Here is a 288,358-nt window from a genome sequence, read left to right on the forward strand (position 1 = left end):
TTTCAAGCTCTTTTCATTTCAGAGCTGAAACTTATTTTTTTTAATAGCCATGAAGATGGTGGATGGTACTATGTTCATGTTTCCTATATCACAGAAATAAGAATTTACATGCTCCCTCACAGGCCATGAGCTTCTACAAGGAGGTAAGCCTCACAACATAATGTGTGACACTTTGAGTACTTTTTTATTAAAGAATACTAAAGTGTTCATTTAAATACTTTTTATGGAGTGCACAGTATATTTTTATAGACAAAATCAAAATATGCTGAAATGACAATTTTATAAATAGATGTACTTAGGATTCTATAAAGAATAATATAACCCAGAAACATATGCCTAAACACTGGGGAAAAATTCTACTTTGTATTTACTATTTATGTCCCCATCCATGTGACATTGTTTATTGAATGGTGTACATCTTCTTTTGTACTTAAAACAATTTTGTATTATAAAACTAATTAAAATTCTGCCCTGTATCATGCAATATGCTAGATACTGGTGACTCAAGGAAGTGGGGAAAACACACCTCCTATTTTTATTTTTTTTTAAAGATTTTATTTATTTATTTGACAGAGAGAGACACAGTGAGAGAGGGAACACCAAGCAGGGGGAATGGGAGAGGGAGAAGCAGGCTTCCCGCGGAGCAGGGAGCCCGATGTGGGGCTCAATCCCAGGACCCTGGGACCATGACCTGAGCCAAAGGCAGACGCTTAACGACTGAGCCACCCAGGCACCCCAACACCTCCTATTTTTAAAGTGTTTATAATTTAGTAGGGAGGATAGAAATACATAATTAAGTGGATAATTCATTTTTTAAAAGATTTTATTTATTTATTTGAGAGAGGAAAGAGAGAGAGAGCAGAGAGGGGGAGAGAGGTAGAGACAGAGGGAGAAGCAGACTCCCCGCTGAGCAGGGAGCTCCACACAGGGCTTGATCCCAGGACCTTAAGATCATGACCTGAGCCGAAGGCAGATGCTTAACTGACCCAGCCACCCAGGCATCCCTTAAATGGATAATTTAAAAACAAACAAAAATTCTCTGTGCTTCCTGCCCTGCCTCCATGTAGCACAAACTTAAATAAATATTTGCCATAATGGTGTTTAGTAATGACACTCTAATACCTTGAATATAAAACCAGTGCCCCCCTCCATATTCTTTAAAAGGCCATCTCACTACCAATGTTATGAATATGCCAAGAATTTGCAAGACATATGAATTTGCCAAGAAACTTGCAAGCTACATGTATCCATGTAGGTTGATGGTCATGAACCACTGAGTGTTGTGGAGTGTGGCAGATGCACCAAACCACTGAGTGTATCTCATTCTTATGTTAAGCCCTGGGCTCATGCATACAGTGAAATCATAGTTTGACATGCAATCCAACAAATATTTATTGGAAAACAGTTTTTTTTTACTTTGAAATATTTGTCAATATTTTATTTAATAATTAAATATTTACTAGGAAATATTAGAAATACTTCTAAATGGGCAAATAGGATCTGTTATTGAGTTACTGGTCCCATTAAATTACTCCTTCCCCACCCTCTTAAGAGACATATTAACATAGACATAGACACACATTTTTACTCTACAATATGTGTGTTTGCATATTCTTATATGCTGTTTCATGTACTATAAAGTAAATCCTCACTAGGGCATTTACTTTGTAAAATGGTACATTGCCAAAATTGAAAAGTGAAAATTGAATAAGAGATTGGTATTCTTTCTGAAATCATATTGACAAAATCATCTCAAAATATTAGAAATAAAGTTTTGCTGAAATGGTAGTTTTATCTAATTAAGATAATCACATTTTTCTTAATTAAAAATATCCAAAGGCTAATTTAGTGCTTCTGTTCTTTACTGAATTATACAAATCTTTAAGTCTGATTTTGTTCACCAACATGTTCAGTGCTAGAAGAAATTTTAAACAAAACAATTTTCCAAGAGCTAACATCATTTTACCATTTGTAACTCTTTAATCTGATTTGGAAATGTGCAGTTTAAAATGTTAACACACCAAAACATATACTATGTTTGCTGTGTGGAGCAAGACTGCAAGCTGAAAGTGACCAAAGACTGAAAATTGTCTTTTTAAAAATTTTTTTTAATTTGTTTTTTTATTTTGCATACTGACAAAAGATTATGATTGTTGTTTTTACAGATGGTAGTCCATCTTATTTCATATCCATTTTAGCGGTGAAAGAAGTCTTCCTAGGTTTATCTTTAGCATGTATTTGCTAGACAAAAAAAACAAAAACAAAATGCTAGTTCTATGTCTTACTTATTCACCCCTGTGGTGCCTCTTTCATGGGTGCTGAAAATAATTAATAACTGCACCTTCTTACTCCCGTAGAAGATAGAAGCTGTATTAATTATCCTGACTCTTTCCAGATGTCAGGATAGTCTTCTGCAAAATAACCAGGAAAGTCTAAAAGGAACAGAGTCTGAAAGCTGGGGTGATGGGGCTAGTTTCCTTAATAAAGAACTGGGGGTTTCTCTATATGCTTTAGTTTTCATTATTTTAATGAGTTATGGAATTTTGTAGCTCATTATTTGCTACACACCATGGCAAAGAGGAAGAGGCATCTGTTGTTGGTGACAACACAACCTCAGCTTGTAAAAGAGAAAGCTATACCCTCAACTATGTAAAAAGGCAAATTACGAGCAAATAGTTGCTGAGCTTTAGTGGGAAGAGGGAAAGATGGTGTTCAAATACATTTTAATTATATAGAGATGTTCTCTTCTACATTACTGTTAAAAGGATTCATACTTTGATTTGGCTACAAGTATAAGTTTTCAAACTAGGACGGATATCAAGGGGGCATTTGGGTTATAGATTAATATTCTGACACCAAATGGCAGTATATTTAGGATTGCTGAATTGTATGGAGCCCAAAGTATTTACTGATGTAAAAGAAACAGTCCTTTCAAATGACCTGTTATTTATTTATTTATCTATTTATTTTTATTATTATGTTATATCACCATACATTACATCATTAGTTTTTGATGTAGTGTTCCATGACTCATTGTTTGTATATAACACCCAGTGCTCCATGCAGAACGTGCCCTCTTTAACACCCATCACCAGGCTAACCCATCCCCCCACCCCCCTCCCCTCCAGAACCCCCAGTTTGTTTCTCAGAGTCCATAGTCTCTCATGGTTCATCTCCCCCTCCAACTCCCTCCCCCTTCATTCTTCCTCTCCTGCTATCTTCTTCTTTTCTTCTTTTTTTTTTTTAACATATAATGTATTATTTGTTTCAGAGGTACAGATCTGTGATTCAACAGTCTTACACAATTCACAGCACTCACCATAGCACATACCCTCCCCAAATGACCTTTTAATTATTTTATTTTTTGCCATAATGAAACTGAAAGAGATAATAATAAGTGGAAATTTACAGTCAGATATTATCTGACATATTGATTTACACTTCTCCGAATGGTTCTGCATAGCCTGGTGAGATATGGATTTGTAGGCAGGAGATTTTCTACATGGAGAATGTTCAGAGAAACCAAGCCATCATCAATCTGAGCTTCCTATGAAACAGGACAACTTGGTGGATGTCCAGGCACAGCAGGTGTATCTGGAAGTCAGACTGCCCCACAGTAGGCTGCCACTCGTGTGTGTCTCAGAGATGCTGCACAAGAGGCTCTTGGTATAAAGCTTAGTAGAAACTGATCACAGAACAGAAGCTTGGCTGCTCTTTTTGTCAAATGTTTGCTCCATGAACAAATATTGAAGTTTTAAGGTGAGATTTAATAGCTTGACAAAGAGTGAAACACATCCAAATAATACCCTAGGAATGAGAGAAGAATGCATTCTTCTGTGTTGTTTCTTTTTTTTTCCCCCTCAACCTCCTAACACATTCGTGTGGGAAGCATATATTCTTTGTGGCCTATCATCTTCTAATATCTGAGGACAAAGTAACTTCTATATACAAATCAGACAATGTGAGAGAATACAACAGTACTGTCAGGTACTGAGTGACAGGGACTAAATAATTCAGAAATGAGTTTCTTTTCTTTAGTCTCCTTATAAAGTGCTTTTGGCATGTGATTGATAGATATTGTGTTAAATCTAGGGTAAAAGTTCCAGTTAAAACTTACATGTAAACCTTTATCTTTTGCTTCATATGCAAAACATATACACAAAGAGAAGCAAATGAAGTCTCAAGGTTATAATGATTCAGATACAAAAGGACAGAATTCAGTATCCTATCAGGTGTATATGCCTTAAACCCAATTCAAGCATGTTCATTTTCTGAAAGACTAGAATGATATAGGACACTTTTTTTTTAATCTATAAGTCAACCTTAGGCCATTTGGAATTATATGTAAAAGTCAAAATCCGGTATTGAATTAAAATTTTTAAAAACCATTTGTATTTCACCCATGAACATTTTCATTTTGCTTAATTAGGGTCTGATAGCTGTTGCTAAGATTAGAAATACTATATCATTTGTACTCATTGGCATATTGCATGAACTTTCAAGTACTTTCTATTTGTGTTATGTCAACCTCAGAGAGTCGGGGACCTGGGGCGGCGAAGGAACTGAGAAAAAGGGACGACAGTATAGTGAGGCACAGGGGACCCCAAGCAAACAGCCCGAGGTGCCGAGGTTTATTTTCCATACTCTTATATACCTTCTACAGCAGGGGCGTAGTAAGGCACATTCCTCCATGTATACAGGATTAGTCAAGCACGTAAGAATCTTTAAAACAGAATTTACAGGATGAGGAACGAAGAGGGGAGTGCCCAGTGTGCTGTTTACAGCTGGCTTCCTATCTACTAAACATCTTCTGCTGCGTACTTTAGAACAGACCACACACATCCCAAGGCCATTTCACTCTGATCCTTTCAGGTTATTTTTAACCCTGCCATCTCGAGTTTTCTCAGAGATCTCGGAGTCTGAACAAACATGCACCAGTGGTTGTTGTGGCGTTCTGTTTCCCACAGTGTTACTTACAAATCTTCACCTTAATCTTTTTTAGGGTGTCTCTTACACAGAATCACAGCCATGTATGTTCAGTAAACAGTATTACTTAATAATGTAATTGCTCACCTACAATTAAAATACTGTTCTTATCTATGTATTCTGCTTTAGTAGATATCATTATCGGAAGTAGGAATGTGTTACCTGATAGGGCCTATAAATGCTATTTAAAATTTTTTTTCAAATCTCTAAGATTGGGAGAACAGATGATATCCTGCAGATAATTAATCTAATTATTATATGTTTTATGTTATTTTTCATATTGTGTAATTACTATTAAATTCTTCCAAATAATGGATGAACTCCACATTTTTTCCTTTAAAGAATCTCAGGCAGACGGCCACTGAGCTCAAAGCCAGATGCAAAGCTCAACCTCATGACCTGAGATCATGACCTGAGCTGAGACCGAGTCGAGCTCTTAACCGACTGAGTCACCCAGGTGCCTGTGAACTCCACTTTAAGGAGGATATGAAATATACAATGATGATACTGCTGGGTATCAGTATGGATGCAGATGATTAAGTGACTAACTTTTTCTGCCTTAATCTCTTACCTACATGTTATCGTTTTGCCACTCATTTAGCTTTTTACTATATATATATATATATATATATATTTCCAATATATATATTTTTAAAGATAATCCTTATTTCTTTGCTTGTGACTGCCTTTCTGCTCACCTCTATCTTTCATATTGGAGTTGCCTCCCAATCCCTGATGATTATTAGGTAACAAATTAATGACTAATAATTAGTTATACAATATATATATTATTACCAACAAAACCTTAGTTTATATAAAAAAAACTTAAGGAAATTAAAAAATGTGCATATATGTGTTCCAGCTTACGCATGTCATAGCTCAGTGCATTTACCTTGCTTTCTGGTGGGAGCAACCCTTGCGAAGTCTTGCTCTGTTACCAGTATCTTTGGGATAGGACTCCGATGCCTCCATCAGTGCTGCACCCCCACACCTCACTTCCCTTTTGGGGTCTTCTATTTCTACTGAGGTTCTAGATTGCCACTGTCCTCACTCAGGGAACTTACATTAAAGGAAATAAGAAATGATGGAAGAACTCTTCTGCTTTCCTAAACACCAGAAAGATTCAGAAGCCTGCCATATTGGTACATTTTTAGTCCAAAAATTGAAGCTTTTTGAACATTTTATCTAAATTAAAAGATAAAATGTTACTCCTCACATTCCTACCTGAGAAAGAAGCACAGCACTTGGTGGGACCCATTGATTTCAAAAGTTGCATGGAAATGCTGCTTAACCTGTTTTTAAGTCCCTTAGAGGATGTAATGATTAATTTTATGTGTCAACTTGATTGGTCACTAGTGCCCATATTAAACGTTTTTTCCGGGGATGTCTGTGAGGGTGTTTCCAGATAAATTCAGCATTTGAATCAATGGACTCAGTAAAGTAGATCTACCAATATGGGTAGGTTTCAGTCCATTGAGGGCCTGAGTAGAACAGAAGGAGGAAGAGGAAGGAATTCACCTCTTTTTTCCCTGCCTCCATGCTCAAACTGGGACAATTCATCTCATCTTTTCCAGCCCTCAGACTGGGTTTTTACACTAGTGTCCCCTGGTTCTCAGGCCTTTGGATTCTGACTGAATCACACCGTCAACTTTTCCTGGATCTCCAGCTTGCAGATGACAAATCATGGGACTTCGCAGCCTCCATAATCAAGTGAGCCATTTCCTCATAAAAAATCTCCATATATATTGTTCTGCTTCTCTGGAGGACCTTGAATATTACACAAGGTGACTAATTCTTAATGTTGTTTAGAGAAAGAAGGAGCTCTACAATAGGTCTAAATTATAATGTAAGCCGTCTTATTTCTTAGACCTAATCAATAAGTCCAAATAATTCTAGAGATACCCCCATTGTTAAGAATCTGTAAGGAAGTTGCAGAGCAGACATATAAGGTTGTGAAGCATGGCCATGTCATTCTGTGTCAAAGGACTGTTCCCCTTTATTTCCCACTTATACCTCTTATTGTGCTGTTGGGCTTTCATAAAGACTGAATACCTGACCGTGGAACTCCAGGTGATTACTCATTATGAGCTGTGCATTATCAGATTATCAGAGCCACAAAGAATAATGTCAAGCAAACACACAAACCACTGGTATTCCATTGTCAAGTGGAAATGTTTTACTTGAAATGGGCCAGGAAAGATTGAGAAAGCATATATAAATTACATGAGCAGGTGGCTCACGTATTTGTTACTCCTGTCATCAGATCTTATACTGGTGCTTCTCCCTCAATGCACATTTATGGCCAACTGACAGAAGAGCAAGTAAGCAAATAACTTGGATCTGTTTCACACGGTGGTTGGTATGTTATGTTGGTGGTAGTAAGCATTGGATGCCTATCAATTTACAGCCTTCTCAAAAGTAACTAACAGTTGTGGAGGGGAAATTCTCCCTGTGGGAAGAACTATAAGTAGTACACAGGTTGTTCATTTGATACCAATGAAGAATCAGTCACAGTATGGATGTGCATTAACTCCTGTGCAGTAGTGAATGTGTTGGTTAATGGTAAGAAGAAAAAGGACTGGGGAATTGAGAACAAAGTAGTCTGAGGAAGAGCCCTGTGCATGTTCCTATGGAGAGGGATATAAAGCATATAGAACTTAATAACCACCAGGGGGCATCCAACCAGGAGAAGGTTCTCAACTATTTGGTAGATGGGATGACTTGATTTCAGATGGTAGTCAGCCTCAGCTCTTGGCTATCCACTGCTTGTTCTCTGGCCCATATGGGGTGGCCATGGTAACAGCTCTCTCAGCATGGATCCAACATCATAGTTCTGCTCCATCAGGGCTGATATTACTATTGGTAGTCCTGGACAACAGCAGAGAACAAAGTTGACTCTTCATTATCATTTCTTCATGAAACCTATCTGAAATTCATCAACTATTTGGTGGAAATTCAATTAAATTGGTCCCAGTTCCCTTGTTCCTGGGAGGAGGTAGCAATTTTTTGTTACTAGAATTAATACTCGTTCTGAATAGAAATTTGCTTCTCTGTTTACAGAATAGCAGCTCTAGAGACCTAGTATTCCACATATATCACCTCAGAACAAGAAACTCTTTTTATGGCAGATGGCAATGAGATTCACTGGTCTTATGTGCATGATTAGCCACACATAGCCAATCTGAAGTCTCGGCTAAAACTGCCAACACAGGGGAAATAACTTGTAGGTTTGGAACACTATCCTCTATCATGTGTATATGCATTTATCCAACGACTGATAAAAAGTACTATCTCCCCAATATCTTCAATATATAGATATGGGAAACAAAGGGTAGACATAGATCTGACCCCTTCCACATTCAGGAATTGAACTGTGGAATTTCTGCTTCCCTGCTTATAATTTTAAACTCCGTCTGTTACAAGTTCTGGTTTCCATGGGCAGAAAGCTTCTGTCAGGTTCCATTGAACTGAAAGCTATGACTACCATCTGATTACTTTAGTACCCTTTTGCCAAAGGACCGGAAAGCAGGTAAAAGAGTTACAAAACTGGAAGGGATAATCAACTCTGATTACCATGAATCTCCAGGGTTGCTGCCACACAGGAATAAAGAGAAGAATGTCTGTAACCAAATGCATTTACTGAGGTGTAGCCTGATGCTTCCATGCCTAGTGACAGCCATAGTGTATTTCAGCAGCTATGACCCAACAAAGATAAGACCACTAAGGATGCAAACCCCTCAGAGTTTAGTATTTTGATTATACAACCTGACAAGCAAACCAGACCAGCTGAAGTGCTCTCCAGGGTGAAGGAACTTGAGTTTTGGAAGTAGAGAGGGACAGTCTGGTCATCAGTAATAGCTTCAGGAGCAGATGTGCAAGCACTTCTTAGTTCTTTTTGGAGATGGCAGCTTGCTACCACCTTGAGGTATTTTACTCCCCACCCTCATACCCCACTTCAAGGGTGGGTGGGGCGGGGGGAAGAACACATTTTTTATTCCAGGAAAGATCTAGATAATATAAGATGGTGCAAACCGGTCTGAGTGGCCCACAGGGTGAACTATATCAAATTCAGAAATCTCTGAAATTCCCTTGATTTGAGGCTGGGGACTCACTAGAAAGAGTCGGTGTTGCTTCCATACTTTTTTTTTTTTTTTTTTTGCCACTGCTGCTGCTATAGGAAGTCAAGAGTTGGGGCATCGAGGCAGTGTGGGTGGGGGGTGGTTTGAAGCCAGTAGGATAGCAGCTGCTGATCCCTCATGTGGCTCAACAGGCAGGTCCCAACAGGGTCCCAAAGTCCTGCCATGCCACACAATGCTTGGTAGATTTCTTCTCCCCCTCTCCTACTACAGATTTGGTTCAGTGATGCAATAGCTTTACAGAGCCTTCACGAAAATAGCTAGTAGGGCCGAGCAATCAGCTTATCACAAATCACTCCTCTCTTCCCTGGGAGTATACTCTACCACAAACATTAACACCTGAGCTTTTGCCTCCGGCTCTGATTTCTAAGAGCTCTTGGCCATGAAAGTCTTTTCCCTCATTCTCACTCTGCCCTTCAGATTTGTTCAAAGATCAGTATTATCATCACCTTTGTGAGAGCCTATAATTGAGATTTGGAGACATCAAAGCAAAGGGAAAGTTTATTTTTTAAAAACTCGTGTTAGCTCATGGGTTTCATCATATATAAAGATGGTGAGAATATAACAGGTCAACACTTTTTGTTAATTTCTTACCTCAAAATTGTCAATTAATTTTAAATACAGTCTGATAGATATTCCATATAAGCTTAACAGTGATACTTTAACATTTTTTTTGTTTTCTCAACTCATTATGCTTTTATAATAAACTGTGGTCTAATTATCAATTAATTTTAATTTTTTCTAATTTTAAGAGTAACTAAATACTGTGTGCCAGGAATATATCTATATTATGGAGATATGGTTCTGAACCTCATAGGCAAAATTGCTGTTGTTATAAAACATACAGTCTATGGAGAAAAAATAAAGTCATAACCAAGTTAAAAGAAAAAAAATAAAAATAAGTAAGGGAATAAAGTGACAGGGGAAGGATGTGGGTAAAGTGATAGGGCGAAGAATATGACCCAAATACCCTTAATATTCCCATCAGCGTCACTAAATTTTAGACACCCTCCTTCCTGAATCCAAGTCCTTCCTCCTTTTTCTTTCCTTTTCTTTCTTTTTCTTTCTTCCTTCCTTCCTTCCTTCCTTCCTTCCTTCCTTCCTTCCTTCCTTCCTTCCTTCCTTCCTTTCTTTCTGTCTGTCTGTCTGTCTGTCTTTCTTTCTGTCTCTTTCTCTCTTTCTTTCTTTCTTTCTTTCTTTCTTTCTTTCTTTCTTTCTTTCTTTCTTTCTTTCTTTCTTTCTTTCTTTCCTTCCTTCCTTCCTTCCTTCCTTCCTTCCTTCCTTCCTTCCTTCCTTCTTTCCTTCCTTTTTCTTTTTTACAAAATATAAATACATATCATTTAATATACTTTATTTTTTTAGAGCTGTTTTAGAGTCACAGCAACGCTGAGAAGAAGGTAAAGAGATTTACCATATATTCCCTGTCCTTATACATGCACAGCTTCCCTCATCATGAGCTTCCCCCACCAGAGTGCTACTTTTGTTACAATGGATGAACCTTCATTGGTACATCATTATTACTCAATTTCCGTAGTTTAGAGTTGGGTTTACCATTGGTGTTGTACATTCTATGAGTTTGGACAAATGTATAATGACATGTATCCATCAATATATTTTCTTTTTTTTTTTTTTGAAGATTTTATTCGTGTATTTGACAGAGACACAGCAAGAGAGGGAACACAAGCAGGGAGAGTGGCAGAGGGAGAAGCAGGCTTCCCGCCAAGCAGGGAGCCCGATGCGGGGCTCGATCCCAGCACCCTGGGACCATGACCTGAGCCGAAGGCAGACGCTTAACCACTGAGCCACCCAGGCGCCCCTCCATCAGTATATTTTCATACTGAGTATTTCACTGCCCTAAAAATCCCTCTGTGTTCTACCTTTGCATCCTTTCTTTCTACCTATCCTCTCACAACCACTTAGCTTTTCACTGTCTCTATAGTTTTGCTTTTTTTAGAATGTCTTATAGTTGGAATCAAATAGTATATGGCCTTTTCACATTAGCACTTAGTTCTCAGTATTATGAATTCAAGCTTCCTCCATGCCTTTTTATGACTTGACAGTTTATTTCTTTTTAGTACAGAATAATGTTTTATTTTCTGGATGTTTTTATCCATTCACCTACAAAAGGCCATCTTGATTGCTTCCACATTTTGGCAATTATGAAAAAACCTTCTACCAACATGTGTGTGCGGGATTTGGTGCAGACATAAATTTTCAGCTCATATGGGCAAATACCAAGGAGTACAATTGTTGGAGGATTACATGGTAAGGGTCTGCTTAATTTTGAGGGAAAAAAAAAAAAACAGCTATACTTTCTTCCAAAATGAGTTATCATTTTGCATTTCCATCAACAATGAATGAAAGTTTGTGTTGCTCCACATCCTCACCAGCATTTGTTGTTGTCAGTGCCCTGGATTTTGGCCATTCTAATAGGTGTGTGATGGTATCTCATTGTTGTTTTAACTTACATTTCTCTGATGACATATAGAGTATCTTTTCATGTGAATATTTGCTGTGTATCTTTCTTGGTGAAGTATCTATTAAAGTCTTTGGCTTATTTTTTAATCAGTTTGCTTGTTTTCTTATTCTCGAGTTTTAAGGGTTCTTTGTTTATTTTGGATCACCGTCCTTTATTAGGACTTTATTTCCATACACTTTCCCCCAGTCTTTGGCTTATCTTCTCATTCTCTTGATACTACTTTTAATTTTAATGAAATCCAGTTTCTTTCTTTTGTGGATCATGCCTTTGGTGCTGTATCTGTAAAGTCATTGTCAAGGTCATCTGGGTTTTCTCCTACATTATCTTCTAAGAGTTTTATAGTTTTGCATTTTACGTTTAGGTTTGTGATGCATTCTGAGTTAATTTTTGTGAAATATGTACAAAGTATGTTTCTACATTCATCTTTTTGCATGTGGATGTTGTTCCAGCACCATTTGTAGAAGAGACTCTCTTTGCTCCATTTATTGTGTTTGATCCTTTTCTAAAGATCAGTTGACCATATTTGTGAGACTCTCTTTCCTGACCCTCTATTCTGTTCCATTGATCTATTTGTCTATTCTTCCATCAATAACACACTGTCTTCATTTCTTTAGCTTTGTAGTAAGTCTTAAGGTTGGCTAGTGGCAGTCCTCCAACTTTCTACATCTCCTTCAATTTGTGTTGGCTCTTCTGGGTTTTTTGCCTTTCCATATAAATTTTAGAGTCAATTGTCAGTATCCACAAAATAATGTGCCGGAATTTTGGTTGGGACCGTGTTGAACAAACAGATCAAGTTGGAAAGAATTGACCTCTTAAGAAGATTGGGTCTTTCCATCCATAAACTTGGAATATCTCATTTACTGAGTTCTTGGATTTTGTTCATCAGAGTTTTGTAGTTTTACTCATACAGGTCTGGTACATATTATGTTGGATTTATGCCCTATTTATTTCAGTTTGGGGGGTTCTAATGTAAATGGTATTGTGTTTTTAATTTCAAATTCCATTTGTTCACTGCAAGTATAGAGGGAAGTGATTGACCTCCCTTTATTGAACATTTACTGTAGAAAATTTGTAATCATAAACTTTCTTTGCCCCTTTAACATGTAAATCCTTTTAAAGCCTCTTTCCAGTTTTACAATCCATGGATTTATTTGTCAAGGACCTGAGAGCCATCCTTTCGAAATGTCATCAGTGGAAGATAGGATTGGAGCCTAATTGAGGTAGGATGTTGCTCCAAGTTGTAAAATTATCTCCTGTCATGAAGATATGAAAAGTTTGTTTTTTCCTTTGGATAAAGCCAATTAATAATCACAAATGGCCTAAGATTTGCCTCCCTTACCCCAGCTCTTACAAACTGTATTCCTTTTGTTTCAGTGAAGTTGAATTCAAACTCAGTTATGGTCTTTATCCTCTATATCGGTATCTTTAAATACGGTCTTCCTTGCCTCCTTAACTTTGGTACAAATTTTTGCTTTGAAAGAAATCATACTGTTTAGGGTGAAGTATTCAGGAAAACTTTTCCTGAGAAGGTGACATTTGATTAGAGGCATAAATAATGGGAAAGACTGACACTCTAAAAATATCAGGAAGTGTATTCTAGGTAAAGGGAAAAACATGTATTCTCTGAGGCAGGAATGGATGCAGTATGTTTTAGGAACAGCATAAATTCAGTGTAGCTAAAAGGGGCTGAAAGAAGAATATTAAGTGAGGCGTAAAATATCCAGGTTGTGGAAGACTTTGCAGGCCATTTAAAACACTTGACTACTCTTTATGAGATGAGAAGTCTTTTTCACTAGGGGAGTGGCATGCTCTGATCTGTTTATAAAAGATCATTCTGAATGCTAAATGGAGAACAGACTGAAGGAAGGTCAAGAATATTCAGCATATAAACTATCCAGGAAGTAGTCCTGGCAAGTGTCACATAGCGGAGGCTTGTGCCAGAATATTATTAGCAGTGAATGTGAATAGATATGGCCCAACTGGTCTATAGTTTAAACATCAATGTAAGAAGACTTACTGAAAGGCAGGATGTTAGATGAACATACAAATAAACATTTGTAATATGACTAAGGGTAATGATTCAGAATATTCTATTAAAAATCTTTAATTCATGGGGCGCCTGGGTGACTCAGTTATTAAGCATCTGCCTTTGGCTCAGGTCATGATCCCAGGGTCCTGGGATCGAGCCCCGCATCGGGCTCCCTGCTCAGCGGGAAGCCTGCTTCTCCCTCTCCCACTCCCCCTGCTTGTGTTCCCTCTCCTGCTGTGTCTCTCTCTGTCAAATAAATAAATAAGATCTTTGAAAATAATTAAATAAATAAATTAATTAATTAATTCACCTTTGGGGAAAAAAAATATATGGGGCGCCTGGGTGACTCAGTTATTAAGCATCTGCCTTTGGCTCAGGTCATGATCCCAGGGTCCTGGGATCGAGTCCCACATCAGGCTCCCTGCTCGGCAGGAGGTCTGCTTCTCCCTCTCCCACTCCCCCTGCTTGTGTTCCCTCTCTCGCTGTCTCTCTCTCTGTCAGACAAATAATTAAAATCTTTAAAAAAAAAAAAGAAAAAGTATATTAACCTAAATCTAATCTCCAACTATGGTGTATTTTGTTTATCTTGACTGACAGTCTTCCTAACCAGATTCCATTAGGAGGAATAAAGTATGAAAAATTACAGATTTTTATTTTGTTTTAAACATTATTTATATTAACTAAAGTACTACAATAAATCTGCTAAGAGAGTAGATCTTAAAAGTATTCATCACAAGAAAAACATGAACATTAGACTTACTGTGGCGATCATTTTACTAATATATACAAATATTGAATCATTACATTGTACACCTGAAACTAATATGTTACATGTCAATTATACCTCAATAAAATAAAACCCCCCAAAAATATGCATTTGCCTGCATACTGTATAATGAAGTCCCCTACATAAACTTCCTGCCTAGCATACTTATTTGATAGAAATCTCAAGCTACAATGTCAGTGTACTGTTAATATCTTCTCAGAAAAGCCTTAACTACATGTGACAGTTGATAGTGATTATTAACCTAGCATTGAACCAGTAATTAAACGATGCCATCTGTGTGTGAAGGGGGTGCACCACAAGCTTGCCTACTCTTGCATGGTGATCCTTCTAATTCTGTGTTCCCTAATCTGACATTATTTAAGCTCATTATTATTTCCTGTCAGAGCTCAAGATTTAAATCATAGAAAATTTCTTTGTATTCTATCTACCCATTTTATTTCCAAGCAGATGTGTTGTGTACTTCAGCTCTGGTGTAAATGAATGGATGGATGAATGAATTCAAAAAAGTAAAACAGAGGCTCCTGGGTGACTCAGGCAGACATCCAACTCTTGATTTTGACTCAGGCCATGATCTTGGGGTGCTGAGATCAAGCCCTCCACACTTGGCGTGGAGCCTACTTGAGATTCTCTCTCTCCCTCTATTTCTCTCTTCCCCCTTTCGCCCCCTCTTGTGCTCTCTCTCTCAAAAAAAAAAAAAAAAGGTAAAAAAATCAGACTTAATTCAAGTCTCAACTACCTTTATTTACAATGGTTTGGCTAATTCTGTAAATGGATTAGAAATGTAAAAGAAGACATGTTTTTTTTGCTCTTGAGGTCTTTCATTATTGTTAGAGGCTTCCTATTTTCACCATAATCAGTATATTATTTTGTCTTGGCTAATTTAAAGAATGTACATGATGAGGAAGGAAGAAGGACTCAAGAGGAGATTCATTAAGTACCTCGTACATGCCATGTGTTCTCATTACTTTTTCTCATCCGCCCAGTTTGTTCTCACATCAGTCCTACTCACAAGGAAAAGCAACTACGGCACAAATTATTTCTGTTGCTCTATTGAAATTACAAGGTTTTGTATTTTACGATTCTGTCTCTGAAATGATTTTAAAAGATGATTACCCTCTTTACTATATGGTGCATGTTAAGGCCAGGATTTTCTGGGTAAGAAGAAATTGGACACAAGTTATGAAATCATTATGAATAGTTGATGTCAGCTCATTGAAAGGAGACCTATCTAAAAGTATAGTAAGTGAATTTAAATCATCATAAGTTACTAAGCAACTAAGAAACATTGTACTCCTGATTTACATAATTAATCTCTTCTGAAAACCTACAAGAATAAAAACTATCGCTTACTGACCCAACAGATATTTATGGAGTATCTCCTATAGGCCAGACCTGACCTCGGAACTCAAGGATTTATTACGCCCTTCACAGGTGAAGTTGCTACATTTTGCAAATAAAAATACAGGGTACCAGTGAAATTTGAATTCTAGATAAGGATCATATATTCATTTTTTATCTGAAGTTCAAATTTAACTGGGCATCTTATATTTTATCTGGTCCTACTCCCGAGACCTAAGATTGAATTGAGAAAAATAGGGTATAATGAAATAAACGTAAAATCCAAAAGATGAGGAGAGTTAAGTACACAGAGGTGGAAGGGAGAGGCCTTCTGGGAAGTAAATGTATGAACAATGACACTGTGGCGGGAGACATAGAGTCTAAAAGAAACGACCAAGAGCCAGAGGGAGCGAGGGGCTGCATTTTAAGGGGAAGGCACAGAGCAGAGTCAGGGCCTGACTGTGAAGATCCGTGGTAAGGGGTGCAGTAGACAGCTTCTAAAAGGACCTCCCAAAGATTCCCACCCCCTGGTATTCATGGCATTGAGTTATTCTATTCTAATAAACAAAATATGCAAAAGTGATAGCATGTCACTTCTGAGATTAGGCTACAAAAAACTGTGATTTCTATGTCTGTGGCTCTCTCACCTCTCCCCCACATTTAGCAAATAAAAATATGGGATGCCCAGCTATGAATCAGTCAATTTAGTATCTCGGAATTTTAACATAGTTACTGGCACTGACCACAGACACTAAATTAAAAATATTTTCAGTGATACACAATGCACAACACTTTTGGCTTGTTTCTTCTCTTTCTCTCTCTCTCTTCCTCTCTCAAATAAATAAATAAAATCTTTATAGAAAATAACCAGAGCCCCTGGGTGGCTCAGTCGGTTAGGCATCTGCCTTCGGCTCAGGTCATGATCTCAGGGTCCTGGGATCGAGTCCCGCGTCGGGCTCCCTGCTCCGCGGGGAGCCTGCTTCTCCCTCCGTCCCTCCTCCCATTTGTTCTCTCAATCTCTCTCTCTCAAATAAATAAATAAAATCTTTATTAAGAAATAACCATTATGACGAATTCTAACAACACAGGTTTGTTGCTTGTTTCATTTTGTGATGTTTTTTGATAAATGGAGTTATTCAGTACACACACGTATCTTTCTTCACCTATTCAACAGTGTGCTTGTGACATTCAAATTTGTTGTGAGTACAGCAGTTGCTTATTCGTTCTCAGTGCTATATGACATTTTGCTGTAATACACTATGTATCTTTCTCTGTTCCAATGTTGATAAACATTTGGTGTCACTTTTTTATTATGAGTGGCACTGCTCTGAACATCCTTGTATATATCTTTTGGTTAACTATGGAAGCAATTTTGATGGGTATTTACTTAAGAATGGAAATTGCTACAACAGAGTATATGACAGAGAGTTTTCCAAAGTGGCATGAGCAAGAAGAACCAGTATTACGTGAGCATTCTAGGTGCTCTTCCTTCTTAACAGTTGTTCAATCTTGATTGTCCGGCTTTGCCTTTTGTTCTTACAGTGGTTGTCGCATTGGTGGTATCACCCTGTGGTTTTGATTTGTGGATTTTTGGGGACTTAAACAGCAGTTTTTTGTATGTTTATTGACAATTTGGATTCCTATTTTGTAAAGTGAGTATATAAGATTTTGCCTATCTTAAAACTTGGACTTTCTGTGTTGTTCTTCTTATATATTACTTCTGTTGCCAGAGTTTAACTGTTTAACTGTGATGTAAAAATCTAAGAGTCTCCTTTTTATTCACCCTATCAGTGTTCAAAAGAGTGTCCTGAGGATATAGAGAGATGTTTGTCACCCCATTATCTTTTCAAATATTTTTTCTGCTTCATTCTCTCTGCCCTACTTTGCCGGGAATCCAATGATAGAACCATTGACTTTTTTCACCATGTCACAGGTACCATGGTTAGTACTTGAACATATCTTTTAGGGTATACAGTTCAATACAGTCCAGTTGGATATTGTTTTTGAAAATTCTGAAAATATTACTGCCTCTAGAGTGCATAAAATCTATTTTATGAAGGGGGGATATTTAGAGCAGGAACTGACCCTACTTAAAGTTTAGTATAGTTTTTCTAAGATTTTTATAAGGATTTTTTATAAGATTCTTCCTTTAAATAATCCCTATATTAATATTTATCCGATCTCGGAGCTGGGATATTCTAGATTCTTTCCTTTTTGGCAGATTCCTTTTCCAATTTTTATCTGCCTAGCACTTTAAGACTGATGAAAACTCTTCTCTGTGTTTTAGAAGACTTTTACTTCCTTGTTATCTCTTAGCCCTATGCAGCTTAAGAAATTGGTATGTGCATCCAGGGGAAAACTGGAATGTCAGATTTACTTCTTTTTTTTTAAGATTTTATTTATTTATTTGACAGAGAGAGACACAGCAAGAGAGGGAACACAACCAGGGGGAGTGGGAGAGGGAGAGGGAGAAGCTGGCTTCCCGCGGAGCAGGGAGCCGGACGCGGGGCTCGATCCCAGGACCCTGGGATCATGACCCGAGCTGAAGGCAGACGCTTAACGACTGAGCCACCCAGGCGCCCCTAGATTTACTTCTCTACATCTCCATTCTCTCTGGGATTTTGGACCTCCAAGTTTGGAGCTCCTTGGCATCTCCAAAGTCAAGATTTTGTTTCTATAGCTTTGAGAGATTGTGAGAAACTCTGACAGCTTGTCTGCTCTATGCTGTGATCTTCTGACATGTTTCCAAGAGCCCTATCTTATGCCATGCCATGTGGATCAGAGACAAACTCAGCAATTGGCCATTTCCTAAATTCCTTAGAAAATTTTGAAAATAAAATCTGAAAATCAAATAAAGTCACTTTTGAACCACTAGATTCTGAGATGGTTTGTTACATAACAGTAAAGAAAAAAATAACAGAACAAAACAAAACCAAAGGATTTGACAATGTTAATTCACTGAAAATCTATTACCAAACTTTCTTCTTGCTTCCTTTTTCCTACTTCAGAAGTTGGTAAAATAAATACTTCATCTAATAACATCCCTTCCAAATAGGGGATTCGCAATATATACCAATTTCCAATGAGATACAGGTGCAAGTCCCTGAATATGGAGCATTTTCCCGAATGAAAGAAAGAAAGAAAGAAAGAAAGAAAGAAAGAAAGAAAGAAAGAGAAAGAAAGAAGGAGAAAGAGAAGTCTTGTCATGAAAAACTTTTTTTTCCGCTCTTAAACATATTTTCTTCCTTCCTGGAACATGCACATGAATAGCAGAACTCTTGCTTCCGTTAATTGACAAGCATGGTGGCAGGGGTCTACCCCCACTGTGGATGACAGACAGAAAGAGAGAGAGCCTGATCACTGAGGGCATAGCTGAACAGCTGCATCAGCTCTGCACTTCTTTCAACTTATTATGTGGAACAAATAAATTGTTATTTCTTTAAGACACTTTTTGCTTAGGGTTTCTGTTCTATATAGACAAATGTGTAATTAAAAATATAGATTTAATACAGATATATTCTTCTAAATAAAACAAAAACTGTTCTAAGATATCATTAGATCACTATTTTTGTATAAATAATTCCTATAATGAAGTATATATACCACCTCCTGCAAACAGTCATTTTATAAATGTATATAACCTTTTAGAAGCTCATTAAAATGAATAATTGCAACTGTGTTTCAAATATTAAGGCCATCAGTTGTTCTTCAAAGAGTTGTGTATGTTTTCTTCACATATGGAGTAACCAAAATTAAAAACACTGTTGGACAATTTGTAAAATATTGTATTTAAAATCATACACTGAAAACTGTATCCTCTGTGTTGTAAGCTATAGATACTCACTCTTTCAGAAATGTAATATGTAACTATTTGAACTTGATATAGTTATGAAGTAGTAACCTAATTTACGGTCTGAAACCATAACACTCAATCTTAAAGAATTTTGAGGCACAAATAGTCATCATTAAATTCCTTTGGCAATATAAATACTACTATGAAAAAGGAAGAGGAAATCAATTTTCTAAGATTAGAATCAGAGGCTCATTAAAATATTCATTATGTCTATGAGATATTCTTGTGGTCCATAAGAGTACCAAACTGAATGATAGGAAAGGTACTGAGGCCAAAAACTTGCAACACTGGGAACATGATTTTGTAAGTGACAAATCTCTGCAATTAAAATCAACTTCTGCCTAACATTATGTCATATGCAGGAAAATCCCTGTCATATCATTTTCTTTTTCCAAAACTTTTTAATGTAATCTTATATTTGTGGGAAAACTACACTGGTATTCCATGGACTAATAAAATTATCTATATATTATCTATGTATAATTTATAGTAAATTTGCTGGAATGTGCATAATCCACAAACTAGGAGATGTGTATATACTATAAAATGGGAAAAAACATTTCTATCATATTCTCTGTAGCAGAAAGAAAATTATTTCTTAAAGAATTTTTACTTTGTTTATGAAATTTTATTCCTTTTAATATGTCTAAAATAGAAATGAAATTGACAACATTGTAAGGAGACAGACCTGAGTGCAATGTGAGATAATTTCCTTCCTCTAGACGGAAGGAAGGAAGGAAGGAAGGAAGGAAGGAAGGAAGGAAGGAAGGAAGGAAGGAAGGAAGGAAGAAAACCACTGTGCTGGATCTTGACCAGGCCCGGTAGGGTATAAGAAATAAAGGAAATGATTTGCCCTTTTCTTCATGAAAGTCCATGGAAACATGCATTAAAAAACAAAACAAAACAAACAAAAAGTGTGTTATTTTATTTTATTTTATTATGGTATGTTAGTCACCATGCATACTATAGGTGTTTTTAACAAATGGTGCTGGAACAACTAGCCATCCAAATGCAAAACAAACAAACAAACAAACAAACAAAACTAGACACAGACCCTAAACTCTTTATAAAAATTAATCCAAAATGGATCAGAAAGCTAAATATAAAATGTAAAACTATAAAACATCCAGAAGTTAACATAAGAGAAAATCTAGATGACTTTGGGTGTGGCAATGGCATTTTGGATACAACACCAAAAGTATGATCCAAGAAATAAATAATAGATACATGGACTTCATTAAAATTAAAATTTCTGCTCTGAAAAAGACCATGTTGGGAATATAAAGACAGACACAGACTGGGAGAAAATATTTGCAAAAGACACATCTGATTAAAGATTGTCATCCAAAATATATAAGGACTTTGAATTTCAATAGTAAGAAAACAATCCCATTAAAAATGGGCCAGAGACCTTAATAGACATCTCACCAAAGGAGTGACGCAGATGAAAAGTATCCACATGAAGAGATGTTCCATATCATATGTCATTAGGGGAACACAAAACAACAATGAGATACAACTTCATATCTCATTATTAGATAATCTCTCTATTAGAATGGCCAAAATGCAGGATACAGACAATGCCAAATACGGACAAGGATGTGGAGCAACAGAAACTATCACTGCTGGTATGAATGCAAAATAATACAGCCACTTTAAAAGACAGTCTGGAAATTTCTTACAAAATAAACATACTCTTAACATATGATCCAGCAACTAGACTCCTTGATATTTATCCAAATGAGTTAAAAACCATGTCCACCTAAAATCCTGTACACATATATTTGTAACAGATTTATTCACAATTGCCAAAACTTGGAAATAACCAAGATGCCCATCAGTAGGTAAGTGGATAAATAAACTGTGGTAAATGCAGACAATAGAATATTATTCCGAAGTAAAAAGAAATGAGCTATCAAGCTAGGAAAAGATATGGAGGAAACTTAAATGCATAGTACTAAGTGAAAGAAACAAATTTGTTTTCAAATTTGCATTTAAATGTATATATATGTGATTACAATGTATGGCATTATGGAAAAGACAAAACTATGGAGACAGTATAAAGGTCAGTGGTTGCAGGGGAAGGGAGTAGTGGGGTGAATAAGAGTACAGGGGATTTCTAGGGCAGTGAAAAGAGTCTGTGTGATACTAAAATTAAGGATACATGCCATTATACATTTGTTCAAACTCACAGAATGTACAACATCAACAGTAAGTCTTAAGGTAAACACGGGCCTTGGTGATAATTATGTGTCAAGGCAGATTCATCAGTTGTCACAAATGTACCACTCCGGGGCGCCTGGGTGGCTCAGTTGGTTAAGCGACTGCCTTTGGCTCAGGTCATGATCCAGGAGTCCCTGGATCGAGTCCCGCATCGGGCTCCCTGCTTGGCGGAGAGTCTGCTTCTCCCTCTGACCCTCCCCCCTCTCATGTGCTCTCTCTCTCTCATTCTGTCTCAAATAAATAAATAAATAAAAATCTTTAATAAAAAAAAAAATGTACCACTCCGGTGGGGAATGTTGCTAAGAGGGGAGACTGTGCATGGGTGGGGACAAGGGACATATGGGAAATCTCTTTACCTTCCTCTTAATTTTGCTATGAACCTAAAACTGCTCTAAGAAATAAATTGTTAATAAAAATAAAATTTTAAAAACTCTCTATTACATCTTAGTCTCTGAGTTATTGTTCAGAAATGTGTTTCTTCAATACAGGTAATTTTTATGAAAAGTTTTGCACTAATCATCAGTCAGGGTCAAACAGAGAAGCAGAACCTATAGAGAAGAAAAGGGAAAAAGAGACAGAGAGAGAGACAAAGAGAGACAGAGACAGGTAAAGAGGGGGAGAGAGAAATAGAAACACAGACAGAGACAGAGATTGATTATAAAGAATTGGCTGACGCAGTAGTGGGGTCTGGCTAGGCAAGTCCTAAATCTATAGTCGTTAGTCCACAAAGCAAACAAGGGAAAATTATAAAAATTGTTGAAAATGAAAAAAAAAAGGGGGGGGGAATTGCTAGCAGACTGGATGGAACCCACAGGCATGGACTGGAGATGTCATCCGGAGGCTGAATTCAATCAATTGCTGTTTCTTTCCTTCTCTTCTCTCTCTGTCTCTCTTCCCCCACCTCAACTTCCCTCTGTCCCTCTCTCTCGGGGAAGCAGAAATCTTTCAAGGCTTCCTGACTGACTAATTGTATCCCATCCAAGATTATCTATCTTTAAGGTGTACTGTTTAATTATATCGACACAGTACCTAAAACTTTGATTAAAACTTTGAGGACTATAGATCAGCCTAGTGATGAAGTTGAAAAACATTTAATGATGAAGTTGAAAAATATTTCAGAGAAAAATTTTAAAAAATCTGCTAGAGTTTCATAGTTCGGAAAACAGGTGTGCAAAATAAGGAGCCTGGAGGTCCACAGATATTTTAAATTTCGCCATATTGTCACAGTACATAGGAGTCATGAAGATTACCATGGCTATGTCTGAACCTTTTTCCTTAATATGTTCTGCACTTCATACAGGGTATTTTGCTAAGTGCACAGCAGGGGATACTAAAGAGGAAGTCTGTAATGATTAGTGTTACATAGGTGATACCTTTTATGGAGCAATGTGAATAAAAGACATACAAATGTACATACACATCTTTTGAATACAAAACACAAGAAAATATCTTTTAGTCTTCTATAACACCCTTACCTTCATCTTCTCCCAATTTCCCCTATCAAATTTAGGCCTAGAGAATTTTAGAGCTCTACTCTATTTTCCATATTCATAAGAAACATGCAAAAGCAAGCAGGAACAGATGGGTTTTTTTTTTTCTCAAGGAGGGAACAAAATGCATAAAATTTTAGTCTATGATGCTAATTTTTCAGGTATATGAGCCTTAGTTGACAGTGTTCATTGTTATTATCACATAGCTAGGTCTCTGCTTTTCCTATTACTGAGAGCAGTGAGGGAGGATTCAGCCTTGAACATCACCTTGGTCTCAGTTTGACAAAGAGTGCATTGGAAAGAGAGATTCCAGGAAATAGATCGGCTTATTCTTAGCCGATATTCTTGCTCCTCTTTCCTTTTAATTGTATTTTTGCTTTTGAAAGTAGCGTCCATCTTTACTAAAGTTCAGAAATGCTCTCAATATGCATTTCTTGCATAAATGAAGACCTGAAAAGTAAACAGTTATTCAAAATAGATTGCCTACTTTGTGTGAATTCAATTATTTTCCATAATAATGAAAATAATAGTCAACAAAACTACTCTCCCCAATAAACCCCATTTTCGTAGATTTGGTCTGTGATTTTTGTCCTAATTTTGTTGACTGAGTTCCCAAAATACATTTCTGGATCCATCCAATTTCACCTAAGTGACTGTGTACTTGGATATGTTTGGTTGGCCTCGACTCAAATTAGAGGGATGATGAGAAACTTAAGAGTATTCAATAAGGAAGAAGAAAATAGAATAATACGGACTAGGGGCACCTGGATGGCTCAGTCAGTAAGCAGCTGCTTTCAGCGCAGGTCATCTGCTTTTGGCTCAGGTCATGATGTCGGGGTCCTGGGATGGAGCCCCAGGTGTCTGGCTCCCTGCTCAGCTGGGAGTCTGCTTTGACCTCTGCCCTCCCACACTCGTGCACACTCTCTCTCTTTCTCTCAAATAAATTAATAAAATCTTAAAAAAAAAAAGAAGAAGAATAGTGACTAAAAGACCAGTAGAAAAGTCTTTGCTTTTACATATCTTTGGAAATACATTTAGGCACATGGTCCTATGAACAGGCCTATTAAACTTCTGATTTAACTTTTCCTGGCACAATTCATTCCATCTTGTGTCAGAAGTAAGTCTAGTTACGGCAATTATTAATACTTCCAACTACTATCTTTTCTATGTAAAATTTGCAATTATTTCCTACAAATAAAAAAATATTGCAGTTCAAATTATCATTTCCATTTACTCAGTTATTGTATGTCTAATACTTTAATATATTAATTCAGAGAGATGTGATTTCTCCAGAGTGATATGATTTCTAAAATATTTACTTAACATCATTTTTTTTAAAGATTTCATTTATTTGACAGAGACAGTGAGAGAGGGAACATAAGCAGGGGAAGTGGGAGAGGGAGAAGGAGGCTTCCCACTGTGCAGGGAGCCCGATGCGGGGCTCAATCCCAGGACCCTAAATCATGACCTGAGCCAAAGGCAGATGCTTAATGACTGAGCCACCGAGGTGCCCCTACTTAACATCATTTGTGTTTCAATTATATATAAATATGTTTTTTGGCTGATACTTGGGGAGACAGTGTTGAAAATGAGGAAGGAAAGATAAAATAAGAGATAAAGAACAGAAAAGTATATATACAGAATAATTTGAACCAATACCGCTATGGAGGACATATAGAAAAGTTGTTTAAAATATTTTTCAATGTCTGCCTAATGTCATTATAGAACTAAGGAGATTATGAATGATTATGGGTCCAAAACCTAGACAAAAGACAAAGACACCTAGAGGGGTGAGTCCAATATGCAGAGGTCTTTTACTCCCAAGTATATTTGCTTGATCTGGAAAAGTTGGTGTGAGTCTAAGAAACTTAGGGGCATATTTGAAAATTTTGTGGGATAGGGCAAATAAATTAGAGACCAGGTTCATCAACAGAGGGTGTCTGTAATAACTTCCACTTACGCTCTGGTTTGAGAACTCAAATGCATACATTTTAAAAGTGAGAGTGATCAGAAAGAGAACTGGTCCTTCTAGAAACTAAGTTTCAGCTTCAAATCATCTTAATATTTGAAATCAGATTAAAATTATCCCCAAATTCTATCAAATCAGCCACTTCCCAAATTGACATGAAATGGAGATGATAATGTAACAATAGGCCTCAAATTATTTCACTGGTTTTGCATAACTAATGTCCAGCATTCACTCAAAATTAATTAGGCATGAAAGGAGACAAGACTGCATGAAGAAAAAAAGTATAAATAAATAAATAAAGAGACTGCATGAAGAAAGAACAAGAGAAACAAGGACAGACACACAGAGAGAGAACAACTTTAAAAAAAGAAACAAAAAACAGACCTACAGAATTCCATATATTGTAGTCTATATCTGAAGCCCAGACTTTAAATTAACTTTCCTTAATATACTTAAAAAAAAATAAAAGATGGGGAGCCTGGGTGGCTCAGTTGCTTAAGCATCTGACTTGATTTTGGCTCAGGTCATGACCTCAGGGTTGTAAGATTGAGCCCCAATCAGGCTCTGTGCTCAGTAGGGCGTCTGCTTGAGATTTTCTCTCACCCTCTCTCTGCCCCCCCCACCCCTCTCTCTCTTTAAAACAAATAAATCTTTAAAACAATAAAGACAAGGCTTCAAAATGTAGCAGAATATAAAAGTCATAAAAAAGAAACTAAAAATATAGAACTTAAAGACACCATAATCAAAGCCAAGATCAAAATGTATAGTTCTAATAGATGACTAAACACGACTAAAGAGAGAATCAATAAACTGGAGGATAGTATCAGGGAAAAAAATGTCCAAACTGAACCCCAGAGAGATGAAAGGGTGGATAATACAGAAGACAAATTAAGGGATTGTGGCATTTTGGCTGAAGATCTGTAGGCGGTGAGGGGTTCCACTATGTGAATATATGGAAGAAGGATTTTCCAAGCAGAAGGAAGAGCAAATGAAAATTCCCTGAGTTAATACTCAGGGGAAAGCCATGAAAACATTAGCCTGGGTGAGTTTGGTGATGGAGTGTTTTCATACTGAAATATGATTGAGAAAGTGGAGTCCTGTATATGTCCAATACAAAAGAGTCAGGGAAATGAGGAGTTACAGAAGGAAAGGAGACACAGAGGAAGGAGACAGAGAAGTAAAACTCAAATAAGTAAAATAATAACCAAGAGATTTTCATGTCCTGAAACCATGTAAGAAAAGTTTAAAGAGAAGGGAATGTCAAACACTGAATGTGTCAAGTGAGAGAAGAAGCTTTAGATGTGACCACTGGCTTCAGGAAAGTGGAGGTGATTTGTGGTGGTGACAAGGGCTGTTTGACAGGTATGAAAGCCCTCTGGGAGTCTTTCAAGGGAGAATGAGAGAAGAGCACACAGCCCCTGAAGATATATTTTTGTGGTATTTTAGTATGAAGGACAGGAGAAAATTGTGTGGTAGCTGAAGGTAATAAAGTGGCCAATAGATTTTTAAGCTGATATAAATACAATTGAATATATATTCTTAAGGGAAAAGTCCAGTAGAGGGGGAAAATTAATCTATTTTAAAAAGGGAGGAGAGCCTGGGTGACTCAGTTGGTTAAGCGTCTGCCTTCAGGTCAGGTCATGATCCCAGGGTCCTGGGAATGAGCCCAATGTCTCGGCTCCCTGTTCATCCGGGAGCCTGCTTCTCCATCTCCTTCTGCCCCACCCCTGCTCCCGCTCTGCTTGCTCCATCTCTCAAATAAATAAATAATATCTTTAAAGAAAGGAAAAGGGAAAATTGCTTAAGTCCTTGAGTAATTGAAAGGGAATAGAATCAAGGACACAGATGGGTGTGTTGGCTTTACTAGAAGTGCAGAGAGTGAATCCATATTATCAGGAGAAAACATAAATTATATTAGCATAATTGCAAGCAAGTGGGTAGACAATGTTGTTGTTATGGGGTTTATGGAGGTTGTACTCTGATTGTTCCATTGTCTCAATGAAATAGAAAGTGGAGTAATCAGTGGTTAAAAAAGTTGCAGGGAGGGAGTTTTGGAGATTTAAAGAGAGAGGACAGACCAGGGAGTGGTCTTCTTGGCATGTGTGAGTCTGAATGAACCAGGAAAACATTGTGTGATTGCCAGGGACATTGAAGACTGAATTGAAAACCTGAATTTAATAAGAACAGTCAGTTAATTGTGTCTCCTTTAGTCACATTCAGCCACATGTTTCTGGTGTAGATGGCAGAGTGGGTGGAGTTAGATTTAATTGGAGTTGAGGGTTAGCCAAACAAAGGCAAAACTAGGGATAGGATAAGAGAGGTGAGGTGGGGATGCAAGAAAATGCTTATTATATAAGTCAGTCAGAGAAAGACATGTCTCATAGGACCTCACTGATATGAGGAATTCTTCATCTCAGGAAACAAACTGAGGGTTGCTGGAGTGGTGGGGGGTGGGAAGGAGGGGGTGGCTGGGTGATAGACACTGGGGAGGGTATGTGCTACGGTGAGCGCTGTGAATTGTGCAAGACTGTTGAATCACAGATCCGTACTTCTGAAACAAATAATGCAACATATGTTAAGAAAAAAAAAAAGAAGAAGATAGCAGGAGGGGAAGAATGAAAGGGGGGAATCGGAGGGGGAGACGAACCATGAGAGACGATGGACTCTGGAAAACAAACTGAAGGTTCTAGAGGGGAGGGGGTAGGGGGATGGGTTAGCCTGGTGATGGGTATTAAGGAGGGCGCATTCTGCGTGGAGCACTGGGTGTTATGCACAATGAATCATGGAACACTACATCAAAAACTAACGATGTAATGTATGGTGATTAACATAACAATAAAAATGAAAAAAGAAGAAAAAAGAAGAAAAATAAAAAGCACAGTAAAAGAATGGGAAGATAAGCCACAGATTGGGAGAAAATACTTAAAAAAGGATTTTCTAATAAAAAAAGAAAATGCTTATTATAATTGGACTTTAAGCTTGCTAAGGGAAGAAGTGGATCGATGAAGGGGGTGAGGAAGTGCAAAATCAAGTCTATAAATTCTAACTTCTGGTGGGACCTTTTTATTTATATCAGAACAAGGGGAAAGCTCTGGAGTGGAATCTGATGGTGACTAGAAAGCAAGATGCTTTTGCAGGTACTGATAATGACAAGGTCTAAAACACGATTTGGAGTTGAGAGGCTGAGGAATGGGGAAGAACAGGGTCATTGAAGTAGAGCTTACCTGCAGGAGAGGCCATGGGCTGTTGGAAGAGTCACACATGTTATGTGCACATCACCAAGAATGACCACAGGAGTAGTGTTGCAGTAAGATAATAAATTTCAGTTAGCGCAGTTCACTGAAATTCATTTTTAATGGACAATACAGGATTTATCATTATTTTATTTATCATTGTATAACTGCATTGTATTTCATTTGGTCTAAACCTTTAAATACAATGAAAGGAAAGGAAAGGAAAGGGGTCATAATTAAGATGGTAGCCTGAAGGCAGTATGTTTTACCAGATCTGTTTACCAGTAGGTAATGTATTTCCACTTACTGGAGTTGTCTAAAAAATGTAAAAACATTAGAAAATTTAGTATTTAAAAAACCAGTTAAAATAATAGTAGCTATTATTTGCAAAGATCTTCATTACAAGTTTACAATAAAATTATGAGGTAAATATTATTATTACTTCATTGTTGGGAAACTGAGGTACAAGGAGTTTAAATGATTACTCAAGGTTAAAGAGCTAGTAAGTAAAAGAGCAGGGGTCTTAACTCAGACAGACTGACTTCTGAGATCTTACTCCTTAGCCCATGACCAGTACAAAGTGCATATTAATAGACTTTATACAGACTATTATTCTCCCAGTGTGCTTTTCCATTTCAAATTTCTTTGATTTTTTCAAATTCATTACATTCTTTCAAATGGTATCCTTTATTTGTCTGTCCTTAAGTGAAATCATTTTATAGGATATATTATCAATTATGAAGGTGATGAATTGCTGCATTACTTTTCAAAGAGCTGTTTCAGCAAGCTGTCAAGTATAAAATTTCTTCAAAAAGCACTAAGGTCACGATTTGTCTTGTCATAGCCCTAACAAGGACTCTTCCTTTGCTAGTGATGCAATTAGTTGTCAGTTCTCATCAAATGTTGTTGCTTCATAATTAATTCAAGACAAATACTGAGTTGTATGAAAGCTCATTTTAAACAGAATTCCAAGGGTCTTTTGAGACTTATTAATTGAAGCATAGGTGGGCAAACAAAAATGTTGAGGTATTCCTCAATATATTTAAGTATTGTTCGTGAAGAATACTATATTAGATGAAGTATTATAAAAATCTGTTTAATTAAAACCAAATATACTTACAGATATACTTGGAAGTATATTAAGAAGTAAGCACAGGGGCACCTGGGTGGCTCAGGTGGTTAAGCATCTGCCTTTGGCTCAGGTCATGATCCCAGGATCCTGGGATCGAGCCCCACGTCAGGCTGTCTGCTCTGCGGGAGGCTGCTTCTCCCTCTCCCTGCCACTCCCCTTGCTTGTACTCTCTCTATCAAATAAATAAATAAAAATCTTAAAAAAAGAGAAGTAAGCACAAACTTAAAGTACCCACATATTATCATAGATTTTGTATTTGCTCTTTCCTGTGCATAAATTTCTTCCTGGTATTTTTGTTTTTTTCATGTCTGTCTCCTTCTCATCATTTAGATATAACATTTAGTTCTCAGGAAGACTTTCTTACCTCCTTACCTAAAATAGCATTCCTTTCTCCCATTATACTTTACGACAGGACTCTTGTTTATTCCATTCATTATGTAGTGTTTCATTCATTATGGACTGAATGTTTGTGTTCCCCCCAAATTCATATGTTGAAATCCTAACCCTCAATATGAGAGTATTAGGAGGTGGGGCCTTTGGAAGGTAATTAGATTGTGGGGGCAGGGCTCTCATGGGTGAGAGAAATGCCCTTGGAAGGAGAGATCCCAGAGAACTCCCTCACCTTTTCCACAATGAACCAGGGAGTGGAAGCAGGCTTTCACCAGACACTGAATTTGTCAGTCCTTGAACACAGACTTCCCAGCCTCCAGAACTGTAAGAAATAAATGTTTGTTGGTTAGGCCACCCAGACTATGTTATTTTTGTTATAGGAGCCTGAACATACATGTATAACCAAAAATTATATTTATTCTTTTATATTCTTCCCAGGCCCCACTGAAAGAAGGGATTAGAAGGTATCATTGATCTCACTGATATGAGGAATTCTTAATCTCAGGAAACACCTGAGCGTTGCTGGAGTGGTGGGGGGTGGGAGGGATGGGGTGGCTGGGTGATGGACATTGGGGAGGGTATGTGCTATGGTGAGCGCTGTGAATTGTGTAAGACTGTTGAATCACAGACCTGTACCTCTGAAACAAATAATACATTATGTGTTAAAAAAAAGAAGATATCAGGAAGGGAAGAATGAAGCGGGGGCAATCGGCGGGGGAGACGAACCATGAGAGACGATGGACTCTGAGAAACAAACTGAGGGTTCTAGAGGGGAGGGGGGTGGGGGGATGGGTTAGCCTGGTGATGGGTATTAAAGAGGGCACGTACTGCATGGAGCATTGGGCGTTATACGCAAACAATGAATCATGGAACACTACATCAAAAACTAACGATGTAATGTATGGTGATTAACATAACATAATAAAATAAAAAAAACAGAAGGTATCATTGAGCATCATAGTTAAAAGTCCTCAAGAGTGCCTGGCACAGTGTAGGTATTTCAGAGATTGTGAACAACCCGTTGTCTGCTGCATATTCCTATAAAATCATTAATAAACAACCATTCCCTCTTTTTAAAGTCTTTTCCAAACAAAAATCTTTTATAAAATTTTAAGAAATGGCCAATAGAAAACTCATTTTGTGTTCAGTCAGTATTGCTTTGTGAAATCTCCTATTTGAAAATATCCCACACAGTTTAAAGAAAAAAATTTTCTTTTTATAAATTTATATATTCTGACTACATTCTTCTTCCTGTTTTTAATATGTTTAGCTAAGCCTGAAAAATAGGCAAAGACAAATGCAGATCCAGTTTTGTGAGCACTGAAGCTTATATCAATTCAGGGGTAAGCAGACTCTTTATAAAAAAGAATAGAAAAATTATAAATGCTATATACCTTCACAAAAAGATTGTGAAGGTATATAGCAACAAATTAAAATTAAAAGCTAGCAAATATTAAACATCAACAAACTGAGAAAAATGCACTTTTGTTAATTAATCCCTGGCACATTTCTGTAACACTTTTCTTCTAATTGTTTTGGTTGAATATTCCTTGGATGACTCTTCATTTGACAATTTTGAAATATTTTCTACAGAGAGAATAGAAAGGTAATTAAATATTTACTCTAGAAGATTTTAGGAAGTTTTTGTTATTATTTATAATTTCTATTTCCCATTCTTTATAAATTCAAGTATATTCTAGATTTTTTGTCAAATTTGAGAAAACTCCTATGAGTGTCTTTTGCATGTAAGCTGTAGAGCTTCAAGACACTTCAGATTTTCCTCTGTAGTACCCATCCTTAAGCACTGTTTAAATTGATAAAAACCATTAACCCATTTGTCACTGCTGTCCTGGTTTAGTGTTATATTGTGATTTTTATGTTATCCTGGTCCATATCAGTATTTCATGTCACAGCGGCAAGAAATTTAAATATTTTTCCAACATGGTCATATGATTTATGCCACTTCATTAATTGGACTATCAAACAATACAAAAGCCTATTAATTACTCGTGTTCAAAACTTATCTCTTCCTTTCCATGAGTTACTACTTTTGGTGTGATCTGAAATCATTTTTCATTACAATTAGCTCCTCCATGTCAGAATTATTTCAATTTATTATTGTTGTTTTGCACTGCATTAATTTATCTACATTTTCTCTCGTCTTTTCTAAGTAAATTTAATATTCATGTGTATTTTCAATTCAGGAGTTTGTAGTTTCTTACTTATTTTATTGAAACTTTCCCCATGAGGTTTGTTCAAATTGTAGGTTTCTCAGATTATTTACCTTTTCACAATGCTGGGTCCACTCCAGTGCAACTCCAAATAAGGAAGGATATTGTAGAGGAAAATCATAATGCAAAGAGGAAGCAATCTTAACTAATTTTGGTTAAAGTACATGATTTTTATTTTTTAATTAAGCAAAATGTATATGACCACGTGAATACATTGATAGGGCCTCTTTGAGGGCATTGGAAGTGAAAGGCCGTGGCTTAGGAGCTTCATCACCTCCATGGTCTGTCTATCTCTGGTTAAAAGTAAAACTAAGAATATCATCTCCCTCAGTAAGTGTGTTTGATGAATAGGTGTTGGCTATTCTGATCTTTCCTATTCTGTCTTTCCTGGATAAAACCTCCCTTTCTGCTTGTCACATTGTTTTTGCTTTAAAGTAATTTATTTAAGTTAATAAAATCAATTAAGGTCATAACAAGTACTAGGAACATAGTAACCATTTTCTTTTACAAAATGATTTTCACTATCTGTTCTAATTTGTTATGTGCAAAAGCTCTCCTTATTAAAATTGTTTCTGCGATCCATATGCTAGGGAGAATCTAACCATTTGAATTTGTAGCTAAACACCAAAGACAATTAAGCTAGGAATAATCTGGGTGGTGGTGATGAGAAGAGGGTCACCCAGATAGAACTGTTATTGATACCAGAGCACCTGCTAGAGCTGCCCCAATCCAGCCCCAGTGACAGCGTGGGGACTCTCCCCCTCCTCCATATGCACATGCATATATAGCAGTGTTTTAGACTTCCAGCCCCACCTCTTCACCCTTTTCCAAACATAGGACTTACAGGTATGCTGAGCACTGAACTGTGGTCCAGTCATGGTATTCAGACCCTTTTGAGCCAAACCCCATTGGACGGACAACTGAGGATAAAAGTCATAGGTCTTAAGAGCAATGATGGGAAGATCTCACATACATGAAAGCTGAAGTCAGCCCAGGTGTCCAGAGGGCTTAGTGTTCTGGGACCTCATTCAATGCCCAGGACATCTCTTGATCCACTAACCCATTGTTTCCCCGGCAACCTCTCCCTTACCCACCCCTTTCCTGATCTGACTTATGATTCCTAACTTGAAACTTTTTCATCCATACACAAAGCAGGGAAGTGGGGGGGGGGGGGATGCTAATGACCCTATATTTAACAATGGACCTTGAAGGCCTAGAGACCAAAATCATTAGTGACTAAAAACCTGGATCCTTTAAAATAACAACAATGACAACAAAAAAACTGAATCCTCTTTCCTTGAGAGAAAGGAGGTCTCTGTCTTTAAAAACAATTTATGAGCAAGAGGAAACGATTCCATTCATTTTGGAGATGGGGGCACCACAGACCATGGAGAAGGCTGAATTCTTTCAAAGACAGAAATAGAAGACTAATGGAAGAGAGCTGTTTCTATATTAACTGAGACTGAATGTTCTTTTATAGTTATCCATTATATATATAAGTATATATAAATATTACATATGTATGTATAATATTTTATGTATAAATAAATATATGTATATGTGTGTGTGTGTGTGCGTGTGTGTGTTTATGAGTTCCAGGTACTAAAAGTGAATTATACACATCATATTAGAGAGCAGAATTAAGTAGAATATGATTCTTGCTTTCCAGTAGTTAATGTACCAGTGGAGACATAAATGTAAACAAAAGAAAGTCCAAATTCCAGAAAAGAATAATCAGTAATATTCAATGTCACAAAGATGTCAAATAAATAGGACTTAAAATTATCTAAGAAGTTCCAAATTGGAAGGTCAATAGGATTTCCCTGTATGATGGTGTGACTAAATCCACTGGGCAGTGCATAGAAAACTTAATGAGGAGATGAGATTTTGGAGACAGGAATTATAGCCTAATACTCTGAGGAAGCAAACTTCTGAGAGGAAAGAAAAGAATAGAGCTAGCACTGATAGGAAAACAATGAATGTTTGAGGGAGAGCTTATTAAGTTTAGAGTTGTTGAGCCAAGAGGGAAAGATAAATTAGAGATAAACATAAAGATTACAATTAATGGAACAAAGTGACAAGCAGCAAGTGGACTGGATCCAGAAAAGATGAGGGGATTAGCTTTAGATAGGGGATGAGGTACTCTTCCTCCGGGAAAAAGAAAGAGGTATGGCTGGGCTGGGGTGCAGGCAAAGTATCTGGACACAGAGAAGTGCTTCAAACAAGAGGCTTGCATTGTTTATGTGGGAGAAGTCACTTTACTTCTTTTGCTATGACCCTCACCTCTCATGTGGGTTATTGCAATGGTCTCATAATCATTTTACCTAATTGAACCTCACCTGCCTTCCCTCTTTCCTCAATGCTGTATCCAGAGTGATGTTACAATTAAGCCTCCTCACATTAACCCTCTGGACAAAACTCTCCAAATACTTGACATTAAAGCCAAAGTCTATACAGTGACCTATTTGATCTGCCTGTGTTCTGCCCTCTACCCACCCCCTCACTCCCAGACTCTCTGAGCCATCTACTCTCTGCCCTGGGCTTTGCGGCTCTAGCCACAGTGGCCTTTCTTGAAGCCACCAAGTGATCTCCGCTATTACCCAGAATTTTGCCCTTAATGTTCCCTCTCCCTGGGAGACTCTTCCCCAAGAATCACAGCTCAACTTCTTCACTCTTTCAGACGCCGTATCTCACTGAGGCCTTGTCAGAGCACTATTTCTAAAAAATCTAAAGCATTCCCCCATTGATGTTTTCTATCCCCACTGCCTGAGTCATATGTTCAGTTTAGACTAGTCACTCCAATTATATAACATACTATCTATCTTCCTAATGTGCCTTGTTTTTTCTCTGATTCCACCATAAGGGTAGGGATTTTTACCCTATGTTCACTGCTCCATTCTCAGCTCCTAAATTGATGACTGGCCTAGTAGACATTCAAAGCCTATTTGTTGTATAAATTGTGATACGTAATGGAGGGCTTGAGCTCCTCGGGGACCAGTTAAGGGCTAGCCAAGAAGTAGTGATGGTCATTTTAAGCTAGAAATGGACATTTTTAGGTTAGAAATATACATATACATTATATATATGTATTATATATTATATATATTTATGATTTCTTTCACCAAGTTCAATATTCAGGAGCTGATAGTGAAGGACATACATACCTTGACAAATGTAAATCAGAACTGCTCAACAGAAATATAATGCAAACCATATATCTAATGTTCTTTTTCTCTGGCCTTATTGAAGTATGATTGACGAAAAGTATATATATTTAAGGTGTACATTATGATGATTTGATATACATATACATTGTGAATTGATTACCACAACCAAATTAAGTAATGAGATTTTACATTCTTTTTTCATACTAAGTCAATGAACTCTGGTGTGTATTTCACACATCTAGTATATTTCAATTTAAATTAATCACATTTCATGTGCTCAGTAGACAATATGGCTAGTGGTTGCCATATCAGACAGTGAATATCTTGTTAAATATAGATCTGGTCATAGCTTGGTTCTAAATAGAAGATATGATATGGAGATAATTGAGTATAACAATAAGACAGTGGTTGAAATTATATAACATAAAGCCCATTGCATCCATAGGAGAAAAGGTGGAAGATAAAAGGATTATGAATAGAATTTTGAATTATGTCAAAGCACAAAATCAGTGGGATTAAAACATAGGAGTTTTTGATCAGAGATTATCTGAAGCAGGAGTTGGAAAGAGAAGTTGTTATGGACAGAAAGTACAACGGGGTAGCAACAGTGAGACAGGAAAATGAGAGCTGTTGTCATGAGCGAGAAGACTGTTGCCAAAGTCCTCAAAGAATGTAGGTGGATTTGAGTGACTCTCAGGTCAAAGAAGAGAGCAGCAGGGTGAAGGACGACTGCTGGAATCCATGACTTCAGCAAGGAGCCTTCAGCATGGGGTGAAATGATTGATCTTTTACAAGCGTTAGTGTGGGCTCTGGAGATGAGTAAGAAGCTTCATCGATATGACAAGGGAGAGGGGAGGGGGTGGGGGGATGGGCTAGCCTGGTGATGGGTATTGAGGAGGGCACGTTCTGCACGGAGCACTGGGTGTTCTGCACAAACGATGAATCATGGAACACGACATCAAAAACTAATGATGTAATGTATGGTGATTAACATAACATAAAAAACTTAAAAAAATATGACAAGGGAGAATGAAGAGAAAGAGGGCAAGTGTAACAATGGAGACAATATCAGAGTAGACTAGAAGGCAGCTGGAACGGTCAGGGTAAGTCCTTGTTTTCCAAATTCCAAGGTAAAGCATATCTGTTGTTAAATTAGAAGATGGGGCTAACTGTGAAGGAGAATATTTCCTCAAATAAACTGGCACTGCCACCCTACCTTAATCTTTTAACATCATACGGTTCTTCCCAAGAGTAGAGTGACTCTTGGATAGCCAAGATGAACTACTTAAGTCTGACAAGCTTATCAAGACAATGCCTTCCTAGAATTCACAGTATTATTTATTATACTTGATGTCACTTTTCATATTACCTATTTCAGAAGCCTCTTTAAAGGGATAAAGGAGAAAATAAAGGAGACCCCAGCTGAATCATGGGCCTCAGAACAGTACATCTGAGACTTTATAAGAGAATATTAATTTTTAAAACTTCTTAAATTTTTAAAAAAGAAAGGAGAAAAGTCAGCATTTAGGTTGGAATATTTTGTTTATTTTGCCTAACAAAGACTGAACTAGTTGCAAAAATAATCTTAAATTATTCATTCAACTTGGTCATTATTCAATATTTATTCAACAAACTTTTACTGTAATTTAGCTGGTTCTCAGACGCAATACAAGGTTCTTTAGACAGTGATAAAAAAAGATGAAATTTCTCATGAAGAGTTCCAAGTTAAAGCAGGACACTGACAATTAAACTAGGGAATTAAAATAGAGTGTGGAGGAACTTTCTAGGGCCCCCCAACCCTGACTTATGTCTGGGAGATTGGTAGAAGTAGAACATCATCCCAGCCAACCTACTGCCATTCCCCAAGTAACCAAGACCCAACAGTGTTGACTGAATATGAGAACAAAGAGAACCATGTGACACATCGATACGGCAAAACTGCCTAATGTTCCCTTCCAACAGGTTTTATTTTTTTTTCTAAAAAATTCTCCCCCTTTAGTAATCATCACATCCTTCCCTCTCAAAACGTCCAGAGTCTCTCCTCTTTCCTCCATATACAGTCTTAAAATCCAGTAATGCTCACATTCCTCTCTGTAAGGCAATTAGAAGCTAAGGGAAGTAGTTCTCAAACTTGGCTGTACATTTGAATCACCCGGGGAACTTTTAAAATATCCTTTGCCCAAGACACACCCCCCAGACCAATCAAATCAGAACCACAGGGTGGGTGGCATTCAGACTTCAGTTTTGTTTTATTTGTTTTTCCAGCTTCCCAGGTGCTTGCAATGTGCAGGAGAGGTTGAGAGCCACCGCCACAGGGCATGCTAACAACCCTAACCTGCTCATAATTCAAACCATGATTTCTTGTGCCTCAAGCAGGACGTCTAGAAAGAGCTTAAATTCATGGCTCCTCCAGAGCAATCCAGGTCAAACATGATGGTGTTCTGAATGCAAGTAAGTAAAGAAGACAGTCTTAACAGATTTGAGACTGGATGGAATCAAAGTTGGTCCTGTGGTTTCTGGTCTGGGCAGGCAGTGGAGAATGTAAGTGTAGCTAATTACAAATAATCTGTATTACATGTAATTATATCTTTATGTTTGTAATAACTAAAGGTCATTGGAGTATTTAACATGGATGCAGCCAGGCAGTTTTAAAAATTTAGTTTTGTGGGATTTTTTAATAAGAATTCAATTATATTATTTTTGAAACGAAAGCAATCAAAGTCCACATGATGCTAAGAGAGGATCATCAACTCTGAGAAGTTTTCTAAATGATGATATTCAAATTAAGAGAATATTACATAGCAACATACTCTATTTGGGGAGAGATTAAGAGTAGAACATGGAATAGAGAAGTCTTGTTCTTTCTTAAAAAATGCCTCTCTCTTGCAATAGACTCCACATTCTTCTCACCATCAAATCTTGGATTCTCAGTAGTGTTCTGAAAAGAATAATGTTTTTCCCCAAGCATATTTATGTGGGAGTTTTAGACAAAAGGGAAATAAAAGTAATTATTATGTTATAATTGAAGAGGCCTGAATGAGTACTTCCACCCTTGCATCAGTGTCTTACCAGAATTCAGTAACACAAAACACTCCTCGAATTTCCTCACCACTATAATTTTATGTACTTTTCTTTATAATTCCCCAAGATGTCTTAGAATTTCCACCATTTTTTACATACCCTTTATACTATTCTTACCAGTAGAGTTGTAAAATAAAGGCATTCTTAAGCTTCTATCCATTGAGGATTTCCTCATCTGGGGCATAAATATAGTGCTGTGGGCTTGGCTTTAACAAACAATGCATGTGTCATAACTTATAATTCTTTCTTGGCTTTGGTTTGACATAAGAATAGAGGAAAAGGCACACTCAGAGTTTTTTTACCTTTTGTACCAGGCGTGCAATGTTCTTCAAGAAGACAAATGACTGGATTACATTTTGGTTATTAAAGTGAGGTTTATTATGCTGTTCAACAAAAGTGCATTTAATAGCATTTTCATTATATTCAAATCATATCCAGAGCTACACAGTTAAAAAGTAAATGAAGTGTAGTTCTGTAGAGAATTACTCCTGTGTGAATTCAGGCAAAGTAAGAATAGTATATTATTCTTAATGGAAAATCCCAAATACATATTTGAGCTATAAATACATGTAAAGATGAATGATATGTTTTCCAAGCATATTTTACTGTGAAGTTAAAGGTGGTTAATGTAAAAATTCTTAAAGAAGTTTTAAAATTTCTTATGGAAAATGGGCACATGCTGTTCAATCCCTGCAGCCTTATTGCAGTCCATCCCTCAAGTGGCAAACTTTACTCCACAGAACACCGGATTTTTGTGTGTCTTGATGTCCATGTGCTGAGTAATCATATTTCTCCTGCTTCCCTTGGAAGACATGAGTCCTTTCTGCTACCAGAAAGTGCCCCAAGTACATTTGCACACATAATTTTTTTCTCTTACTACTTACCCTTATTCTTTTGGAGTAGGTGAAATCTTTTTAAATAACTATGCCCTAACAAGCTTGGTAACCAAACAATGTACAGAATAGAGAGGGATAATGAGAAAGAAAAGTAATTATATTTGTTTTACTGCTTGCATAAAATAAATTATGATATTTATCATTTAAAGGTGATAATGATATGAAAGGGGAGTTAATTGTGTGTCCTGAAATAAAGGAATGATCAAAAGGTAATCTAAAATTTGCAAATTGCTTATAATCTTCCAATTCTTATAATTTAAAAATCACTGCATAATTAAAAGGACTAATAACTTTTTACTCTATTATTTAATACCCACCGACAGAATGTGTTGCTCTATAATATCTGTCAGTGCCTTTTGCTTTGAATTATAGCTGCACATTTGTAAGTAAATGTAAATTTATGGAATTATTTGATAATTTCAGTTTTTTCTCCATTCTAGCCTCCTGCATTAGACATGTAAACCTGTATTGATTTATAATCTGAAATAAATTAGGTCAGGCTAAATAGAAGTAAGGTTGTTGGTCAGAAAACAAGCTAAAACAAATATTGAAAACATGACCCACAACACTATTCTTTATATCAACAATGCCCTCTACCACCAGCTGTTTATAACTGTGAAACTGGCAAGACTATTGAAAATGTGTTTTCAGAAGCTGAGTCTCTTAAGAAATCTCATTGTATTTTTTTTTTTATTTTGAAAAGAGACTCTATTATAGAACTGAGCCTGGTGTATTTTGTGGTAAATACATATTTGGTCAAAGAACAATATTTATAATAAAGTAGTACCTAAGTGTTGGAATCCAATACTTAATAAGCCCATTGGAATTAAGTTATATTTAAAGGTTTTCAGTAAAAAATTTAACAAATACATCATTGAAATTAACTTCAGCTTTATCTTATTTTTTCTTTAATTCTTAAACCAATTTTTAAAATTTAATCAAATTACATATAAAAATTATATTTTGGTATGAATTTTAAGTGATTGTAACTTAGGCCTACTTAAAAGTATATCTTTATTTTAATATTCTTTAATATTGTCAGTGCTATTTATTACTCTATTTTTTTATCCTTACAATTTCTTATAAAGCAGTTTGGTTGTATATAATTTGAACAATATGAGCAGCTATAAATTCAAATTAACTATCATTCTAGGGACGCCTGGGTGGCTCAGTTGGTTAAGCATCTGCCTTTGGCTCAGGTCATGATCCCAGGGTCCTAGGATGGAACCCCGCGTCAGGCTCCCCACTCAGCAGGTGGTCGGCTTCTCCTCCTTCTCCCTCTGCCTCCTCCCTCCTGCTCATGCTCTGTCTTTGTCTCTCTCTTTCTCAAATAAATAAATAAAATCTTAAAAAAAAATCATTCTAACCTAGTGAAAAACACTGATGAACTTTAACTTCTTTAAAAAGAAATACTAGTTTTATAGTAAAAATATCAATATAATTTTGATAACAGATCATTTTGGATAACATTATTAATATATTAGGTTTTAAGATTAGTATTTTGTTTATTTCTGAGGAGAGTGATCCTGATAATATTGAAGACATCCCCAGATTCAAACACGCTGAAATATGAAGGTCTCATATGTGCTCATCTTGTAATATTACAAATTTAGAAATTATTCTTTATGATTAATTAGAGGGGTGCCTGGGTGGCTCAGTCAGTTAAGCATCTGACTCTTGGTTTTGGATCAGGTCATGATCTCAGGGTCATGGGATTCAGCCCCACCTTGGGCTCCCCACTGGGCATGGAGTCTGCTTGGGATTCTCTCTCTGCTCCCTCCCCCCTCAAATAAATAAATAAAATCTTTAAAAATGTTTAGTTAGAAACAATAAGAACTAAACTTTTGAGTCTAGTCCTAATGGTTTCTGTGGAAAATACACTGAGAAATACCTTTCTAGAAAAGATGTTCTATTGCGGTCCTTTTAAAAAGTCAGTCACTAAATCTCTTATATTTCTTATGACATTAAAATTTCATTTTATATAAAATGGAACTATATCAAATTTCTATTGCATATATAATGGTAGCTAAAAGGAAAAAAATAAAATCATTAAAACAATAATTTATCCAAATACCTTGTAAATTTTTTAAAAAGGTTCACTATTAAAAAGGTGTGGCGGGGTACCTCTGTGGCTCAGTTGGTTAAGCTTCTGCCTTTGGCTTGAGTCATGATCCCAGAGTCCTGGGATTAAGCCCCACGTTCAGTTCCCTGCTCAGTGGGGAGTTTACTTCTTGCTCTCTCTCTCGCTCTCTTTCAAATAAATAAAGTCTTAATAAGTAAATAAATAAATAAGTAAATAATAAAAAATAAAAAATGTGGCATACGAATGAAACTGATACTATGCTATCTGATAACTGGAATACAAATAAAACCTGAAAAAATTTTTAAAAAGTTGTGGCGGCATATTAATACAAGGTAAATGTAATTACTAAAATTACTTAGTGTGCAACAGTAGGTATATCTGAATTTTGAAAACATCTGTATTCTTCTGATTGTCTTGTTCAAAGAAACTCGGCATTGAAATCAGGAAATCAATGTTGAATTTTCCATCTCCATTCTCCCCGTGCCCTATTTATTCAATGGAACAAATATGGTACTTCAAAAAGTGCAGCACCACTCCTAATTCACCAGCATTTAATACATCAATTGTGAAGTGCAGGGCACCATTCCCTAGTGGTGTGAAAAAGTTAACACTCTTTAAAAAATTCCCGAACACTCATGGGAGGAATTTATGAACTTGGAAAACCGAGTCGAGTAAGATTTTAGTTATAGCATTTTATTGAGGCTATGGCTTTTTGGGTTTAATAACTGCAAGAACTAGAAAATAGGGGTCAGTTTTTCAAGGTATCTCATTTAATGTTAAAAACCACGTACAGAACTATGGATCTTTGTCTCATTTCATACTGTGCCCTGTGGGAGATGGAGTCCAATTTAGTTTCAGTGGAGTCAGTTGAAACTTCCTATGGAAACATCTTCAACCTGGTAAAAGGAGACTGAACAATTAACTCTCAAGTAAATATATAAATATAAATATATATATATGCACACACATATATATATCTGAATAATTCTCTAATTAGAAGCCATGTGAGGCTCAGTAACAGTGTAAGTAAAAATTAAACTCGATGTTTTTTTTCTTTCTTTTCTTCTATTGGCGTTGTAATCCCCACCCCCACCCCAGTTTCTGTTTTAAGATCCATCTTCTCTAGCAAGGATCCCACAAACAAGAACTAGTCTAGTGTATTAATAGATGAAATGAGTCAAGCTTCTTTTCACTAAACCAGAATGTGTGGCCATCCATCTATATCTACTTGATTGTTCAAATTAGTGTCCCTGGAAATTTAAAGCACCTAATATACTTGGCAAAGATCATCTTAATCTTTACACTTCCGTCCGGGTTATCAGTGACCAAGATGGCCTAATGTTTCCTTTAGCTTGACTAAACTTTAGACAGGTTTCTTCCTGACTGTAGGCCCCTGACCTCCTTAAAACTTTTACTTTAGAAAACATGTGATTGTAAATTCTTTCTCTGCCCCTTTGAGAAGTAAATCTTCTACAACCTGGGAATTATCCCTTTGAAATGTAATCATCTAAGAAGATGATGCCCCTCCCCCCCCAGGCTCTGTGAGAGAGCCTAACTTCCATAGTGACATTTAGCAAACACAGGTGGCCTGATTACCTTGAACATCTTCCCCACTAATGTCCCTCTAATACTTTTCCATTAGCTAATGTCAGCATTTAAAACTCTTCCTTCTTCTTATCAAGTTGAATTCAATCTCTCTCGTCCATTATAATTTCTCCTCTATCTAGTCTTGACCCTTATTGCAATAATCTTGAATAAAGTCTTCCTTGACACTGAACAAGTGTCCAGTGAGATTTTGCTTTTACATCAGTTACTAAGTTTTTCTTTCTCTACCATTTCTGTACTATCTACAAGTATACCATTCCATTTATCTCTTAGTCTATTTCAGTAGTTTGAGAAGTTTGAACTAATAAGAACCATGATTTGTAGGTTGCATCTCTTGAAATATAAAGAATGAATTAATGAATGAAGAGAAATGAAATAAAGGGAAAGGACAAACTCCAATATGATTTTTTTAAAGATTTTATTTATTTATTTATTTGAGAGAAAGAGAGCATGAGCGGGGGGAGGGGCAGAGGGAGAGGGAGAAGCAGACTCCCTGCTGAGCAGGGAGCCCAATGTGGAACTAATCCCAAGACCCTGGGATCATGACCTGAGCTGAAGGCAGATGCTTAACTGACAGCCCCCCAGGTGCCCTCCAATATGATTTTTGCAAAGGATACAATATATAAATAAGAAGTTCATTAAGTTATAAGTACTAATTTAACATTCTCACAGTCTAAAGGAGAGGTTACAAATTATATGCAGCCCCCCAAGGTAGATTTTATTTGACACACTCAATGTGTTACAAATCAGGATATTCCATTTAAGTTTTCAGGTTTGTAACATTTTAAGCAAACTGTATGATCTCTCAACCCTACGTTCCTATTCCGGCATGGCAGAATCAACTGAGGAAATTGCGTAACAACAGCCTTCATTCAGAGGTAACTTGAGGCTTATTAAAAAATGTGCTTCAAACGTATTTTTCTTTATTCTAGAAGCTGCATTAAGCAATATGTTGAGTTCTGCCAAAGACTTAAAGTTCTAACTGGATTCTGACCAAATATTTTGAGTTTCTGGTTCCTAACAAACTCACACTTTATGTTCCCTGGCTGTATGTATAATTTGTATAATAACCTTTTAGACCACTCAAATTTAATATAGAAATTAGAGTGGTTTTCCATTTTTTACATCATCCCCATATAACAAAACACATTTACTAGCATAGTTTGAAACTATCTTATCAGTGTAAAGAGACTTACGTTTTGTACATTTCAACTAACTCTTTTATTGTTTTGAGATAAAAGTGACAAAATCTAATTCTGGACTTAATATCAATTGTAAAATGAGTAACACACAATTGATAAACAGGATTAGTTACAATTGTTATGTACGTGTATTTTGTTTCATTTTAATGAGAGAGGACATGAACCAGCATGCATTCAACTGAGTTTTTTGTTTGTTTGTTTTGTTTTGTTTTCACAGAACACTGGCTTTAAGTCAATGTTCCTCTCATCACTAGTTGAGTAAATTTAGACAAATCACTTAAGTCCACTCAGACCTGTCTCCTCGCAGTAAAATAAAGTGGCAGAAGTACACACTTTCTAAACTCCTTCAAACCCTAAACTAGGATTGTACAATGTGAGGATTATTGCTCTGGCAAATGTTTACATATTAGGGCAAGCGTGAGTTTTGATGTGAAGCAGAAGCTGGGCTCATTGCCTGCTGTACTTCTACTATTTCAGTATGAATTGTGAAGCTTACTGTAGATTTTTTTTAATCAGAGTTTTTATTTATAGATTTTTGGTCAGATTAAAGAAGCCTCCTTTTCTTGAGGTGTAACTGACATACAATAGCACATTGTATGATTTACTTATTTTATAACTAGAAGTTTGTACATTTTGAACCCTTCACTCTTTTCTTCCACCCCCTACCTCTGGCAACCACCAATCTATTTTCTGTTTCTATGAGCTTGTTTTTTGTTTTTGTGATATCATACAATATTTGTCTCTCTTAGCTGACTTACTTCATTTAGCATAATGTGCACAAAGTCCATCCATGTCACATATGGTGAGATTTCCTTCTTTTTCTTTTTTTTAAGATTTTATTTATTTATTTGACAAAGAGAGACACAGCGAGAGAGGGAACACAAGCAGGGGGAGTGGGAGAGGGAGAAGCAGGCTTCCCGCTGAGCAGGGAGCCCGATGTGGGGCTCGATCCCAGGACCCTGGGACCATGACCCGAGCCGAAGGCAGACACCTAACGACTGAGTCACCCAGGCGCCCCAAGATTTCCTTCTTTTTAATGGCCGAATAATATTCCATTGTAAATATATACTACATTTTCTTTGTCCATTCATCTGTGAATGAACCTTTAGGTTGTTTCCATATTTGCGTATTGTAAATAATGCTGCAATGAATATAGGGATGCATATATTTTTTTGAGTTAGTGTTGTTTTCTTCTTTCCCAGAAGTGGAATTGGTAGATCATGTGGTCACTCTTTTTAATTTTTTGAGGGAGCCTCCATATTGGTTTTCATAATGGCTGCATGAATTTATTTCCCCACCAACAGTGCACGAAGCTTCCCCTTTTTCCATATCTTTGCCAATACTTGTCACTTCCTGTCTTTTTGATAATAGACATTCTGACATATATAAGGTGATATCTCATTGTGGTTTTGATCTGCATTTCCCTGATGACAAGGATGTTGAGAATCTTTTAATGTGCTGTTGTTCATCTGTCTGTCTTCTTTGGAAAAGTGTCTAGTCAGATCCTCTGCCCATCTTAAAATCAGATTGCTTGTTGTTGTTACTGTTTTATATTAAGTTATATGAGTTCTTTATATATTTTGGATACTTATGCCTTATTAGATATATGCTTTGCCAATATTTTCTCTCATTCAGTAGGTTTCTTTTTTATCCTGTTAATGGTTTCCTTTGCTGGGCTGAAGCTTTTTAGTTTGATGTGGTCCCATTTGTTTATTTTTCCTTTTGTTGCTTTTGCTTATGGTGTCAAATCCAAAAAATCACCAAAAATACTAATGTCCAGCAACTTACCATCTATTTTTTCTTCTACTAATTTTATGGTTTCTGGTCTTCCATTCAAGTCTTTCACCTGTTTTGAATTAATTTTTGTATATGGTATAAGATACTGGTCCAGTTTTATTTTCCATGAGGCTGTCCAGTTGTCCCAGCACTATTTATTAAAGAGATTGTTCTTTCCCCATTGTATAGTTTTGGTTTCTTTGTTATACATTAATTAAAAATAGAAGTGTGGGTTTATTTCTGGGCTCTCTATTCTGTTCCACTGATCTATGTCTGTTTTTATACCAATACCATATTGTTTTGATTACTATATCTTTGTGATATAGTTTGAAATCAGGGAGCATGATGCCTACAACTTTGTTTTTCTTTCTCAAGATTGCTTTGGCCCTTCAGGGTCTTCTGTGGTTCATATAAATTTTAGGATTATTTGTTCTATTTCTGTGAAAAAATGCCATTGGAATTTTGATAGGGGTTATATTGGATCTGTAGAGAAGTTTCTATTTCATATTTCTACGTGTTTATTATGAATATATATTCAGTTTTATTAAATGATTTTTGTATTAACTGGGATAATATATTATTCTGTTAATGTGGCACAAATACATGTTTCCTAATGTCAAATAATTCTTATATGATTTAACTGGGATGAATCCTCTATGATCAGATTTTATAAACATAATATGCTGGCTTAATTTTGTTAATATTCTATTTACAATTTTTATACTTATGTTTCTTATTGACCATGAATATAATTTTTCTTGTACCTACTATCTTTGGTATAAAAGTTATATAAGATTCATAAGATAGGTTGCAGATATGTGTGTATTTCTGTGTGTGTGTGTGTGTGTGTGTATTCATAATCCTTGGATCAATGTTTACAAGATGGTGAATATATGTTCTTTAAAGTTCCAAATCATTTGTTTATTTCATTGATAGAAGTTAAGTGATTTATTTGACTTATCCAATTTTTTCAATGGTTATAAATCTATTTAGTTTTTTATTCATTCCTGAGTCAGTTTATATATTCTGTAATATTGTCATTCGAAAATTGTCTATTGTCCCATACTTTTTATAGCTACAGAATTAAGGTAGTTATATAGCATTCTCATAAATTTAAAAATATTTCCTGATATATATATTCTTTTATATCATCTTTTACTTGCATTTTATTAAGGCTCTATATTATAACTTGTTTAATATTTCGTTGATTTCTATCATCGTGCGTCGCTCAGTCCTTTTCTTTCATTCTTTCTTGAAAGTAAGCTTCTTGCAGGGAACAGGTCTTCTTCTCTGCTGGTCAGTACCATAAGATGTTCAGAGATGCCTGTGCCTGTGTGTCATGGCCGTTCTCCTATTTGCAGGGAGGATCAGTAAAGCCCAGATATCTCAAAGATCGTAAGTGCCCTGAATCTTCCTTCTCACATTTCTCAGTGGTCTAGCAACCATTTACTGGGGGAACTATGAACTGTGAAAATAGAAATGGGTGTATTATTGGGGGACTATTTGACATTAATTATGAGTCTGAAACAACATTAATTTGGGACCAAAACGAATTCCTTGATTCACTTGTCAGAATTGAGGCCAATTTGATGTCAGGAATGAAATGGAGCTTTTACATTATACAACTAACAGTATTCCCGGTAGAACCACAATTTCACCTCATTATTTCCTTAGTTCCTGAGATCTCCAAAGGCCCTCCCCAGCAAAGAAATTGTGTATCCAAGGGGGCATCAGAGATCTTATTATGATTATAAGGATTATAATGATTCAAAGATAGTCACATTTTCTATCACATTTCCATTTAACTCTCCATTTCTGTAAGTGCAAAAGATGGTGGGAGACCAGAGAACAACACTGCATTTTCTAAGCTTAATTAACCGGTGACTCCAATTGAAGTTATTGCTCCAGATGTTGTCTGTTTTTACTAAAACAAATAAACAGCCTTTGGCATCTGTTATAGTCAGTGATCTGGTGAATGTTTGTTTCCCTCCCTCTTTATTAGTAATCAAACACACTAGAAGTTGTTTGAGATTTATACGTGGCAGGTACAGCAATACACCTCCATTTACTGTGCTGAGACTGGCATCAACCTATGACTCTGTCTACAATTTAGTCCAAAAGGAACTTAATTGTCCTCATCGTCAAAATAACATCAAGCCAAATTATTCTTTTGATGATAGCATGTTAATAGAAATTAGAGAACAGAAAGCATCAGGGCTTAGAGAATAGAAACGAATCCCATGAAAATATTGGGCCTTGATAGGCTTTCTGTGCAGAGAAGAGAAGAGGAATGTATCTGGGTATTATGTTTACATCTTAAAGAAAGATAGTGCACCAAATGACACTACCCATTTATTTATTGATTTATTGATTTAGTTTCAAGTTTTTATTTAAATTCTAGTTAATTAACATACAGTGTGATATTACTTTCAGGAGTAGAATTTAGTGATTCATCACTTACATATAATACTCAGTGCTCATCACAACAAGTGACACTACCTCTTTAAAAGGCACACATATCTTGTTAGAGCTCTTTGCATTTGGGAGGAAACATACTCTAAAATTAAGGATATTAGACATTATACTTATAAGTGGTACAAAAAGCTGTAATTTTTAAAAGATTTTATTTATTTGAGAGAGAGAGAGAGATCACGAGCAGGGGGAGGAGCAGAGGGTGAAGGAGTGGGAGGGGGAAAGAATCTCAAGCAGACTCTGCACTGGGTGCAGAACCCAATGTGGGGCTCAATCCCACGACCCTGAGATCATGACTTGAGCCAAAACCACAAGTCGGATGCTCAACCAACCGAAACACCCAGGCACCCCAGAAAGTTGTGTTTTAATTGGAAGACAACAAGAAAGTAATAAAAGCTCCTGGCTGGTTCAGACTAGAGTATGAGTAGGTCTAACATTTGGCCCTTATAATCAAGCCAATAAATTTGATTGTTGTGCATGTCAATGGACAGGATATTTTATGCAAATAGGCATTTTATCTGAACCCTAGTGGCTACACAGAAAGTTTTAGAGCACAGCCATGTCTATTCTCCTAAGACCTACTCTACTTTTGAGAAACATTGCTTGCTTTGCTATTAAGTTCCCCAAATGATTAAATGCCATATTATGAAACTCCAGGTGTCCCTGCAAGCAAACCTGCTCAGCATCAATTGGTTGTCATTTGATCCACTTAGATACAAATGCGGGTGTGTGGAGCAGTACTCCTCGTCCTGGTCCTTTAGAAATAGTTTATATAGTGTAAATTATAAGTAAGTACTGAAGCTAAGTAAATTTGTACTAGAACTCCCAACTTGCCTCCTTCTGCCACAATACTAGATGGCCACTGCTTCTATAATCAGTCTTTGAATCTCCAGAGGACTTCCCTGTGACCCATTTACTGAAGTGGAAAATACACGAAAAGGCTGATTTTAGAGAAATCCCTGTCTCATAAAGGGTAACATCTTCAGGATGACAATAATAGAATAACTACTTCATTAAGGATCAGCTTTGATTAACACATCTAGTTGCTCACTTTGCCTGGAAAGAGCAATGACCTGAGCATGAACTGAACAGTGGCTTAAGATTTTGACTGGATGTTCAGGAACTTGAAGCAAGATTACATTACTGGTAACAAGGAGTCTTGGGAGAGAGGAACGTCAATGCACTCAGATACAGGAGATCATGTGTCCAGTGTGGATGCTCTCCAAAGGTCCCCACATGCAGACGAGGCGCTTCATAATCAGCCAAACAACGTGACCAGACCTGTGGATGTTGGGCTTCCTCTTTAACTATCCCAGGTTACAACTTTCCTTCACCCTGTAGGAATGGAAATTCTAACTTCAAACCTGATAGAGATGGGGCTGTGGTTTTCAGTGTCTCAAGAGAATGTTGCCATATTTTACTATTTTGAACATGGACACACGGCTTAGTCAAGTTTTCTTACTTTGCCCCTGGTAGATGGATGTGCTAGTCTTTTCTTTGAAGGCATGTAGCCTTATTTCTGGGTCCCAGGTTTTGCAGAGGTTTTGGTTATAACTCCCCATCTTACAACCTAGAATCCTTGCCCCTTTTCTTTTTGCTGCTTTGAGTTTTGAACCCCAGTAATCACTTCTGTATCACCTGACCCTTCTCCCCCCAGATCACGATAACCTATCCTGCCCTCATCAACTTGAGAGCCCACCATTTTTGCTATCAGTTACCTTTTCAGGTCTGGTACCTGTACCTTCCCTTTCTTTCTGGTAAGCATAGCCACACATAACAATATACTTTATTATATCTGCTTAATATTTCATTAGCATTCTTAGGTTTTTTACAGAATTGTTCGAATGTTGCCCTGCTGAACTGTGAAATGACTCCTGCCTTTCTAATATAGCAGAATTGTTAATACTCATTTATATTTTATTTGCATTACTAAAGTTCACCTGTAGAATATGTATAGCTACATAGTAATGATGTACCTAGACTTAAGGTATAGTACATCTAATCATGGTGATTTTAATACAGAATTTGATGTGGCTTAATCATAAATTTTAAATTGTCAATTTAAGTGTATTTCCAAATCAGAAAACACTTTACTGTCAAATCTTATGACTATTCAAAAACAAAATAAAACATGATTGCCTAGTTATAACATATATTCTTTAAAATAAAATTGTAGGGGATGCCTGGGTGGCTCAGTCGTTAAACGTCTGCTTTCAGCTCAGGTCCCAGGGTCCTGGGATCGAGCCCCACATCGGGCTCCCTGCTCCGCGGGAAGCCTGCTTCTCCCTCTCCCACTCCCCCTGCTTGTGTTCCTGCTCTCACTATCTCTCTCTCTCTCTCTGTCAAATAAATAAATAAAATATTAAAAAACAACATAAAATAAAATTGTAGATACTGATATTTATATAGAACTTCAAACATTTAATCTAGAATAACATGGTTATTTTGTCATATCACTAATACAAATTATTTCTTATAATTTCTTATCGTAGACTCACAGCTTTATTTACTATACTAGAACTGCTGTGTAAAATCTGTACTCCTCAAGAACGTAAAGGAGTTGTAAACAAACACATATTAGAAAGACTAAATGAATGTCCCTGAGAGATTTTTTTCTTAAAATGGTGTTTCCTGGAACTGTCTTGAAAACAAGATTCTTAACACATTAACCATTATCGGGTAGTTTAAAGAAGCACTAATAGTAAAGGGCAAATAAAGTGACTCTTCTTTTCTGACAAAGTATTAAGTTAGCTCAACTTCAACGTTACTTGAGTTGCAACATGCATTATAGAATACAGAGCTAATTGCTTTAGTGTTTCAACCCTCCAAGCAGTGCAGATGTTATGCAAATGGTTTAGTGCTCATTTTCAGAAAGTAAACAATTGTGGTAAATTTTGCAAGGGTATTTTCTTTTTTTGCATTAACATTAAACTTTCCAAAATTGTTGTTAGCTGCAATGTTAGTGTTCAAATAAATTGAAATTTTTGTGGGGAAAAACCTGTCAGATGTGAAAGTATAATGGATTTTTTTCTAAATGTAAAACTCTATTACATTAGAAAGCAACGTGGAGATAAATAGAACAATTAGTATTAAGTTGGTTCTATAATTTGATGAAACATATTATTGCTATCCACAGACAATAAGAACTTGTCAGGTGTGTCTATAAAATAAAAATAGGTTTATTTTTTCACATGAAATCTATACTTAGCGTTTAATTTTTTCATAATTCTATTCTGGTTTTGTGTCAACAACAAAGATACATTTAGAAAAAAATTATTAATAACGAATTCTTATAAAGATGACTTGGAAACTCAGTAGGTAACTAATTTGTAATTATTTGTACATATCATTATAGCTTAGTAATCTGAATTTTAACAATTTATAAGGATCCCCACTATAGGAGGGTAGAGTGTAGATACTTCATTATGTGAACTTGAGAAAGAATATGTATTTGTTTCCTACACTGCTGTAACAAATTACCACAAATTTAGAGGCTTACACCCATACAAATTCATTATGTCAGAGTTCTACAGCTCAGAGTCCTAAATTTAAAGTGTCAGTAGGACTGTGTTCCTCCTGCAAGCTCTAGGAGAGACTCTGTGTCCTCTCTTCTCCAGCTTTTATAGGCTGTCTGCATTCCTTGACTCCCAGCCCATCACTCTGTCTTCAAAGCCAGCAGCACAGCATCTTCAAATCTATCTCTGTCTCTCTGTCTCTTTCTCTCTCAGTTTTGCTTGCATTGCTGTATCTCAATTCTGACATTGATTCTCCTGCCTCACCCTTTCCCTTATAAGGATCTTTGTAATTACACTGGGCCCATCCAGATAATACAGAACAATCTTCCCTTCTCGAGTGATTTGACTTAATCACATCTGCAAAATCTCTTTTGCCATGTTTACTGGGTTATATAGTAGCCTTCAAAAGACATGCTCACGTGGAACTTCAGAATTGGCTTTATTTAAAATAAAAATCTTCATCACTGTAACTAAAGTTACAAAATGAGATCACTGCAGATTAGGATGGGCTTTAAGTCCAATGAAGATTAAGTCCATAGAAGTGACAGAAAAACTTTAAACATGGAGACAGAGTAGAAGGTGAGGGGTGGGTTCTTTCTCACTTTCTCAGGGTCTCCAGAAGGAATCAACCTTTCCAGCACCTTGGTTTCACACTCCTGGACTCCATAACAATGAGAGAATAAATTTCTGTTGTCCAAAGCCCCCTGTTTAGTGGTAATTGTTTATGGCAGCTGTATGAAACAGATATACTACTTAAGCTAACATAATTATAGGATCTGGGATTATAGATGTGGACATCCTCGTAGGGTCATTATTCTATCTACCATGAAGTACAAATGAAGTACTGAATTTGAGAAATTTCCCTCATATTCTGACATTTTGTTCCTATATCATCACTGTTGCAAGATGCTTGAAACAATGTCTTAACATCTCTCTTTATGGGGGATAATGATGTGATTGATTTATATCCAAGCACAAATAGATTTATGTAAAAATGCTCTTCTCCATGGAACAGCTTGTTAAAAGGCTACTGATGAAAGAAGTTTGGTAAGGTTACATAGAGACATACTCTGAAAACTTGATATATGAGGCTATAAATTAGAAATATTCGCTATTCTCTTTATATCGTTCATTAATTGCAAGAACAATAGAATTCACAGAAAATAGTTTATCAACTGAAATTCTATGAAAAAAAAGCAAGCCTCAGTACAATTTCAGTGTTTTCCCTATGAATTCATATTGATTTAACCAGAGATCATACTTATTTAACTATTTCTCCTTCATTTGTTTTCCAGAAGGTAATAGCTGCATCTAAAAGCCCCCAAGTTTAATTTGGCAGTGAGTTACAGTTGAATCTCTCGAAAGACTCCTCAGTGTTAGATTTTTTTTTGTTCACAATTACATTTTACTAATGGTTTATAGCAATTACAAATTCCTGTTAAATCTCTGCATGAATATTTTCCATACTAGATGAAGATAGTTTTTAGTAGATAGAACTGATTTGATCTACCATCAATAGCAAAACTACAGTTGTTATTTTATATGATGATTTTGAATAACCCCAAATCAACAATGAAAAAAATATAGAAATTCTTTGTGAAAAACGCTTAAACATGGATTTATACAGTTTGCCAATAGTTCACCATAGGTATTCCCAATTTAATCAGATATCTTTTTGCAACTGCCAATTAAGTCTCTTTGTTGGATTTTAGAAATAATAACTGAAAGCTGGCTATTCCTGTCAACTATTCATGCCCCTAGACTTACTACTTCAACCGATAATGATATACACACAAAGAAAATAAAGTACGCTTTCTCACCGTTTGGTATCATGCAATGCAGGCAATTCAAACCAAGAAAAATTTTAGCACATTTAGGTATAAATATCATAGACAGGCATAGCCTGAGAATTGTGCTTAATACATGTGACCATAGTCTTTTACTGCCTTAAATTTCCTTTCAGATGAGACATGAATTATAGAGTTTTCTACGGATTCTATTTCTGGTTGCCTGTTAAAAGAACATATGGGACTATGTTATAACTAATTGAACTTAATTGAATTGCAAGAGGCTCACTGTTTCTGAGAAATGCTATTATCTTTTGGTCAAACAGTAATATATAACAAGCAAGGAGTGAGAGAGTATTCTAAGAACACTATATGCTTTCTATACTTCAAACAGTACCTTTTGGAAGAGAGGTCATCTTGAGTTATAGAGCAAAATTATAGAATATGAGAGTACTTTTTAAAATGAATAACACAGACAACTTCTATAATGTTATTTTATTTTTCTTGGATTTAGTACAGAAGTTTACCAGAGGTAAAGAGCTATTAAAAATAATTTAAACTACCACTGGATATTGCAATGCTTTATTAAAAATCACATGAAACAGATATCATTCATATTACTAGACCATGGTACCTATCTGCTAACATTCTGATGTGTTCATAAAAATAGTGAACTTCTAGGTATCCACAGCAATACATAATAATTGCTGTTAAATATCTTATAGAATCTGCATTGTTATTCCAATATATGATGGCATAATTTTCCTTGATTGAAATATTGTTTTTAATTACATACCAATTTCTTAAAAACACATCTAGATGTATGCATCTTTTAAGCTAATGAAGGTAATCATCAAAAAAGAAGTTTATTGGATTTTATCCAGTAATATCAATAATAATTTCACAGGAGATATGAATAACACACCTAGTGCATTTCTTTTCTGAAGTAGGGTAAGAAGAGTGGGTTTTTATAAAATTTCTTATTTTATGGACACTATTTTTTGAGAAACTTCCTTTTGGTTGTCACAAATCTGGAAAATATGGAGAATAAGGCAAATAGGGAGGGGAAAAGAAAGAGAAGAATAGAAAGAAGGAAAGATAAAGGATATAGAGTGATTAATAAGAAAAGCAAGAAGAAAATGATGTCATCCCTAAATCAATAGTGAGTGGAGACTCCAGTATACCCCATAGTATCCTCCATTATACAAACAACACAATTTGATCCCTTAGAAAGTGCTCCTGGCCACGCACTGTGCTTTCTGTTACTAGTTCCCTTTTGCTAAGCTGATATTCCCAGTGTTCTCTACAACTAGCAGCATCTGCATTACCATCTTTATACCAATGGAACAAGAAACTCGGGAAGTAGGGCCCAGAAATCTGCTTCTTCTTTCCTTTTCCTTTTTTTTCTTCTTCTTAGCATACCATCCAGGAGAGTCTCATGTACACTAAAAACCACTACTCTAATCCAGACCACCTAATCCATGTCTTCCTCAGCCTCTTTATGTTCATCAGTTTCCATTTAAAGAATCCAAACTCCTTAAAAGGCTGAACAGGACATGGGGTGATATGATGTGTTTTTTCCCTCTCTCCCTCCCTTCTCTAGAACAGCCCAAGATGTTATTAAACACATGACAAAATTAGGATGCATTCCTATATTTGACATTCAACAAATTTAAGAAAAAGGCAAATAAGTGAACGTTAATGAAATGAAAAATTCCCCAAATGGCATGTTTTCATACATTCGGTATTCCCAATGACAGGAATCCTGGGACTTATTTCCAATCTGTCCTCACTTCACCACAACTCTGTCTAAAGTGCCAGGGATATTGTCTTCCTTAAAACTAGGTCTAAGAAGGTCAACATATGAAGGTCTCCTGTTGCTTTCAAATATAAGTATAAGTGATTTGGCACTTTTCAAATCTCCCCTTTTAAATCATTCCTGCCTTCCAACTTCCCCCAACCTTAACTCTTCTCTAAACTTTCCAGCTCATTAATCCCCACCTGGTTTTGCATTTTCATGCCTATACCTTCCTCGTACTGTGTGTATACCCACATATGATCATATTCCCATTTGAACGTATAAAACTTCTACTCATTTTAAGTTCAATTTCATGGTGTCCTCTTTCATAATAAAATGTAACCACTTACATCCCCATCTTTATTTTTATTCTCCTATTTTAGTCATGTCTTTCCTTCTGTGTTCTCTTTGATCATTTGCTCATAGTCTCTGCCTATGAATGATGTTCAACTTTGACCACAGAAATCCTTCTTGCAAGGCTTTATATTCAGTTGAATTTGAGAGATAAGTTGTCCTACTTGGATTTCTGTCATTCACCCATTGTTGGATATTTTTTAGAACCTTTTTAATTACAGAACTTCTTTTACTTACAATGGGGATATAAACCCATCATTAGTTGAAAATATACTTAATACATTTAACTTACCAAACAGAGCTTAGCCCAACCTACTTTAAACATGCTCAGAACACTTACATTAGCTTAGAGTTAGGTAAAATCATCTCACACAAAGCCCGCTTATAATAAAGCCTTGACTATTTCACATAATTTATTGAATACCATATTAAAAAGTGAAAAACAGAATGGTTGTATGGGTGCAGAGGGTTTCAGTGAGTCAGTTGTTTACTCTCATGATTGCATGGTTGACCAGACCTGCAGCTCGCCACTATGGCCCAGCATCATGAGAGAGCATTGTACCTCATTTTGCTAGCCCAGGAAAAGATCAAAATTCCAAATTTGAAGTATGGTTTCAACTGAATGAGTATTACTTTTACACCACTGTAAAGCCAAAAAATCTAAGTCAAACCATCATAAGTTTAGAGACCATCTGTATATAAGTATTGTTTTATTTTCTGTATTAGTTTGCTAGGGCTATTATAACAAAGTGCAAAAACAAACAAACAAACAAAAACTGAGGGGTTTAAAAGAAGAGAAATTGATTTTCTCTTAACCCTGGAGGCTAGAAGCCCAAGATCAAAGTGTCACTGGGGCTGGTTTCTTCTGAGGGTGGTGAGGGAAGGATCTGTTCAAGGCCTCTCTCCTTGGCTTATAGATAGTCATCTTCCCCCTCTGTCTTCACAACTTCTCTGTGTCTGTCTCCAAATTTGCTCTTCTTATAAAGACACTAGTTACATTGGTTTAACTCCTACTCTAATGACTTCATTTTAATTTAATTACCTCTTTAAAGACCTTATCACTACATAAGCTCACATTCTGAGATACTGAAGAGTAGTACTTCAAAATATGAATTTTGGGAGAGACACAATTCAGTTCATACACTTCCCTTAAATCATGCAGAATGGCATAATACATAATAACGAGTGAAGTGTAATAGAGTAAGTCCAATTATTTGGATAGTTTAAGGGGGGAAAAACATTAATGGTTAAATCACAGTCATAATATTTAACTTGCAAGATCTAAATCAATTGAAAACATCATACAGCTTAAAAAAAATCATTTCCTTCTCTTCCAGTTCTCTCTATTGGCATAGTTTAAAGCCACAGGAAATGCATAGAATAATATCAAGTTTACACATTTGTTGTTAAATAAAATGCCTTCTTAAGAGCCACAGCAGACCTTTAGCAAATTATTGCTGAGCTGTTGCACTGCAGGCACTGAGAAAAATTCAATCAATGTCTGCTATATTCAATTGCAAAAAAACTAAAGTATCATTCCTGAATAGGCTTGGTTGAAAGGAATCCCATCCTATTTAATAGTGTTATTGTTTGGCATTATTTCCTACAGAGAATTGGTTTGGATAGAAATAATCTGAACAGAATTGTGAAGATTTTTCGGTGATATTCTTTGTCATCAGTTATTAAATGATCAGCCTTATGCCATGTTGTTTATGAAGTACTAATAGCATTTAAATAATACCTAATACCTTTAAATAACTATCCCTTCTCTGCTTAGAAGACAGAATGGCATAACATATTTTAACTACTAAGAGTGAGTCACCTTAACAGATTTATGTAGAACATCTCTAACAAATGTAAAATAAACATAAAATGGCAGTGTTTTTTGTCATTGAGAAATAAGACAAATGTTCAGCCTTAGTATAAATTTGTTTTTTTTATTTTCTGTATTGTATGATGTAAAACCTCCATCTTATAAAGCTTTTTAAAATCATAAAAAATAATTAGTTGATTAAAAAATTGACAGAATCATTGAATTTTCTATTTTTGGAGATCATATAGTTGGGGAAAAAAAAACGCATTTTTTTGAAATGTAAAAACCAAGGATTGTAGGGCGCCTGGGTGGCTCAGTTGGTTAAGCGACTGCCTTCGGCTCAGGTCATGATCTTGGAGTCCCGGGATCGAGTCCCACATCGGGCTCCCTGCTCCGCAGGGAGTCTGCTTCTCCCTCTGACCCTCTTCCCTCTCGTGCTCTCTATCTCTCATTCTCTCTCTCTCAAATAAATAAATAAAATCTTTGGAAAAAAAAAAAAAAAAAAAAAAAAACCAAGGATTGTAGAGTTTGACTCCCTATTTACCAATGAGATATGTATTATGAAAGATAGAAAAGAGAATTTATATAATTCATCTTCCTTACAAGTTCAAAGTCTATTCAGAAAGGAAGATATAAGTATATTTCAAATTAAATAAGGCAAATATAATCATGGCAAAGTGAGTAGATATCATAAATAAAATATTTTAAGCAATATATATCCAATTTGTAAGAATGTGAGTGACAAATGTAGGCAAAATTTTTGATAAACAAACCTAAATCATTCCAATACTAATCTCCCAGTTAAAGCATTAGGGTTAGTATATGAGAAAGTGTTTTTATATGCTGTCTTGGCTACAAAAAAAAAAAAGGAAAAAGAAAATGGGAAAATGTCAGAGATTTTGAAGACTAATCTGATCTCACAGTTTAAAGTTATCAGATTACATGGATTATCAAAGATCAAAATTTACTGCATTAAAAACTCTCGGCATTGGAAGAAATCATCCAGGTCACCAGGTTACCCCCATTCGGTTGCTGACAAGCTTCTCAGTGGCTGAACTGAAATGGACCATTTGGCTTCTAATTCAGCATTTGCTTGTTTTTGTTTTGGTTTTGTGATATGGATATAGGTTACAGATAATTGCTTCAATTTGGGGAGGACCAAATTGACTTCATCTAAAATGCCTTTCATCTTCGTTTTAGAATTCACTTTAAAACCCCTGAAATAAAAGACATAGGAACCCCTCACTGTCCTCTTTCTGTTGCCAATAACAACTTGTGATATTCATCCAAAACTCAATCTCTGCTACAACAAATCTGCAAGCTCATGCAAGGGCAATCATTTAAATTGTGTAAATCCAAGAAAGAGGTTCTAAGGTGAGCTACAGTCATATCTCAGGTGTACTTTTGATGGAATTGTGTCTTTTACTTGTATTTGTGCATTAGCATTTCAGAGGCACCTCATTTTTAAATAAAAATTTAAAAAGTCAGGGTGCCTGAGTGGCTCAGTCAGTTAAGTGTCTGACTCGACCTAAGCTCAGGTCTTGATCTCAGGGTCATGAGTTTATTTAAGCCCCATGTTGGGCTCCACAAACAAACAAACAAATTCATATGAAGTGTAAACTCCTGAGAATAAGGTGACCTAGAAAAACTAATTAAATAGAAGAAAATTTGGTAAAGAAACTTATTGAGATGAAACTAATGTAATATCATGTGTCAACTATAATAAAAAAAAGGAATTTATTGAAAGAGCTGTGTACCTACGAAAAAGTTTAGCCATGCACAAGTTTTCGTGAGAGTTTTGTTGGTTCTGAATGTTCTCACTAGGATACTTGAACACTTTTTTTTTTTTTAAAGATTTTATTTATTTATTTGAGAGAGCGAGAATGAGAGAGAGAGAGAGCACATGAGAGGGGGGAGGGTCAGAGGGAGAAGCAGACTCCCTGCTGAGCAGGGAGCCCGATGTGGGACTCGATCCCAGGACTCCAGGATCATGACCTGAGCCGAAGGCAGTCGCTTAACCAAGTGAGCCACCCAGGTGCCCGATACTTGAACACTTTGTAATATTTTTTAAGTACCAGATAAACCTTGTTACAGAAGATTGAAAAGCCATAGGCAATGTGGCTACCATTGAACATCTTGTTGATACAGCAGAAGATGCTGGGAAGACTGAAAAGCTGAGGGGTGGAAAAAAAGGATAGAACAAGGAAAGAATTGGAAGACTGAATTTCAAAGCAACTTTGAGATGGTTTAGCAGCTTATGTAAAAGGTTAAGCTACACTATGCTTTCCTAGTAGCATAAGTTGGCTTCACTGCAAAGCAGATATTCTAATTTGTTAAGACAGGAGTCTTTGGAAATAAATGACATCTTTACTGATCATCTCAGAAGATGAAAAAAGGTACTGGCATCTTCAGTGCCCAAAGACAGGCTCACCCTGTTCTTGAGTAGAAATTGTGAAGATGGAGGTCAGACTTTGTTAGTATATGACTCCAAAAGCTGTAAGGCCCTTTAAATAATGTTATCGAGCTCACGGCCTGCTATATAGCATTCATATTATAAAGCCTAAGTGAGAAAGGATGTCATTCAACATTGAAGGAATTTATAACACAAGAAGAAAAATCTCAAAACTGTGTTCTTTGATAATAGAGCTTTAGGAATGTATTGATTTAAAAATCATTTATTGATTTATTGAGATAATACCGAAGTGAGTTTTTTGTCTCATAATTCATGATTATTGCAACTTTTGGGACCAAATTGTGTTCACCACCATCACAGCATTTTCGAAGTGGTATTTGGTCCAGGGTGCTGATGGAGATGATACTGATTCAATGAAGAATTTACAAGAGTTTTGGCATCAAGGAAACACTTTAGGCTTGAAATAAAAGTATTAAAATTAAGGTCAGAGAATGAGAGAAACTGTTTTTTTTTTTCTGTTTTCTTGGTTTCCAAGGTGTTGATGAACTGTCTGACCACCCTACTCTCAAAGAACTGAGATAGTAGGCAACTATATATGTTTCATTTAAATAGGAATTGTGATAATATATTTCCAATCTATACAAAATCTCAACATTTTTCACAAACTGTTAGCATAAAATAATGAAGAACTCACTCCTGATATATTTAATTTGATTCTTATCATTGATCAGAGGAAGAAGAATATGAATAGTCATGAATACTAGATAACAATAATTTAGTTGAAATTTTAGGTAATAAAAAATTGTAGTAAGCATAATCAGCATGAGCAGATGCAGCACGTTTAAAAATCTGTAATGACAAGCTGGTCTTAAGCTATTAGGATTCTTGGAGTTATCAAGAGTGTTGAGTGTATGGATTTCTTGAATTTGGTAATTGATGATCTCTGGCATTTACTGTTGCCTGACTCCTTCACTGACATTCACTGTAATCTGCCACCCATATTCATAGTAACTGTTTCCTTTGTCTCTTATCATCACCAAACCTCATTTAAGTAATTCAACCATCATTAAGTAGCAATTTTGCTTAGTGTTTTTGAATTCCTTATGTATCTTTATCATGTTATTTTGATTTTTAATAGCATGAGAATTGGATGACTATCCATCACAGTTTATGACTATAGTCCTAGTATAATTTTAATGCTACATCACACTCAAAACTGGTGTGGTCTGTATATAAAACGACAAAGTCTTAGTATTTATGGCATATATTTGTTGTAGTTTAGGAAAAAAAGGTGAATGTATATTGTGAATATACATTCACAAAAGTGAATGTATTGTTATTGTATACAGTATCATGCTATGCAAAAAAGAATACTTACCAAAGATCATTAATTGATAAGTAATTGGGTAATTTGTGTTTTACAACTCCTCTGTGGGCTTTGCACAAGTATTTTACAGTGTTTTTAAGATATGTGAAAAATTTTGAAGTTTTATATAGGTTGGAAATATATTACCACATTTACCATTTAAATGAATAGTTTATAGATGCCCAGTATCTGAAAATTCATTATCAAGTCAATTATTAGGAACTGATTAATTCTGATAAGTGAGGAATACTTGGGCTACCATTTTATCAGAGGTGAATCACAGATTTATAAAAGAAACAGTACTCTGATCCTTATGTATTGCAGTAGAACATTATTGAGTTTATTTTGTTCATAGAAATAAAGTCCAAAAGGGATAGAAAGTCCAATCATTCTTACCCAGTATCTCTGCCTCTGTTAACAAACAGAGGTAAAATTGCTAGTCAGCATCCTCAGGTGAAATTGAGGGATGAATTGTATTTATATGTAATTGAATTTAAACAGTGTTTGTTTTTATCTGATTTGTGTTACATGCTATTTTCTCCTTTTAATTACAAAGCTAGTAAAGGGAAATTTATTAATCTTCTTGGAAAGAAAAGTTATTTTGTTTTGTTTTCTTAGTGTGGCATGGATTAACAAGTCTACTTGAATGTCTAACAGAAAGAAAGGTAATTGTTATAAAAACATAATGGGTTATCAAGATTAGTATTATTGAACTACCATCATATGCTGACACAGCTTTCATTTAAGTGCACAGAATAAATGAATAGATCTCTTCTGTAACTGAGATTCAGCTGGGCTTTTATTTGATCATCTCATTGCCTGTAATAAACTAGGGCTTATTCAAACAGAGTGAGCTAGCTCTTCTCTTTTTAATTCTGAATTAGGAAGCATTTTAATGGGTGAAATCATGGAGATTGCATCTAGGATGCACTGCTTCCATTGGTGGGGAAAAAAATCTGATGCCAATTGAGGACATAGACGAGGAGGAGCTGGATGACTTTGACAAATTAGCAATAATTTCTCCTTTTATTAAAAAATAGAGATTTGCATTTGTATCATTAAAGTATTCATATTTAAAAATGACTCAACCTTCACACAAATTTTATTTTTCAAATTTCATTTGAATAAAGAAATATACGTATCACAGTAAGCAAGAATACAGGTGATGCTTTATTAGGGCTAAGCCTCAAGAAATTATGGCCAACTTGTGATCCCATTTATCATTCAACTCTTCACATTTAGTGGAGATATCTATCTATATCTATAATCTATACCTCTATCTGTATATATGTATTTAGCTAGCTAGCTAGATAAAATTGATAATCATGTATGAGTAGCATTTCTTGCCAGAATTTAACTTGTCCCAATAGATGAATTGGTGACCACTGTCAAAGAAAAAACAATATACAGACCAGGTGTAGAAGAAAATTATCTTTAAAATTTAAAGATAAAATATCTACTGTATTTTTATTTTATTTTTTTAAAGATTTTATTTATTTGAGAGAGAGAGAATGAGAGATAGAGAGCACGAGAGGGAAGAGGGTCAGAGGGAGAAGCAGCCTCCCCACTGAGCAGGGAGCCCAATGTGGGACTCGATCCCAGGACTCCAGGATCATGACCTGAGCCGAAGGCAGTCGCTTAACCAACTGAGCCATCCAGGCGCCCTCTACTGTATTTTTAAAGCATAGCCCATACCAGGGCTATATACTTATTTGTTTCTTTGACAAGGCTCACTGATTCACTTGTTGAGACAGTCAAATTCTGACAAGAAGTGCTATTCAGACATAATTACCAATTTACTAACAGTCACCAAATAATATCGGTGATCATACATTTAAAACTTCCAATTGAAATTTGTCGGACAAATAATTCATTATAGGGTATAAATGAGGATAACAAATCGCCTCTTCCTCTATTGTTCCTCATACCCATTTTCCTTTAGCCAATAAACCTACTTGGGGGAAAAAATTGTCAGTTCACAGATAAATAACCAATTTTATTTATTTATTTATTTATTTATTTATTTATTTATTTATTTATTTTTATTTATTTGAGAGAGAGAGGGAGAGAGAGGGTGGTGGGGCAGAAGGAGAGAGAGAGAGAGAGAATCCCAAGCAGGCTCCATGCCCAGTGCAGAGCCCAATGCGGGGCTTGATCTCACAACCCTGAGATCTTTAGCCAAAATCAAAAGTCAGACACAACTGACTGAGCCACCCAGGCGCCCTAATAACCAATCTTTAAAAAGGTCTAAGAATGTTATCCCCTCTGTTGATGCAAAAATATAAAACAAAGAAGATAAAAATATTGTTATTAGTTCTATATAAGTATATATTAATTCACTTATTCAATTATTCATCAATTATTCATTCACATCTTCTGTCAGTGAATATTTGGTAAATCCTACCATATATTAGCTATTGGGCTATGTATTCTGATATAAACATAATTATACCATATACCTAAACTTTTAGACTTCCCAGACTTGGGCAACATAAGTAAATAGGCAATTTCAATATACTAAAATAAATGCTAACATTAAAGTAACTCAGGGAAGAAGATACTCCCATCTCTGTAAGTTGGAAGTTTGACTTGGATCCCACAGGGTTAAAATCAAGGTGTAGCTGGGCTGTGTTTCTGGAGGCTCTAGGTTAGGATCTATTTTCTTGTTTTTTTGTGTTTTTTTTTAAAGATTTTATTTATTTATTTGAGAGAGAGAGAGATTGAGAGAGAGAGCACATGAGAAGGGGGAGGGTCAGAGGGAGAAGCAGACTGCTTGCCAAGCAGGGAGCCCAATGCAGGACTTGATCCAGTGACTCCAGGATCATGACCTGAGCTGAAGGCAGTCGCTTAACCAACTGAGCCACCCAGGCACCCATCTATTTTCTTGTTTATTCTAACTGTTGGCAATGAGGCCCCCAGTTCCTTGGTAACTGACATCATTTCTCAGCTTCTAGAAGCCACTCACGTTCCTTTGCTCATGGCTTTCTTCACTTCAAAACCAACAACAGAGTCCTCATTGCTCATCTCTCCTGTTTCTTCTTCCATCAGCACATCTCTTTGACCAAACTTTTGTCTTCCTCTTCCACTTTTTGGGGGCATTGTGATTATAATATTCATAGATTACAGGGATTAGAACATGGATATCTTCACCTAACTATTATTCTGCCCATCATACGATTCCTGTGCGTTTTCATTAGATATGCTTTTGGGGAGATATAGTTACCTACAAATGCTCTAATATAAAAACTATACATTCTTGGGCGCCTGGGTGGCTCAGATGGTTAAGCATCTGCCTTTGGCTCAGGTCATGATCCCGGGGTCCTGGGATCGAGTCCCATATCGGGCTCCCCGCTCAGCGGGGAGCCTGCTTCTCCCTCTGCTTCTCTCTCTCTCTCTCTCTCTCTGTGTCTCTCATGAATAAATAAATAAAAATCTTTAAAAATAAAAAAAACTATACATTCTTCTAAAGGTTGACAAACTTCTTATATTGAAATAGTCTCTTATAACTTCATTGCAGATTATCTGCTCCTTAATACATGAAGTGATTCTTCTTCATTTATTACTTTGTGTCAAAATTGCTTTTTGTATTTTACAATTGCTTTCTCGAGTTCCCTCTGTTTGTACTTAACTCCAGGTAGGATCGATTGCATTATATTTTAGAAATATAATCCTCATTACTTTGCAACCTACTCATATAAACTTTTATTTTTACATTCTCTTGGAATGAATTAGTTCTTATAATCTGAGTTAATACATACATGCTTTTCTCAGCTACTTTTATAATTTCAGATTTTTTTGTTTTTTTCTTTAGTCACTATTTTTGTTTTTATTAGTATTTGTTCAACCTCGTATAGATCCAGCCAAACAGAATGAAAACAATTCTTCCTATCAAAAACGGCATTCTCTTGATTATATAACTAGTTTCTATCTTTCATGTGCAGATTCTAGACAATTACCCAAAAGTTATTCTTATGAAACATTTTGACAGTATTTAATCAGTGCAGAAATATAGCTAAACCATGTTTTCAGAATCTTTGCCACTTGGAGAAGGAATAGTATGGTTACATCTGCAGGCTTGGAGACTTGAAAGCATGTTACTAGGATGGTCCAGCTAAAAAGTAAGAAGGTCCTGGAGATGAAAACACAGAGAAAGGATCAAATAATGTTTTAGAGAAAAAACAGGATGAGTCAGTGATTTCATTCATGATATGAGAAGAAGAAAGGAGTCAAGGATGACTTTCATGTTAGTGCCTCATTCACTGATGGTGACTTCTCAAAAATAAAGTCAGAGGAAGGGCAGGCTTTTTTGGATTATGTAAACTGAGTTTGAGACATATTCAGGTTGTGGTGCTAATGAGAAACTCCAGTTGAGATATGGATTTGGGAATTGTAAATTCAATCCATAGAAGCAACTAACATTATGCAGGGAGAGTAAGCAGAGGGAAAAAAAGAGAACTTTGGGGAATGCTAATACTTAAAGTATGGACAGAAAAAAGAGAATGCAGAATGGTATATGCAAAACAAATTCTTAGGATGGCGTGTTATATTGTAGGCAAAAGTAAGAAAAACAAATACCAATAGTTAGGATCTTCTATCAAAAATTTTATATAGGTCAGGTAATTTGAAAATTGGAATGTAACTATGGATGTTGGTAAAGCTGAGGAGCTATAGGTTTTTATAATCTTGGGTAGACAGACTTAGAAAGTTTAAATAACATGCCTATAGTTACATCGTAATAAATCAGAGAATATAATTTTAGCCAAGATTATTTGACCCCTTGATCTTAAACATCATAGAAAAAAAAATCTTGAACAAAAAGCTAAGGTATAAGAGTGGCAAATATTTATTGGTTCCTGTGGTAGAAAGAATTTTATAAATTTGAAAACTTTTGAAGAAAACTGAATTAGAGAATAAAAAAATTTAGTAAAAATGGATAACATATGTAAAACAATAATGGCAACCTAAAAGGGAAACATAATACTTTTAAATGATATACCTGTAAGTTTTAATTTAAAATGTACTGAGCTTCTACCAACTTTTTAAAACACCTAAAGTGACTCAAACACCAAATCTCACAAGAATACTGAAAACTATAAAACATTACAATAATCTGAAAGGAAGTACAAGACCTATGGGGCTGAATTGAGAATCACAATTGGCAGCTGACATGAGCCTCGCCAATTGGAGCAGATGGTATAGATATGATTTGGTTCTGTGCCACAACCTCCCCCTGGTAAGAGAACAGAATTTATGCCAACAGAAAACTTGGAAGCTGCCCTCCCACTGCACAGATATAAGATTTTCAGGGACCAAAGCATACCTGCTTTTCTGTTGCTACCCTGATGTAAGTACCCCTCATTATGCATAATGTAAAATTACAAAAGCAAGAATGAAGGCAGAAATCCTGAGATTGATAAAGTATATCCTGTGAGGCGTTGACACAATATGTTCAGTTTTGTGGGAAAGATCAATAAGTATGCCACCCTTAGTATCTGCTGGAGACTAAAGTTTTTTTCTGAAATCTTTTAGCATAGTGACAGAAAAAGATGTTCTGGTTTTTTGAGACCATATATATACCTCATTTGAGTAGAATTAAAGTACCTAAATATGTTTTAGCACAGGAAATAGACCTATGAACTTTGTCATCAATCTAATGTATACAAATCAAGAAGCAAAGCTTTGCTTACTTTTTTCCTCTCTCCTAGACAGGTTGGTGTGTGAGCTTTCTGTTCAGAAAACAAATGTTATAAAGTCACTTATGCTAAAATGGTCTCCCTTACTCCATTGGCTTGAACTACACAAAACTTTGCCAAATTGAAGCTTGAATATGAAAACATAAGGCTTTAGTCCAGCAATTCTTTTCTGATGCTATCTGAGAAGTATACCCAATGGACAGTGAGAAAACACAGGATAAGACATAGCACTTTTTCTTTTTTTTTCCTGGTAACACTGAATGTGCTAGGCAACTCCTCATTCTAATGTAAGTAAACAAAACCAAAGCTCCACATGAGACTTGTGGGGGAAAAAAATAGTACAGGGCAATGAATAAGGAATAAAGTAGCTTTAAGATTCAGAGAAAGATTTTGTATACAAGGATTAATTTCTTGAAATCATACACTCAAACAGCCTCTACATCCACATAACCCAGATTGTCCAACTGTTCTGCAGCATTATCATCTTTATTCCTGATTTTCATCATTACTGAGACCCCCAAACCCTGAATTCCTCTTCCTTCCTCTAACTTTTCTTCATTGCTCCCATCCAGTGCAGACTCCAGGGTCTCTTCCTTGACCTTACTCTTGTGAATAACCTCAACTTTTTCTTTCTTACTAGCTGTAGCCACCTAAAATATGTCCTGAGTTGGATAGATGCAATATCTGCATTCCCTAAGCCTATACCAAGTCTGCTGAGCCATGTTGGAGAAACTATATAATTGTGGAGTATGGCCTAGTCCCTAAACTGTTGGGCCTTTGATCTTATAAATATAGATATATACATAGTATAGATACAAATATATATCTGATTACATATCATACATAAATTATATAGAGAGTATGAAAACAAACCCTATATATCTAATTATAAATATCATATATTTTTTATATATACCATATATAATATGTATGCAACCTGACACATATATGTATGTATATATTTATTTTCCTAGTCTTTTTATACTCTTGCTTCTTTCACACAGAGTGGAGTGGTCTGGTCATATTTTCTCAACTCTCTTCAAACTCATCCCAATTTCTCCCTTCCTCTCATCACGGGACCTTGCTTTACAAATTAACCAGTGCTCATCAGATAGAACATATTCCACTTTTTATCACAAAACTTAAAAATTATATTGTCATTGGTCTTTATTTCTTCCTGTTGTAAAGGAAAAAGTGTCTTTCCTGTCCAAGCGGGACACACAATAAAAGCAGCACCATATCTAAGAGGGGCTGGAAGAGGGGATGCCTATTAGTTGTCATGGCTGATGGATGGATGTTACTGGCATCCACTGGAGAGAAATCAGTGCAAGAAGAAGTTCTAAAATGTGGAAGGAAGTCCTTTCACTGAAATTTCCCGTCTCCTGCCATGACTTTCAAATATCTCTCTAGAGTCCAACAGGGGAAAATTCATTTACAATACGAGTGAAGAACAGACTCCGATTGAGGTGTAGCCCACCACTTTTTCCAAGTGTATTATATACTGAGAGTTCCAGAAGTAGCAGCTATGATAAACATGAAGGGAAATTTGTTTGTTTTGTTCAAAATTTTACCAAAAATTGTATACCAACTTCTCCTTTTGGAATTGATATTCTGTTCTTATAATACATATGGAGTATGTGAGAAAGATTATAGACTATAGACATAAAGACTATAGAAAAAAATAAAGCAAGGAGAGTGGGGAATCCTAGAGATTTATAATTTTAGTGGGTGTCAAGATAGGCCTAAGAGAATGTGACTTCTGAGCCAATATTTGAGGAGGTGATGGAGTTGTCCATTTATTAATTAAGGAATGCACAAGAAAGAATAGTCACTAGTAGTAACCTCCCAAACTCACACCCATGAATGCCTCAGGGTTGATAGATATAAAAGCTGTTGCTACTGGTGCGATTAATAGGATAATCTTGGTGTGAAAATAGTGCATGTCCTAAAAAGAATCTTTACATTTAGATCACTCATCACAAGAAATATGATTTCTCTGCAAATACTAAAATGCTTAGCCCAAGTATTGCGATAAAATATTATAACAAAAAGTTGAAAACAATCTAAATGTTGATTGAAAAAATATTATGAATTACATTGTTGTTTAATATACTTTAAAGAAATAAAATATAAATTTTACTACTTCTATAGTTAACAGAAGTTGTTGGCTTACTACAAAGAGCAATGATAAAATATCTCTACATAGGCTTTAAAGTTTATATGACAAGGTAACAATAAAGTTTTCCTATTTTATTCTTTTATTATTTTTTTAGAGAGAGAGAGAGTCAGTTGAGGGGGGCAGAAGGAGAGAGAATCCTAAGCAGGCTCCCATCCAGTGTAAGCCCCACACAGGGCTCAATCTCATGACCCCAAGATCATGACCTGAAACAAAATCAAGAGTCAGATGCTTAGGGCGCCTTTGTGGCTCAGTCGTTAAGCGTCTGCCTTCGGCTCAGGTCATGATCCCAGGGTCCTGGGGTCGAGTCCCACATCGGGCTCCCTGCTCAGGGGGAAGCCTGCCTCTCCCTCTCCCACTCCCCCTGCTTGTGTTCCCTCTCTCGCTGTTTCTCTCTCTGTCAAATAAATAAATAAAATCTTTAAAAAAAAAAAGAGTCAGATGCTTAAATGACTGAACCACCTAGGTGTCCCTAAATTTTCCTCTTTATTTTAAAGGATTGTATTTAATTGGATATTTATAATTTATATTTTTGGTTTTATTTTATTTTTTAAATTTTTTATTAACATATAATGTATTTGTTTGTTTCAGGGCTACAGGTCTGTGATTCATCAGTCTTACACAATTCACAGTGCTCACCATAGCACATACCCTCCCCAGTGTCCATCACCCAGCCACCCCATCCCTCCCACCCCCCTCCACTCCAGAAACCCTCAGTTTGTTTCCTGAGATTAAGAGTCCCTTATGGTTTGTCTCCCTCTATGGTTTCATCTTGTTTCGTTTTTCCCTCCCTTCCCCTATGATCCTCTGCCTTGTTTCTCAAATTCCTCATATCAGTGAGATCACATGATACTTGTCTTTCTCTGATTGACTTATTTCACTTAGCATAATACCCTGTAGTTCCATCCATGTCATTGCAAATGGCAAGATTTCATTTTTTGATGGCTGCATAATATTCCATTGTATATATAGACCACATCTTCTTTATTTATTCATCTGTTGATGGACACCTAGGCTCTTTCCATAGTTTAGCTATTGTGGACATTCTTTCTATAAACATTGGGGTGCACGTGCCCCTTCAGATCACTACCTTTGTATCTTTGGGGTTAATACCCAGTAGTGCAATTGCTAAGAAGTAGGGTAGCTCTATTTTCAACTTTTTGAGGAACCTCCATACTGATTTCCAGAGTGGCTACACCAGCTTGAATTCCCACCAACAGTGTGGGAGGGTTCCCCTTTCTCGGCATCCTCGCCAACATCTGTCATTTCCTGACTTGTTAATTTTAGCCATTCTGACTGATGTGAGGTGGTATCTCATTTAGGTTTTGATTTGTATTTCCCTCATGCCGAGTGATGTCGAGCACTTTTTTATGTGTCTATTGGCGATTTAGATGTCTTCTTTGCAGAAATGTCTGTTCATGCTTCTGGCCATTTCTTGATTAGATTATTTCTTCATTGGGTGTTGAGTTTGTTAAGTTCTTTATAGATTTTGGATACTAGCCCTTTATCTGATATGTCATTTGCAAATATCTTCTCCCATTCTGTTGGTTGTCTTTTGGTTTTGTGGACTGTTTCCTTTGCTGTGCAAAAGCTTTTTATCTTGATGAAGTCCCAGTAGTTCATTTTTGCCCTTGCTTCCTTTGCCTTTGGCGATGTTTCTAGGAAGAAGATGCTGGGGCTGAGGTTGAGTAGGTTGCTGCCTGTGTTCTCCTCAAGGATGTTTATGGGTTCCTGCCTCACATTTAGGTCTTCCTTCCATTTTGAGTCTATTTTTGTGTGTGGTGTAAGGAAATGGTCCAGTTTCATCCTTCTGCATGTGGCTTCTGCATGTGGCAATTTTCCCAACACCATTTGTTGAAGAGACTGTCTTTTTTCCACTGGACATTCTTTCCTGCTTTGTCAAAGATTAGTTGACCATAGAGTTGAGGGTCCATTTCTGAACTCTTCTCTATTCTGTTCCATTGATGGATGTGTCTGTTTTTGTGCCTCCCATACTGTCTTGATGATTACAACTTTGTAATAGAGCTTGAAGTCAGGAATTGTGATGACACCAGCTTTGATTGCTTTTTCAACATTCCTCTGGCTATTAAGGGTCTTTTCTGATTCCATAAAATTTTAGGATTATTTGTTTCATTTCTTTGAAAAAAGTTGATGGTATTTTGATAGAAATTGCATTAAATGTGTAGATTGCTCTAGGTAGCATAGACATGTTCACATTATTTGTTCTTCCAATCCACGAGCATGGAATGTTTGTCCATTTCTTTCTGTCTTCCTCAATTTCTTTCATGAGTATTCTATAGTTTTCTGAATATAGATTCTTTGCCTCTTTGGTTAGATTTACTCCTAGGTATGTTATGGTTTTGGGTGCAATTGCAAATGGGATCAACTCCTTAATATCTCTTTCTTCTGTCTTGTTGGTGTATAGAAATGCAACTGATTTCTATGCATTGATTTTATATCCTGCCACTTTACTGAATTTCTGTATGAGTTCAAGCAGTTTTGGGGTGGAGCCTTTAGGTTTTCCCACATGAAGTATCATATCATCTGCAAAAAGTGAGAATTTCACTTCTTATATGCTGATTTGGATGCCTTTTATTTCTTTTTGTTGTCTGATTGCTGAGGCTACGTCTTCTAGTACTATGTTGAATAGCAGTGGTGATAATGGATGTCCCTGCCATGTTCCTGACCTGAGGGGAAAAGCTTTCAGTTTTTCCTCATTGAGAATGATATTCACTGTGAGTTTTTCATAGATGGCTTTTATGATATTGAGGTATGTACCCTCTATCACTATACTTGGAAGAGTTTTGACCAAGAAAGGATGCTGTGCTTTGTCCAATGTTTTTTCTGCATCTATTGACAGGATCATATGGCTCTTATTCTTTCTTTTATTAATGTATTGTATCACATTGATTGATTTGTGGATGTTGAATCAAACTTGCAGCCAAGGAATAAATCCCACTTGGTCTTGGTGAATAATCCTTTTAATGTACTGTTTGATCCTACTGGCTAGTATTTTGGTGAGAATATTTGCATCCTTGTTCATCAGGAATATTGGTCTGTAGGTCTCCTGTTTGATGGGGTCTTTGTCTTGTTTTGGGATCAAGGTAATGGTGGCCTCCTAAAATGAGTTTGGAAGTTTTCCTTCCATTTCTATTTTTTGGAACAATTTCAGAAGAATAGGAATTAATTCTTCTTTAAATGTTTGGTAGAATTCCGCTTGGAAGCCATCTGGCCCTGGGCTCTTGTTTGTTGGGAGATTTTTGATGACTGCTTCCATTTCCTTACTGGTTATGGGTCTGTTCAGGTTTTCTATTTCTTCCTGGTTCAGTTTTGGTAATTTATACATCTCTAGGATGCATCCATTTCTTCCAGATTATCTAATTTGCTGGCATAGAGTTGCTCATAATATGTTCTTATAATTGTATTTTTTGGTGTTGGTTGTGGTCTCTCCTCTTTCATTCATGATTTTGTTGATTTGGGTCATTTCTCTTTTCTTTTTGATAAGTCTGGCCAGGGGTTTATCAATCTTATTAATTCTTTCAAGGAACCAGTTCCTAGTTTCATTGATCTGTTCTACTGTTCTTTGGTTTCTATTTCATTGAAACTAATTCTGCTCTGATCTTTATTATTCCTCTTCTCCTCCTAGGTTTAGGCTTTATTTGCTGTTCTTTCTCCAGCTCTTTTAGGCATAGGGTTAGGTTGTGTATTTGAGACCTTTCTTGTTTCTTGAGAAAGGCTTGTATTGCTATATACTTTCCTCTTAGGACTGCCTTTGCTGTATCCCAAAGATTTTGAACAGTTGTGTTTTTATTTTCATTTGTTTCCATGAATTTTTTAAATTCTTCTTTAATTTTCTGGTTGACCAATTCATTCTTAGTAGGATACTCTTTAGCCTCCATGTATCTGAGTTCTTTCCAACTTTCCTCTTGTGATTGAGTTCTAGTTTCAAAGCATCATGGTCTGAAAATATGCAGGGAATGATTCCAGTCTTTTGGTACCGGTTGAGACCTGATTTGTGACTCAAGACGTGATCTATTCTGGAGAATGTTCCATGTGCACTAGAGAAGAATGTGTATTCTCTTGCTTTGGGATGGAATGTTCTGAATATGTCTGTGAAGTCCATCTGTTCCAGTGTGTCATTTAAAACCTTTATTTCCTTGTTGATCTTTTGCTTAGATGATCTGTCCATTTCAGTGAGGTGACTTTTAAAGTCCCCTACTATTATTGTATTATTGTGAATGTGTTTCTTTGATTTTGTTATTAATTGGCTTATATAATTGGCTGCTCCCATGTTAGGGGCATAGATATTTACAATTGTTAGATCTTCTTGTTGGATAGACCCTTTAAGTATGATGTAGTGTCCTTCCTCATCTCTTATTATAGTCTTTGGTTTAAAATCTAATTTGTCTGATATAAGGCTTGTCACCACAGCTTTCTTTTGATGTCCATTAGCATGGTAAATGGTTTTCCACCCCCTCACTTTCAATCTGGAGGTGTCTTTGGTTCTAAAATGAGTCTCTTGCAGACAGTATATTGATGGGTCTTGTTTTTTTTTTTTTTTTATCCAGTCAGATATCCTATGTCTTTTGATTGGGCATTTATCCCATTTACTTTCAAGGTAACTATTGAAAGATATGAATTTAGTGCCATTGTATTGCCTGTAAGGTGACTGTTACTGTATATTGTTTGTGTTCCTTTCTGGTCTATGTTACTTTTAGGCTTTTTCTTTGCTTAGAGGACCCCTTTCTATATTTCTTGTAGGGCTGGTTTGGTTCACAAATTCTTTTAATTTTTGTTTGTCCTGAAAGCTTTTTATTTCTTCTATTTTCAATGACAGTCTAGCTGGATATAGTATTCTTGGCTGCATATTTTTCTTGTTTAGTGCTCTGAATATATCATGCCAGTCCTTTCTGGCCCGCCGGGTCTCTGTGGATAAGTCTGCTGCTAATCTAATATTTCTACCATTGTAGGTTACAGACCTCTTGTCCCGAGCTCCTTTCAGGATCTCTTTGTCTCTGAGACTTGTAAGTTTCACTATTAGATGTCGGGTTGTTGATCTATTTTTATTGATTTTGAGGGGGGTTCTCTGTGCCTCCTGGATTTTGATTCCTGTTTCTTTCCCAAAATTAGGAAAGTTTCCTGCTATAATTTACTCCAATTTGCTCCAATACATTCTGCCCCTCTCTCTCTTTCATCTTCTTCTGGGATCCCAATTATTCTAATGTTGTTTCACTTTATGGTATCACTTATCTCTCAAATTCTCCCCTTATGATCCAGCAGTTGTTTATCTCTTTTTCTCAGCTTCTTTATTCTCCATCATTTGGTCTTCTATATCACAAATTCTCTCTTTTGCCTCATTTATCCTAGCACTTAGAGCCTCCAATTTTTTATTGCATCTCATTAATAACCTTTTTGATTTCAACTTGTTTAGATTGTAGTTCTTTTATTTCTCCAGAAAGGGATTCTCTAGTATCTTCCATGTTTTTTTGCAAGTCCAGCTAGTATCTTTATAGTAATCATTCTGAACTCAAGTTCTGACATCTTACTAATGTCCATATTGATTAGGTTCCTGGCTGTTGGTACTGCCTCATGCTCTTTTTATTGAGGTGAGTTTTTCCATCTTGTCATTTCATCCAGAGGTAAATAGATGAATGAGAGAACAAAATGCTAATCGGGTAACAACGACCCCAGAAAAATATACACTAAACAAATCAGAAGAGACCCAAAACTGGGGGGAAAAGAAAGGAAAAAAAAAAAAAGAATATGTTCAGGCTGGTGAATAGAACAGAGCCACACATTAGATTTTGTGTGTTTTTTGGTCTGTTAGGAGAAATTGCCTCCCAAAATTTTAAAGAAAGAAAACCTTATATATATACAAAAATAAGGGTAAATACAGTGAAAGGATGGAATACAACTCTAATGAGGAAAATTAAAAATAATTTTAAAAAAGGAATTGATAAGAAGTTTGTTGAAAAAAGAATGAAAAAAATGTAAAAAAAAAAAAAAAAGAATGTGATCAAGCAGAAGACCAGGACAAAGTCATACACCAGATTTAGGGTATATTTTTGTTAGAGAAAACTGTATCCCAAAATTTTAAAGAAAGGAAAACATATATATACAAAAAATAAGGTTAAATGCAATGAAGGGATAGAATATGAATGTAAAAATGAAAATTAAAAAAGATTTTTAAAAAGGAATTGATAAGATGTTGGTTGAAAAAGGGAAGAAGAAAAATTTAACTAAAAAATAGAAAAAGAAAAAATAAAGAAAATTTTAAAAATTAACTTTGAAAGACTAAAGAATCATTGGAAAAAGCCATGAATTCTATATGCTTTATTCCCTTAGCACTGGGGTTTTGCCATTCTCATTGATTGGTAAACTTGGTCTTGGCTGGCTGTTCTTGCCGATCTTCTGGGGGGGGGGGTCTGTTGCAGTGATTCTTGAATGTCTTTGCCTGAGGTGGAATTGCACTGCCCTTACCAGGGGCCAGGCTAAGTAATCTATATTTTTGGTTTTAATTTTATATGTTTAATTTCATATTATATGTATATGATATTTTTATATATCATTATTATATTTCAGTTCTTAAGTATGTAAGGACAACAAATATTTGAGACCAAATGTTTATAGACATGCTGTTGACATTTTCATTAACCATAGGATTATTCTTATTGTAACTTTTTTATTAAAAAATAAATGGATACCTACTCATACATTTTTTTTAAAGATTTTATTTATTTGAGAGACAGAAAAAAAGAGAGAGAGCTCACAGAAGGAGAGTGAGAGGGAGAAACAAGAGGCTTAATGGACTCAGCCATCCAGGCACCCTCTACTTACACATTTGAATAGCAAACTATTTACAAATTACAGACATTGAGACTACATAATAGATCCCACATTTATAAAGATTACATTTCATAATTTTTATTGAACTTTACTTATATTTATAAAGATTGAATTTCAGATTAGATTTTTTGTATTTCATATTGATCGTGGGTGTCTTGAGTGATGACAAAATAATGGGGGAAATGCACCCCACACTGAAGTCTTAGAAACAAGAAGTAGGAGTTGTGGCTGCTTTGGAAAAGATTGATTTTTTACCCATCAGTTAAATGTTTGTAAGCATTGTAAAAATTTCTCAAAGAATGTTTGTTTTCCTTAAAGTAGATGTCATTTGTGAAATCAAATATAAATATTCATAAATTAGTGTGTGGGTTTATACAATACTGATTTTTTTAACAAGATCTCAAAGTGGAGCATTGTTAAAAGAATAGCAAAATGCAAAAAGAAGAAATGTTTCATTGTCTATTATATTATGGCACTAAAAGAGAGGTCACCAACTTGAATACTCTCCTTTATCATGGCTAAAGAATTTTTTTAGTAAAAAAAATAAATAAGTAAGCTAAAAATCTTCTGTGAATCTTAACAGAGATTCAGGGAAACATTTTACAGCTTGCCTAATAATTTTGTGCAAAAATGCTTCTTTAAATACAAAAAAATGTAGCAAATTTTTTGTGATTGAGATGAAGTTGATTACTTCTTCAAATCAAAATTAATTTCTTTCAGAATGAAAACACACCTTTCATTTATAGTAAGTGATAAATCTATTAAAATTGGAGAACATCAAACTGCTAAATGAAATGTCTAATCTAGTGGTTTGGATTCTTATAAACAAAACTATGGACACAACTGATTAAGTTGTTCAATTTAATATCAAAATAATAAAAAATAAATTTCAATTTAAGTGAAAACTTAAATATTTGCCATTACCTAAAACCACTTTAAGTTAGTAAGTCATTTGTGCTATATCTTGTTGCATATATTTTCTTTAAAGTGGAGTTTGAATTTTTTTGTTTCCAAAGTCTTTATATTTTTCCAAAGTTTTCCAACATCATGTTATTATATTTTACTTGCTAATGTATAGTGTATACACAGTGTATATGTGTAGTGACCTTTAAACACTCATTTTTTGCAATGATTTTGTATACTTAAGAAAATTATGACTAGATATGTTTTGTGTTGGTTATTTTATTTTAGTACCTTACTATACCTTTTAATCATCCATTATTAGTTGGTTAAAATGAATTTAGTTATTTGTTTACTTAATCATTTCATTTACTTAGTAGTGTATTCTTTTGGTAAAATCTTTCCTAGATATAAGAATAACTGATGGCTTTTGATCATGTTATCTCCAATAGTCAAGTGGCTTCGAAATGAAGCGAATACTTGAAAGGACACTGGAAGCAGTGTTTGAGTAATTGCACAGTTCAAGCTTAACCGAACTGCTTGCTGAATTTAATGACCCTGTTGCACCCATGTCAATAATAAAATATAGAAGACATTGTGTATTTCCACAATGGTTCATATGTTTTAGCTGACGCTGAGTTAAACAATGGTTAACTCAAACTCTGTCTGACTTACTTCTCAATCATTTTTTTTCACTGTTTTTACTGGCTATTTCAGCTGCACTTGCAGAATTAGTTGTCTAACTGACTAAATCACTAAAGAGTAGTACTTTTTAATATGTAAATTTATTTATTTTCCCCTATTTATTAATTTTTATTTTAAGTCCAGCATAGTTAGCATATAGTGTTATATTAGTTTCAGGTGTACATTATAGTGATTCAACAATTCTCTACATTACCCTGTGCTCATCATGTAGGTGTACTCTTAATCCCCTTCACCTATTTCACCCATCCCCCACCCACTTCCCCTCTGGTAACCATCCATTTGTTCTCTGTAGTTAAGAGTCTGTTTCTTGGTTTCTTTCTCTCTAGCTCTTTTATTCCTTTGCTAATTTTTGTTCTTAAATTCCACATATGAGTGAAATAATGTAGTATTTGTCTTTCTCTGACTGACTTATTTAGCTTAGCATTATACTCTCTAGCTCCATCCATGTTGTTGCAAATGGCAAGATTTCATTCTTTTTTATGGCTGAATAAATTTCCATAATATGCCACACACACACACACACACACACACACACACACACACACACACCATATATATGGCATATATATTTATCTTCTATAAAGAAGATGTGGTATATATATACATTTATTTTTTGTTCTTTTTTCCTTTTTATTTTTTTAATTTTAATAAAAATTTGCACATATTTAGATTTTGATAATGACATGTTCAGAAATTTAAGAGACATTTTGATGAATTCCAATAATTTGGGATAGAGTAAATGAATATCAATTTGTAGAAATTACTTAAAGATATATATTCCAGCTCTGATGGCATATTGAGAACATTTTAAAAACAAAGTTTTTGATAAATTCTAATTATTTTGTAAGTAACAAATGAATACTTATTCATGGAAATGGTTTAAAAGTATATATTCTGTTCTCTGTCGCTATAATACACTTAGTTTACAAATAGGACAGTACTCATATATTAACTTTTACATAAAATGTATGAAGTTTTATGTGAATTAATAAAATTTGATACCTCTATAAATGAATGCAATATGATCTTAAACTGTAACATGGTGTTTGGAAATGGGGTGAGCATAAAATGATGAATTTTTTATTGACTATTCAAAAAATAAATATCAGTATCTTACATTATAAAAATGTGGTCTTCATATTATAAATTTTACCTAAACATTTCCTATTTGCTTTATAGAGGATCTCTCTTTTGGATTAGTTTCACACATCAGCTGTAAAATTTTACACCCCTTCAGATGTAACCTTCTAAAGGCAAATATTCATTAATAGGAGCAAATGGTAAAAGAAAGTAGCTTCAAAAATCAAGTAGCATGTTAAAGGCCATAGCATTTCATTCAAATGTTTGTTAAATTTTCTTAATTCCAAAGAACTGATCAGAGTTGTATTTGTTTTGTGGATTGTTCATAGCATCCAAGAATGGTTAAATAAAAGGAGAGGAAATCAATAACATACTAATTTGGCACTACTTCCTTCAGAAACATAGAAAACTTTTGATAATTCAGTAAACTGCCTTGATAACCTGTCACATTGTACATAGTCATTATGTCAATCTTAATTCAAAATGGACAGAAGTCCTGCCAAAAGTGGTAGGTTCAGAATGATTTAAACTATTTAAATGTTTTGGAGATGCACCATTGTGAGATACTGACATTAAAAGAAAATAGAGAGAAAACAATAGAGAGCCCAGAAATAAAACCACATATATTGTTAACTAATCTTCAACAACAATGCCAAAGACACATTATGGAAAAAGGATAGTCTCTCCATCAAATGATGTTGGAACACTGGATATACATATGCAAAAGCATGAATATGTAACAGTATCTTACACCATACACCAAAACAACCTCAAAGTAGATTAAAAACTTAAACATTAGACCTGAAACTATAAGGCTCCTGTAAGAAAACATGAGAGGAAAGCTTCATCACATTGATCTTGGCAATGATTTCCTAGATATGACACCTTAAAGGCACAGCAATAAAAGCAAAGGTAGGCAAGTGGGATGACATCAAAATGAAAAGTTTCTGAACAGCAAAAGAAACAATTGGCAGAGTGAAAAGCTATGAATAGAGTTGGAGAAAGCATTTTCAAACTATGTATCTCACAATGGGTTGACATCTAAGATATATAAGGACTCATACAACTCAATAGCAAAAACAAACAAAAAAACAAATAACTTGGTTAAAAAAATGAGCAGAGGACTTGACTAGATATTCTCCAAAGAAGACATACAAAGAGCCAACAGGAACATGAAAAGATGCTCAACATCATTAATCAACAGGGAAATGCAAAAATCAAAAGCACAATGAGATATCATCTCAGAATGGCTGTTATCAAGAAGTGGAAAGTTAACACGTGTTGGTGAAAAATGTGGACAAAGGGGGACCCTTGTGTACTGTTGGTGGGAATGTAAACTGCTAGAGTTACTATGGAAAACAGTAGGAGTTTCCTCAAAAAATTGAAAAATAGAACTACTATATGATCCAGTAATTCCACTTCTGAGTATATAACCAAACAATTGAAGTCTGGGTCTTGAAGAGGTATCTGCACTCCTATGTTTATTGTAACATTGTTCACAATAGCCAAGACATGGAAACAACCAGAGTGTTCATTGACAGATGGATAAACAAAGAAAATGTAATATATATATATATATATATATATACACAAATGTGATTGGTGGTTGTAGAGGCTAGGAGGTGGGGAAAATGGGAGTTGCTGTTCAACATGTGTATAGTTTTAATTATACAAGATGAATATGTTTTAAAGATCTGTACAATATCGGGCCTGTGGTTAACAATAGTGTATTGGGCACTTAAAAATTTTTCAGGGGTGGGGCTACTGGGTAGCACAGTGGTCTAAGCATCTGACTGTTGGTTTTTGGCTCGGGTTGTGATCTCTGGGGGGTCATGAGATAGAGCCTTGTCTTGGGCTCTGCACTCAGTGGGGAGTCTGATTGAGATTCTTTCTCCCTCTCCTTCTGCCCCTCCCCACCATGCACACTCTCTCCCTCTCTCTCTCTAAAGTAAATAAATAAATCTTTTTAAAAATTTTTCCAGAGAGACCCCATGTTAAGTGTCCTTAACACAATATTAATCAATTAACATTTTAAAAGTTAAATGCAATTATTTGATAAGAATATTCAAGAACGGAAAAATGCAGTGACATAAGCATTCTATTTCACAACTAGTAACTGTATAAACTTATATGCTTTCAGAACAAATTATTTGATAATATGCCATGAAGTTTAGCTTCAACTCAGTAGTTAAACTACTAAGATGTTACCATAGCAATAAGTGATGTGAAATGATATATGCACAAAGCTAATTATTACAGTATTATTTGTAATAATGAAAAACACAAGCAGTGTAATTTCCACTAGAAAATTGTCAGTTTGAGCTTGTAGAAGATTTAATGTAATGGAGAAATATAGTAGGATATTATTTAAAGAAATTAAATTAGAATATGTCCATTATTTTTTTAATAAAAAGGTAAAAATTAAATTGCTGATCCCAATGGCACAATGCCTAGCACACAGTAGAACCTAATAATGTTGAATAAGATAAAAAGCCAGGCAAATATTCATTTTTAGTTGAATAAGTGACATATAGTATTACATTAGTTTGGGTGTACAATATAGTGATTTGATATGATTGCCATTTGGGACAACATGGATAGACCTATAGGTCCATTTGATTTGACACATTATGAAATGAGTACCAGAATAATTCTAGTTACAATCTGTCATCATACAAAGCTATTATAGTATCATTGACTATATACCCTATGTCATACATTACATTTCCATGTCTTATTTATTTTATAACTATACTTTTTAATCATACCCTTCACCTATTTTGTGCATCCCCTACCCAACTCCCCTCTGGTAACCATCAGTTTGTTTTCTGTACCTGTGAGTCTGTTTCTGTTTTGTTTGTTTTGTTTTTTATAGATTCCACATATAAGTAAAACAATACTGTGCTTTGTCTTTCTCTACCTGACTTATTTATTTAGAATAATAACCTCTAGGTCCATCCATGTTGTCCCAAATGACTAGATTTCATTCTTTTTCTATGACTAATATTCCACTTCTTTATCCATTCATCTATCAATGAATATTTAGGTATTTTTCTATCTTCACTATTATAAATACTGCTGCAATGAACATAGGGGTGCATATATCTTTTCAAATGAGTGCTTTCATTTTTTTTGCTAAATACCCAGGATTGGAATTATTGAATCATATTGTAATCCTATCTTTAATTTTTTGAGGAAGCCATACTGTTTTTCACAGGGGCTGCACCAATTTCTTTCACCACAACAGTACACAAGGATTCTTTTTCTTTTTTTATTCTATGTCCTCAGCAACTCTTGTTATAGCTTGTCTGTTTGATAATAGCCATTCTGACAGCTGTGAAGTGATATATTATTGTGGTTTGATTTGCATATCTCTGGTGGTTAGTCATGTTGAGTGCCTTTTCTTGTGCCTGTTGGCCATCTGTATGTCTTCTTTGGAAAAATGTCCAAGTCCTCTGCTCATTTTTTAATTGGATTGTTTTTTGGTCTAATTTAAGTTCTTTATATATTTTGGAAATTAACCCCTTACCAGATATATCACTTGAAAATATATTCTCCCATTCAATAGATCACATTTTTGTTTTGTTGATGATTTCTTTTGTTGTACAAAAGCTTTTTATTTTGATGTAGTCTCAATTGTTTATTTTGCTTTTGTTGCCTTGCCTGAGAAGACATAGCTAGAAAAATGTTTCTACATTCAGTGTCAAAGAAATTACTGCCTATGTTTTTTCCTAGGAGTTTTATGGTTTCAGATTTCACATTTAGATCTTTAATCCACTTTGTGTTTATTTTTATGTATGGTGTAAGAAAGTGGTCTAGTTTCATTTTTTTCCATGTCACTGTCTTGTTTTCCCAACACTGCTTCCTGTAGAAACTATCTTTTCCCCATTGCATATTCTTGTCTCCTTTGTCATAGAGTAATTGATCATATGAGCATGGACTTATTTATGGGTTCTATATTCTGTTCCATTGATATATTTTTTCTGTTTTTTTTTTTTTTTTTACCAGTTCGTTAATGTTTAATTACTATAGCTTTGTAGTAGAGTTTGAAATCTGACTGTGTGATATCTTCAGTGTGCTCTTCTTTCTTAAGATTGCTTTGGCTATTCAAGATCTTTTGTGGTTCCATGCAAGGTTTAGGATTATTTGTTCTAGTATGTAAAAAATGCAATTGATATTTTGATAGGGTTGCATTAAATCTATAGATTCCTTTGGGTAGTATGGGCATTTTAACAATATTAATTTTTCTAATATATGAGCACAGTATATCGGTTTGTATCATCTTCAGTTTCTTTCATCACTGTTTTATAGATTTTGTAGTACAAATTTTTTAGTTCCTTGATTTAAGTTTATTCCTAGGAAATTATTATTTCTGGTGGAAATGTAAATTGGATTGTTTTCTTAATTTCTCTCTTGAGAATTCATTATTAGTGTATGGAAATGCAGCAAATTTCTGCATATTGATTTTGTATTCTGAAACTTTACTAAATTCATTTATTAGCTCTAACAATTTTTTGGCGGAGGCAGAAGGATTTTCTATTTATTGCATTATGTCATCTGCAAATAATGGCAGTGTTATTCCTTCCTTTTGAGTTTGGATGCCTTTCATTTTTTTTTCTTGCCTAATTGCTTTGGCTATGACTTCCAATCCTATGTTGAATAAAAGTGATGAAAGTGGACATCCTTGTCTTGTTCTTGATCTTTATGAAAAGTTTTCAATTTTACTCTTGAGTATGATGTTAGCTGTAGGTTTGTCAGATATGGCCTTTATTATGTTGAGGTTTGTTCCCTCTCCACCAATTTTGTTGAGTTTTTATCACAAATCAATGTTGGATTTTGTCAAATGCTCTTTCTGCATCTATTAAAATAATCATATGGTTTTTCGTTTTCTTAATGTGGTCTATCATGTTGATTGAGTTGACTAAACCTATGTATGTTGATAGACTTAAAGGAATTAAGTGTAAATTAAAAAAATTACAGACCTAGGAAAGGAGAAGTTAGCAGATGAATGCTCTAGTTAAGAGCTTGTTGCAATATGGTCATAAAACTCATGAGAACTCACCTGTTTTAAATCTTGCCTTAGGCTTTAAAATCTTTTAGAAAGGACCTTTAGTGTTAGAAACCAAAAAGAAAAGGACTTACATAATAAAAGTGATACCAGACAGGCACTTAATATTTTTTGGTTTATAAATATGTTTTAATATCAATTATAATGCAATAATAATATTCAAACCTCATTAAAATGTTACATATATCAGAAAATTTTAGAATAAAAGAATTATCTCAGTCTATAAAGGGTGCTATTTTTCCTTTTAAGTAGTTATTCATTAGTTACTAATTTGAATCTGGAGAAATTAAAACATAAAACATTCATTCAGAGAGTCAGTGATATAATTATCAATGGTGTCATAATAGCACTATTCTTGTTTTAATCTTATCAATTTAACAACTTGCAAAAATGAGTTAAAGTTACTTTTCTCTAAAATGGAAAATTACTGTTTGATAATATTTAGAGTTTCATAGTGCTTGATAATTCAGTTCACTTTTCTGTGTATAATAAGCTGATATTGAAAGTGAGTGTGAAATTATATTTAATAGACAGTAAACTGAGAGGAGAACACTTCATGACCAATTCAGTTTTAAGACCTGATTGTATAAAAAATTGACAAGGCAATTCGCATTATAGATTTAGTTCGCAGTAAGAAATCCTGAATGGCTGATTCTTCTCAAAATACAGAGCAATGTTGTAAAAATTAGATTACAGAAATTATAAGACACTCCATTCCCGGTAAAAGTAAGATATAAGTAAGAAAAAATTCTACAGGATTTAAAAGATAAATGAACAAAATATCATAAAGTTATATTATTTGGTTTGTAGCATACAAAGGAATACCTTGTAACAACAACATAAAAGAGCAGTGGGACAGAGCTTATAGGTAGGTGCATGGGTTTTGTATACTATTGAAGTTCAGTTGGTGTCTATTTGAATTGGACTGTTACTAAATTTGACATTAAATGAAATCCCCATGAAGATCACAATGCAATAGTGTAAAAATGTACACAAAAGGGGGGCGCCTGGGTGGCTCAGTCATTAAGCATCTGCCTTCGGCTCAGGTCATGATCTCGGGGTCGGGGTCCTGGGATCGAGCCCCGCATCGGGCTCCCCTGCTCTGTGGGGAGCCTGCTTCTCCTTCTCCCTCACTTGTGCTCTCTAGCTCTCCTCTGTATCACTCTAATAAATAAATACAAATTTTTAAAAAATGTATACAAAAAGAAGTTAGAAGTGAATCAAGAGTTTACTAAAAAAAATCAACTAAACACAAAAGAAGTTATTAATTTTAAAAAAGGCATTAAAAGAGAAAATGAGAGACCCCAAAAACCAACTATAAGATAAAAAGAAAACAAATACCAATTGGCAGAAGTAAATCCTTCCTTATCGTAATTGCTTTAATTAAAATGGGTTAAACTCTCCAACCAAAAGATAGGGGTTGGTAGTTTTTTTTTTTTAAAGATTCAACTATATGCTGTCTAGTAGAGGCATATTTTAGATCCAGAGACAAAAAGATTAAAACTGAAAAGATGGAAAAACATTATATGTGAGTAGTTACCAAAAGAGAGCTGGTGTGGTTATACCGATGTCAGACAAAAATAGATTGTAAGGAAAAAATGGTTACAAGAGAAAGATATTATATATTCATTAAAGTGTTGATTTTTCAAGACAATATAAAAATTAAAAACACATACATAAAATGGTTCCGGGAGGTAGGAAACAGCAGGAATTTTCTCCCAACTAGACTACAATCGCACTAGCAAAATCTGTCTGATATAGTTATCAGACAGATAATTCCAAAAATTTTTGGAACTCTGGAGTGTATTAAAGGCTTGCAACTTTCAGGAGAATCCTTGGAGGGGAAATTGCAATTAATTTCAGTCAATTTTAGTTCTGAGCACAGATACAATCACTCATCCCTCAGTCTCCTGGCAGACAACTGTGCATGTGTTCCTGAATCAGTTTGCACACACTTTGCAGGAACCAGGTTGGGCCAAAAGGACCCTGTCTTAAAAATGTGGTCAGTCTGTGTTGTCATTGGTAATTGCTGCTTCTGATCACAGAGATAAAAACAAGAGGTAGGTAACCATTTTTGTTGCACCTGCCCCATTGTTGCAAGCCCCTCCCCCTTCTGCTGAAGTGACTTCTAGGGAATTCAAAGGGGCAGTACTCATTATCTGCCCCTTCATTTTTCTCCTTTTTTACTGTTTGGAAGCCGACTTTAATGACTAGGACATTCAAAAACAACTAATATACAGGAAAAATTAGGAAATGATTGCACATGACCAGAGAAAAGAACAGGCTCAGAAGGACCTGAGAAGACCTAAAGTTTACACTCAGACTGATCCTTGGCACAGAGACAGCCTATAATAACCAAACAAACAAATGTAATTTTTTTAAATAAGACAAAATAGCAGAGACAATATGATTTCCAGAGAAACAACATTATTAGATTCAAATATCTAATGTACAAAAAAAAATCCCAAGGCATATAATAAAACAGGAAAGTGTGATCCATTTAAAGGAAAACATAAATAAATTAACAAAAACTATCCTTTAAAAAGACGTCCTGGCAGATTTACTAGACAAAGACATTAAAAGAGCTGTCTTAAAGGTGCTGAAAGAATTAAAGGACGATGAAGAAAAAGTTAAGAAAATAATGTATAAACAGAATGGAAATATTGGTAAAGAGATACAAAACCTAAAGAAAAAAAGAAATTCTGGTGTTTAAAATATTGTGAATGAAATGAAAAGTTCACTTGAGGGATTCAAAGCAAATATGAGTAGGCAGAAAAAAGAGTCAGAGAACTTGAAGACAGAGCAATAGATAATATCAAGTCTGAGGGACAGAAAAAAATACAAATTGAAGAAAAGTAAACAATGCTTAAGGTGATTGTGGGATAACATGAAACCAATCAACATACACATTGTGGGAGTCCCAGAAAGCGAAGAAGCAGAGAAAGGGCCAGAGAGAATATTTGAAAAAAAATAAATAATGGCTGAAAATGTCTCAGATTTGATGAAAGAAAAATAATATAAACATTCAATAACCTCAATATCTAATATAAAATTACTATAAATATCCAAGGAGCTCAAAGAACTGCAAGTAAGATGAACTAAAAGGGACTCACATCAGGAAACATTGTAATCAAATTTTTGAAAGACAAAGACAAAAAGAGGAAGTTGCTGTTAGGAATAAAAAATGGTACAGCTGCCAAGGAAAACAATTTAGTAATGCCTCAAAAAGCTGAAGATAGAATTACCACATCATCTTTCAACTCCACTATTAGATATTTACAAAAAAAAAATAGAAGTTACAGATGGTCCTGGATTTACAAAGTTCACTAAAGTATTTTTCAACTGTACAATGATACCAAATTGATACACACTCAGTAGAAACTGTACTTTTAATTTTGAATTTGGATCTTTTCCCAAGCTGGTAACATGTGGTCCATACTCTCAGGATGCCGGACAGTAGTAGAAGGAAGCTGCCACTCCCAGTCAGTCATGCAATCACGAAGGTAAACAACTGATATAATTACAACTGTTCTGTACCTACACAACATCCTGTTTTTTACTTTCAGTACAGTATTTTTTAAAAGATTTTATTTATTTATTCATGAGAGACAGAGAGAGAGAGAGAGAGGCAGAGGGAGAAGCAGGCTCCCAAGGAGCAGGGAGCCCGATGCGGGACCCGATCCCAGGACTCTGGGATCATGAACTAAGCTGAAGGCAGACACTTAACCATCTGAGCCACCCAGGCACCCACTTTCAGTACAGTATTAAGTAAGTTACAGGAGACATTCAACACTTCATTATAAAATAGGCTTTGTGTTAGATGATTTTGACGAACTGTAGGATAATGGAAGTGTTCTGGGCATGTTTAAGGTAGGCTTGGCTAAGCTATGATGTTTGGTAGATTAGATATATTAAATGCATTTTGATGTACAATAATATTAATTTATGATGGGTTTATTGGGACATAATCCAGTAAAAGAAGATCTGTACTTGTATAATGTTAATTGCATGATTATTCATAATAGCTAAAAGGCAGAAACAATCTAAGTGCCTATCAACAAATAATGAATAAACAAAACATAGCATATGCATATAATTGAATATGAGCCCGAAAAAAATGAATGAAATTCTGATACATGCTACAACATGGATGGATGTTGAAACAATATGTTCAATAAAATAAGCCAGATACTAAAGGACAAATATTGTATGACTCCACTTACATGAAATATCTAGGCAAATCCATATAGACAGTAAATTAGAGGTTAGCAGGTGCTGGGGGAAGGGAGGGACAGACAGTAATTTTATAATGGTTACAGAACTTTTGTTTGGGTTGTTGATAGAGCTTTGGAAATAGTGGTGATGTTTGCATAACATTGTAAATATGTATAGTGATGCTGAATTGTACACTTAAAATGGTTAAAATGACAAATTTTGTGTTATGTATTTGTGTCAATTAAAAAAAAAGAAATCCCCCAATCCACCAAAACATAAAATAAGTAAACAAAACAACAATAACAACAAGCATGCAAATCAGGAATTAGATGCAACATTAAACAATTTTGACTTACAGAAATGTACCTATAAGAAGTGAATTAACAACAACAAAAAAATAGTTGATTAACAAGTTATTTCATCAAATGTAATATTTCATGTGAAATAAAAACAAAAATTCTATGAAATTCTGATTTTTCTGAAATGACTTTTAGAAAGCATTAAAAATATAAAGTCACATAATTGATCAAAATAATTTTATTAGATAATGAGCTTCTAAGGGCAGGAATAATTTCATATTTTAAAAATTATTGAGGACCTGGGGCACCTGGGTGGTTCAGTCAGTTAAGCGTCTGGCTTTGGCTCGGGTCATGATCCCAGGGTCCTGGGATTGAGCCCCGCATCCAGCTCCCTGCTCATTGGGAGTCTGCTTCTCCCTCTGCTGCTCCCCCAGCTTGTGCTCTCTTGCCCTCTCTGTCAAATAAATAAATAAAATCTTTAAAAAAATATTGAGGGCCTTAAGAACTTTCATTAATGTATGTTATACTTGCTGATATTTAGTATATTATAAATGTAAACAGATATTTTTAAAATATGGATTTATAAACTAATTTTTAAAAAATAGATATTCATGTTAACATAAGTACTTTGTGTAAAACCATTATTTGGGAAAAAATGTGTCCATTATTAATTTACATTTTTGCAAATCTGTTTAATGTCTGGATTTAAAAAAAAGACAGAGATTCTCATATTTGCCTCTGCATTCTATTTGTTAAGATATGTTATTTTGCTCAAAGAATATGAAGAAAATCCAACCTCACACAGATATGTAGCCAGACAGGGAGGATCTAACTGACCCCTGAAAAAGTCTGAGACCCCAGGGGACTTGTAGCCACACTTTGAAACCATAAATCTATCTGTAAAAAATGTTACAAAAAAATCCTCAACACTTATGGCACATATAGATTCTAGCTAGATTTACGTTCATTCTCCAGAACTTCATATGAGTGACACATTTGTTAGGAAACAATCTCAGATATACATATTTCAGGATAGGTAAGTCTTTGTTTTCCCACAAAACCTGGCTTATCTTTATCCTTCCTATATCATAATCAATTTTACTTACTGTTGTTCTCACTCATTAGACTGACAGCTCTTGTGCGGCATCAGAAATGCTGTCCTTGGGGCGCCTGGGTGGCTCAGTCGTTAAGCGTCTGCCTTCAGCTCAGGTCATGGTCCCAGGGTCCTGGGATCGAGCCCCGTGTCGGGCTCCCTGCTCAGCGGGGGGCCTGCTTCTCCCTCTCCCACTCCCCCTGCTTGTGTTCCCTCTCTCGCTATCTCTCTCTCTCTGTCAAATACATAAATAAGAAATCTTAAAAAAAAAAAAGAAAAGAAAAGAAATGCTGTCCTTTCACTAGTTAGGACCAAGTCACAAGTTAAGAGGACAATGAATAATGAATGCATGAACGATTAATGGAACGAGTGGATGAAGGAAAATATTTGAAATTCTGTTTAAAATGGAATATTGTAAGGCTTGGAGACAATAGAAGTGTCCATGTTCTGAGAGGATTTGAAAGGATAGGGAGTGAGAAAATTGTATTCATTTACAATGGTAAATAATTTCACATCTTACAGACCTCTGTCCCAGACAGTTAAAAAACAAGATTTTTTTCCTTTTTTTTTTTCAGTTTGCTAATGTGGTTTCAGTGGTAGCACTGCTCTTATACTATTCTTAGTATTTAGGATCTGAAAAAATATTTTATAAAAACAATCTAATCTATTTAAAAATAATTCCTTAAATTGAGAAAATATGGTAGAAGAAATAAGAAAGGAAAAAAACAACATAATAAAAAATACTGTCTAGTCACACAGCTAGATATCTTACAGTAAGACTTCTTATACCTCCATCCAACCTCTGACAGGATGATTCTATCATCACATTTTTATGTATGTATGTATGTATTTAATTTCCTGTGGTTTTGTATTGATTTTAAAATTAGGTCTTTGAGTTTGTGCATACATGCATGCATATGAAGGACACAGAAAAATAACATGTGGCCTGCAGAATACAGATACAAAATCTTGCAATTTTTGTAGACATTTTGCCTTTTCCCAGTTATTGTATTATACTTAAAATGTGTCACTTCTCTCCCTACAGTAATGTATGAGGAAGGAAAACATAACCCTTCTTGTTTTAAAGACATGGAAACAGGGGTTAAATGAATTGTCCAAATTCATTTAGTTAGCATAGAGTAAAACCTTCTGCATCTGTAGTGATTTTCACTTCATCACTTGCCTCTTCCCTCTTCCTCTGACCAATCCAACTTTATTAACCTGGATGTGTGTCTCCTCTTCCCGGATCATTGTCTGGTTGAATGCATAGCTGACTTTGTGGATCTTCTTCTATGATGAAGCATCTGGTGGTGGCCCCGAAGCTTCTGGCACTCTGGTGAGTTTGCCCCACAGCTCAGTGCAGATGGCCGAATTATTGATGGAAATGATAGCCTCCTGTGTGAGTGGCTGCCACAAGGACAGCTTCTGCCCTTGTGTTTCTAGTACCAAACCCCACTCTCTTATTCATGGGAACAGTGGCTATTCATGAGGCAGCCACTGGGTGGCGCAAAAGTGCACCCTTTGTAAGAGGCCCTTGACTTAATTGACAAGTATGCCAGAGATAAAAGTGTTTTCCCTAGTTCATATTTTGAAGCAAATTGGAGGGTTCAAATTCAGATTCTAAGTGAAGGTCTGAGTTCTCATTATCTAGCATACCTTCTCTATAATGTATTAATTGCATGTATCTTTATTCACGTTAAATAGAATGTGTTGCACACGTACATACACACCACACAGTCCGAGGACTAAACATAATCGTTAACCCATATAATAGAAAGTAGAATACCAACTTATCATTGCCATTTATGATAAAATTTTCTTTCTAATAGATATAATTTGCTGGGTATTTTTGGTCTTTCTGAGTATGTATGTGATAATTCTGCTTCAGTGTGGCAATTTAAAAAAATGATAGTTTATTGCATTTTTCTCCTTGCTTCTGTTGCTTTGTGATTGTTGGAGTTACATTCATCAAACAGCACATTCATATGCAGCAACATAATTGTGGCCGTTTCATATCTATAATCACTTAAAGAGAATGAGTGGGGATTAGCCCTTAGCTGGAGTGTTTAAAGAGGGAAAGAAGGAGCTTTAGTGTTTAAAAACAGATGAGCCATTTTCTACCTCCAGATTTCTTGCAGGATTTGTGCCTAGTCTGATTTTCTTTAGATTGAGGAAAATGCTTGTATCTATGAAGAATTTAAATGAGTACATTATACAAATGTTATATTCAGGTAGAATGTAGTATTATATACTAGTCTATTTAAGGGATTCAATGCCTGGAAATCCAGCACAATGAAAAGTTCCATTCGCTCAGACTTTTGTATTTTATGGACAATGTGAAAAATTGTGTTAAAAATGCATTCCACATATAAGAGGAGGCTCCCCTTTTCTCATGTACATTCGGGAAAAATGTGGAAATAGCAAGTGAAAATGATAATACCACAAAGATGTCAGCATCAGATTATAATTAGATGATGTTCTAATGAAGAAACATCAGTTAGTGATATTTCTAAATTTTTTATTTTGTGTTTTTTCTTCTGTCAGAGAGGCAAGACTCTCTTTTCAATGTGAGGAGTGGGGTACAGGGGTATTGGAGCATCTAATTTGGAAAAAAAGAAGAGGTCAATGACATTGAATGACATTTTTTCTTTTCTTTTTAAATTGTCCTTCTCATTTGTTTATTGTCAAGAACGCCAGCTTTAAGATGAAGTATTTCAGGAGAAAATCCCTCTGCTTTCTTGTTTAAATTCTTTTTTTTTTTATGGTATAGGATTTATCAATAACAATATGCATAGTGAGCAAATAAGTTATTCAGCTTTTCCATAGGTATCTCCTTTTGCTTAAGTGTGTTATAAAAAAGTGTTGGGAAAGAGGTAGAAATTGCAATCACATGCTGTATTCAACATGCCCACTATTCTACTGTGACTGAATGGGTAAAGCGACATCATAGCTTGGTTCTTCATCTGCCTCACTTATGGCCACTAAGTAATTCTACTGGATGGCTCAGTAATAGCTTTGTGAGTCAAGATGCTGCAATTCTAAAATAGGAACAAAATGACCCATCCAAATATATCATGGAAATGCAACAAGTATCAAGACATGAATAGGGAAAACCAGAACATTAAAGAGATTTTAGGAAATAATAATAATAATAATAATAATAATAATCCTACTTATTTGTTGAACTATGTGCCTGGTCCTGTACTAAAGGATTCATATCCTGTAACATTACTCCCCATAATTCTGCAATAAAGGTTTATTTTTTCAGCAGATAGAAAAGCAGCAGAGTGAGGGAATGCATCTTGCCTAAGATTACCCTCAAATAGAGTGACAGAGGGGAGGTTCCACAGTGCATTTATTATGACTATGAAATTGGATGTAAGGAAAGATAAATCTTTTATACTTGTCAATGCCCTACAGTTTACCAAGTGCCATCATATTATCATTTGATCCTTTCAGGAGCTCTAGGATTTACATTATTACCTCAGTTGTACAGATGAATACATAAATATTTAAAATAACAATAATCACATGCCTAATAAGGCACCAAGCTTAAGGTAGGAAAGGGTTTAGTGTTCTCTCTATGAAGTCAAACCAGTTGGAGCTCTGATTGAAAGTAAAGAATATAGATTTATAGAGAGAAGGAAGATATATATTCTGGAGGCCAATTTAGATGAGGATTCATGGATTTTTATATTTATTCTTGTTCTACAGGTTACTAGAAGAAATGTGCCTGGAGGGGAACCATGGGAAGAAAAAATATTTGAGGAAATAAAGGTGGCTTACAAAGGCTTTGTGTATTGGCAGAGTTCCAGAAGAGCTAAATCCACCTGCAGTTAAGGGAGGCTGTGAGTTATGAGGAAAAGAGCCCTGGGCCTGAAGGCAGCTGCTGTGGGTTCCAGGCCAGGCTCAGATACTCACAAACTGAAAGATCTTGTAGTGGGGGGGGGGGGTCACATTAATTCTTGGGGACTTATTTTCTCTGCTTGTAAGATGAGAGGGTTGAGTTACACGGTGTCTAACGGACTTACCAACGAAAAAGTTTTGACTCTAGAGTTTAATTATATTTCAAGCCTTATCACCGATAAGGGGACAGCTCAATGGGCTCTCCAGAGAAGGAAGAAGCCCCAGGATATTTCCTACCTGCTACCATGGTGCCTCCATCTAGACATCAACTTCAAAACAGGTAGCAGTAGTATTAGCCTGCTACTTTGTCCCTACCTGTCTTCCCTACAATTCATTCAGGTGAAAAGGGGGAAATTCTGAGGAAATCGAAAGATCAAAGAAAAAGAAAAGACGATGCAAGACTCCCCTTGATTTTATACCTCCCAGTTAGAGGATGATCTGCAGGACTGCTTTAACTCCAGATTATGGATTTGAAGAAACAAACAAGTAACTGCATATTCTTTAAGGCAAATGAGCCCCATTTTTGGACATTATGTGTTCTTCCCAGATTTTCTGATTATCCTAACTCCGGGAGACCCCCATGTTCTCTATTCAAGTGCTGATCAGCTACCTCTCTGCTCTTAAATACAACAAAGGAGAGGGCACTCTGTTTTTGAGACTAGTTGTTATTCACTTTGTTTCTTCTGAATGCATCACAAAAGGCCAGGGATAGGTTTTCTGGATCCCCAAAAAAGACAATCCCTCCACACTTCCAAAATGCATCTAAATCAGTCATTTTTGGTGTAGGCACTTTGGACATAGGTAGGGGCAGTTTTGCTCCACCCCAACCATTTACATATTGAAGTAGACATTATTTAGTATAAATTGCTTTTTATGTCTCATTTATTTTTTGTTGGAACATCATATTGATTTTTTTAGTTATTATAAGTATATAGGTGGGTATCTATGAATTTCTTTTCAGGATATTAAATGACCATTATAAAGCACTTATTCTGGAAGAAATCATTGGATCTTAGAGGAATCAGGCTAATTGGTATAAAATAACTCACATTATTAACTGGGAGGAGGCCCCTTTCCAGGTTGGGCAAGTGAGGCCTCCCTTAGCTCCAGTGTTTCTTTAACAGCCTTGATTAGCCAGCTTCCTAGTTTCCTAAGTTTAGTAAGTCATCTGAGTAGGAGCACATGGGTGAAAAATCTGAAATCGGTGTTGCTACCTCTCAAAACCCTGTAATAATCTGCTCAGCTAATATTTACTGAAAACATAGATTGTGAGAAACTAAATGTTCAAAGGATACACATGGTCACTGTCTCAAGAAGGTAATACTTAACGGTTGTCAGGGAAGAAAGAGACATGTGAGCCTAAATCATAAAGTCATAGGTGTAGTATTAGAAAACAAATAACATGTTATAGAATTGCAGGAGAAACAATTCTTACAACAGTGTTCAGAGTAGCTTTTATGAAAGAAATAACATTTGAATAGAGGCTTAAGGGTCGAATGAGATTTTGATATAGTAGGAGAGCAAACAGTCTGAACAAAGTTAATTGCCATAAAAATGTGGCCATGTTCAGGGAATAATAAGCAGTCAATATGAGCACTGAAGCATGCTTCCAGATGGAGCTGACAGGCAGGATATGGCCAGACCTTGGGCAATTTTTAACGCCACACTTAGGAATTTTAACCTGCCCCCTTGGACAATAAGGAGACCCTACATGTGTTAGGGAGAAGGCATTGGCGTAATCCAGATTAGTTTAGGGAAATGACTGGCAGCAATGTAAGGGACAAGAAGGGGAGCAAATAAAAAGAAAAGGAGAAGGGAGACTGATGAGGCGTTTCTTCCATAACCCAGTGGCGGGTTGACATGGCAGGACTAAAGCCGGGCACTGAGGCAAGGATGGGAAGGAGGAGGGCAGACAGGAGAGGAAATGGCATTTCCTAACGGTGGGTGTAGGGGAAGGAAAATCAAAGAGGAAGCGATGACGCCAGGCCTCCGCGTATGGACGGTATTAGTAAGTGAAGGAGAGGGGTTCCTGGGGGGCACATTCGGTTAAGTAGCCGACTCTTAATTTCAGCTCAGGTCATGATCCCAGGGTGGGGAGATCAAGCCCGGCATCGGGGTCCCTGCTGGGGCGTGGAGACTGCTTAAGATGCTCTCTCTCCCTCTGCCCCTCCCGCTTCTGTCTCTAAAATAAATAAATAAATACTTAAAAAAAAAATAAGTGAAGGAGAGAACATCACTCCGGAGGACTGGATGTTTAGAGAGAGGACAATGAAGTTGGTTTGGAACACACTGAGTGGAGGTGATATCAGCATTAAAAGCTTACCCTCCTCCCCCCCACGCCCCCCCACCCCCAGTCAATACTAACTTGTTTTCATGACACAGTCCTGGCTGGTTTAAAAAGCCATTCAAAATATAAAGGGGGTTCTATGATGACTTACTGAAGTGGTAATTGGATCATAGAGGTATCAGTATTGTCTGTGGACTTTATTAGCAAATACAAAAAGAAAGTTCTTGAATGACTGCTACCATTTGAAAAATGTACCATGTACATCATCTGCCGATGAGCACACAGCTGTTCATAATACTTCATGTGTGATAGGATGTGACACTGTATGTGATACTATACAGATCAGTAAAACGAAGTTCACATCCAATAGACAGATACTAATACGCAGGCACATTCCGATATCACTTTTCAGAAGCCACTTGTTCTACTCACTCTGATGATAACAATCTGACATAAGGTCTTTCACCAAGTATTAATATTTTCCTTTTTTGCTGTTGTTCCTTAGAAGCAGCCAGGTGCCCCTCACTCAGACACCAAGACTTGTTTCTATATGGCAGCCTAATTCTAAATTCTATAATTACTGGGCTTTTATATGACAAATGACCTACCAGCTCTTCATTGCACAATCACTGGGAAATGTTCCTGCTCAGGGTTCTGGCACCACTCTGGGTAGGGGTCGTAGGGAAAGAAGGACTTCAGAACTGGGGAGACTCCCCTCCTGAGCACTTGATGGCTTGAATTAGACATCAGTGAAGCATTTTAAAGAGAAGACAAGAACACCTAGATAAGACAGAGCTTGGGAAAACAAAACAAAACTGGTCACTATGTGTAGAGAAGTAAAGTCTTAATATGAAAAGGAGGTTAGTCAGAAATGGAAGCACAGTAATAAATAATAAGCTATTGGGTTAGATGTGCATGAGTCTATTCTAGCCAGACGTCTTTATACTTTTAAATCACATAACTAACAATCCTCAATCGGACTTCATGCTACCAAGTAGCAGCCTGATAATAATGTAGCTTCCCGTGTGGCATGCTTGCAGGTGAAATGCCTGGTTGCCTCTCCAATTAGATGGCTCATTATAAATTGATAAACTGGTATACATCATTCCTTTTGAGCTTGGATAATCTGAGCTCACTCCTGCTCCTAGTATGTTGATAAATCAGTTTTGTAACCCACCTAGACTTAGAGCCAGTCCTTGAACCGTAATGCACTTTAAACCTGCCTCCCTGTGAAACTTCTTTGGAGATAGATATAAATGTCTTCCTTTAGGGCTCCCAACATCTCATTGAGAACAACTTTTCTGAATTAAATTTAATAATTGTCACTATTGGTAGAGTGAAGTTCAGAATTAGAGAAACTACATGATAGCATGGTGGACCCAGAACAGTTCTATCGCCAGGGTGAGCATGTAATTGAGAATTTAGTAGCAGATCCCATTTGAGAATGCAAAGGAGCACCCAGCAAATTTGAGAACAGAATTAAAAAAATAAAAGTTCTCAAAGAGGACTCTCCTAAGAAAACCATGGTACACAGCCACCCTACTCAACTCAGGTTGCTAGAACAATCTTGAGAGTGAACTTGATGTTTTCATTACGGTTCTGTTGTGAGCCTATAATGAACCAGTACCAAAAGATACAGTTTTTTTCTCTGTCATGCAAAATAGAACCCTCCCAGAACGTTCTCCCTTTGGGAGAACAGCTCCCTTTGTGTTTCTGCACTTGGCATTCCACAGCATAAGCAAACTTTACCCTTAAGGATGACCTCCAGACCTGGTGACCTCAGTTGTGCATAGATCATTCTGTATCTGCTGTGTCTTAGCTGAGGAAATCTATTCCCTAGGGAGAAAAAATGAAGTTTAGGTCTATACAAAACTGTCAAAGATTTAAAAGTCTTCTCTGGAGAAAGGGCATTAGAATCAAAAGGAAGGAGAAACATTTACTTTTTACTTATAATTTTTGTACTCTTTCAATTTTCTTGAATTCATTTGATTTTTAAAGATAGTCTTTTTTTAAAAAAAATCACCTTACCCCTTCTAAAATTCTTACAGACTTGTGTACTTCACTCTTCACTTTATGCAGTGAAGACCCCTATTGGAGGCCCATATGCTTCTGAGGAAAGCAGAAATATTATATTCTTTTGAGTATCACAGGGGTTTACACTAGGCTCTAGTAGAGAGAAAAATATATGTTTTAGAAAATAATACAATATGTTTAACATAATACTACTATGTGTTATATACAGAATTTTATTTTATTAATTTAACTATAGAGATATAAATGTATGTCTATATATTTTGTCTTAATAAATAATCAGAGTTCCTACTTGCTACTGTGTAATTTCTACATTGGGTTTCCCTTTCTCTCCTGATTGTCTATAGGTTCAGGTTTATCACTGAAAACAGTCATGCTGAAGTCCCCATGGTATGTAAAGTGAGATGTCAGGGTACAGACTTCATTTGCTGAAAAAGATTCCTCTGAGCACACTTTACAGTTGGAGACAGCTGCTATAAATCATGTGGAATTAAATAGGACATTTTAAATTTCTTAAAATGGAATTAATTAAAATTAAAACAAACATGTGAGTGAATAAATATAGAAAAACAATTTAAAACTCAACAGCAAATTTTTATTGCTTAAAATCAGCTCCATGTTTAAGGTTGCTTTCTGTTACAATATCAATGATTGTATAAAATACATTATGAAGATTGAATCCAAAGAGAGAAGCTCCAGTGTAAGTAACTTCAACAATGTAAATCATAGAGATCACAGCCAAGAAATAAGCTGCATACATGTCTTCTTGGCTTCTAATGTAGATACTACAATTTCTGTGAAATAAGTGGTCTTGCAAGCTTATTGACTTTCAGTATGTGCCCAACCCTAGACAGTTTGTGATGAGATGACGAGCGCCTCAGTCTGCCAGTAGCAAAAGAAGGGAAAGGACTTTAAAAGGGAAGTACTAGAAACAAATTGAGTTGGGTATATTTAAATTTAATATTACATGCACTTAATACATTTTCAAAATATTACATTTAGCAAGTAAGTAATTGCCCTTGTACTATACTTACAGTTAGAGATTCTGAACTCCCGTGACAGAAAAACAGAACGTGTGAAGATGAAAATGGTTAATGCATTAAGGTGGGCAAACTGATGATGGAGAGAACAGGAAAGCCATGGATCAAAAAGATAGAAGGTTATTTTTCTTTCAGGTAATGTTTAGGGAAGATAAGCGGGTTCTGAGCAACAAAACCACCCAGTGACATAGGCTGACAATGGCTTGGCCCAACGCCACTCTGGACATTGTCCTTTCAGACAATGTAAAAGGGAAGAAGAGAGGACGAGTGGTAGGGGTTTCCTCATATGCAAGAGAAATGGACGTTGCACAAATTAGTCTTGCTCACCTTCATTCAGGAGAACTTGGGCTCCTGACCTTGTGCAGTTCAAGGCAGGCTGAAGAACGTACCCCATTCAAATGCTTACCGTAAGAGAACGTATTGACAAGGAATTGCCAGTGTTAGCCATGTAGGCATGGTGGATATTTTTCATCCTTTCCTTCTATTATTATTATTTATTCAACAAAGACAAATAAAAATTCAGTAACAATTGGGAACTATTTCCAAAATAACCCCCCATTTGTTCCTTTGGATGTTCAGGGGAAACTCAAAATTCTTTAGGAGTTGAAGAGTTGGTTGTGACATGAAAGTGAAGATCATATGACTTCAACTGGCATAAAGCAATCCTTGTGTGAGAAAAAAATATGACTTACCATCCTGAGCAGACAGAGGGTGCATCTCATCTGGTGGCCAATACCAGATGTTTCACGAAGAGGAATAAACCTCCCATAATATACTTAATTTCACAATATTATACCATGGGGGGGAATATCTTCCTGACCCATCTGGTGAACAGCTTCTGCCCTCAAGCATGAAGATTGATAGCTTGTGTAATTCTGTCCTAGCTAGTGTACTGTAACTGCAGATGCCACTCTTCCTCATATGAATCTCTAATTATTTTTAGGATCATTTTCTCTCACTCACATCCGGTTGCCTAGAGTTACACAGGTTAAAAAATGTTGTTAATCCTTGAATGTTATTCTAAGAAAAAAAATAAACCTTAATTATGAATGTTTAATACATTGTTCCTTCTTGTTTCACTAGCTACAGGTCACCTGCTTATTTTGAAAAACTGTTCTATTTATATTTTATATTGCCCCCAGTGATTTGAGAGGTGCATTGATAAAGTAATTTTTCTCAAAGTATATCATTGTCTCCATTTCTCCTATGCCAAATGTCTTTGTTTATTTTCCATGACAGTTTATACTCATGAACTAACTTTCTTGCTGCTAATTTCACTGTAAATTTCTTTGTGTTACCAGATACCCTCTGGACTCAACTCTAACAGATCAATACACTGAATTTATATTTGGTATGGAGCTATTAGCACAAGTATCAGCAGGGTAATTAACTTCCCAAACAGAGATATCATTCCACATCTTCATTATTCGCAGTGTATATATCTTGAAGAAATACTTCTATTTGCATCTAACACACATCAAAAGAACCTGTGGCTAAATTCCAATGTCCATGTGAATTCTAGACTTTACGGACATAATTTCCTGGCATAAGATAATTTTAAGATCTATTAGGAAAGGAGCAAGGTGAAGAATATAGAAATTGCCAATCATGAAAAGAGCTACACAGAGAAACAAAATATAGATGCCACATGGAAGAAAGAGCCCAATAGTAAATACCACTCGTATTTAGATCAACCTTTCAGAAATAATGGAGTCAATCCCTATTTAAATGACCATGAAATTTACTTGAAGGTCAGCACTCATGTTAGTAAAGCAAAGGCCAGTGACTTCTCACTGACAAAAGTAATTTGTCCCTCATAATTTAAGAGGTAACTACTTTGGTTGAAAAATATGCTATATGCTTAATGACCATTGGCAAAATGTGCAATATCTTTCAGATAGTTGCATTTGTTTATTTTTGTGATGTTATTATATCCTGCAGTAGTTTAATATTTAGACATAATTCATTCACTGACTGGCATATGCTATGCAAGATTCTCTACTGAGTTCTTTGGATATGAACAGGCAATATTACCCATCCTCAGTAACTGCAAATCTAGTGGGGATAGGAAGAACACTATTCTGAAGCAAAAGGTCTAATATATAAAAATTTCACCATTATCTATAGATGGGAGATCTGGGATTGAATAGGGCTCATGGAAAAATTACCCTGAATTTTTAAAACAATAATAAGTTTTGGAAACTGAAAAGTGTGGAATTGACAATATTAATTTAAGGAATATAATTCCATCAAAAAAGAAAAGAATCTCACTTATTCTTAGATAATATTTGCCTAATGAATGGATCAGGGACATTTTATTTTAAAAGTAAATATGAGATCTTTGAAACATAGCCTCTTAAAATTTCCTTTTTTTTTAAACTATTTCAAAAGCTCTGATTTAAAATGATAGTGCCATTTAAATCAATTTATGCTGATTTTATGTAATTAATTTCTGTTACTATTCGACAATTCTTTCCTCTCTGTTTTTGGAATAGATCCATCTTATTATTTTTAAACTGTTTGTATACTCCTATGCTTAAGTTTGGAGACAATCTATCCAACTTTGCCCAACAATAACTTTGTTTAAAATCACTGCTTAATGGATTTTTTTTCTTTATAAATGTCTTCAGTCTTCTGTATGTGTCACATGCACCTAAAGAGTCTGTTACCTATCTAGTGACAGTGAGAATTCCTCAGGTGTCACCAAGACACAGAAATATAAGGCATTTGATAATTAGGTGTAACTTAATAAATAAAAGGACTGTTTTTTCCTTATTGTCATTCATATAACCATCTTGTAGTTTCTTATGTCTTTATGGCCTACTTTTCAATATGACCATGTCTTAATATCCAGTGTACAAATCTAATCCTACGGTTTATTGTGGGCAGCCCTGGTTGGTCTGTTCTGAGCTTTTTCCTCCCTTCTGAGTGAATAGGAGTTATACTTATGCCCTGCTGGTGGCTTGAATCACCTCAATTTGTTCTGGCAATCAGAGGCAGCTGCTTCATGTGAAAGGCGTGAGGACGACTGAACACCACATTAGGATTGACCTCAAGCTGAATGTAAAAGGCTCAGTCCTCTGCCGGGCCAGCAGAGCATGTGCAAACAGATTTGCTCAAGTGCAAAATGGTCCAATGATTTAAAGCAAGGGTTGGTCTCTTTTCCTCTGTCTCATTCTCTCTCTCTCTCTCTCTCTCTCTCTCTCTCTCTATTTCTTCCTTTAAAAATGAAACAGGACAGTAGACAGGCTGGTATAATCTTAGTAACATCTGTTGCCTTTCACAAGGGTCTTAGCTAAGGACAATAAGTTCCAAAAGGGGACTGAGTTCCTGTTGACAGTGGTTAAATAAAAGCTCTCCACTAAAGGGAGTGTGGACATGTTTCCCCACACAGCTGAGCCCTTTTGTGCCTTCTGTCCCAATGGGTATGGAGAAACTTTTCTTCCTTTTTTTTTTTTTTTTCTGACGAAACTGCCAGGAAAAAAAAAGAAAAAACTTTCCCAAATAGTGCTTAATGGACTTAAAGAACTGTACAAAAGTTACATTTTCCCCCTCCTTGCTTTTATTCTCCATACCTCAATCTTAAGCTTAATTAATCAGGAGTGTGAAGGAATTTGTGCTTTGCGTTTGTTCACATCTGTTACTTCTGAGCTTTTTTAAATTAATTTTTATACTAGGTCCAGAAAGTTTAGAGAACAGTTGTTAGACTCTTACATTTTTTTTTTTTGGCCAAAATGAATATTTCACACTGACTATTTTTTCCTTTGAATTTGATGTGTTCATCTTACTCCAATTATCTTATGTTGGGTATTGAATTTAGATAATAACAGTTACTACCTGATTTTTTTTTTTTTGCAGGGTATTTTTCATAAGCAATTTTGTTCACTCCAACCATGGCATCCTTTCATATAAGTGAGATAAGATACAGCTGATAGGTGTATAATTCCTGAAGCCTTCCATTTCTTAAATCAACAAACAAAAGTCAATTCCAATATCTATACTTTTATTGACCTGGTGCATGTTTTGGAACCCTTCATATTAATTTTGAAAAGAAGATATAGAAGTCCTCAAGTTCAATCAACTTTATAATATGAAGTTGCAGCCTAGCTTGGTCAGAATTCTAGTATATAAAATAGAAGTTAGAAATAGAGACTTGCATGCATAATTTTCCAATAACAAATACTGGAAGATACATTAAAAAGAAAAAAAAGAAAACCTCTATGTGAGCCAAACTTGTGTGAAGGATGGATAGAGTTGGTACACCTTGGTTAAACAAATTAAAACATCTAAAACATTATTGGTCTTGCTCCTTTTTTGTATTCACTCAAACAGGAGACTCCATCTAGGCAAATTTTCAAGGTCAGTTAAGGAGCTGTTTTTCAGAAACGTAGAAATATATATTTTGTCTTAATCTATAGGGGAATATTTGAATGGTTAAAGGTATTTAATAATTTTCTAAAAAGTCATGGAGTTACTTTTATTTGTAGCTATATTTTAAATAAACTTAGTTTTTTTAATTAGTTAACTTTTGGGTGGAAACATTTCATACAATAAAGGAACTGAATTATCAATCAATGTGGATTCTAAAAGCAAATGGCTTGCTTGCCACGAACTATTCCATTGCCTTTTTAGTCCCCCAAAATATAGGCATTTTACCCTGGAGCAAGTGACTCATTCAATTCTTAGTCTCCTAAGAATATGATAATTATGATTTATATTAGAATTTAAATAAAATTTTAAGGTGTGGTAGAGAGCCATATCAACAAAATTATACATTCAATTTTTATAATTATAAAGTCAATACAGTCTGAGCTGTAAAAAATATCACATTAAGGAGCACCTGGATCACTCAGTAGGTTAAGCCAGCATCTCTTGATTTTGGCTTAGGTCGTGATCTCAGAGTCATGAGATGCAGCCCCATGTAGGGCTCTACACTCAGCAGGGAGTCTGCTTGAGATTCTCTCTCTCCCTCTCCCTCTGCCCCTCCCCCTGCTTGTGCACTCTCTCTCTCTCAAATAAATAAATAAATCTTTTTTAAAAATACTCTATTAAAAGTGAGAAAGGCTACAACCAACTATTTTTCTATTGCCTTAGAAAAGTTATGGAATTTAAACGAAATTCCTTCTTGGTATGTGAAATGCAAAATAATTAAGTCCGAATATCTAGGATCTTTAAAAATCCTGCTTTGGATATTGCAGTATGGACCAATCAGCATGCTTTTATTACTGAGTTTTGATTCTTATTCCTATACCTGAAATGTATCATAAGAGTATAAACCAATCTCTTTCTGAATTTCAATTTCATCATTGATAAAATAACGGAATATGCTTAAATGTCTTCAAAGTTGTCTTATGTAGGTCATTTCATGCATAAGGTATTGAGTCCAATTATCCTCAGTGACTAGTGGTAATTTAGTGGCTTGCCAAGGCTCATTAACCCTTTCATACCAGTATTTGTATCCACAGATATATTTGCAAGGAAATCTTTAGGTTACTTACTACAACAATTTTTCTGTCACTATTAAATGTGAAAAGCCCTAGCAATAAAAATGGCATAATGAGTACTCATTTCAACCACAACTATTCTCCCACAAACACATGAATGCATGAGGAAATAGTGTGCCTTATTTTGTCCATGAAGTCTGTTTTTATTATGCTGGTCCTAAGATAATCGTGTCAGTCTGAATCGAGTTTGTTCTTTATTTGATCTTTTGCAGGAAGGGGCCCTGCCTTAATTCGGACTTTAGAGTAACCATTTTGTTAGATGGGGAATGAAACAAAGGAGAGATGCTTGTTTTTTAATCATTCAGACCTAAAAGTAGAAAGTGGAACCATTTGCAGTTCACAAAGACAATGACAGCCTCAGATTTCACCTTTGTGCATGAAGTAGTTCAAGTTCATAAAACGACTACTACTTTTCTTAACCATACATATCTTCTAGGGCAGTGATTCTTCAGTACTTTATTAAGCATGCTTGCCTTCTTAAAAATTCACCTTCTAAGAAACTGGCTCATTTCATCTCCTCTTTCCTCCTATGGTATATAGTCGCTCATATTTTTTTCCTCCTGGATTTTCCTTCTGAACATGAGTTTAGCCTCAAAGTCACGTAGCTCCATGCAGCTGCTAGAAGTAAGGTCATTCCTACATGCACATTTTATGTGTGTTAAGAGAGCACTAAATATAACTGAGTGGCACCAGCTATAAAACCTACAGAACCCAGGGCACACCAGCTCTCTGGATTTCCATGCAGGGAACAATCAGGTTAGTGTTGCTCAGAGGAGCTCAGTAGGCATAGGTGGAGGAACAGTGTCCCAAATACAAGCTGAACAACCGAATGCATGCTGAGGGAGCCCTCTTTCTGTCTGGGTGAGCAGAGGATTATGTACAAAAATCAAATTTTATCCGAAAAAAAAAATCCCCCATTAAATCCCTTTGCTCCTTGGAGATTATTTAAAGTCCTGTGAATATTCTTCTGATTTTCTGCTGTATCCTACTGTCTCTACACTCATCATATCCTAGACCCAAGTGAAACGTCGTACAGGTTTATGCTTTTAGGACTCTCCAGTAGCAACTATTATCTTCCTCTTTTAAGTCTGGTACCTCAATGAGCACTGCTCTCTTACTGAGTTCAGCCTCATCTGTCCCTTTTTTATAGCTATGTGCCTGGAATATTCTGTGGGGTCATGGCCTTACTGTCCTTTGTGGCCTTCACAATTTATGGGATTAAACCTAGTTCACAGCTCACACTCAGTAAAGATTTTTGAAATGAGTTTTTTGAGAAAATCCACATTTTTCAAAAGGTTCTATAGCTTATCACAGAATGATAGTGCAATGTACAGCAGAAATTTGCATGGTTGCTTTTTTTCTCTAAAGGTTTTAGAAGGCTTTTATGGAACAACTATAATTCAAGAGACAGCACAGGCCTAGCTATATTATTTCTGACAATTTTGATTTGAGCTGCTTTTTAAAAAGTAATTTGTGTTCCAACTATTCCAAACCCAGAGATACAACTGCACATCAGTAGTATCATATGGTATTTAAATAAGTAAGTGTTCCCTTGCTTTGGCATTTAATACCAAATCCAAATCGTATGTTTATCTGTTTGAGTTTGTCCTTCAGAAAGAAAATGCTGAGAAATTTGACATGTAGCAGGAGAAAATTCTACTTTCAAATAATAACCATTGACCCACAACAGCTCAGGTGTCTCAAGCCTTGAGTAGAAGCCCTGAATATCTGGAGGAAACTGGAATGATAGTCAGGACCACGTCCTTTGCTTAGATGAGGGGAAACATGAATTCTTCAGTTTTGGGTTCTGGTTCCCCTATGTCATTTTCTTCCCATTTTCTTTCTGTGGGTTTCTTCTAAGTGGTTTGCATGAGGAGTTAGCTGCCTGCAATCTCAGAGCCAATGCAGAATCTTTGGCAGCACAAACTGAGGGTCTTAGAGAAATCTTCCTGGTTGATTTTCACTTGCTTCTCCCCAGACCACGGATCACCGAGCATTCTGCATTTCTTTTTTCTTTTCTTTTTTTCTTTTATTTATTTAGTTGACAGAGACAGCTTGAGAGAGTAGGGGCAGGGAGGAGAAGGAGAAGCAGACTCCCCGCTGAGCAGGGAGCCCAATGTGGGACTCGATCCCAGAACCCTGGGATCATGATCTGACCTGAAGGCAGACACCTAACCGACTGAGCCGCCCAGGCGCCCAGCACCCTGCATTCTTAAGGATTGAGGCTTCTGCAAGGACTGATGCCTTCTTCTTCACAGGGAGAAACTTTTAAGGAATGACTTCCTTAGATCCCAATAGACATCTTTGCATTTTCTAAATAATTCTGTGCTGACGTATCAGCTCTCTTGTCTGTGAATATCTTCAGGACCCTTCAACTGAGTAGTATACTCTGCAAGTACTCACTTTTTGAACAGACTCACTTTCTGGGTAATGAAAAGGAGCCCTGGCAAACATCCTAAGTAACAAAATTGTTGTATTAGCTCAGACTTTTGATTCTTCCAGTCCAGTACTCTGTGAGGGATGCAGTCATCACTGGGATGTGGTTGGGGTGGGGGGGCGGGGAATCCATGATGCTAATTGTAGGCACATGTCTACCTTCTTTTAGTGTTCATTTATGCTCTCTTGTTGATAACTGGTGTCAAGAAATCATTAAAAATGATGATAGATAGATAGATGATAGACAAAAATAGATTTTCTGATTACATCCAAGAGAGTTTCACACATTAGTACCACAAGTAGAGTTCAGGCCAAGATGTTTCTTATCTGGATTTCTGGAATAATTACTTAAACATTTTCTCACCTCCAGTCCAAGAATGGCTTAAAAAGGCTGCCAGGGTCTTTCTTCCTCTACTGAAATTATGATAATGATTCTCCTTCATAAAACTCCTTGTGATGCCCACTGCCCTCATGGCACATTCCAAACATTTTCTCTCCCCGTTCAAAACTTTCTGCCATGTGGCCATTTTTATGTTCTTCCACACTTGACATTTATTCATATGTCATCACCATGTTTATCAAGGTATATGGATCTCCTTATTTTCACAAGTTGGAAGGGTCCTGAGGATAGGAACTACATCTTAAATTCATCTTTGTATCCCATCATCCAGAAAGGGGTCAATTAATAATTACCCAATTAGCAAATGAGTATATTCAGCTAGAATCTCTCCTACTAAGATCTTTATTTTGTAGAAGATGGAAGTATGCTTAATTAAATAAAATAAATTGAGGAACATAGACATCCTCAGGAAAAAGCTAAGCATGATATAATGAAAAAATATTTTAGGGGCACCTGGGTGGCTCATTGGTTAAGTGTCTGCCTTTGGCTCAGGTCGTGATCCCGGGGTCGTGGGATTGAGCCCTGGGTTAGGCTCCCCTCTTAGCAAAGAGTCTGCTTCTCCCTCTCCCTTTGTCGACTGCTCCCCTGCTTGTGCTCCCTCTGTCAAATAAATAAATGAAATCTTTAAAAATATGTATTTTCTTATCCACAAGGTTATATTGAAAAAAAAATTTAATGGCCCCACTTTTTGACAGTTTGCCTAATATAGGTGCTTCTTACCTACTGTCACATCTGTTTTCCTACCATAGCCCCTGAATTTTAAAACTACTCAGTTCTCAATGGTTAGCTCTCTTCTGCTCTTAGCTCCAAGATCTTTGAGACCCATCTTTGGCTTTAGAGTAGGTTCAGGATGGAATGACTATGAATATAACCTAATTAGCAATTTCATCACAACTTTCTTACTTGTACCCAATCTGCTTTGAGAGCTAAAACATGTAGGGAAACACCATCCACACTGACAGAAAGCATGACAGAGTTCTCCTAACTTTTCTGATTTTTCCTTTTCCAAAGTATAATTCTCATGCAGCTGACTTAATTGATTTAATCAGGAGTAAACACAGATTGAAAGGAGGGTTTTTTAAAAAGCTTTATTTATTTATTTGAGAGAGAGAAAGAGAGGGAGTGGGGGAAGGAGCAGAGGAAGAGGGAGAGAGAAGCAGACTACCCGCTGAGTGTGGAGCCCAACACAGGGCTTGATCTGAGGACTCTGAGATCATGACCTGAGCCAAAATCAAGAGTCAAATGCTTAACTAACTGAGCCACCCAGGCACCCCAGGAGGGTTTTTTTTTTTTTTTTTAAATAGAGAAGAAAAGGAGATAGTTATCTAATTTGTGCACGGCATTATATGACACTGAAGAAATAAAACCTTCGACTGAGGGGATTTGAAAAAGATTATTATATATAAGAATGGAAATATTAAAACATAAATTTGAGAATTACATGGAAACACTATGAAATTTCATAAGTAAGCATATGCTGTTATGACTTACATTTGTATTTCATGGAATCTTAAACATTTGGCAGCACCTTAGGATGTATCTAGTATAGTCAATTTTTGTGTTTCTCAGGAAACTAGGTATTCTAATCAGCCAGAATTGTAGGAAAAGAAAGTGGGGGAGAAGAATCTAAAAAAAAACAACTCTTGGGGTCCCTGGGTGGCTCAGATGGTTAAGTGTCTGCCTTCTCTCGGGTCATGATCTTGGGGTCTGCGATCGAGGCCTGCATTGGGCTCCTTGCTCAGCCTGCTTCTCCCTCTCCCTCTCTCCTTCACTCGTGCTCTCTTTCTGTCTCTCAAATGAATAAGTACAATCTTTAAAAAACTAAAAAAAAAAAAAAAAAAAGTCTTGTCCTAGACTTGACCACAGACTAAACCTGTGGAGCTCTTGTTTTATTTGCCATTCCTAATGTTGGGCTTCCTCCTGAGAATAAAATAACAAAGACCTTTCAGGGACCTAGAAGGCTCTGCAAATTTGTCCCTGGCCCACCACTCCAACTTAATCCATCTTGACTTTCTCCTTCCTACAGTACTCCAGGTTTCTCAAACACACCCAACTCTTGCCTTCAGCAGAGATTTGTCCTTGTTTATTCTGTCCAGATTGTTTTCCCTTCATATTTTCACAAATGCAACTCATTCTCATCATCAGCTCTCAGCTTAAGTGCCCTCTCTGCAGAGTGGCCCTCCCTGATGTCCTAGGTAAAGGGGTGTCCCTTAGGTCTCATCTGAATCACCCCATTCTTAATCCTGTCCTCCAAGTAGAGAGACACATAGCTCTTCCTCTAGGCTGAATGTCTTGTGACTGTGAGAACCAAAACTACTAGTCTGGTTAACTGAACCCATTTTACCCCTCCTAGAATCTCTGTAAAGGTTTTGGTTTAAGGAAATTTGTTTAAAAAAAGGCAATTCACATGGAAACATGTGGTTCAGGATGGAAGCCAAACTTGTGATCAATATTTATGGGGAAGCACAAGGTAAGAAGAGGATAAATTGTGGAAATAAACTTAAACAAATGGTCTCCAAATTTTTTCCCTGTGTATGTGGTCCTTTGATTAAAACAAAGGATCTCATAGATAAAAGAGCCAGACAATCAATGAGCAGTTTACAAATAGCATGGTGTCCTCAGAGTTGTGTTAATTGCTGGATGAGATACAAGCATTCCCTTTTTCATTTAACAGATATTTACTATGGCCCCAATATGTGCTGTGTCTCGATCACCCTCAATATCTATCTTTGTCTTCCTGAAGCTTTTAGTCCAGAACAATGATAAGAATTGGTCTCATCCCAGCAATGCCGTTCATTAGACAAAGCAAGGTGAATACATGTAAGGTCATCAGAAAAATGTAAAGTTCTAGATTGTATGATATTAGCCAGAATAATTACGGATTTTATTTTTTAGAGATTTTATTCTTTTACTTGAGAGAGAGAGAGTCTGTGCGTGGGTGAGGGGGGCCGCATAGATGAAGAGGGAGAAGCAGACTCCCCGTTGAAGCAGGGAGCCCATGTGGGCCCTGACATGGGACTCCATCCCAGGACCCTGAGATAATGACCCGAGCCAAAGGCAGAAGCTTAACCAACTGGGCCACCCAGGTGCCCCACTTAAGGTCTTTAATACAGAAAAATATGTCAAAGGCTTCAAAGAAGAAGCCAAGGTTTAATGTCTGTGTACCTGGAGAATGATAGTGTCCCTGACAGAAGACAGAATACTCGGGAAATCCAAGGTGATATCCAGGAAGAGATAGGTCTGTTCTGAACATCCTGAGTTTGGGTGATGACTGACAGTAGAGTGCAAGTGGACATCCAAGCAGGCCTGGACTTGGGGAGGTTTGGGGCTGGAGATAGAACTTTACAAATGAAGTAACGTTAAGTAAACAGTGTTGCTAGGTATCTGGAACTTAACAGGAGTTCCAAAAATATTTGCTGCTACAGAGCATACGACTCAGTTTTAAATACTAACTACATGAGAGGGGAAATGCAAGCTAAATGGGCGGGCGGGCGGACTGGATGCGAGAATGCAAGTGTATCTGAAAGAACCGGGAAGCAGAGGTGCTGACACGCCTCATACCCATAAAATTGATATACAGGGGATCGCTGTAAAGGATGGAGAAGAGAAGCAGGGCAAGTTCCACTGACAGAATAAGAAAAAATGAAAACGAACGTACTTGGAACTCACCTTCCTAGCCCTCACGACAGAACAACTCGCCATCAGGTTAAATCAAGCATCTGAGCAGAGGAAAAGAAAGCGTGCTCAACTGTACTGGCTGTAGCGCGTTCTCAAAGACCAGATCCCCTTCCCCACCTCGCCAGGGTCCTCCATCCCACCGCGCGCGTAAATCATGCACCTCAGAACTTTTGCATTAGAGAACCCAGCAGGGGAGAAAATTTTCTGCAAGTAAAGAAAGTAGAACTAGGGCAGTCCGAGGAGATTGAAAGGGCAAAACTATCACGCAAGAAAACTGTAAGTTCTGATTAGTTTTATGACTTTGCCTTCATGCCTCAGGAGCTCAATTGATCACGGCTTCTACGACAGGTTGGGGGTGGGAGGGGAGGGCGCTTGAAAAAAATTCTCAAAACTCTCCTCCAGCTTCGCGCTTTCGGATGCAAATACCTGGCGGAGAGATGGATGGGCTGCAGCCCCTCCTACTTTCCCCGCTCCCCTTGATTTCCCTGCGAAGGACTCCATCTGTACGGATCTGTCAGGAGGGCGCTGGAGGAGGGGTGCGCGTGTGTGCGCGCGCGTGTGTGTGCGCGTGGCGGCTGAACGGCTTCCTTTCCAATAGCCCTCACTGGGTCTCCAGGAGGTGCCCAAGTCTCAGTGGCTCCCCGAGCCGGTGTCGCCCGGCGTTGACAGCAGGCATCCGTCGCCGCCGACCACCCTCGCCTTCTCCGCTCCTTCCCGCCCCGGCCCGGCGCCCTCTTTCCTTCTCTAGGGCGCTCGCCCTCTCGCCCTCTCTCCGGACGCGCGCTCCCGCTCGCTCCGGACCTGGCGTCTGAGCCGCGCGGGAGAGCCGGCCGGCCCCTTGGAGCCGGCGGAGGCGGCGGGCGGGGGGCGCCCGCGGCCGGGGCAGTGGCCCCGCGCCCCGCGCCCCGCGGAGAGGGCTGTGATTGGAGCAGGAGCCCGCGCCCGGCCAGCCGCAGAGGGTGCCGAGCGGGCGCCGCCAGTCCGCCCGGAGCGCCGAGCTGCGCGCACCGGGTCCCGAAGCGCCCGCGGGCGCCCGGATGCTGAGCGCGCGCCCTTTCGGCTGCAAACCCCCGGGTCGCTAGCGCCGGACGCCGCCGGGAGGGCAGCGAGGCCCCAGGTGAGTGCGTCTGCCTGCTGGGGGCTGCGGACGGCGCCGCTGGGGCAGGAGCGCGCCCTCGGCGTGCGCATCTGAGGCCGGACTCAACAGTGAGCGGAAAGCGGGCGGGGGGATCCGTGTGGAGTTTCCCTTGGCGTCCCCAAGTTTCTGCTGTGGGGCCGTGAGACGTTGCGTGGCGGGGCAGGACAGACGTGCGTACCGAGCTGAGGGCGCTCGGCCCCGAGAGAGAGCCTGCGGTGGCGGACGCCAGGTGCGGCGAGTGTTGGCGAGGTCAGGGTGAGAGCAGAGCCCAGCGCGCTCCAGATGACGTGGTAAACCCAGAGTCTGGACCGCTCTCCTCAAAGAGGAACACGAGCGGGCGCCCTGGACCTGGGATGGTTGGGGGCAGAACTCCGCGCGGGCTGGGCCGCCAGGGTCTGCCGCGGTCCGAGACTGGAAGGGGGTGTGTGCCTGCGTGTACAGGAGTCCTTTTAACCGTCCGCACTAGACTCCTTTTACCTTTGGAGAAGGTGGCACTCATCTAAGGGTGTTTTGCTTTTTCCTGTAATTAGTATTCTGCTGCTACGGCGCATCTACGGGGCTTGCCTCTGCGCAGCGCCCTGCTTCCCCTCCGCCTGGCTGTACCTTAGGTTTGCTTTGGGAAAAGGGCGCCCTGTTTCTCTGAATGCATGGTGGACTTCTTCGTGGGTGCACCTGCTACACGGCTAGTTGCTGGTATTCAACCTCCGAGCGTGGATTAATGAGAAAGGACCTATTGCTGTATTGCCTTCACGTTTTAGACCGTTAACCTTACGGATTTCTTAGGTATAGTTCAGGTGAGTAAAGATTGGCAGTGAGTTCACCCAGCAGTGGGCATTTGGGAATCTGTGAAGAAATCATCAAGGAGTGGGTGTCTCAAGGCTTTGGAGATCTGCAAATTGAACCATGAATATACCTAAAACGCCTTTTATGTTGCAAGAAATATCTTCTCTTTATTAGATCATTTAAGTGAAATCTCTTTAAGTAGGACTCGTCCTTCATAATTCCTGTAACCAGGCAGGTGTTCAGGTCATTTTCCATACAGAAGTAGATAAACAGAACTTTATGGGGGAAAAATAGAAAAATGTAAGTAACATGTGAGTACGTGGCTGATACTAAGTGACAAGTATACATTTAAAAATCAAATTAACAGCACAAAAGCATACATTTTAAAAGAGTTTAGGGGCAGTAGCACCCCCCCTTTTTAAAGGAAAGTTTGCATTGATACACTGCCAACAACATCTAAATAGTTTTAAGTGTGTCTTTATCAAGACAAGTTGGTGTTGGGGCGGGGAGAGCTAAGGAAAGAAGTCATTACATTGGAAGCTTTCGGTAACTCACCAGAAATTACTTTTTTCCCCCAAAGAACTGGTTAGACTTTGTTTACCCAAGCTCTTGTTACTATATGTTAAAGGAAATACATTAAGAATCTTTTTCTTCATGTTTAGAATTATTTGGAATAGTATGAATAAAAATGCAAAAGAATTGAGGCAAGTAGTAAAACTGGCAACTTTGTGAAAGTCTTGCTTGTATGTTAGTGTTTAATATGGAGTGGAGTGGCAGAAACAATTAGATAGCATTCAGTGTTCATAGTCTTATCTGGCAAAGTCTGTGGTTAGAAGAATAAAGAAAGCAATCAGTAGTGCGGACCATCACCGTGCTAAGCTATTACGGTTTGCAGCTTTAATAAAAGGGCATTGTGAGCTTACAACGTGAGATATTATTGTAATTAAGGGCTGCAATAAGGTCATTAGAATTGTGTTAACAATCAGCTAACAGACTCACAACTCTTCTTAAGTCTACTTTTTATATAATAGCACAGAGATTTTTCCTTTTTTATAAAAGGGTAATTGTAAAGCATCTGTGTTACTGCAGTTTACCCTTGAATTGACTCTAGTTTTTAGTGTCCATTGAGAAAGAAAGGGTAGGGAGCATACTGAGTTTTGGCTACTCTTCAGCCTTCCTGGATCTAAAAATCAACCCACTGTGTCTCCTCAGGCGTGATTTCTTTGCTGGTCGACCGATTATTCAGCATTTTAGTTGTTTCGATGGCAAAGCTGTTACAAACTTCTCAGAATGTATGCTGATACGAGGAGGTGAATACATCTTGGTGTAGAGTCAAACACTTTCTTTGTCAAATCTTCTAGAAATCTTTTATAAAGTACTGAGCCCATAAATTGTTCAGTGTTGTGAATATTTATGCTTGAGTGATCTTTGCCTTCCCTGATTTTAGAAGGTTTTGCATTTATTGTGTTAGTGGTTTGTAGCGTATCACGGTTCTCTCTCACATACACATAAATGTTCCTTTTTCTTTTTTCTTGGTTGGAAGGCTTCAAAGTCTTAGTTTAAAATGGGAGTTTCAGAAACTTCTAAAATAACTAATGCACGTTAGTGTATTGCAAATGGATTGTGATGGAGGCTTTTCTCCTTGGCATGAAGGCCTCCTTCTAAATGGAGTGATAAAGGGGAGCTGAGGACAAGGAAAAAGGACATGTGATCAGAGTCCTGTGTATGACCATCTTATCAGCCTCTGACAAGCAGAGCAGATCTAGCTGTAACCAGCAGTACTCGAGTGCCTCCTCTGGGGATTTGCTGGTTTTGCAGAAAGCTACCCCTGCAAACATTTCCCCCTTGTCGTTCTGCAAGATCCCTCGCTGACAAAATTATCAGTGCAAATGACTATGCAGACATCTGTCCATATATTCATCTCAGATTATACTCTAGATTTTCATTCTGGTAGAATTTCTTTTAGGTTCTTTTGCAGAATGTTTATTGAAACATAATTCCTTTTATTGAAGTCACATGAATCATACCTGGCTCAATGTAAATGCTAAGGTAAATTAAAAATTGAAATTGATATAGCTGAGATATGTTGTTGAAGAACAAAGGAAAAACACTTTAAATATAATTTTTCTGTTATAATTGTACATACATATGTATAGTACATATATATAATACTGCATATGATATTATATAAGTAGCTCAGAAGGATGTGGTTTTTCATTCTTGTTTTCTTTTAATTTACATGGGCTTCTTCCAGTTAATTATAAACTCTTGCTCCTCTTTGTTTTTCATTCCTTTACCTATGACAGAAGTTATTTGTGCTTAGTTAAAATTGACTCTGCAATCCACTTAGAGAAGTTTTCATTCCATGTCTGATAGCCAGATGCACACTACAGGCTGTGTGATTCATTTCCAAGGTCCCTGCCTGAATATTTAGGCCAGTTAACGGTAGGAGGCTGTGGTCTGTGGTTGTAATGTTATCTGGCCCAGGGAGCTAATGGATTTGATCACAGTTTCTTTATGCGAGAAGTCCCATATCACAGACGGTCCCCAGCCTCACTAATTAAAATGTAAAAAATTAGACCTTTTAAGTAAAAAAGAAGAGGGCTGTTTCATCAGTATTAACATTATTGAAGCTAATATTAAACTTTCAATGGTGTACAGATAAAAGAAATTAAGTAATAGAAGCTAAAGATGGAAATATTAAATCTAGAATGATTATAGTAAGTTAGGAGCAGACAGTCCTTTCAAAATATAGGATTTGTAGCAACAACCAAATAACCTTATATACATATACATCCTTGTATCGGAAGATATTTTTTGAGTTGGTACCCTATTTCTGACAGGGTGAGCTATTGTTTACATTTCAGTGGAAACAGTTACTATAGTGTTACAGCCCAGTAGGTATTCTTTGATCACTCACCAGATTTAGAGGGAGAGGCAGTTTTAAAGTTGGCTCCTCCTCACAGTGCCTTTTGTGTATCAGATGAATTACAATCCTAAACAACAGATCCCTTCACTTCCAATCTCACTCTGTGCTCCTGACCCTTCTGGATCGGAATCCTGATGATCTACTTGGGAGAAATCAAACTCATGATCATAGAGAAATTTGAGTAGGAATAAATTTACTTTTCTTGGCTTTTGGAGAAATACGATAAAAAAAAAAAAGATCTTTAGTGTCAGCATGAGAAATGTTTAACAAACTTTTTCAGTTTTCTGTTGTAACCAGTCACGCCCAGTGCCATCAGGAACTTGCTGTGTGACTTTGGGCATTTCGCTAGAATTCTGTAGATTTTGGTTTTCTTAGCAAAGAAAGAAGAGACTGCCTTACCTTAGGTTTTTCTAATGTCTGCTGGTTCTGTGGTTCCACCATTCTTCAAACATCAGGAGCAGTGGGTTTAGGGACTTCTTTACATTGTTTTGTTTTTTTGTTTTGTTTTGTTTTTCTTTTCCCAACATGAACCCTCAGGAGAGCCAAGTGATTACCTTTTTCAGCACCGACGTGATATTCTCTCTATCCCATAAACATTATTTTTTTAAAAGCTCTGCGTGTATGTGGTGGTTGGGAAAAAAAAAAAAAAAAAGTGTGGCCACTGCTCCTGAAATACTCCTTGTCCTGGATTACTTTCTGTTGTGGAGTTATGACATCTGCTTATTCATGAATGGGAGTTTAGAATAGCTTTTCTCTCTTTTTCATTGCCCAAATGCATTAAGTGGGTCTACTTTAAAAATAAACAAAAGCAGCAATGGACAAGTATTACCCTTGTTACAAAGCAGACTCCCCTAAATTTGTGTACAGAGAGAAATCGCAGTGAGGACCTCAGTGGTGACAGGAGGCTGCTGTCCTGGGGAAAACAAGAACAGATGAAAGTCTTTAAAGAAGGCATTGGATGAAGCAGGAGGAGTCTTTTCTTTGAATTTAAATAATGCTATTAAACACTCAAGGAGTATTCTCAAAAGGCATCTTTTGTCAGCCTGAAAAAAGAACTAATATATGGAAGGTTGTTCTTAAAGCAATGGTAATATTGTCATCATGCCCTCTAACCACTGAAATGGTATTATTTCTGCTTTTGAACATGTATATTGTTCTCCCTCCATAAGGATCCATTAAAAATACGTTGCTTGTCAAAATGTAGTTCAATTTTAAAGCAGTCTTGGAAATGACAGTTTCTTCCCAAAAGACCAACAGCAAGATTTTTTGTTTTGTTTTGTTATTGTTACAACTGTAATTTTTTGGTACTATTATGTTTTATAAGTTAGTGAGCAAAACATCTTTTTTTTAAAGATTTTTATTTATTTATTGAGAGAGAGAGAGAATGGTAGAGAGAGAGCATGAGATGGAGGAAGGTCAGAGGGAGAAGCAGACTCCCTGCTGAGCAGGGAGCCTGATGCGGGACTCGATCCCAGGACCCCAGGATCATGACCTGAGCCGAAGGCAGTCGCTTAACCAACTGAGCCACCCAGGCACCCAGTGAGCAAAACATCTTAGGGAGTATCTGTTAGATGCTAGAGATGTTTGGCAGTCATCCACTATGGATTTTTCACATTCTTCCTTATTTTCTATCAAGTTCACTGACTCCTCAAATGTCATTTTTACAATTGTTTTTGTAGAAAATGCAAATGACAGAATGTATTTTGGGGATATCATGTTCCATATAATTGTGAATTGTACTGATTTTTTTTAAAGGCGAGACACAACTTCTTCAAATCTTCTTTAAATTGCCAGTAGATAATAAACCATGTGTTAGTGTGGTATACGTTAAGAATATTTCAAAAACAGTTTCAGACCTGTATCTGATGCAACAACTCTGGGCACACAGAGCATAAGCATCTGTCCCTTGTCTGTCATTTAGAGAAACTGTGTTGATTGATAGTCTTTAACTGAGATAAGCCATTGGTTATTTACACTGGACTGCACAGAAAATGTTCCACTTTAACTTTGCCACAGGATCTAAAAATAGCAATATATTTCATTTTAACATAATTGATAATCATATTTTATAGCTCGAGTTATTTCTAGAAGGCATTTAGCACTTTTAAAGAAGCGGTTTAGCATATATAAATTAATTGGTAATTAGGCATGTGTTTAAAACTACTCTTATGGCTCTATATTTATATAACTGGCTGAATATGATACATTTCATGCTACTTGTCATGTGTTTAGCATGTTGCCTTTGATTTAGATGGGACAGGCTCAACAACATCTATGCTTTTGCTGGTTAGTCGTTGGCATGCTGATGCATAAAAAGTATTTTTTGTTATTAAGGGAATTTTAGCCATAGGTATGAACAATACATTGTATTAAGAGTATGATAGTCGCTTGATCTGATTTTTAAAAGTGGTTTCACAGAGATGTTAAGTGGAGCAGAAAATCTAAGAAAATTTTATAATAATGAATTTGTTTGGGTAAAATAATATTAGCTATTAAGGTTAAATGAATAATAAACTACCTACTTGGAAATAATTCTTTGCCACTTAGTTGAACAAAAATAACTGGAACAAAAAAGTAGCATGGTAAAGTGATTTCAGGTCAAATAAATGATGTTGATTTAGTAAATACTGTTTGAGTCTCCTCACCACCCCCCTTTCTTTCCGTTTTGCTTCAATCCACTTAAAATTTCTTTTTTGAGGATTCATTTTGTATTCTCTGGATTAAGGTGTGTTGTGCTGATCACAGTATTAGTTGTGATTTACATGTATCTTTAGTTTGGCAAAAAAAATGTATGTTTAAAAATATGTTTTATTTTTTGTTAGGGATTGCATTCAATGTGTATGTAGATTGCTTTGGGTAGTATAGACATTTTAACAATATTGTTCTTCTAATCCATGAGCATGGAATGTTTTTCCATTGACGACATCTTGTCATCTTCAATTTCTTTCATCAGTGTTTTTTGGTTTTCAGAATACAGGTCTTTCACTGCTTTGGGTAGGTTTATTCCTACATATCTGATGGTTTTGGGTTCAGTTGTAAATGGGGTTGATTCCCTACAAGTTTTAGCTTCAAGATATCAGAGAGAGAACATTTTAAATCTTATTCAGATATAGAGTATATACATGTATATTTTTAAAATTTTAAGGTATTAATCCAGTAGCAGCCACCACGGTCTTTCAAACGTCTGGTTGGCTCCTATTCACTTCTTTTCTCCTCAGATAGAACCTATTCCTGTTGTTTTTCTCCTAGCTATAAAGCTACACATTTGTAACTGTCTAGAATTTGACTTAGATCTGCAGAGGTTTCCTAAACTGTCTACCAACATATCATTGTTCTGCACTGTTTTGTTTTGTTTTTTTTTTTTTTTTCTGAGCCAGCAATAGTGAACTGGTCGGCTCTCCAGACCTCCAGTGGGTCACACCCTTAAGCTTTCCCACAGAGGACACAATGACACATGACACTGCTTGGATGCAGGGGTCTCTGCTTGTTTCTAATGTGACTTTCCCCTTATTAACGCCTGTCTATAAAACTTGGGAGGCAGAAGGAAGGGAGAAGATAAGCAATAGGGGAGCCTAGCAGGGAAGGGTGCACAGCTTGGCTTTGGGGCATGGATTTGCGAGTCAGTATTTAGTCCATTGTGAAAAATGACAATGATTGTGATTGTGTGGTCAAATTCATTTATATGTAAAAAAAATGTTATTGTGGTGCCTTGATATGTGTGGACATCTACGGGAAGATAGGGAGCCTACTTGCAGTAGGAAATCTCAGGTTCACATTTTGATGACTTCTCTTTGAAGACCACAAATAACTGAAGGTTTTTCATAATGGGTCAGGGCCCTTCATTTCTTTCATGCTATCTCAACATAGGTCAGGATGAGTTGGGCTGAACTATTGTACTGGTCTTTACGTTGGAAACCAGATCTGCTTGTGAAGGAAGGCAGGGATTTGGGGAGGCCTGATGAAGGGCCATCTGTCCTGTGATTTTCCCCCTGTTGGATCAGGTGTTCGTTCATTCCTGGCAGAGTTAGTCACTATCAGAAATGTTGATGAATACATATGAAACCCCCCTACTCCAATCACAGTCATTCACATATGAGTTTCTGATTTTCTAAGTGCATTCTACAACGGGCATTACAGAATCATTTATCTGCCACATAAAAGAGGATTTTATCCTCCAGTTATGTACACAAAGCCATTTAAAGTATCCTTGTACACTCTTATAGACCTTCGAGAAAGGTAGAGAAAATTTAGCTCAAGAGCCTGGCAGGTACTTCAAATACTGCAGAGAAATATAATGGAATTTTTTTTTCAAAGGGATTGTGACCCATAAACATGGAAGAGCTACCAAGGAATTTATATATTGACTTACATGGTTAATTTACCATATTAAAAAAATAAGCACAATGAAACAGTTTGTAAATGTGTTCCAAAAGTCAATTGTGTGTCTGCTTCTCTTCTAGATACTATGATACAAAGACAGGGTGGACATTCCTGTTCATCAAGGTCTATGTTAATAATAGCTGCCTTTAAAATGCTTCATTTAAATAGGAAAGTACAGAACTCCTGGTCTCTTTCACAAATATTGACTCAGTGACTTCAAAGTAATCCATAGTACGTTCTGTGTCTGACTTCTTTTCTATGTTCTGGCTGGTTTGATAACTTCACAATCTCGTATGGAAAAGAAAGGGTCTTCAAGAGGCAAGAGTAATTTAAACATCTCATGTTAAAATTCATGCTAAATTTCATAAATGTGAAAAATGCTTCTTTTACAGTCCTATGACTTAAATCTCTCCACCCTTTAATTATTAACAATGTGCACTTTTTCACAGCCTAAAAAAGCCAACAAAACCAATTCTCTATAATTGTCAAAAGCAGACAAGTTACATCTGTAAAAAATATATGTAAGATTTTATAATTTAGTTCATGTCCCTCATTTTGTAAATGTGAAAAATGAAATCCCAGAAGGATCCAAGGTCATATAGCAAATAAAGGAGGTTTTAGAGCAAAGACCCCAACTGATCCTATTCCTGGTCCAGATTATATTTCTTTTTCTTATTAGTGAAATTTTTAAATGAACTCAAATCTCTCCAATTCTGATGCCAGTCTTTGACTTATAAAAATCACAGAGGACATGCCTTGGGAAAGAAAGTATTGCATTCTTTTTTTCTTTTTTAAGTATTTTGGTGCCATTGTTTATATTCATCTAGAATTTTGGGTTCATGATCCATGTAGTTCCATGGCACTGAGACTAGAACTATCAAGAATGTTTTCATTCTGTGCAAGAGTTGACTAAAACATTTTCCTATAAATAACATTAAAATGAAAACATCACAAACTAACATAACTAGAAAATATCAAAATAACCCCCAACAGCTTTTTTTAAACTTTTTAGGGCTTTTTAGTTTTTCATGATTTGCTTATTTAATCCTACGAAGTAGATGCAATTATTACCATCTTTGTTTTGCAAGTTAGAGGTTTAAGACCTCATCTTTGGAACTTATCTTAAAATTTAAGTCACATGTCCAAGAATGCATAACTAAGACAGGAAAGAGTCAGCATTTGAATCTTTATCTGATACAGGTGTCTGCACTTTTTCCCAGGGTATAATTTTGATAACTCTCGAAATTTTGAATTCCAAAAGTTCATTTGTTACTTTGTTTCTTGAAGTTGGATGCATTTCATCGTGTAACAATATTATCAAGTTCACCTGAGCCATAGAGTAGCTTAAATAATATAACTATATCACATTTAAAAAAAATTGTCTTAGGGACCAAAGTAATTATCTCCTTGTTTTTATGAGAAAGCACGTTCTCTCTTGAGGAAGTAGAGCAGTGAAACTGAAATGTTCTTTGGCCACATGGCTCCCGTGCTAGACAGTCCTGTCACCACAACTCTGTCATCCCCCTCCATCCCTACAACTCTAAGTCATCCCCCTCCATCCCTACAACTCTGTCATCCCCCTCCATCCCTGGGGACATGATTTGCCACTGGCATGAAGGGAACTACATGATCTTGGCCCTCCACATGCTGTCAAGCCATTCCTACAAGGACCACTACCTGTGAGTTCTTGGCCATGACTCCTAACTCATTATAGACTAGTCCATACTAGTTTTTGTTTCCCAGTCTAAGCACCTACTTACCTTCTTTAACTACAGATAACCTGTCTTCTCAGGTGGGTTAGCTCAGACCTCCCTGCAATGTACGTTCAGACTAATGGAGGGGCCTACGTTGGAATACAAAGATACGACCCCAAGTTACTCTTGTTTATAATTCCAAGTCTTAGAACAACTAATTCTTCCAGAGTGATTTCTAAATGGACCAAATTCATTTTAGATGCTTAGATGAGAGATTTGGATTTTAATAGGAGATGTTCATTGCACAGACTGCAGTAATATGCTCCAATCGTAGTTTACTCTTCTGGTGGTTCTCAGCATACATCAATTAGCTGTACATTGGATTATTCTGTAATGCCCTCTGGAATTTCAGAACTTGATAGGGATATTTTTCACATGAATATGTTCATTTGAATAGAGCTCAAAGTCAATGCAACCTGTTTCTCAACAGTTGTGTCGACTATTTTAACATATTTAATACATTCCATTTTTCTTCTATTAGATAAAGCATTTTCCATAAGCAACTTTACTGTCAGAAATCATCTAATGAGTCACAGACACTCTTGTTACAGGAGAGACGGGTCAGAAGATGAAAAAGCTAATAATATAAAGACAGTGTATTTGCTACTTTGTTAGGGAACTATCTTTTGGCTTCATGTTCTTAAAACTCTATTTTTCTTCCTCTCCCCCCTCAAAAAAAAGCAAATGTGAACCCTCACCTTAAATTATCCTATTGTTGATTTATTTATAGTCAAGTGAATTTATAAACCAAAGTACAGCATAGTGATTTAAAGAAGCTTTTTGCCATAAATTCTTATTCCTCTATGTTTTGGGGTACATTTGGAAGTTTGTTTTGTAACTGATTTTATATCTTGCATAAACAAGAATTCTGTATCTGAAATACGTAGACTTTAGAATAAAAGTTGTTTTGTTTTCATGCTGCTGCTGGAGTATTCTGGGTGCACACTCACTGTGAACGGGGCTCACAAATACAGTTGAGTTTGCACACATCTCTAATGATCTATTTAATTCCATAAATATTTAGGGAAGAAGGCCCTACTATGCAGAAGTCATGCTGTAAGATGTTCAATAGATAATTTGCGCTATAGCGTGACCTAACATGCTACACAGCAGACATGACAATAGGTTTGAAGGGTGGAAAATGGAAACTACTGAGCTTTGCAGCTGATCACAATCAAATCAGAACACATCAAAACAGCTGGTGTTCTGTGACTCAGAATCAATCAACCCGTTTTGAATCACCTCGTACTTCTTTATTTCTCTTTACAGTTTCACAGAAGAGATTTAAACCAACATATGTCCTTCCCATTTGGTTAAATCCCTGCTTTGAGCTGCTTTGCTTTTCATATTCTAATACCAATGAATGAAACTGACTGTAATATAAAAGAAAAAAATAAAGGCTAGCATTAAAATGATTTTTTAACTGATGTCGCTCCATTTGTATCAAGTAAACCATATGTTCAAATAGAATGCCTGCAAGAAACACAAAGTTTTAAGATTATGTTGTGGAATGAGGATAATTCTGCATCAGCAGTATTTATGTGATTTATACATGTGGCAAAGTCATTGTAAATGTATAAGTTTATAATTAATAATTTAACAATTATGCAAATGATGGTATCTTGGGAAAATCAATAGTAAGTAAATGGAAGTTAAAAGTTATGATGTGTTTTGGTTTCTGACACTAGCTCTTCTTTTTGTTCTGCTAGGTACCTGTTACACCATTCTTTGGCGAAGGTTATTCAGCAGTGGTGACCCCTTGCAATCGAACACTCTACAAATTATTATCTCTGGACTCCCAGCTGACACCCTGCCGGAGGCAAGAGCTACTAAGCCAACTGGAACTGTGCCTTTTCTCTTGTCAAGGTTTTTTTCTTACACAGGAAAAAGAAAGAAAAAAAAAAAGATGAAGTTGGGCAAAGTGGAGTTCTGCCATTTTCTGCAGCTAATAGCTCTTTTCCTGTGTTTGTCTGGGATGAGTCAAGCAGAGCTCTCCAGGTCCCGATCAAAGCCCTATTTCCAATCAGGGAGGTCCCGGACCAAGCGCAGCTGGGTGTGGAATCAGTTCTTTGTGCTGGAGGAATACATGGGTTCAGACCCTCTCTATGTAGGAAAGGTAGGGCATTTGGCCTTTCAAAGTCACAAATGATTATTGTGAATGTCTGTGTTTGGATAGAGAACTGCTCTTTTTGCTTTGGGGGTGGAAAATGTAAACTATTACTCCTGTGAAATAGTTCATGAAGTTTTTGGCATTAGCCACTTGGAAATTATAGTCCAGATTGTTATCCATACGTTGAAGCCATAACTTAGGGAGTGATGTTTATTTCTAGAAACAGAGGAGGAGTCTACAGATGCCTAGTTAACCATGATTGTGGCACACTAGTAGAACTTTTATTTCCAAAATTAGAACAAGAATATTCACGAATAAATGAAGAGTAGTGGGGGCTTATAGGCAGTTGGTTTTTTAGCTTCTTTTTGGGGGCGGGGAGTACTATATAAATGATGCACATACTAACTTTATGCTTATATATGCTTTTCTGATACTTGTAATTTATTTTTTTCATTAACTTTTCTTTTTTTCCTTTTTTGGTTATTATGTTAATCACCATACATTACATCATTAGTTTTTGATGTAGTGTTCCATGATTCATTGTTTGCGTATAACACCCAGTGCTCCATGCAGTACGTGCCCTCTTTAATACCCAGCACCAGGCTAACCCATCCCCCTACCCCCTCCCCTCTAGAACCTTCAGTTTGTTTCTCAGAGTCCAGAGTCTCTCATGGTGAGCGCTGTGAATTGTGTAAGACTGCTTTTCTGACACTTGTAATTTAAAGACTGCAAAGTGAAATTATCGAGCCTATTGTCCCTCATTTATGAGCAATTCTGACCCACTTTTCTTAGTGATGGTCTTGTTTTGATGGATCCGTTGTTTTGTTTTCTTTTTTTAGATTTTCCTTTTGGTTAAAAATGAATGGGAACAGAAGTCAGTTTCTAATTGGTATCAGACAAAAATGGGCAGTTTGTGGTACGTGTTTGGGGGCCAAGTGGTAGCCAAATTGGGATGTTTTTTTCACAGCTTCTTTCTGTGTGACTATTTGGGTAGGGGCTTTCCATTCAAGTGCTTTCTGAACTGAAGGCCCTTCGAGAAAGCATGGCCCTACCATCCTCGTAACATGTTCCCAGTCTCTACTCTACTGCAGGTTTGCTTATGTAAACATTTCCCAAAGTTCTCAGCTTTGCGCTTGGTACTGGTAAAGAGTTTCTAAGTAGCGCACACCGGCAAGGTATCTATACATCTGCCTTTCTGCTCTTCACTTGGCCAGTGTTCTGCATCTCTTCCTGATAAAATGAAGCACAGCAAACTGATGAATTTATCCATGAGTGAATTTTCAACTTTGAATAACTGAGAAAGAATCTTTGTTATTTATTCCATGGGCCATTGTTTCATTTGAACACATCTTAAGGAAGAGGGGAAAATCTGTTTTTGTTGGTGGGGTATCTACATAAGTCAAAGTAATCTTTATTATTTTATTCCTTTTATGCCTCTATATTTTATAAATACTGACTGATACTGTACTGTAAACAAAGAGGACCTGAACAAGTTAAGAGTTTCTAGGCATGTGGATTAGGATGTTTTTGTGGCCCAGCGGTAGCATTTTTCTGCCCTAAGAAAGGATATGTAAGTACACAAGAGTTTTTGTGCATATATTTTTTATAGCCATTCTACCTTTATCAATAGTACCGTCACATAGACTGTGCATTTACTGCAGTTCTCTCTCAATCTCTCTCATTCATTTTCTTGTCAACAAAGTGAGAGCAATAATCATTATGCAGTGTTATTGACTAGGAATCAGGCCCTTAATTTCATTTATTTTTAATGCGTAGTTAACAGATTCATCAAACTTTTTTCAGTAGATAGGTATATAATATTCAATGAATTCATAAAGAGTCAGTAGTTATGAGGTGAAATCACACTTTTATGGGAATGTAAAGTTTTCTAAAGGCAACTGAAATATTCCCGTTAATTTAGTTTTTAAGTGGAGTTGCCCGAATGAGGTTGACATTTTGAAATAAACATAATTTAAAATTTTAAAAACACCCTATTTTAAATTTTAAAATTTTCACATCATAATTGAGAATGCTTATATTGAATCCCTGTAAGGCCATTTAGAATTACAAAAATGCATACCCCTAGGTGACTTAAATTCCAAATGCATATAAAGCTACTAGGAGATGCTATTGAAATTTTTCTAAGAGAAATTGTGTGGTTTCTTGATTAATGAAAGAGATATTCTGTGCTTTTCTTTCAATTAATCAGAGACCATCACTTAGTAGATTTTATGTGACAGGAAACAAGTTTGTGCTTATCTCTTGGCAGGCTGTATATTGGGAGTTCAATACTGTCATTCACGGTAAAAAGAATGTCCAGGATGGTAAATAGGTTAAAAACAAAACAAAACAAAAAACAAAGCCTTGATTGACAAAAACAGACAAGTCCAGGAAAAGGACAGTAAAATAACTTGAGTTGGAAAGGGAATTGATAGACACAACAGGCTTCAAAGGGGCAATTTATATTTGCTTGGAAGAAGGTGGCAGAGAACTTGAATAGTGTAGATTGTACATATGAGATGATGAAATGATTCTCCTTAGGTTGGCGCTCTGAATAAAAAGTTATAATAATGACTTTGACCTCTACATTTTCGATCACTTGGGTTATGTAGAATAAACATATTTTCCTTTTTTTTTAATTGAGGAGGGAAATGCCTATGAACAAAAGTTTTCACAAGACCTAGAAAATGAAAAAAAATTATAAATGAAGATGTGAAAACCTGGAGAGGCAGATGTTCATGGGAAGAAAAGAAGGCATGCGATCATTACTTTTTACAGACATGTATTTAAACCTATACTAATTAGATGGTTGGACTCTTAGTCTTCCTGACAAAATCTAGTTACTTAATTTGGAAAATATAATGTCCTTGATAAACTTGATAGCTTAATTTGATCACATAATGGATATTACAGTGTGTGTTAAACTGACTACAGTTTCATTGTGGAATCTACCACTTCCTAATAGTTCTAGAATTTGTGTTAAATTACCTAATAGTACTAAAATTTACCTCATCTCTAAAATGGGAACGATGATACCTATAATTCAAGTGTCTTTCTGAGAATAAATGAGATCAAAATATTTGGAACATGTATTCATTTAACCTAGACATTCTGTTTATCTACTACATATTGCTTATAAAATGACCGCATTTGGATGATCTGTTCCATTATATGTCCAGTGTTGTATTTGTGATCCTTCAGGTGAAAACAGGCATTATTTTATGTACTAAGTAGTATTTAAACTTATTGCAGTTATTTAGGAGAATAGTCTGTGTTGGGTGTGCTTAGGAAAACAGCATGTTTTTAATATTTGTATATGATTAGACTATGGCAAAATATGATTAGGAAGCAGATGATTCTATCTTGAATTCTGATGTCAGAGAAATGATACCTGCAATTTTTAAGACCATTGAATTTGGAGATCATATTTATGGCTGGTGGGCAACAAGATCAGTTAAATGACTGTACAGTAAATAAAATATGGTCTTTATGACATTGAGGATAATGAGGTCAGAGGATGCTGTGACCTTTTTATTTTAGCCAATTTCCTGTGTTTGTCTAACATAATAAGTCAAGATCAAAGCAGAACAGTTTGTTGAAGGGGGACCAGGAGGTCTTCTAGAACCTTCACCAAGAGACCTTCATGGTATGCAATTCTGGGCTGTGTTAGAATTTGGCATTTATCATTAGCATCCCACCTTATTCTTGTGATACCAACTAATAAACTCCTGAATCTAAATGTATAGACTTAAGGAAACAATCGCTAGACATTACTGTGGCAGAACTTTTTGTTGTTGTTATTATTGAGGTATAATTGATATATTACATTGTATTAGTTTTAGGCATACAACAAAATGGTTCAATATTTCTATGTATTGTGAAATGGCCACTGCAATAAGCCTAGTCAACATCTGTCACCCTACACTAACATGTTTACAATTTTACCTTTTCTTGCGATGAGAACTTTTTAAGATCTCTTCCCATAGGAATTTTCAGATATGCAGTGGAAGATCATGAACTATAGTCGCCATGCTGTGCAGAGTACCATTTTAGAGTAACAGTGCACCATTCCCCAAGAGTATTTCTTAATTACCGTCATGCCTGTTTCCTTGTCCTTTTACAGGGAGAATGAGGCGGAGAGTCCTTTCTTTTCCCCCTGTGACTTCATGCTGCCTGAATTGGTTATTTGAAGTACACAGGAAGTAGCAGTTTCTAGCCATCTCATTGCACCACAAGGCACTTTTCTAGATTAGTCTTTTCCTCACCTTGGCATTTCTCACTTAACGTCCCCTACTCATCTGACAAAAAAAAAAAAAAAAAAAAGTCTAGAGAAGCCCATGGGCCTCGGCCTCTGTTCCGGGTATTATGTGTTTTTCATCTCTCCTACCATAATGGGCTGCCAGCCGATCCCTGCGCTCTGGGCTGTTACTTTCACTGAAATGTCTGCTTCTCTAGCTGTTAACATCACTCTTGCCTTTTCTGCTGCTCCCCTTTTCCCCCTCATTCAGGGAGAATTTATACCTGTTATCCCATTCGAAATCAAATATATAGAAATGCAGAAATTCACTCTGCTTTAAATCTAAGCTTGCTGGAAAAGAAATAAAAAATAAATTTAAGCTTGCTGGAAAGTGTTGGTGAGCATTTTCAGTGCATTTAATTACACCTCAGCAGTATCTCCTACCAAGAGATTCTCTGTCTACTGATAACTGAAGCTACACTCAGTGTTCCAGAAAGGAAATTTTCTTCTTTTTTAAAAAAAGATTTTATTTATTTCTGAGAGCTAGAGAAAGAGCATGAGAGGGGGGAGGGGTAAAGAGCGAGGGAGAAGCAGGCTCCCCGCTGAGCTGGAAGCCCAATGTGGGACTTGATCCCAGGACGCTGGGATCCCGATCTGAGCTGAAGGCAGACACTTACCTGACTGCGCCACCCGATCTGAGCTGAAGGCAGACCCTTACCTGACTGCGCCACCCAGGTGCCGCCAGAAATTTTCATCTTGAAGATAGATTGTGTTTAGAAATTGAGTTCTGAATTAGATTCCATAACTGGGCAAATTTATATTAAATACACAAAAAAGATAATCACAAATATTAGTTACTTAGGAGCATGTTCATCATGGTAACATTTATATTTTGTAGATTTGGGAGGGGAAAAATGCAAAAGTGTCCTCCAAATATGTAGATTACTTAAGGTTGGCTCCAGTCTTAGAAGAAAGCAGATAGTTTGTTTTCCTTCTGTATATACGGAAAACCAATTTTCACACTATTTTTATAACCAGAGTGAATTAAGAAGATCCTCGTTCTTTCTGTTTCTTTACTGACAGAAATGTGGAACTCTTGTGGCTTCGAAAGGAATTTGCACATGTATCAGCTCTATGGGATACAAATAAGTTTAGAATTTTAGAAATACTCTTTTGGCGGTTATTTTTAGTTCCTGTAATATCCAATGTAACTATAAAGTGTTAAGTGCATTTTCTTCACATAAAATCAATAATTCAGAGTCTGTTTATTTCCTTTAAACTATGAGGGAAATAAAACATGTCAGATTTTGCCGCTAAAATGAGAAAAACCTACTATTAATTCAGTTTAATATTGCTCATTTTCTCTTCAACGTTATCTTAGGTTAGAAATGAAGGTTATAATTACCAAAGGCTTTATCAGGTGAGACTGACTACACAGCTTAAAATGGAGGAAAGGAAGCTTACAGTTACCCACCTAATTATAGTCAAACTAGATAGTCTAGATTAGCTCTAAATTTTCTGATTATGTTGATCAGAGTCATTTAAAAATGCTGTCATCTTTAACATGTGTTTTTGTTTGTACATATTTTACTTGTCATACGTTTGGTGGTGGGAGAAGCAAAAATTAAAATAACGTTCCTGGTATACCATTGTGTTTTCACATTGTACGTGTGCTGTGTTTTTAAGTGCAAAAGACGGGAGATAACCTGAAATGATGATATCGGGCCTTTCTGTAGTTAAGTGCACTGTAATTGTTTGACAAGCTTTATATGTAGGGCTCATTAATACAGAGTTGCAGGAATTGCAGCAGTCTCTGTAACTCACCAAGATAAATGACAGAATTAGGTAAACAGGACAGTCACGGAGCCTTTGCTGGTTCAAGCATATATAGATAAGAACTATATTGGAAGGAATTTCATCCTAATCATTTTGCATGATTTATATTGATTATCTCTCAAATTCTCTTTGGCATGCTATAAAGCTGTTTTGTGTTCTCTCTCTTCTCTCTCTCTCTCTTCTTCTTCAAATACTTATCAAGGAACTATTCTATGATAGGTATCATGTGAGATAGGAGAGTTTAAAAAAATAAAACAAAAAACCTCTTCTCCTTCATAAAATTTAATCTGGTTGATAAGCCAAGCAGGTAACCAAATGGCATTGGGAAGTAGTAAATTCTACAGGTAATCTACAGCTGTCAAGGTGGGAAAAACAGAGGAACTAATTCATGGATCCATGAACAAATGTTTGTATGAGGGTGCCTCTGTGATTTCATAATCCTTTTATACAATCTTCAAATCAAAGCAAAAAAAAAAATCACTTTCTTCGAAAGTAGGACAGAGTCTTTTAAAATTGTATTGGGGGAAACTTTATATAGTAGAAAGATCAGTAAATAGAAACCCTAGGTTATACTTACAAGTTTCTCATTTTGAGCAATGCTCTTAAAGCATAATAAAAGTTTATCCTTACACTGTAAAATGGAGATCAAGTAGGTGAACATTTAACACATTTTATTTTAAAATAATTTCAGACTTCCAAAAAGTTGCTGAATACTGTTCCTAAGCCCAGCTTCTCCAAATGTTAGTATCGTTACATGATGACACCTGCTATTTAAACCAGGAAATGAACATTGGTATAATACTATTTACTCAACAAATTGTATTCAACAATTTCTGATTGTTACAGTACTTTTTCTGATAGGAGCCTACCCAGTATCACATCTTGCATTTATCTTGTTTCTTAGCCTTTTCCAGTCTGGGATAGTTCTTTGGTCTTTCATTGTCATTCTTGACCATTTGGTAGCATATTTTACAACTAGCTTAGTTTCATGTTTCTTCCTAATGGAGACATTCTAAGCGATGTAGTTTTGCCAAGGATGCCACAGAAGGAATGCTGTGCACTTCTCAGTACATTCTGTCAGTAGATACAGATGTTGATATATTCATTAGTAGTGATGTTGACTTTGGTTGCTTGGTTAAGGTGGTGTCTGCTAGATTCTTCTGCTGAGAATACATGTGAAAGTTTTGAAATCTTGAAGGAGGTATAAAACTATGCTCTCACTATGAATTGGAATAAATACTACAACTCGTTTGAGGGGGGCTTGTTGGCTGATGGTCTGTTGTCCATTTTTAGGGATGAGGAGTGGATTCATCTGAAACGTGCGTCAAGTTTAAATCTATAATACCATCAGGTAATGCCCATAATTTTATATAGTAATTGATTTAATTTCTCAAAAGCACATCAATTTAATATGTTTCAGGGAAATTGATTTTTTTTGAGCCCAGGCAATAATATTCTCTATAGTCCAGTATTCCAAGATGTTTACTGATCTAGAGTTAACAACAAGAGCTTTTTCCTCCATTGTTTACAAAATATAATGAACCATTTTACACTGGAAGGTGAGCCACAAATACTTAAACCTCATAATTGTACATAAACATTGTTTTAGAAAATAATACTCAGAGTTCACTAATGTAGAAGAAGTAGCTCAAGAGAGTGCAATCGAATGTCGTACATTTTAATATAATCACAGGATAGTTGAAATCTAAACAATGAGTAGAATTATATTTAATGTTTGAGAAGATTTAGTAATGACAATTTCTCCTAATGATTCCTTTCAGAGGCTATAAAATTTGTTTCATGGTCAATGCTGATTAAATCTTCAGAGTTAGGAAGGAGCCATTCTCCTATTAGAAATGAGGTTATTGATACATTTGGAAGTAAAATAAGTAGAGTAAGGGAACAATCATTGGAGCTATAATTCAGAAGGGTTAGAAAACAAATCTGGATGCTTATATCAATTCTGAGAAGTAAATTTCTGGAAAAAATGTTAATAAGGTGTTTTAGGTCTACAAATATATTTTGTTTTCTTGCAAAGTATCAGATCATGTTGTGTTACTGCCAAGCTCTTTTAACATAGTTTTTGAAACTTTTACCTTTAAAATGGCATGTATTCAGAAAAAGAACAAATACATTTACGGGGCTGTCAAATCATTTTATACCACTTACTAAAATTTAACAAATCTTGAAACTGAATATGGTTAGAATAATAAGCAATGTTTGTAATGCAGAGATTAAATGGTATTTAGCCAGGACACAGGAATATTAAAAATGAACCTTAGAACTGAAATTTTCAGAATAAGGTGTACAAAAAGAACAAACTATTGAGAGTCTGGGAAGAAAGTATTTAGGACTTTCATCCCATTTTCTTAAAACTGTCATCCTTTAAAAATTCTCATCTTTGGTATATGAAATATACAATATACTTAAGGAGTTTTAACTGATAACTACCTTTTCAGACAAGTGGGATGACCAGGAGCCCATCCCAGAGGGGGTTATAAAAGAGATAAAGGAGTTTTATAACCAACTGGCCCTACCTTGCAGGGCAGTATTCCATTGAGCTAGTGTGGGTCCATGGAGTATTAGTTAGGTAGACCTGGAGCAAGATAGGCTCCAAAGTTAGTGGAGTTTACTTTTGCATCTCATGGCTTACTATTTCAGTATAAGGGAAGGTCTGAACACATCCCAATATATGGCATCTAGAGAAAAGGAAATGGTCAGGAAAATACTCATGTTGGACTCAGCCAGGCTTAGGTCTTCTCAGGCCAAAAGCCTGGGAGTTATCTTTAGAGCTGTCACTACACAAGCAAAAGAGTGAATGAGAGAGATAGAGCCCAAAAGATGTGTATATGTGTGTTGGGGTGGGGGTAAGGGGAAAAAGATAGTACGGTGAGGCCATCTACATTCCTAGTCAAGTTAGAATCCTTGTCTTCTGTAAGATAAAGGCAGAAGACTAATTTCTCAAGATGGGGCTCTGTTACTGGAATGGTAATTACAAGAACCAAAATGATTAACATCATTCCAGCAAGTTTTGTGTGTAAACAGTGTGCAATTATCTGATAAGAATGCTTCCCTTAGAATATTTACTTATCTTCTTAGTTAAAATGCTGACATGTTTAAAGGTATTTAACTGAAAACACACAATCAAGATTTGGACAACACATACATAATGCTCAACAGATGTGAGTTTGAAAGATTTGTGATGATCACTAGTGAAATTAGTCAAACCCTACTTAAATTAGATTTTTCTGATTTGTGAGTCATTTAAGGGTCCACATTGGAGCAGAATGTGTGTGGAGAGTAAAAGATTACACATTCTGCACTTGGTTTGAAATGACGAAGAAATAAAAGTCAGCATTTTCTTTTTCATAACATATTTGAGAAACTCAGTTCTGTATCTCACACCCACTCTATCCTTGACAGAGTTTATATAATTTTCTCAACTGAATCATAACAGAGCTGGATTTAGGCGGCTAACTAATTTTGCTTATTCAGGAGAAGCAGATACTGGTGAGTTATAGTCATTGGGATTCAATGTAATTATATATAAAAAAAAGTGAAGCTACCATCAGTTAAAAATGATTGCTAAGGAATTAGGTGAGGAATATCACATGACTGTCGCACATGGAGAGAGCTGATTTGTCATGCTAGTCACACATGGAGTATATAAAGAGATACAGAGCCACGTCTAAAATAAGTAACTTGAATTGTACGACAGATACGCAACCTTGGGAATGGGCTTTCTACAAAGATTAGTATCAAATGATGGGATGGTATTATAAAGCTTGACATTGAAATTAAAAATACAAGCTTTATTGCAAAGGATAAGTTATCTTTTTAGTTGATCATTATGACATTTGCAAATAGACTTTTACCTGTGGTGTAACAGCTAGGTTCAGTGAATTTGGGAGAGCAGTTGTGGAGTGTAATGATCTGAAACAAGACTGTTTTTCCCATTGATTAGATCATTTGTTGGAAACATGAGTCCAGTTGATGGTGGTAAATATATACAAATGAATGAAGAGGATTCAGGGTTAGGGTTAGAAGGAGGTGGTGCATTCTGTTTCAGATCCAATTAAGATTTCACAGTGGAATTTATGATGAAAAACATAGGGAACTAATATTCCAATTATTAATCTCTTCTAATACATATATTTTTTAGTGCTACTTTCTTCACGCTGTCTGTGGTTTCTGACTTATGTTTAAGTTTGATTCTCTGTAAACTCTGGGCACACTGACAAAGTCTAATTTTTCACAGCACTCCATTTTTAATTTTCTACCCTGAGCTGAAGGATGTGTGGGAGAGATTGAAGCTTTAAGGAGGAAGGAGTTGAAGCTACTTCAGAGGATAGCTCTTTTTATTATTTTTTTCAAGCAATGACCTCTCTTGGAATTTAGCAAAAACAAATTTTGTGCAATTTTGGTTATGAAATATGCATTATCACAAAGATTTTTTTTGCAAATCACATTTCCTTAATGAAATCTAAATATTATGTAAATATCAAATATTTTCATCAAAAGAAAATCCATTCTTTTTTTAAAACTTATTTTTAATATTAGAGCTGCCTGGGGCTTTAAATCTCATTCACTATACTCTCTTTCTGAATTCATAAATTCTTATGCAGTAACTATGATGCGTGATCAGGTAGCCATAGGTCTATTTTAGCTGGGGCAGGAATGGGGGTAAAAACACACTTTTCAGTCATGTGAGCTGGGTTTGAATAGTGGCTCCACCACTTGAGAATGGTGTGAAATTTAAGCAAATAACTTATTTTTTCTCATTCATTCACTTATAAAATAGGAACAACAATATTAACCTCACAAGGCTGTTGCAAGCATAAAAAGAAGGATAGAATTAATACAAAAGCATGCAATAAAGTATGAAAGTGAGAGAGTGTATTTCCAAAAGTGAGTGAGCTTCCTGAGGAAAGAGATCTTGTCCACTACAAACGTGGTGCCTGGATGTACTGTATTGACAGCTATTAAATGCACAGGAAACTCACAGAAATGGGTTGCACTGGAGGTGTGGTGAGAAGAGCTTTAGGACAACTCTTAAATTTTTAGGAACTTGAGTTATACTTGGCTCTTAAAGTATTTGAAGGCAGGGGCACCTGGTGGCTCAGTCAGTTAGGCATATGACTCTAGGTTTCGGCTCAGGTCATGATATCAAGGTCCTGGGGTTGAGCCCCACATCCTGCTCCATGCGCAGTGAGGAGTCTGCTCGAGATTCTCTCTCTCCCTCTGTCCCTCCCCTGACTCTCACCCAGTCTCTCTCTCAAATAAATAAATCTTTAAAAACTGAAATATTTGAAGGCAGGTATTTTGCATCCCCCAATTTTAAATAATGCTTGAAAAGATTAACTTTATCTCAAGCATTTCATTTATGACATGATTTCCAGAATTTTCCTCATACTTTGCTTGTTTCTCAGTGTCTCAACATATGACAATCAGGATTAAACTTCACTAATTTATAACTGATCCAGTCATTTCAAAACAAGAAAAATGGAGATTTTAATTTCCCTCGATATGAATTCTGCTGTTAACACAGCTATGACTACATTACTTATCATTGTTGGTATTATTGTTATTAGAATTATCATCTCTTGAAGAAAACAATGCAAAAAATCAGGGTTTGAAACTAAACATATATGATCGTAAAGTAGTGAATACACAAAAGGAAGCTATAATAAAATTGAATATTAACTAAGAAAGCCAAAATTGATCTCTCCAAATACTGTTTTCCTCAGAAAAATGTTAAATGAGGAGGCTAGTAACTCTTCTTCCAGAGCACACTCTTGAAAACTTCGGCACAGGTTGCCCATATTGGCTTTCTTGTACCCTTCCCTTCAGGTGTCTCTGCATTCTTCTGTGGTTTTATAAGTTAAAATGATCTTTTTTCATACATTCCAGGCAGAGAGACAGCTTATCACCTTGTTAATACGTCCCACAACTATGGGGCCAGGACATGGCATTTTCCACGTTACTGAGTCTGATGCATCTAAGTGAACACCATTCCCTGAGGGCTGTCAGTGGGAGTGTCTAAAGCTACACCAATTCTCAGACCATTTCCAGGCTACAGTCTGCTGGTAAGGTGCGAGACCCGAGAGACAGGCCTGATCTGAATGATAGTTCTCCCACCCTGGTGACCCATGGTCATGGATTTTGCCACCTCTATAATTCCTAAGATGGCCTGACCCTGCTCTAAAATCTGCCATAACCCAGCAGAAGGAATAAATAAAGAGAAAAAACGTTGGGGGAAGGAGATAGGTTATTTTAGAGCTGTCTGGAGTGTTCAGTGCTAAAGATACAAGGAATATTTCAGTTTTCTGATAAACATGTAGAGGATAAAAGGAAACCGGGATTAGACCCCACAAGTCATGGCTTTACAAAGGTAGGATGGAAATATTTTGTTTTGTTTTCCCATAGGGAATTGGAAATTATGCAGCAATATGTACGTTTCATGATCATATTTGGATATATTACCTAGTATGAGTGGTAATGAATTGGTAGATTATGCAAGTGCATAGAGAGGAAGTTTAGCCTAGTTGTTAAATCCTACCTCAGTCTCATAAATCAGGGAGATCTGAGTGTGAATCTCAGCATCACAATTTAGTTAGAAATTAATGTTTCTGTCAGCTTAATCTCCATTAAAATGGGTTCATAATAGGCCTTATGTAATAGTTGTTAAAACTGTAAAGTGCTTCATGTTAGTACATGGAAAACATTCATTAATGGTTATCTGTTATTGTTAATAATAGTGATACATATTTTTACTCTGCTTTCAATCTCTATTTTCTATAATTAACCTGAGTCAGGTGTTTTCTTTTAAAAGAATATATTTTTTAAAACAATCTGTAGTCTAAGGAGAAAACAGAGATAAACGTAAGCAGGATTCATCACATTGTCATACTTTGTGACCACAGACAAGTCCTTTAAATTACGTCTCCTTATCCTTTACCTATCACGAGGGGACAGTAGATAGAACCTCCAATGGGTGACACCTGTTAAAGTGCTTTGAAATATATAAATTATTAAACTTTGAATTTATTTCTGATGAGAAGAATAGTTACTAGTTATATTTATGAAATATTAGGGTAGGAACAGAATTTGCATCTCATTGATAAGTAATACTTTGATATGTACCATAAAAATACTTTCAGGATTTGACTGTTTTAAATATTATACATTCAGGATCAAATCAGATTTAAAATTACATAAGACAACTTTTCAAACCACACATTTGCAGAAAGGGCAGAGCACACACATGCACACACAGAGGATTGCTTTATTCTCAAATACTTTCCAAATCCGGAAAGCTCTCTTTGAGAGTTTCCAAGGAGCCAGGGGATTCCAGTATCACTAGGATTCTACTGAATGACAGTGATGCTTAATAGAACTAGATAAGTGAGATTGCTTGTTAATCTCTGCTATTTTTTTTTAAGACGATACCTTACGTCTGAACTTCATCTTTATTTGGTCTGAAGTTTGGCTCAAACCTATTATTTGGGTTTACCTATTCTATACTCGTTGAGTTCTGAATTCAGAAACTGAGTTTGACTAAATCATTTTAGTTCCAAAAATGGAACTCTTTTTATTTTTATTGTTTTATTTTTTAATAGTTTTTTATTGTTAATTTTAATGTAAAACCATACATTACATCATTAGTTTTTGATGTAGTGTTCCATGATTCATTGTTTGTGCATAACAGCCAGTGCTCCACGCAGAACATGTCCTCTTCAATACCCATCACCAGGCTAACCCATCCCCTTACCCCCCTCCCCTCTAGAACCCTCAGTTTGTTTTTCAGAGTCCATCGTCTCTCATGGTTCATCTCCCCCTCCGACTTACTCCCCTTCATTCTTCCCCCCCTGCTATCTTCTTTTTTTTTTCTTAACATATATTGCATTATTTGTTTCAGAAGTACAGATCCGTGATTCATCAGTCTTGTACAATTCAGAGGGCTCACCATAGTACATACCCTCCCCAATGTCTATCACCCAGCCACCCCACCCCTCCCACCCCCCACCACTCCAGCAACCCTCAGTTTGTTTCCTGAGATTAAGAATTCCTCATATCAGTGAGGTCATATGATACATGTCTTTCTCTGATTGACTTATTTCACTCAGCATAAAACCCTCCGGTTCCATCCACGTCATTGCAAATGGCAAGATCTCATTCCTTTTGATGGCTGCATAATATTCCATTGTGTATATATACCACACCTTCTTTATCTATTCATCTGTCAATGGACATCTTGGCTCTTGGAACTCTTTTTAAATATCTCCAGCCTAAGGATTGAGAATTAGTGCTGCTTGCAGAACATTTTTGGAGTAGTAAAATTCTGACACTTTGAGAGAATATCTTGATATAATTTGAATATTTGTCTAAACAGGTATTTTTTCCCTTCATGTCATTAGATAAATAAAGAGAAACCAACTATTTTACAATTCTGATAGTTTCACCAATGTACAGGAGGTAGGACAGAGAGCATTCATATTGGGAAATACAGCCAGCTTTTAAGAATTGCCATTGCAGAGGAGTCTGTTCAGGCAGGCAGGTGTTCTAGAATATAATTAAAGAAAACCCAGAGGGAAAAAGAAGGACAGAGGTTATTTTCCCCTTTTTTTATAAATTAAAAAAAAAATGAAAGGCAAGATGTTGAAATAAATCATCCAAAGAATATGGGATACAAAGGGAGAAGGGCGTCCTTAAATAGAGTTCAACAATGTAAAGCTGAGGAAATGCTTCTGTAGCTAAGTATTTTTTTCATGTACAAAAATAATCATGTCTGCTCACTACATACTAAATGAAAGCCATGTGAGATTTAGGACAAATTCTATACAATTTGACCATGAAAAACTTCAAGGTTTCTAGATAAAATGGATGCTAAACTCACCCAAAAGCTCATAGGTTGCTTATTGTACGATGTTTGCAGTGAGGCTTGCTTATAGGTGAAAAGAAACACTTCTCAGGCTGGAACAAATTTATCCATTCAGATGGATAAATTCATGTCTTATCCATGCAAATACAAGCATCTAGTTGAGTTGAGAGAATATGTTACCTTAGGGTAATTTCTTTTTTCTTTATCCCCTGCCATATATGATGTGAGAATTCTAATAAATCACACCCTGCTCCCATCCACCACCAGAGTATAAGAAGTATTCACCTTAAAAATAAGTACATAGTTTTTGTATATAAAATTTATAATTAAATAAAAATGAATTTTATAAAGTTAAAAAAGTAAGTACATAAAACATGACAATAATGCAAAAATAAATGTATGCAAGATTATTCAAGTGTCCCTTTTGTTGGATTTGTAACAATGTCTGCCTAGAGAAACAATTCTTTACTCACATTTGTTTTACTCTTGATTATATCTCATTGAAATGTGTCATCAGCCATTCAGTGATTTTAATCTGTATTTTTCAGGGAGTCAATGACTTTTCCTTTATATTTACTTTATGCTGATCTACAATAAAATGCTATAGCTAAGTGTTTATCATTTTTATCAAGCACTGGTACTGGGCTGATTCAATAGCACATTACATGGAATTAATATAGACCTTCAGAGAGAAAACTGGTTTAATATGTTTCCCAGGAATATGTACTGTCCTTTGTCTTCTTATTCTACTCATCAGAACTCGTGTGAATGAGAGTGAGCACCTCTTTAAATGTTGTGCCCTCAGTGCTCTGGCTCTCAGGGAAACAAAGGGCAGGGTTAGTACTTGCCTAAAACTGAGAGTGAGTTTGTCCTTAAATTGTGTGCCCTTAACTGCCTTACTTGCTTCCCGTTAAGCACAGCCTTTTGGCAGAGAGGCAAATAAGAGGACTTTCCTCTCTCTCTCTAATACTGATTCAGTTGCACTAGTATGGCCTCCATTTGAGTCACATATGGTCCTCACCAATACTTTTCGGAAGTCAGTGGAGCTATAAAGTACAAGCAAAGAACCACTTAAGATGTGGTAGCATGGGAAGAATTGATAGCCTCTTTCAGTGTTCTGGAAGGAACATCTGCCAAGCTTTCATTCTGTCTCATGGCTACACCATTGATATTTTATCAGAGAATTGACAGTGAATCCTCAGATTTGATGGTGGTACTTATTAGTACCCTTCACTTAAATTGGCCCTGTTCAACCATTCGTTTTCTTATATATTTCAGATGTGCTGAATTTTATGGCAACAGTTAGTAGATGATAAAAAATATTTGAGAAGAGAAACATTGATTTAAGAAATCAGGTTAATAACATTTAAATTTTTCTCTAAAAGAGACTAATATATTCTGACCATAGGTATAAATTTTATGTGAATATATGCAAATGTACATATGATAACTATTTTTACTCTTAAGCATTTTATGTACCATTTGAATGTGATTTCTTGGTTTAGAGCTATTTTGCAGGAGAAAAAATAATTTTGTGTTTACAAGTCAACCTTTCAGATGTTTTAAAAGGCGATGTTCCCTTCGAAGGAAGGAAATACAAAATAGAATATGCAATTCAAGCTCTTTTTACTTTTACCTTTTCCACTTCCTTTTCTCTCTTTCCTCTATTCCTCTTTTCCTTACACGTCCTCTACCACATTTTAATATCTGATACTTAAGAGGAGGAGCTACTTTCTTAAATAGGGCAAAGGACCTTTTATCTATTGTTGATTTTTATCTATAAGTAGAAATGGAATTTAAGGATAACAAGTTTTAAAGTGTAACAGAATTTTCTGTTGAGTGAGTGGTTATGCATGTTCAGTTAATTCTAATTATTTATGGTAATTATTTTCTATAAAATTGCCATGAAGCCTGAATTAGAAAATACTGAGCCATTTCTCCTGGGGGAAATATAAGGTTAGGTTCTTGTGAGCCTCTGGTAACATTTTCATCCTGTGATCAACACATAACTTTGTTTTATGTGTTTTTGTTTAAAGACATCTAGATAGATAGATAAATAGAGAGATGGATGGATGGATGATCGATGATCCGTTAGAATTGAACACATGGCCAATGGCACTTGTAACTCATGCTTTAACAAAGTTTAACACACATATTTTTTTCCCTAAGGCACCTTAGCCTTCTTGCTAACACTAGATAGCACTTCAGCAATACATGGGGTAGGGGGTGTATTTTAAACAGCAAAAGCACCAATAAAAAGCATAAAAATATGAACATATGGCATTACATAGATTTGGAAAAGTGCATTATACAATATGAGAGCTGAAACAGGAAGGCATGGATGAACAAGGAGACTCAAAGTTTTTGTTGTTCTGCACATGTCCATGAATGACCAAGAACAAATGCATTTTAGTGAGTAAGAGAGTTCACAAATATGAATCTGGGATATTGAAGATCCACTCTATCTATTCTAGCAAAGAGGGTATGCATGAGTCCTATTTCGAGCACATTTCATGAACAGTTTAATATTAAGTTATTAGGCAACTAATCCCTGCAAATAAACTAGAGAAAAAGTACATTGATAATGATGAAGATAAATTAACAGTAAGATTATTATGAAATGAGTAGCAATAGTTGAATATTCCGAAAAGCTCAAAACATCACTGACAATATAGCATCCTTTCTGAAAATGGTATGATTTTCAGTTAATTCTATGCACATATGTGACAAAAGAGGTTGGCAAAAACATTGTGCTGTTTCATGGCAACCATGTTTCTTATAGAATGCTGAGTTAGAATCCATAAATAATAATTGCATCCTAACTTTTGTTTATAAATACCAAATTTATTTAGGTAATAGTACTAACGCTTAGTGGTACAAAAGGTTTCTATGAACAATTTAATGGTACAGAAATTTCTATGGAAATTATGACCCACATCTTTATGACCACTCAGGAGAATGTTGGTGGGCTGAAGAAAACACCTTAAGGATCACTGACTTAGACATTGCAAAGAGTGCTCACAAATGTCTGATGTCGTATTTTATCAGTTTGGTCTTTTTGATGGAAATCTTGAGCAGAAATTGCAGATGGAGAAAGACACCAAGGGTATAATGGAGCTCACACCTGGTAGGGGACACAGGCAAAATTAAATAAATAAAAATAAAGAATGTTGCAGAAACTGATACATCATGTAGAGAAAAATATATAATGGAATGGGAATAAAGACTATCAATAGAGAGGTTATAATTTTTTTAAAAGGGTGGTCAGCTTTACTGAAAATGGTATTTTTACAAAGTCCAAGGGGAAATGCAGAATGAACCCAGTGGACACCCAGGGAAAGTAAATTCCAAACAGAAAACAGCAAGAGTAGAGACTCTTAGCCGAGAGTGGCTGATATGTTTGAGGAAATAAAAATGACTACTATGGCTGATTGGAGTGAGCAGCATGTGATAGCAGAGAAGACAGGGGAATCAGATTATCTGGCTGGCTGTATAATTCTTGTTAGGTTTCTTTGGTATAACAACAATGAACTGCAGTTCAAATATTCTATGAGAAAATAAGTCCTAGGAAATCCATCTCTATGTCTGCTGTAGGGAGATTGTCCTTAACCTGCCAGGATGCTTAGAACTTAATTTGTTATCAAGTTTTGGTAGCATCTTTTGACTCCTTATTACTTAATCCTTTTGGGGGCACATTTGGTATTCTGATGTTGCCCTTGCTGTTCGTTTATGCTATCTCATTATATCTAGTACGTTTATGAGCCATCCATAAGTCTCTTCTAGAACAAGGTATTCAGTATATAGGTAGGTAGAGGAATAGATAATAAGGAAATTGAACTTGTGTTCTTTTATGATATTTGCAGCACCTGCAGTTTGATTAATGGCTTTTAGATTGATCTTTGGTTAACTAGAATTTGGTTAATTTATTACAACAATCCAATTGCAAAGCAACCCATTTAAACTATGATTTGACTGAATCTAATATGTTGTATGTAGTCTAATTTTATGAAACTAATTATTAGAGAACCCTGAATACATTCAAAATAAGCATATGTGTCATATATATGTCATTTAAAAATACACATATTTGTATTGGACCAAAGGGACATGTATATAGTTCTCTATAGAAATATCATGAAAACAGGATCATCTCCTTAAAGTTTGCTGCCAGTCTGGTAGAGAAGATTATATACTGTCTTTAGTTCAATTTAGGTTAAAATATGTTTGGTTAAAATGATAGCATGAAATTCATTGTCTCATTGTTGAGGCGATCTGGTCATTTAATAACCACATTCTCTAACTCAAAATATTTATTTGTAGAAAATTCAACAGTAAATTCTTAGCCAACATTTTAAGACAACTGTACCCAATGTAGTAGATATTATATATAGGAGTAAATATAAAACCCTTGGGGTGGAGAACAAATGACAAAATTTAATAAGAAAATATCTAATGGTGTTTAGGGAACTTAATATATATCATTTTCCTAGTGGCATTAATTTTAGAGTTCATTGTGTACATCATGGATGGAGTGCTTACTAATTTTATTTTGATGATACTATCTAAGAAAACATGAAAATTATGATGGTGAAGTACTGTGATTTAGAAGGAGATTTATTTCTGGGGTGCATGGTGGCTCAGTAGTTTAAGTGTCTGACTCTTGATATCATCTCAGGTCATGATCTCAGAGTTGTGAGATGGAGCCCTGCTTTGGGCTCCACCCGGGCATGGAGCCAGCTTAAGATTCTCTCTCTCCCTCTCCCTGTGCCCCTCCCCACCCAGCTCGCATGCTCTCTCTCTCCAAAAATTTTAAAAATAGATTTATTTCCTGTGCAAGGAACAAAGAACAAAGATTACAACAAAATTAACTTTTAAATATGCAAAATAAAATTTGTAATCATAAACAGAGCAACAAAAATTTTAAATACCCTATTATAGTAAGATACTGAACATTCACTTTAAAATGTGCTATAAATAATTGTAGTGTTCATTGCAACTACATGTTTCTCCTCCACTGGCATGCAAAATCTTTGGTTCCCTAGGTCCAGAGATATGACCTAGCATAAAGTAAATGGTGGTCGTTAATCTGAGTTAAAGCTGCCCGTTAATATGGTTATAACATGAATAGGTAATGATGAAATTTTCACTGTAGCATTTAACACATATTCAGTCTTGTGTTTCTACAGTGAATGTACCTGATTGTATAATGGAGATTGATGAGGAAATAGTTTTCAAGCTAAACATTTTGATATGACCTATGACATTTCAAGAGCATACTTAACATTGAAAAAAAAGTGATAACCCGGAGAAAGATATGAGTTTTGTGGGTTCTAAAGCTTCATAAGGAAAAATATATATTATATAAAAAATTGCTTTTGGATATTTTACAAAATTATGATTACATTGCCGGTTCAACTTCCCCCCAGTGTCTGCATCTTGGGAATGGCTTGTACAAGTACAGAGCCCTAAATCTTAAGGTGCATTAGTTTCAGAATAAATCCACCTTTTCACAGCAAACCATAAATCTCTACTGAAAATGTTTAATTGATTATATTAATATATGTCTGTGAAGGGATTGGTTTCTTGTTCAAAGCAATGTTGTAAAAGGAAAACTTTAAGGGTCGATACCTCTCTGGGTCAGATAATTTCCTTGGTTTCCTGTCCCTCAATGAAAACCTATTATTTCTGACACAAGCCTGTCATATTTTGTTTTTGCTAAAACAGTTTAAGGGTGATTATCATAAGCAACATTTCTTTGATAATGCATTTCAAGAGTCATGCATAAAATACTTAGAAAATTTTTATCAAAACTTATTTTTAATTTTAGAGATTTGATATGTATACATATGCATGTATATGTAGAAAGAAAGAACTTTTCTGGCAAAACATTTTGTTTAATTGATGTTTTGAATTAATTGAATTGTGCCACGTATATTTAGGTGCCTGTGGGTCTAAGAAGGATGACTTAAACTTGGATTTGGAGCAGCATTATCAACTGTTCTGCATTTCTGTGGCTGCTGGGGCTTTTACCATGGTGACAGCTGCTGGGGCTGATGGTAGAGGTGGTTTTGGTGTCAGTTCAATGTACTTTAATAAGAATTTACAGAGTCTTTGCCATTCCTTCTACAAGATACACAGGAGTATGCTTAAAAGCATGAAGATGGAGAGTAGTTTTCAAATATCAGCAACACATTTTAAGAAATTCATAGTCTAAATGTCAGGAGATTTGGCCTAGGTGATCAGGATATAGACAGAAGAACAAAATTAAAGGTGCTTTAGTTTTGGAATCTGTGCCGTGAAAGACTGATATGCTGTTCAGATATATAAAGGCAGGAACAACAGTGTAATAAGGCAGAACTATAATTACCTGTTTATTGGACTGGCTCTTCTCTTGCATGAACTCTTTGAGGGAGGATCTGTGTCTTTCAATTTTTACATTCTCAGCACTGAGCAGATGGTCTGATGTAAGTATTTTTAAAATACATTACACAGATGAATATAGCTAAGAAACTACAGTTTCTAAGTAGACTGAGACTAATAGGACTGTGCACTCAGGAGATATGTAGGTAATGTATTTCCTGAATAAGTTGGTGAAATTCAAGGCAAAAGAAGTAAGCAGTTAGTGTGAAGAATGGAGAAGAGTAAATCACATTTGCTTTTTGGCAGGACAAAAATACTGAAATCAAGCAAGAAGAAAGGCAGATATTAGCTGTAAGGATTTTTTTTTCAATATTTTGCTGAACTCTGTCCTTTTGAACACACTGAAAATAAGCTTTGTAATCAGGACTTGATCCAGATTCATTAAGTGAACAGTGCATTAAAGTTGAACCATCTGGGCAGTGGCTGGTTAGGTGCCGAGGCTCAGCTCAAACAGGCACCCAGAATAATAGGTGATTATTTCAATAAACATTTATTAAGTACTACTAATGCACACAGTTTCTACCCCTCAAAAATCCTTGAACAGAGTGGAAGTTTTTATTGCTTACAGCTGTTTCTACCATGTGCCAAAGTCTACATTATTGGCTCAAACTATTAAAGAGGTTTAAAGACCAAAAAACATAAAAACAGGAGACTACTTGGGATCATCATCACTGAATAGTTGGCTTTTGGGTGCTTTATGGAATCTATTCATCCTATATAACACACATAGTATCTGAAATTAAAGAAAGGTAGCACGGGAGGGGAGAGAAAAAGAAAGAGGGAGGGAAGGAAGAATGACAGAGGAAACCCCTATCTGTCACATTATATGTAGCTTCTTTGTGTAGCTGTAAGCCATCTTGTGTGGTATGAGCAGGTATATGTATAAATGCTCCAGTTCAGAACTCATAGGGGCCATATGCCATCTCCTCAACTAGTACAAAAGCTCAGGTTTCTAGGGGCTCACAGCCTCCTGAAGCTACCACCTCACTGACCAGCTAGACTTTTCACATCATGCTGCTTGCCAGACACCTGTTTAATCTGGAGACTAGCATATTGAATGCTATTTTTGTATGTCCTGAAATGGGAAGAAAGAGAAGCAGAGTAGGACCTGCTTTCACTAAGATCCAAGTCTTAGTGAGTCTAAGATGGTTAGGTAGTGAGAGTCAGTCTTCAGTAAGAATCTACTCAGGACAGTTTCACTTTATCCAAATTTAGATTTTTGCCTATAGCTAAGAGAGTTTGCCTGTTGAGAACCAAACTTATGGATAAGGAAATACAAAAAAAAAAAAAAAAGAAGAAGAAGAAAAGAAAGAAATCCATGGTCTATAATGGTCCTGTAAGAAATCATGTTGTCATGAGATTTTTCGGGGTATGCATTAATTTGCTCTTTGATCAAACATTTGTACATGGGCTATACACTCGTGTAGCTATATACTTGGGATATAAATATACAAAGAAAGATTCTTGTCCTTTCTGCAGGTCAGAGTAAGATGAGGAAACTTACAGATAACCTCAGTGTTGTTTGATAGTGGATTTTATAAATGCGCAATGACAGATTAAGGGCGAGAACACAAAAATCATCCTGGGAAGATCAGGCAAAACCTTTAAAGAGAAGATAATATTTCAGCTGAGCCTTAAAGGTTGAGAAAGTGGTCCCTAAATAAATGGGATAAGAGAAAAAGATGTTCATGTTCCAAAGGAGTAGTTTGTGCAAGTCATGACTTTGTGAGATAATATAATTTCTTTAGGAGTCTATAAGTGATTCGGATGCCAAAGAGGACAAAAGAAGTGTGGCATTCAGGAATCAAGAGCCACACCATGAAATGTTAGCATACTTGCTAAATAATTTATTTGTTTGTTTTCTTTTTGTGCTTACTTGTTTGTCTTTTGGTACATTTGAAGGTTGGTTTTGAGCCAATTGGAATTTCAGAAAGTCCAACTCTGCCAGTGTTAAAGGCTTTTAAATTGAAGGAGGCAAGATAGAAGGCAGAAGACTGAAGCCTTCAATTTAGTAATGATTAAATATTCTGGCAAGAGATGGTGAGGACTGAAATATGGTAGAGTGAGGATAAGATGAATAACAGTTATTTGGAAAGTGGAATAGGTATGATGTTGATTATAACTGTGGAGCTGAGAACGTCTGGAGGGATACAGAAGGGGAAAAGAGAGGTTGCCTGTCTTACCACAGTTGTACCTACAGCAATCAGCAAAGGTACCTTCCACGTAGTGTTATACAGTGAATGGTAAATCCTTGTTTCTGGCTCAAAACAGGATGTACCGGATTAAGTTGCAGTTTGACATTGTTGAATTTGAAGTTCCCTGTGGGATATCCACATGGAGATGGTCATTAATGAAACCTTCAAATCCCTAAATGTGGAAGGTAGGCGAGAAAAACAACTTCTTGAACCTGGTTGATGGTGAAGCATGTAGGATTGATGACTTAGTGAAGAAGAACTAACTTTTAAGCTTGGTCATGAAAGGGCCCTCTGGGAGTGAAGGGTAAAGGCAAGTACTCTACAATAGGCTGATATTTTCATTCTCTTGCTTTTCTTCATCTTTTCCTGTTCATCCAAGTTGTCAGAAATACTTTTCTTTTTTTTAAATACTGCATTAAATGATCTTAGTATGATTTGTAGAAAAGCCACCAGTATGGACTATTTATGAAAGGTGATTGTTTAGTTGAAAACACATCCACTAAATTATGAAGTACATACTACAGTGAGTCACTGTATATTACACACACATTACAGTGTGTGTAATATAGTATATTATTGAGACACCTTGAACCGATAAATCAATTTACAAAAGTGCATTCAGAACTATGAAAAAGTTTAAAGTTTCATTAAGGTTCTTGCTTTTGAGGCAACAATCCCTATAAATTTGCAAAATGCTTCAAGCAGGATCTAATCTGAAAACTAGGAATAAAACATTTTAGTCTACCCAGATCTTTAGTCCTTATCTCCATTTAAAACATAAAGTATCTATGAGTTTATGTATGAGTGTATATGTATATATATGCATGTGGATATTTCAGTATACACATCTAATCAGCTTTTTGTACTCATATACATCCATATATATGTCTCACACACACACACACACACACAAATATTGGCAAAATATTTTGGTCCTGAGACGCTGTCCTTTCTACATGGAGTTCTTAAATAGCACTAACATAACAAAAACTGCTTTTTATTTACTATTTTGTAGTTTATAAGCCATATTTTTTAACACCTTATCTCACTTGAGTCTTACAAAAAATCTTTGAGGTTGGGGGAAAACATTATCACTAGTTAACTTCCTTATATGAGAAAATTAAAGCTGAGAGTTACATACAATACATAGCTAATAAGCAAAGGAGTCAAGCCTTGGCCCCAGGCATTCTGATCACAGACTACATTCTCCTTTTCACTGTTGGTCACTATCTATTTAGACTGATGCCAGACATTCCACTAGAATTCTTAGGGGCCATGTTAAATGATATAATATATAATAATAATTTAATGTTCAGTCTGGGAGTCTATCCAGTAAATCCTCTCACTAGTTTTGTAATTTGTTTAGAATATGACAATTATTGAGAACACAAATACAAGTTGACTAGTCTGGATTCCTTCTGCCCCAATACTTGAATGAATTCTCCAATCTTCCTTTTCTTCATCTGTTCCTCTTTGGCCTTTATTTTAAATTGATATCTCTGGCTTTTAATTAAATGACATTTGACTAACTGGTTAGCATGCTAATTTGTTTATATGGTACTTGGATACTGAAGTTTGAAAATGACATTAACTATTTTATGGTGGTATGTTACATATTTTTCTGAAGTGCCCCTAAGGCTGACATTCTGTGCACTAAAAAATGGCTCTTAGAAATTCTAGCCACGCTCTATGGAGCCCCAGCATGGCTGCTGTGGCCCGTGTTTTCTGAAGAGCTGTGAAGTGTATGGAAGACCCCATAGAAAATTTGGAAGAGAGACAAAAAGAAAAAGGAGGGTTTTCTGGGCTTTGTACTCCCAAGGACTGAATCGATGTGCCATCTAGGGCTCAAATGGAGGTCAGTGTCTGTTGAGTACAAGTGAAGAATCAAATGCCCAAACCTTGAAAGAGCTCCATTGTCATGCCCTTGGCAGAAACTTGTAGGTGAAGCAGCATGCAGTATTCCACTCTAGGGCTGTGTGTTAGCCATTTTACGTTTCAATTTTCTTACCTTATATTAAAAAAAAAAAAAGTACAGACTGGAGAATATGTATATCTTCTTCCTAAGGTAAATAGCGTAATGAATAATATCATATTTTAGAATAACATATTTTTTAGCTTTTTTTTTCTTTTCATGTGGAAGCAGAGTTGCATCATGATGTAGCTTTGGGCCCTCTAGAGCAGCAAATAGGAGACGGGCTCTCTCTTCATTGTGTCCATTGCCACTCAGTTTCCAGGACACGTCTCATCCATGCAACCTGATTTTGTTTGGCCTGGCCTGCCTCAAATCTCAGCTCTTTACTAATGGCCATCCAAACAAACAAACAAACAAACAAACAAACAAAACCCTACAACAGTTAAAGAAAAATCATTTTTAAAGTTAAGTGAGGCCATGGAGAGTGCCATAGAGCATTCCTCTTAACAGATGCCCCCTCATCTGAACTTCGTCCTTGGCTGTGCCATCTCTGAGATCCTATCGAAAGGCTTGAATGGCTATTCTTCTCCCTTCCTCCATGGATCATCCTGCTGTGATTTCTCCTTACCTTTTATTTGTAGTAAAGGAATTAGTAATTTTTCTTTACAGTGGGAGTGCTTATGAGCAAGAGGTGGATGGCTCAGTCTCTTTCCCACATCTTTTAAGGCCTTTCTTCTACATAAATAGATGTATGAAAAATTGCAGTGAACACACTAATTTCCATGTCATTACAAAACAAACATTTTCACTGGAATAAAAGCCCCTATGATAGTATTATCACCATTCTTCTATAGATTGGTACCCCAGAAATTAGATCAGTGTTTTCATTAATGGTGGTAACTGTAAATTGCTTACCACAGCAGATCACACTGTACTTGTCATGGAAGTATACTGTCACTCAGCGTGATTGCAATGGAGACTTGATTTTGTAAAGAAAATAAAAATAAGATTATCTTAAAAGATGTTCTAGAGAAAACGCATGCTGTGGCAGTACTGAACAAAATGCTGTCATTTATTGAAGCTGTTGTCATTACGTTTCTTTGAGCAACATATAATATTCAGTGCTTCATGTGCTCTTTTCACTTTTACTTGGCTTTCCTTGATTTTTGTGTTCGATAAATGTAAAATATGGATAATTTTGGCATGGGATCTGATGGGTTTGATTGTAGAAAGCCTTAGGCAATGTATTCTTGCTTTGCAAAGCCTGTTGCATTTCAGAAGGGGGGTATAGAAGAAGAATATGGGAGAGTTAGAAGTGGGAAGTAAGTGATAAAAACCAATAGGCAGCACATTCTGCCTGTTATAAGATGCATTTTGTTTTCACATTTTGCCCTCAGAAATTGGGATGCCAGGTACAATTAATTTACATCTTAAAATTGTAATATTTCTTTCTTGTGTGTTGGAATATATGATTATCATGCATATTACAGTCATTGAGCTCATGCCACTGGAGACATTGAATGCTAAGCTGATCTTTAGTATGGAGAGTTGTAGAGGGCCATCCATAACCCTGAGCTGGAGAGCAATAAAATGCGTGTGGGATAGTAAGATGCATATATCTGACAGCCATGTAATACTATGTGTTAGATATGTTTAGTTAAAAGTCCTCAAGTTATTCATAAAGTTGAATCTCTATGCTGTTAATATATATAAGAAATAATGAAATCCAATTCAGCAGTGATGGGCAGAGTAGTGACAAAATGACAAAATTGGTGGACTATTGAGGTGAAGTATTGGAAATTGACAACTGGGGGAGGGGTTGAAGGACAAGGAGAGATCAGAAACAAAAATTGGAAAATTCAGTTGCTATTAAGTCATGTTTTGACTCACTAATGGCTGGATTTTTCACACGGGGGAGTGCAAGAATCCAGGATTTTCCAGGTCATTCATCTCTCACAAGAGGAGAGGGGTGAGTGCAAAGCAGTATAGATAAGAATGGGTAAAATACAGACTTTGTTGTTGGTATGACCTAGATCAAGTCTGGGACATTATTGTGTGAGCTTGGGCAAAGCATTTAATCCTGTTAAAGTATAGTTTCCTCATGTATAGAATTGGGCCAGTAATGCTTACCATAGATGGTTGTCAGGAGAATTAAAGGCCCCTTTACCACAGTGTCTGGCACATAATTACACTCAATAAATATTAGTTCTCACTATTAGCTATTTGAATAAGAGAGCTATAAAACAATATGTGAAGCAGGATGGATAAAAGTCAGGATTGCAAATATAAAGCAAAGAAATATAAGGTTACAGAAAGGAATAGAGGATCTATGTTCTTTAACAGGAGGGATGAGATTTTGAGTTAGACTGGATGAAGCCTGCAGGAAAATTTTGTCATAACTTCATGGTTAAATTGGTCCCATTTCACATAGTATTGCAGCCCAGACTCAGCTAGTCATAGTGATTACTGTTTTATATTTGATGTGACAACACATGCCTGTTCCATTACAGGAGTCTTTATTTATTTAAATCACAAGTAGTTAAAAGGAAGGAGATTCAGTCAGCATTCTTTTTCTTCTTCCTTTTTCAGGGTCTAGAGTGAAAGAAGTTTTAGTTAATAGAAGCAGCATAGAAGGCAAGGGGGGAAATAACCACCCACAAGGATGCCCTCCAGGAAGGTTGCTCTGTATTAGTATCCATCAGTAGCAGGCTTCTACCAGGAAATCATTATCGTCACAGTACAGCCTTGTTCTCTTTCAAACTGAAATATAATAATACATCTGAACCATGTGTCTGTAATGTGACAGGATGAAGTACAGAGAAAATGTATAACATTGTAAATCTCAGGGAAAGAAAGAACAAACAGGATCCTTCGTGTGTATATTTGTAAGTGATACTAATTGAATTTGTGCATATCAGACAAATTATAAGTAAGTACCATGAGTATTTCCTTTTAAATAAGTGCACTTGTCCAAACAGTTGCATTTAGGTAGCATGTTATTTTGACATACCCTTTAAAGATACCTTGTGTATATTCTTAACATAGATTTTTAAATTAAAAACTAATTCTGTTGAATTATTTTAACCAAATTGCAAGAGGTTATACATATGTAAAACAGATCCTCCCAAGTGCCCAGAAATAAATGTCTTAATGTGTTTTTTTCCCCCATGAGCCACTATATAACAGACATTTTGAAATTATAGAAAAGAATCTTATAAATCTTTGGGATTTTTGTGAGGATACAATAGTCTGAACATGTTCTAAAATACTCCCAACTTTCCCAAGGTGGCATAGCTACACAATTCTTATATGTGATTTTATAAATCAGTTTAAGCTAAGGCATTATCATTCACCTAAAACTTAGCTCTCAACGTCGTATGCAGTTCCTGGACTAAGACAGGATATATTAGGAATCTAGATGGATGGCTGCGGTTCACCCATGTTTACTTAGTGGAGAGTCTTAGGGATAAAAGGGAAACTTTTAAGACCTCCTAGTTCAATCCATTTTGTAGATGAACTAAAATCCCAAGAATGTACCAGATCTTTAGGATTATCCAACATGGGAACAGTGTCCACGGCACTGGCCCCAGTTTCCCTGGTTCTTGTACCGTCCCTGTGCTGGGGTGCTTACTACAGATGTGAATTGGTTTCAGTATGATCCTGATTCACTTAAGCAATTGTGAGTGTGCTGCCAAAGAGCTTATTTTATTCATTTTAAATCCCAGTTCTGCGAATTAATGGATAGCTGAGTAGGGCTCTAATATTTAATACTCTTTTGAAAAGAAGGGACAGAGTCGTACTATGAAATAAATGTGCTGTTCAGAAAGTACTCAGATAACATTTTCAAAGTTAGAACGTCATCAGTTTAAAAGCTAAACAGAACTGCAAAAATCATTCTTAAGCAATGTAGTTACTCATCTTCCTTTGCTTGCACCTTAGCAGGGGGAATGTGGCTACCTCTCTCTCTCTCTCTCTCTCTCTCTCAGTGATACTATGGGAGTCCTGCTGGTAATACCAGAACAACCTGTATACAAAGCTAGACAGCCATGAGCAGTCCTCCTGGGAAAACCAATGGTACCTTTCTAGGCTCTTCGAGTTGAAAGCAATTTGAGAATGTCTTGCTCTTGTGTCAACTAGTTATCGACTTTGCTTTATTGCTGCCCATCCCTTCTACTTCACTCTCTTGCTTCTTTTTTCTTTTTTCTTCTTCCAGGTTTACTAATTTTATTGCATTTGTTTATGGAAACTTTTATTGTTAGGGCATTTAAACACTGCCATCAAGATCGTCAGTGGTAGGAAGTCAGGATTTTGCAGTCACTGTGGTTGCATTGGGCACTAGCTAAGAAGGCTCAGAAGGAACTTTGTTTTTCTCATTTATTTCTAAATGATATCTTGCTTTAGAGAAGAAAACATGGCTTAGCTCTTCTTAGGTCACCTGAACCAAAATATGGTCTTTTTATTTCTTAAACCTGCTATATTTTAGATGAGGCAATTACATATCCCATAGAGAGTCCTGTCATGTGAAACAGGTTTATTTTTTCATTTAGGAAGCTTTGTGTTTATTGAAATTCTGCCAGGGAATTTTTTTGAGGTATGATTTAAAAATCTGCACCCTTTAAGCAAATTATTGGCTAAGCTTCACAGACATGCTTATTTTCTCTTTTTTAGCTAGTTAATAAACCTAATTTTTTCTCTGTCCTCAAAGTGATATTATCAGTAAAATGCAAGAACATTTCCATTAGATTCTTCTCTCTTTCTTTCTTTTAGGCCAGTGATTCTTATACTGGGTGTATAATAGTATGACCTGGAGAGCTTTTTATTTTTTTAAAGAAAAAAAAAAGCCTGGGCCCATGGACTCATATTCTGATTGAACAATTCTGTAGTAGGTCTGGGTATCATACCACTTGAGTAAACATAAGACACTCACCTTGAGTGTGGAGAACAAGGGTGTCTTATGAGGAGAAATACATGCAGACTTAACTCTGGGCTTATTGAGTTAATAGCATTTTGCTTCTTCCTCTTCTCAAATGAAAACACCACAGTGAATCTTCCTCTCTCTGGTGACTGGATCACTCACAGGATGAAGTTTCTAGAAATCAAAGCGGTTGGGAGCATGGAAAAAAATAAGAGTAAATCAGGTGTCGACCAAAAGAAACAAGCAGCACTCTGCCCAGGGTTATGTCTTTTATGAATGTTGCCACCCTGCAGCTTCTTCAGCTGCTGCTGCTTCTGATCTACAAGTACACACCTCTCACCAAATTATGTAAATGAGCTTCTCACTCTCCTAGGCCTCTGTAGGAGACCGCGTGGTATACGTGAGGACAGATGTCCGCAGAGAGCCAAGCTCTGCCACTCATTAGTTACTGAGCTCCTTACCTGTGTGCATGCTGTAGGTCAGGTCCACAGAAACAGACTCTGAGACAGGGATTTGCCTGGAGGGTATTAATTGCAGTGCATTCTTGGAATTAATGCTTGGGAGGGAGGGAGGGAAGTAGAATCAGGCAGATGCAAGTGTTGAACATGTAATCAGTTGCAACCTAGAACATGGCTAAGCTTTGGGGAGTTGTGGAGCTGGAAAGGTTCTTCATAGTTTCCCTGAATTAGGGGAGAATAAGGAGATTTAAAGGCCCCCATCAGCTAGTTTGGATGTGAGGTACCCCCAAGAAAGAAGTATTACCTTTGGCAAAGTGGCTCTTGTTGGTAGTTTTGCAACTTGCCAAATTTGTAAATGTCTCAAAGGTGAAAATTTGAGGGAAAGACTTAGAAATGTCAGCCACCAACACTTCCAGTGTTTCACTGGTTGGGGGAAGGAGTTGACCTGAGAGGCTGCCTTGACATCCCCTAGAGCCCGCCCCACTAATATCCCTTCACTTCATGTAATCCATTTGGAGAGCAGCTCCTATGGAAACATGTTACCCTCTTTTCTTGGAGGAATTTACAGGGAAGTTAGTAGGATGAATTGCAACCCCTATTGTTGAGCCTGATTTTCAGATTACGACTGATACTCACCCTGTTTCCTCTAACCACCTAACCTGTCTCAGGCTGGGGTCTTGTACTTGCCCATTTATCATCAAAATGGAGCAAGGGTGTATCAAGAGACACCCAAGTGTCCAGATGCGAAACCTCTTCTTCTCCGTTACTGGGAGAAGCCCACCTCCCAGTGAGCAAGGCCGATTACACCTACAGGGAGGGTGGTCCCTTGGTGCTGGGAGTTCAGAGACAAGGAGAGAGAACGAACCTGGTGCAATCACCCTGCTCTAGGAATGGGAGGCACACAGTCCATGAGTGGGGCAAGTGAAAGGAGGGGTAACATGGACATGCCCACTCTACCCCTTTATTTCCTGGTTTTGTATACTCTACCTAACCAAGGAAGCTCTATGGCATTAGATGAGGCATTTCTCTCTAGTACACAGCATTTCATAAAGCAAGTGGAAATGGGCTCAGAGCCAGAGGACTCCAGAACCTCCAGCAGTTGAGGAAGTGTTTCAGCCCTTAGGGTGAAAGTGGGGTGGGTAAAAGTGTCACACTTACAGATGCCTAAAGGAAGAACCTCTGAGGTTTAATTGAGATCGTACCTATTTTCTTTCTACTATCAGTTTTTTGTTTGTTCTAATATATCCGACGTTTTAATAATAAACATACAGTAGTCGAAACTATTAATTTTTTTGAGCAGACGTGAAGTATTTCTTTAAGAAAAAATATAGTATACCACCAGAATGATTCCAATCAAGATAAACATGTAAAATATAAGCAGGACATTCTGTTAATCTTAGTTTGTCTTTCTGACCCCAGAGGGATTCCCAGAGCCCAAGAGCATTCCTGCATCTTGATAATATAATAAATATCACAGAGTATATGATGGATACAGAAATCGATACTGTTTACTTTTCCCTTATAACTTTGGGTAGAGAAGGGGCAGTTCCCTTTTGAGTAAAATATATAAACAAATTAACACAGAAAATTTTATTCAATAATCTTATGTAGAATAAATTATAGATACAAATTAATTGACAGTGAGGACAATTTAAAGCCATGGCATTATTGGTCTGAAGAGGTTTGTATGTGACTGGTTATATTTTTTAGGCCAGAATTTTCCATTTGGGATGCTGGCTGAAAATTCATATTCCTGGTTCCAACACAAAGAGATTCTGATTCTGTGTACTTAAGACTGAGCCCAGAAATCGGCATTTTTAACCAACATCTCAGGTAATGTTGATGCAGGAAACCTACATTCTGAACTTCAATAAATAATAACTTCAGTAGCCAAACAGTAGGTTAAGATCAGTGAACTGTTCTGTAGTCTTTTAAAAATTTTTAATTATTTAAACAGATGTTTACAGAATATAGATTGTGTTATATTTACACTAAAGCTTCTTTTTTATATCACATGCAAAAAGTATTCTCTATTATAAATTAATGGATCCTGTGTATTACTCAGCCTGAAGATTCCTAAAAGGAATTTATTCCATCCTTAGTCAAGTGCCTTCCTGGAAATCAAGTTCTGCCCTTCATCGTCAGACCGTTTCTTCGTAATAGGTTCTTGTCTCAACTTAAATATCATTTCTTTAAAAAGCACTTCCCTGAACCTCTGAACTCGGTTTGATTTTCCTGTCAGATGATTTCTTGGCGTTCCATGGGTGCTTTTTTTATGGTCATCAGAATTGCAATTGTTTGTTCAACCTGGTCCACTGACAGCCTGCTGCGTCGACAGGCTTTCTCTCTGGGAGCTCATGAAAATGGGCACCGTTTGGCTCCAGGCTTTAAATTACCCCGCGCCACCCTGCTTCTCTTGTCTTCATTCATACACACTCATCCACCTGGCCCAGAGGAAATATTCTTTGTACTCTCTTTTAATAGATGATTAATATATGTTGAATTTCTAGATGGAGACAGAAACAGACCTGATCTGATCTCTGTTTTTCCAGGACAGTCCAGCTTGCGCACAAGGGTGATGTCAATTGTATCCTTTTAGTTCAGGCTTAATAGCTGAAGGGCTATTTCTCTCTTTTTTTAAAGATTTTATTTATTTATATGACTGAGAGCACAAGTAGGCAGAGCGGCAGGCAGAGAGAGAGGGAGAAGCAGGCTTCCCACTGAGTAGGGAGCCTGACACAGGATTCAGTCCCAGAACCCTGAGATCATGACCTGAGCCGAAGGCACATGCTTAACCGACTGAGCCACCCAGGTGCCCCTGAAGTGCTATTTCTCACCTGGTACTTTTAATAACAACTAAAGAGATACTTGTGATTCTATAAAGATGCCAGAAAGGATTAGCTAGACAAACATTAAATACTCAGGGACAGTATTTGAAAAGAGTATTTGAAAACAAATAGTTATCACAAATTACAAATAATGTGTATACTTACTGTGGTTTTAAAGTTTAACCAGCAGCCCCCCTTACTAAGATCTTATTAGTAAGCATAAGAATGACCAGTTACTGTCTGTTCTCCTCTTGGACTAGCCCCTTTTCTCTGTTCACCCTCCTACTTCCATGTAATCTCTGAAATTCTGTGTTTCTTCACATCTGGTATCTTTGACCATGCATTGGCCTCTAACAAGTCACACTGGACTAATAGAATCCTTGTATCAGAATTGATAAGATCGTATACAGTGATTCTCTTTTTAAATTATACAAGCATCGTTTTCTCCCCCATACGTAGACTCCAGAATTATATTTCTATTAACCATTATTGTTTGTATTTTTGAATGCACAAGGCAATACAATGCAAATGACTTCAGGAAGTATTTGGCAAACCTGCTATGCTATAACCCTCTGCAACATGACCTGAATGCCTTCTCGAAAATGCCTTGTACAGAATATCTGTGCATGTCTTAAAGATAGCCTCTTCAATTGCCCTGTGCCTCCCTGGTAGTTAGTAACCTCATGTTTTGCCTAATGTGAGGACAGAAAAAGAGTGTTGGACTGATTATTGCCTAGAAGCATTCAAAAGAGTTTTCACATAGGTTTTATCCACTGCCCAGTGCTTCTCAACTCATCTGCAGTGAAGAGCCAAGTTTTTCTTGCTTATTTGCAAACTTACTGGTTTTTAGAGAACATAGAACATACTTTTTTATAACCCCCTAATAATTTTGTAACTATATTAAAAATGAATTACTTAGAAAATTCAGTTCTCATTTTTTCCATTGTTGGGCTCAACAGACGTTAAATTACTCTATAAAATGACTATGAAAATTGCTAAAGCTTTTCTCTCAATTTTCTGTACTTACCTCAATTTGGACAGATGGCACCCAGTCCTTGGACCCCATGTTGAGTACTGCGTTAGCCTCCTGTAACATTTTCTGCTCAACTGGCCCCCATTTAAAAAAAAGCAAGATTGAAAATTAGCCTCTTTGAGCAAAAAGCTTGATGTTTCCAGGGGTTTGCTTTTTATCTGCTTGTGGTTGACTACTGGGAGTTTAGACCGAAGTGAGCAAGGTACTACGGGGGAGCCCTGAAGTAGAGAACATGATGTGCTCACAATTACACTGGGTGAGGAGTGTGGATCAGGAGAAGTTTTGATCAGTTACAATTTGACTCAAGGCGGATTTCCTAAATTGTTTGAAAGTTCCAGATGTGGCCTGGAGACAGCAATCCGAGAGAGGACGAGATGAGCGCTGTGGAGATTTCTTTAGGGAGGCACGTGTAGCTGTGTGGAATAGAGAATGGTTTTCTGAGTTGTTATCACTGGGTCCCTGATGACAAAGATGCAGCTCTTAGTGTGAAGTTCTGAGTAACCACGCCATAGGCATAAATGTAGAACCATTGCAAATAAAAGCAAGATTCTCCCCCGCTAAGGGATGCAGATAATTCTATTGTGCCCCTATAGGTGAACTTATAAATATGGATAGAAAGTTACATTTTACAAACTACTTCCAAATGCATTACTTCATTTTATCCTCACTTCAACACGCAAGCCCAACTGTACCTTTATGGATGCTGATTTATAGCAGATGAATGAACTGTGATTTAAGGGTGATCAAGGCATCACAATAAAGGGCAGAGCGGAGATTCAGTAGCCATACTTCTGGCTCCTTTGCCCTGGTGACCTAGCAATTGTACCTCTCAACTACTAAGTAAGTAAACTAAGACCTTAGAATGCATGTTCATTGCCACTGAATTAGTGTGAACTTTTTCTGAGGGGAAAAAAAAATCAAAACAATCTGAATAGTTACTCCTTTTTACCTATTGTTGGCTAAAAAAAATAAAGAAACGAGACCTTATTTTGACAGTTTTAACCTTACCTAAGCACGTCCTGGATTGTATCCCCTTCCTGTATTACTCTATTTGTCGTAATTAATACCTTTACTTTGTAAACCACACATCTTCATCAGAGATGCCTCACAAGTAAATTGTGTTCCATTCCCCTGGACCACAATGATAATTATAAATTAGAAATACTTCAAGCAGAAAGAAATGACTCATACACTTGTTTTCATCTATAATGTTTCTTCAACAACTTGGTAATTACATGGTATCCAGTGGCATGTGGAAAATATCTATTAAAAAGCATAATGAGAAAAGAAAACTTGCATGGAATGTGTATATACAAGTGGTTATATTTCTACCAGTTACTGTTAAAATCTGCCCTCTATACTTAAAATTTTAACCTTGGGAAATTTAGTAAATCACATGAGTTCCAGCCATCTGTAATGTATTTTTAAACTTTAAAAAATCGGGAATTTGTAATAAGTAAGCCAGTGGTAGGAAAGTCACCTTAGAAATCCTTTGCTAATATTCAATATAAATAATTCTCAGATTGATTAACATGCTGCTCAGACATCATTACTCCATTTTTGTACACAGATGTAGTAGTAGTATGAACTTTTTTATTTTTGTAATAATGATTTTTGCATTTTTCTTATTCAAATGTTCATTAAAAGGAAAGTTGAATATAAACTCTAATTATTTCCATCGTCACCATATGTAGATCAGTGAGGATCACAGAGACCTTTGTTGACTTTAGTTTTATTTTTTAGTATCAAAGCTTTCATGATAAACCTATCTCTTTCCAAATAGCTTCATCTTATGTCTAGATTTACTCCATTTTTTGTCACATGAAAATTCAGTATGTTACATTACAAAGTACAATCCTGATATTATAGTGCTTTACCTTAATGAATTGTGTTCTACTATATCACCTCAAGTAGTTGTCACAATTGTTCAATGAAATCCCAGTACAGGTATTTTTTAATTCCATTTTGCAGAGGGGGTGACTAAAAGACAAGGTCATCAGTACGATCAAATAACAAGCAGAATTTCAGATGTTGACAGAGGGAAGAAAAGTTGATCAACATATTGACTTGATTTTTTTCTTAGCTTAGTCTTTGCTAAACAGATTTATTCACCATATTCAGACTCTTCTTTAAGCAGATAGATTGACAGTACTAGACCAGGTAGTTCATATCAGGCCCTAGTTGATTAAATAGATGTAAGAAAATTGTTAGAACTGCGGTGCATTGATCTGTTTTTAGTTTTGGTCTTTATAATCTTAAATTAAGAACTAAATAGTAGATTTAGAAAGTTGATCAAGGACATCGAAATTCTTCTGTCATAGACCTTCTTCCAAAGCTCTATAAAACCCTCCACCAGCACGTGTGTGTGTGTGTGTGTGTGTGTGTGTGTGTGTGTGTGTGTGTGTGTACTACTGCATAAAACTCAGGAAACAGGAATAAGAAAGCATGTCTGCCCCTATAGGGTTCTGTCTCCTGGGGAACACAGATGTGTAAATGTGCAAGTTCAGAATAATGAGCCAAATGTTACCATGGGCATTCAAAATGAGATAGCTGAGCTCTGTTTAGGCAGGTCAAAGGATTAGGGAGAACAATCCAGAGATACGGGATGTTTTTTGTTTAGTTTGTTGTCTTTTTGCTAGATGCTATTAAAATTTAAAAGGTTAGAAATTGAAGGAAGACAAGCACTACTATTTTACAAAGTGGATTATAAATTTACTAAATTTAAGACAATGAACTATTGAGCATGTGGAATACGGTGATATAAAAAGAACCCGGCTCATAAGGAGTTTAGAAATTAAAGAAGGGGATGGATGAAAACAAGCCAGATTTTCAATATAAAGCAGAATTAAATGCATCCTAACAGAGAAATGCAAACAGCATGCCATGGAGGAGGGGCGCAAAATAGGAAAATTGTTAAGACTTCAGTACAAGGGAGCTTGCCTTAAGCTGAGCTGGATGTCAGTTGGTAGACAAGATGATGAAGGACTTGTGTTGAAAAGGATGGTGCAGATTGCGGTGTTCGGGCAGTGTGGTCCAATATGCCTGTAGCCTGGAGTGCCTTCTAAAGAGCTACCATAGGGCTACATGGAGCCCCATGCTTAGAATTTGGGGTAAATCCCTAGACCATGGGGAGCAACTAAAAGTAATTGATGAGGGGTATGATAAAATTCAATGTGCATTTTAGGGAGATAATTTCTGACAGACAGAAAATGGAGAATAACTGGAAAGTTTTATAATAGCTCTAGTGAAAGATTTTAAGATTCCAAATTCAGGTTCTTGCTGAAAGACGAAAAAGAAAGAGTTGCTCTATTAGAGGTAATGAGTAGGTATTCTGTCAAGCAAGGGATGATAGAGCCATCGTGGATTACTAAACAAACTACAGGGGCACCTGGTGTCTGATTTTGGCTTGGGTCATTATCTCAGGGTCCTGGGATCAAGCCCCATGTCAAGCCCCATGTTGGGCTCCCTGCTCAGCGGGGAGCCTGCTTCTCCCTCTCCCTCTGTGGCCTCCCCCTTGCTTGTGCTCTCTCTTGCTCTCTGTCAAATAAATCTTAATAATACTGTTTTTTTTTTAAGATTTTATTTATTTATTTGAGAGAGAATGAAAGATGAGAGCACGAGAGGGAAGAGGGTCAGAGGGAGAAGCAGACTCCCTGCTGAGCAGGGAGCCCGATGCGGGACTCGATCCCGGGACTCCAGGATCATGACCTGAGTCGAAGGCAGTCGCTTAACCAACTGAGCCACCCAGGCGCCCTCTGTCAAATAAATCTTTAAAAAAAAATAAACATACTACATTTTAGGGGCATGTAAAGGGTGCTTTACATTTTTGGCCTGTGTAGCTGATGAGGAGTCTTAACACAGTGTGACATTTTCTTACACTGTTACCATAGACGGTGCTGTCATAGTGACATAGAGGGAAACACATGATTGCATCTCCTTCTCTACTGATTCTTTTGTCTTGAGCTAGACCCAGCTAAGAGGTGTGTGTGTGCTCCTCACTGTTTGTGTTTATTTACATAATAATAATAATAATATAAACATTTACTTTGGAGTCACAACAAATACTTTGAAGAGGATTTAGGAATCCATGCAGTAAAGGTGAGTTTTGTATGGTGATTAATGAATCAAGGTTTTGTTGCTGTTATGGTTTAGGTGAATCACAAGACCACCTTTACAAGGGTATTTGTGAATGAAATAGACATAGCATCGTAAGCTCTACTCTGCCCAAAATAGGAGTACAAATATTTGTTTTCAATTGTGTATTTCATTTATTGTTTATTCATTTGCCATATGGTGGGACCATAGAATGCTTGTTTATTTTTTACTGCACAGAAGTTTTCACTGTGGAGAATAGTGCTTCTCTGCTCTCTCATAGTCATTCACAAAGATGGTGTGTACCTGTGAATGTGTGTGTGCGTGTGCATGTGCACCTACACAGATGTGTTTTACTTAAGGTCGCTATTAAGTAGTTCTGCACTTGCAAGTTTTTCTTTGCTGAGCATTTTTTTTCTAAGCAGGGAAGTATAATAGTTTTTGTTAACAGCATGGGTTTCACTCTGCCTATTAAGATTAGAGTATTAGTGCACATAGTCTCAGATTAAATGTCTGAATGCATCTGATAATTAGGTATCCATCTTAGCATCTCAAAGGTGGTCATCCCCTTTTAAATACAGATGCTTACACTAACCTTGCAAGGACACTCAAAGCAATTTTCTGCTTGTGAATTCTGGCAGTGATTACAAGCATAGTGATGGTCCTAGCTGGTAGAAAAGTGTCAGTGATGGGAAGGATGATGAATTTTAGGGCTCCAGAGACAGAGGAGTGTGTGTGTGTGTGTGTGTGTGTGTGTGTGTGTGGTGGTGGTGGTGGTGGTAGTGGTGGGGAGTAGAAAAGAAGAAACCCGATCTTCAAATGATTGGAAAAACAAGCAATATGAACCTTTTTTTCCTTTGAGCTCTTATGCTGTCAGTGATGGAGATCAGTTAACAATACCACTGAAGATCAGCTCAGGATTTAATGTGTGTCATGTATTGAAAAGGAATGAGTCTTCTCTCCCTTACCTGGATATTATAGGAGAATTGTATTACCATGGGATGGAAACAGCAATTAGTTGACAGGAATTAGTTAAATGAATCATAAGGGCTGGTTCTAAAAATGGTAGTCCCTAATGAGACTTAGAGACCTAGCAAGCCTTTGATTAAAGACACAATCTGTATGTCACTTAAGTATTTCTATGGTCATTGGATCGTCCTCTAATGTTTCACACCAAGGTCAGTGGTAGTGTGTAGACTCTTCTAACGCTGAGAGGCATGGATACGGTGAGGAGGCGTGAGGAGTGTAGCCATGAGAAGTATGTGGAGGGGTGGGGGTACTTGGGGGTGTCAGCAGCTTAAAACAGCTTGTTTTCATCCATCATCTGCACTTGTCTCAGGAGTCAAGTTTTTTGCACTGTGTTGTTGAAGGTGGCAGAGTGTTTTGCTGTTCAGTAATGCCAAGAAAGGACCCTTCTGTCAAGTCATAAAAGGTGTTGATGGAAACCACTCAAAGCACCAAGCTTCTTTAAGACTTGGGGGTGATCAGGGGTGGAGGTGCATGCACCCTTCTTTCTCTGAATTGTCCTCTGCTGCAACCTTTAATCTCCCCACCTCACGGGACCACAGATGTCTCCCTCCAGAGGCAGGATCTTATTGCAGGCAGTGGAGATCGAGCTTTCCAGCATCCCCTGTTTTTCATTATCCTGATGCAGCCACAGAGCACTGGGCACATGACCTCAGGAGAGGCACTCAGCCTTTCTTTACCTTAGTTTCTTGATCTGTTAATAGGGATAATGAATTCATTCAGTGTGAGCATGAAATGAGTTACTATTTAGAGAACATCAAGAATAGTGCCTGACACAGAGGAATCACTCAAGTAATCCAAACTATAGTGATTTTCAGCTTGCTTTCTTCTTCGAGGGAGATATAGATGCGACAGTAACCCTGAGAGTGACTTAAGAAAATTAGGCAATTCACCATATTTCAAGAACGCAACCTTTCCAGATGGGTGGGTCAACATGCGGTACAGTGATCCACTAGATAATTCCACACTGAACAAATCTAAATTATAACTCGTGCCAATAATTAATTTTTTTGTATTACTGAGCCCTACAGAAACTAGAGGGGAAATCAGGTCCCTAAGTATTCTAGAGCACAGTATAAACAGAGCTGTTACAGGATGGGGGAAGAACCGCTTACAGAAACCTCGGCGTAAGGAGCGGTACCCTCCACACCTACCACGGAAGGAAGAAAACGTTCTACAGTCACCCCTCCGCAAGTCGTTGCCCATATTTTCTGTTTGTAGCACCTCGTCTTTTAAAGAATGCAAACCTAGTTCTGTAGGACAGTGAAGAGCCTTTATTATTTGGTAAATTGGGTTTTTGCTTTCGTCTTACTCGAAGTCCAGATGATGGTGGTTATTAAGGATGAACGATCGTGGAGATGACAGATTGAGTCCTGTGTTTTTCAGGTTATGAAGTTCAGGAAAATGTGTAATTATGTCTGAGTTTCCTTAGGTTCCTCTGTTCAACATAATGTTCTGACATACAGCAGGGACAGTTCCAGATACGAAATGCAAATCAGTACGTGCTGGCCCTGCTGCCGATTGCTGGGGTTAATCATGCAAATCTAATGCAGTTCTTGGTATTTCAAGAAAGGTTTGAGTTGAAGTCTCAGGCACATACTGATTTAAAATTCCTACTTCAGAGAGCAGTGTAATTTTTCTTGGCTTCAAATTTTAAAATACAGAACAGGATCTGGAGGCGGATTTAGTGACTGGACATCCATCCATACTTGTTAATCATGAAAGGGGCTGGGAGGGAAGGGTGTCCTTAAAGAATGCGGGAGTTCTAAGCATATTAAATACTTTATTAGATCTAAATTTGCAAATGTTCTATAGCAAGTCCCTTTGCTTGGAATAAGATCAAATCAACCGATTATACATGATTACTGAATGCTCTGTTCAAAGAAGATGGCTAAAACTGTCAAGGACAGACCAAATAAAAATTAACACCACCACAAGTTCCTAACTTTGGGAATGATAGAAAATACCTTTGGAAATGAGACTGTTTACAGGAAGAAATGAAATTGTCTTGCTCACAAGTGCAAGCTGACACATTCTAATAGCCTTTCTGCTGTGCACAATAAGCATCAGCTTATCTTTCCAAGAACAATAAAATTTCCTGTACTGCTGCCTGACATAAGAATTATTTTTACATATCTCCATATCGCTGACTCTCTTGTAAGTTAATCTCATCTCACATGAATTTTTCACCAGCTTCACTCTGATGTTGATAAAGGAGATGGTTCCATCAAATACATCTTGTCAGGCGAAGGGGCAAGTTCCATTTTCATTATTGATGAGAACACTGGGGATATTCATGCTACCAAGAGGCTGGATCGGGAGGAGCAGGCCTACTACACGCTCCGAGCCCAGGCCCTGGACAGGCTCACCAACAAGCCTGTGGAGCCTGAGTCCGAGTTTGTCATCAAGATTCAGGATATCAATGACAACGAACCCAAATTCTTGGATGGCCCATACACGGCGGGAGTCCCCGAAATGTCTCCTGTGGGTAAGTAAAGAACATGCTGCTTTGGCAGTGTCTGATTTCAGGGGGTCTGTATTTAAAAGGAGATCATCATAAGTAGTGAAAAAAGATCACCTTAATGTCGGTAAGGCAATTTCCTAGTGAGGGTGAAGGGGAAGTTTGAAATGCCTTAAGATCCAGTGTCCAAATCTAATTATTCCAATCGTTATTTTATATCAATGGAAAATTAGGAAAATTTTCCTCTTCCACAGGGATCTCAGTGTCTTTAGTACATTACTCATGTCTTACATTTCTTTTTCAGTGTAATATTTAATTAAAAAAAATTGATTAAAACTACCCCTAAGAAGTTAAAAAAGAAAATCCTTGCAGATATTGGCCTGTGGTAATCTTTTCTTTCTCCTGATTAGTATTAATGATTCACTCTTCTAAGAATCCTTCTGGGGCCAAGGTATCAGGCAGCCCATCTAATGTTTAGATCAGCGGGTCTGTTTGCTTGTAGAGTAGGCTTGAACCCACAAATGTCCCTCCATATGCCACCACTAATCTTTTTGTAATTTCTCCAGAAACTTAGATGCATGAAAATTTATATTGGATTGATAATAATGGCAAAGTGATACTCAGTTTGTGATATATAAAAGAATCATGAAGGCTGTTATTATTAAGAGGGCTTTTCACATTGCCCCATTACTGGAAAAATAGAAAGTAAAGTACTTCCAGTATATACTTTATTTCTATCAAATAATGAAAACTCAGTTTTAAACAATTGATTCACATACCTTTGGAAGAATTTTCAGCCGGCATGCAATTTTAGATGATCTTACAAAACAATAAAAGAAATATGGGGCTTAAATAGACCAGTTGATTTATATATTTATTTCCTGTCACTTTTAGTCCTGAAGTAAGACAGTTATTTAAAGTAATAATTGAATTTGCATTTTAACAGGCGGACATTTTACCCAACATGATTTGTTTTATATTAAATAAAGGTCACTTCATTCATTCCAGCATTCAGCCCGCAGATTGACTATATTAGGAAGTGGAATTGCAAAGATGTGTATTCTGTGTGCCGTTTTGGGGAGCCACAGTTTGGTGACCCTAAATTTCTAGCAGACGGGAGAGTGAAAATTATTTAGGGCACCCTTGCTCTGGCCACTAAAGAAATAGAAGCAGAAAATGAACCAGAAGATTTGATGCTTGTGATCCAGATAAATTCAGAACCACAGAGGCAGCATCACACTGTAGTTAGCTTCTAAGTGAGCATTTCTTTGACCAAACAGGCTTATTCACACTTTCTCAATACTGCCTACATCTTCAGTGCTGTTTGTTGTTGCTTAACAACAAGAACAACAACTAGGGGGATAGCAGCCACAAGATTTGCAGGTTTTAGAGAAAAGAGAAGGTCCTCCCCAAAGTAGTAATGTTTAGAAAAACAGGAACTTTTGAGGTGTGTTTGAGCAATTCAGCTCAACTCCATCATTTTCATGTGGGCGTGTTGGGCATTCTGCATTGGCTTGCTATGGTTTCCCTTTGCTACACACAATGTAGCCATGCAAATTGGATTAATGTGAATTTTGTTCTTTTAGAGGCTAAATAATGACACTGTAGTTTTGGTTTCAATTGTACTGCTCTGATATTAAATGGCATGATTATTATGCAAGTTATATTAGTTATTTGATCGATTCCAACAGGTTCAGAACTTTTTAGAAATGATTTTCAAGTGCCTTCAGGATTTAATTGGCATTAATTGAGAATCAATTTTGGAATAATACCGAATTTTGAATACTAAGATCAATGGATAACTACATTAAATATGTTATGTGGATCTATAGTGAGTTGGAGTTTATCAAAGGGTTTAATTCTAACCAAATAGTTATAATGGCCACTAAATAGTATGGCATATACAACAAAAACATTCAGTGTTTAATATTCAGGGCTGTGTTTTTCATTGGATACTAACCTCAAAATTGAAAACACACTAATAAACCCTTAGGATAGTTCATTCATTTCCAGAAGAGCATAGATAAGCATGGACAATTTAAAGTTTTTTAAAAATATGTGTGTTATGTGTGTGTGTGTATGTATATGTATATATAAAGCAAATTTCTTAGTGAACACTTTAGAAAAAATTATATACAACCAAATTTTCTAAAGTAGTTTTGATTATTTTGTTTAAGGCACTTGCCTTTTCAAATGAAGTAGGAAATCAATACTTAAGCATGTCACCAGAGTAAATATTTCTGTAAAGATGGTGCATTGTGGAGAAAATAGAGAATATCAATGCCATTAATTTTAGTATTTTAAAATAATCAAAATTTAATTTTTAAAAATATTTTTTAATATGCATCATTTGCTGTTTGGTCCTACCAGGCTACTGCAGGGCACAATCAACTAACTCTGTCAAATACAAAAAAAAAAAAAAGAAGAAAAAATCAGAATTTAAAAAACAGTGCTCTAGCTTCATAACATGCACCCACTTTTAAAGAAAATGGGATTGGTAAGGAAAATCATAGTGTTGAAAAGACAATAGATTTGTAACAAGATGGACATTAATGATTCTAAGATTAGAGGACTTAGGGAAATCTCTTTAGAAATATATTGATGAGGGAGGGGGTGCCTGGGTGGCTCAGTTGTTAAGCATCTACCTTTGGCTCAGGTCATGATCCCAGGGTCCTGGGATCGAGTCCCACATCGGGCTCCCTGCTCAGCAGGAAGCCTGCTTCTCCCTCTCCCACTCCCTCTGCTTGTGTTCCCTCTCTCGCTGTGTCTCTCTCTGTCAAATAAATAAATAAAATCCTTAAAAAAAATATATCGATGAGATATTTGATTAAAAATATTTTCAATAAATTATTAGAAACAAATTAAAACCTTGGAAGAATACAAAAAGAAAAAGACTTTTCCATTCCCATCAATAAGACATAAATGATAAAATAGCATGTACTTAAATATATAAACTAAGTAAATGTGAGTAACATTTTTAAGATTCTGCTTCAAATGGAAATAAAAAGAACACATCACAGTAAATGCTTTCCATGTGGAATAAGTGAATACATAATAAATGCAGAAGCTATAGGACATTCTATCACATGAAATATAGAAAAACAACTAATAATGCAATTTTTAAAGTTGCCATACTTGGTTCTCCTTTGGGAGTGGTGGTATAAATTTTCATTGTATGCTTTTATTTTTAAATCAATTCATAGAAACAAATGAAAACTAAAACTATTCCTGAAAACATGCCCCTAATATTCAGTTAAGTGGATCCATCAAATATTCTTTATTCAGTTAATGAAGTTTCATTTTCTGTCTGGCTCTGCTCAGCTATAATAGTGAGATCCCCTCAGTGACTTGGGTGTCAAGATGCTGTTACTTGTCGCACTGCCTTTCTGGACAGTAATTGAGGCTTATAGAGATTGCTCTTGATAAAAACTTGTTACCTGACCCTGATGGATGAGATGCCTAAAATTTGAGTCCCTTCCAATTCTGAGTATCCTCCCAATGTGCATCATCAATCTTATTTTTTTTTTTTGCTAACATATTTTTGTATTCCTTAAATCTTTCTGAGGGCTTAATTAGCATTTATCTTCATTTTGGGTTTGTCTTTTACAAAAAATATGTCAATTTTTCACATGCCTTGAAACATGAAAAAAGAAAATAATTAAAAACAAATGTAGCATGTTCAGCATTTTGTGAATCATTCTGTTTTGTGGCATTTGGAAGTTTTAAATGCATTGGTTTTTTGGATTGGCATGTAGGGACCTCAGTGGTACAAGTGACAGCAACAGATGCTGATGATCCTACGTATGGCAACAGCGCCCGAGTGGTCTACAGTATTCTGCAAGGACAGCCTTACTTCTCAGTGGAACCAAAGACAGGTAAACATTGAAATGTGACTCTTCTTGTAATGTCATCATTTATATCTTGGCACAGAGTTAATATTAGTTATTTTTATTCGATATAGTTGGCACTGAAAACAGACAGTACATTGCTATTGTGCTTCTCTCAATATGTGAACTGGGGTAGTAAACAGCATATAATTTATAGAGGCATTAGCATCCTCCAAGACTATTTTATTACAGTTAACAGAATTTCTACCAAAATTAAAGTATTATGTGTTAAAAAAAGGTGTTCAGTTGCTATGCCCTGACTATATAAGAAAACAATTTACATTGTTTTCTTTTTGTCTTGCTTTCTTTAACTAATTCATGTAGGAATCACACACAGTTAAGTTTAAATCTCGAGCAAAAACCTCCCTGCCATGCAGTAGGATAGGTAGTAGGTTCAGCTTATCCTTTCAGAGTCTGGTTTACTCCGGAGAATTAGTTTAAATGTAACAATTAGGATGATGATCTGCTAAATCAAAAACTAAATTAAGTGATTTTTTTTTAATTTTCGAAGGAAAAAAACATATTTTTTATGAGTTATCTGACTGCCTGGATAGAATATGTGATTGGTTGGCTAGATGTTCTGTTTTGCTTTTAAGCTGAAATAGTTTACATTAAGTAGGACTCTAATTTGGAGCACTGTTGTCCTGGTTATAAAATGACATTTTATCTAGTCTGCTTTTCTGGCTCTGGGTGGAGGGAGGAGGGGTGAATGTGGAGATGGGTGGTTTGTGTCGCTGGTCTTCTTCACCATGAAATGAAAAATTTCTCCATATTGTAACAATTTTGTCTTTATCATGAAGAAAATTATTCTTCAAACAGCCAACTTTATGACTATTGGATAGTACCGTGACCCTAAATGATTATTTTAATGGTACTTAGACTGTTTTCCATATAAATGGTAATATTAATTCATTTTCAAATCACTGTGGAGGATAAATATTTTAAGTGTCTTTTGAAAATGATAGTTGTAATGTGCATGAATGGAAAAATAAATTCAATCCTACTTCACCGTTAAGAGTTTTTACAGAGATTGCTTTGCATATTTTATACCAATATAGTGGTAGAGTCTGGAAGCCACCTGGAAAGTCTAACAGAAAATAAACAGTTCTGATTAAGCAAGTATTGAAGGAGAAGTAAACAAAAGTATTTGATTTATGATATGAATCCTATGAATGTAGAACGTATGCTTGTGGTTGATTTAATGATAGATCTGAGAAGCCTAAATTCAAACACCCACCCATTCCCTTATAAGTTTACTCTTTATAGCCTACAAAGACATTGACAAGTTTCTGACAATTTGCTCACAAATTATACACTCCTGCATTATATAACCTGTCCAGAAATAGCATACACTAATCCCTAGGGTTAAATGTTTTGCTGGTACTAATGATTGGCTTGTGATTTTAGCTTTGTGGTTAAGATGATCGTTTGTTTTTTTTGTTTTTTTTCTTAAGTTCCTGTGGAGGGAAGGTCTCTGATTGAGCAAGTGGACAATAGTCTATGTCATGGGATCACATTATTAGTATTTCAAATTAATTCTAATTTCAGAATCTCAAGGATTGTGTATTGTAGGAGATGAAGAGGTTAGTTTAATTTTGTTTGGTTTAGAGTTTTTCATACTGTAATTATGGTAATCATTGGGACTTCTCTTTCTAGAGTCATTAGTGCAGAGATATCCTGGGAATTTTTGTCATCTGTTAATTTATAATATGGATAGTGTATTGTTTGCAAAAAAAATACCTATTTTTCATAAAAATGAGTTTTCTTTTTTTAATTTTTTATTGTTATGTTAATCACCATACATTACATCATTAGTTTTTGATGTAGTGTTCCATGATTCATTGTTTGTGCATAACACCCAGTGCTCCATGCAGAACATGCCCTCTTTAATACCCATCACCGGGCTAACCCATCCCCCCACCCCCCTCCCCTCTAGAAACTTCAGTTTGTTTAAAAATGAGAAGTTGTCAATCCTTAAGGGCATGGATATCTGTGAATCAAGTCTGACTTAGTCTTCATAGTTGGTGTCAGTCTGATTTTTATCTATATGAGAAATCACATGAATTTCTTAATCTTTAAATCTAAGAGTTTTTAAAAAGAAAGTAAAATTTTTGGTAGGAAAAATACTGAAAATCTGCTAAGTCAAGATTTTGTAAAAACAGGCACAGGGAATCACTGTTAGGTGCATTTCTATAAGTTTAACTTTTGATTTTTCCCCTAATATTAATAATACCCATTACCATTTATTAGTCATACATCATGAACCTAGCATGGCTACAACCTCCAGTCACATATTATACATATAGCACTACTCAGAGCACAAATGACCAGAGGGCAACTGTATATTCCACCTTTGTTTCTCCATCCATAAGACGAGAATGTGAGTAGCTGCAAAAGCCAATGCTAACAGTTTGCTCTAATAAGCAAACAGAATGGCACTAGAAGCATGACAAGGCAACATTAAAAGGACTGCAGAGAATCCCATCGCCTGTCTCCATAATGACCACAAACTCCCGGGAGGCTGGTGGTTGGTTATTCTAAGGCGTCCGTCTACTCTGTAACCGGCAAGTGAAAAGAGCCCATGTTTCAGTCTATTTGATATATGGCAGGACTGGCTACATAATTTGCAGCTCAAAATAGAAATGCAGGCCCTGTCTTCTAAAATTAATAGGATTTTAAGATATTATCAACAGAACAAGAAACCAAGCATGGGACCTGTGACCCTGCACAGGTCACATGGCCATGAAGCTGGCCCTGAAAAATGGATTGAATGATAAAACACCACTTGTCATTTAGGAGTTCCTTCTTGAACATAAGAGGTGTGACTATACGATACCTGCATCATATATTACATACCCACTTGTTACATCATAGTTTTATGTAAGTAATACAGTCATAACAAAGCCCCCCCCAAAATATGCCCTTCAGAAGCATTCCATTCTGTGGAATGGCTCATGGTGTGGCAGACCCTCACTCCTGTCGGGCTTGCTGAGGATGTCCTCTCAGACATTACAAGAGTCCCTTCTTCAGAGACTTTTCATTTGATGCCAACTCTGAAATTGTTTAGTGTACTAGAAGCTTCCATATTTGCTATCATTGGTTCTCCTCTGACTTTTTATGGTTCTATTATATGCTTCACTTACAGGGAGACAAACCAAATATAAACACAGCTTAGATGCAAAATTTAGAAAGAAATATAAACTAATAGGAAGAGATTCACCATGTACATCGAATGTATCTCAGATCCACAGGGCATGAAGCCCCATAGCCCTGTGTTACCTGAGTCATGTGGACCAGTCCAAGATCTGAGTGTGTAGATACCAGGCCTCAGTGATTGTTTCGTCCCTTAAACTGGAGTGGATTTCAGAACCAGCTCTTATCTGTTACATTTAATACATATATACATTCTTAAGAAGTTTCATGGTAAAAGAATATGCTTTAAAAAAATCATCTGTGGCTATTAGGAAATTAAAGAATCATCTAAAAATTTATTCCCAGACTAAAAACCAGAGAGTTGTTGAGCAATAGTGATGATGAATTTGTTTCATATGCACAGTACTTTGTGACCACGGATTATAAATAAATGGAAAGTTCTGGGTTATTGGGTCAGATGATACATCTATAGAAAAATTATTATTCAGGAAACTTAAAATCTGAGCTAATCTCTTTCCTAAAGAGCTATAAGAAATATTCTTCTCATCATAAGTTGCTTAAAATGGCTGATATTGAAATTAAATAATGTTGTCGTCTTCCATGAAAATCTCACAGAACTGTAGGGATTTGGCTAGACAAAACTGGCCTTTACTACCTCAGAGATGTAGCATTAGCAATTTGCTGTACGTGTATTTCTCCATAATATATAGCAAAGTGCAAATCAAATCCAGTGAATGAGAACTCTTTCCCAAATGTAGACAGTTTTACTTAAAAGTGAAGAGCTCGCAAAAGTCATGGGACTGGAAATATATTATTTTTGAATGTCCTTATTTAAATTCATTTCTCTCCCAATTATTCCATTCTTGTCAAAAATATGTTTAATATTTGAGGTATTTGGAAATTACCTTTGCCATCTGGTTACTTTGCAAACTTTGTGATGATTTTTACTTTGGAAAAGTGCTATTTATAGGATCACTTGTAAAGAAACAATTAGAAGTGTAAAAAATAAGTGAGTAACTTTGACTACCAGACTTCTTTCTTAATAATGTTGTATTTCCTTACAAAAATAATGTCACCAACCATGAGAGGACAAGGCTGCCGTGTTTTCCTTGCTGATTAGTTGAAATATTAAGGCCTCTCTCCATTATTATAAAGGTGCAAGGATGTAAGTGCACTTGTACCTATTGATATTGGGAGGAAAAATAAGAAAGACATAGAAGTTAAATAAAAAAAAAAAAAGAAACCGAATGAATAGGAAATGATTCTAAACATAGTTCATTAATATTTTGTCATCTAATGCTACACTTAGTGATCAAATATTAAAGAAAGCCAATCCTCAATTTATTAAAAAAGGAGTTACAAATAAATAAAGGATGATTAACACCTGAAACAAAAGAAAGGAAAAAGAGAGTTGTGAGTCCCAGAACTCTTCGACAAAGACTATTTATGCTCAGTAGCATTATTACTGAGATCAGCACTCATTATATTATAGAGTTAAGAGAAGTATTGAAGAACAAACATGAAATATACATGGAATCATTATGACACTAAGAAGAATATGTGTTAGACACTGATCCACCAAACAGAATTAGTATGTGACTCTTTCTAATGATTTTTATGTTTCTTTGATATTTCACATACTAACTATAAGCAGTGTGTAGGTGGCCAAAAGAATTCAGGGAAGGGTATTAAAGAGGGCATGTTCTGCATGGAGCACTGGGTGTTAACATGCAAATAATGAATCATGGATCACTACATCAAAAACTAATGATGTATGGTGATTAACATAACATAATAAAAAAATAAAATAAAAAAGAATCCAGGGAAGGAGTTACTTAAACTGACCCTGTATTTTCTGTGCTGTGTAGCAACACTGCCCGATAAGAAAAAGTGGTCAACCTTTAAAAACAAAACAAAACTGTCCTAACTCAAAGAAGCGTAATTTAAACACTTAAAATACTAATGTGTTGTTGATGTGTGTGAAGTGTGTGGGTGTGTTTGTGTTTGATAGCTAGTGCTCAGACTAAACAAAAATATAGTTACTTAAGACAGGATGAGTGTTGTTTAGCTTGGAATCTTGTGAACCAATAACAAATTGCTTAATTTTTTCCTATGCTATTGAAAAGCTTTTCTCATCTGTTTCCCACCACTAGAACAGTTACTAAACTGTAGAATATTATGAAGTATAGGGAAGGCCTCGTATGCTTTCCCCTAGGCTTATGTTTGGTGCTGAAATATAACCTACACTATAAATAAAATATAACACATATTATATATAACATAGCACACCATTATTACATGTGTACATCAAATAATCAGCCCTTAAACAATTGGCAGCTTTTAAAAAATTATAACTTAGAAGGATATAACATTTTTATGCTAAACATGAGGAAAGAAAGAAACTTCATCCCAAATTAAACAATTATTTGCAATTATTTTATTCCCGAAGAACCATCCTCTATCAAGCAACCCGGTTTTGCTGTTTTGCTACTGAAAAGTCCTTAATACCAGAGTTTTTCTTCTGCAGGTCTGAGTCAGTGAGGATTTAAATCCTGACTTCCCCGTAAAAAGTAGAATCTGTTTAATAAAATAGATTAGACATCTTTCAAGCTATGGTCCTAGGTGGAGAGGTAAGACATAGTCTTTGTTGGAAAAGATGAAATTGCAAGAAATAATTAAGTAGGATTCTGAACTCTTTATATTTAATTAGTAAAGATGACCTCATATTGCTAGTTTCCAGGCCTGTATAGATCAATATTAAATACATTTTTATTTGATATCACCTCTATGTACATATACTACGTATATTAGGTATATATATCATTTAACATAAAACTAAATTTCATCCCATAATTAAATATTATTGCCTAATATACTTAGGCAGTAATTAAATAGTTATAAAATAATTAATTTACTATACCAGTGATTATTCTGTCAAGTTTTCCCATCGAGCAAAATGAGACTCTGAAATCAATTTCTCATACATCTGAAGCCTTAAGGTGATCAATATTCAATGCAATTGATTAGAAACAAACAACAACAAAACACATGAATGTTTTCAGTGTTGCTGATTTATATTGACATAGTCATTCTCATCTTTAGTACTTTATCTCAGATCATTCGATAAAGTATAAGATCGTCCTGCATCATAACCACATCCACAACCATAGCCATAGTTTGAAATGGTGTTTTTCTTATTAAACATAAATCACTCTCATTTTTTTCTTTTTAGACTATTTCAGCCATTTGCTCAAAGAGAGGTAATAGGAACCATAACTGAAAGGTTATACTGATTTCACATCACCTGGGAATTACGTGGTTAGAGAGGGTGAAAGAGAAGAAAAGGAGAGTTTCATTGTCATGTACCTGCACAGGTTTCTGCCCATTACTTTGGATGAGGAGTTCGCGTTCATGTTATTTATTTATAAGTTGGTATTTCCAAACCATATTTTTATAAAACTGAAAGATAATCCTCTCTATCCAATATTGAGAAGTCCTGCTTTTCCATGTTACAGCACTCTCTGTGCTTTGTAATATTGTATATAACTATTATGTCCCTTTGGTCTTTAATAGGCAGTAAGATTATTTAAAATAAAACAAAAGGCGACAACTCAGGAATGACTTGCTAACTATATTAGTGTTCTTCACTAGTATAAATGCAATGATTCATGATGTGTTTTACTGGGATTTGAAATTTTACAGGAGTCATCAAGACCGCCCTTCCAAACATGGATAGAGAGGCTAAAGACCAGTATTTGCTTGTTATTCAGGCAAAGGATATGGTTGGTCAAAATGGAGGACTCTCAGGAACTACATCAGTCACCGTGACCCTAACTGATGTCAACGATAACCCACCTCGCTTTCCTCGAAGTAAGCTATTTTGTTAAATGCTGCAAGTGCCCTAACTTTCCTTGCCAGTCTATAAAAATGTCTTTTAAAAGGAATTTTTCCAAATACTTCTCAAGCAAGTGATTATCTTACTATATTCTCCCTCAATTTTGTTTTATCAGGGGCATGGTTTTAATTCAGAAATGTGGAAAAATAAGGGTATTGAAAATGAAAATAGGCAATCATCTTTGTATTACTTCTGTCTTCAATATAGTATGGTTTTTCTTTGTTTCACATTTTTAATACCAGACAGTTATTAAGTTTACTTATATATTCATCTTTTCATTCTAGGATATTCTTTGTACACATTCTGTACATTACAAGGTTGTTGCCAGTTGTAACATTCAGATACATTTCATGCATTCTATACACCAAAAGTATTGATTCATTTTTAAAGATAAAAATAGAAGAGCACTAAACTTTTTCATTTTTTACTCCACACTTTTTTTTTTTTTTACCACTTCATGCACATTAAACATTCCTTTAACAGTTCTACTATCTCTTTCTTGTGCAAACATTCAGTGTTTCTAAAGAAGTCAATTCAAAGAACCAGAAAACCACATGCCCTCAATTTAGTTTCTATGACCAAAGTGGCTTTTGACTTAGCCAAGAAAAAGGGCGGGGGTGAATTCTAGGTAGAAATGTCTTGATTATAGAAAAGCATTTCATCTGTCTTTTAGTTTTTCTTTTTTCTTTTGTAAGTGTATGTGGTGTTTCTTTACAACTCTCAGGAAAATAAGGAAATTGTATAGACTATGATGTCTCTAAAATGTTTGTTTGATAGACATGAGTAATGAAGCTCCCTTACAAAAACAGATCTTAGAAGTGAACAATGTCAAAGAAGCTTTCTCTGTGAACATGAAAGTCACTGTGTTTTCCTGCAAATCTGTCTTTGGATGTTTCATTTTTATTTTACTTATTTTAATATGTAATATTATTATATGATATTGTTATACTACACACATTTTAATACTCCCTAACAAAATAAAGTGAAATTACCCTAAGTTTAGCATTCACAAAAAATGAACTCATCCTTACTGTGCCCTTGATAGCTTATAATGGGAGAGGAGAAGAAGGTTGTAGAATAAGCAAAACAATAATGTAATTATTTTGGGCTCATAATAAAATTAACTATTATTTTTAGCCTAGAGTGGTAAGAATTGATACTTAGAACTTGCGTTATTTCAGTTGTCATGATTTGATAAGATACAGTACAGGTTTTCTAGCATATACTAGATACTCTCCTCCTTATTAAAGTGGGGGAAGCCAAGCGTATGTCATTAGGTTTTTCATTTTTGCTGGGATTTTCTCTACCATGTGTAGTTAATGCGTAGTTAATATTCTATCCTTAAAATTTCTGGATTTTACTAAGGATGCTTCTGGATCTGTAAAAGCAGTCACTCAAAAGTCATTAGCATATCTTGTCATTATTTTTTTTTAATCAGTGACTGTTCACAAAATGTAGAAAATTGCTAACAATAGTAATTCTGAGCTGAAAATGGGGTCCCTTCAGTTCCTTCGAAGAGAATCTTTTCTCTTCATAAGAAAGTGAAAATACACCACATTTAAGAACCTGAAGGGAATGGAATAGGTAGAGGAAACAGGAAAAAACAGATGATTAAAGAAAAATGGTTCTGAGGAGTTTCCTAGTTTTGAAGGGATGATTCATGGTCATCTGCTTTCCAAACTGTGGTTTTTTTGTTTGTTTGTTTTTTTGTTTTTTTTCTTGACTTGCAGGATGGTGAAGAGGAATTTTTACAAAAGAAAGTTAAAAAGCTTCTCTTTCTATTTTACTTTTCTTTCCTTCTGTTCAAATATCGCCTCTGCTTTTGTGCCTTTGTGTTCCAAATCATACAACCCACAGAGATAACTCTCATTCCTGATAAATTTATGAGCTAAAACAAGGCTAATGTGGTCTTTCATCAACATCCTTGTCCAGTAGTCTGAAACTTTCTTAGTAAAAGACACTGTTATGTACATCCTAACAATAAGTAGTCAGAATTATTTAGGCTTGTGTTTGCCCATTTGAAGCCTAAGCTATACTGTTTTTATTTTTTTAATATTTATATTAATTATATTTTAATTATTTAGATTCAATGGTTATATATTGATCTTATGTATAATTATTTTAAATTTGTCTCATTATTAAAAATTGCTTATTTCTCACCACTAGAAATACAGGAATGGAGACTCTTATCATTGCCTTCCTCAGGCTGTTTCTGCTGTCACGTATTAATTATTTTAGATTATCACCAAGAAATTTCTTAAGTCTATATGAAACTTGTCATTTATCTCATATTGCCTTACCATCTTTTTTAGTAAAATATAAAAACAAACGAAGCAAAGATGATGCAAAGCAACCAAATAGTTAAGTATTTATTGGTTGGCTTCTGTGTAGTTTGTTCATTTCTTGATGGGAATTTCACAGGGTCTTACCAGTATAACGTCCCAGAGTCATTGCCAGTGGCCTCCGTGGTGGCCAGGATCAAAGCAGCTGATGCAGATATAGGAGCTAATGCTGAAATGGAATACAAAATTGTGGATGGTGACGGATTGGGAATTTTCAAGATTTCTGTTGACAAAGACACACAGGAAGGAATCATTACTATACAGAAGGTAACATTTCCTTTATTTTCATTTTCTGTGAAGGTAACACCACCACGCATACTGAGAAGCCATGTTTGCTTTGATGGAAGAATGTATTAGACAAAATAAATGACCATGCGGAACTGTTATTATTTTAACTTTAGGAAGAAAAGCTCTGCGTTTATTTTTAGGTGTCAGAATCATAAAGAATCCTCAATGACATTTGTAAACATGCCCCAACGAGTCTCTTCTGAGCAATCCCACAGCCCTTATCTGCTGTGTTATGACTGACAGTAAGGCACACTGGTAAATGTACGGTTTTAAATGACCTATGTGGAGAGAGGAGTATGTTTCTTTGTTGACTATTCCAGGCATGAAACCCCTAAAATCAACTAAAAGTCTTTATTAGCAAACTAGACAGACAGTCCATATATGTGAAAACAGTGCGAAGTTAGAAATAGAAACCAAAATGTTGAAGACTTGCTACATTATCAATTATTCCTTTTTACAGTTTATACTAATTGAAGTGTTTGAAGAATTCATACAGAGCATGAAAAGTTGTGAAGCTTATTATAATCCCCTAAATATAAGTGCAAAGGAGATAGAAAATCCCTATAATCCGAACTAAAGACTCTGTCATGGTATATTTAAATTAGCTCCCAACACTGATTAGATATGGGGGAAAATGAGCTATTTATTCCTTCTGCTTTGTATAGACATGCTCTTAGACAAATGTTAAGTTAAAAAAAATATTGTAGAGTATGGTCTTACTTTCCTAACTATTTGAAATACTAAAAATTAAAATATGTGAAAATCCCCACCCCCTAAATAATGGAATCTTATGCCAGTCTGGCAATCCAGGTGTATAACTCTGTAATTAACACTCCTCAATAATTAACACGTGTCAATAAAGAAAGTTATATTTTAGCTGTTACAGGAAAACATATGTTTGATTTCAGGCCAATGGGCAAAACATTTCTGCAATTATTTCCAGTGGACAGCTGCTATTTTAGCTCAGCTGGTGACAATCTGTGTAAAAAAGTTTTAATAACTAGGATAGGCCAACTGTTGGCAAAATGTTTTGTTTTGTTGTCTAAAATAAAAGGAATGCAATAAGGTACAATGCTGCTCAAAGATTTCAAAGATTCATCTGAAATCAATCTGTTCATATTCTAGAATTTTAAATATATATTGAAATTATTTTTATTGAACACATACATTTCACATATTATAGAGAGCATAAAGCATTGAAGAAACATATACACAAATATATATATTTGATATATTTAGTTCAGTAATAAAACATCTTCAATTTCTTAATATTATTTTTTAAAGTTTTAGGGAATTGTTAATTCTGGTCACAGTCAAATCGCACACTATTTTTTTTTTTAAGTTTAAAGCTTTGAAGTCATTTCTAGCTTCTCGTTCCTCCTTGATCCATTATAACTCTTGGCTATATGTTTTTTCTATTCTCTTTAGCATTATCCTAAGGTTGGTTATCATTGCTCACTCCAAAACTATTTTAATAGCTCCTGAGTTTACAACCTATTTCTAGCTTCTCAAATCCATTCTTTCTTTAAATTGCTGTTCAAAATTCAAAAAGACTTTATTAGTCCAACTAGATTGAAAGCAATCTACCTTATACTAAGGGAATAAGAGAGAGGGATACAACAAATTGAAATGAAACAGTAAAATAATCATTAACGAGGTTATATGCTTAGAAATTCCAAAAAAAATTTACTGAAGGATTGTAAGAATTAACAAGAGTTTTCAATAATGATAGCTACAAAAGTAAGTTAAAAATCAGTAGCTTCGCTGTAGCTCATAAGAACTGTTGTTACAAAATTTCATCTTCAAGGCAAGTGGCTTCAACTCATGAAAAATAGAATATCCATACTTGGCCCACTACCCCTAAAACCCTCCATCTTTTTTTTTCTTTTTATAATTATGTTATGTTAATCACCATACATTACATCATTAGTTCTTTTTTTTTTAAAGATTTTATTTATTTATTTGAGAGAGAGAGAATGAGAGCCAGAGAGCACAAGAGGGAAGAGGGTCAGAGGGAGAAGCAGACTCCCCACTGAGCAGGGAGCCCGAAGCGGGACTCGATCCCTGGACTCCAGGATCATGACCTGAGCCGAAGGCAGTTGCTTAACCAACTGAGCCATCCAGGCGCCCTACATCATTAGTTCTTGATGTAGTGTTCCATGATTCATTGTTTGTGTATAAAGCCCAGTGCTCCATGCAGAACGTGCCCTCTTTAATACCCATCACCAGGCTAACCCATCCTCCCAGGCCCCTCCCCTCTAGAACCCTCAGTTTGTTTCTCAGAGTCCATCGTCTCTCATGAAAATCCTCCTCTTAAAGCAGTGTAGTCCACTAGCCTCATAAGGGCACTCTTTAACCCCAAATCCAAGTGTTTTTCCATCATGAAGCCAACAGGATCCTGAGTTCCATTTCAGAAGAGTGTTTTTGCTTAACATTTAAAAAAATAATTAGTCTCTCTAGAGTGTTTTTTGTTGTTGTTGTTGTTTTCAGAATGAAGAAGGTCTATCCTTAAGATTTTCTGATTCCCTCTGTCAGAACTAACAATTGCATATGGTCCTCAAGGACAGGATTTTGATTTTCAGTTTTATTTATCACAATTTCAGTGAAATGAGGCTCTGTATTTCATTCCAGGTAAAATGCTTCCAGAGGCTCCTCACAGTGAGTGGAGTCAGCAAAAACATGTACAGAGTCCCATAAATTTGGCATTCTTTCTGTACTAGGGAATAATGGAATCATCTATGAAATCCATTCTGGATTTCTGATCTGAGTCACAAGGACATTCTTACTAGAACTAAGAAATTCTGAAGGAAAACAAAGGAAGCATTTTTCAATTGTTCTTAGAATATTTGAAGATTTTCATTTAGATATACAGTAGAATGCTATGGGCAGTCCCAAAAAATGACCCATATTTTGATGGGTTTTCTAGTCTCTCCTAACTATAGGAAAACATTTACAACCAGGCTCTGCTAGGATGTTGACATAATGCATTCTGATAATTGTGAATGTCTCTAAATATTATTTCACATGTGGATAACAGAGTTCCACTCTTTATTTATATTGCCATTTCTCTTGGAAATAAGGTATTTTGTACCTGTGGACCATGCTTGATAATCATGTGAACTTATTTTCTCTCTACTCTATAGTATAATAAAACTTCAGCTCATTTCTTTGTCATAAACAATGCACTGTCATGGTTATAATGAGATTTATTCCAGTTTGAGCAAACTGTTGTTATATTTTGAAACATTTACATATGTTATATTTTACATAGAGTGAACTTCAGAGCAGAGAGAGAACAAGAAACCAGTCTTTTTCAAATATGTTAGAAAAAGAAAAATAAGTACAGAATTGTGAAAGATAACCTTTACTTATGTTATTTTTGTTCCAATGTCTTATATAAAAAATGTTTATAAATATGACCAAATAGGCGGAATCCCCAAGGCTAAAGGTTTTTATAGGTATTATCACAGAATTATAAACATGATTATATAGTTTAAATACTGTTTCAAATTATGATTACAATACAGTGTTTCACAGTTAAAGCTCCTGCTTTGGCCATTTATGAATGATTTAATAACTTCTACAACCAATTACACAGGGCTTCCAGATTCACAAAGTGTAAACCTAAATATTATCCTATGTGAGTGAAAACTGTCTTTCTTTCCACGTAGAATTTTTTTTGCTTACATTTTTGCATCATAATTTACAATGCGGGAACTTTAGTTTCCTATTTTTCCTTTGAGATATGACAATCTTTCCTCTAATGTACTTCAGTTTTCAATATAAGACCTCAGTAGGGATTAAATATGGGATTTTGCTTTTATAAAATACATTACTATAGAGTTACAGTACAGTAAAAAAATGAGCATTTTCAAGATGCATTTCCTGTGAAGGATAAGTACACATTCATCTCTGGCATATGGATGGTGTTTGGAGGCTCACATTGTTACTGTCAAACAGCGTATTTAAGCTTTTCCTGGCCGATTCTATGCTATCTTCATAATCTCCTTATATTCATACCTTTAAAAATTCTGAATGAAGCCAAAGCCATCAAATAATAGAGCATCATTGTAGAAGTATTTATAAGGTGGCCCACATCCCTTCACTGTGAGGGGAGAAAGAGAATATACAGTTTCCCTTCAGCCTTCAGCTCTGCCACGAGGATTTCTAAGCTCTGGGGTTTACTATCGTGTTATTGAAATGTGTCCTTTGTCTACTACTTGCAATAATGAGGAGCTAATTCCCAGAGTCAAGTATGTATTTCAGCATTTCACAAAATGCTGCTGATGTGTGGTGGAGGTATGTCAAACCAAAAACATTTCCAATTTATTTTTCTTATTATTACATTTTTCTTTCAAAAGATTTAATTCAATTAATCCTGGTGCTGTAGAGGCACATTTCTCAAAATGGAACAAAGATATTTCCCTCATTGGACTGGGAAAAGGCATGCGTTTTGGATTATTTTAATTTTAAAGGCTGACTGTGATAAGAGTAATACAGTAACTCGAATTTAGTTAACTTCTGAATTTCAGACTGTATTTTCCAATTTATTCAACCCATTGTTCCTGTGTATATTTAAGTAGATCCTTATATCATTTTAATCATTATGCTCATGTATGCATATATATCGGCTATCTGCTTATTAAGGTATAAATTTAGCAGTGTTTGAATCCAAGATGAGAGATTCATTTAGGGGCTTAAAAAGGAAATAAGAAATTGACACTCTTTGGAGGAAGTTGATAGTAACATAAATGTCAACACAGGACAGTCTTGATCAAAGAGGCAAAGGTCATGTTCGCTTATGAGTATTTTCTGTTTGCTTTGATGTTGACAGTTATCAGAGCAGTGTTCTCAGAATACGTGTATGTCAAAGACATTTTCCAATTAGTCCATCACCTTTTTTTTTTTTTTTTGCTTAGTACAAGTCACAGATAATGTACATTTTTTTCCTTACTTCTGTCTTTTTTTCCATTGTGTGTTGTTTCCTAAAATAGTTTCAATGGGTAGGCTTCCAAGAAAGACATATTTAAGAAAGAGATAAGATTTAGTGATTATATAAGAAAGTTGGAGAGAGAATTTAAGGACAAAACTGAATGTTTCTAGTATGAGTAACTGGATGAATAATTGTGTCATTCCTTTAGAATGGGATTGTGCAGATGATTAATATGCTTTGGAATACATGTGAGGTGCCTGTGATATCTGGGTAATAACATCTAGGATGTCATGAATAAGGATTAGCAGCTCCAGGCAGAGGTCTTGAGTACAAACTTGGTCCTGGGACGCATACTCATATGCATGATAATTAAAATTAAAGGGACACTTGAGAATATCACTAACGCATATATATAAAGTAAGGGAAAGGGGTGCCTGGCTGGCTCAGTCGGTAGGCATGCAATTCTTGATCTCATGGTCATGAGTTCAAGCCCCACATTGGGCACAGAAATTACTTAAAAAACATAATAGAGGGGAAGAATGTTTGAGACATTACTTGGCGAAACTAAAAATTTAAGTTAGCAGGGCAGGGAAAGATTCAGAGAAGGGAAATTGTTTTATCCTTTTAGGACTGAGGTTTTTTAAGAGAATTTATAAATAACTGATCAACAAAACAAACTTAAAATTTAAATATATTCAGATAAATAAAAGACGAGGAATTGCATATATTATCAGTAGAGGGGGGAACTGATGGTTCCTGGAATCTATTTTAGATAATGAAGACAGGATATAAACCAATAAGGAAATCATTAGAAGAGTCAAGGGCCTGGAATTCAAAGAAATTCACATGTCTAGATATGACCTCTCTCGCTATTTCATCTGGTCATTTCAAGGCTATTTTGGTTCATTTTCACTGGATGTGCTGTCATCACATATCAAAACCCAAAGCCATTGACTTTTATTCTATTTCTTTCCACAGCTGTGTTAACTATTCATTGCTACTTAATAAATCACCCCCACAATCAACCACTTTAAACAACACTATCTCTTTATATCATGACTTTGTGGGTGAGCAATTTGGTGGGGGTTCAGCCAGCTGATTTTTCTGCTGGCCTTAGGTAGGCTCACACACGGTCATCTTGGCTCTTCCTCTAGGGAGGTGGCTGTCCATCTGCTGAACCAAGGGGGGGGGCTAGAAATGTGTCTCATAGCATCCAGTTGCTAACTTGGGTTTGTTCCAAGAATGGCAAGAACAGAAGCTACAGGATCTCTTGAAGCCAATATCCATCTCTGCTGCCACATTACATTCATCAGAGCAAGAGAGGCCAGGCCAGATTTGAGAAGTGAGTGAAAAAAAACACATGAAAAGAGAGGAGCTGTACAATACTGGATGCTGGGAAAGTAGGAAAAAAAAGATTTTGAGTCCCAGCTGTGCTCCGAAGAAACTAAAAAGTCTTCAGTTTACACATATATGAAATGGCAAAAGTAAGAACAGAATCTCAGGTCAGCTGACTTATGCTATAGTCTTCTCTCCTGTTTTAGCGTTACTCACAAAATAATGGTGCGGATCAAAATAAATTAATGTTTGCTGCTGTTTGATAGAGGCTCCCAAGGAAAATATAAGCTAAACTGCCTTTGGGTCATAATCTGGATTCAGCCTGCCAGAAAATGTGTGAGACCCTTCCATAGGAAGTCACTGGGTCTAGTCAGTGGTGCATACTGGGAAATAGGGACCTCTGCCTGAGCTGTTGTGTGAACCACGTTTTAGATGCTGGGCAGGAATATAGTCATTTCCAAGGTTTGTTTTCTATTTTCTGCTAATGAAATAAAAAAAAAAGCCTACTGAATTCACAGTAGGAGATTGTGGTACACAGAAGAGTGTGCCCTCTTTCCCCCATCCCAAATATACCCATGTCCTAATCTCTGGAATCTGTGAGTAGTTCAACTTACATGACAAAAGGAATTTTGCAGATGTGATTAAGTTAAGGGGGTTGAGATGGGGAGATTATCATGGATTATCTCATTGGGCCCAGTGTAATCACAAGGTCCTTATATGAGGGATGCAGGAAGATTCAGTCCGAAGAGAAGAGATGCGGTAACAGAACCAGAGCAGGATGGAAGAAGGGGTTGTGAGCCAAAAATACATGTGGCTCCTAGAAGCTGGAATGATTCTTCCCTGAAGCCTTAAGAAGGAACACAGTCCTGTCAACACCTTGATTTAGACCTCTGAACTACAGAACGGTAAAACAATAAATTGATGTTTTTTTAAGCAACTACATTTGTGGTGTTTTGCTACTGCAGCAGTAGGAAATTAACACAGAAGTCATAGTCGGACATTTCTGTGAGTGGAATAGCTAATCCTGACAACAGAACATAAAAGAGAAAGCCAGACATTAATTAACTAGGTGTGGATAAGAATCTGGGTAATTCCCAATTTAGGCATTCTGTGCTCAAGTTGAAATAATATGTGATGGTAGTGGACATTTTGGTGATAACAGCCCTCAATTTCTCTCTCATCACTGCAGCATGGACTGCTGATTTCCTACATCAGTTTTATATGGTTTATCCTACCTTCTTCCTTTGTGATCATCCTGAGATTCACTACTACTTTTTTTGTTGTTGTTGTTTTAGATTGTCGGATTCATACTTCCAATTCATTCTGATCTTTTTTCTTAGTCTGTGGGAACAAAGACACTGGGGCCACCCTGTGGGATTATGAGCAAGGAACTCAGTCTGTGCTTGGCTTAGTTTCCAGATTTGTCAGAAAGATCCGTTAAGAGCTATATTATCTTACAGTATTATCTTGTGAGAACCATTGAGTGTGAGCAGTTAATAAATTAATATTGTAAAACTTGTAGAATGCAATGGGAAGGACTATATAAATGTGCATTGTTAATGGGGAATACATTTAGGAGTTTATGGTTCTACCTCTTAGATAAGTTCAACTAAAAATCTGAAACATATATGCATTTAGTTGATGGTCTTCGATTTTTTTAAGTTAGAAAATGGAGATGTGTTATATCTGCTTAATTGCTTTTTTCTAGTATCTAGGTTAAGAGATGTCAATTTAAGTACTCATGGAAGCCAGAGGACACTTGTGTGGCTAGATAATGGAACTAATTATTCCCGGTATTTGTATCCTGACTTTATTCTTAATATGTTGACATAATATTTCAGACTTAAACATTTCTGCATTTATTCATATCTTCGTTAGGGTCCTAATTTACCTATAGAGCACCAAGATACTTTCTGTGTAGTGAAAGATACTTTCTGTGTAGTGATAATAGTCTATTTGCAAAATATGAATATTTGTATCAAGTCCCTGATAGAGAGCTGCATTAAAGTATAATTTTTTGAAAAGTTAAAATAATGACTCTCATAGAAATATAAACTGGACATGGAGGTACCCAGTAATCTTTTTTTGCTTGTTCCAAATTTGCTTATATTTAATTTGCTTTTTTAGATGATTTGTTTGTCCCTAGTTTTTTTTTTTTTTAATGCATCAACATGGTGCATCCAAATATAGAATCTTATATATATTACAGTTTGGAACATATCTTTCCCTTCTCTTATCCTCTATAAAAATAGCTTATTGCCCAAATCTGGATATAGGTTTCATGATTCACAAAAGTTTTCGAGACAAAGCTTCAGGAGAAAAAAAAAAAAAAGCTTCAGGAGATGCTAAAATCACTTGCACTGTCAACAAAAATTGCACTGGACAGATTTAAGCAGGATAAGACAGACTTCAAAGATATTGCAATAGGAGAAGGAGGCCAGAATTCAGTCTAAACTCAAGTCAGGTGAGACAGAGGGCTGGCGAGTTAAGAGCTAGAGTGTGTATGGATAGGGGGATTATAGGGCATCTGTATGTGCTAATCGGCTTTACCTAAAGGAAAAGTAAATTTTCTTGTATCTTCATGACAGGAGGTAGTTTTACAACTTGGAGCAAGGCTCAGGCTGAAGGTTGGCTCCTCCCCTCGCAGCAGCTAGCAAATAGAGGCTCCATCTTCCTTGATGATGACATTTCAGAGAAATGGCTCCCTGTTTTTTGTTGTTGTTTTTTTAATTTTATTATGTTAATCACCATACATTACATCATTAATTTTTGATGTAGTGTTCCATGATTCATTGTTTGCGTATAACACCCAGTGCTCCATGCAGTAAGTGCCCTCTTTTTCCTGAGGAAGACATTCCTGGGCTGTAAAAATGTCAAGAAACTTTTAAAAAAATTTCCATCTCACAGGGGCAGAGAATGGACTTACAATACCCGTTTTCTAAACTAACTGCTCTAAGAAAGGGGCGGTCAGGGGCCAAGAGCAGGAAGAAGCCTGTCTAAATTCAGGCAAGGTGGGAAAACATTAAGACTTTCTCCGGCACAGCCCAGGGAAGGGAAAAAACAAAGGCAGTAGAGTAGTTGTACATAATAAAGGTATTTTTTGCTTTTTTGAAAATGACTTCTGGGAGTCACTTTAGAACTCTTATTGTATTTGTACAAAATTATTCTTGCAGAGAGACTTTTTTCAAGGTTATAGGTCACTTTTAAGGATCTGGACAGTTGATATATTTAGAGTAAAATAATTGTAAAGGGAAAATTGTGATGGAGGGTTATTTTTCCATAGGTATGGCCTCATTTAAGCCCATTTACTTAGGGGAAAAAAGATTTATATTGGTTTGATCAACCGGGGGAAGATATTGAAAGCAACAGAATATGCTTTGATCCAAAAGACAGCTGGAATCTCTAGAAAAAGAAGTGTTTTTAAAAATGACAAACAGTCTTAGTGCTTTTATACAAAATCAACATTTAACATAGACACTAAATATATAGACAGGCACATGTGTGTATGTGCGCACGCTCTCTCTCTCTCTCTCTCTCTCTCTCTCTCATCAGCCCTGTTGGTACCATGCCACGTTTAGAAGAGCAGAATGAACAATTTCCAAAGGAAGAGTTTAACTTGGATCAATTCCTAAACATCAACACCAGCATCGCCCAAAAGTGCAAGATCTAAAAGGAGGCCATTGAGCGTAATGAGAGCACATTTGGCTGTAGACCAGAAGCCCAGCTATATGGAGAAAGAAAAATGCAGTGCAGTGATTTTATTAAGTGGATTCAAGATTCTGTTTTAACTTAGGTTTTACTTTTGAAAAGGCTAAAAATGGCAGGGGAACTATTCAGACCCCACTATTAATGATAGTTTTTTTTTTGTTTTTTGCTTTTTTTAATTCAATCCATCATATTATAAACTGACTTTACTGAAGACTTAGGCCTAAGTGTCACGGGCGAAACATAGAGGAGGAAGGCATGATTTTAACTTTCATTTGATTTGCTTATAATCTAGCAGGAAGTAGTGGCACTAAGAATAATATAATAGTAACAAAGTGAATATTTATACAGCAGTTACTCAGTGTCAGTTGATGTTCTAAGTGTTTTAAATTTAGGAATACTGTACAGCAAACCCATACGGTTGGTGAGGTGGGCAGGTGCCTCAATGTGGTAATGCCATATAATAAGAGACCTTAGTTACTCTTGGAGCCTGCTTTCTATAGCAGGAAGGAAATGGGTGGTGGGTGGACACAGCCTTGACTTCACATAGTGTGTCTTCCCCCTCTACACATGTAACTTTGGACTTTCACTGGAACTCTCTGCTGTTTGGTTTTCACATCGATTAATAATACCAGCCCTGCATCTTTTTAAATGCATGTTAAAGATGAGGATAAAACTTCCTGTTTATGGTTAGCTTTTCATATAAAGAAGTTTTACTATTCATTAGGTAAGGGAATTATGGGAACGTTAATAAAGAAGGTAATAGTGGGTCTCCATGAGATTTCAATAAGACAAATGGAAGACAAAATTATGTGAAAGTAGGACCAGCAGGTGATATGAACTGGAAGACAAAAGTGTGCTGCTTGTAGTGAATAGTTCATTTCAATTGTGGTAAAAGGGATGGGAGGAAGAAAGGTGAGCATCTAGTCTGGACAAATAAGCTTATTATCTTGGGCTCCTTAGATCAGGGGTTGACAAACACTGCCTGTCTGTTTTTGTACAGCTCAAGGACTACAGATGGTTTTATATTTTTAAATGAGAAAAATGGAAGGAAGACGAATGTTGTGTGATACGTGAAAGTTCTATAGAATTTATGGTTCATTGCCTGTAAATGAAGCATTATTGGCACACAGCCACACTAATTCATTTATAGGTGGCAGAGAATGTACAACCTGCAAAGCCTAATTATTTAGTATTATTTCCTTACAGGAAAAGAGTTGTTCACCCCTGCCTGATTTTTATTGTGTTATTCTAATTCCAGTATAGTTAACATAGCATTATATTAGTTTCAGGTGCACAGTATAGTGATTCAACAATTCTAAGCATTACTCAGGGCTCATTCCCTTCACCTATTTCACCCATCCCGACCCACCTCCCCTCTGCTAACTATCAGTTTGTTCTCTGTAGTTTTTGTTTGTTTGTTTAATTTATATATATATATTTTAAGATTCTATTTATTTTTTGACAGAGAGAGACACAGCGAGAGAGGGAACACAAGCAGGGGGAGTGGGTAGGGGAGAGGCAGGCTTCTTGCCGAGCAGGGAGCCCGATGCGGGGCTCGATCCCAGGACCCTGGGACCATGACCTGAGCCAAAGGCAGACGCTTAACGACTGAGCCACCCAGGCTCCCCTGATTTTTTTTTAATCCTGCAGTTCATCGTCTCTGATGGCAAAAATGTGAACAGAACTATTTTATAGTCTAGGAAATAATATACCAAACAAGCTGCTTCTCTCAGTGTCTCTGATACACATGTCACTTGACAGATGAAAGCACAGCTTCTACAGGTCCCAGAAAGGCTCTGTGGGGTTACTGGCTTGGGTCTGCGTGACTCCCATTTGAATCCGGGTTCTTTTTTTTTTTTTTTGAATCCGGGTTCTTTTTCACCCTTTATTGCTTGCTATTGTGGGCCTCAGTCTGAAGAATGTTTTGGTTTAATTTCCACTTATATATAGTCCCCAGTGATATGTAGTTCCAATATTGGATAGAATCTATTTAGACATTACCTTTATCTTCTTCCTTTTACTCTGTGTTTCCTCAGTTGTTAAACTTTTTTTTCCCAAGTAAAACCCTGTTCATTAAATCTAATAGTTATGGAACATATTGCTTAGATAAAAGTCAATAAGAAAGAGAAATAGGAATTAAAATTTTATTACAAAAGCTTTCTCTTCAATGTGTTTAACAACCCTATCTATCACACCACACCCCTCTTTGAAAACTAGATGTCTGGTTGATTCTGATTTGCTCTGGAAATTATTTTGTGTAGCAATTTTTTTTGTCTGTAATCTTGATTCATAGCCTTTCGTATGAATTCTTTTATTGCTCTATTTTCATAATAGCTCTTAGGCAAACAATCATCATGCATGATACTGTGTTTCATTATGACTCAGTGGCATCCAGATGTCTATACCTCATGTTGTTGCCTTTTAGACACATTAAAAAAAAAGTTGCTATAAAATAATCGCATTCATTTGTGCAGTAAATTTAAAATTTTTCTTTCATATGCCAGTCAAACTTTTACTTGAATACACAAATACTTGTTATCCCTTTTGAAAGAGCTAGATGAATATCTTAAAAGTGGTTGTGGTTTTGAATTGATTTAAAAGGAGATGATAAACAGGATTTTTAAGACACTTCTGTCATACATAGACACATACTATATAAAAATAAGATTTCACTCATTATTTGTCAGTTTTATAAGTAATATAGGAACAAAGTACACAGGTTAATATCCAAGCTATTTTTGAGTATGTTTAGAGTAAGTAAATGCATTTAGGTAAAGAATTTTTTTATCCTTAGCAATACCCAAATTAAATACTAGATTACATGTATGGGTACAATACAGTGTTAATGCAGAGGTCGGCCTTCTTACAAGAGGTTTTGCATCACAATTACCCAATGAGCCTTCTTTTTTAAAGATTTTATTTATTTATTTGAGAGAGTATGAGAGTGAGAGAGAGCATGAGCAGGGGAGAGAGAGAGGGAGAAACAGGCTTCCTGTGGAGCGGGGAGTGGGGAGCCCAACGCAGTACTCGATTCCAGGACCCTGAGATCATGACCTGAGCTGAAGGCAGACGCTTAACTGACTGAGCCACCTAGGAGGCCCCCCCCCTTTTTAAAAATACATATGGTTGGGCTTCTTCCTGGATCTGCTGAATCAAAATCTTCTTTGAAGGGGCCACACATGTGTCAGAAAACTCCCTTGGGTAGTTCTGATCCTCACATTTGGTTGAGAACCACTGCACTGGAAATATTTTTAGGTAATAGACAAAAAAGGTAGCATCATCATCAGAATATCACTGAATTTGTTAATAAGGTGGTGTTTAGGGCACTCTGTACCACATGCCCCTGCATTTTCTTATGAAAGCTCAAAAAGAAAACTGCATTTTCCTGTAGCAATTCTAAGAAGTGTTTTGTGGTAAAGAAAACCAGTATACCTGACTATTCTTTCTCCCACCCCCTCCTTTTGGCTATCAGGATTCCCTGGGGCAAAACTATAGTTCGATTTTAAGGCTCTGTGTCCTGGCTATCTGTGGTCTAGTTTTTTCTAATTCAACAAGAATTTATTGAGCCCCTTCTAAGTACTGAATTCATAATAGGCCCTGGGAATGCTAGTAATTAACAAAACAGTCTGGAGCTTACAATCTATTGGATGAGACAGATGTGCAGCTAGTAAACATTTAGTAAGTGCTCCCTGATCTAGATACTGTAAACCTATTTTTGAGTATTGATTTATATATTTTTCCCTCAGTATTAACCAGAGATGAGCCATGGAGACTTTTTGTGTAACATATATCTGCAAATACACATCTATATTTGTATATTTTGTATGTACATGGATTTCTGTGTGCACGTGTTATGTTTTATATGAACAGTACATATATATACTGTTCGTCGTATAGACATATATATATATATACACACACACACACATACAGTGTGTGTCTCTCTCTGTATGTATATCCTATTTTCTGTTTATATGACCACATTGTTTATTTTAGTCAGCATCACACCTTTGGGGATGGGTTGGAATATATGCATTCCTACATGTGTGCACACACATGCCCATGTACATGAGATGAAATTGGATTCCAATTCTCAACATTACATTTTGGCCCCTTTTCCCTAATACTTTTTTCTGTTACATAACCATTTGTAAAAATTACAATTAAGTAAACCATGCTTTATATTTGGTAGCATTTTGGTCCATTTCTTTACTTTTTAAAAAATTATTTTTGTTTTATCTCCTTGAATGTAAGGAATATTTTGGGACAGTTTTTTGGTGGTGAGATTGAGATCAAAAGTCATAAAAATCTGGGGCGCCTGGGTGGCTCAGTTGTTAAGCGTCTGCCTTCGGTTCAGGTCATGGTCCCAGGGTCCTGGGATCGAGCCCTGCATCGGGCTCTCTGCTCAGCAGGAAGCCTGCTTCTCCCTCTCCCACTCCCCCTGCTTGTGTTCCCTGTCTTGCTGTGTCTCTCTCTGTCAAATAAATAAATAAAAATCTTTAAAAAAAAAGTCATAATGATCTGTGACTCTGTATTTGAAAATAGAGAAAGCATTTCTCTTTCTCTTCTCTCTCCTTGAAAAAGAGAAGCATTTTATTGTCACAAACAACTTCAGCATATTGTGTATATAATTTTTTTTCATAGATGGTGCTTTCCTAGGACAACATTTAATTGCCCTTACAACTTTTTAAAGCTACCAAATGGTTTTACTTGGGTCACTATTTTTGAGTAAAGTGTTGGCATGCTAATCCTCTTGGAAAGTTGCAGAACTGAGATTTTGGAATATAACTCTCAACCATCAGATACAAACAGAGACACAGTGTATACTGGTTGAGGAATTGTGGAGAAAGAAATTGTGCTTCATCGAGAATTGGCTGTGTTTTCAGACAGCACAAACTCAACAACCCACCTATACAGTGTGGCTGCCTTTGGAGCACCTAAAAGCTCAGGATTGTAATGGAGTCCCTGAAATCAATAAAGATGACCTTTCAAATGAGAAATCCAATGGAAAGTTATATTTTTCTTTCTTTTTAATGTGCACCCCTGGATAGTGCAGTTAAATTACATGGTTGAAGGATATTATATTGATGTCCCTGTTGGAAAGAGTTTTCAATCTTATCAGTTGTCTTTCAGATAATATTTTAAAGACTTGCTTTTGCCCATGCAATGCACGGCAGCAGAGTGGATTAAGCTAGCTCCAAAGCACTTACCATTGTCTATGAGCCAGAAAAGCAGCAAGGATTCTGATTGGCATTATTATTTATTATTTGTGAATGCTGATGGTGCATTTTCGTGGCTGAGTCCTTTCTATGCTTATTAACATTCATAAATGAAAAGGCTCTGCTTAGCTGACTAATTGGTAATTTAATTTCCCTAATAACTTTCTTTATAGGACCTGGATTTTGAAGCCAAAACAAGTTACACACTCCGGATAGAAGCTGCAAACAAAGATGCCGACCCTCGCTTTCTAAGCTTGGGGCCATTCAGTGACACGACAACAGTGAAGATAATTGTGGAAGATGTGGACGAGCCCCCCGTGTTTTCCTCACCTTTGTACCCCATGGAGGTGTCGGAAGCTACCCAAGTTGGGAATATCATTGGCACTGTAGCAGCTCATGACCCAGATTCTTCCAACAGCCCTGTGAGGTAAAAGCTCATTGCTCTTCTTTCCTGCAGTTTACAACAATGTGCTTTATTCACAACTCGTGTTTCTATATTATGATGCTTTTGATTCACAGCAAATGAAGACCGGTTTTGTATATGTATTGAGCCATAGCAGCGGAAGTGAAACGGGATCAGAACAACTCGACATTTTACTAATTTAAAAATGTTTCACCTGATTATTCAAGGCCATTATTATGTAGCAATATTCCTAGGCATTCATTATCATCCACAAGCCATAGCTGATGTTCCTATTGAATCAATTATCCTGAGCTCTTTCAAAGCAAACTGTGTTCAAAGATGAAGTGATGCATGTCCTAGTTGTAGGATACGGACATATATAAGAAAACTAATTTTATAAACAATTAAAATTAGGGATTAACTTTTAAGCAAATCATTTTTTTTACATCTTGGTCTATTTGGGTAGCATATTTTTTAGTTTATTGTTTCCACTTGTAAAAAATTAAATAATACTGTATCTATATATAAGGACTATTTTTCAAATGTTTTATCAATAGTACTGTATCGAGACTAGACACATGGTTCTAAGCAACGGATCTCTTTACAACTAACAGAATGATGATAGGTAAGCACTTCAGAATACCACAACATTCAGTTTCACAGTTTTTACCTCTAATTTACAACCTGAGATCTACATGTACGTTTTTGTGTATGCATGTGTTAGTATGTGTGTACATATGATACATCTTTTTAGGTGAATATTTTACAGAGAATATACTTGAAATTACTTTGTATTACATGTCTTAATTTGCACTCATAAGTAAAACTTTTTAATGTGACATTTTGGACTTTTTTTTTTTACAAAGTCTAATAAAGTACAAAAATCAATTTATGTTTTATATTCAGATATATTTAGCTTATAAGCTAACCACAGTTTTTTAGATTTAACTGCTATCCGGCAATGCTAAGTGCTTTTGAGCTAACTTCTGAGCTAAGTTTGGACATTGACGACAAAGTGTTATGAAAAATATCTGAAAAAAAAAAGAAAAAATCTGTAATTTAGACAATGATTCTTAGTTAAGAAAAGCATAATCTTTTACCTCCCTAAAATAATAAGCTTATTTAGGCATATATAACTGCTCTCCTTTCCTTCTCTTTTGTCTGATATTAATATCATAGTCTAATGTAGGATTTGCATAAAATAATTGTTAGTTCAAAAATGAAGTCATACCCGGGCGCCTGGGTGGCTCAGTCGTTAAGCGTCTGCCTTCGGCTCAGGTCATGGTCCCAGGGTCCTGGGGTCCAGTCCCACATCGGGCTCCCTGCTCTGCAGAGAACCTGCTTCTCCCTCTCCCACTCCCCCTGCTTGTGTTCCCTCTCTCGCTGTGTCTCTCTCTGTCAAATAAATAAAATCTTAAAAAAAAAAAAATGAAGTCATACTCATCATTTCCATCTATATGATAAATTCAGGCTCTATGGATGACTATATTAAATGATCATAAACTATTCCTAAGAATATAATCTTCTGTGTCATAGAACCTTTAAAAATCACAAATGTACCAGATGTTAGAACAAGCCTTCCCCTTCTCCCTGTAATAGCCCAGCCTTCGTTGCCAAAACAGCTTCCTGACTTAAGCTCAGCTCCATCCACCAAGTCTTGTTGACTTGCGAACACTTGAATTTGGGGTTTGTTATAGCATCACCTCTCTTACAGAAACACGTAAGTCTCCTCCTCTTATGATCAGACACAGCATGATTGTAGGCATAGATCAGCTACTTGGAATAGTCTCACTTCTGCTTAAGTCATTTAATTTCGTGGGGAGAAAGAGAATGCTTTCATGAAGTTGGAGATATAAAAAAAGAGACACTAATACGTAACAGTACTTGAATGAGAGAAGTTAAATCTTGTTTCTTCTTTTTCCTTTACCCATTTCCTTGTGTATCATCCTGCTAAAGCCTCTCCACGTCAATATTTCACTTGTTATAATATTTTATTTGAAAAAATGCAGCATTATATAATAATTTGGGGAAGAAGGGAGAGTGGGACCAAGTGGTAAGTGACTTGAGTTAGAGATGAAGTGACCTCCAGGTCTCCTCCCTGAAGCACAGATATAAAAAGGTCAGAAAGTGAACTCTGTTGATTTTGGAGGTAAAGATCTCTGTGGCTTTCATCAGTGAAAGAGGCTGGCCAGGAATTTATTTTTACCTCATTTTCATTTTCTTAAGGCTAATGAAGGTGACCTGAAAGGTCAGGTTAATACCAGCTTATGTCAGTTTTTGAACACCTTAATCTCACATTTAAAGAGGTACAGCCAAGTGGACTAAAATGGTTTTTTGTGTGTATTTCTTTTACTTTTGTAAAATTAATTTATTGACTTAATATTTACTACTTGTTTTCTTGAAACATTTTTATACTATTTTTTATAAGGTCGCTCAGTCATTCATGGCTGATTTTTTTCTGGATTTGTCTTTGATATTTTTCTCCTCTCCTATTTATTTGTGATGCCCTTTAAGAGGCCAAGTTCCTCATCTTGTAGTTTGATAAATAGATGTGTACTCCTGTGCATTTTCTAGAATACTGGTTCTCTTCTCAGCGCTGCTATTTACCGAGTGACCTAGGGGATGCCCCTGAGCCACCTAAGTTTCCCTGTGCCCAGTAAGAAGGAAAAGCAAACCCTATCCCTGCTTTATCCCAAGGTTTTTGAAGATTAAGTAATAAAGGGAAAGTAACTAATGATTTTAAACTGAGAATCATGACTTTAGTATTAGGAAGTATTATCATTGTACATTGCTATTATTACAGTTTTTTCTGTTTGCATCCCATTTGTGTTTCAAGGTCAGTAAGTCAGCAAAAGGAGACATACTTTACAAGCAATTGTATTGGCGATCTGTACTGAAATTTGTTTTGTATTCACATATGTTCCAATATAGAGACAATATTACACAGTTTAATGGACATAAATATGTGTTTGCATTGGACACTCAAGTTCCTATCAAAATGTAAGCCCTCCTTCAACAAATGCCATGGATGGGCAGGGGGCATGATCTGCTGAGATCCTAGGATGAGTGAATTTCCAGATTGAGATAGAACCTGAAGAGTCTTAGGATTGTGAGCTTTGTGCTCACATTGTGGTTCTTAGAGGGATGGGAAAGTAGTATTTGTTTCATTGTAATTTCTTAAAATTAGGCCAATAGTACTTGAATTGTAAACCAGGATGGGAAGTTGGATAATTAGTATTTAAATTTATTGACATTTTTTGTAGTGTAATACTAAAATCTAGCATATGCTATTTATATTTGGAATATTTACCAATATGTGGAGTGAGAGACTAGAATTCTAGAAAGAAATACATTTACTTTCCTCCGGCAAGGCAAAATTGAGAGCCTCCTCTCACATGATCCCTGCCTTACTCAGCACTTTTTATTTTTGCCTACTTTTAACACCAGCCAAAGCTATGCGTAACTCTTCTCTGTGCATCTGCCCTTTCCTTAAAGAGGACCGAGACACCTACATCACCATAAAGCATTTTGGCCATCTAGAAGTATAGTAGCACTAGATGGAAAGATTAAATGAACTCAGAGCCCATTGCTTAGCCAGAATATAATAACACTGTTGTGAACTGTTGTATCTTCGTTATACGTTGCCTAGCAGCCAGGTATGTTACCTCCCCCACGTGTCATGGATACATTGTTTTCCTCTTCCCAAATAGAAACTAGAGGCCAAAAGTGGAAATTAGATGTGATAGTTGAGATTACCTAGCCTGGGGGCGGGGGAGGGGGAAGAAAAGACAAGAAGAAGAGGCTTTTTCAAAAGCAAAAGTGAAGCGTCCCTGGTGGTCTAATGGTTAGGATTCGGCGCTCTCTCTCAAAAGCAAAAGTGATAATTATGGTCTAGCATACTTCTGGCTTTTTATGTTTTTGTAGTTGTTTACTATTTCATGTAAATTTTGGCCCTGAATACCAAATATCAGGGTTTATCTGTTGAACTTGGAAGGACAGGTCATGTTCTGCTGATGATTTTGATCATCTTTCTGAATGGTAGAAACTTCATTCCTGTGTTTCTCATCAGTGAGGTGGTAGATACTGTAAGAGCAGCCTAGAGTCTGGAGCACTCTTCATTCCTCATGTCAGCACTGGGAGATGGAGCAGTGCATCAACACACATTTATTAAGAACCTGCTTTGTGCACAGTGCTAGGGAGAATACGGACAGGAAAAACAGAGATGAATAAAACATTTTCTCTGACCTCAAGGAACTTAGAATCTGGTTGAAGATGTAAGATCCCATAAAAGTTAAACACAATGAGGGAAGAAAGTGTCAGAACTGTAACATGGCCAATTGTGAGATAAATGGTAATCACTCTGAGGTCGCCGGACATGAGGCTTCATTAGAAGAAGTGATAGCATAAGCAGGGCTTTGAGGGATGGCAGGATTTGAACAAACCAAGAAAACATTATGCAAAGTCTGTTTATGTTTTATTTAGTTATATACTAAGAGTCTACTGCTGTTTTATGGAATCAGATTTACTTCCATAGGCAGCACAAGCCCAAAGTCCCGATACTAAAAATAGCCAATGGATTGAAACATGATATTATTACAAATAAGATCAGATGTGAAGAGGGTTTCATAAAAATTAATGGGGATTATTTTCAGCATTTCTAACAATTTAAATACAGAACTACATTTGCATTTATGCTTAAGGATACCACGATAATAATACTTACCTGCAGGCTCTTTTGGCATTCCTGGTATTGTATGTTCTCAGATCAAAGGTGACAAAATAGTATCAGATATTACATTATGTAGTGTGACTAGTATGATCGCATTTGGGATGTTTGAATAATTCAGTGTGTAGTTTTTTAAGGAGTTTATATACATGTATATATTCATACATATTACTTTAAATTATTTGTTACTATCCGATTTTCTAAGAAATTAGCCAGTAACATACAGAAAAATAGTGGTTCATGTGAACAGTAACAGAAATCAATTCTATCAGGAAAACATGAGGTATAATCTATTTCAAAATGCTGCCCAATTTAATATAACTAACACTAAAAATGAAAATATATCTGTTCAGGTATGGTGAAAATTTTTAAAAATGTGTTTTTTGTTATAGTAATATAATTAAGATCTAGAGATAATTTTCAAAATGTGTTAAGTAGGAAATTCCTAATCTATTTGATCCATTTTTCCATCTTTTATTATATTGCTCTGGAATTAGAACTCGGCTCGGAGCAAAGGTCTTCTGAGTTAGCTTTTTTGAAGACTCCAGGTAGAATGAATTTATTGAAGATTACATTTCTCTTGATTTGTCCCTTATAGTATTTTCCACATTTAAAATGCTTATTGAAAAGTGTGATGAATAGAAGAATACAAAATCCATAATGTTTTTGGTGTGAGTCTTTGGGAACTATATATAAGGTGGAAAGATTAAGGAGCTATATTTATCTTGAACTGTACTGTTAGCATTCTTTAGTTGCAATAACAGAAATTGGCATTGGTAACTGAGAAAAAAGGAAAAGGAATTTATTGAAATAATTGGGGATAGCTCACAGAGTTAAAGGAAAAATTGAATAGCCGGTCCTCAGAAAAGAGAGGAGTAAGGTTTTTCTGTAAATATGAGGAGCAAGAATGAGCAAATAGTCTTTTGAGGATGCGTCAGTGGGACGAACCCATGCCAACCCTGTTCTTTTCTTGTGGCCCCCTGTTTAAGGTTCACAGTTTCTTGGAAAGTTTTTTGGCCTGTCTTAGGACGTGTGTACTGTCTCTTACCCAGGAAGTTCTGGGCATCTTGATTCTGAGTACCATCAAGATTGCATGAGATTGGGAAGGTTTAAATCGCCAAAGGAATATTGAGTTGCCATTATCAGAAGGGGGTGAGAATGCAAACAGTGGCATCACTAAGTACTAAACTCAGTGGTTTATTTTAAAGAGATTTCTTGTTAAAGTCTGATAAGGCAAGCATTATCATCTCTTTGTTGTAATAAATCTGCCCCCCCACCTCGGTCACACAGAACATGTGGTTCCATTAATTTAGCAAGGTCTGTATCAGAACCTTTCTACTCCTTGCAGCAGTACATACACACACACACACACACACACACACACACACACGTGCACACACACGCACATGCACACACACACAAATATCTTAGGAGATTAAGGTTTCAACTCAAATCATTCAGCTATTTCTGTTGTTCAGATTTGTCCATGTATATTTATCACATTATCTTTGGCCATGTGGGGAGTAGCAGTGACACATTTGTGTTAATCTAGCTCACTCACCCACACGTCCTATTTTAGAGCATTGACATGCATATCAATAGCTGGGCAATAAGAATGCTCCTTGGGAAGAGCATTTTGATTGATCTCCATAGCTTATGAAATAGCAGCAATGATAATAACAGGTGTTTATTAAGGAATTCATTTTATAGCAGATGTACAAAACACTAAGCATATACAGATGTTTAAGATGTGGTCCCAGCCTTCTTGTTATCGAGCTATAGAAGATACTGTATACAAAAACTTATTTTAAAACATCTAATGTTAAATCTGGAAATGAGAAATCATCTCATAAAACCTTCTCATTTTGCAGCCAAAGAAACAGAAGAGTATAAATGGTCAATGGAAAGCTCAAATAAGTACAGTAGGTTAGTGTCAGGGTCGTGGCTATAAATTTTGTCCTTTCATTCCTACTACGTGGTTTGTGGTTTCTCTGGGAGCACAAAATCCACAGATCCTACATACTGCAGAGTTTCTTAAAAAGGCATAATTTGTAAATTGTTTTTGCTTTAGTTTTTGTTTTTAGTTTAAAATAAAATAATTTTTTTAAAAAAAGTTTAAGATCTAAGGAACAGGGAGATCCAAATATGTGTCCTCCAACTGTTCACTGCATTAAACATTAAAGAATTTTAGTGACAGCCTGTATTCTTTATACAAACCAAGAAAGGCCAATTATGGATTATATGTGTTTGTTATATTTTTAAAAACAGAATGGCTTTAGTGAACTAAACTTCAGAGATTTTGCCTTGACTAAGAATTATTTTTTTTCTTGGCAATATACTATAGGTACATCCTTGATTTCCCTGTACTAAGTGTACTAATTTTTGGTTTGATCCTAGGGAAATTACAGTAACAAAAATATGCAGTGACTCTCTGTGATAATGTAGGACAATTGCTAAGATCAGCCACATACAAAATTTTAGAGATCTCTATTTCAACTCACTTTACTGATTAATAAATTTGAGCTGAGGGATTAAATGGTAGTCCCACAAGTAGTCAGATCAAGCTAGGTGCTAATATCCCAGGGTCTCCTGACTTCTAATCCTGGGGTCCCATAGTCACATCACATCATACTACATTATTTTTATGATAATTTCCAAAATTATTACTAGTGTGATATAAGTGAAACTTGATATTGTGGGGGCAGGGGCGAGGTGTGTGGATTGAGGATGAAGAAAACTGTTGGGTTGGTAAAAATTTAAAAATCTTAGCTTTTAGGTTTAAATCTCTCTGCTTTCTGATACTATTCTTGGGCTTTCTTTCTAAAACCATTACCCATTTTCTTCAAAATGATCTATGGCAGGACTCTGTCCCATGAGCCTTCCTTTCCCCCACAAATAAACCAACCACATTCTAAACCATTTGCTCTTCTCCACAAGCAAAGCCCCAAAACTCAGGCCTGAGGGTCTCTGATTTTAGGCAGGAGCGCAGTTTTCCAGGATGGCAATTAAGTCTCAGGTGTGAGGGCTCTAAGGGCATTCAAAGATGGGAAAGACGGGGATGAGTTAGAGAAGGCAAGACAACCCCTCTGTGCCTGCTCCATATCCAGGGCCTTGGAGACTCCCTGAGTATTTAAAAAAAAAAAAAAAAAAAAAAAAAACTTTTTTCTTAATGTAATTGGAGAGGCTTGCCGCCTTACTGGTAGAGGACTATCTTCAAGGAACACAGAACTAAAATAATTGGAAAGGAGGAAGAATGGAGTACAGGAAGACCAACATGAGGATACGCATAAGATTAAGAAATGGAAAAAAAAAAGAATAAGAAATGGAGATACACATGATCTTTTTATAAATCAGTTAAAACATCAGTTTGACCCACAGTTTTAGATAGGAGAGCATAGGGAAAAAGTGAAAAGAAGCTGAATTGTAGAGTTGTAAGTGGCAGGGACTAAAAGCTTATTTATAGGTAATAAATAAGGTGGTAGGAGTTATAATGTCAGTTGGGACATGCTACATTTCAGTTCATGTTGTATATCCATGTGGTGAAATTAAGCAGGTAATTCAATATATAAGTCTGGTGGTGGTATATAATGGGAAGATGGCTCAGATGACATGGTTCTGAGTCTTGGCTCCATCAACAACCAACTGTGAGACTTTAGTATCCAATACTGAAATACCATAATAATATTACCTGCTTGCCCTAGTTAGAAATTGTGTTTGGCTAGTAGCAACAAAGCTTTACACTAATGACTTACTAATGAGAAGTCTGGAGCTATATACCCAAGGACTGACGATTTGGCAGTGTAATGTCATCAAGGGCCTTGGCTTCTCATATCAAACACTCATCACCTCATATTTACAACTTGGCTTTTGGACCACATCCCATTGTGTTCATGTCCCAGGTGTGATGGAGGGGAAGGGGCAGAAATCAAATGCCAGCTGAATTAACAGCTCTGTCCTATCATTTAAGGAGTTTTTCAGTGATGCTTGACTCAACAACTTTCATCTCATTTGCTAAAACTTCAATATCAAGGAACCAATACCACATCTACATAGGAGACTAGCAAATATAGTTGTTGGTTTGAGGATTGAGACTGGATATTAAGATATTAAGATTTTGAGCTGTCTGACTAGTAAATGGATAGACCAGAAGCTTTAATTACTGTAGCAATAAAAATACAGAGGTGATCTCTCTAATTGGTTACTCCAAAATATATATATTGAAAGAGGCCAAGATTTTTTTAGGCTGTAATTTGCAGAAACTAGAGGAATTGTTGTGAGTCCACACACCGCTAACAGCACTAGAAGATGCACTGACATTCACTTTGGTATGTGATTAGAGAAACACCAATCCGCTTCCTTTCTGCTCAGCCTCTAGTTGACTCAGGCCATCAAACATTTCAATGCCGAGGCCAGTAGGTGCAGAACTGCAAAGAGTGTGCTCCTCCAAACTTCTTTAGAGTCTTCCTTTTCTTTTGACTCAGTCAGCCCTCCTGAGAGACATGTACCTCTCACTCTAAAGAGTGCCCATATTTTATTTTTCCTGACTGAGGGATTGCTTTTCTCAGGTAACTTCATACAGTAGTGAATGCCTTATATATAAAATCTAGTTTTTTTGTATATCTAGAGGGGCTGGTAGAAAATAGGGAACTCCTTTAATTCTGGGTGATCCCAAGTCCTGGGGATTAAGAAGCATAACCGCCATCCAGAATGTTCTAGACAGTTTGTGTCCTCCGTGTCCTTGCCAAGATCTTCTATCTCTTCTCAAGCCAACAGCTTATTCTCTTCCTACATCTGCTCTGACTCCCTTTATCATTTCTAGGAGACCAATTTGTTGGTTTTCTCCTATGTATGTTGATAAGGAATAAAATGATGCAAAATCTAGGCTACAACATGTGGTCATTGGGAGTTGCTAAGAAACTGGATGCAAAAGTAAGGGAGAAAAACAAGTCACCAACAAATTCTAGATTTTTGGTTTGAGCAATCAAGTGATTAATGGTATCATTTGCTTGGAAAAGAAAGAGTAGGGGAGGTGAGGGTTTGGGAGGTGGTAGGAGTTATAATATCAGTTGGGACGTGCTACATTTCAGTTCATGTTGTATATCCATGTGGTGAAATTAAGCAGGTAATTCAATATATAAGTCTGGTGGGCCAATGAGATTTTATGTAATTTTGGGAGTAACCAAAAGTATAGAAGTTACTTAAGCCATGGGACTGTATAAATTTCAACGGAAAAGCATTTTATATAAAGAAGAGAAGAGGACCCGCAGGAGCTTAAGTAAAGAGAAGTCATGAAGAGGAAAGTGAATCAGCCAAGGTGACTACAAAGGAGCGGACAGTGAAGTAGGAAAAACACAGAGAATATGTGGTATTAATAAAGCAAATGGAGAATGTGTTTTAAGGAGGAGTCAGTGGTCAATCATAGTATATTTGAATGAGAGAGTAAGAAAAGAATAGAGAGGTGAACAATGGATTTGACGATATGAAGGCCAATGATGAACTGGACACACATAGAGGAAATTTGTTTTTTAAAGTAGAAAACATACTTGCTTTCAATTCAGATAAAATACAGAGGGAAAATATCTTATTCCAAGGAAAAACGTTTTTGAGAAGGTCAGAGCAAATGGGATGTGCAGAATAAGTGGAACAATTTGATTTTGATATAAATAAAAACACTTCAGCTATAATAATTGATGGTAAGAGGGTAGGGAGAAACTCAAGTAAGATTTATTTTTCTCATGTCCCATGTACCACAGATCTTGGAAGTGTGAGTACATTTTGTTTGTACTGCCATTATCATTTCAAACAATTTAATTTTCTTTTTCCTTCAAAGCCCTCAACTCTTCTGTGGAATGCATCATCAGACTTAGAATCTTCCATGTTGCCATCAACCACCAAATATACAGTAATCACATTAATTCAATGAAGATTTTAGTCCCTGGATCATTTTATTCTTTCCCATAAAAACTCCTGGCATGATGATTGGTAACTGATTAAATTATACCAATGACTCATTAAACATGTTGGCCTTTTATTTTCTTGGTCTTCTTGACTCCAGTGATCTGTTCTTCTGCCTTGATTTAGTCATAGACTTTTAAAAACATACTCTTGACTTTTCAGCCCTCATATATATGCTGCTACTGAAAATCTACTTCAAGGATCTCATTCCTTGTCCACCACCTCCCACTCTAGCAGTTCTGCAACCTGATGCTATCAGAATCTTCTCAATATCAATCTATCTTCCCTTATTTCCTTAATGCTTTCTTATGAACTTCTATACCATGGACCTTCATTATTATCACTCCTGTGTGCATGCCCCTATCATCTCTACTCCTCTCTCTCTTTCCATTGTCCATGACTAGTTAAACCCAACCCTATGCTCTCTGTGTACCTTCAAACACATGGGTGACACAGAGCAAGACAGATAGGCAGGATGACTGATCTCACATTAAATTGATGAACATAAATTTCAAAGTGCCAATCCACAATGCATAGCCATTCCATTATACATTCCTTATTCTGTGTGCATGTGTGTATTTATATATATTTCTGTCCCTTACAATAAATGACTTCTCTCTCCTTCTCAAACTACCTTCTCCTCTTTGCTCCCTCAGCTGATAACCTTGTTTCATATGCTATCAAGAAAATAGAAACCATCAGAAAATAAGTTCCTAATATTCTTAATACCTAAATACGTATTGCTGGACAAAGACAGTATTTGTTAGTTTGTGGTTAATTTTCTAATATTTTCTAATGCCTCCTCTTTCCTTGCTATGTTTGCTATGTTTCTAGCATTTTATAATACAGCAGACTAGAAGTAGATGATTCTATTTAATAATAGTAGTTGGAAAACTATGGAAACATAAAATACATTCTTAAATTGGTATGTGTTTGCTTATCTGTTCTTTTGTTTAATTGTTTGCTTTTAAATGAGATTCCTTCACTCAACTAGAACCACTCGGGGTGGGGTTGCGGTGTTTGAAGATAGTCATTAATTGGAGGTGGGTGAATTTTGTGTATGGAACAAATAACAGCATAATGGAATTAGAATATAGGTGGAACATTTTTCACTAACATTTGGATAGCAGATATTGTGAGAAAACGCTTCTACACACCAAAATATTCATGTAATTTTAAGGGTTCTACCTTGAAACATATCTATGGAATCCTGGTCAAGATCCTGAGTGAGAAATTTTTTAAAAGTTGGGGGATTAAGTATGCTAAGCAAAATAAGTCAATCAGAGAAAGACATGTATCATATGATCTCACTGATATGAGGAATTCTTAATCTCAGGAAACAAACTGAGGGTTGCTGGAGTGGTGGGGGGTTGGAGGGATGGAGTGGCTGGGTGATAGACATTGGGGAGAGTTGTGCTACGGTGAGTGCTGTGAATTGTGTAAGACTGTTGAATCACAGACCTGTACCTCTGAAACAAATAATACATTATATGTTAAAAAAAAAAAGTAGGAAGGGAAAAATGAAGGGGAAGAAATCAGAGGGGGAGACAAATCATGAGAGACTATGGACTCTGAGAAACAAACTGAGGGTTCTAGAGGGGAGGGGCATGGTGGGATGGGTTAGCCTGGTGATGGGTATTAAAGAGGGCACATATTGAAAGGAGCACTGGGTGTTATACACAAACAATGAATCATGGAACCCTACATCAAAAATAAATCAATTAATTAAAAAAAGTTGGAGGATTAAGATTAGGCTGGTGTTGTCAAGACAAAAGAAGTTACTATGTGTATGTGAATGGGCAAGATGTCTACGTCTGTTTCTTTTTAGAGGGACCTATAACCATGGCAAGGGCTACTAAATCTTTTGTAAATGATTTTGGGGAGCCAAAATAATAATAAAATAAATTTGAAGTTCATTAGTTCAACAATCCACTGTGAAGATATCTATACAAGGGTATTTATTTTTTACTGACAGAAAAGCAAAAAGATTACCGACAAGCAGTTATGAACCGAGTATAACATTGGTGAAGCTTTAAACTAAGCACGTATTTATGTTACTAATATATGACAGATTGTGGAGTCAGCAGGATTTGGTGGTTGGTTATGCAATTAATGAAATAAATTTAGCAAACTGTAATCAAACAAATATTGAAGTATTTTTTTCTTTCTTTTTTAATGTTCAATTAGGTATTCAATTGACAGAAACACAGACTTGGAGAGATACTTCAATATTGATGCCAACAGTGGAGTTATTACAACTGCCAAATCTTTGGATCGAGAGACAAATGCTGTTCATAATATCACAGTTCTTGCAATGGAGAGCCGTAAGTTGTAAGGTGTAACATTAAATTAGGATGGAGGTCATTGAGAGTAGAGAATGGGTTGTCATGAGGTGCTAATTTCTGCTTGAGTTATATTACATGCTTATGTTAATTGAGCAAAATCTTCAAAATCCCTAATTTCAAGCTGTGAAATATATTTATATCATTTATTTGCCAATACTCACAAAGTTAATGAAAAGAGATTACTGTAAAATAATGGGCCTGAGTTACCTTCCAATGGCTTCCTATTGTATTATAGTCTTATTTCATAAGCTGCATCTATGATATAAAGTCGGTCCAAGAGCTTACAAAAAGTAGTAACTTGATCTCAAACCAATACACACAGATAAGCATATTGATATTGAACTGATTTTAGCCCCTTATAATAAAAATATTGAAAGAATGATGCATAATATGTTATGTATATTATCTATGTATATAGTATATGTGCATAGATAATACGTATATAATATATGTGTATAGTCATACAATTCTGTACTCTAGCTTCAAAGAATATTGAAATTCATGGTTTATTGGTCCTTTCTTTCAATGATTTTCTCATCAGGGACTCAAATAAATATACACATGTACTATACATATATATGATATTTAGATCAAATTTTCTGTTGCTTTCTTTGAAGTCTATAGTGTTATGTTTCTAGATTTCATTCACGGTTTGGTCATTTTCTTATTAGAATCATGATTTAAGAGGCAAACCATTTTGAATAATTCTAATTGTTTTTAATAGGAGTTGCTTGAGTAAATGGCAATGGAAAATAGCTTTACTCTCAGAGTAAATGGTAAGACATTTTCCTCTTTATTAGAGAATCCATCTCAAGTCGGAAGAGGCTATGTGGCCATTACTATACTTGACATCAATGACAATGCCCCTGAATTTGCTATGGACTATGAGACCACTGTGTGTGAAAATGCCCAGCCAGGGCAGGTAAGAGCTTTCAGCACACCAGGCTCCTAGCTTGTGATTTCTTTAAAAATATCCAGCTGCAGTTGCCTTTGAAATTCTGCCAGCTTTAAGATAAAACATAATCAGCATGTCTCAGCAAAACTAACACTTTGATGTGTAGCATAAACTAATATTGAAGGAACTTTAAAATTCTGGTTTAATTGGGATGATGAAATTTCTCAAGAAGAAGGGTAAACATTGTAAAAGCCATGGTAAATGGTTGAGGGCTTTGACTCTTTTAAGGAGAAATCTAGCATGTGAAGCTTGATTGGGCTGTTCCCCGTTTTACACAGCAGGGCTTACGTACCTTGAACTTGTAAGAATTAAGTATAGTTTAATCTTGGTGTGGTTTGTTCTATCTATCCTTATTGTTCGGGGTTTTGTGATGTGTACTGGGCTGGTGTCATCAGTTGGTACAGCTTCTTTCTCAGGTTCGCAAAAGTAAATGCAAACATGAAATTTCAAAGGGACATGATTGGTTTTTCAGAGCCCTTTTTAGATTGGGTTCATATTAGTACATCTGGTCCCTCCCCCCTGGAGGATGGTATTTATTATAAGGTATAAAATTGCTCTGTCCTGCAGCACAGAACGCAGCAGAGCACAGCAATGTGCTTTCATGTTTTTGAATTCTACATCCCTAGGTTATCCAGAAGATCAGTGCTGTTGATAAAGATGAGCCATCCAATGGACACCAGTTTTATTTCAGCTTAACAACTGATGCAACAAATAACCACAACTTTTCATTGAAAGATAACAAAGGTAAGGAATTATTGTCACCAGTGGAGGCAGCAGGTACAAACTCTCTAAGCAACTACTTTTTCTTGCTCAGGAATGCTGATTATGGAGATACACACACACACACAAACACACACACACACACACACAAGCAAGGATGTTAATTAAAGGGCAATGAGCCCCTCAAGTAATTTTTATCTATGGATTTGCTGTCATGAAGAAGCAGCTGCTACTTAAATCATTTCAGGCCTAAAACCAAATAGGGGAGAAGACAGAAACATCTCTCTCTGACTTTTCTTCTAGACCTTTGAGAGCCAGCTAAATGTGTTAATAAGGCTATATACTACATAAATATAACTTGAGACATTAGGAAAATAATTGGTATTTCCAGTTTGATATCAACCTAAATCAACTTTGACTTAATATTTTCAATAGTAGCATCAGTTATTCTTTTATTTTTAACAAAAAAATAGAAGTAATCCCTGCAAATAATTAAAAGATATATTCCTGATGCAAGGAAGCATAAAAAGAACAAAAGAGTTTCCTGTCATCCTCAATCTCATTTCTCTGCTTCAAAGCTAAACACTCTTATCAGTTCCCTAAGTTTCATTATAGAATATTTTTATAAGTACCTGTAAGTATATTCTGGTTTTGCTTAAAAAAATACACACACACACACACATTTTTGCTTAAAAAAAAATATATATATACACAGAGACACACATATATAATATTTACATTTTATAAATATATATAGACTGATATAGGCATATATAAACAATTATTTTATATATAAACAACATAGATAATTTTATATATATGTCATTATAGACAACACATGGACAATTATAAGAACTTTTAAAGTAGGAGAACCTGCCATTTGTTCTCTAATTTTGAATTTATATATTCACAGGTGTTTTCATTCAAGGTATTTATTTTAACAGAAGGGCATTTTCAACTGATATATATATAGAGAGAGAGAGAGGAGTATTCTCCACCAATACAGAAAATGTAATTCCTTTGGGTTGAATATGTGAATCAGGTTTCAGGAAAAAAAAATGTAGAAATAGATTTGCTAGTCAAACACTGACTCATCTAAAAAGACTTACTCAGAAGGTGGACATGATAAGTGCTTTTTGCCTGAAGCTGCCATCTTCTTTAGTGTAGAAAATCCAACTTTGACCTCAAAAATTCAATCTGAAAATAATAGTTTTCCTGATCCCACTCTCTGCTTAAATGAGAACACTATCTTGTCCCTTTAGTAATATAAAAGGAAGAGCATTCTCTATGTGGGTAATCCCAGACTCTGTGGATTAATCATATTTGGGACAGTTCTCAGCACTTGGATTCATCTAGCACAAGTGTAGAGAGAGGATTTTATGACCTTGCCAAGAAGAGTCTGAATATTTCCCCCATGTGTCATCATCCATTACCACCACAATTGTTGAACTAAAATGTATGGGTTTATAGGACATCCCCACTGCTGCACAATTGAAAGATTTCCCTAAGTCAAGACCAGAGCTCCCTAGCATGTACCTTGGAGAGGATCAGTTCTTATATTAGCTTCCATCATAGGAACTGCATAGAGAACATGTTGAATTTTATGATCTCCTTCCTGAGAATAGGGCTATCTTTCACATACTGGCCATTTATGCATGTGCTTCACAATCCATTGTGTGTGTGTGTGTGTGTGTGTGTGTGTGTGTGTGTGTGTGTACACGCATGCTATTTGATGCCAGTCATGTTAGATTACAATTCAACAGCTTTGAAAAAACTTTGTGTATCAAATCATGAATACATATATCTTAATGATTGGGAGGTAAAAAATAGACACGTGTATTACTATTAAGTGTATGGAAACATACTGAAAATAATATCCTTCTACAACTCCATGTATAGATTTTTAATGAACACCTGAAATTCATGTCTTAAAAGATTTGTTTACATAAAAACTTACCGGATGGAACCTGAAAATCAGTTTTATACATGCCACATCTATAATTGGACGTTATATGTTTTCTCCAGTCTCCTGTAAGCTTCTTGTTTTGTTCTCTTTGGATAGAATAGAGTTCAGCTTGCTCTTTGATTAGAGCATTGTTAATTCTTTTATGATAAACTTTGGATAAATATCTTTTTGATAGCTTGGAATGGAGATACATATTAAAGTACACTAGATGAAACTATGATCCTGTTTTCCTTCTTTATGTTTTAATTGCTATAAATTTAAAGGATCACATAAATTCTCTAGTTAATTAAGACAGTAGCTGGGTAAATTGCTAGTAGATAAAAATTATTTCTGATATAGAAATCACAGTTATGTGATACAGACATTGATAACTGGTAAAAGCTTCATAATTAAATGTTAGATAAAATAGAATATTGAATATAAATTAAACACAAATGACTATTTTATCACCAACAAAGTGTTTATATATATGCAGTTTGGGTAATGATATATACCAATATGGATTTTTAAAAACTACACAATAATTCCTTTCCTGAATATCTATGTATACTTAATTCGAATAAAGCTGGATTGTCTTATTTTACTTGTTTCTATATTGGGTTTGGAACTTGTCAAGGAGAGGATGGATTGGGATTTTTATTTGTGTTATCTGATTATGCTGCAAAAATATTTATCCTGTTAATTTGAATCACCCTCTTTGTAAGTGTATGGTTTGAAATTTAGGAGAAAAGGGTGTATTCTATGTAATTTTTACAAACTTGCAGTTAAGTGATGAACAAAAATTTTCATATTCAGTTTTACTTGATAACCGTTTCCTTTGGTCATAATTGTGTAGCATGACGTAAATCCATTAAAATGTATTAAAATGAACCAGTACTGGGTAATAGAGCTCTCTGACAAAAGACACTTAACCCAATGACTTAAATCACATAAATTTGTGTGTGTGTGTGTTTTTCTTCTAGAAGTCTGTACCTCTTAATCCCTTTCACCTATTTTGCCCAGCCCCCCACCCCCCTTAAATCAGGTAAGTTTGGCAGGACTAGTCCATCAGAAATTTTGTTACACATTTGTTTTCTCTATCCTAGACAACACAGCTTCCATTCTCACCAGGAGAAATGGCTTCCGGAGACAAGAACAATCTGTTTACTATCTGCCGATCTTCATCGTGGACAGTGGATCGCCTTCCCTCAGCAGCACCAACACTCTCACCATCCGCGTCTGCGACTGTGATGCCGATGGGATCGCCCAGACCTGCAATGCGGAAGCCTACGTTCTACCCGCGGGTCTCAGCACAGGAGCCTTGATCGCGATACTCGCCTGTGTCTTGACATTACTGGGTAGGTACTGCGCTTGCGCTGTAAGAGCATTCACACCAACCAGATATCATGACCTTTCTCTTCTCTTTTGCCTTTAGTACCTTTTTGAGAACATATGCAAGAATTCTGTTCGATGGTTTTTGTTCAATGAGAAACCCACGTTCGTTGGCCACACTTTCCAGTAGTATATTTAAAATACAACTCGGAAAAAATATCAATTTCATTTTTAAAACAACAGTAAAGATAAATGACTGTTTAAACTTATTTTTTTTTTCAAATTTACCGTGTCCCAGCTGTTTGTTTTAGAATACCCTACAGAGGAGATATTTTAGACCAGAATATTTTCTATGTTGTTTTGATAATGTGATTACTTCAGAAATTATGGCTTGATATCCCACCTCTTTTCAGAAAAGATTTAAGGTAGATTTTTAAATTATTCACAAATTTGAAAAGATTGCAATTTCAGCAATGCAAAAGTTATAATTTCCCAAGAATTAGCATATTTAATTATACTCTCCATGATTACTTTATTGCACAGTTAAATAAGATTTATAACATATTAGAATTAGTTTTATAAGAGATTATGCAGTACCCTTTTAAAAATTGGGAGACATCCAACATGGGCATTGAGTAATGGGTTTATTCCTTAGCTATATTGTCTATCAGAGTAGAACTTCCTACATCAAGGACAACAAGTGTTTAATATTACATTGGAGACTGTACTGTGTGTTTTCTTAGGGTCTAATATAATTTGTGAACCCATTTATAATAGATTTTTGTAAGAGCTGAATTTGGCAATGTGAGTCATCATTGTGTAATGTTTAAAAACAAGATTTATGAAGTTCAGTAAACCTAACTTTTATTACTGCTCCCAACATATACTAGCTTTTCACCAGGGGAACATAATAAAGCTGGACTACTTAGTCTAGAAGGGAAAAATAATAGAACTAGACTGTAAGGTTGTTGTAAAAATTAAATGAGATAATCATGTGCCTACCATATAGTGCACATGCAATAACTTTTAAGTGTTATTGATGAACTGAATTCTCAACCTATTAACCAAGCTAAGACCTAGTTACTAATACACTGTAAATGATCTCATACAAATGGAAGTTACTGACTTCAATAACCTCAGCTAACCAAATAAATCTAGAAAGGAAAAAAAACTTTTTTTTCAAATAGCTTCACACAGGTGGTGGAAAGTCTCAAATTCATTAGAAATGGTAAGTAATTCTCAGTTAAAGCCTGATTAGAATAGAATACAAAGGACTAGAGTAAATTTTGAAAAAGATAGAACCATTGCAAAGGCGGATGGTATATGGATGACTCTTTTTGAACTTAACCTGGCCAGTTTATCACAGACAATTTAGATTATGTCGTACTTCAAACAAGTAAGATAAAATTGTATTCCTCACGATTTAATCACACCCAACAATTAATTACCTTTGACATTTTTTTAAGGCTGTCTATCTAATGAAGCCTACTTCATTGTTAGAATATACTTTTACCATTGACCTAAGGATTCCTTGCAGGTTAAGTGGCTTGATGGTTCTAATGAAGAATCATTACCTAGCTGTCACTGAAAATAAGTGAAATAGAGTTTTACAGATTTCATTCTTGCATATGACATATAAGAGTGTGTGTGTGTATACATTTGTCTTGGGGTAAGATTATAGGTTTTTGTGGATTTTGTCAAAATTTATTTATATTTGAGCATTTTCCTTTGACAAATACCAGACTAGGAATACCTCTTCCGCTTCTTAGGATAAGGTGTTTATGTCTTATATTTTACTCATCTTTCAAAGTTTCTCCAAGTCTACCAAAACAGAAGTCCAAACAGAGCCTATTGTACTGAAATTCATTTGAGGACTAGTGGCTTTCATTTCTCAGTGAGGACTTGGCTCAGTAATCAGTGTGTTCAATTACTGGTATTCCTGTTCAGAATTGAGTCTTTTTATGCCTTATTTCCCGAGTCTTTAGAAACAGATGATCAGGACGTTGCATGTTTTTTTGGCTCTGTCTCCTCAATTACAGACTCTGGGTTTTCACACAACATGTGCCAAAGCCAACATGACCGCGTTTTTGGGTGGGGTGGTGTGGGTGGGATATCCAGCCTGACATGGATCACGACTTCTAGTGCACAAGTGACCTTTACACTTCAAGAGGTGAGGTGGGTTTTGTTCCTAGACACTAGATAACAGGATTTGTAACTCAACATTTTTAGGCTTCTAAATAAATATTGCTAGAAAAAAGCAGGGTAGGGGCGCCTGGGTGGCTCAGTCGGTTAAGTGCCTGCCTTTGGCTCAGGTTATGATCTCAGGGTCCTGGGATCGAGTCCCCATGTCGGCTCCCCACTCAGGGAATCTGCTTCTCCCTCTCTTTTTTGAATCTCTCCCCCACCCCGCTCGTGCTCTCTCTTTCTCTCTCTCTCCCTCTCAAATGAATAAATAAAATATCTTAAAAAAATGGCTTAAAAAAAAAAAGCAAGGTAAAGGGATGGAAATAGGGAAGAACTACTTGAGAATCTAGTTCAATCTATAAGGATGAAACTAGAGAAGCACCTGGGCTTTTAACCCCGAAGAAAAGGTGCTTCCCTGTATGGCAAGTTTGTTTTCCAGTGATGTTTCAAATTAAAACTATTTGTAAGATGAGAGAAAGGGATGTCCTGAAGTTTCCAGAATATTCGTGCTGCAAGGCATCATAGAAATCAATTCTAGCCCAAACCTCTGCACTTTGCAGAAGGGAAAAGGGAAATAAAACTGGGTTCGAGGATTTCAGGATTTCATCTAACAAGTTAATGGCCATTATGTCATAAGATTCTAGGTCTCCTTATCACTGCTTTTGGATTAAACTACAAAGAAAATACACCTTGAAATTTTTTTTTTCTTCAAAATTGTTCACACGTAGTCCTTTCTCAGAATTGGAAAGTCATGTTGTCTGAAGTTGGTCATGTCGACTTCATGTTTGTGTCCTTCTACTTTTACGGGTGAACTATTTCCTGAGTTTTCTCCCATCCCAACTTTGTTCTCACCCTTTCTAATTTATTTTGTACCTGAATTTTCTAAATAAAAGAGACCCCAAAATTAGAGCCTGAAGTTTCCTTTATTTACATTGAATATAACTCGAATGGGAGAGATTGTGGTCATATTAAAAGTTCATGATAAAGTTATCAATCAGATGTGATTATTTTGCAAGTAGAACCATTTCATCAGTATATGGAAAATACTTTAGTATTCTAATGTTTGACTAAATACTTTTGCCACACCAATTTTTAAGATTTTATTTATTTATTGAGAGAGAGAGAGAGCATGCAAGCAAGGGAAAGGGCAGAGGGAGAGAGAATCATAAGCAGGCTCCATGCTCAGCACAGAGCCCGATATGGGGCTCCACCTCACGACTCTGAGATCATGACCTGAGCCAAAATCAAGAGTCAGAGGCTTAACAGACTGAGCCACCCAGACTGAGCCCTACCCCAACACCAATTTTCTTATGCATTTTTATCATAGTTAAGTTCATAATTGTGGACATATATGGTTATTTTTTTTTCAATATGTGCCCTCTTTAATACCGATCACCAGGCTAACCCATTCCCCCACCCCCTCCCCTCTAGAACCCTCAGTGTGTTTCTCAGAGTCCACAGTCTCTCATGGTTCGTCTCTCCCTCAGATTCCCCCTCTTCATTTTTCCCTTCCTACTATCTTCTTCTTCTTCTTCTTTCTTTAAAACATACAATGTATTATTTGTTCCAGGGGTACAGGTCTGTGATTCATCAGTCTTACAGAATTCACAGCGCTCACCATAGCACATATACTCCCCAATGTCTATCACCCAACCACCCCATCCGTCCCATCCCCCACCACCCCAGCAAACCTCAGTTTATGTCCGGAGATTAAGAATCCCTCATATCAGTGAGATCATATGATGCGTGTCTTTCCCTGATTGACTTATTTCACTTAGCATAATACCCTCTAGTTCCATCCATGTGGTTGAAAATGGAAAATTTTGTTTTTGTTTTTTTTTTTGATGGCTGCATAATATTCCATTGTATATATATACGACATCTTCTTTATCCATTCATCTGTTGATGGACATCTTGGCACTTTCCATAGTTTGGCTATTGTGGACATTGCTGCTATAAACACTGGGGTACACGTACCCCTTCAGATCACTACATTTTTATCTTTGGGCTAAATACTGAGTAGTGCAATTGCCGGGTCATACGGTAGCTCTATTTTCAACTTTTCGAGGAACCTCCATACTGTTTTCCAGAGTGGCTGCACCAGCTTGCATTCTCACAAACAGTGTAGGACGGTTCCCCTTTCTCTGCATCCAGGCCAACATCTGTCATTTTCTGGCTTGTTAATTTTAGCCATTCTGACTGGTGTGAGGTGGTATCTCATTGAGGTTTTGATTTGGATTTCCCTGATGCAGAGTGATGTTGAGCACTTTTTCATGTGTCTGTTGGCCATTTGGATGTCTTCTTTGGAAAAAAGTCTGTTCATGTCCTCTGCCCATTTCTTGATTGGATTATTTGTTCTTTGGGTGTTGAGTTTGATAAGTTCTGTATAGATTTTGGATACTAGCCCTTTATCTAATATGTCATTTGCAAATATCTTCTCCCATTCTGTTGGTTGTCTTTTGCTTTTGTTGACAGTTTCTTTTGTTGTGCAAAAGCTTTTTATCTTGATGAAGTCCCAATAGTTCATTTTTGCCTTTGCTTCCCTTGCCTTTGGTGATGTTTCTAGGAAGAAATTGCTGTGGCTGAGGTCGAAGAGCTTGCTGCCTGTGCTCTCTAAGATTTTGATGGATTCCTGTCTCACATTTAGGTCTTTCATCCATTTTGAGTCTATTTTTGTGTGTGGTGTAAGGAAATGGTCCAGTTTCATTCTTCTGCATGTGGCTGTCCAATTTTCCCAGCACCGTTTGTTGAAGAGACTGTCATTTTTCCATTGGACATTCGTTTCTGCTTTGTCAAAGATGAGTTGAACATAGAGTTGAGGGTCCATTTCTGGGCTCTCTATTCTGTTCCATTGATCTATGTTTCTGTTTTGGTGCCAGTGCATACTGTTTTGAGGATTAGAGTTTGTAATAGAGCTTGAAGTCTGGAATTGTGATGCCACCAGCTTTTTGCTTTTCTTTTTCAACCTTCCTCTGGCTATTTGGGATCTTTTCTGGTTCCATACAAATTTTAGGATTATTTGTTCTATTTCTTTGAAAAAAGTTGATGGTATTTTGATAGGGATTGCATGAAATGTGTAGATTGCTCTAGGTAGCATTGACATCTTCACAATATTTGTTCTTCCAATCCATGAGCGTGGAACATTTTTCCATTTTTTGTGTCTTCCTCAATTTTTTTCATGAGTATTTTATAGTTTTCTGAGTACAGATTCTTTGCCTCTTTGGTTAGATTTATCCCTAGGTGTCTTATGGTTTTGAATGCAATTGTAAATGGGATCGACTCCTTAACTTTTCTTTCTTCTGTCTTGTTGTTGGTGTTTAGAAATGCCACTGATTTTTGTGCATTGATTTTATATCCTGCCACTTTACTGAATTCCTGTATGGGTTTTAGCAGTTTTGGGGTGGAGTCTTTTGGGTTTTCCACATAAAGTATCATATCATCTGCAAAGAGTGAGAGTTTGACTTCTTTGCTGATTCAGATGCCTTTTATTTCTTTTTGTTGTCTGATTGCTGTGGCTAGGACATCTAGTACTATGTTGACTAGCAGTGGTGATAGTGGACATCCCTGCCATGTTCCTGACCGTAGGGGGAAAGCTCTCAGTTTTTTCCCCAATGAGAATGATATTCGCTGTGGGTTTTTCATAGATGGCTTTTATGATATTGAGGTATGTACCCTCTATCCCTACACTCTGAAGAGTTTTGATCAAGAAAGGATGCTGTACTTTGTCAAATGCTTTTTCTGCATCTATTGAGAGGATCATATGCTTCTTGTCTTTCTTTTATGATTGATTTGCGCATGTTGAACCAAACTTGCAGCCCAGGAATAAATCCCACTGGGTCATGGTGAATAATCCTTTTAATGTACTCTTGGATCCTATTGGCTAGTATTTTGGTGATATTTTTTGCATCCATGTTCATCAGGGATATTGGTCTGTAATTCTCCTTTTTGATGGGGTCTTTGTCTGGTTTTGGGATCAAGGTAATGGTGGTCTCATAAAATGAGTTTGGAAGTTTCCCTTCCATTTTTATTTTTTGGAACGGTTTCAGAAGAATAGGAATTAATTCTTCTTGAAGTGTTTGGTGGAATTCTCCTTGGAAGCCATCTGGCCCTGGGCTCTTGTTTGTTGGGAGATTTTTGATGACTGCTTCAATTTCCTTAGTGGTTATAGGTCTGTTCAGGTTTTCTCTTTTTTCCTGGTTCACTTTTGGTAGTTTCTACGTCTCTAGGAATGCATCCATTTCTTCCAGGTTATCTAATTTGCTGGCATAGAGTTGCTCATAATATGTTCTTATAATTGTTTGTATTTCTTTGGTGTTGGTTGTGATCTCTCCTCTTTCATTCTTATTATTTATATGGGTCCTTTCTCTTTTCTTTTTGATAAGTCTGGCCAGGGGTATATCAATCTTATTAATTCTTTCAAAGAATTAGCTCCTAGTTTCGTTGATCTGTTCTACTGTTCTTTTGGTTTCTATTTCATTGATTTCTGCTCTTATCTTTACTCTTTCTCTTCTCCTGCTGGGTTTAGGCTTTATTTGCTATTCTTTCTCCAGTTCCTTTAGGTGTAGGGTTAGGTTGTGTATTTGAGACCTTTCTTGTTTTTTGAGAAAGTCTTGTATTGCTATATACTTTCCTCTTAGGACCGCCTCTGTTGCATCCCAAAGATTTTGAACCGTTGTGTTTTCATCTTCATTGGTTTCCATGAATTTTTTAAATTCTTCTTTAATTTCCTGGTTGACCCATTCATTCTTTAGGAGGATGTTTTAGCCTCCATATATTTGAGTTCTTCCCGACTTTCCTCTTGGGATTGAGTTCTAGTTTCAAGCATAGTGGTCTGAAAATATGCAGGAATGATCCCAATCATTTGGTACTGGTTGAGACCTGATTTGTGACCTAGGATGTGATCTATTCTGGAGAGTGTTTTGTGGGCACTAGAGAAGAATGTGTATTCTGTTGCTTTGGGATGGAATGTTCTGGATATATCTGTGAAGTCCATTTGGTCCAGTGTGTCATTTAAAGTCTTTATTTCCACACTACATAAAAAACTAATGATGTATGGTGATTAACATAATAATAAAAAATAAACAAAGTCTTTATTTCCTTGTTGATCTTTTGCTTAGATGATCTGTCCATTTCAGTGAGGGGGTTGTTAAAGTTCCCTACTATTATTGTATTTTTGTCGATGTGTTTCTTTGCTTTTGTTATTAATTGGCTTATATAATTGGCTGCCCCCATTTTAAGGTCATAGATATTTACAATTGTTAGATCTTCATTTTGGATAGACCCTTTAAGTATGAAATAGTGCCCTTCCTCATCTCTTATTATAGTCTTTGGTTTAAAATCTAATTTGTCTGATATAAGGATTGTCACCCCAGCTTTCTTTTGGTATCCATTAGCATGGTAAATGGTTTCCCACCCCCTCACTTTCAATCTGGAGGTGTCTTCGGTTCTAAAATGATTCTCTTGCAGACAGCCTAACGATGGGTCTTGTTTTTGTCCAGTCTGATATGCTGTGTCTTTTGATTGGGGCATTTAGCCCATTTACATTCAGGGTAACTATTGAAAGATATGAATTTAGTGCCACTGTATTTCCTGTAAGGTGACTGTTACTGTATATTGTCTTTGTTCCTTTCTGGTCTATGTTACTTTTAGGCTCTCTCTTTGCTTAGAGGACCCCTTTCAATATTTCTCGTAGGGCTGGTTTCGTGTTTGCAAATTCCTTTAGTTTTTGTTTGTCCTGGAAGCTTTTTATCTCTCCTTCTATTTTCAATGACAGCCTAGCTGGATAGAGTATTCTTGGCTGCCTAGTTTTCTCTAGTGCTCTGAATATATCATGCCAGTCCTTTCTGGCCTGCCAGGTCCCTGTGGATAGGTCTGTTGCCAATCTAATGTTTCTACCGTTGTAGGTTACAGACCTCTTGTCCTGAGCTGCTTTCAGGATTTTCTCTTTGTACCTGAGACTTGTAAGTTTTACTATTAGATGTCAGGGTGTTGACTTATTTTTATTGATTTTGAGGGGGATTCTCTGTGCCTCCTGGATTTTGATGCCTGTTTCCTTCCCCAAATTAGGGAAGTTCTCTGCTATAATTTGCTCCAATATACCTTCTGCCCCTCTCTCTCTTTCTTCTTCTTCTTCTGGGATCCCAATTATTCTAATATTGTTTTGTCTTATGGTATCACTTAGCTCTTGAATTCTGCTCTCATGATCCAGTAGTTGTTTCTCTTTTTCTCAGCTTCTTCATTCTCCATCATTTGGACTTCTCTATCACTAATTCTCTCTTCTGCTTCATGTATCCTAGGAGTTAGAGCCTCCATTTTTTATTGTACCTCATTAGTAGCCTTTTTGATTTTGACTTGGTTAGATTTTAGTTCTTTTATTTCTCCAAAACGTGTTTCTCTAGTATCTTCCATGCTTTTCTCAAGCCCAGCTAGTGTCTTTATAATCGTCATTCTGAACTCTAGTTCTCAAATCTTACTAATGTCCGTATTGATTAGGTCCCTGGCATTTAGTACTGCCTCTTGTTCTTTTTTTGAGGTGACTTTTTTTCCATCTTGTCATTTTTTTCCAGAGGAGAATAGATGAATGAGAGAACAAAATTCTAACAGGGTAACAACGACCCCAGAAAACATACACTAAACAAATCAGAAGAGACCTGAAACCAGGGGAAAAGAAAGGGAAAGAAAGAAAAAAGAAAAAAAAAATATGTTCAGATATGATCAGGCTGGTGAATAGATCAGTGCCACACACTAGATTTTGGGCATATTTTGGTCTGTTAGAAGAAACTGTCTCCCAAAATTTTAAAGAAAGAAAAACATATATGTACAAAAATAAGGGTAAATACAATGAAGGGATGGAATATGACTTAAAGATGAAAATTATAAAAGATTTTATAAAAGAAATTGATAAGAAGTTGGTTGAAAAAATAAAATAGAGAAATTAAAAAAAGAGAGAATGAGAATGTGATCAGGCAGGAGACTAGAACAAAGCCATACACTTAGAGACTTAGGGTATATTTTGTTCTGTTAGAAGAAACATACACCAAAATTTTAAAGAGAGAACAACTTATATATATACAAAAAAATAAGATTAACTACAATGAAGGGATACAATATGACTCTAAAAATGAAAAATAAAAAAGTTTTTAAAAAGGGGTTGATAAGATGTTGGTTGAAAAAGGAAAAAGTAAAAATTCAAGAAAAAAGAAACAGAAAAAGAAAAAAAAGAAAATTAAAAAAATTAACTTTGAAAGACTAAAGAATCATGGTAAAACAAATCCATGGATTCTACGTGCAGTATTCCCCTAGCGCTGGAGTTCTGCCATTCTCATTGGTCAGTAAACTTGGTCTTGGCTGGCTGTTCTTGCTGATCTTCTGGGGGAGGGGCCCATTGCCGTGGTTCCCAAATGTCTTTGCCGGAGGCGCAATTGCCCCGCCCTTGCCGGGCCGGTTAAGCAATCTGCTCGGGTTGGCTTTCTGGAGCTTTTGTTCCCTGCAAGCTCTTGGTACAGCTTTGGAGGACAAGAGTGAAAATGGCGACCTCCCAATCTCCACCCGGAGGAGCCGAGAACTGGGGGCCCCACTCCTCAGTGCGCCCCCAGAGAAAAGCAGTCACTCCCGTGTCCCCGGTCTCCGGCCGCACTCCGTGCTCACCCGGCCTGTGACCGAGCGTTTCTATCTCTGGCACCCGACCCCGTGTGGAGTCTCCAAACCCAGCAGATCCCTGCGGTGCGCTCCCGCGCCACTCCTCCCGGGGGAGGAAGGGGAGTCTCCCCGGCTCTGCCGCTTGATGGGTCCCTGCTGGAGGAGCAGTGGCGCGACTGGGCCCCAGATCACAGTTTATGGCCACCCCGAGCTGAGAGCCCGCGCCTCAGCTCCGTCTCTGCAGCCGGCTTCCCTGCTCCAGTACCTGGGAGCTCTGCTGCACTCAGGCACCCCTGGTCTTTCTGTGACCCCGAGGGTCCTGAGACCACACTGTCCCGCGAGGGTTCCACCCCCCGCTTAGCCACTGCAGCGACGTCCCTCCGCGGAGCTGATTTCTAAAAGGTCCGATTTTGTGCTCCGCGGCTCTAGCACTTGCCAGAAGCGGCCGAGGGAGGCCCCCTCCCCCGCCGTCTATCCTCCCGAATATCGCCTCGGACTCACTTCTCCGCATGTCCTACCTTCCAGTAAGTGGTCGCTTCTCTGTTCAGAGAGTTGCTGCTATTCCTTTCTTCGCTCTCCTGTTGAGTTCGTCGGTGTTCAGAACGGTTTGACAGTTATCTAGCTGAATTCCTCAGACTAGACTTATAATGGTTATTTTTCAACCAAGCTGAACGCATTTCAGAACAAAACAAATTTGGGGCACCTGAGTGGCTCAGTTCGGTAAGTGCCTGCCTTCAGCTCAGGTCGTGATCTCTGGGTCCTAGACCAAGTCCCGTTGTCGCCAGGCTCCCCGCTCAGCGGGGAGTCTGTTTTTCCCTCCCCTTTGTCCCTCCCCCCATTTGTTTACTCTCTCTCTCAAATAAAGTCTTTAAAAAAAAATTTATGAATGACACTAAATTATCACTTCAGTGGATTTTGAGAAATGAGCAGAAAGAATTTCACTTGTTTTAAAATGTTTCATTATTAAATATTGCACTTTTATCCTGAGAATATTATAGTTTTTCTTGGTTAGTCTGCACAGTTCATGTTAGACTGTGCATTTTCCTGCACACTAAAATTGTCATTGCATTTACTGTATGAAGTTTTGTTTTTCCATATTTGGACCTTTAGGTCCAAGTAATTGAAGTCTTGTTTTTTTTTTTTTAAGATTTTATTTATTTATTTGACAGAGAGAGACACAGTGAGAGAGGGAACACAAGCGGGGGAGTGGGGGAGGGAGAAGCAGGCTTCCCGCTGAGCAGGGAACCCGATGCGGGGCTCGATCCCAGGACCCTGGGATCGTGACCTGAGCCAAAGGCAGACGCTTAACGACTGAGCCACCCAGGCGCCCCAAGTAATTGAAGTCTTATAATATTCCCTCTAGCTCCTTGATCTTTAACCACAGCTGGGATTAGTTAGACTGGTCCAGCTCCAGGTTTAATAAATCAGTTGTGGAAACCACTGTTTACTACATAGAATTCAAGTTCTTTCAGTGTGTCCAGGATGGCCAGCTTGACATCCAGCTGTCATGCATCTTTTCACTTTTCTTTCCTGATCTACAGAGTGCTGTGTCATATTTGCTCCTCTGTTACTGTGGCCACTCATGATTTTGTTCAACAGGAAAATATGTTCCTAGTTTTGTAAGTGATAGTATTACCTAAGTAAAATAGATATATATTAGTGAAGAACAGTATGATAGCACTATGCAAAAGACTGATTCCCATGATAATCTATAATGATAGTCCTAGTGATAATAAAGGACAGAAGTGGCTAATTTATGGTGGCACATGTGTTCCTCTTTCAAACAAGTGTAAGCATAGTGAAAAATTAATTACATTTAATAAGCTCATACTAAGTACTAGACATTAGCTAAGTGCTTTATGAGCATGGTCATAATTTATTCCTCACCACACATTTCCTAGGCAGGTATTAGTAAATAGTATTATGTCCACCTTTTATATGAGAAAACTGTAAATTAGAGGAGACATGCACAAAGTTATAAGGTGTCACAGCCAGGACCCAAACATAGGTGGGACTGCCTTCTGGATGTCCTTTATAAGGTATTTTTCCCTAAGTGTTTTCCAATAGGAGAGGCTTCCATGTCTCTGGGAAATGCCTGGCGATCTGTGGGTATCACAGCCCAGGTACTGCCAAATTAGAACCAGCAGAATCTTTGATCTGCTTTACAAAGCAGCTTCATCACTTCTTTGGTTAACTGTGGGTGTCTAATTTACAGTATCCTCCAATTACTTCCAACCTTGAGAGAACACATCAAGAATTGTATACGATAAATTTGAGATTATACTTCATTACAACCAAAATATATAGTATACCAGTTGTCTTTGTACACACAATATTCATTGTACTTAGGTCAGTTTTATGTCTGTCTTGATACTCAAATAATTCTAACTGGCACATTTAATGGTGAGGGACTCTGTGATACTTTTTGTGGGGCAAAGGGAAGCTGAGTTTTGGTCATAATGAAATGTTTCCTTGTCTTGAGATGAGACATAGAAAGCAGCATCTCTCTTGTGCAGATGATTTGCAGAACTCTGGCATGAATGTGCATTCATCATTCTAACAGACTGCTGGCATTAGAAATTTGAATAGAATTATTAAATCCCGAACAATTTTCCTACATTCCTACCTCTCCTCCTGACTTAGTCCCTATTTCCATGTTTCTGGAAGGGAATCAGACTTTACTCTTTTCTTCCATCTCCCACAGCCAATCAGTCCCCCCAAAATATGAAATTTCACTTTGTTGATTCTTGAATCTATGCCATGCTCTCCCTTCATGTTGCACCTGATTTTGCCCCAGGTCTGCATCGCCTTTCTGAATTAGGCAATTTCCTGTCTCTACCAGATCTAATCCAACAGCATCACAGGCAGACCAAGCTTTTGCAAACCAAGTGTGACTGTGACCCACACCAGCTTAAAATAAGATTTCCATGGCTCCAATGGTCTACAGATGAAAATCACAGACTTTCTATGACCTAACTGCTCTCTACCATTTCAACCTTCAGCCAAATTGTGGAGCTGCTCTTTCTCAGACTCATCCAGCTTTGTCTTACCTGCTCTTACGTGACTTGCTCCTTCTGCCTCAAATACCTTTCCCCCTATTTTGCTTCAGAGTCCAGGTTGGGTGCTGTTCCTGCATGCCCCATAGCACCTCGTGTATACCAGAGCATCTTTCATAGCTGACTCACCTGTTTCATTAGTTTGTCTGTCTCTCTGCTACAGTAGACTCCTGCTTTTAGAGGCAGGGGCTGAGTATTATTTTATCATTATGTATGTAGCCATAAAATGCTGATATGACATGTAGAGGGCATGCCATACCTGCATGCTGAATGAGACCATGAATGATTTGAATGTATTCATTAGTGGAAAAGAAGGTTTGATTTTATTCTTATCCTTACCCATAAGTAGTATCTCCATTGGACCCAGACTTTCCCATTTCCTAAGATTATATGATTTTAGGGTATTTTGTCTGAAATTCAGCCTGTCTCTTAATTTTTTCTCTATAAAGTGGATATGGCACACACTTAAAATACTTAAATTATATTTTTGGGTTAATGGCCCTAGCTAGAGATCTATAAGGGCTCAAGAAAAAATAAATCTGAATATATGATTTTTCTAATCTATCTAAAGATAAAGAAAAAACTGCAGTAGATATTTCAGGGATACTGCATTTGTTGTTAAAAGTCAGCTTAAATTTTAGTTAAAAATGCTATAGTTGATATCTGGTTTACCTCATTCACATGTTTGGATTTTATCAAATATAAATCTTCATTTATTCTTTGTGACTATAAATAATAGAGTAGGTTCATAAGTACAAGTTCAAATTCTGGCCTTCTGTGACTGAGGATCTGCATATATCTCTTATTCTACAGCACATAGATCCAGACAAAATGACAAGTTGAATTCTCTCATCCTTTAGATCTTAGCTTAGATGTCACTTCCAATGACATCTGTCTTTGATCACCAGACTGCACTAGTACCCCTGTATTTTTCCTATCATTTCACTTTTTAAACATAAATTATTTCTTTGCTTGAGACATTTCAGAAGCATCAAATGTACTTACATAAAATCCAAATGGTTCTCATGGCCCACAAAGCAAGACATGTTCTGACACCTGCTCACCTCTTGAAGGTATCAGGCTGTCTAATCCTTCACTCACCCTATAGGAAGAATCACACAGCTGCCTCTCCATGAGTTTCAAACATGCCACCCTGTTACTGAAAGATTTTTCCTGAATCCCTTCTCCTGTTGGGCTCACACTATCCTTTATGACCAGCTTCAGTGTTACCCTCTCAGGGGGGGACGTCTTACCTACTGATTAAATTAAGCACTGTTCACAACCATGATTCTTTGTCTTTTTAATTGAAGTATATTTGACATACAACATCCTATTAATTTCAGGTGTACATTATAGTGATTTGATATTTTTATATGAAATTATTTCCATGATAAATCTAGGTACCATATGTCACCATACAAAATTGTTACAAAATTATTGAATATATTCCTTATACATTACATTCCCATGTCTTATTTTATAACTGAAGGATTGGACAACTTAGTCTCCTTCACCCATTTTGCCCACCTCCCAGTCACTCCCTACTCTGATAACCCACAGTTTATTTCCTATGAGTCTGTTTCAATTTGATTTTTAGATTCCACGTATAAATGAAATCATTCAGCATTTGTCTTTCCCTGAGATATTTCACTTAGCATAATACAGATATATATATATATATATATATATATATATATATATATATATATATATATGGAGAGAGAGAGAGAGAGAGAGAGAGAACAGAGTATGGAAGTTCTTCAAAACATATATCTCTTTGAATTGGTGCTTTCGTTTTCCTCAGATAAACACCCAGAAGTGTAATTATTGGATCTTATGGTAGTTTTAACATTTGAGGGAACTCCATACTGTTTTCCATAGTGGCTACACCAATTTACATTTCCACCAACAGTGTGCAGGTGTTTTGTTTTCTCTACATCCATGTCAACACTTCTTATTTTTTGTCTTTTTGACAGTTATCAATCTGACAGGTGTGAGGTAATCTTATGGTTTTGAGTGGCATTTCCTTGGTGATTAGCAATGTTAAACATCTTTTCGTGTTCCTGTTGGCTATCTGTAGGTCTTCTTTAGAAAAATTACTATTCAAGTTCTGTACCCATTTTTAATTGGGTTGTTTGTTTTTGATACTAAGGTGTGTAAGTTCTTTGTATATTTTGGATATTAACCCCTTATCGAATATATGATTTGCAAATATCTTCTCCCATTCAATAGGTTGCCCTTTCATTTATTGATGTTGTCCTTCACTGTGCAAAAACTTTGATGTATTCCCAATACATCAACAAAAGAATTTTTTAGCTTTTGTTGCCCTTGCCTAAGGAGATGAGTCCAAAAACATATTGCTAAGACCAACGTCAAAGAGCTTACTATGTTTTCTTCTAGGAGATTTGTGGTTTTAGGTCTTATATTCAAGTCTTTTAATCCATTTTGAGTTTATTTTTGTTTATGGTGTAAGAAAGTGGTCAGGTTTTCCCAACATCATTTTCTGAAAAGACAGTCTTTTCCCTGTTGCATATTCATGCCTCCTTTGTCATAGTTTAATTGACCATAATTGTGTGCATTTATTTCTGGCCTCTCTCTTCTATTCCATTGGTTTATGTGTCTGTTTTTGTGCCAGTACTGTACTGTTTCAATTACTATAGCTCTGCAGTATAGGTTGAAATCAGGGATCATAACACCTCTAACTTTGTTCTCTCTCAGGATTGGTTTGGCTATTTGGGGTCTTTTGAGGTTCCAGATACATTTCAGGATTCTTTGTTGTAATTCTGTGGAAAATGACATTGGTAATTTGAAGAGATTACATTGAATCTGTAGTTTGCTTTGGATAGTATGGACATTTTAAAATAATTTTCTTCCAATCCATGAGCATGGTTTATCTGTCCATTTATTTGAGTCATTCTCAATTTCTTTCATCAGTGTCATCATTTTCAGAATACAAGTTTTTCACTTCCTGGGTTAAATTTATTCCTAGGTAATTTTTTTTAAAAGATTTTATCCATTTATTTTGAAAGAGAGAGAAAGAGAACAAGCTAGAGGGAGGGGTAGAGGGAGAGGAAGAAGTTGGATCATGACCCAAACTAAAGGCAGACACTTAACTGACCAAGCCACCCAGGCACCCCCGTAAGTAATTTTTTTTGATGAAGTTGTAAATGTGATTGTTTTCTTAATTTCTCTTTCTTGATAGCTTGTTATAGTGTAGAGAAATGCAAACTATTTCTGTATGTTAATTTTTGTGACTTTTACTGTATCATTTATTCTGGTAGTTTTGGTGGACTCTAGGGTTCTCTGTATACAATATCATGTCATTTGCAAATAGTGACAGTTTAATTCTTTTCCAATTTAGATGCCTTTTTTTTTTTTTCCTTGCCTAATTGCTGTGACTAGGGTTTCCTGTACCATGTTGAATAAAAGTGACAAGAGTGGGCATTCTTGCCTTGTTCCTGATCATAGAGGGAAAGCTTTTAGTTTTTACCCTTGAGTATGATGTTAGCTGTGGGTTTGTCATATATGACCTTTCTTATGTTGAGGTGTGGTTCTTCTATACTCATATTGTTGAATTTTTATCATAAGTGGGTGTTGAATTATGTCAGATGCTTTTTCTGCATCTATTGAGATGATCATATGATTTTTAGCCTTCATTTTTGTTAATGTGGTATATAAGGTTGATTGATTTGCAGATGTTGAAACATCTTTGGCATAAATTACACATAATCATGGGGTGTAATTCTTTTATATTTTTTTAAGATTTATGTAAGAGAGAGTGTGAGCAGGTGAGGAGTAGAGGGAGAGGGAGATAAGCAGACTCCCCACTGAGTGGGGAGCCCATTGCAGGACTCAATACCAGGACACCGAGATCATGACCTAAGCCAAAATCAAGAGTCAGACGCTTAACCGATTGAGCCACCCAGGTGCCCCATGGGGTATAGTTCTTTTAATGTAATGCTGAATTTGGTTTGCTAATAGTTTGTTGAGGATTTTTGTATCTATTTTCATCAAGGATATCGGCCTATAATTTTTTTTTTTCAATGTCTTTGGTTTTGGTATCAGGGTAATGCTGGCTTTGTATAAAGGAGTTTGGAAGTAGTCCTTCCTCTTCATTTTTGGAGAGTTTTTTTTTAATTACTAATTCAGTATCATTATTTGTAATTGGCCTATTCAGATTTTCTGTTTCTTCATAATTCAATCTTGAAAGTTTGTGTTTCTAGGAATTTATCATTTTTTTCTAGGTTATCCTATTTGTTGGTGTATAATTGTAGTAGCCTGCTATGATAATTTATAGTTCTGTGGTATCAGTTTAACTTCTATTTCTGATTTTATTTATATGGGTCCTGTTTTTCTCTTGAAAACTCTGCCTAGAGGCTTATTGTTTTTTTTTTATATATTTTCCAAAAAAAAAAAACAACAACAACAGCAGCTCTTAGTTGTGCATTGATCTTTTCTATTTAATGTATTTCCACTCAGATTTTTATCATTTCCTTCCTCTTCTAAATTTGGAATTTGTTTGTTCATTTTCTACTTCTCTTAGGTGTAAAATTAGATGGTTTATTTGGGATTTTACTTGAGGTAGGCCCATATCACTATAAACTTTCCTCTTAGAACTGCTTTTCCTGTATCCTATAGATTTTGAAAAGCTGTGTTTTCATTTTTATTTTCATTTGTCTCAAGGTATTTATTTCCAACTTTGATTTCTTTATTGATACATTGTTTAGTAGCATGTGCTTTAGGTCTCCATATGTTTTGTTTTTTTCTAGTTAACTTCTTGTGATTGATTTCTAGTTTCACACTGTTGTGGTCAGAAAAGATGCTGTTTATAATTTTAATCTTCTAGAATTTATTGTAACTTGTTTTGCAGCTTAACATGTGATCTGTCCTGGAGAATGTTCAATGTGCACTTCAAAAAAAAAAAGTGTAGCCTGAAGTTTTTAGATGAAATGTTCTCTATATATCTGTTAAGCCCATTTGGTTTGTGTTGTTTAAGGCCAATTTCTTCTTATTGATTTTCAGTCTGGATGATCTATTCATTGATGCAGGTAGGGTGTTAAAGTCCCCTTACTATTTTGTATTACTGTCAATTTTTCCCTTTATGTTTGCTAAAATTTGCTTTACATATTTACATGCTCATATGTTGGGCACATAGATATTTACAAATGTTATATTGTCTTTTGGAGTCATAGTCTTTGTTTTAAATGTATTTCATCTGATATGAGTACTGCTCCTCCAGCTTTATTTCCATTTGCATGAAATAACTTTCTCCATTCCTTCACTTTCAATCTGCATATATTTTTAGATCTAAAGTGAGTCTTTTATAAGGAGCGTATAAATAGATCTTGTTTTTATCCATTCAGCCATCCTATGCCTTTTGATTGGATCATTTAGTCCAGTTACATTTAAAATGTATTGATAGGTATATACTTATTGCTATTTTATTGTTTTCTGATTGTTTTTGTAGTTCTCTGTTTCTTCTTCTCTTGATCTCTTGTGGTTTGATGATTTTCTTTATTTTTTGTAGGTTTTGGGATTTTTGGGTTCCTGTGTAGGTTTAGTTTTGGTTATTGTGAGGTTCGCATATACCAACATTATAAATACAGCAGTCTGTTTTAAGCTGCTAGTCACTTAATTTCCAGTGCATTCTAAAAGCACTACATTTGTACTCCCCCATCCACACACATATTTTATGTTGCTGATGTCATATTTTACGTCTTTTTTGGTTTAATTTTCATAGGATATTTTTAAGTGGCTGATCCATTGCCTTTATTATATATTTGCCTTTATTAGTGAGATTTTTTTTCTTTCATGTATTTTATTTTTGGTTATGACCTTTTCCACTTAAGACATTTTAACTTTTCTTGGAAGTCTGGTTTAGTGGTGATGAACTCCCTTAGGTTTTGCTTGTCTGGGAAACTAGGGATCCTGGGGCACACTGTGCTGGGGCTGCCTTAGTGGGATGCCTGGAGCTAGATCTAGACCAGGTGTGACCCCGGCGGGGGGTTCCCTGGGCATGCCATGCTTGGGACACCTTGGCCAGATAGTTGAAGCTGGAGTGGGCATGGGCCAGGGATGTCAGGGCATGCTGCATCAACACCTGCAATTCTTTATCATGAAACGTTATTTCTTTTCTGTCAGTTATCACAATTTGTAAACATATTTATTCACTTTGCTCAAATTTAAGAACACCTTGAAAGTACTGATCTTAATCTTTCTCTTTTTAAACCAGTGTATTCTTGGGGCCTAATACAGGGAATGCAGGAGGAAAAAATATTTTGGGATGAATTTGTAAATAGTATTTATCACATTCTGTTCATTTTCCTGTCTTTGCCACATATTTTAAGGTTCTCCAGAATAGTTATCTCTATTATTTTACCATACAATAAATAGAATAGCATAGGTATCAAATAACTAAATTAATAGGGAGTTATCAAAAATCACATGTGAGTACCAAGTAAATTTTTTTGTGTACCTATTATATAAGTCAAATTTTAGCAAGATCCAGAGGAATAGGAACTATATTGCTTAAGATTTTATTATAGAAGCTAATCATATATAACCTATTATTGTGCTTACTATATATTTTTAAACTTTACAAATTTAAACTCAATCTTTATAAAACTACCATAAGATGATTTTATGAGTTAAGTTCTATTATTTCCATTTTGGAGAGGAGGAAACTGAGGCAAGGCAAAGTAAAATATCCTGTTTAAGGCCACATATTCAGTAAATAGAGGCAGGGAGTCAGTGTAAATGTGGATTTAAGCAAGGGATTTGAGGTACACTCCAGGAGTTACACTATATAATAATTGGTTCATTAAGGTAGTGAGATGAGCAAGAGGTAAATACAAGGAGGAAGTGAGGTTAGAGTCCAAGATGACCTGGAAGTTTCTGGTTTGGGTATTCTTTTGACAAAAGAACACAAGATATGAAACAGATTGAAGTTAATGGGTTGAAATCTGGAAAGAGATATTTGAGCAGAAAGTCGTTACAGCAAAATAAGTGCTAGTAACAGTTAAAAATTATAATTGCCATATATTAAGTATTTACTATATTCTGAGCAGTCCATGTTTTTATTATCAATAAAATAAATTCATAAATGACTAGTTATTTATGAATATGGTCTTGATTTATTCAAAGAGATAGATCGGAGATTTATATGTCAAAGACCTTACCAATTGCCATATATAGAAAATAGTTGAATTATTGTATTTCACTGAGCTCATGTAGAAAGAGTGTTGGGTGAAAAAGGTAGAAGCCAAGTACAGAATTTGAGGAAGATTTACCCGAGGTATTACCTAGAGAAGAACAGCCACCAAACCAGACTTGAAAGGAGAGAGTGAAACTTTTTTTTTAATTTTAAGACTTACTATAATATTCTATTAATTCAAGAAAACTCACCCATATCATGTTTCCTGATTGAAGTTCTGTGTCAAATATGGTAGACATGCTATGTAAACTAAGGCTGACTAGTGCCCATTGGATTGGGCAGATGTCAACAAGACCATTGGTAACCTTAGTCTTAGGGGAATAATCCAGAAAAACTCCGATTTCTCTGGCTTCAGGGCAATCAGGATATAAGAATAGAAATATGAAATAGCTATTTTTATAAAAAGAAAAGTCAATAAAATTGAATGAAGTTAAAGATAAACCAATGATTGGAAAATTCTCAGTGACCTGTTTTTTGATGAGAGTATGAAACTCTGGGGTAGCTCCAGGCATGGAGAAAGTGGTGGGAATTTGGAAGTGACACTGAAAGGTGTTGGGATGTTTCTCTGTCATGGTTTTTTCTGATCTGAAGCCACCAAAGTTCAAGTTCAAAATTAAAGAAAATTTGTGAAACTTAATTAGTGCCAAATGGAGAAAATGTAACAGGTTTTTAGTAATGTTTTCAATCAACAGGATCAAAAGACAGTGAAGATTTAAAAAACAAATTTATTGAAGGGCTAAGTTCTACTCACACATGGATGTGGATAATCATTTATAATAATTTGCTGAACTTGGATACAGATTGTACTAGCAGATTTTTCATTTAGAGTAGGTCATTTTTCAGTTACACCTAATAGACACAGTAATAATTGTAGTATAATAGTTGTTTCACTGTTCAATATGTCATTTGGCAATAAAATTTTAGAGTAGTATACCTTAAGATTGTACACAATTAAGATTTTTCTAGTATTTTTGAATCATTTTGCCCAAAGAAATATATTATGATTCACAAGTGTGAACTGCATATCTAATTTTAAAATTTCAGGTAGTCTCGTTAGCAAAACTAAAAAGAAACAACTGAAGTATGCTAATAACATATTTATTGCAATATTAGCAAACTATTATAATTTTAACATGTAATCAATAAAAATATAGTTTAACAATTGTCTTGAATATCACATGTCTATTTTACATGAAAAGCACATCTCGATTCATGTTTCAAATAGGGATATCCACATTTCAAATGCTCAATAGCCACATGTGGCTAGTAGCTACCATGTTGGAGAGTGAAGAGTTAGACAACCATTTTATTGACTAATAAGAAATTCTGATTATTCATAGAGACCATAGAGAAAATAGTGTTTCTAGGTGACAGTAGCTTATCCTTCAAGTCTTACCTCCATGTCATCTCTTTTGTGAGACTTTCTCTGAGCATCCTGGTCAAAGCATACCTTCCCATACATATTTACCTAGCATGTGTTATATTGCTATATAATCTGTTGCATTATGTAATATTTACTTTTTCCTTATATAAAATATTGAACTTCACAATGGCAAAAGTTGTCTGCATATCTCCAACCCATATTTTATTTAACAAATAGTTTTTGAGTGCATATTTATTATCAAGTATTGCTTTTTGTGCTCAAGATATACCTGTGGGGAATAAAATCACTGACCTTATAGGAATTACAGTTGCAGAAAATCAATGCTCAGTAAAAAAATGTTGAATTAAAAGAAATTTAGGTTTTAACTTTTGGTGAGTCTCAAAACAATAGGTTAAACTTAACAAAATGATATTTAACAGGTGATGAATTTGTAAATAGTCTTGCAATTTGATTTAAAGCAAGAACCTTTTATAGAGTTTTAGGATGGAAAAGAACTGGCTTGATAGTATTCACATGACTGAGTGGTTTTAAATAAACTGACTCAAAATTTGAAATAAGGGAAATAGTTTTTCTTTAATATAAGTAGGCTTATCTAGCAGTGGTACCAGTTTGTACCACATCTATACAAATGTTCTGGGGACCAGAACTGAATTTTGAGAATTCAGACATTTGCAAGTTTAGAAAATCCAGTGCAAGGGATTCAGGATGACAAGGAGATGTTGAAGCTTCCAGAGCAAACCTGGATGACTTTTAGTGTCTGCTGTCTTTAAGAAAATAAGACACTTGATGATGGGAGTTTATTGGAGAGGGGGCTTCTTAATTGTATGGGCCAATAATGCTGTGGTTAACCTCCAGGAAGTGTGTTAGGTAGGACTGAAATTCTTTCAAGATGATTAAGTAAAAATGAATATGTATCTGTCACAGACTACAGTGATGAGAATATAGGGGACCACTACTTTATAGTATGCTATGTGTTTAACACTATTTTTCTTCATCTTCCCTTTTATTTCTTTCATTTTGGGGGAATGGTGCTCTTCTGGTCTGCATGCTTCTTTCCACCTGTGTATGTCTGTACTTTCTCACAGTGAATTGCATTATGATTTATACTATATTTATCTTTGTAAATATATAGCTACCAAGTTTGAGCTGCTTGGATGCAGGGATCCTCTCTTATGATTTTGCCAATAACCAGCCCTATTGCTTACATAGCTGGGATACTCAGAAAATGTTGATTGGTAAAGAACTGAATTCTAAAATAGAAATTTAAGTTAACCCAGTATGCTTTTGCTGCTGTAGTATTCTAATTGCTTTCTTAACATCTTCTCTTCCCTTCTTCCTATCCTGATTCCAATCAGAATGATTTTTTTTTAAACATATATGATCATATCATGCAGTCCTTGAACCACACTGGTTATCTCCCACCTCTCTCTTTACTCCCCAGCCTTGTTGGCTCCAACCCTTGCTAACCGCTTGCTTGTGCCAAGTATCACCTCTCCACCCCCATCCTAGCATCAGCCTTCAAGGACACGTAAATCTGCCTTGTGTGGATCTGTTTCTTCTACTATAGACCTTTAAAAGATCATGTTTCCTTCTTTGGGAATAATCACAGTTCTGTCTTTACATTTAGTTCTCATTATTTGATTAATAGTCTGCCCATTTCATTTTAAGTTCCATAAGAAGTGTGCTTTGCCTGCCTCCGTGTGCAACATTACATCATCATACCTAATGCCTGTAATAAATGGCTAATACACATTTGTTAACCATATATAAATTCATGAACAACCAACACATAATAAGTGCCACGTGTCTAGACTAAATCTTTTCTGTCTGCACTCAGAAGTATCGTCCATATGACAGAAAAGACATATGAGAAAAACCTCTTAAACTATATAATCTTGTGCTTACTTAAGCAGAAACTCTTTTTAATATAGGGATTATCTCTATAGACCCTGAAGAGCACTTAATACTTGTTCTACGTAAAGGTTAAATTTTATTTTTTATATGTGCTCATGTAGTTAGAAATTAATACTCTCCTAGGTCATTGAAATGTTAAATTTTCTAACCTTCTAAAACACTTCATTTTTCTCAGCTTCAGGCAAGATTGAGAAATAAAATAAACTCTGTAAGATATTAATATCCTTAATAGATACTGAACCTGAGGGCTGACACACCTATGGGTTCTTTCATGTTTCACTTTTACTGAGCACTATACTTGATTGTCAAAAAGTAAGTTTATCAGTAGCATGAAAATACATTAGAATGTAAGAAATAATTGTTTTATATGTTAAAATAAAATAGCATATAAAACAAAAATATAACAAAAAATGATTATATATTATATATATGACAAGATTCATTGTAATTATATGAAATATTTTGCCTAAATACAGATTTAAATTAAAAGCACCTAATTATCACATAGTATCTTACTCTCTTCATAGCCTCGTTCACTTGTATGCCCGTTCATTTCTGGTATCCTCTTGCACTCATTTGGATATTTGCTCCGCCTCAATTCTGCTTCCAATGTGGGTGACAGATTTCTCATATTCCTGCCTCCACCATCATGATTCTGATACTCACCTTTCCATTCTCTCTACCTGACTTCTCAGGAAGTATTATCTTCCTGTTGCAATTTTATTTTGGGGGGGACTGTATAAAAAATTTCAGAAGCTCTATTTATACATTAATATAAAATGTTATTCATCCATGTGTCTTAAAATTTACTGGTGTGTCTTTCTCTGAACTAGCAAAGTGTCACTTGAGCTCTTAGCTTGTATCTCAGTTACCTTCTACGGAGCACTAAGGCTCATAGTGTTCTAGAAAGTGCAAAGACTCTGGGGCAGATGGAAGTAGAGGACACTTCATTCCCACCTATTGCATTTTATTTCATTGACCATAGGCAGTTTGTTTCACATGCTTAAGACATCATCAAACAAGAAGACACATACCCCAGAGAACTATCCTGAGGGCCAAATGATAAGTCCTATTTGCAGACCTCCATTTTCCACCTTACTGCCTTTTCTGTCATTTAATCTTTAGTGCACATGCCTTGCCATATATTTGCTACACCTTCTACTTCGTTACCTAATTTCCCTGTTTTGCTTGGGTCTGAGGAGAAATTTTGAGTTCACATTCTTGGTTAGCTAGAGGATAACAATGATAATTTCTCTTTGGCACACAAACAAGTGCCTGCCACTCTACTTATTCTACTTATATTATTCCCCAGTCTCTGTAATTTACCCTAGTAACATTTGTCTATAATTATCATATGTGGCTAGGCTCTGTTAGTTTGAGTTACTTGCCCAAAATCACACAGCTAATATGTGAAAAGGTTGGACTTTTATCCAAGGCCATTTTGACAGCAAAGCTATATATTTGTTTTCAAGGCCCATGCCAGAACATTACAACAGAAAAGGTTTTATTTAATTAAGTGCTTAGATTTTTTTTTTTTAGGTTGATTGAGGTAGAGGATGGAATATGTCTCATCTAGTCATTGCTTTTAATTCTTCTGAATTACAGTGATGTCCTTCTTGGCTTTATACTTTTTTATTTTCAAATGTATTCTTAATGCCAAACTAAAACCTTATAAATATAAATATTTCAAGTGTTTTCTAAAAAACAGGCTGAGAGTAATGGTCCCTTTGGGCCTGTTAGATAGTCAAGAAAAAAAAAGTTGGCTTATGTAATAAAAAGGTAAGTAAAGATAATTCTTTATATATTTTGAACTCCAAAATTCAAGAATACTTTTTTTTAATTTAATTCAAGCACCCATGAAATCTGATGTGTTCCCAGTTCAGCTAGCATCACAGTCACCCATAGCCTGAATGAAGCAGAATCTTTCTTAGTAGTGTATACTTATTAAAAATACAAAGAGTATACTCAGGTGGTTTAAACCCAAATAATAGCCAGTGAATCTGGTGTCCTTTGCTTTCTAGTGCCACCATGTGCTTTATTATTTATTATTTTTGATAAATCTCTCTTTGGCTAAGCTGAAAATCTCACAACCTCTCTCTCCAGATAGAATGTGTAAAGACCAAGTTCAGTTTTTCATCCTGAAAGTGAGATTCAATTTACTATAGAAAAGCTTTTAATCTTCATATATGGCCTGACATACTGGGTTTTATTTAACAGCAGAGTTTCTTAGACGAGTGCAAGGTATTTCTTCAAAGAACCTGACCAAATGCTAAAATCCATTTCCTTCTAAAATTGCAGTTGTTAAATTAGACCTAAAACATTTATGAATGTCACTTTGCCTTTCCAGCAATTAAGGAGTTCAAAAAAAAAAAAAACCCTTTGTGTTACATAGCTTTGAAATTATTATATTTATCCTGAACTGGCCCTTCAATTTGCTCTAGCAAATACTTTGGAGGTTGCCTTAAAGAGGGAGACATCAGTTCTGAACAGGTGTGGAAAAGGGTTTCTTGATGTATAAAAGTGTCCTATTTCAAAGGCATTTTAGCAATTTTAGCACATCTACTGCTGTGAATTCCCATGCAAGTAGGTGGCCAATTCGTTTCCCTTTAAAGAGCAGGAAATCTATAAGTCAAGATCATTGGCCTAATTTCACCATGATGAGGGGCAGTTGGTGATTTCCTGAAACTTTCCCTTTCCTGTCTCATTGTTTTAGTGTTGATCCTCCTGATCATCACCATGAGAAGAAGAAAAAAAGAACCTCTTATTTTTGATGAGGAGAGAGATATCAGAGAAAATATCGTGAGATATGACGACGAAGGTGGGGGAGAGGAAGACACAGAAGCTTTCGACATGGCTGCACTAAGAAATCTCAATGTCATCAGAGATACCAAGACTCGGAGGGATGTGACTCCAGAGATTCAGTTCTTGAGTCGACCAACTTTCAAAAGCATCCCAGATAATGTCATTTTTCGGGAATTTATTTGGGAAAGACTGAAAGAAGCTGATGTGGATCCCTGTGCTCCCCCCTATGATTCCTTGCAGACATATGCATTTGAAGGAAATGGCTCAGTGGCTGAATCACTCAGCTCCTTAGATTCCATCAGCTCAAACTCTGATCAGAATTATGACTACCTAAGTGACTGGGGGCCTCGCTTTAAACGACTTGCAGATATGTATGGAACTGGCCAGGAGAGTTTGTACTCATAGCCCCGGAACCTTAATTTGAAATGTACTGAAGAAAAAGTCAAAGCAAAAAAAGAACCCCACTCCATACAGAAAACGAGAACTCGACTTACTAGAGAAAATGGTTGTAAATATCTCTCCATTTTTAACTGTTTAGGTTTTTGCCTTGGTGAAGCATATCTTCATTAGACTTATCCAAGGGACTGCACTGACCACAGACTCTGAGCATTTGAAGGCTTTTTGATAAAATGAAATGCTCAGTGGTTTGTGAATAGATAGCAACTCTCAGATACCTGCAAAGCACCTAACCTCGATGAGTAAGTAGTGCCCTGTGTTGTCCGTGAACCAAGTGTGCACTGTAGTGAGAAGAACAGAACACGATGAGCCATTGAAAAGTCCTGGAACTTCTTGCATATCAAAACTTGGGGCAAATTTAATTTACAGTGATGCATTTAGCTTGCTAGATTATAGAATCCAGAATTTTATTGCTGTTGGGTAGCAAATATATTTCATTTAGCAATATATAAATTCTTAGAAAATCCTCCCCAATCCTCCAATAAAAGCCAATAAAATTTGGTTTAGGACGACATAAACCGTTGTTTAGCAAAGAAATTATGAAGTGTTCCAAATAAGAAAAAGGTAAATCATTCTTAAAGTTTGCAGTCCTTTTGAGATGCTTGTGTAGGTATGAAAAAAGTTGCTGTCTATTCATTGATTTTTATTATCTCTTCTGATTTATACAGGAGACTATCTTTGTGTTTTTTATTTGACACATGGTGTTCTATTTATTTTGGAGCTCCAATCTCCACTGAATTCAGGTCCATCTGACTGCCTCATAGCATTAAGCTTGTCAGAACATGCTGATTTTTCTCCAGTCTGAGCTACACGAAGGAAATGAAGCATGGAAATGGAGAAAAAAACCATAGAGCAGTTGAGCTTTGTTGCAGTTCACATCTCAGAGAGGAGCACAGATACAAGGACATAGTAGTTGTTGATCTGAGCCATTAGAATGTTCCAAATGGTGGAATAAAATATTTGTATTTTAGGAAGATCTCAGAGAGAATTGAGCTTTTTTTTTTTTTTGATGCAAGATTTTTCAAGGTCACAAGTTCTATACGCTCCAAAGAATTTGAGAATTTGTTTTCCCCAGGCTCTTTTGCTGTGAATGTATTGAGCAAAAGACTTTATTTTTTACTCTATCTTAAACAATGTAATGTTATAAATTTCAAAAATCCATCTTTAAATTCTGATGCAAATTTGTTCCTCAAGAATTAACCAAGCAGTGTAGGATTTCTGTACTGGTTTAGATGTGCCAAAATGAGGAGAGGAATTTCCGGTGATCACATGTGTTTGAGATGGACTTCTTAGAATAAGAATTTTATGACTAAAATAATATTTCCACCTATCATTTTTTCCTAGAATAGTACTAGTTTAATGTGCACATATTTCAGTAAGAATGGATTTTTTTCTTTCACTTCTCCTTTTAAAAATAATTTATTGTGTTCCTAATAAATCTACAGGTAGTAGACACTGTATAGGAAATTACATTTTAAAAAAAGTGCTTCTTTCTGAAAGACAAACACTGGAATCAGAATATCAGTATTTTGATTACATGAGGAGAAACTAGGATTCTGTAAACCTACAGTTCTTCTTTAGAAATAAGGTACATGAAAGTGGCCTTCAACTTCATCAAAATAAATTCAATAAATCTGATTATCTGCAAACAGCCCTTTCATTTGAAGAAAGTTTTGTAAACACTGTTTCAGGACTAGATAGATATGCTTCTTGCTGGATTAATATACATATATATGAAAAACTCGTAACAGTAAAAGGTTCTGTTCATGACTTTTAGTCACATATGTAAGTTTTTCAAAAAAAAAATACATAGTACACTTACCGAATTCAATAAAAGCAGAGTGTGGTGCAGGAATTATATAGGCATTAAATCAGCAAGGTGCTGAGAAAACAGTTTTGTAATAATCCCCTTGTTGTCTTCAGGAAGATAAAATAGTTTAGTACATTTGGATTATGATGTCAAAACTGCTGATTGTTGCACATATCACTAAATGGAGGTTTGAATGTATTTTAGAAAAGAAACATCACATCATTCACCTTGCTTTCTCTTGTTTTCAAGTATATATTTTTTCTTGTTTTTTTTCATATTTGTGGGTCATAGATTGGGAAAAGAAAAGCTCAAATTTAAATAAAGATTTGAAATTCTTGCATATACCCACTTGCTTTTATGTGTGGACAATTACATCAATACAGTATAAACTTGGTTCAATGGTATTTTTTAAAAACGCTTGAGATGGCTGAAAGAATGTCCCTAATTTAGATGAAATTTATATGAAGTACTCTAGCTAAGCTCACCTGTAATGGAGGTGAATTGGTTATTTTAGTTTTTTTTTTTTTTTTTTCTGAAATCTAATGCTATGTATGATTATCTCCATAATACTTCAGAGAGACACTGGAATAGTTGATTGATAAAATCAATGTTAAGCCTAGTTAGGACGTTCTCCAAAAACATTTATATAACCTATTATCTAGTTACTAAAATTCAGTGATATACTGGAACCAGCTAGAACCAACTCCCAAGAACCAATGACATACATCTCTTCTCAACCCTCCTTCTAGAGAGAGCATTTTGGTGGATTGAAGTTAGCCCTGGGGTAATATATCTGGACCACCATGGAAATCAGCAAACACTACCTGTTTTTCCTGGAGAGCCAGTTGTTAAATGTTTACCAACACTTCACTGCTTACATCGCTTTAAAAAGGAAATGTCATGATTGTAAATATAGTATGAATGAATAGAATATCAAGTAATGACATGCAAGGAATTTATACTCTATCCTACTACTAAATATAGATGCATGTGATACTCCCCAGTATGAAGTCCTTGGAGCTACAAGTAGAAAGGAAAGGATCCACTTCATTGTGGGAAGCAATGGCTTAATAGTTTCAAGGGCACACAGTAGTCTGGGAAGCCAATAAATTTAAATATTTTCCGTTTGTCCATATGGGGGCACCATTAGAAACTCAAGGTGCACAAAGTAATGCATATTTTGACACTTTAATTTCTTAAAAATGTTCGCATTTTATTTGTTACTGTCTATGTCAAGGAAATATGCCCAAGCCCCAATTCTGTATTATTGCATAATTTTAAGTCAGCATAAAGAATACGAAAACTAAATCTTATCAAGAAAGTGGGCTTTTGCAGATCAAACCTAAATTTTCATTCTGGATTCACAGATCAGTTTCTATGTTAAAGCCATACTCTAAGGTCAACTGCAGACCAAAATTAAGGAGACAACAAGGAAAGATTACCTCTGTGAAGGCAATGAGTAGATCTTTCTATAAGCAATTAGATGAAGCTGGTAGACTTCTTTGACCTGAAGCTCACACCCAAGGCTGACCGCAGTGGGGTCAGGTAACTGCAGGACACAGACAGGAAGTAATCGTGTGGAGGTAACGATATCTGCCTTTTCACCCTGCCCTCTGAGAATGTTTTAAATTATTTTAACTTCATGCACAATTACATTTACTACACTAGATGAGCAGGCACTGCCAATTATTCTCGTGTAAAAAGTGTAGTTATATAAGGTGTGAGTGATATTTGTGTTATGGCCCACGTGCCCAAAGAACTTTGTGCGAATAGACTTGTCTCTTATATCTAAATATAAAATCTGAGGGAGCTTAAAATAAGTTAAAATATATTGCAAGAGGCAAAAACAATCTAAATATTTTAAAGTTTTTAAGCACTAACTGTAAATATTAATCTTCAAACTTTCAATTTTGACATCAATTGACTTACAAACTGTTTTAATTAACCTAATCGGGTTTTTTTTGTTTTTTGTTTTTGTTTTAATTTTTTTATTAACATTTAATGTATTATTTGTTTCAGGGGTACAGGTCTGTGATTCATCAGAACTAATTGTTTTTAAATCACTATTTAAAGCTTTATTTACAGTTGCTGTAATTAATGTTGATTATAAGAAATCTCCAACTTTTGACTCTTTCTGGTCAGGGATGTCTGGAGGCACATACAGTGTATATGACAATTAGTAGAGAAGGAAATTCATTTTCTGTTATTATACAGTTTTTTAAAATTATTAATAATGTATATTATGTGTATATACGATGTATGAAAGTTTCACAGGCAAAACTAATGCAGTAATGTTAGCTAATCATCAACATAACCAAAAGAGCAAGGGAAGAGTAATAGCATTTACATTTTGAGTGTAATTGAAATTGTTTCAGAGGACTGGGATAAGGCCTCAAGAAAAATGGGAGTGATTTGACTCTGATTTGGCAGCCATTGTAAAGTACAATTCTAAGGGTAATTTTTCAAGCAAAAACAAGACAGCTAGTGTGTGTGGCATTCTGGTTCTTTTTTGTTGTTACGCTAGCTTGTACAGGCTCAGGGTTAAACTGCAAAAGGTCATGTGCGTGTGTGCATGTGTGATGGGGAGGCATTGGGAAGTATGTCTGAAGCAAACTAGTCCAAAACTATCTTATTAATGCCAATATATTATTGTCCTTTGCAAATTCTTGATAAGCCATAAGACTAGGATATCTGATATGGACTGAAGGGAGCAATATTTTATTTGCTTTAAAAACTTAATTTAAGGAGAAGGATTTTGGTATTACAGGGAAAGCATTTAGCTGAACTATCTAAATAATTGCTTCATTTTATTTTTATTGCATAGATGTGATCTCGCTGTTCACACAGATTACGGAGTTTGAATTACTTATTATGGAATGTCACTGAGCTTTGGCCTTGACTATCAGTATGGTTACTACAAAGCAGCCCTGGTCTGTGGTTATAAAATCTGGGTCAGAAGCCAGTTCTAGCACATTTTTGCTATGCCCTGGATGCCATTCTAATTCTCTAAATCTTTATATCTTCATGATTAAAATTGAGTTAATTACTATCCTGTTGCAGAGGCCTGTGAGCTGATTAAGTGAAAGTGCTGTGTAAACTGTAAAATGCTGTAAAAAATGTAAGGCTTTATTATGGAAAATTATGGAAATTATATAATAAGGTTGATTATATGTATTGTTATATGGTAAACACAGATAATGTCTGTTTTGGGGAGCATGCATTAAGGAAAAAAAACATGCAATTAGTATTCTAAATTGGGAAAGAATTTTCAGAAACAATTGGCATAATTGAGTGAAGCCACTACCTAAAAACAATCATTTTTATAAGGTCTTTAAAGGTTGGGGTCTAATTCAAACCAGTTCAGTCATTAATAAGAATTAAGGATATCAGTATGGGCAAGGGATTACAAGTAAAAAACAAGTATTTCCCACCGCTGATACTAAGTGGAACATGAAGGTCTTTAGCTGACCCCAGTCTCATTACGGAACACAAATACATCGGAGCAGAGGAGATCTGTTTAAGAAGATAATGAATGTAAGGTATGAGATCTTCCAGACATCCAGAGGAAATGGAGTGTGGCTCTAGGGAGTTCAAAGTTTTTGTCAGTCATGAGTGGCCAATGTTAACTAACAATTTATACACTTCAAAGTACAATATTGACTTAACATGAAAACTATCCTGTACTCTTGTTTTGATGACTTAAAAATACTTCCAATATCTTACAGTAGCTTATTTTAGCCTTTTATAAATGAAGAAGCCATCAGAGATTAAAAAATAATATACATAGGATATATTGCTTTGTCAGTGACAATCTACTCAAAATGAGCATTAATAAACTTTCTACTCAACTTTAGACATTATTGGATTTGAAGCTCATATAAACAAGCATTATAAACAAATACACTAATAGCTATGTAATTACTGAGAATGTTGAAAAATATAGCATACTCATACTCAAAGGCATTAACTCTTACATTTTTATTGCATTAATTCATGAAATGATGCTAATGGTTTTTATTTTTATAAGCTGTAAAAAGATATGCTTCACTACTGTTTCATGCTGTATTTTTTGTGAGTAAACACTATTTTTTTAATATCAAGATCTGGCATATACAGTATGCTGAATGTGTGATCAATACTTCAAAAGTAATCAATTTTTTAAAACAGATCAGATCACTATATAGCAGTTGCATTTTACCTGTAATGATTTTAAAGGCAAAAAATAAAAGGAAAAGGAAAAAGGACTTACTACACAAATTTAATATATGTTTCAAACTGCATATATATATTGAGCGTTATATATGACCATATGCACACACAATCTGAGGCTAAATGCTAAATTGAAACTTTTAACATTTTTTAAAGATAATTATGGCTACTAGATGCAATCTCTACAATTACAGGGGAATGCTGAACAATGCTATTGCACATTTGTTAAGCTGTTCTTCACTATAGATTCCAGAATTTCTTTTTACAAAAGTTAGAGAAATGACCAATTCATATAAGTAAAATATATAGCATATCTTTCAATGAAACTATTAGTGCATATTTAAGAGGCTCTATTAGAGTAAAAAGAATTGGATCCTTTTTTCTGCAATGTTTTTACTCACACAAGAATCACTTGAATAAATCAACATAAAATAGTTTTTAAAATGCTAATTCAATTAACTACAAAAATCAATCCTGAAGATGTACTTCCATTTAGCCTTGGAAATGAGACATCAAGTAAAACCTTGAGGTCTGAATGTATGTCAAAACCTGAAGAAACGTTTTTTGTTCAACTCAAGCACTGCCTTTCAGGCAGCTAGTGTGCTAGAGTACTATTTGAGTTTTTTTTTTTTTTTAGCAAATAAAGGAAAGTATCATTTCATAATTATACAAGTGAATGGCTGTATACAAAGTGCACAACGAATATGAATTAATTTGGGAACCCAGGCAGTGATAATATGAGAGCTTGGTTTATTGCCATGATTTCTTGATGTGTGCTTTGCTGTGTTTAAAAATATTAAGAAACTTTGTTGCAAATTAATTTATTGGAGAATAAAATAATTTCCCAAATTCTTGATAAAACACCTGAGACTTGCAATGGCTAGTTCTTTAGTTCTCATTCTCAACTGTGATGGTAATACTTGGTTTCCAATTTGTACCTCCTGACCACTTGGTATAGAAAATGAATTCCACTGTAATTAAATTTCAATGTTTTCTTCTAAGTGACTGATTTTTATATAAAATCATCTTAATAAAAATGTTCCATTGATATGTCACTTTAAGTTTCAGAAAGATCAAATGTAATATATGATTTCAATTTTTTCACAAGCCCGTGGACTGCCCAAGGAAGGCATTGTTTTACCTTTTTCAATGGCAAAAAATTGAAACTCAAAACTATTAGAACTTATCCGAGAAGACATGTGGAGTAAGTGGTAGAGAAGAAAAAAGAAAAAATATTTTGCTTGTTATATTCTCTATTGTCATAAACTTCCAAAAAAAAAATGGTGTTCCGGTTTGGGAGGATAAGAAGACAATTGAAACTCATTTCAAAATCAGGCTGTCTAATCTTAATTAAGCTTTACTTTCCTTACAAAGAGTATAAGACTTCTTTATTCTTAAAAAAAAAAAAAAAAGGAAATCCTAATTGGGAAAATGACATTAAATTATGTTTCAAAGTAGCAAGAAAAACAAATATTTATATTGTCAGTAATCCCACACTTCAATGCTATTTTCCAAATCATCACCTATTCTCTCTCTGAGGGGGTCCATTGTCCTAAGAATGTGCAATACCATAGCAATGTGGCAAAGTAGATATTCTGAGGGTCACCCTCTCTGTAGATTTCTCTACATTTTACTGCATTGTTTTCTCTTGGAAGTGTAAGGAAAATCCTGAAAAGTCCTATACTTTTATAAATAGAAAGAAAGAAAAATTAAAAAACGCTGAATACCATGAAGATGAATTATAAACAGGCAGAGACACTGAAGTTGTCCTGGGACAGCTGTCAACGGAGTGCTGAGCTCGTGGAAGGCAGCATGGCACCTGCATTAAGCCAGGACCCACAGAGGTGTTAACATCATTTGAGGCCAGCTATGTCCCTAGGTCCCAGATTATTTTCAATCAAATATAAATGAACAATTAAAAATCACAAGATATAGGACTTGAGCCATCATGAATGAGAAGTTTCACAGAAAACCCCAAGAACTTCAGATACTGTAATTATCAAAAACATAGAGCCACGCATAAAATATTTAAGGAAATCAAAGTGAGAATGAAACACAAAAAGACCTTGCCAGTGATGGAGGTAGGCTTGCAAAGGAACCAAATGGTACATCTCTATATGAATAACACGCCATCTTGAAGCTAGAAAGCAGACTGAATAGAAATGACATTTGACACTGCATGAGAGAGACTCAGTAAACTAAAAGATAGAGCAGAAGAAATAACTTAGGCTGTGGCGTAGAGAGAGGGGGAAAAAAGCTGTGATCTATAAAAGCATAAGGGGCGAGGATAAAATGTGAAGGTCCAGCATGCCTTTATCCATTGTGATCTCTGTTATTCAGACTTCCAGCACAATGTTCAATTGACTTTTTTGACTCCCATCTTTAAGTGATGGGTTAACTTTGCCAGAGGCCTCCAGCTCCCCTGACTTTACAGCAATCTGTACACACTCTGCCCTTCACAGTTTGATTTATTCAGCTCACTGATCCATTTAACAAATAGTTATAAATGAAACCTCAATTCCAGTGAAAATAAATTGTGTACATTCATCAAAACTTGGGGCATACTTATGAAAAGTGAGCAGGATGCCTAAGCAATTTGAATTAAAGCCAGATAATTAAAAATAGGCTCTGTGTTTTAATTTATCTGTTCTCCCGAGGGTGTCTGGATGATTTCATATGTAGTTACTGAAGACCAAAGTGCAACCTTCCGTCTTTCCTCTGATGGAGTTTGTTTAGATTGGACAGAAAGGATGCAATATAATAAGGATATAAGTGGCATAAAGGAAAATGGTTGTTATTTTGCTTCCAAGTACTCTTTCCCGCCCCACTTGGCCTCCAGAAATCCTTTCATCAATGTGTTCTATAGCAAAAAACAGCCAGTGGAATATTAAGTCATTCTTCAGCTCTCAGGTGACATGTCAGTTACTAATTTGGCCCTGTACCCTGTCTAGGGGGGTCATAGATGTATTTATTTCAAAATTTCATAAAGATAATTGAGCCGTGCTTTGCCATTTCACATTTGGGGATAAAATGGATTCTCTCAGTGCTCACTCCAGGTAAAAATTGCTGTTACTTTTTTTTTTTCTTTTGAGCATCAAAAGAGGGTCAGAGGTGAATTGTGGTGTTACTAGAGCTTGGTCTCATAAGAAGTTAACAAGGCCAGGGTTTTATGACAGACACAGATCCCATACCCTTTGTACTTGAGGGCACTTATTTCCCTCACCAGAGAGAATAAATTAATAAAACTTAATAAAACTTTGGTCTTTTAGTTTCTGGGGGGGAGGGGGAATGGAATATACATATGCCTATGATCATATGGAAGGGACCAAAGAAGTCTCTTTGGCATAAGCCTAAAAATGGTTCATATGCACTTTCCCTTATCTGAAACTTGGGCTAATATCTAGCCTCTAAATTGAAGATAATTAGTGAAATAGTATATAAAAATAAGTGAGAGTATTTTTCTTAATATGCATTATGTGTTATTACTTTCATTATACATAATTATATCAGGTGAGGCTTAAATCACACAAATGCTCAAGAAACATTTATATGAAGTCAATTTTACTGTTACTGCACATATATTTTCTGAGGACATGTATTATTATCAGCATTTTACCTACAAGGAGAGTGTAACTCAAAGAGGTTCAATGAATTGTCCAATATTCCAAAAACAAGTGATGGACCACAAACCTGAACTAGGTAAAGGCCATTCTTTCTTAACACTATTATGATTGCTCATAATTTGAAGCTGAATACCATGATACCATCATTTCACCTATTAAACATATATGTATTGCCCATTCAATAGGCAGGTAATTAGAGGTGATTAAAATTTATCGTTTCCCTCTAGGTTAACATGTTCCCATAGCGGGGAAAATCCATAAAAACGTGATCCCTTAAGTCAAAGTGTTTAGATGAGAAAACATGTGAAATGGGTTCATAGTCACATTTATGGAGGCAAAACTGTTAAATTTTAAATACTATTTCATGACGATGGTATATATGCAAACCAAACACGACTACAAAGGAAATCCTAATAGATAATTTGGGCAGTCGCAAACCTTAAGAGTGGTAGATTTAAGTGTTATGGACAGGGGCTAGAATTAGAAGCAGTGCCTTAGAAATGAATATCCGATATTGAACACACTGACTTAAAAACAAATGTCACTATGAGTAATAGGCAAGAGAGAGTTTTTTTACAATAATTGCCTTACTATCTATGTTTGTAATTGAAATCCTCTTGAAGTCTATTAATATGCAAGCAAATAGGAAAAGATGTCTATAGTTCTTGAACCCATTCTAACACTTTTTTTAAAGATTTTATTTGACAGAGAGAGAGCACGAGCAGGGGGAGCAGCAGAGGGAGAGGGAGAAGCAAGCTCCCCATGGAGCAGGGAGCCCAATGTGGGGCTCCATCCCAGGACCCCAGGATCATGACCGGAGCTGAAGACAGTCGCTTAACTGACTGAGCCACCCAGGTGCCCCCCATTCTAACACTTTTAAGGAGAGGTTCAGAAAATGCTGGCTAGAAGTACAGTATTGGTTGAAAATTGTTATTCAAAATAGCCTTAATTCGTGTCAAAAATCCCTCCTCCCTCTTCAATTCAGCTTTCCCAAATCCAAACATTTATTCTTAATTTTAGAAGTGCTCATTTAGCTTACTGTAAAATGGGTGCCGGTCATATAATAGTTGAGATAGGCATTATTACTGCACATCCGCTAGAAAATTTTCTCTGAATGTGATTCCTGCATTACCTAAATTATTAAGAAAATGTATCTTTGAAGATTTAATGATGTGGACTGAATTAGAATTTCTGGAAGTGAGAACCTTTGTATTTTGGGATATCGTCTTCTGAAATATCAAGAGCTACCATACGAGAATACAAACTGGCACCTCTGTCAGATTCTCTGCCACGGAGACCAGACAATAAAATTCATTATATGTTAATGCTAAAAATATCCATGGATCCGACTGGTCTCTACATTGGGTAAGAAAGGTGATTTTGTCTTTCAGAGTGTGAATATCAAAATAAATTCTAACAATATGGATAATAAACTACTGAATAAAATCCATGAGTCCATGCTAGTATAAGTTAATACAAAATTAAATTAGGGATATAATATTGTTCAAATGTTCACCCTACCAAAAGCAATCTACAGATTCAAAGCAATCCCTGTCAAAGTATCAAAGCATTTTTCACAGAACTAGAACAACAAATAATCCTAATATTTGTATGGAAGCCCAAAAAACCTCTAATAGCCAAAGCAATCTTGAGAGAGAACAAAGTTGGAAGTATCACGATCCCAGATTTCAATATATACTACAAACGTGGAGTAATCAAAATAACACAATACTAGCCCAAAACTTGGCAGGTCAATGGAACAGGATAGAGAGGCCGGAAATAAACCCATGTTTGTATGGTCAGTTAATGTACGGCAGAAGAGGCAAGACTATACAATGCGGAAAAGATAGTCTTTTCACTAAATGGTGTCAGGACAATTAGACAGCTACCTGCTAAAGAAGAAAACTGGACTACTTGCTTACACCGTACACAAATATAAGGCTAAATGGTTTAAAGACCTATATGTGAGACCTGAAACCATAAAGCTCCCAAAGGGAAACATAAGCAGTAATCTTTTGGAAATGGGTCTTAGCAACATATTTATGGATCTGTCTCCTCAGGCAAGGGAAACAAAAGCAAAAATAAACTATTGGAACCATAACAAAATAAAAAGCTTTTGCACAACAAAGGAAACCATCAACACAAAAGGCAACCTAGTGAATGGGAGAAGATATTTGCAAATAATATATGATATCCTAAATATATAGAGAACGTATACAACTCAACACCCAAAAAAACAAACAACCCGATTAAAAAATGGGACGAGAACATGAATAAATGCTTTCCCAAAGAAGATATACAGATGGCTGACAGAGGAAAAGTTGCTCATATCACTCATCATCAGGAAAATGCAAATTAAAACCACATTGAGATATTACCTCACACCAGTCAGAATATCTATTATCAAAAAGACAAGAAATAACAAGTATTGGTAAGGATGTGGAGGAAAGGGAATCCTGTGCATTCTTGCCAACAATGTAAATTGTGCAACCGCTCCAGTATGGAGTTTCCTCAGAAAATTAAATAGAGAAACACCTTATTGTCCAGTAATTCCACTGCTGGGTATTTACCCAAAGAAAATAAAAACACTGGTTCAAAAAGATTTATTTACCCCTGTGTTTTTTTTTTTTTTAAGATTTTATTTATTTATTTATTTGACACACAGAGAGAGATAGCAAGAGAGGGAACACAAGCAGGGGGGAACGGGAGAGGGAGAAGCAGGCTTCCCGCTGAGCAGGGAGCCCGATGCGGGGCTCGATCCCAGGACCCTGAGATCATGACCTGAGCCGAAGGCAGACGCCTAACGACTGAGCCACCCAGGCGCCCCTACCCCTGGGTTTATTGCAGCATTATTTGTAATCGCCAAGATATGGAAACAACCCAAGTGTCTATCAACAGATAAATGGATAAAGAATACGTGTTGTGTGCGTGTATGTGTGTGCAATTACTCAGCCCTAAAAAAGACTGAAATCTTTCCATTTGCAACGACATGGGTAGGTCTCGAGAGTAGTATGCAAGGTAAAATATATAAGACCAGAAAAGATAAATAGCATATTATTTCATTTACATGTGGAATCAAAAAACAAACAAACTTACAAAAAAAAAAAAAAATCCCTTAAATACAGAGAGCTGATGGTTGCCAGACAGGAGATGGGTCTGGGGGATGAGTGAAATAGTGAAAAGGATTAAGAGACACAAACTTCCTGTTATGAAGTAAATTAGTCACACAGATGAAAAGTAAGGTGTAGGGAATATAGTCAATAATATTATAGTAATGTTGTATGGTGACTGCACTTATTGTGGTAAGCACGGAGTAATGTATAGAATTAATTATTTGACAAAAGTAAACTCCTTAATATTTTTGTTTCAAATTGTTATTTAAATTCTAGTTAGTTGACATATAGGGTAATAGTGGTTTCAGGAGTTGAATTTAACACCCAGTGCTCCTCACTACAAGTGCCTTCCTTCATACCCATCACCCATTTAACTTATCCCCCCATCCATCTCTCTCCATCAACGCTCAGTTTGTTCTCTACAGCTAAGTGTCTTTTATGGTTTGTTTCCCTCTCTTTTTTTCCCCCTTCCCCTATGTTCATCCATTTTGTTTCTTAAGTTCCACGTATGAGTAAAATCATATGGTTTTTGTCTTTCCCTGACTTATTTCACTTAGTATAATATCCTCTAGCTCCATCCACGTCATTGTGAATAGCCAAGATTTCATTCTTTTTGATGGCTGAGTATTATTCCATTGAATATAAAATTCCACTTCTTCTTTATCCATTCATCAGTCGATGAACATGTGGGTTCTTTCCATAATTTGGCTATTGTTGATAATGTTGCTATGAACATTGGGGTTCACATGCCCTTTCGAATATTTTTTATCCTTTGGGTAAATACCTAGGAGTGCAATTGCTGGGTCATAGGGTAGTTCTATTTTTAACTTTCTGAGGAACTTCCGTACTGTTTTCCAGAGTGTCTACACTAGTTTGCATTCTCACCAACAGTGTAAGAGGTTTCCCCTTTCTCTGCATCCTCGCCAACATCTGTTATTTCCTGAGTTGTTAACTTTAGGCATTCTGACAAGTATGAAGTGTTATCTCATTGTGGTTTTGATTTGTATTTCCCTAATTAGACAAGTGATGTTGAGAATCTTTTCATGTGTCTGTTAGCCATCTGTATGTCTTCTTTGGAGAAATGTCTGTTCGTGTCTTCTGCCCATTTCTTAACTGGATTATTTATTTTTTGGGTGTTGAGTTTGATACGTTCCTTATAGACTTTGGATACTAACTCTTTACCAGATAGGTGATTTGCAAATATCTTCTCCCTTTCTATAAATGTATAGAATTATTGAATCAATATACTGTACACCTGAAACTAAAATAACACTGTATGCTAATTATACTTCAGCAACAAAACAAATTAGGGATAAGTAAAAGTACTTCCTTGCAATCAAATGACAACCAATAAATATTGAAGGGATAAGAAAGTTAGGAAGTTATCCATGGATATTAAAACTATTGTGTAATATTTGATAATAAGCATATTATTTACATTCTCTCCAGGGTTCTTCCCACAAGATATTTATTAATTACAAAGGGAAAATAATAGCTTTATGGTGGAGAAACCTGGCAGACGCTCCCTTAATCAGCTAATGATCTGATCACTAAGCTTAAGACAAACTTATCAAATGCCTCTTGACATTATGCACTGAGCAGGATACAACGTCACTTCTGTGGTATTCCTGAGAGATGTATAATGGGTTTCTAATCAGGAAATGCATGGGGCAGACTCAAATTGAGAAATAACCTCTGAAATAGTGAATGTGTATTTTTCAAAAATGTCAAGATCAATAAATTTTTAAAAGCCAGAGGATTTTCCATATTAAAGGAAAATAAAGAGATATAAATTTGATGCATCTACTTCCAAAGTTAGAAGGCATGTTTTTTTTTTAAACTATATTTTTATGAGATTATAACATGTAGGCCAACTTAGCCTCTGTCAAACCACAATGTGAAGTCACTTTTATATATTTTGTGTGTAACAAATGGAATCTTTGAGTACAGTAGAACTAGAATATTAAATAGACATAGTGTTATCTAAGTGCCCAAGATAAAATAATAAGACAAAACATTGTATGAGACTTTCACATGGCAATGCTAATACATATAATTCAAACTTGGATATAGTTTCTATGGTGATTGCCAAACTGCCACTAATCACTACGTTCTTTTTCCATATACCAGTATATTCTTTGTTATAAAATTCTAAGAGATGCTTCATAAGGTATTTCTATTCTACTAACAGAATACAAGTTGGCAATAGCTAATTTTCCCAGAAATCCAGTTTCTCAAATTATTGTCTATAAAGTTTGTAACAATAATTATCATTTTTCTATGATATGAATGACAGAGTATCTGACCGGTTTGGACTAGATTTGCACTTAGTGCAAATCTTTATATTAAGATTAGAAATTTTATTTAGAAAATGCTGACTATAGAATTATAATGCTATAACAAACATTATGCTGTGATTTTTATATTCACTATACTTAAGCAAATAATAAATGGCCTAATGGTTTGAGCCATTGCTAAGTAGGTGTTGAATTATTTGTTGTCAAAAACTCTGAGAGAGTCATAGAATGTGAGTGAAGCATTTTGTACATTAAAATATTTTTAATAAATATAAATTATTACATTTAAGCTGATGACAAAATTGGCAAAGTATGCCCTAACAAAGTGAAATAAAATGGGAATATCCCGTATTTTATCTCCTTTAATGGGTGGCAAAGTTACTATGTAATTTTAGATGCAATTAATACTATTAATATTGTTAAATATTTTTCTCTGAAGTTTAAATGATCTCTTAGGCCTTGAATACACTATCAATGTGTATAATTTACTAAATGGCTTTCTCTTCCCCTCATTCTTTCTGCTTTAGTTAAGATTAAGAAATCCAATCAGAGAATTATCCTCACTTCCTGACAGCATCTAATTCATACCAAAACCCTGCTTTTTTGAACTCTTCCCCTAATCAACTAACACAAGCTCCAATAATGTCTTATCTAACATCTTACTAAGATACCCAGCAACTCTGCCGTGTGGGTTCTTTTTTGCTAAAATGAGTAAATAAATCCAACTTTGGTGACCTACAGGTCTCTTACTAGGGGTCTTTGGCCGTAGGGCCTTGATAGCAATAATGGGAGAAATGAAGTAGCTGGAAGAGAATGTAGAGTCAAGGGAGGTTTTTTTCACAGATTTGTATTTCACAAATACAATATTTTTAGAAGCTGATTCAAGGGAGATAATTTAAGGGATATCTCTGAGATGAGAGGGGAAGGGTCTAGTGCCTAATGGTTGGCCCTAGATAGAGAAAAAGGTCATCTGTAATGAGTATAATGAAGAAAGATAGGGCATATTGCTACCAACATAGGTAGCTGGGTGTGCTAGTGGGAACATGTGGAAGTTCTCTTCTAATTACTCTTGTTTTCTTGGTGAACTAGAGGGCAGTCATCAGCAGAAAGTGATCAAGGGGAAGGACATCCTGATAAATAAAGAGAAAAAGGATAAGAAGCCGACTTCTAGGGAGAAAGAAGAGTGAAAGAACTAGAGAAAGGCAATGGGATCTATGGCAGCAGTAAGAGCTCAGAACCCTTGAACTTACTGATCGTGACCAGAAATCAAAATTGTCCCTACATTCCCAAATCCCAACACACTCAATATAGTTTTTATTTTTTTAATTTTTATTTTATTACTTTATGTTAATCATGATACATTATATCATTAGTTTTTGATGTAGTGTTCCATGATTCATTGTTTGAATATAACACAGTGCTCCGTGCAGAACGTGCCCTCTTTAATACCCATCACCAGGCTAACCCATCCCCCCACGCCCCTCCCCTCTAGAACCCTCAGTTTGTTTCTCAGAGTCCATAGTCTCTCATGGTTCCTCTCCCTCTCCGATTTCCCCCCTTCACTTTTCCCTTCCTACTATCTTCTTCTTCTTCTTCTTTTTTTTTTTTTTTTAACATATAATGTATTATTTGTTTCAGAGGTACAGGTCTGTGATTCATCAGTCTTAGACAATTCACAGTGCTCACCAATATAGTTTTTAAAACAAAGGTGGTATGTTAAGGAAAAAAAAAGATATCAGGAGGGGAAGAATGAAGGGGGGGAAATCGGAGGGGGAGACGAACCATGAGAGACGACTCTGAAAAACAAACTGGGGTTCTAGAGGGGAGGGGGTGTGGGGATGGGTTAGCCTGGTGATGGGTATTAAAGAGGGCACGTTTTGCATGGAGCACTGGGTGTTATGCACAAACAATGAATCATGGAACACGACATCAAAAACTAATAATGGGGTGTCTGGGTAGCTCAGATGGTTAAGCATCTGCCTTCGGCTCAGGTCATGATCTCAGGGTCCTGGGATTGAGTCCCGCATCGGGCTCCCTGCTCCTTGGGAGCCTGCTTCTCCCTCTGCCTCTCTCTCTCACTCTGTCTCTCATGAATAAATAAATAAAATCTTAAAAAAAACACTAATGATGTAAGGTATGGTGATTTACACAACAATAAAAAAATTTTTTAAAAGGTGGGTAGTAACTTTCTAATTTCTGATTTACTAGGGTTATCAAGCTGTTAACACACACACACACACACACACACACACATCTTGAGGTGGATTTTTCAGAAGCAGTTGTTAGGAGGGACAGCATAACACAACTAGGTACAGCTTCTAGATGTAAATTTCTGGATCTGGGCCAGTTATCTGAGTAATTCTGGGCAAGAGACTTGCCTCTGCGTGGCTCAAAATTTTCATCTCTGCAGTAGGCTTAGCAATAGAATTTACTTTATCTGGATGCTGAGAGGGTTAAAAATGTTAATACTTATAAAGTACTTCAAACAAAGGGCACTGCATTTGCAAAATAAACAACCTTATCAACTAAATCTTACATCATTTTTTCCTGAGTTGCTTTAAAACAATGAAGTCAAATGGGTGAACCAGTAGAAGTAGCCTATCTTCATGGCCCATTTGCTGACAGAATTATTTCTGATGGTCACTTGGGATAGTCTTTGTGGTCTAGATCTTGGCTGGCAACTAGAATGACTTACATCATAGAACTCTGACGCCATTCATGAATGAAAATGCTCTTTCCATTGGCGCCAGCATTCTTGCATCATCTTCTAAATTATGTGTAGAAAAGCATTAATAGAAACTTGTTTTAAAAGTTGGAGAAAATTTCAGTTCCAGATAATGAAGCAATCAATTATAAGTGCATTAACACATTACTAATTTGGCCAATTATAAGGTGAAAAATGCATTATTGCCTACTTTATTTCTATGAGTGAGAGAGAGAGAGAGAGAGAGAGAGAGCCTATGACGGTATTGTCCAACAATTCTCTACACCTACCACCGAAACATAGCCCCTTTAACAATGCATTATTTTATTTTGAATTTGTCCACTTAATGGAATTTTTTTTTAATTTTATTATGTTATGTTTATCACCACACATTAAACCATTAGTTTTTTTTTTAATTTTTTATTGTTATGTTAATCACCATATATTACATCATTAGTTTTTGATGTAGTGTTCCATGATTCATTGTTTGCGTATAACACCCAGTGCTCCATTCAATACGTGCCCTCCTTAATGGAATGTTCTTAAGGATTATCCTGAGATATCAAAGTACAGACCCAATGTGAAAGCCTAAATCACTACTCATTACTATCTGACTACTTAACTTTTAATACTAAATTTTGAATTGTTGAGATATTTATTCAGTGGCTTTTATGGTTAAATATTTGTTTTTACATGGTTAAAGATTTGTTTAAAAAGAGTATGTGTTCACAGGTTCTAGGAGATCTTAAAAGACCAGGTTTACTGAATGAAAATTATTTCTCCCATCTATAAAAATTCAAATAATCAGACTTCTAAAAGGAAAGATTTCTCTTAGGGATTTTATTGATCCTGGCATTCCAAATATCTACAAATTCTTGAAGTAAAACATTACACGGTAATTTTATTAATGAAGTATTTGGGGCTAGCAATAATCTAAAGTTGTCCAAGTCCACCTCTATCAGAAGTGAAGCATTAAGACACAGAATAGTGCCTCAGAACTGCCTAGTATCTTCACAGGAAGAGCTGAGATCTACCCATGGGAAATAAGTTCCTATTAAAATACGACAGGGCATTTAATTGCACTGATCCTCTATTCTCATTGGAGATACGTTCGATGGGAAATACTAGTGATGGAGTTCTTTTTACTTTAAAAAATGCTGTTCAAAGCTTTTCTTTTTCTTCTCAAAGATTTTGCCCTGCTTTACAGGCAATACCCACAGAGAAATAAAAGTTACTTTGTGTGATATTACATTACATTTTACATTCAAGGACACTGTAAGAATTTTTGAAGTGTATAAAAATTAAAACATTCCTTTTCTTCTAAGAACAAATAAAAGGTTGAACAATGTCTCTTTCTGTTCTTCTGTACCTATTCCTTTGCCAAGGCTAGAGATGATGGCAAATGTATTAAGAAGACATTATCTTAAACATCTTGGTAATTATTCATTCATTTATTTCTGTATGTATAAAGTAAATATAGCTTAATTTGATAACAAGGCTGAAATATGGGAATAAGGAAAATATTTAATAACTTTAAACCCTTTGGGAGGATGTGACCTTGGGATATTGTCTTCAAGGAAAAAAAATCTTTCTAAACTATACAAAATTATCCTTCTGAAAAACAAATTAAAAATAGGAAACATCACCTGAACAAAGAAATAAAAACAACTTATTTCAAATATTTAATATTGAAAATTAGTTTTATTTTTCTAGGCTACAGATAATAAAGTCAATGCATTATTTTACTTATCAGACTACACAAATGACTGGAATTTAGAAAGTTTTTTGAAGTTTTAAACACCACTAGAATTCCTCATGAAAGAAAAGTAGCTAGATGTCAAATATCCATCTCCTTAGGTGTGTATGTATATGTGTATGCGTGTATGTAAAATATATTATGCCATTATACTCAAACTGGATTCCTAGAGTCAATTCTGAATAACAAGCAATGGAATATTTTGCAAGCCAAGAGGTTACTGTCCCTTTGCAATTTGCTAGTATAATTAAATTATTTATATTTCATGGAAAATAAAGCAAACTCACACTGAATGTTTTACTGAACCTGGTCACATGAGCGTAAGGGGCATTATGTAAACAATATTTTTTAAAAGGTCCTTAAAGATATCTTACCATTTTTTTATTTGTAGGAAAGAGATTTATATAATGACTTCCATGAAATTCATTTTATTTTATTAAGGATTTTTGTTATCTTTTGGGATAAGCTTTTACATTGCACTAAAAAGATCTTACATGAATACTTGCTTTTTCTAGTTACTTCTATGAATTAATACAAAAGAAATTCCTCAAATCTGTTTTGAAGATGTGGATATGGCTCACTTTTAAAGAGGTCCTTTCTACATAAAATGAATACTGTTTCAAGTAGCATACTTATTATTTTTGTGCAGAGCAACAGGATATAATTCAAGGATTCATATAATAGAGCTATCTGAATGTGTATTAATATATTTCTTTGAATATTTCTGCAGGTGTCTTAATCCTCAATCTTTGATTTCTGAATGTTCTGTATTTTTCAAGCTTTATGGTTGAAACTAAAATAAAATCAAATGATTTAATTTTTAATTGTTTATCATTTGCAAGGAACAGAGACATTTTGAATAATGTGTTCATACAGCTCCAGTGACATGCTTCTAGAGTCTGTGCCACAACCTCTGAACAGCTCAGAAATAGGATGTTGTGTTGACAATTGCCTGTATTCATTGGAGAACTGCTAACTTAGATTTATTAAATTTAGTGCACTTTGGAAAATGTAAAATTGAACACAGGAGACCAAAATATAAATTGTATTCTACAAGCAAATAAATACAGCTCTTTTGAGCCTCCAAAATAAGCATAAAATACACAGAGGGATGAAGAGAGACAAGTTAGAACACAATAGCTGATTTTAAAAGGCTGCCTGGCCCCTTAGCAACTAGAAAATATATGGTGGTTCACATGACCCATGATCCTTTTGCTCTGTGTTTTGCTCTTTCACCCTTTATATGAGATGTTCACAATCCAGTCAGTGAAGAGCTAAGTTTATGTGAAATAAGTTTGATATTCAGGGTATAAAATGTGTTAAGAAGTAACTAACTTACATGCATGATGCTAATCGTATTCTAAAACTGCCCTTGTGTTTTGATGGTGCAATATTATAAACAAATCAGATATTCATGTAGAAGAAATACACAGTGTTCTGGAGAATGATCACAAACTTCATAAAAATTATAGTTCAGAAGTACCCAGACAGTCCATTATTTAGAGTAGAAAACTGGGTTTTCAGATTAGGGCTATATCTACCAAATATATTTCAATTCTGGATAAAATATTTCTAATTCATTTGTCCATGCAAATGCCTTAGCTCCCTGATAATCATAATAATGTAATAACATTTAACTATCTAGATATAGTGTGAAGATTAAATGCACAATAAATTGAGTACTATTCTTATGGGTTTTTTTTTTTTTTTTGGTCTTTATCAAGATAATTATTAATTATCTGAAAAATCCAGAAAGGTTATAGGTTACACCACACTCTTTCTACAAATACACACATATAAATGGATGCACACATACCCACAGAGAAAAGAAAAGCAGAATATGTCAAAGTGTGAACTTCTGATTCTGTAGTCTTGGGGATTTTTTAGGAATGCTTATAAAAGAGTTGAAGTCCTTATTTCAATTCAAAAAGTTTTTTTTTTTCAATATACCTTTTGCATGGATCCAAATTACTGTACCAAAATTCTAACTGGTGAGTAGTTTTCAAGAGTCCTAGCTTAAAAGCTACTTTAATTTACAGCAAGAGAAGATAGAACGATGTATTTAAAATAAAAATTATCTCCCTTATTCAACCTTATGACCAATAAATTTGTACTCTCCTTGTACATGTTCTTTCTGGGTTAAAAAATCTGAAGGTTAGTTTAACATATTTGATATAATCAATGATATGGCAAACTTCTTCGGGGAAGAGAAGATGCCCTTTCTATGTCCTTTTCCACTCAATAAACATGAAGAATTGCACGTGGCACACACCTAAAATTTATTGTTTCAAACAAGCAAACTAGCAAAAAAAAGGTGAGGCTATTCATATCGTTTGAATAAACATTCTAAGTGATTGATTAAAGAGTCATTCAATCCTGAGTATCAAAGCACTGAATCCCAGGTCTAGCATAAACATCACAATGTGAAATTAAAAACAAACAAAACAAAACAAAACCTCTGTGGGGTAGTCCTAACAACATGCTAGAGATATTTGATACTTTTGTTGTGTTATTTATTCTGAAAATTCTAATCCTAGTAATTCTGCTGGGTATAAAATTAAATGAGGACTTCCATTCCTGGTCATAGTGGAATAGCTTATATCAGAAAAATCACCCTACAGATAACAGTTACACATTATAGAAAATATGTGAAAAGTCATTATTTGAAGGTAAAAACAAGTAAAATGAAATTAAAGAGAATTCTTTGGCTGTTAAAAAAAAAGGAGCACAATGAGTGAAGTGTGAAGTAATTAAATTTTGAAATTAAGTAATCTGATAAATTAACGTTGAATATTATTAAACTAGTATAACTGAACATTATAATAGATATGACTAAAAAGCCCAAAGATGAAAGAAATGAAATGCTAAAAATAGCCAATTAAAACGAGAAGGTGAGAAAGAAATAATAGAGAAACAAAAAAAGAATATGTGAAAAACAAACATTAAGGTGGTTAACTTAAACCAAATAACATCAAAATTACATTAAATATAAATAGCAAAACAATCCAATAAAAGGCAGAGGTTTTCATCCTGGGTTTTGAAAAAGCAAGAAATAGCTCTATGCTGTGTATAAACAATGCACAAAATAACAATATAGGATACAATTAATAATATAGAAAAAGATACATCCGGTACACTTTCTTACAGCTTACAAAGCTTTACATCAATATCAGCAAATGCAGACTTTACATCAATATCTTTACATCAATATCAGCAAATGCAGACTTCAAAGTCATAAGTCTTAGGAGAGATAGACACTTGTAATGATAAAAATCAATTCATCAAAATATAACAAAAGCATTCTTGTCAGCATTTGGTGTTGTCAGTGTTCTGGAGTTTGGCCACTCTACTAGGTGTGTATAGGTTCTAATTTGCATCTCCCAGGAGACATAGGATTTGGAACATCTTTCATATGCCTATTTGCCAACTCAACCTGTTTTCTTTTTTTTACTTCACTGTTATTTCTAGCACTCTCCTTCTGTCTCAACTTCATCTCCTTGCCTCTTTAAATAAAATATTTCTCAGTGCTCTTCCAACAACTGCTTCACTTTTCTTGGAAGCATCTGCTTTTTTTTTTTTTTTTATCTGTATGAGGATGTTTCAAATCTATGTCTTCATCTCATTCTCTATCCTGAGATCTTGACACACACTTTGAGCTCACCTTCTAAAACCAGATGCCTCAATAAGCTTCAAATTCAAAGTATCAAAGAAAAATATACTCTTTCATCAGAGTTTGTGCCCCAAGCTTGTTATTTTTATTTGTCACAGCTCATTAAGAACATCATCATCCATCAGCCAAAGCAGAAATCCTTTCATCACTTGCAACTCCTTATCTTACTTTACCTCACATGTGATACGTTACCAAATGCTGTTTCATTCAGGAATGTTTTTAGAATTTCAAAGTCTAGACTGAATCCTCATTTCATCAGGAATACCTCAAAGTCTTCCTAAGTGGTAGTCCCTTCCATTTATTAACCTCCATGACCGTATGATTTGTTACTTATAGGACGATGCCCACAGCCTTTAGCAAGGGACCAAATTAATGTATAAGCCAGTATCTAAGTTACTATTGCCACAGAAATGCTGTATGTTAAACAACCACGTAATTTTCCTACCATCCAAATAGAAGTGTTTATTGGTAATAAATCTGGGGTCAGTGGATTTTGATTCAGTATCTCCCCTTGATCTTATGTGGGATTGTTGTCATGTCTGAAGTTCAGCAACCTGTCGAAAATCTAGGCTGGCCTCACCTGGGACAACCTGGTGGATTCAGCTTGGCGCCACCTCTCTTTCATCATCCAGCATGCTTTCATGGTGATATATGAAGCACAAGAGAGGAGACAGAAACACATGTTCCTGAGGCTGTGTTCTGCACTGCAGGTCCATCATTTCTACCACATTCTATCGGCCAAAGAGAGTCAGATGAGGGGAGTAATATTCTCTCTCCTTATGAAAGAAGCCTCAAAATCACATGATAAAGGTCCTTGAAGAACAAAGAATTGGGGACATTAATGAAATCGATCTATCACATTTGGTTTATCTGACCCTTCCTGGAACTTTCCTCTAAACTAGGGTAGCCAGAAAAAACACAAGACACTTATTTAAAACTTGGATTTCAGATAAATAATGAATAATGTTTTAATATAAAAATGTCCTGATGCCCTGTATTATCAAGATTCTCCAGAGAAATAGGGTGCTATTGAGAGATCTCTCTCCCCCAATCTTTCTATCTCTCTAGGGAAAGAATGACTGATTTTAAGGTATTGGCTCACATGATTGTGAAGGCAGCCATGTCTAAATTTCTTAGGGTAAGCCAGCAGGTTGGAGATCCAGGGAAGAGTTGATGTTGCAGCTCAAGTCTAAAGGCCCTCTGCTGGAAGAATCTTCCTCAGGGGAGGTCAGTCTATTTTCTATTAAGGCCTTCAACTGACTTGATGAGTTGTACCCACATTATGGAGGGCAATCTGTTTTACTCAAAGTTAAATATTAATCTCCTCTTCCTTTAAAATTATTAGTCATACATGAAAGGCAAAATCTGGAAATCTATTCCCCAGAACACGCTCTGCTGCTTCTCAAAAGCTGAAATCTGGCCCACTTAAAGCTGCTGATTTTCCTATTGAAGCAGTTGAATCCCTACATTACAGAGCAGTATTGGGAACTAAATAATTAAACATTGACGTTAGGCTGAAACCTCTAGTTGACACATGTGAAGAGATCCACAAATAGCAGCCATTTTCATTGTGACTTTGGGCAAGTACCGGAACACTTGACAGTCACTCCCTTCCAAGAATTTTTCCTATTCATATCCAAGCTGTGCAGAAGATGCATTGTAGAGTGTGCATTGACAATGCTTGCAAAATTAAAAGTACTAAGTGTGTGCAACCTTGTTATTAGGAGACATTGTTTCAAACAAAAATTGCACTGGGCAGGCAGTTGAACAGGAAAGAAAGATTATACAAGACTATTGAGATAGGGAGAGAGGTCAGAACTCAGTCTGAGCTCAACAATCCTGAAGCAAAGGGCAAAAAGATTTTAAGAATTGGGATGAGGGTCTCAAAGCCCATTTGTGTTTGCTAATTGGCCTTAGCAACAACTTCAGGGAAAGTAAACTCTTCCCTCTTTTCATAACAGTAAGTGATTTTTATAACTTGGAGCAAAGTGCCTCGAAATTTAGGTTATTGTCCCTCTGACAGATGCTGGAAGATGCTTACTTTTCAAAGGGATGGGCCAAATCCTTGGGGGGAAAAAAAATGCTGGGTTGTAAAACTGGCCAGAGGTTTTTACAAATTTACATTTCAAAGGGGTAAAAGAAGGATTTACGGTTACAAGTTTTCTAATGTAAATAAGAGAGATGAAGCCTAGATTGAAGAAGCCTGTGGAAAGTTCAGTCAAGCTGAGAACTTGAAGGTCATGTTGGTCACTGGCTATAACTAAATAGGACTTTAAAGACAGAATTTTAGAAGTAGAGGGAAATACATTCTTACCTTTTAAGATAAGAAACAAGGTTCCCCAAGGGAATGAGAAGGGTTACATTTTAGACAACAGGATTAAGAACTGGCAACAGTTAAACAACAAACAACCAGTAAATGGAGATTAGAAACTCAACTGTTAAAATCTGTTATTCCTGGGAGATTTCTTATTGCCTGGTGCTTTTAATGACTAAATGTTCCTATTTAATGACCTTGTACCATTATTAGCATCAGTGTGTTAATACATTTAAAATGCTTATAGCCCATAGTGGGCATATTAGCAGCCCTCAATAGCAATTATTTATTTATTCTGAAAAACTCTTTCCTTCCTGGGCAGAACTTCAGGCAAGTAGTGCTTCAGGGTATATGCTATTGACTTTCAAAAATAATGGATTTGCAAATGTAAAGGATTTTCCAAACTAGCATGTGGACAGCCATCTATAATTCTTACATTTGCCTTGAGTGATACAGAATCTTAATGCAAGAAAGATAAAAATTGCAGAGTAAAAGTCAGTATTTTTAAATACTTATTTTTATAATCATGGTTTGCATATAATTGTGTTAAGTAAGAAATGGCCTAGTGCTGGAAAAATTTATTAGTTCAAAAACTGATATATATTGTGGGGAGAAATAGCCTCTTAGTAATGTTAACATTTTTCATGTTAAAGAATTGATCAAAATAAACTTTTGAAACAGAGATTTGCAGCTACTAATCTATCATTTTTAAAGGATCAGCTTAACTTCAAGCAAGTGTTGGAGAAGTGTAAAATATTAGTTGGGACTTTGAATATCCTGTGTCTTTACTGGTCTCTAAAAGTAACTGTTCGGGAGAATAATATCAAAAACACACAATTTGTAGAATATGAGCCAAAAGGAAGTGCCAGTTTAAAGTCTGAGTTGTGATCGGATTCTGGAAGTGCTACAAATCAGACCGAATTTATTAACTGATGATGGCTTCAAAAATAGCTACATGCCATTTCATTGCTGTGGTCAGCTATCAGTTGAAGACATGATTGGATTTCTCATTTAAAGCTACGTACCTAAGTACTGTAAGAAAAGCATGAGTTTTAATAAAATCAAGGATGGATTTATGTTTTAAATACCACCAATGAATCTGAAATCTTTTAAATTTCAAATATCCTACAACTCATATGTGATTATTCTACATTATCTGCATAGCCAGGTTTTGCTGGACCCTGGGTGAATTGAGGGTAGAGCACTTTAAGTTTTGGCAGTCACTCCCCCTTTTTTCCCCCTTGAACAGAGTATTTTGCTTTAAAATGTTATTCTATATTTTTGGTTACCCTGTGACAAAAACAGACTGGAAAATTGTTCACTTACACTTTTTATTTTAAAGCAGCAAAAGAGAATCCCAGAGACTGTAAAAATCCTAATAATGAAGTAATAACTATTGTTAATATTTGTGGCTATGCCTCATCACCGTCTAGAGAAAAAAAAAGATTCTGAATACAACACTACCATTTAAAATGTAAGCATTTAAAATTAATTAAGAACCACTAATTTTTACTTCCTTTTCCCCATCAGAATTTATTTAATTTGAAACAAGGGCTGTTGTCATGTCTCACAGTCTGTTAGAATGCAGTGATTTTTCCTAGTGTTATGTAAAAAACACTACCATGAACTGTAATTTTTCATTGTATTTCAGTTCCACTGGCTTTAAGCCAAAAAGGTGAAGGTGGTGTCAGATCAGCTCAGTTCAGATTCCTTTAGCAAATTCTCTATACAAATACCTCTATATGCCACTATCAATAATAAGCATGTGAGGGCAGAAAAGTGCAGAATGCTTTCATTTCTCACTGTCAGGAGAGATGAGATTTGTTCTGTAGGCTACATTTGCCTCATCTTACCCTGTTTAGAAAACGGGTCTCTCCCATTCTTTTTGTTCGTTTTGATTTATTACTCTCCGATTTTTTTGTCCTTGAGTTCTTTTGATATCCTACTGTTCTATCCCCACTGGATATTGGTGTGATCCCAAAAATTATCTGATTGGCTATAAACTGTTTTTATCATAGAAATTTCTAAACGTTATCTATGTGATACTGGCCTTTACAAAAAATAAAAATAAAAAAATAAGCAAAATGTACCTCAAGAAAACCAGATAGGAACAAAATGAATAATCTTGAACAGCTTCTCATTTAGGTGTAGGTTTATATACCTGTAGATGCATAAATGTTTATTATGTTTCTTTATCTTTTTTCTCTGTTATTCCTTTCTTGTCACAATCTCCAGGTAATGGTGGTATTATTTGGTATGACCATTGAATGAGCAAGATTTTTTTTTTTTTAAACTGAGGTGCCGAGACTTTCATATATATATGTTGATATGTAATTGGAAAAATCTTTTCAGAATATAGGTAGAATATAGCTTGAGAGTGCAGGTGGATTACTGTCAAATTTTCTCTAAAATGAATTTTAAAAAGTAATTGTAAAGTTTATGCTTAGAAGATGAGTTTCTTACATTGAGTCAGCAGGTCCTCAAAGGCAATGTTTCTCAAAACTTGGGTGGTCCCTGAGCAGTTTTGTGATTTTAGATGGGTCAAATATTTTGAATCAAAAATTTACATTCATTGCACAGAATGAAATCAAAGGTTTATTGTAACTTTTGTGGAAACCCTATCACATTTATAATAATAATAATCATGCTATGTGGCCTGCCTTGTTGAGCTGGTCTTGGCTAATATTCAAGTAATAGAAAGTATTTTGACAATTCACATCTTTTTTTGTGTGTCATTGTCATTTTTTATTTTATTAAGCATGCATATTTGATTTTTAATTCTATTAAATCTTCAATTTATCAATTAGGTTATTAGTGAAAAAGTGGGTTACTGAAGTATAAATTCAGTGATTTTAATAACATAAAGACTACAACTTAAATTTATTAATGGAAATAATCAAGACCTGGTGCAAGTATAGAATGTAAATCTGCATGTTTTTGCACAGGGATTCTGTGGAGGTGATAATTCACACAGGCAGCTAAAAAAAAAAAAAAGGTAAAGTAGGACATTGAATTTTTTTGGCCTGTGAATTCCTAGAGCTCCAGTTCCCATAGAAGTATCAGTTATGACACTTTATCCAAATAGCTTGAGCTGGACTATTAATACTTTAGCATTATTTACAGAGTCTTGGATAATCAGTAACTTTTCCCCAGAAGAGGCATAATAATATACCCTTCCTGCTGGGAATTAATTAACATCAAAAGTTAGAAAAGTAGACAAAATTACAAAGGTGCATTCAAAGTGGCATGCATCATCGCCAACATGGAAACAAGAAGTACTATTGAGGAAGAATTTGTAAACCAGTAGAAATTTGTCAGAGGGCAGTACTGAATGCACATCAAATTGATGTCATATAGCTGGAAGAGCAAAATCAGTCGCATTTATGAGCTAAGGTATTTTTTAACACTTGGATGAAACTAGTCATATACAGAGTATGAATTCACATTTGGTTCACACAGTATACATAGAGGATAAAGAACGGATCATTTTGGCTCTACGGATACTCTACCCTATGTGTGAAAATAAATAATAATGATGCAAACTTTGACAAAAAGTAGTGTTTGAGATCAATACTTTTAAAGCACTAAGAAGAAAAAGCACTGTCCTATTAAAAGAGGATACATCCAAATGTTGATCTGAGTTTATTTAGAAAGAAATCCTAGAAGTTAACAATGAGTTTACTGCTCTGAATTCAAAATTAAAAGAATCACTGAAGATGTTTAATACAATCCAACATTGGCCACTGTGTATTCTTCTGCTGAGAGCCCTACAGAAGTAAATCTAGTCTTAGGAAAAACCACTTTTGTACTCTCAAGTACACTAAATAGAAAAGAGATGTCAAGGGTATTAATTGGGTCAAGAAGAGAGTGGGCCTCTTTCTTTGCTGTTTTGGATTACTTAGTTCATTATTCATAAGATGTGCAGGAAAAATTCACAATGCCAAGTTATCTCCAAATTCTCTTCTACTTTTTTTTTTCATTTCATATGAAGGACAACATTAAGTAATGATTAATTAACTAAACCGGAGACGGTTTTGTTTAAGAGGTCTGTATCTCAGGAAGCCGAAGCAGAGAAAGCTGGATCTGCAGGCATTCCCATGGATTTAAAATGATCACTGTTCAAGTCAAAGGGTTGTAGTGCCTCTTCTGTAATGAAAATGATTATAAATCTTTGCTATTTTTGTTTGGGCTACTGAGAAGCTGGCTTTCTTTACTCAGTAAGAGAAATATTTTAAAGTCGCAAACACCTAGAATTTCTTAGTAACAATGATCTATTTTGTAAAACAATGTATGTTTCCATTCCCTTCACTTTCTATAACTGAAATACTTCTCACTCATTTCTACCTGTCATTTATAAAGGTTGTATGGTATACCCTTTATTGCACAATTGTATCCTTGTTTGAGACTCTACCTAAGGCAGAACTTAAAAGATAGCAGGTCAATATAATGAGACTATTAAAATAATGACATCTTATTAGACACAAGCCAAGGACGGCCAAGCATAATGGGTACTTTAATCTTTGCAGCTCCTTTACAATTGCTATTAATTTTATACGTTTTGCCATGGAGTTGTAAATTTTAAACTGTATGGGCTCTTTTTAAATTCTATGGGTAAATTTCAAACTCTATTTCAAAATTTGGTTGATCTACAAACTGTTTTTGTATATCCCAATTTACTTTAGCTTTTTGGGATCAAGATGATATATTTAACCCTAGACGTTTTAACCCAGGTATTTTGAACTCCTAAAGAACATCGTTATCTTTCAATTCATAAATTCATACTATTAATTAGTCTTATTGGTTATTATCCTTGCAGACGCATTTAAAGTAATTTTAGGCAATAATCAAACCATCTGATGTAAGAATTTTTTTTTTTCTATTTTCTCCCACTGTCAAATATACAAGTTATTCCTAAGAGCAGTAATAAATTTTTTATGAACCTTTCAAAGAATGGGATGCTACATCTCTCAAGCTGAACAGAGAAATCAAACTCACAGTAAGTAATGCTGTGCAACAAGTGGCACTGAGATTTTTAATCATTACACCTTTAATACAATAGCTCGAAACCACCAATATGCAGAGATGGACTTTGCAAACATTGGACATTGCCACTTCCCAATCATGACTTACTTCTTTTCACACAGCTTGGGGATGCAAAATTTATCAGGGCAAAAAACATTGAAGGGCAACTTTGATCTAATTTTCTTATTAGCTTCCTAGTTATTGCTAATTCTTTTTCCTACCAGTCTTCAAATTGTATCATTTATTCTTGAAAAATTATTCCCACATTCTCAGTCATACAGTTAAGATTCAATTTTATGAATCCAAAAATGTAGGTCATTGGGCAGATAACTCTTTGGAGTTCTATAGAACCAAAGGTTCTTACATACTGAGCTATGGTTACAACTCTTTGGATTCCTGCAACTTGTCCCCACCTCGTAAACAAAAAGGAGAAATGGGTCATACCAGCAATGTCTTCTGTACGAGAGTATTATTTTTTACAGTTTTCCTTTTTTTTTTTTTTTTTAAAAAGGCGGACTGCCACATGCAGCACCTCATTTTGATGTGTCTGGAGCCTTAGAAGCTTGACCACCCTACATTCTCCTACAAATGGATCTTGAGAGCTTGTTTGGAGGTTCTAGCAGGGGAGCACCACTACTCGTGATGCTCTTCAACCAAGATCAGTCCTCCTCTACTGGGGAAGGTTGTCCTCTTGGACCAAGGGTGTGCCTTTGCACCTTCAGGAGGGGTGCACCTGGAGCTGTGAGGGAGGAAGGGGGCACCCGTCTGGCCAGCCAAATCAGCTGAATCAACCCTGGCAATCAATGGGGTGATAGATGTCATAGCCAGATCGCCCTTACATCTTCCAATTTTACATTTTTTACAGCTTTGAGATATAATTGAACTGCAATATACATTATTTTAAAGTGTAGAATACATTTTCACACACATTTGTGAAATTGTTCACCATAATCAAGATTGATCACCATATTGATCACCATAGTCAAGAAAATGAAAATATTCATCAGCACCCAAAATTTCTCTGTACCCTTTTGTAATCTTGTTCTCTTGACCTTTTATGTTTCCACCACCTGCAGGCAACTACTCATCTGCTTTCAGTCTCTGGAGATTAGTTTGCATTTCTAGAATTGTATGTGAATGGAATCACATGTTTTCTTATCAAACTTCTCTTATTCAGCATAAACGTTTAAATATCCATCCACCTCATTTTATGTGTCCATACTTTCTTCCTTTTATTGCTGAGTATTATCTCATTGTATTAATATACCACAATCCTATGGGTGGACATTTAAAATGTTTCCAGTTTTTGGCTATTGCAAAAAAAGGCTGCAATAATATTTGAGTAAGTGTCTTTGTATGGACATATGCCTTCATCTTCTCGAAGAGTAGAATGGCTATGTCATTTGGTAGATGGATATTTAAATTTATAAGAATCTGCCAACTGTTTTACAGATAGTTTTACAATTTTACATTGCCACTAGTACTGTATGACCTTCCAGTGTGACCCATATCCTTACCAATACTTCGTATGGCCAGTCTTTTTAATTTTAGACACTAAAGACATTCACAGTAGGAATTCATCTTAGCTTTAATCTGCACTTATCCAATCACCAATGACCTTGAGCATTTTTCATGTGCTTTTTTTTGCTATCTCTATATCTTTTTGGGTGAAATGTCTGAGAAAATTGTATGGTTCCCCTAATTTGTTTTCTGTCTCTCACAGATCACCATTCTTCATTGCCTGATGTCTAAGGTTATGAAAGCTTTTATTTCCCATCTTTTGTCTGGTTTTAAAATTGTTTCAGGTGGGAGAGTAAGTCCAGTCCCATCTTGGCCAAAGTAGAAGTTCTTATCTGCACAATTAAATGTTCAGCCTTCTTGAAATGAATCCATGTATATTTTACCTACATAGCAGTCATTTATGTCAAAGTAAATGTCTCAGTAATATCTTCCTCCCTTCCACGCTTCTCAGTCCTACCATCAAAGGGCTCCAAGGGCCACACACACACATGTGCTATTCTATTTTCATCATGCTGATTCATTTTCCCACCCTTGAGATATAACTAAATAAATTCATATGGGGTTTCTACAATTATTCTGAATTTCTCTGCCACTAAAGATGTGGAATTTACTTTCTAATACTGCTGGAGTTGTTATAGTGAGTATTTTTACTGTATCTGCAGACATTTCCCCAGGTTCCGGCTTTGGATCTATTCATGGAACTATCATTAGCCTTTGTTTCAAGTCACTGATTATCTTCTCTAACTGCTACAGTTGAAGAGTTTGGTGTTTTGTTGGATGTATTCCCATTTGGCCCAGGCAGATGACTGGGAATTAATAATGAGCATTTGTGGCTAACCTGCTTATGGATTGCCTTAATTTAAGGGAGCAATATATATATACATAGTGAATCCCAGGTACCTACCCTGGGGCTGTTCCCCTTATCACCATAATTTTCACACTGTTGAAATTGTTTCACATTATAGGACTATGTGAAAAAGGGAGCTGGGTGATTCTGGTGAAATGAATTCATAACTACAACCTCAAACAATAGAAGCTATCATCACAAGTAACAGGAAGAGAAGAACACGGTTGAAAATCAACTAGAAACTTCCTAATTATACATTAAGATTCTAAATTATATTTCCCATGATACTGATCCGCTACCTGTTAGGTATGTTCTAGGTCTTAAACATTATCTCTCTGCTTTGGGTCTAGTTCCTGTATAATTAACTCATAATTTGCCATTTATTTGGTCAAAGGGAATTTTTAGTTTTTTAATTCCTCCTGGTATTGAATTATGGTTGTAGCAGGTTTTCTTTTTCCATTTGCTACCCTTGAGTTTATAAACAAAAATCAATTACAGAAATTCACCTTAAAGTAATAAACTTATCACATTAATATTTTCCCTTAAGGAATCAAGTATATTTTGTTCAAATCTATCACCTCCTCTGTTATAACAAAGATAAGCTGAGAAAGTCTTATTTCATCAAGTTCTGTCATTCTGATCACGGTCAAACACATAAGAGTGAATGGTTGGCTTAACACCTGTGTCTCATCTATTTCCTGTGTTCCACCATTTTTATCTCCCATCAAGAAGTTATCTGATGTGAGTGAGTCATACGAGAGGTCACAGAAGACCAAAATCTGTCAGGTTATAAGGTTAAAAAAAAAGTGAAGGGGGGGGAAATCGGAGGGGGAGACGAACGATGAAAGACTATGGACTCTGAGAAACAAACGAGGATTCAAGAGGGGAGGGGGGTGGGGGGATGGGTTAGCCCAGTGAATGGAGCACAGGGTGTTATACACAAACAATGAATCATGGAACACTGAATCAAAAACTAATGATGTAATGTATGGTGATTAACATAAGAAAATTAAAAAAAAGGTAAAAAAAATCTCAGAGAGAATAGAAATAAATGAATAACTCATTTTTGTTTTGTTTTCTATTTTTTTCTTAATGACTAAAGAATGAGTAGAATATCACTTGGGCTTCTGGGTTCCATGCATAGCAAAGTTTTAACCTCATTGCTTAAAAAAGTTAGGTCTAGCTTACATTGGAGAGTCAACTTACGGCCTGAGAAGACTCATCTGTGTGGTCCCCTCAAATCTGACTGGTCAGCTCAAAGAAATCCTTAGTTGATACGTTCCCATCATAAAATGTCTTCACCCTGTGGGAATACATTGTAAATTTTAATTTAATTAAAATCACATTTTTCTAACATGGGTTCACAGTTACTTTACTATGATAGGTTTGGTGAATTTTGTTATGAAATATTTTATGGAATACTCTGGTGGTTAAACACCTTCAGTGCCTTCTCAACAGTAGTGGTTCTCAATGTCTCCTGCTGGGACTGGTTAGAGACGCAAATTCTTGCTTCAAACCCTCTCACCCTGTACCTTGTTCCAAATCTAATGTATCAAAAACTTGGAGCAAAGCCCAACAATCTTTTAACAAACATTTCAGGTGATTCTGAGCAAGCCAAAGTTTGAGAACCACTGCTATATATAATCTTACTTTGTAACTCAACAATTTTGAGACTGCCATAAAATGAAGTACCATAGGAAATGTCTACTATTTATTAGTTGATTTGATTCAAATATTAGCCTATGAGTCTATTTAACTGATGACCTATACAAAACTCCTTGTATCAAACCAATCTGAAAATATGATTGAAAGAGATCTTCATAAAGATGAAACTATATGGTATCAAATGTAGGATAGACACCTAAGGATACAGCAAATACCACATCTTGTAAAATAAGTTTAAATCGTTGTTTCTGAAAAATTTAAGCAAAAGAATGATCCAATAGCCATGATATTTCCCCCCTAAAATTAATTACTTTCTTTAACCTGCTTATCAACCTCTATTGAGTGCATTTATATATTGAGCTAGAAATAACTGTAATAGTGAAAACTGATCAATTTAAAATGCATGTGTTTATTATTATTATATATGCCCTCAATGAGAAAGGATTAAAAAAAAATGTTGCCCAGTGAAGGTGACAAAGCTAAATCATTCCATACAATTTTTATTTAAAGATAGTCTTACGCAAAGTTATTTTAACAAGTTATTGTTCTTTATCTGTCATACATAGTTTATATTTATCCCTTTATTTAATAAAACAAGAATCTCAAAGAATCCAATTCAATATACTGTTATAAAATGGTAATGTTAGTACAGTTGATTCCAATACTTAGCAGGTTTCAATATACTGAAAAGTAATAGCAATAGAAATTGGAGCTCTGATCAATCCATCAGAGTATCCCCTTAGATACATGGCATGGGCATGAATCTACAGAGACAGTAAGAGTTAAGGCATATTTGAGTCTTCAGGTTAAGCCATGTTTGAGGTTCAAGAATTCATAGACGTGAATTACTCATGGCAGTTGCCTAATCATTTCCAAAGCACTATATACGATTCCGGTGTTCTATTTGAATGTCCCTCCATATTCCTGTCTGTATGAAGAACACAGGCAGTATAGGAAAATCACTTCTGCTTTGTTACAAGGTAGAATTTTCAATAACAATATAACTTTGGTTTTTCTTTTTTATTTCATCACTCCACACATTTTGAAGGATATTTGTTTGGAAGCTCACATTACAGGAACTTGGAGACATGCCATGTTTTCCGGGAGACAGAATCCTTAGAGCATGACCCAGTGTTAACACTGTTCGTGCATGTGGCAGAGGTGATACAGTGCAAACAGAAGACAGAGAAGGAGAGGAGCCCATGTCAAATCAGATAAACTTGGAATCTTTGTTCTGATGTTCACTTACTCTATTTTGTTGGACTGTTAATCTCTTAGCTTGTCCGTCTATAAATTAATGTAATAATACTTACTTTAAATGGTTACTGTGAGATTTAATGTTCATGTTGGTTTCTGTCCTTACTCTAACCCTCACTACCTCCTGTAGTGAGTTTATGTGGTTGTCAATAAAAGCAGTTTACTTGCAAGGCAATGATCAGTACATTTTCATTGGTCATTGTTTTCCCTGAGACAATGATTTTAATTTCTGATTCTCTTACTTTAGCGGTGCTTGGGTTCTGTAGTCTTAATAGGTTTTTGCTCTGTTCTTTAATGCTGTTCTCATAGAACTGAAGCTAAATTTTAACATCCCTTTACTGTTAAATATTTAATTATGTTTGAACACTAACTTCTTAAGGATGTTTTAAATCTTTCTGTAAATACACCAGTACAAATTATAGAGGTTTAGACTTTCACTAGATACTGAGAAAAACAAGGAATTAAATCAACTACAAGCTAAGTAAAGTTACATAGGAGATTTCATATGGTACGGAGGGCAAACAACATATTTTCATCTATTTCCCTGGAGTAAGAAACTTTATCTGCTAATTGCTAGTTAATGACCATGAAGTGCATTGAAAATATGTAAGAGCCGTATATAATGATCCAAATTTCATGACTGCTTCAAATACTATGATCATTTAACAACAGTTGAAAACTCTTTATGCTAATTCTTCTCTTACTCATTTATATTGCAGGGTGACCGCTCCCATTTGAAAAGAAAAAAAAAAAAAAAGGTAACATTCTTTCAGCCCCCTTCCGATCCCTAGTGAAGGCCCTCTGGTTCTCATGTTTGACGTTAGCTCAAATTTCTTCAACTACTAAATTTTATCTATTCCTTGAAGTGTGATATATAAATAATGGCATTGGATGGATTCTTCCTTTAGTCTGCTTCAAAATTAAGATCATCTAAATGTTGTCAAATGCTTAAGTCTCTAAAATCCCAATCCTGTATTTTTATTTTTTAACCTTATGTACTCTTGATTCTGGCCAATTGCCACATTTCCTATCTTCTCTCCCTCTGAGGGCACAAGTTCAATTCTTCTGTGTATGGCTTGGCAGCCCATTTTCTGTGCATTCTCCAAAGACTGCCATAGCAACATAAAATGATAACTTCCGCTTACATAAACTTTCATGGATTGGAAAAATAAAAGCTTGGCATGACATCAATAGTCAGTCTCTATCTGTTAGTCCTCCACTCTGGAATACTATGAAAATTATGGATAGGTTGTCACTTTTATCTTTTTCCATGTATGGAAGTCCAAATTAGCTGCTATGATTCATGCTGACCTTCTCACATCACTTTGTAGTTACGGTCCCTTGGTGCTCCATTCTGTGGCTGAACGGAATAGCAATCAATTTATTACTGAGAACACAACATCGAAATAGAGAAAAGAGTGTGTGAAAGGGATGCGTATGGTTGACTGTCATCTAGATATGTCTCTTTAGAATCTGAACTACAAACATATAATGTATTGAACTATACAAAGATTTTTAACTAGTTCTAGCTTATGTTTGGGCTGGGGATAAAATATTTGTTAACATTATATATGGTTCACAATCTCTGAGTTACCATTGTTTCATTTAATCTATTCATTATCACCACAGGGATTTATTAAGGGTTAAATATTACCCATGTGTAAGCTTCCTTTAAAAGTAATTCAACACTAGAATTTATTTTTCATAAATTTCTTTTATAATACTATAGTCTTATACTTTACTATTTAAAACTAATGTTTTTAACTGCTCTTTGGAAAAAAACAAATGGCAAAATAAATATGGATTTACCTATGCAAGGAACCTATGACTAGATGCCTGGGTATTGAGAAAATATTAGATTATCACTCAGCATAATTCAGTTCATAATTGAAGTAATTGACTTCAATCCTGATGAATTTTAGTTTGAGGAAATGAGAGAGTTTGGTACCTCGTGAGCCATGGTAGCCAGAGATCTAAAGTACACCTGGGGACACCTGGGTGGCTCAGCCAGTTAAGCGCCCTCTTGTTTTCAGCTCAGATCACGATCTCATGGGTCTTGAGATCAAGCCTCGTGTGGGGCTATGCACTCAGCGGAAGTCCGCTTGAAGTTTCTCTCCCCTCTCCCTCTAGCCCTCCCCTCCACTCTCTCTCCCTCTTTCTCTCAAATACATAAATCTTAAAATACACCTGAATTACTGAGATCAGAGCCCATGAGAAAAGAAGACATCTTTCACTTCTGTACAATAAGAGACTTCAGTCATTTTCATTGTGGCCTTCAAAAGAGTGTTTTGTTTGATTGAAATCTGCTTCACAGGTGTTATGTTTGGCCACATCCTTCTCCTAATTAGCCTCTCAGGCAAAAGTGCCATTCCCACAGTGTGGTCTTCCCTGACCCCAGCATGCTCTGATAGCGCTCTGGTCCTCCCCTTTCCTGACACCATCCATCGGTAACCACTCAGTCCATGGTAGTCATACCTGCCAGGAAGAGGCATGAAAGCACAGACAGTATTTAACACATAGTAGAAGCTCAACAGATGTTTTCAGAATAAATAAATCAAGAATAAATTACACGTTAAAGAACGTGTCATTTAAAGTATATGAAAGCTTTGGAGGTTTCCATCAGTGAAGTCATGACATGGCTTGAAAATACACCTTTACAAAAACTTAGCTTATGACAAAGTAGCCCCAAATCAAAAGGAAAGAATGAACTAGTAAATGTTTGGGGCAAAGTAGTTTGTCAAAAAAGAGAAAGATAAAACTTAACTCTTACTTTTGACCCTAGATGGATTAAAAATCTCAACATGACAAGTATTAGCATACAGGTAATATTACTTGAAGGATGTCATTGTGCTCCACATGGAACTGGCTAAACAAGATAAAAACAAAAACAGAAAACAAACCAAGAAAAGCAACAAAACCCACCTACAACATAAATACAAAATAAGGTTAAAAAAATAATGGATTTGATTATATCAAAATTAAGAGTTCTGTGTAAAAGGATAAAACAGGCAAGGTTAAAAGATCAAGGACTGCTTAGAAGATATGTGCACACATGCAAGGTAACGGAACATCTAATATTTAGAATACCAAAAAAAAAAAAAGAAGTCCTAAAAATTAGCAAGAAAGAGACAAAACCTAAATTTATAAATGGGTAAACTCAAAATGATTCAAAAGAATATAAAGGTCACTGCTACTAATTTTCAACCAACAAATCCTTGCTAAAACGTGTAGATTTCAGCCCATAGTCTTCAGATTGTCGTAAAAAAAAAAATGACTGATGTGTCAAGTATTGCTAGAAATGTGGGGAAGTCGAGGTCACAGCACTGCTGGTAACTGTGGGAATGGTATAGCCATTTTATAGAGCAAACTGGTAATTCTTTGTCAAGTCATTTTTCTGAACCTTCCATTTCTCTTGGTAGAATTATATACCCATAACTTTGTCCAGTGATTTTTTGCAGTGCGTTTCACAAAATAGGAGAAGCATACAAAATATATGACTTATCTATTAATTAAAGGCTTAGTCGTGTGACTTCATTCAGCCAATGTAATATGAGTGGACTGGTTACAAGCAGAGGCTGAGAAAGGCTTGTATGGCTCATATAATTAGTCAAGAGAAAGACATGCCCCAGGTAGCCACAGCACCTTCAGACCGATTACCTCCATGAGAGACAGCAAACATACCCAAACCCAACACACAGTCTCAACACTGGGAGCTCACATGGACTCTTCTCTTCATTCACCAATCCCCAGGTCAGGTACATTCTTCCTTGATAAGACCTGGGATATCTGTTACTTTTGTCTCTATTACCATGAATGATAATGTAGTTTTGTACCTATTAAATTACTATACTAGTATCTTTACTAATATTCCTATCTCTCATCTGCTTCCCTTTCTGCATACCCCAGCCCAACCAATTAAACCTGAAATCTTTTCCCATAATTATTTTTTTGATGCAGACCTGACCATGGCATGGCAATTTCCTGCTTGAAATCCTTCCAAGGGTTTTTGTAATTTCTGCAATAAAATAAAACTCACCTTTTTTTTTTTAAAGATTTTATTTATTTGACACAGAGAGACACAGCGAGAGAGGGAACACAAGCAGGGGGAGTGGGAGGGGGAGAAGCAGGCTTCCTGCCGAGCAGGGAGTCCGATGTGGGGCTCGATCCCAGGACTCTGGGATCGTGACCTGAGCTGAAGGCAGGTGCCCCAAAACTCACACCCTTAATATATAGTGCCCGTTAGGTAGACAGTCTGGCCATTTCTCCACCTCTTCATCCACTGCCTCCCCACATGCACCCTTCACTTCTGTGCTGGATGCCATCTGCTACTCAGAATTATCCCCACACTTGTAATTAACCCTTCCTCTGTAACTCATGGGCTAGAGACCACATTTCTCAGACACCATTGTCAGCAGAGTTCCAATTTAGAAAATGTCTGTGTAAGGCCTTGGTGAAAGATTTGGATGGTGGATTAGGAACAGAAAGCACCAATGTTCCTCTGACACCAGGGGGCAGGTGTGTGAAATTCAGCACAAAACAGAGAAATTTAATAGTGCCTGAAACAGATACAGATTTTCTAGTGACGTTGATGTCTCCTGTACCTATCAGTGCTGTATTCACTGGTGTTAGTTTCTTGCAAATATTATCACATCCTAAGCTTCTGAAATCACTGGAAGTCTTCTTTGTCCTTTTGGAAACTCACTCGGTCCAAACGTTTTGTAATTACCAATTCTTTGTATTAAATATTTTAACTGAAATCTCTAGGGCGTTTTCTGTTTTTATGCTTCTTGACAGAAGCAATCTACAAATGAATCAGGTGATTTCATCTCATACATTTCTGATTTTTGTCTCTGATTTTCTTTATCTGGGGTCCCCTACCATTACTACATTGCTTGATTTCTACTTATCTCTCAAAACTTATCTGGAAAGTCACTTTCTTAGGGAGACTTCTGAGTATTCTCTTAAAAATTTGATGAAGATGTTCCCATTTCAACCTGATTTTATCTCTCATCGTACAGAATTTTGGTTGTTTCTTAACTTGTGTCTAGTCTTTACGTTGTTCTAAGCATCTGAAGAGCAGAGACTGCCAAATGCACTAAATGATAATAGGTACACAGTTGGTGCTTAAAGGATGGTTCACAAGGGAGGAATATTAGCACATGACATGAATCTTTCAAATTATGTCACAGAAATAGGACTGACTCGGAGAACTCAGATGAAACTAGAGACCACTCAGCGTAGTGTTTTATATTATTATGTTGAAGTTACACACACCTGTGTATTGAAACATAGCCCTGCCACTTGTTGTCTGTGTTATGCATGAAAAATTACTTCACCCTACTTCACGGTTGTATTCACAACTATAATACAGCTATAATAATAGCCAGTAAATTACAGGATTTCCAAGAGAATTAAAAGATATATTGAACATAGTGTTTGCACAGAAAAAGTACTAATAAGGGCAATATTGCTGTTATTATCATCATCACTCTAGTTCCAGGAATCACAATTCAAATTTGGAACCAAATACATTTTTAGATGAACTGCTAGATAACTTCAGCTCTCACTCCATGCTATTTATAATTCAGGAATCAAAGACAATTCAACAATGTTCTTTGCAATCGAAACAGAGCATCTGAATTCATTATTTGGCTTTTGAAATGGAATAGATTTGGACTGTGATGGATATATGTACATACAAGTACACGTTTTCGGCAATTAAAAGTATTGGAAAAATTAGTAATGGCTTGATACTAGGCTTTATTCAACTAATCAGTACCAGGCCTAGTCCTTCTAGAAGGAAATAAACCTTACAAATCATGTATTAGAAATTTTGGAAAAAGAAATGAATTTAGACCCACATAATGAGATTTCAGAAAAAAACAACACAGTCTTCCACTCTTCACCAACACACAAATAAGTATCTGTTTCTCTTCTGCTTATTATATTCCAATACGGTATATTATAGCATCCAGATAATTATATTTATAGCATCCATATTAATATATATTTATATTGCATACAGATTAATAATAAATGCTATAGATAATATTGTGGATGGCATACAGATTTAAATTGAGATCATTTGAAATTCAAACATTTTTATAGATGTCACACTTATAAGAGAAAATGCCATTTTCTGTTAAGCAAAGAAGTTGAAATACAGACTGTATTTTTTGCAAGCATAATAGAATGTTTGAGGTTCTTTGTATAAAAGATGGTTTTCAAAATACTTCATGATTTTTTTTTATTTTTGTGGCTTGTAGAAAATCATTTCAGAAGCATTTAATCTAAATGTCTTTGCTAAGTAAAATTTCCATGTATTTTTAGAAAAATAAGTCAAACGATGTAGAGACAGGATGCTTATTTTTTTTAAATATTTATTTATTTATTTATTTATTTGAGAGACAGAGAGAGAAAGAGAGAGCGCGCACTTTGGAGGGGGAGAGGGAGGCACAGAGAGGGAGGGAAAGGGAGAGAGAATCTGATGCAGACTCCAGGATGAGTACAGAACCCCATATGGGCTGGATCCCACGACTGTGAGATCATGACCTAAGCTGAAACCAAGAGTCTGACACCTAGCCGACTGAGCCACCCAGGTGCCCTGAGACAAGATGCTTGTAAATAACCATGTTCTTATATTTATCATCCTTTTCTATCAAGCGTTAAAATTAGCTAATAAAGGCATTTGTATAGTGGTTTTTCTGAAGGTGCTGGGCTGTATATGTAGGTGTGAGTGTGTGTGTTAGTCTTGAAGCTACATGAATTTTGTGTACATCATGCTATGCTGTTAGGAGAATCACATTGTGCAGCACGTATCTTTGATATGCTAGATCTGAGGTAGCACAGTCTATGATTCTCTAGAACAGATTTGCAACAATGACAACATCGTTAATGTATCCAGTGGACATTATGTTTCCCATATGTTATATAATTGAATCTTCACAACAAAACTATTAAGAAGGTATAATTATCCTCATTTAATAGATGAGTTAACTGGTTTATAGATGGTGTTAAATTGTTTGATATCAAAGAAGAGAGTTACACTATGGATCCAGTCTCTCTGACACTGAGATTGATTGTGATGGATATACACTAACCACAGAACAATATTTTTTCAAAGTATGATACTGGCTAGAGGTTGGCTCCAACCAGCTCAGGAGAGCAGGTTGTGTGCATGTCTTTTCAGCAATCTGTTCCATGATGTCATGTGATGGCTCAGCATGAAATAGGCCCTGGTAAGACTATTATATCATGGGAATAGGTAAATGGTGCAAATCAGGGCTTTTATACTTCAGGGAACCAGTTTACCTACATACCACTGGTATTGAATATCCTGTGACTATGCCATTAAGTGGCCAAATTATGAATTCATTCTTTTTGTTCTTTTGAATATATTCACAAAAATTCATTTCTTCCTATAACTATTGGCTTTACTAAGTCCAAAGCAAATCAGTTTTTAAAGGTCACTTAAATTAGGTGTTCATAATTTTAGAGTGTTTAAAGATATGTTTACTGAAGATTCTAAATCAGTTTTCTTCTATGAATTTTTAATTGCCAAACAATCATTAGCAAGTGTGTGACTCTTGTTGTGGATAGCTGGATGGATGGATAGCTAGATAGCAAACCCCAGAAATTTTAGGAACTCCTCCAATGGATGCACTGTAACTATAATCTTGAAGTGTTTATTAAAATGTTTCTACTTGTGCTTTTTAAATGATAATTGCCATTGGTTAAATACAATTATTAAAACTTTAGTGTCTTTATGGCTTTTGCTGATTATGCGATGAATAACTCATCTTTTTATGAAGGGTGCACTGGGCCTATACTTTAACAATTAGTAGATTTTAGTGCATATGTGAATTGCAGTTCAAATACAAATCTTTTCTTTCCCTAGTCATTGTAAGCTGATCCTCCTATCCAAAGATACTGTATAAAACATTATTATGACTGATTTCTTATCTACCAAACAAAGAAAAAGAGTGGTTTGTGTTCTAAAAGGTCTTTTTTGCCTCCCGAGAGAATGAGTTAAAATAGCTTCAGGCATATGTGAGAGAGGATCACTGTAACATCTTGATGGTTCAGTGTTTAAAAGATAATGTCAGAGAAAGGAATATATCTGGAATTAGGAAGATAAGGAAAATCCCAAGAGAGTTGCTCAATTTTCATCATTTTGAGTAATATAAAAAAAACTGCCAAGTTTTGATTTTTTTTTTTTACAAAAAATATATTTACAGCGTTTATGAGTGGATAAATGTCTGTTCCCTCAAGTGTGTGGGAGGACACTGAGCTGGATAATTTGGAGGTAAAAAAGGATGCTGCTCTAACCTTGAAAGAAAGCCAAATGACGCAAAATGTTAAGTAATGATTACAGACAAGGCATTGAATTATGGTAGGTTTTTAACATAAATTTTACTTATTTTTCTTCTTTGAATACATTGTTTTTATTTCAGGCAGTTATCTTATTCACAATGATAGCTTCAGATATATTTGTTACCATAAAGTGTTCTACCACTTGTATGGAAGACTGAATAATGGTCTCCCAAAGATGCCCATGTCCAAATCCCCAATACCTGTAAATGTGTTAAGTTACATGACAAAGGGGAATTAAGGCAGCAGATGGAATTACAGTGGCTAACTAGCTGACCTTAAAATAGGGAGATTTCTGTAGATTATACTGATGGATCCAATATAATCACAAGGGTCCTTCGATTTGGAAGAGGGAGAGAGTCAGTGTCAGAGTGGTGCGCTCTCAGAAAGATTCACATGACTGGCCTTTGCTAGCTTTGAAGACAGAGGGTGGGGTCCATGAGCAAAGGAATGTAGGTTGCCTCTTAAGCCTGGAAAATAATTGGATTTTCCCCCTAGAGTTTCTAGAAAGAAATGTAGTCCTGCTCACAATTTGGTTTTTTGCCCAATGGAACCCATTTTGAACTTTGAACCCCCAGAACTGCAAGATAGTAACTTAGTACTGTTTTAAGTCACTATGTTTGTGGTCATTTGCTAAAGCAGTAATGGGAAATTAATAGAGGTAGGATCCTAGCATGAGGAAACATTCTGAAATGCTGGTCTTTCATAATTTGAAGGCATAGCTTCTTCAAAGGGGAAAAAAAGCAGGAACTCAATTACTGTTAGAATACAGGGTTGGAGTGGTAAGCAAGGCTGAACCAATGCTAAGCCACTTGGGAAAAAGGTCTTCAGATTCTTTCTGAGTGATGGTTAGTTCCAGACCTTCCCATGTCAGCACATACACCATATGACCCAACATGTGTGGTCCAACATGAATAATATATGGACTCAAGGCACTTGGTCTGACATTACAGAAATGGTCTCTCTATTCAGAAATAGACTTAATCTTTACAAATTAGATATATGCCAGCCCTTCTTTTAATATATTCAACTAATTGGGAAAAGATTTTGTGTTTTGTGGTAGAAATTAATAAAATATTGGTTATTAATATACGCTCATCTCTTGAATTTAATGACTGGAAAGCAGCTACTATGGGTTGAATAATTCTTGTCAGCTGATTTGCTTGTTGGTTTTGTCAAAATTCTGCTAAAAGAAACAGAGCAAATGCAGTAAGTTTTCTCTGAATTCTTTTGGCTCCAACAGATTTGACAGATTTATAATTTTTGTGGTAAGTCCTAAGTGACTAAGCAATTAAAGCTATTCTGAAAAGATTCAAAACACTACAAGACTGGTTGAATTTCCTCAATTCATTCTAATTACTTGTTAATTCAGTGCACACACACACACACACAAGTCAATAATAAGTTATTTGACACCCATCTGGTATTTTTGTGCAGTGGAATAGCCCCTTGAAAATATCTGTCTCATAATCTCTGGAACCTCTGAATATATCACCTTCAGTGACAAAAACAATTTTGTATATGTAATTAAGGTTCCAGATGTACAATAGTGAGACTATCGTGGGTAATCACAGAAGCCCTTAAAAAGAAATTTCTCCAGCTCAAGTCAAAGAAATGTGGCAAAGGAAAATCAGAGCGGTTTGAAGCATAAGAGGGTCTTGTCCCCCACTCCTGGAGGGAGCCGCTTCAAAATGAGTGGGGACAGTTTCTAGGAACAAAGACTAGCTTCTGGTGGGCAGCTATCAAGCATCATGGACCTCAGCAATGACTGAATCCTACCTAGAGCCTGAATGAACTAGTTAGCAGATTCTTCCCCACCGACTCCAGTGAGGATGCTGGTCCCGTGAACACCTTGATTTCAGGCTTGTGAGATGCTAGACAGAGGACCCACCCAAGCTTACCAGACTTCCGACCTACACAAGCCATGAGGTAATAGATTTGTGTTGTTTTCAAGCCCTAATCTTGTGGGAAGTTTTACAGCAGTGAAAGAAAGCAAATAGCCTTGCTTCAGGAAGCAGACATTGCATAGAGTCACCAGGACTCTGCAAAACGCCTGGCCCCAGCATGAATCAGATGTCCTGGCTGGGGGAAGGCTGGGAGTCGCAGAGAGCAGAGGATTATTACTGCACTTATTTTCCTCTCAACTGGAGCATTGCCTCTGAATTCCCGGTACCATTACAATAACTACAAAGCTAAAAATAAAATCAACTCAAAACTCGTAGTTCATTGTGGAATAGTGCCCTGTTTTTTTGATTCGTCTATCATGCTACTATGCCACCTGGCTCATCCTGAACCTGGCTGCGGTGTGTAACTTTGATATTCACAATATTCTGTTGCCATGAAATGTGTTAGAGGACATGTTGCAAAATCACCCTTTTGAACACTGCCAGTTTCTGACAATTTGTGTTCCAACTCAGACCTCACTCCTGAATTGCTCCCTTTAAATGACTTCTCCTGAGATGTTAAATGATTTGGTTTTCATTTGAATAAACACTTGAAGAAATTTTTGTGCAACTTGATTATGTTTCTTGTCAGATACCTGTAAAAGACATTTATTTTTTTTTCAAGATTTTATTTATTTATTTGACAGAGAGAGAAAGAGAAAGAGACAGCGAGAGAGGGAACACAAGCAGGGGGAGTGGGAGAGGGAGAAGCAGGCTTCCTGCTGAGCATGGAGCCCGATGCAGGGCTCGATCCCAGGACCCTGGGATCATGACCCGAGCTGAAGGCAGACACTCAACGGCTGAGCCACCCAGGTGCCCCAAAGACATTTATTTTTTTAAAAAGATGCGTTATATCTGAAACATGTACAGGAGAATCCCTTGCTTGCTAAATTCTGTGAAAAACATCCTTTACTTGCCTTTTTGCCTCTAATTGTTTCCTCTGAATTTTCCATATCACTGCATATATATTCCTCCCTGGTTTTCTTCCTCTGCCAGGTTTCAGTTAGTGTGCTCATGTAAATGAAACAGTCGCCTGTCCTTGGTATTAAATGGCACTCTGTCCTAAGAATTTAAAGACCTCCAGGTAGCATATCAGAAAGGTTAACAGCAAATGAAAAGATGCATTTCAGTGATACTGTGGACTCCATTAAAATTTAGTATTCGTTATTGGTCTTCTCTAAGATTACAAGTTCCACTGAATCATTTAATTCTGCCCTTGGAGTTTCACTAATAATTCAAAAACTTTGTTTCAAACATCTCTTGTCAGCATCTTTAAGCATCATGCTCACGACCTAATACCACCTAAATATCAAAGAAAGGACCCTCCAATAGAGGTGGGCTTATCCATCAGGATGAATCAGTTTCTTTTCAACATGGCTTCCTCACTGGATGACTGGTCTCCATCTATATCCAAGAAACCTGTCCTCTGAGCAGGTTTTCTCTACCAATAGGATTTCACGTACTTATATGAGGTGGTGTTTGTGTCATGGTCCATAAATAATACATTATTTATCAAAAATTTGAAATATAGAAAAATGAAAAATAAAAACAATGCATTATTTCTTTGCCTAGAGAGAACTACCATCATCATTTTGGTATATTTGTCTCTAATAATTATACATAACTAAAATTATACTGTGTATATAGATTTTCAATATGTCTTTGTTTTTGCCTAACACAATACATATTTTCTATTTTCAATAGTTAACATTAAAATTTAAATGTGAATAACCATCATACGGGCACAGTACAATTTATTTAACCATTTATCCGTTACTCAGTTCAGTTATCAAAGTTGTGCTATTGTAAATGACATTGAAATATAGGATGCTTGCACAAAAATTTTTTTCTACCCTTGAGAGACTGCTATGCATCTATAAAGTTTGAAAGTTCATGAGGCATACAATCAACTGCTTCCCAACTCCAGGAGATAGTGTTCTGTGGCTGTCTCTCCATCATTTAATATTATCTTCCAATTCTGCTAATTATATAGGTGAAAACCAGTATTTCATTCTTTTAATTTGCATTGCTTTGATTTCTATTAAGACCATATGTTTTCAATCTATGATTCATTATCTTTAAAAGAGTTGATAATATCTC

The 288,358-nt window shown here is 36.0% G+C and overlaps 1 protein-coding gene across 1 annotated transcript; it reads left to right on the plus strand.

Annotated features, from left to right (window-relative positions):
- Positions 1-111,947: 111,947 nt before the first annotated feature.
- CDH7 (cadherin 7) lies at positions 111,948-242,630 on the plus strand. Its single transcript, XM_027576285.2, has 12 exons — positions 111,948-112,078; positions 123,655-124,061; positions 166,082-166,376; positions 170,105-170,224; positions 177,092-177,259; positions 179,706-179,893; positions 195,283-195,536; positions 208,381-208,517; positions 209,339-209,460; positions 210,120-210,237; positions 213,265-213,516; positions 239,593-242,630. Exons 2-12 carry the CDS (start codon positions 123,852-123,854, stop codon positions 240,084-240,086), a joined length of 2,358 nt encoding a protein of 785 aa, XP_027432086.1. The 5' UTR covers positions 111,948-112,078; positions 123,655-123,851; the 3' UTR covers positions 240,087-242,630.
- The last annotated feature ends 45,728 nt before the right edge of the window (positions 242,631-288,358 follow it).

The sequence above is a fragment of the Zalophus californianus genome, chromosome 14, assembly GCF_009762305.2.
Source record: "Zalophus californianus isolate mZalCal1 chromosome 14, mZalCal1.pri.v2, whole genome shotgun sequence".
Classification (NCBI taxonomy): domain Eukaryota; kingdom Metazoa; phylum Chordata; class Mammalia; order Carnivora; family Otariidae; genus Zalophus; species Zalophus californianus.

Bases quoted from the DNA above. Each gene is read 5' to 3' on its own strand.
- CDH7 (XM_027576285.2), top strand. From the start codon at position 123,852: ATGAAGTTGGGCAAAGTGGAGTTCTGCCATTTTCTGCAGCTAATAGCT. The intron at 166,377-170,104 runs GTAAGTAAAGAA...ATTGGCATGTAG, and splicing joins CCCCGAAATGTCTCCTGTGG to GGACCTCAGTGGTACAAGTG. The intron at 195,537-208,380 runs GTAAAAGCTCAT...ATGTTCAATTAG, and splicing joins TCTTCCAACAGCCCTGTGAG to GTATTCAATTGACAGAAACA.